Raw genomic sequence first — 241,524 nt, 5'->3', positions numbered from 1 at the left:
TCAATATTCGGTGCTCACTTTTGAATTTAAATCTCAAAGTTTGATGTCATTCCAACTCATAATGCCAACGTAAATCAGTAGAAAGCTAAAACCATTCTTCGGCCTGGTGGAATGGCTAAGATCCTAGGCACTGCAAAAAGAGTGAGCCTGCCATGCTTGTGTTCTAGATGTGTTCTCTCTCTCTCTCTCTCTCTCTCTATTATTGGGGAAGGGGAACAGGACTTTATTGGGCAACATTGTGTACTTCCAGGACTTTTTCCAAGTCAAGTTGTAGCCCTTTAGATCTTAGTTGTGGAGGGCGCAGCTCAGCTCCAGGTCCAGTTGCCTGTTGTTGGTTGCAGGGGGCTGTGTTTTAGTCAAATGGTAGTGCTGCTACTTTAGAAATTCTTGTAAGTGGCCGCCTCTCTGACAGGGGCCAGGTCCTGGCTGGGAGCAAAGATGTCTGCTTTAGCTGCACTAGAGTGACACCTACTGGTCATTATGGAAAACACATACTCTGCTAATCTCTGGGCCCTGCCTGTTCCTGGGCTTGTGTGGGGCTGTGACGGATACGTAACATAGTAAGGTGGCAAAGTCGATGACATCTCTTTTGCTGAGGCCCATTGGTGGTTTGATTGGTTCCACTGTGGTTCTGGGTCATCTGTGCTGTTGGGGCTGAGAGGTGGGGTGATGTAGGGGAAGAGGTTTTGGGGGAGAGGTTGCAGATGCTGAGCTCCAGAGGCCTGGGAGGCTAGAAATTCAGAACAGGAGGTGTATACCTTTGCTCACCACTCCCGTTCCAGCCGGAAACAATCCGAAATTTGAAAGACATTCCCTCTACCTCATACAGTTCAAGTTTTCAACGTCAACAACACAAGGAGGTGAGTTGATCAATACTAGCGATAGTTGCATTAGGTAAGTTTCTTGGTCAGAAATGGGGGAAGGAGCAAAGTTATCAATTGTGGCCAGTTATTGTCACTTTGTTCATCCCAAACTTGGTACAACGTCAGTGTTTTCTTACCTGGGGAACAGTATAAAATGGGGGAGATAGTATGTCCGAAAGTGGGGGTGTCCAAGAAAGTTTCAAAGGATATGGGAATTGAAGGTTGGGTGAGATTTCTACAGGTTGAGAGGGGGAACGGGAATATACCCAAAGACGGCAGATGGAAAGTTGGAGAAAAATTCAGACCTGGGAAGGTAGCATGAATCCAGGGAAAGCTGGTAGGGACAGGTGAGGTGGAGCAGTGATAAAAGGCTGGGTGGGTGGATGAAAGGCTAAAACTTCACAGAGCACATTAAAAAGTCATTGAAGATTTCTGAGTAGGAGGCTGAGATCTGAGCCACAGTGACAAAAGACTCACCTGGCAGTTAGTGTGGGAAGTGTTGGAGTGGGGAAAGGTTAGAGATGGGGCTTCCACCACAGCTTTTATAAGTCATGAGAGCCTAAATGAACCAGGCGGGTAAAACCATCTCGATGTATTAACTGCCCGGAGTATTTTCATTATCAACCAATTTTTGTTTTCTATGAAAAGAATTTTTGAAAATCTCAACCAGAATTGGACGAATTTGGTAAATTGAGGACCTTCTTATATGTGAGATCCTATCAGCTCTAAAGTCTGGAAAAATAAACATTGAAAAATAATTTTTAGAAGGTTGACATGGTTAGGTACGCTTGGCCTGGGCATATTCATTCCTTCTCTCTTAATCAAAACACCTTGCAAATGCTGGTGCCCATAAGAATTTTTGTTTGTTTGTTTAAGAAAGGTGGGAGGAGCCTCAGATATTAGTTATCAAGTTTGGGTGTGGCAGACAGGTTTTTGTCTTGTGTGCCAACGCCAATTCACCAATGTTGATAGTAGCTGACTGGAGAAGTAGGGCGCACGCCCTGGGTTAGTGGAAAGTGTCTTGAAGCATTAGCAATATCTTCCGTGGGCACATTTTGGGAAAAGAAACGCATATGATATACATTTTCATCCTTAAGTCGAACCTCTTACTTTACAGTTGAGGAAGATGTTTTAGAAGCTTGTGTGACTTTCCCAAGATCACACAGATAGTGAAAACTAGACTTTGCCATGAAGTTATGTCTCTCATGTCATGTCCATTATTCTTTCCATTACTTCTTACCAAATGGGGTCCCACTACAGCTTCTCTTCGCTAATCTAGTAGGTGCGCGTGCATGCATGTGTGTGTGTGTGTGTGTGTGTGTGTGTTGAAAAAGTGGAGAAGGGCTGGCTCTGGCCTCTGCTAAATCTTTTCCTCCTCTAAATCTGTGGGGAATGGGAAGATGGGAAATCAATTCAGCCCTTCTAAGCGTCAGCTCCCTCACAGATCAAATGAGGCCAGTTGGCCAGCTAGTCTCTCTTGGGCCCTTATTCTACATTATCAGGTTGGTGCAAAAGTACTTCTGGTTTTTGCAATTATTTTTAACCTTTTCAACAGCAATTACTTTTGCACCAACCTAAATGTTATATTAAACTAAGGTGCAATTTTCCCCAGGATAGCAACATTTGGCCTAGTCACATTTTACAGGAAAGGAACAAGAGGAAGGTACAGTGACGTGCCTTTGGACAGCACTGTTATCTTTGACTCTTCCCTTGGTGAAAACTGTGGCATATGGACCAAACTGGGACCCCTCTAAATTCATATATTGAAATCCTAACCCGCAATGTGACTGTATCTGGAGATAAGGCCTTTAAAGAGTTAAGTAATTAAGGTTAAATGTGTGTGGTCAGAAGGGTGGATCCTAACCCTCTACGTCTGGTGTCCTTCTAAGAAGACACCGTGCATGCACGTGCACATAGAAAAGGCTACGTGAGGACACAGTGAGAAGGCGGCCATCTGTAAGCCAAGGGGAGAGGCCTCAGGAGAAACCAAACCTGCTAACAGCCTGCTCTCAGACTTCCAGCTTCCAGAACTATGAGAAAACAAATTTCTGTTGTTTAAGCCACTCGTCCCTGGTATTCTGTTATGGCAGCCCTAGCAAGCTAAATACACATGGTTTCCTCAATTATCGAAGGATTGAATCGGCAGATTCCAAAGTCCTTTGCTTTCCCCCCGCTTTGTTATTACTGGAAATGTTGGATTTCCGGACATTTCATAGTTAGCCCCTCTATCTGGGGGAGAAAGCACCTCAGGAGCTCTGGAGCAGAAGGAATTGCATGGAATTTGTCAATTAGAAAACTTGAGGTCTTGGAGAGTGGTTAGGTCTCCCCCAAAATTCATGGTCTCCAAAGAACCCAAACTGCCTTTAGTGGGTCTGTCCTCTTTGATGCATAATTTGTGGGTCCAGTGAAAAATGGAAATGTGGGATCCCTTGTTCAAGAATTATTCAAGATTTCAAGATGGTGACAGTAGAGAATGAAACCAGGTCCAGGTTGCAGCTGCCCTGGTGCTGCCTCTGCCATAGCAATGAGATAAAGCCATGTTGTAATTCCTAATGTGAGAATGTTCGATAACCTGCTGACTTTGGGTCCGTGTTACTAATACAGCTAATATTCAATCATATAATGTGAGATCAGGACTCAGTTTTACTTGCAAGGAATGGGTGCACCACAAAAACTTGGTTAAGCTCATTTCTCTGAAACAGATCAAGTTTAAACACCTTTTATTTCAAGAAATAATGCTTCTAGACTTTCCTGAAGCCAGAATTGTTCTATAAAAGTATCACAGAATATTACACAAGATTAAAAAAACACAGTATGCGTCCTAATAACCTGAAACTTTCTTTACAAAGCTCATCATTCATGACCATAAATATGTTTCTTCTGTCATTCAGCCAGTGACACACACATCTGACACAGAGCTAGTTAATTTTAACATATGTACAGAGTCTATAATAAAGACTTAAAGTTATCAAAGATTCCACTATAACATATTAAATTTTCTTTAAAAGAGTTTACCTTAAACATTTAAAGAAAACATAATTTACCTATGTGTTTGAATTATCTAAAAAGAAAATCACGGCTAAGCTATTTTTGGGAAGTTGATTAGGATACTGATAACTTTCAATGAGGTAATCCTTTTGCTGGTATTTAAAAATCTAATACATAAGAAGAATATTTTCAAGAACTCAGAGTTTGAAAAGCAATTTTGAACTATGCCTTTAGAAAGTCAGAACTTGGCGAAGGCCTTAAAAATAATTGTATAACACGTAGGGTGTGTTTAAATTATGAAACATTCATGAATTTGTTTTATTGAAAAAAAGTCCTTATAGAAATTCAAAAGGAAACATATTTCCTCAACACTTAAGCTTATCAGCTAGGTCAAGAAAGCAGAGATGAGGGGAAAAAAGTCTTCAGTCTTTTTATCCTGGTAAGAAAATAATAAAAATTTAGCAACGTTAAGCATAAGATGAACACTGCGGCTAGGCACAGAGAGAGCAGGCAATCTTTGTTTTGTGTATTTATTTATTTTTACTGCCAACATCATCAGCCATGCCTTTCTGCTAATCAATTTTAGCAAGTCGAGGTGAAACACATGCACTAGTTTCTGGCAAAAGCATATGTTAAACAATATGGGATCCATACTGTGTCCTAAGGAGTCTATTTTATTTTGTCACACTGAGAGCAAGCAGTGAGACTGTGACAAGCCTGTAAATAATAATAATAATAATATAATAATAAGGACTAGTCAAATTGACGTGGCATTCCGATCTCAAAGTGCAAAATCACTGAACTAAAAATGATGGCATCAAAAATTTCCAGTGGTTAGAAATGAATCAAAACCACACGATGCAGGCAGTGGAAAGCATGTTGAAAGATTGACCAAGGATATCCAGTTTCAGAAACTCATCAGCAAGGCACCTTTTTGGCCATCTTCATTGGATAGTATCGATATATGCATGTCTCTACAACTTTCAAAAGATAATACTGTTTTAGTAACCCCTCCCCCAAAATCCCCCCCCCCCCCCCCGCCCAATCCACAAATCAGCCTTTCTTTCTACTCGTGACACATAGTGACATCACTGAGTCCCTGGGCATCAGTTTGCATGCACACTGACTTCTACTGCACCTAGGGTAGCTTGGAATGTTGGTTGTCATGATTACCTTTATTAGTTTACTAATAAAAAGTTAAAAAAATACTGTGTTTAGGATAAAGTAACAATTTCATCTAATCAGAGGAGAGCGGAAAGGAGGCACTGCCTTCTCGAGTCTGTGAGCTCCCCTTTCTGTGATTCTTCTCCACCTCATTCCGCACGCTCTCCATGCTGGAGTTAATAGGCTCCTCCAAGGTGGACATTCTGATCGTCTGATGAGTAGAATCAACATCAGAATGCACAGGAAGATCCAGTTGCTCTTTGAAAACATCTCGTCCTGGACCACCTTCCCAGGGAAGTTCTTTCTGGAGTCTACTGGGCTGCAGCCTGGAGCTGGGCTTGAGCTTCAGATCGAGCGCACCATTGCCACTGAAATCAGTTGCAAGATGATTTATCTCTCTATGTTCCATCCATTTGTCAGTTTTATGATTTCTCCAGTGTTCAGAATTCAAATGACTAACTTCTGGAATGTTGTTATTCCATTCAAGTTTCCTATCTGGACTGAATATCGGTTGGTTCAAATGCTGGGTTCGAAGGTCAGCTGGCAAAGTCAAATGAGAGGCTTCCCCAATTGTAGGACGTGGGTCTTCATCTGATTCAGCAGAGGCCATCTCTACCGGCACAGAGAGCTCAGCAGATACAGCCAGGAATCCATCACTTTGAGCAGGTTTAGTCTTATTTGTTTGATTTTGCTCGTGGTGACTGTTCAGCAGTGCAAATATTCTATCTACATCCTTCAAGTAATTAGTCCAGTCAACCAGACTAAGTCTATAGTTCTGTCTGTATTCATAGACGCTTTCATTCACGCTGTAGAAATTCTCCAGGCCTCCCCAGTTGACGTCTGCAGTGAGACTGCGCCGATTAACCTTCCCATCCATCCCATAACTGTCCTCTGTGAGAAGAGAGATGAAGGTGGGTCATTAGTGGAGAAAGCATTTCCTGCTTTTGGACAAGCAGCTTACATTGTTTTTACAGAGCAAATCGATTGGAAATACAGCACGAAAAAGCATTTTCCCCTAGTAATTTGTTATTAAGGAGTGGCCTTAGCTTACAAAAGTGATCGAACAATAACAAACAGTTGGAAAGAGGATCAAACAAGTGAGAACTACGATTAGGCACAGCTGGTGCTAGAAATGCACTGTACGTCAGTCAAGGGGCTCATGTTTTACTCCTGGCTCTACTCAAGTCAACTCTGTCATGAGGAAACCCTATGATGAGTCTCTGAGTCTTGGTCTGTCTTCTGTCAAATGTGAGAATCACTTTGTGATACAACCTTGATTACTTATGGGGTTGTGGGGTGAAGGACGAATTTGAAAGTATTGTAATGGAATAGTCAATGCTTCATAAGATATTTTTATTTTATATTCCCTGCTATAAAAATAAACCTGAATGCAATTAAACTCTTCAAATCAAATGCTTGACTGTTTCTTTGTTGTTATTTTGCCCTAAAAGTTCTATGCCTTCAGTAAATCACTCTTTCAGTGGTTTTCAGATCATGCAAAGAATGCAGCAGCTTTTTCTCTCTCACATCTTTTCTCTAGTTGCATTCAAGTACCATTCTAAAGAGGCGGCTAGATCAATCCAATGAACGTCCCGCAAAACAATACAGAGCAACAGGAAGCATAAGTAAAACTACACAAGACCTATATTCTGTTTAACTAGAAGATAGAAAACGATATAATCTTCAAATCACCTATAAGTAAAAAAAACAGTTAATACCAAATCTAAGCAGAGCTGTATTTCACACTTTGGGGAAAAGCACTGGGAAAACAGTGTGGATAAGAGAAGAAGGAATTGAAGATGGAGCTAAGAGTTGATTTGCAACCATCGCTGGAAATCTGAAGTACGAAATACTGTGAAGAGTCCTGTAAAATGGCAGTAGAGATAATGAGAAAGGGACTTAAGTGCCCAGGCATTGAGGTGGTTGTCCCTAAAAGGTATTGCTTCAGGCAGAAAAGCAGACAAAGGAAGAGAGATATACTCTTTGGAAATTGTGGTAAAGAAAAAGGAAGGGGAGGGGGGCAATTTCAGGTCCTGCAAGAAAAATAGAAAAACAAAAAATTGGAGGACACACAATTTGTCTCACCTTCCCCCAAAAATAATACAATAAAACAGTAAAAAGAAAGTCTACTTGGTTACACTGACAGAAAACGATACTCTTAATCTAGGAAACTTGCAAATATTTCACATCCCTGAAATTGATAAAGGCAGTCTAAGTCTACACAAAATTATTTAAAAAATAGAAAATAAGAAAAAAAATCTATCATCTTATGAGAATGCTCCTGCTAAAATACACCATAAAGTGAAAAAAGCCACGACACAACACTGCCAAGTAAATTAAATCAAGTGTCTGAGGATCCTAAATCAGAAATTAAAGTATGAGCCAAGGATCTTATATCCAGCCAAGCTCTGCTTCAAGTACCAATGCTGTAGAAAAACAGTTTTAAAAATGTAAGAATGCAGGGGATACTGTACACATCAGCTCTTCTCGAATAGTCTTCTAGAACATGAATTTCATTCCACTAAGAAATCACTGGGGGAACTACCACAAAACGACTGGTGGTGTATATTTAATATATTTATCAGACCTAGGAGTAAAACAAAGCTAGGGGAAGGGTAAAAACAATATATACATTTCACATGACCAAGTGGAAACAATGCAACTAAAAATGGGAGGAAAAATAGAAAAGCTGGAAGAGAATAAGTTCCTGGAGAATATAGTTTAAGTAATAGTTGGGAGTTAACAAAACATCATTAAAAACTGACCACTGAAGTAATAAAAGATTAAATAAGAAACAAGGATTAGGGATATTAAAAATGTGTAAGTTCAAAGGCAACCAACAGGACAAAAGTACAAACCCTATTACATTCCAAAGGGAAAAATAAAGGGCAACCAGCTTTACGAAGAAGCTACCGGGCCGGCCCAGTGGCTCCGGCGGTTGGAGCGCCGCGCTCGTAAAGGTGAAGGCCGCCGGTTAGATTCCCACATGGGCCAGTGAGCTGCACCCTTTACAGCTAAGATTGTGAACAACTCTCCCTGGAGCTGGGCTGCCATGAGCAGCCGGAGATTGGCATCAGCTGCTGTGGGCTGCTGAGTGCTGTCGTGACTGGGGGGAGTGCTCCTCCGTGACCGACTGCCTCAGCCGGGCGGAGTGCAACGCTTATAATACCAGCCTGGGCAAGGGAGCTGCGTCCTACACAACTAGATTGAGAAACAACGGCGTGAACCGGAGGTGGGGGGAGGTAGAAAGGGGGAATACATATATAAACAAATAGAAAATAAAAGAATAAAACCCTGAATTAAATCTCATTTCTACTGTTTAGAAAACACACACAAAGAAACAAAAAGAGGCTACCTAATAGAAGATACAGTGAGAAACATAATTAATAGTAGATACTCAATTCAAGACAGGTCAAATGGACTAAAAGTAAATAAGAATACACAAATACTAATCAGGTAGATCTTTTAATGATGAAGGAAAAGCCTATTTACAATAGTAACGGAGAAGATAAAGAACTTATGAATAAATTTAACAAGAAATGTACAACACTTATAAGAAAATACTTTAAAAAGTTTCTGAAAGACCCAGAAGTATACTTGACCAAGTAGAAAATTATCCTATGTTCTTGGATGGAAGACTCAGCATCATATAGTTATTAATTCTTCAAAAACTAGATAGAAAAAATGAGCAGAAGACACAACCAGCTAATCTATAAAAACAAGTAAAATGGGCTTTAAATGTTCAAAAACACGTTCAATTTAACTGCAATATGAATGAAAACCATACTGAGACACCGTTTCTTTCTCATGAGATTGGAAAAAAAATTAAGAAGCTGGACAGCTGTTGAAAGCAGACATGTATACATTGATGATGGCCATGTGAAACGGTACAACCTGTATGGAGAGGAGTTTGGCAATATTTAATACATCCATATATGCATTTGGCCTTCAGTTCAGTAATCCCATGACTGGCAATTTCTTCTGAAGATATCGTTAACAATGTGAAACATATTTGCACAAGGTTCTTTATTGCAACACTACTTGTGGCTGCAAAATATGAGAATAACGCAAATATCTACACATAAAAGAGTGGTTGAATAAATGACATCCACAGAGTAGAGTACTATAAAAGTCATGAAAAGAAAATGGGAAAAATCTCTGAACTGCCAGGGAGGATGTATTTTAAAGAGAAAATCATATTTCAAAGTGAAAAAGACACCAAGTACAATGTAGTACGTATAAGATGCTACCTTTTGTGTAAAAAGGCAAGAGAAATAAAACAAATATACATCATCGGCACATTATTGCACCAAGAAACACAGGAAGGTAAAGCAGACACTGACCAGACTGGTTACCTTTACTGTAGGGGTGGGAAGAGGCTGTGGAAAGAAGTAACATTTCTCCACATAGGAGGCAGAGCCAGAATTTATGCCCAAAAGTGTTCTAACTATTTATGGGAACTAATCTGATCAACCCCAAAGCTTCTTGCTTTCTTTTTCAAGTTGTGGCTTTTTGGAACTATGTTGATGCACTGCATACTAAAAAAACTAAACAATGGTGAGGAAAACCAGACCCTAAAATGGACTACAAACAAAAATCAACCAACCTTACTCTTATTTCAAACGAATAACATAATCACAATAAAGAGGGAGGGGTGGCACGGAACGAGCCCAAGTAACTTTGAACACAGTGCTATTTTCTCTCCTTCTAAAAACAAAAAGAATGGAAAAAATATATTGAACTCGGGTTAGCAGGTTTGTTTTTGCAGTAGTAGGATTCAGTCATTCTGAAATTGCCTTCTGTGTCCTGTAGGTTTTAACCAATGAGTTAACCCATGGAGGATAATGGAAACACCTCACTGTTGGAAAACTAAGTTGTAATATAGAAACTAGTAAGACTACAACGAACCTTGCGGTGTTGCATTAGAAAAGTATCAGTACAAACACATTGTTTTTAAATATAGGTAGCTACATCCACACCTATCTCTATATCTGTAGGTACAGGAATAGCTATTGATATACTGGGGGTGCCCCAAAAAGTGTATACACGTGACTTATGTTCATCTTTTGTTATTGGTATATTTTGAGTATTGCAATTTTTATTTTTTAATTTTTTATTGGGGAATACTGGGGAACAGTGTTTTTCTCCAGGGCCCATCAGCTCCAAGTCATTGTCCTTCAATCTAGTTGTGGAGGGCGCAGCTCAGTTTCAAATCCAGTCGCCGTTTTCAATCTTTAGTTGCAGGGGGCACAGCCCACCATCCCATGCGGGAATTGAACTGGCAACCTTGTTGTTGAGAGCTCGTGCTCTAACCAACTGAGCCACCTGGCCGCCCCTTGAATATTACTATTTTCATACAGTTTTTTTCCTTTCTTAAAATGTGTACACCTTTTTTTATGGCACCCTCTGTGTACGTCTGGCCTGGTTTCTGTCAGTCCTCGTCTCACAAAACACAATGCCCTTTTCTTGGACCATTCTGAAGTTCTTTATTCAAGGAGGAAAGGGGTGAATAGGTTTGGAAAACTGAATTTTCAAAATAAGTGTACATGATTTCAAGTTACATTGAATTCTCTTTGAACCCGAGAGATAGACAGGTTGTGAAACCACTAAGGGAAATGAAAAAAAACCACACAGGTCTCAAGCTGAGTCACCTTTCTTTCTGGATGACATTGACTTACTTTGAAAAACATGACCGCAGATTGGGTGACTTAGAGATCACATATGCGTGGAATTTTAATGCTTCTGGAGGAGTGTTATAGTCAACAAGAGCTACCGGTGTCCTGAGAAGCAGAAAGGACAGTTTCTACAGAGATGGCCTGACTCCTAATGACTTCCTCAGCCTGTTCTATTCCTGTTCCCCACATCACCCGTGTCCTAGCTTCATGGAACAGCATATAGTTTCCAGAAAGCACCGGACTCTCCCTCCTCAGCACCTGTATTTGTTCCTAGAAGGTACTTCTGTGCCTCACCCTCGTAGTCAGCGCTCAGCCTTCAAGATTCAATTTAAGCATCATCCTCCCTACAAAGCCTTTCGTGACCCGCCTCGTCCCCTCCCCTGGGTTTCCACAGCACTGGCAGCTCTGCCCAGTAGGCGATTCTGGGTATCTGTGCTCAACAGCAAACTTTGAATTTCACCTGGCTAGACGTCTACCATGTCAAGGAGCGAGGGATAAGTCAACCAGAAATTCATAAAGCGTTCAGTTTTGTCGATCGTTGCTACCTGGAAGGGCATTTTAATTAATATGGCTATTCTCCCAAGTTTCAGTTCTGAAGGCACTAATCTGATTTTCAAAATGGTAACATTCTTTGGAATTATAGTATCACTTGCTCTCTCCTTTCCCATACAGAGAGCTTGCCCATGAAATGTCTCCCTCATGAAAATGTTTTCGCATCCTCTATTGCACCTTACTAATAATGTCCATCATTATAGGGGTTTGATATGTGCCAGACTCTGTTCTCAGCTTCTCATTAGCGAGGCTGGGATTTGAACCCAAGGCAGTCCGGCTCCGTTGTCTGTGCTCTAACCACTGTACTCTACAACCTCTCACCCACATCCATCTGTAAGGCACAGACTGTGGCTACAGGGGGAGATGGGTCAAAGAAACCGAAAAATGTGGACAGCAGCATGGCTGCTGAGGCTGGAGCACAGTGTGGTCTGCTGGCCTGCAGGGCGTGAGACGCAGGGTCAGGAAGCGGCCCTGCCAGTGTTAGGCTGCTAAGAACTGACTGCCCCACCGCCACTGGGCACACGCCATGACAGGCAGCAGCTCGTGTTGGGCATCAGAGGGCAGCAGCGTCAGTTTTCGTATGCAGTGGAAAAAATAAACACCCCATCGACCTGTTGATCCTACACTATTTTGCAGCACAGAAATTCTTGCTTTCAACTCAAGCCAAAAATGATTTCCTGAGTCATGGGGGCCACTTACTGAGCTGTGTCGTCACGCTGAGCTTGACCTAAGTGAAAAATGACCAGTGTGAGGGCGCCACGCATGGCTCAGGTACACACCACAGCAAAAAATAAACAGACAAAAGGAATCATGAAATTGCATAGGGAATAGACTTGCTTTTTGAAGACCTTTTAAATACATCGAAGGATTCATTTTTGGAAATCTACAAAATTGAAGGTGGTTTAAAACCTCTTGGTGAGTCAGTCTTGTATGAGATACATTTTCTAAAATACACTTGAATTTCAAATTCCAAAGTCTTCGGGTTTGCTTATCATTTTTCTCAAGGTCTTTGTAATGAAATTTCATAATTCAAAATGGCTTTTAATGAATTTTCCATGCCTCCCCCTGGCCCACACACATCTGAAATAATCAAAGCTTCTGAAACCCAGGAAGCAGTGCCATCATTGGAGGGCTGAGTACTGGTAATACTGATTCCGCTGGAGATCTGGAGAGAGTGTCTCCGAGGCATCACACATACAGTAGCTTGCTCTGCGTCTGTTCCCTTCCAATCCAACAGGATACAGTGAGCAGGTAAGTCCACGTGAAACACTGCTTCTGAGTGTCCAGTGAGTCCCCAGGTGTGACAGGCATGTGTTCTCTCAATAACCCTGTCCCATGATTCTCTGCCTGCAACATGGGTACTAAGTTAAAAGATAGCTTGCCTCATGGGTTATGGAATGGTGGCATCTGAAAACACCCGTCCTTTTGAATTATAGAGTATCCTCAGACTTGTCCTTTGGTAAGGAATTTAGGAGAAAAAAAAATAAGCAACTGGTAACACTATTTCACCCTGCACAAACGCTTTCAATGGCCACATGACCAGAGAGGGGACTCCATTGACATAGTTCCCACTGCTGTGTCAAATGACCTCAGAAACAATGGATTTGGCCCCGGTTAGTGGTGGTGGCAGAGCTCAAGAGGGGAGAGCCCCAGATGCTTGCCACTTCATTATGACTGGAGCGCAGCTAAGCATTCTTCATCTCAAAGCATCTCGGGATGACTTGGTGGAGAAGAACTCTGACTCGGCTCTGACCAGGCTCAAGCCTTAAACAACCTGCTAATATCCTGTTACCTCTCTCCTGACAGAAGTAAAAGAAGGCCAGCCCGAAAAGGTTTAGCTGTAAAACTGAGTGCATCATAAGATAGCTGTAAAGTCAATATTTAGTGTTAGGTCCATTTCCCCCCTCCCCATTTTTCTACCTCCCCCACCCCCACTCTTGTTCAAGCCATTGTTTCTCAGTCTACACAGCTCCCTGACCCATGCTGATTTTATGAGCCTTGTGCTCTACACCAGCCTCGCTCTATGCCACCCTCTGGCAGCTGATGCCAGTCTCCAGCTGCTCACGGCAGCCCAGCTCCAGGGAGAGCCATTGTTCACAATCTTAGCTGTAGAGGGCGCAGCTCACTGGCCCATGTGGGAATGGAACCGGCGACCCAGGCGTTAAGAGCATGGAACTCCATCCACCTGAGCCACCCGGCCGGCCCGTCAGATCCATTTCAAATGTCACATTTTGGAAATACTGTGTTTCCCTGAAAATAAGACCTAGCCGGACAATCAGCTGTAATGCGACTTTTGGAGCAAAAATTAATATAAGACCCGGTATTATATTATAAAGACCCAATCTTATATAAGACCCAGTTTTATTTTACTATAATTTTTGTTCCAAAAGGCACATTAGAGCCGATTGTCTGGCTAGGTCTTATTTTCAGGGAAACAGTATCTTAACCCTGGGAACCAGAGCTGGCGTATGGGGCATTACCTCGTCAGCTCATATCCTGGGTGAGATCAGCTTAAGAATGGGTTCTTCTGCTCTGCCTTATGTGTGCTAGGGGGTCACGTAGGGCCAGTGTGGGGGCAGAGTGAGGAAAGGAAAGAAGAGAGAATGGAAAAAGAAGAGACGGAAATGGTTATCAAGTAGCTTCAAACGTCCCGCTTTCTGTGTTTACATCTTCCCACCACTTTTCCTACTGTTTAGCCTCTGGTCAGACCAGTGAGCTGCCCTCTGAAAGGATAGCTCTGGAGGTTGGAGTGGACGGACAGGGAGCCCTGCAATGTCAATATTGTTCGGTTTCTCTGAGGCGCTATCAATATGGATGGCACCAGTTAAGTCCACGTTCCTTTGATGGAAGTTTTTCTCCCAAGCGGTTCCAATAACTAGGGTGCTCACACATTATACATCAACTTCCCCACAGTAGCGGTGGTAAGGACAGTCCCCTCCTGCGCCACATGGCACATTTCTGACAAACCGGCCTGAGGTCTGTGCTTGGAGTGGAAGGTCTGTGCAAGGGATGGGTGGGGGTTGGAGGGGGATGAGGTAACCGGGCTGGGGCCTGCTTGTGAAGCATTTGTGTGTCTGGCAGTAGTACGTCCATGCTTACTGAGACCTTTCTGCGCGCCTTACTCCTGATACCCCGTCTCCAGCCCCCGTACCTTCTCTTTAATCACCACCACCCTGCAGAGCCGTCTGAATCACATCACAGCTGCCACTCACCACCAAGATCAATTAAGTACTGTTAACAAGGAAGCTTCTATTTCTTCCAACTTCAGCTCTAGCATGCTCCTAAAATTCTCATCCCTCCTTTTGTGCCTTTGACGTTACAGTTCATAACAAATCTCCAACCAGTTTCCATGAAGCGTCGCCACCAAATCAACGTGGCAGCACCACCCGGAACATAATTCTCCCACCCTCTCGCCAGGGCTCCCAAAGGTCACTCTGGTTTTCTGCCTTTACATCATTCCATACTTAAAAGCATCATTCAACAAGCCAACAAGCATGGGAGTGAGTAAATGCTCTGAGACATCCTGCGGTGACAGTGAGCTGATTTCAAAGCAAAATGACAGGTCTGGAACCAATGACGCAAAATGGTGGAGAGCACTGTTAGAACATGCACGCGCCCCGGCTAAGCTCTGCGCCACGTGGTCAGAAACAGGAATTAGTGGAAATGGCTGAATCATGCAATTATCGGGAAAGAAGCTGCCAGGGAAGAATAAAAAAAGTGTGAATACCTGTGTAGGTCATAGCTTCCTCCATCTTTATTTCCTGATATAGGAAAATACAAGAGTAAGTTATGTTAGCTTTAGGACTCATAAAACCATTCACTATGTTGTGCAGCGTTCCATGTACAATATCTAAATCCTAGAAAGGAACATACCGTGTTAAATATAGACAGTGTTGAGGTCCAACAGAGCTTTTCTATTAGACAGGTTCAAAAGGAGGATTGAAAGCTATCCACAAAAAGGTTTCAGATAAAACATACAAGAGTCCCCAGGAAAGATGAGTGGGGGGTGAGAAAGGAGGAGAGCCCATTGAAAAGCAGCTCGGAAGTGCTTCCAGAAGCCTGTGTAAGTCTCAGTAAAAGTTAAATTTGGGTTATTTTTAGACAAAACCCTTGAAGAAAGGGACCAATAATCATCTCCCCCAGGAATCGTCTAGAAAGTGGAGAGGACTGCATGAAGTGTGAGAGCATTAACTGGCTCCACCTGGTGTGTGATTTCACCACGAGGAGACTCTATCAGGTTTCACTAAGTCGAGCTGTTATGTCATCACCAATAAGAATACTATGTTCTTTGGGGGAGAAATATCTGGGTGTAATATTTCCAGCGCCTCCAGAGTTGGCTTCGTTTCCAGGCTTTTTTTTCTTTTTGTAAGGATTGAGGAAAAGGTCAACAGATAAGCAGGATATTTGAAAAGATTTGAGCGGAGTGGGGTCAGCGACCAGAAGGCCTATTTTGCATGGCAGGACTGGGCTCTTCCAGGCGGCAACTAATTTCACCAAGGTGTTAAGTGAGGTGTGTCAACTGATAGCTGAGATGGGACCTCTCTCACAGGATTTATGATCGCTTATGGGATTTTCTCACAGCCCTAAAGCCTCCAGGACCCTACAATGGTAGAAATGACAGGTGGTGGTGTCTACCATTTTAGGATGCCCCTTTAAGTCACGTGACTCAGGGAGCTGCCCAGTTTCATTGTAGGTGATGCTGGCTCCGTGGGCGACCCACAGAGACACAAACTCAGCTGCACAACAGAGGGTTCCTGCACACTGCTCCCCGCTGCCTGTGGGGCCAGCTCTCCACCCTTTGGGGGTCGGCATGCTATGCTGATGCCAATGGCTTTGGCTAGCTTCAGCTCTTTCTCCTTCCTTCCATGGACAGCTGGTATTTACATTTCTACAAGAATGACGAGAATGTATTCTCGTTAACTAGGAAAGAGCTGGAACAGACACTGAAAAGGACTGCATGCCCAGGAGCCAAGGGAGGAATAAGTGAAAGAAACACTGATGATCGGGAAGAGGACATGTGGTGGATTCCATTCAGGCCCTCTTATACTTTAAGATCTCAGGACAAATGGCTCAAATATCGCGTTTCAGATGGGAAATCCTGGCAAAAGAAATTAACTCACTGTCTATGGGCAGGGGTCCAAATGGGAGCGCTCCAAACTGTGATAAGCAAAAATAGGACATCGTGTGTTTCTCCCTGCAAATTGTCTTAAAATGAATAGGCTATGCTTGTTTATCTAGAGTATATCTTATGACTGTTGACAGCAATAATAAATACATGTCCAATGCTTTTGTCCCATCTTCCAATGGACACTTCTATCAGGAATTGAGGTTTAACGGAATAGACCTATGGGGAGTTTGGAACGAAACACTCACTAACTTTTGGCACGTGCCATTTTTCACTAATGCACCCAGAGCTAAATTTAGAGAAGACATTATGTTTGGAATTGCCTGGAAAGTTTCCCCGGTACTTATCCCAAACTGTATGTTTCTATGCGTATAAACATTTCAAAGGCAGAAAACGACAACACAAATAATTTTTCAGGTAACATAGGAAAAAACCCATTTTTCTCCTTACCCAGTTCAAGGCCCTTAGGTCTTGGGTTGCACTGCTTATAACCTTGACAGCTTCTGAGCTCCATCAGCTGGATGTGAAGCTGATTCAAAATGCCCCGTTCTACAGTGTGCACTGTGTTTGTGAGCTGTGGGGGAAGAGGCCAGGATGAGACAGTTAAGCTTGTGCTCTGGTGATTCTATTTTCAGTAACGTTCATGAAGTGAAAACATACTGACTTACCTGGTAAGGATCTGTATTCATATCAAAGAACTCCAAAAAGCCAGTGGCGAACTCGCAGAACAGAAAATTATGTGTCTCATTAACTGTACGCAAACACCAGTAGGTGTTATTGTTGGAACTTGTGCACGCACAGAAAGACCCCACTGTTGGTAAAGAGAAAAGAAAAACAAAATGGAAAGAATGAAAAAACGGAGGCAGGCTAGCCATTCCAACCTTTTTAAAGTGCTGTGTGTATAGATGTTAAAAATAACTATATTTGCCCCGCTGTCTATACAGATTTTCTGTGAGATGTGAGTCGATGTGATCTTGGAACAGGCAGTTTGCTTATTTGTTTATTCATCTACTACTGATTGAGCATCATAGACGTGGTCTGGGATCTTGAGAAACTTAGCGTTTAGTAGGGGAGACAAATGCTAAGCAAAAATTAAAAACGAAAAACCACAAAGTGTACTTTCACAAATACGGTATGTTCTATGTAGAAAAAATATGCTGAAAGAGTGTGGAAAAGAGGCTTAACCGAGTCTGAGGCACAGGGAAGGTCTCTGTGAGAAGTGACGTTACCGTTGAGCTCTGAGGGTGAGTAGGTCAAATACAGGCACAGGAGTTTGAGTGGTTGTAGGTCGAAAGTCTTTTAGGGAGCGGGAACAGTGTGTGCAAAGGTCCTGTGGTGGGAGGGCACTTAGGATGCTTGAGGTACAGAGAAAAGCCGAGCAGCTCAAGTAGGTGAGCATGGGAAGAAATGGGCCAGAACAGGACAGGAACATGGCTTTGCTCTACACGTTAAGGATTCTGCTTTTAATCCTAAGAAAGACAGGATGTATTAAACGAGGACTCTAAATCCTTTGAGCAGAACAGATTGGAAAGAGCAAGCGGGGAGTCTGGGAGACACACAGCAGGTTGTGCAGTGGTCGAGATGAGAAATGATGGCATCTTGGGCAGGACGGTCTCAGCGCAGATGGGGAGAAACGATACAGGAAGGAAGAACTTCCTGTGTAAGTTATGAGCAAACCATAACTTCACGCTTCTCAATACTTCACCTTTAAAGGGGCGTGCCAGTCCTGGACACAACACTTGCACCACTTCCTCAAGACCCTTTGCTCCTGCTATTCCCTCTGTCTGGGGTGCTGTCCCCTCCCACCCATGACCCCTTTCACATGGATTGCGTCTCCTGGTCCTTTAGGTTTCAGTTTAAATTTCACTTCTTCAGTAAGGCCCATCATCCCCACCCTCTCTCAAAGGGTTCCTTTTAATAATTTTAATCACCATTTCCTTATAGCATCACTATACCTTCTCATTATTTTATCTCATTTACTTTCTTTTTATTATTCCTTACCCCGACTAGAATGTAAGTGTGACAAGGGCAGAGAATGGGGTATGTCTTGCTCATTGTTGTTCTGCAGTGCTCAGCCCAGGGTCTGCTCAGACCCCCAGCCATCTGAGGGGCCCTCAGAGATCCCCACACCCCACTTTAGGGAACCACACTGAAAGTGACATGCTATGACTCGAAGAGTTCACTCAGCCTTCGTGGGACTGTGAACTTAAATGCAAACGTGGACACTAAACATAAGAAGCATCAAAATAGAAAGGTAAAACAAAAATCCTCATGGGTAGCCCTTAGTTCCCCCCAAAATGGTCCATGGATTCCTGGGGGTCCCCGATTCCCAGTTTGAGAAACGTTGACCCGGGCGGGGTCTCCTGTGACCCTGTCAGTTAGAAGATTCAATGTTTCAGCCCTTCCACGGGATGGTAAGCCTTCACTCAGATGACACGGCACAAGAATCTGGGGTGTTATCTCTATGTGACCTCAGTGAAGATTGCGCACAGACCACTGAAGAAAACCTAAGCGCTAATCTTAAAAGCGCACAGTTGTTGTTATTCCATATCCTCAGCAATTCTTCGTAAGAGCAGATATTTCGTGGAGTCCCTATTATTCTGCAAGCACGGGACTAGGCACTGAAGGGGCCTGAGACTAAAGGGGACATGGTCCCTGCATTGAAGCAGCTTTCACTTCCTTTTATTATACTCAGAGCTTGCACTTGAAATAAAGCAGAAATGAAATACATTTGGGGCAGACTTGTTCCTCCATTTATTTAGTTATAGGTATAGAGCAGTTTTACTCGGCAGGAACTCTGCCAGGGGCTGGCAACTGTGTGAACTATCAGGAGGAAAATCCAGAGAGCGTTTGGCATTTTCAAACAAAATATTCTCCCCTCCTCTCTTCCCCCCTCCCTCCGCAATTTCTGAAGAAAACACTAAGTTTTGGCAAAATGATTCTGGCTGCCAGTGGAGAGAATGACATGATGCTCTCCTCTTGAATGAGTCCCGAGTCCTGGCTTTACACTGCTGAATTCCTTGTCTAAGTAACTGCAGTATGTATGAGTCGCTATTTCTCTGCAGGGTGGCAGTAAGTGGCATTCAGGATGAGGACTTACAGTTCCAGAAGGGGGCGGTCTGCCAGTGGTTGTTGTCGTGGGTGAAGCAGGTGAGGCCAGGAAGGCTGCACTCCTCCCCCTTCCTCTGGCGTTTCTTCTCCTTCCTCTCCTTCTTCCTTCTACGGTTCTCCTTGAAAAGCTGCAGTTTGCTGTCTACTTCTTGAGCGGCCTCCCTATTCCAATAGAAGAGACTTTGTAATGACCAGAAAGCACATTCTCAATTAAAAATAGGATTATTGCTATGAATCTCCCACCAATCTTTAGACGTACGATAATCAATACACAATAATAGAGGACTTATTCTGCACAGTGACCCCCTCAGATAGAACCAGCAATAGTGAGGACAAATTCAGGTGACAGGTCTCTTCGAATTTTACGCAGCTTTCACAGCATCAACATTTTCCTTGTTTACATGGAAACATGGATGGAAACAAATGTCAACAGGAGTCTGCAGACCCTGGTGGCCACCTTTTTTTGGACAAAGGGCTTAACTTCCTGGTGGCCATGAAGTCAGTGGTTGGTTGGACTAGATGGCTTGGATTAGAAGGTTTCTAAAAATCCTGTGGCAAATTCGACAGTAGAGGCATGGGAAGAATTTTTTTTGAAGTTTTTATTAAATTAATTGGGATGAAATTGGTTAGTAAAATTATATAGGTTTCAAGTGTACAATTCTATAATACATCATCTATCTATTGTACTGTGTGTTTACCACCTAGAGTCAGTTCTCCTTCCATCACCATGTATCTGACCCTCTTTTCCCTCTTCTACCGCCCCCCTCCCCGCTTACCCTCTGGTAAGCCCCAAACTGTTATCTGTGTCTGAGGTTTTGTTGGTTTGTTTGTCTTCTTCGTTTATTGCTTGCAGTTTTATAGCCCACGTATGAGTGAAGTCAGATGGTTCTCGACTTTTTCTGTCTGACTTATTTCAAGGTTAGCACGATAACCTTGATTTTCCCAGAAGGGCTCAAATTTGGTTGAGATGCAAATACTAAATCCCTTTCCTGTGCAGATTTTACTATCATTAAAAAAATGGATATATTTCTTCCAACTGTCAGAATTCATCATGTTGAGCAGGCTGCTTAACAGAACACTATGAGCTAATCCAGGGTCCCCATCTCCACGTCACTGTGCACAGAAAGCAGTGCACAGACTAAATAAAATCCAGTTACCTGCACACATGTGGGCAAGAGCACGTACAGAGTTAGAGGAAAACTCCACACGGCTCCCTCACCAAGGTGGGAGCTTGATTTTAACTTCTGGAGCTGAATGTGCTCCCAGTTGAAGCTACTTTTCCCAAGCAGCACCTCTTGGAGCATAGGGGTCCCTGAGGCCTTTTGGAAATGCCCCACGGACAGTCCTTCACTCCCAGCATATGTGGGAAACATAGTGACTTACTTGAATGGGTGAAGATGGCTCTTTAATTTCTCTTGCTTTTTTACACCTTTCTCTTTATTGTAATAGCTAGAGGCAAGGAGATGAAAAAGTTAGTCTTCATAATCATGCATTTGATCAAATAGCTTCTTTTATAAAAAGAAAGCAAAATAGAAGGAAGGCAGTACCTATCTTAGCTTAATGAGACTTTTTTTTTTTAACCTTCGGCTTAGGTTTATGACATACTTAATTTGACCGAAATAGTTTAGGTCATTACAATATATGATAATGAATTCATTTTATTAAGCTGCCTACCGGTAAAAGAGAGGAACAAGCCTCATGCTAATCCACGTAGCTTGTGCAAAAATGAGTTTGGAAAGGGGTGGACACATGCTCACCTCTGTTTACTGCAGACACACTCCTCAGGCTTCCTTCTTTTTAGGTGTCCTCTCACTTCTCTTAAATTCTTAATTTTATCTTGCAAAGCTTCAATCTGGAAAACATATAATTCCACAATTATATTTCTAAGATGAGGATTTTCTACCTTTCTTCTCACCTTGTTTTCTGGGTTCCATAATTATAGCTGTTCACCTGAGATGATGATTCATTTGGAAACAAACCTTGCATAGATTACACTTACCTCTGTACTCCACCCGGTGTGTTATAGTAAACATGAACAGGTGTCTCTTTTACAATTGAACTATTTTCTGGTAGAGATTTCGAAAGGTCATTGTCATTGAGTCAGTCCCCATCCTTTTGGCACACTCTATTTTCTTTTCTGTCAGGAGAACTCTCAGTGTGTCACGGGAGAATGAGCAATACCCTGCCATTCTGTTTTTCACATAATTATAAAAAAAGATGGAGTGTGCACACAGAATGTCTCACCAGTAGGGCTGGTGAGCCGCCGAGTTTGCTTTTGGAATAGCTTCCCATCCCACCGCCACGGCTTACCTCTTTGTCGATGTATGCCTTGTGGTCCTTCCAGGCTCTGGCTGACTGGTACAATTCTCTCTCACAATGGATTGTATCATTTGGAAGAATAAAGCACCTGCAAACCCGAACAACAAACATTAGAAATATGTTTACATTCTAATATTAAAAAAAAAAAACACACACACACACACAAACCAAAAAACATTAGAAATACAAAGGGAACTTAATTATCCTCTACACTCTTAATTTAGATACAAGCAGCAGTTTGGAGCAGACCCGTAGACTGGGATAATTGGGAATGTCTCCTGGTGACTGGTGTGGACAGAGGACCCTACTAAGATCCCCTTTTGAGGCAGCTCTCAATATTCATGTTCCCGTGAAGAGACATCCCCCAAAAACGACAGTGTTGAAAGCCCCATCAGATATTATAGGGTAAAAAAAAAAAGGTTTTCACAGTTATAATGGAAATGATTTGGTTGAAGAAATACAGTTAGGAGGGGGTTATGCAACCCATTCGTTTCCATATAAAGGGCTTGCCTGAAGTACCCCATTACGTTTGCTGCAAAGAAGGAGCCCCAGGGATTGAGAGCAGGTGGGATATGAGGTCGATCAATAACGTGAGAGAAGCAAATGCTGGTCTAAATCTCCAAGCACGTAACTATAGCAACTAAAGGCAGCTGGACACCAGTCCAGAGATAAACATCCCGGCAGAACCCATGGTACCCCCACCGCCCCAAGCGATGGAATGAAAGAGGAAACAAATATCTTGCTACTAAATTCGGAACAAAAATATTTCTCTGTCAAGAGAGTAAGTAGATTTTGGCAGAAACGGAGGAACGACGGCAGTGTGTTAAAGCTGTGGGGACCCATCTCCCTTCTAGTCACCTGACTCCCAAGGCCCTCTGTGCTCTCCGGGACCTGGACAGGTGAGGTGTTTTGGCACCTTTCGTCCATTCCCAACCTACGCCATCTCTCTGGAAGCTTCTCCAAGACCCACAGTTCCCCCTTGATCTGTGTTTCACTTCTGAGGCCGTGATGATACAACCGTTGTGTCCTTGGGACCGTGCAGCATGTAAAGCCCCCACCCGTCCAATAATGGTTTCGCTCTGTTTTCTAGACACCCAGAAAGGCAACTACTTAACGACAGAGCTCCATGCCCGCGAAGTCACAATGTGACAGAATCACTCTGGCTCAATTCCCAGCTGTTTAGCCGTAATGTGACACTGACCCCAAAGGACATGTCCAGGTCTATAAGTGTTTGGATCCTTGTTCTTATTTAACCCCCCATCATCACGCAGGCCAGCCCTCAGATGTCATGTTGCCAAGTGACATTACTTTTTGTAAAGGGACAAGTGATGGTCATATGGGGGGGCGGGTCCACTTAGAATGCAGCCCTCGCGAATGCCCAAAGCCTTCCTACTTGTGGGTCACTCGGACGGTGGTGGGCAGGCCCACGGCGTTGCCACCGTCGGCTAGCATGCTGTCCCCGTTGCCAGCTTGGTGACCTCCTGGTCCGTTGTGACCTTCATCATGACGCTTGGCAACGTTTCTTGGTCGCAACACTTGCAATTCTTCTTCTTCCAGGTTTATGTCATATATTTCGCCTTCAAATTCGACTGACAAGGAACGTGTCTGCCGCGTGTGGACAAATCTGGGCTTGTACTCTGGAAATAAGGGAAGATGCGTTAATACAGAAATCCAGAGGGACTTGAGGGGAGAAGAAAGTGATCACCTGGTTTGATGAGCATTTTGGAAAGGGACAAGCTGTACATACTGCATCGCCAAGGGGCACCGTGATGCTATGGACAGCCCCCTGGGATTCCTGCCGGGAGGGTGGGCTCTGGTCCTGGCTGTGCCACTGAATAGCGGTGTGATGGCCACCATGCTTGTCTGGGCCTCAGGCCCTTCAGCCATCAAGCGATGGGGTAGGTCTCGGTGATTGCTAAGATCCTTTCCACTTAAGATAGGCTCTGAATGTCTCCATTGAGTTTTCAATGAACTGCTAAGTCAGCTTGTTTGAATGAAACTATATTCCCCATTATGGTATTAAAAATAACGATTATCATTTATTGAGCTTTTGCTATGCATTATTCATCTCGTACTGATCTCTAATCGACAATCTTCAAAGAGTGGTACCATAATAAATCTTTAGGTTAAAAAAAAACTTATCAGATTATCCAAATAGGCTCATGAATTTGGTGTTATCATTCTTATTTTAGGGGTGAGAAAACTGAAGCTTTGAATGTTACATCCATTTGGCAAGGTTACACAGCCAATAGCCAGGTGGGAGCTAGGTTCAGATTCTAAGTAATTCAGATTCTAAACATGACAGTGTTTTCCTACTACTTTGGGATGCTTCAAAAAGCATCTCTGCAGGATCCTGATGGCAGTTTCCAGACAAGGAAACGCCTCCGGCTCTCAAATACATACGACTCCATGTGGCTTGAAAAAGTGGCCCCAGACTTCTTCAGTTTGTACTCAATATTGAAAAATCAATGAGCTTACACAATGGAATACGATTCTGCCATAACAAAAGATGAAAGTGCCATTTGTGACAACACGGATGGATCTTGAGATTACTATGCGAAGTGAAATAAGTCAGATAGAAAAAGTCAAGAACCGTATGATTTCACTGACGTGTGGGATATAAAATGGAAAGCAACAAAGGAACAAGTCAAACAAACAAACAAAAACTCACAGACACAGACAATAGTTTAGTGGTTACCAGAGGGTAAGAGGGGAGGGGGTTGGGGGTGGGGTGGGGTGTAAATGAGGGTAGACAGGATCAAATATATGGTGATGGAAGGAGAACCGACTCTGGGTGGTGAACACAGTGGGATTTATAGATGATATATTACAGAATTGTACACCTGAAATCTACGTAACTTTACTAACCATTGTCACCCCAATAAAATTTAATTAAAGAAAAAAGTAAAATCAATAATAGGCTTTACGAGCAGTGCGTGGAGATGGACATTTAACTTACTGGGAGAGAAGCGGCCCCTACCTCTATGCCGACCATTGTAATCAGCTTCTGTTAAGCGAGAATGTCCCTTGTAGGTTTGCCATTTGATATCTTTGCATGAATTATTAAACCTGGCATTTTCTGTCAGGGAGAGAAGAAAGTCTCCCAAAGTAATTGTTCTCAGCCTTTGGGTTATGGACTCATTTAAGAATTTGTTGAAAGTTATAGACATCGAGAAAAATGTGCATATACACATAGAATATACTTACATTTTTGTATAAAGTATTAGAGGGTTCATGATTCCCTGAAGTTCATCTGTGGAATCCAGGGTTATAAAAAAGGCCCTGGCTTGAAAGCTTCCACTGTTCTAGTGAATGATTTGATGTCCAAATTTTGGACAAGGAATTGAGTTTAATGTATTTTGCTTATTTCGAAATCAGTATAGAAAGTAATTATCCCAGAAATGAGTCACTTTTCATAGTATACCACTAGATGGCACTAGACTCCCATTCTTTTATGAATGGTACAGGACAGGGTTCTCGTATCTCTGTAATCATGGGAATCTCATAGCTGCCCGATAGATATGAGTTTTTATAAAGAAAATACTAGGCAGTGATTTTCATACTAAATTTGACTAGTTTGACAAGTGAAATTAAAAAAATATATTGTCCTAAAATAAGTATGCCTTTAAAAAAAAGTTTTTATGCTTTTATCTATTAAATGCACAAACACTAAAACCTTGGATTTCTTTTTCTTTCTTTCTTTCTTTCTTTCTTTCTTTCTTTCTTTCTTTCTTTCTTTCTTTCTTTCTTTCTTTCTTTCTTTCTTTCTTTCTTTCTTTCTTTCTTTCTTTCTTCCTTCCTTCCTTCCTTCCTTCCTTCCTTCCTTCCTTCCTTCCTTCCTTCCTTCCTTCCTTCCTTCCTTCCTTCCTCTCTCTCCCCCTCTCTCTCCCCCTCTCTCCCTCTCCCTCTCCCTCTCCCTCTCCCTCTCCCTCTCCCTCTCCCTCTCCCTCTCCCTCTCCCTCTCCCTCTCCCTCTCCCTCTCCCTCTCCCTCTCCCTCTCCCTCTCCCTCTCCCTCTCCCTCTCCCTCTCTCTCTCTCTCTCTTTAAAAACAACTTAAGGCAGACAAATCAGGACACTGGCATTAAGGTAAAATAAAACTGGCTTTGCCCCTTGACAGCTCTTTTATGTATGTGCATGTTTTGTGTCTGGTGCTTTTACTGAATATATTTGCATTCCATGCTTAAGTGAGAGTGTTCACAAAGCAACATTTGAAATTATCTTAGCGTTTGTTTTCTAAACAGAAAAAGTATTTGCTCTTCGCCCTCAAACTATGCACTGGTAATATCTAAAATGTAGAAGGAGTGAGCCTTTTGTCTCCCCAGCGTCCATTCCCAAAGACCCCGGCCCACCCCTGGGATGGTCATGGCATCTGCCTTACTCGGAGTCCCCTGGTTTCTCAGGAACTGCCGCTGGCTCTTCCTCTGGCTTCTGCTGGCACGATAACCAGACTCTCCACAATTGCACTCTTTGTCCTTGTGGAAGCCGCGAGTGTAGAGGTTCCGTGTGCTTTGCCGGATGGTGAGCAGGTCACTGGATCCTTTACACTTGTGAATGCGAAGCTTGCCAGACGTATCCTCAATGCATTGCCACTTCTGCAAAAGCCAGAGAAAGCAGTTTACCAATCCCGGTCCAGGTGTTTTTTATTAAGAACTGCTGCTTTAGTTTTTAGAAGCACTGGCAACTCCGTTAATGAGAGCGCATGAAGAAAGGCAGGCTTTTAAGTGACTCTGTACTAGTAAGTCGCCTGCCGGTCCTCTTAGTCACATCTTTCATTGTAGGCAAATACAGATGACAACAACATCATTGGAAATCAGAACTACTTCAATGACACTAGAGCCCAAAATTGATATATAAATCCTCAGCATCCAGACTAAACAGAGTCTTGAATGAAACATGTAAAAAGCCCTTCATTCAGCAGGCACAGAGCACAGCTGTCAGGGCTGATTTCCCCAGACCCCTTTTTCTCTGGAAAAACAAATGTGGCTGCTTTGTTCTCTGCCCCTGAATTTCTAATGCGAGCCAGGGAAGAGAGGTACATGAGGAAGACAGAGATGAGGTTAATCTGAGTCCATCACAGGGCGAGCCAACTTTCATACACATTAGCAGACGTGTCAGATTTTCCTTTGTGCCTTTTCTTCAGACCCTTCTACAGACACCACACATTCATCCAGCAGAGCAAGCTGCACCTAAACACATCGGTCCCCTTCCCCAAAGACACGCATGAGGAGCTGGCACTGGATTTTCTAGTTTGTGCCTCCTCTCAAGACTGCCGCAGACACTGCCACCTGAATTCCAGACAAATAAGACGCAGCGGTGGGTCTCGGTGTCTCCCTCTTTCTTGAAAATCAATCTGGCTGAAATAATAGTGCTTCACCTGGGGGTCATTTCATAGGCTCCCCCATATCTTAAAGACCTAATTCCCTTCTTTTTCCTTTTTATTTGTTCTCCCTAAAATGTCAATTGTGGAAGCAGAAGAATACTGACCCTAATTTTAAGCTGACCATGGTTGTTACAACATGCGATAATGTAGTGTTATCAAACTTTTGTCTTTTTTTTCTACCACGTATATCAACTGTGCGTAATTATTTATTGATACTTTACTTTTGATGAACACATGTCTAAACTGTGGCCAAGGCAATAATAATTGTAAAATTATGTATTTGTTGTGCTAGTTATGTTTTCAAATATGTGTTAAAACAAATACAAAACTATTAAATAAAATGTTTGTAACGCAAGGACTCAGCTCCTGCTCCCCGCACAAGAACACAGGATATGGTGAGGCCCAAAAGGAACAACAACGGAGCCAGAGATAGGGAAGTCATATCACTATATTCTCGCTGGTGGCTGGACGAGACTCAAAAGTAGGACCAACACTATCTGGAATCCTCAACCCGCTTTCTAACTGCACTTGCTAGCGTAGCCAGAGCAGTTATATTAGTGACTAATGGCTCACTGGTTACAGCCAATGGCCAACTAGTTATACTGATGGCCATCTGAATGATGGACATCTACTACCCAAGCCAGCCCCTTTCCACGTGAGGCCAAGAGCCTGGAAACTGCTCTCAGGGACCCTGTTCCTATAATGTTCTTTCTTGCCTCATGTAAAACAATCTCATAGTGCCCCTTGTTCTACCTGTACCATGCTTTAGGGTACCATTTTGATTTTAAAGTGTCCCAAGGCAAGCTAAAGTTTGGCTGAGGGTCCCTGATGGCTTGGTCCCGTAACAAATGACACCTGTGTACAAAATGGCGTGCAACCATACCCAGTGGTCCAAGGTGCAGAGCACAGTTTATTTTCTTTTAACGGAGTCATATGCCTTCAGTAAGTGTTGAACTGTTGCTGCTGCCTTTGAATTTCTCCCTAATCCCAGGCATATAGTCCTTGTCCTGTGATTTCCCTTTAGCCCCACTCTTGGTGCTACTGAATTTGATTATTTCAAGCCACATCAGGTTACAACCTTCTTCGGTGGCTTGGATGGAATGTCTGGAATGCTGAACCTCTCCATCTTAAGAGGTAGGAGCTCAAGAGACAAGGCAGGTAACCACTTATTTACAAAGCCATGAAAAAGCAACACAAACAAGAACAGTCTAAGGACTAAGTTAGAGATGATTTAACTAAAAAAAAATAATAATAAGAAGAAACAAAATAACAACCCCCACCCCCCAAAAAAATGTGAAGTCAACCTGACAAGGCACACAGGAGTAACGTCAGGCACACTTCGCTGGACAATGGGATTTTCAAAAGTTAACTGGTTGATTCTACTGCGTAGCTAGGTTTCAGTAGAACAACTACTTTAGACTCGCAAAATCTGGTTACTTCGAGCACCTCTTTGCAGCTCGATCCCATGAGGACGGCAGAAGAGATAGCTTTAGGGCTGAGTACCTCAGATGGATGAGTCTTTGAGAGGGGTACATGTATTTTTGGGTGTCGGTGTGAAAGGGATCTGTGTCTAGAAATGTTCTGAGGTCACCAGGTCAGAAAATGACTCCAGTTAACAGGTGAACACTACAGCTCATGTATACTGGCAAAACTAAGAGTGACCAGTTCTCCTCAATCTCTTTCCACAGTTTATTGACAAGGGAGAGAACCGAGTCTTTGTATACCCTTAGCTGAAAACTGCATGTGGTTTATTCCATGGTTCTCCCATTTAATGTGGAGACCAGTGATTTCCAGGCCCAGGTTTATAGCACAGCCAGATATGTCCAATTAGCTTGAGGAGGTGAAATTCTCAAAAAAGTTCTCAGAGACTCATACGCAACTGCATTAATAAATAATTATATGCCAGGTAGAATTTGTCCTGGTGAAAAGTGTTGTCAAAATAAATGACCTTTCATAGCTCCAAAAAGTCTGGGAACCAGTGGTGCTTGAGTGTCTGTCGATATCCGTCTTAAATCCAAATGGTTTAAGACATATCCATCCACCTGGGTAATCTCTACCTCAAGCATTCAAAACCTAAGAGTTGACTACTTAATGCCTTTAGTAGCAAAAGAAGCTGTCTGTGGATTCACAATTCAAGCCAAGTAGAATCTTCCACAGTGCTCTATTTTATATCAGACAGAAAAACGTGGCTAACTTTAGTCTTGAAAAATAATGGCCTCATATCTTTTTGTGGTTCTAATTTATATCAACTTTAGTATAAATACTAACTTTTAAAACACACAACTTGTAGCAAACCTTCCTTGGTTTTATAACTACAATGAATTAAAAAAAAAAAATTCTGCTTTTTTTTTTTTTTGGCCTGGAAGAGCTGAGGGTACAAGTAGATTCCTGTAGAACACAAAAGCGTAGGCAGAATTTTTAGTGACTTAGCCTATTTGGAATACAACCTGCATTTTTCCATTAGCCAAATTCCTGCTGACTTCTGAGGGGATAGAGATGAAAGGAAAGACTCTTTCCTTCCTGAAGAGTTGTATTTAACCACACCTGACATCTGGCATCGTCCTTGGCAGTGATGCTATATATATACATAATATACATATATACATAATCAAATACACATACATACATGTGTATGTACACACATGCACACACATATACCTACTACATACGTGCAGTGTATACTACGTATATGCACATACCTACACACATTCATATAAAACAAGAGCCGCTGACAAAAATGCCAACAACTTTCTATACCGTGGACCCTTTGACCATGTCACAGATCCTATTAGATAGAGTAATTAGCTAGAGGCTTTGACAATCTTCTGAGTGGCAAGCGTACTAGGAAATTTAAGGACATCTAATTGCCACACATTTGCCATAGTCATTTTAGTGTTCAATATCATGACAATTTTTATGGCTGAGCAATAAAACCTTGAAATAGCTGCAGCTAAAATGGTCATCTTACTTAGAGTTTATAGAGGGAGGTGAAGAAAGAGAATTTTTAAAAGAATTGCTCTGAAACTCAGGCTGCGTGCCGTCGAAATGGTCCAAATAGCGAGATGATTTTGCATTGCAGAAGAGTGCCAGGAATCGGAGGAGAGTGTGAACTCAGGTGAAGCACCTGCCAGTGGGACTTGGAGTCAGCCTCAGAAACGAGCTTTTATAAACAAGCGCCCTTGCAGAAGTACAGATGGTCACACTATCTCGCTTTTATCTACACCCTTGAAGTTTATCAGTAAATCAGTTAACTGCCAAATCCAGTCATCTCCAGCTTCTCCGACCAGTCACTCCTGCAAATCCCTCTCCTGCTTTGTGGGACGACAGCATCTCATCTCCTCCTGCCTCTCGGACAGCCAGCCGTTTAGCACGCATTCATTCCACAGATATTGCTGCATACCTACTGCGTGTGAGGTGGGAGATGAAACTACTTAAATAATTTCTTGAGTTATTATTACTTCATTTTAGCCTTTCCAACCATACTGGAACTTGGGATTAAGGGCAAAGATCATGCCTCATATGCCTGAATCGTGCCCCAACGTTAGCTCACCATCGAATCACGGTTTAATAATTATGTCTTTGCATTTTGGAGTGATTATAGAAAACTGTAGGTAAGTAACACCTGCTGAAGAAGAGAAGGCTGGCTGTTTTGGAACAAGGACGCTTGTGTGCAGCTAGTTTGATGGAATCAAAACTAATGAGAAACATGTCAAATGCCTTTCAAATAATTACTTTTAACACCACTGTCACCACCATCATGGTCACTAGCTATTGAATTTTTACTTGATGCCAGATACTGGTCTAGAGTACTTCACTCATTTAATCTTCACAACAACCTAAATTGCTGTCATAATTCATTGATAAGAGTAGAAATATCATTTCTTGGTGTAGTGAATATCACCTATATTATGCCCGGGACTTGGGAATGGCATTTCACACCCATCCTGATGTGGCTTTGTGGAAACACATCTGGACTTTCAAGCTAGAAAAGCCTGGATTTGGGTATCAGTTTTACCCCATTGCTATGTGGCCCTGAGTGCGTCAGCGACATAATTTAAGCTTCTGCAGGGTCACGGGCATGAGAGGTAACGGACAGGAGGAGCTGAGCACATGGCAGGCACTCAGCAAAGGAGCTGCTCATATTATTATCACTATAATGACAGACACACACACAGTTTATTACTCAAAGAATTCGATCTAACGTACACTTGATGAGAGGTCGCCATTTTATTGGAGATAAGTATTGGGTTAGAGATCTGAAGACCTCGATTTTCATTTTCTTAACTGCCAAGTTTATGGCATTGAGCAAATTGCAGAATCGCTTTGTTCTTCCAGATTTCACATCTGGTAAAATAACACTTGTTCCTTTTGGCCTCAAGGATATGTCATGAGAATAAATTGTCGAGTGTTTTCAGAGTTCTGAGGAAAAGATGCACTATCTGAATCAGAGCAGTACTATTAATTGAGCTTTCAAAAGGGTTCACCAATCCTTGGGCAAGTTACTGTTTCCTGGGTGTCAACTGTATATGATATAGTAACTATTATTTGGGGGGGAGACTGTGGCTTTGAATCAGTTTGAACTCCTACTTGTCACCCTTCTAGCTGTGACACTTTGATCAAGTTCCCTTCCTATCTGAACTTCTGTCTCTCCAGATTTAAAAGGGGCATAATATCTATTTTATAGAACCGTTTTCAGGCATAAAATAGTCTCTGTAAAAAACCGAGAGCAATATTAGATAATAGAACTCTGATTACTTTCCTTTCCTGATATGACCTCTAGGTAATCACCATAGTTTCTACGTTTTGAATTGCATATATTTCTCAACTTGCTCAAGAATGTTCTGTATTCTTATGTGTACCTACTCAGGCCCATTTTCATAAGAAACAAAAAAATTGGCTACGTTTTCAAAGGTACACTGCAATGAAAGCTGAATTTTACACACACATACACACCCACACACCTCATTTCTCCATTATTATGTGTCTTATTACATGAATTTAGTCATAATGCAGGTCAAATCATGTTCTTTAAAATGTAGCAACCATACAGCAATTTTCTGATAATGCAATTATCCTTTTAGGCCAGTCTAACATCATGAAAAGCAGTTACCTGCAGGTGGACATGTGTTTAGAATTTTTATCTCAACACTGGGGAATATAAAGAAACCATATGAACGTCATTGTTCAAACTGCTACTTAGCTCCAGCCGTTGCCCATTTTTTCCCCCCTCACAAATAAGAAATCGAATTATTTGTGCCAAGGAGATTTTTCACCCATTTTCTCTGAGATGGGATGAGGCGGAACAGGGGGGAAGAAAAGTGGAAAGGAAGGAAAAGCTGAAGAGAGAGAACAAGCTTCCTCCTTAAGATTTTAATCCGGGTAATGATTTGTAAAAGGCAGTGTTGGAATATTGGGAGAAGTATGGTTCTTACAGTTCGGGGAAAATAAAATTGGTGACTAGACCAAAGCCAATCGATAGCCAGTGCTGGCTATTGATGCCAGCCCTGTTCCAGATACTTAATGCATTATATTTAACTCATCAAATCTTTACAGCAACCCTCTGAGGCAGGTGCTATTATTGTGCCCATTTTACAGATAAAGAAACTGTGGCAGAATTAGGTTAAGTAACTAGCCTGTGTTACGTATCAAGAAAGCAGTGGATCCAAGATGCAATCCTAAGGCACCTTGACCAGGGCACCAATAAAAAAGGAGAAAGGCTTGGGCCAGAGGGTGAGGCATCAGGTGGGTCTCAGTTGAGGGGACAGCATTTGGAAAGGCAGAGGCAGCCACTTACACGTAGATGAGAACATTCTCCTGTTGAAGAGACAGGGAGGAGGGGTATCTGACCAGAGCAGGCTGTGTTAGGCAGTAGTGGAAGGTAAGATATCATAGCGTACATGACATAGGGTGGGGCCACAGGATGTTGTTTATAAGTAATGTTTGTCCTTGAGTTTTGTCTGTTTCTGACTTGTTTAGAGCATCACGAAAGATGCTTTGATGTTTAACCCTGTGGTTTGTATTTTTGGAAAACGCACAGAAGCCAAAACATGTAAGTAGATCCAAAGCTGTTTCATGCAGGCAGAAGAGGGGAGCGGGCAAGGTTTAGAAGCTGAGCTGTCCACACTGGGCCCTGTGCAGACCAAAGTTCTGCCAGAGGATGGCACTGGGACCTAGTCCCTCTGGCCGTACGCTCTGGAATCAGGAGAGCTGGGGCGGGGAATGCTTGGGAGCCACACAGGGCTCAATGAGTTTCTGGAAACAGGACGTCAATTTCTGACATGCTAGCAATTCTAGCCAGATCTTACTGTAAATGTCCTTTTATTTCCACTGTGCAGCTGGCCACAAAAGGTCTGAAGGATAATTTTTGGATGAGAACAGAAATCCTGGAGCTAAACCAGTTCACACTCAACAAGCTACATTTTTATTCTCTTTGCTTGATGCTAGGTTCCTTTTAAAATTTAAACATATCTTTGATCTTATATTGATACAAGAATAGAAAGGCAAACTACATTGCAAAGATGTTGGAACTCAACAACTTCACAAAAGGACATGGCATTTGCTATAGAAAAAGAAAACAATTTTTCCTCTTAAGTGACAGTTATATTTAAAATATACGTCAAAACTGAATGCCCAGGGAATTTCTTTTTTATGTAACTCTGATTTAAGGAGTCAATATCTATACCTAGAAGAAGAAAAAAATAGTGCTTACTCCGCATGGAGGATTCTTAATCTGATTGCTGGGAGGAATCACTCAGGGCTTGGGGAAGATGAAAAACAAACCACTGATGCCTGGGTCCCATCACCAGAAGTTCTGACTTAATTTGTCTGGGGTGGGACCTAAAAGGCACCGTTTTTTTTTTTTTTTTTTTTACATTTTTTTTTTTTTTTTGCCTTTGTGTGTGTATGTGTGTGTTGAGAGCCCACTGGCCCATGTGCGAATCGAACCGGCAGCCTTCAGAGTTAGGAGCATGGAGCTCTAACCGCCTGAGCCACCAGGCCGGCCCGAAAAGGCACCGTTTTTAAAACTGCCTCGTGATGTTAACATGCAGTTGCAGCTGAGAACCCCTGTCTTAGACGTTGTGAGTGGGTCCTAAACCCATGGCTTCAGCCAGGCACCTGCCATGAATAATTTCAAAGGAAACATCTAATATCTTACATTGTTGCATGTTCTGGGGGATAAAAAGACAGAGCATGAAGTGAAGAAGCATAGGATCTGACTTTGGGTTTGTCCCTTAAGTTGTTTGGATCTAAATTTCCTTATTTGGAAAATGATATCATTCAACTAGAAGATTTCTAAGACCCCTTCTACCTTGGACAATCCCTGACTCGAGGTCTGTGGCTCCTAATCCAATTGAAGACTACTGATGCCTTGGTCTCCATTTTAATCTGATTGGTTTTTGCATCGGTATTTTCAAAAGCGCCCTAGGTGATTGTAATGCACAGCATTGAGCATCACTGGTCTATGTTCTCTGTGGAACCAAAGTCTTTTCAGATGTAAGTTGAGATTTGTGTGTGTGTGTGTCTGTGTGTATGTGTGGTGTCTGTACATCAATGTGCTTGGGGGTGTAATGCCAGCTGATAGAGTGGTGGGAATTCACCCTCAGGAACATGGAAATATGGCACGCATTATGTGTCCATGTTGTTTTAATTAGTCCCTGCTGGTTGTTCTGTTCATTTAGTGGAGAAGAGATGCCCAAAGTCTGGACTTCCAGCCCATTTTCATAGGAATGAAGATGACAGGTAGGAAGGCCGGGGACAATACCACCTCCCTGCATTTGCACCCTGCTTTACAGTCCTGTGCATACCTGACGTTGCTTTATCCTCCCAAGACTGAGATGAATTCGTTCCATTTCAGAAACAGAAAACCTGAGACTCAGCAGAAATCGAGTGTCTTGTCCAAGAATACGCATCTACAAAGTAGTGGGTGCCAATATTCTAACCCAAACCTTGTGATTTCAATTCTTTTACAAATTTACTCTATTTCATGCATCCACACTGGTTCTACCACAATCCTTAGATGACCAGGCATGGAGATACAGTGGGACGGGGGCACATACCATCTCTTTGGGGATCAGGAGTGAAGAGAATGGCGCTAATTGTGCTGATTTTGCCTCTACACTCCACGGAGGGTCAAACCAAAGAGAAGATTGTGTAGCCTTTGAATGAATAACTCTTTCTTGGTTAGAGGAAGAGACGTAGGGCACAGGCCAGGCGTGAAATCATTGTCAAGAGAAGAGAGGCCAAGCAAGTTAGTTCTAGCCTTAGCTGTCACCTTGACCCTGAACAATACAATCTCATTATTCTGGACTTTTTTCTTCCTTTTTAAAAGTCAGTGATATTATAACTAAAAATCTTCAAAGGAGCCAGACAGAAAGAGCAAAAGGCCAAATACAAAGATTCTACAGAACACAACTAATCTATGTCAGGTTTGACCTACAGACTCGATAACCGCCTTGAAGAGGCTCACCATTTCTTGAAGTTCTCAGACTCTCACGGAAATCACCATCGTGGGGCACAGTCTAATTCTTTGTCCCACTACTTCAGGCACTTTTAAAAGAGATCATTGCTAACCTTCGCATATATTTGTGTGATAGAATCTAGACTCAAAATGCTTAAGACAGAAATAAACCAGCAGAGGAAAAATTCCAGGGAGCCAGATATTAAAAGCATTTCATGGTGGACAAACACATTGAGAAAAATATGAAAGAGCAAAATGCATTTTTAAATATCGCATACAGCACACAAGTAAAGAGCTTGGGCCAAACACCATCATCAAGTTTAGGCTCCATCCGTCCTTTAAGACATATACTTAAATATCAGCACAAGCTCTATTGAGAGGTTTGTAAAATTGTGTACTCAGAGGAAAACAGTTTACCTGATTCGCAAATGGTAATAATGCTTGCTACTTACAGGGCTAAAATAGTAACAAGATTGCCCATTTGCATGAGATATATTTAACATGGAACATTTCCAACTCCCGAATAGAAGTAGATTAGCCTATTGTGGCTGTCGCCTAGAAATCATTTCAGAGCTACAGAACAATTCTGAGGTTTTTGTCATAATAATACTTAGAGCTTCCATAAGAAGGATTTGAAGACTTCAAATTAAATTATAATGAATAGGTCTAAGCTTCTCCACTAAACACTTGAAAACTAAGACCTACTAGAATGCCACGCAGGCCTGGTGTTATCCCTTCCTTCAACAACCCTCCCACCTCATCCTTTTTCCTATTTCAAAGGAATCCCTGTGTACAAAAGGCACGAGGAAATACAGAGAGCAGGAGGATTAAGTTGTTTATTATGAATGTCTCTTCAATAAGCTGGAGACCATATAAAAAGAGTATCATGAACAAGGCCATTTTAATAATAACCGGGCTATTCATTTCATGTGTCTGATATCTTGGACTGGTGTTGACAAATTGTGTGGCTATCTAGAGGTCAGGTAAGTTTTTTTTCAAAAAAGACTCACAGAAGACTTGAACTTCTTTTCCCCTGATTAATGTAACTTACTTCGGCAGCAAGAGGCCTGAGTGTTTTAGTCAGACAGCTCCTTTGGATTCCATCTCTGCCACTCTTTAGCTGCCCATTGGCAAAAGGGGGATGACAATGCCCACCTCACGTGGCAGATGTGAGGATTCAGTTGGGGTAAGGTATATAAAACCCCAGTACACAGTGCCTCATCTAAGACAAATGTGCTATAAGTGTTAGTCATTTTTCTCTTTCCTCTGAGTTTGTTTTAAATTGCAGTGCGCGTTTCTTTTAGCTTATACAGATTTCAATCAAGAGTGCTTAAAATAGCTTGTGTTCGTATGTTCTCACTGTCCTTAAAAACAGGTCTGTTAATTCATCACATTGTATTTCTTTAGTTCTTACAGATCCTAGTTGGTATTCTGGGTAGCCCTGAATGCTATAGTAATGTTTTTATTAATGAAGAGGATTCATTCAGAAATTTTGTGAGCCAAGGTAGAAGCAATAAACAATGAGTATGGCTTCCCTTTTCATTCCCCAACCTTGGTCATAGATTCTGTCCTCCTCTCTTAGTTAGGACATCTGACTTTAGTCCAGAGTCGGAAGACCCCATCATGGCTCTTGTGGTGGTTCGCTGTCCAGAGAGTCAGCATCCACCCACGAACTTGACTAATCTGCCTCTTGACCCTTCTTGATGACCCCAGGGATGGTGCCTTCTCCTCAGATGGAACCAGTCTCCGATCTTTCTAACTGGTCTACCATTTCGTGTGTCTGAACATCTTGAACTGGTGTTGGTTAATTGGATGGAGATCTACAATGCCCTCTCTGAGAACACATCTCCTATAATAGGAGGACGTCCAAGCAAAGAAAAGGAGGCTCATCTTGGGTAAGTTAGACAATTCTCAGTCAGGGGAGAGGTGTCACAGTGAGCACTCCATGACCGGCATAAAAAACTCACTTATACATCAATGTATATTATTGTATATGTTGGAAATCTTTTAAATTAGAAATGGAGACGCACGGGAGTGGTGGTGAAGAAAAGTCATGTCACTCACCTGCCCAGGTTGTTCACAGGCTGTCTGGTACCTGGCCTGCTGGCACAGTTCTTTGACTCTCTCATATTTGGGCAAGTGATTTGACTGTTGGATATTCTTGTTGGCTTCTTCCTTCTTACGGAGAAATTTCCTTCGACAAAAAAAGAGAGAAGTTTCTTATGGGAGAAGTGATCTGAATTACCTTCCCTGCGACCTGCCTGTTCTCTTTTTCCCCCCTGTCACATGACTCCACATTCTTCAAACAGCAAGAAATAGACGTTCAGGCTCTGACCACAGCAGGAGTTCAACATTGATGAGTCTTTTGTGACAAGGGACTGTGAAGATGAGAGGTCAGCATAGGAGAAATCATTTCCCCTCAAACGCATTAATTTCACAACTTTAGACATCCATGTTTAGCTCTACAGGCTCAAAATTCTTTTTGTTAAAAAGCAATTCTAGAAATGCTTTCTCTCATTGTGTATAGGGACAAAAACCCAGACAATGAGCATTATAAATCAAAAGGGGAAACCCAGAAGCAACTACAGAAATAATTACAATCTAATACATTCATGTATTTAAAACTAAGAAAGGCACATAAGGGAAAGAAGTAGAAAGGTGCCAGGTAGGGCTTGTGGAAAACGGTTAAGAAAGTCAATTGACTGATCTGATTAGGAACCAAGGCTGGGAACTGTACAGTGAAATCACAGCCACAGGAAGGGCTTTGGTGCCATCTTAAGAAAATGTATTCTTTACAGCTCCAATGCCACAATTGTTAGTCAGCTGGCGAGCAAAGAATGACTAGCAAATCATTTTGATCTTGTTACTAGGCTTACGAAATCTGCATGCTTAGTAAACCAAAATAAGAGGGGAAAAAATACCCAGCAGGGACAGCTGCCCAGTAGCACTGCTTCCCAGAAGCGCCCCAGGAACCAATAATTACCCTCTTTCCACGAGGAATGTATCACGCCAAATTTTGGCCCTCTTGTTTGTTCGAAACCTGCAAACAAAATAATAATATTTACAGTTGGCATCTGGATGCTTTTCCAAACAGATGTGTGCCAACAGTTTATTTAAAGGAACCCCTCTCACTTCCCACAGACCATGACTGCATCTCCATCAATATGCTACATAAAAACAACCGAGACACTCTCAGCTCGGGGTGATCTGCACGGGCAAAGTGTATTTTGCCTCCACTTCTTTCAGCTGCTGGCTGGCACTGGGTGCTGGTGAGCTTGAGCTTGGGACGCTCAGAGGGAAAGAAAATGGACACACCTGTTACCTGGCTTTTCCAGGTCCAGAAGTTTGAGGACAGACTTGCCGTCCACATCGGGAGGCGGGTCGAGCCCAGCGATGTCCAGAATCGTAGGGGCCAGGTCAATGTTTAGAACGATCTGCGGGACTCTGCAAAGGGACAGATGGTTACGCCTCAAATCCAACACCTGGGGAGGGTGGCACTTAGAACCGCTTTCTGCACACCCTGACTCACTGGACTTCTGTGCTTCTCCCCTTGCATCTGGTACCCTAAGGAGGGTAGCTCCATTTGGCCAGGCTGGCTCAGCGGTCAGTGACGGCACAGAGCAAGATTAACTGGCTCTCACAGGGGTCCAGCTGGAGAGACGCCCAGACCCCTAAGCTCTGGCCACACTGTCAGACAAAACCTGATCTATGGTCTTTGTCGGATGTGTACTTTCTTCAAAAACCCGATCATCCATAACGCCTCCGTTAAACTTTAAAATCAGTCTTCTAAGGAAGGACACAAGGTTTTTATAGCTGAGTCCATTGTATGCTACCTAGTCTTTCACACGGAAAGCCTTCAAACTCTCGATCCGACAATTCCTAAGGTGTTTCTAGTGATCTGAAGAGACGTAATACATTCTTCATAGAACCCCTTCTTACTGACATTGCCTTCTCCCTAGGATGTGATAAAGGCAGTGCATGGATGAGGTTCAGATATCTGGGCTCTGGGCCCTGATGCTGCTACTTCCCGATCAGGGAGTCCGAGAAAGCACTGAAGCTATCGAGCTTTCTCATCATTAAATCAGGGGTCCAGGCTAGATGCTGAAGGGCCCTTCCCGCTTGTGAATTCTACTTGCCTTCTTTTCTTCCACTTTCCGTAATTGTTTCATGTACATGATCTCATTTTATACAAAACATTCTGTTGTGATTGTCAGGGCATAGGAAAACCATTTTATGATAGGAAAACAGAGATGCAAAGGGATGCAGTGGCTTGCCTAGGGGGACAGAAACAGAACTCCAGTCTTTTAGGCTTCTTTTCTTTTAAAAGAAAAAGCATGCTTTTAAAAATTTAATTAAAAAAACATTTAGTAATAATTAAAAGAATAAATAAAACAAAGAGGGTGGTGCTGGCTGTTTTTAAAAAAGAGACTGCATTTCTGATTCACAGAAGATAAGGATGAAGTTCGTAAAGACCACGTTCTGTGTCTGCGTATGTGACATGGATTCTGGTCAATTTGGGAGAATTAATCATTGATACAATTATACTTCCTTTCTCTTTAAACAGCATACTTTTGTTAATTTAACATGTGGCGGGAGGTGGGGAGGTGTAGGTTTTCATCTTCTAAATTACCAACCTACAACCCCCCTTTTTTTTGTTTTGGATGAAAGGAAACCAGACACTGAGATCCGTAATCAAATTATCTCCGACGTACACGAGCTACGACAGCTGAATGTTGCAAACACAGGCATACGTACATGGATCCTGGTTCTACACTTGGACCACGAATAAAGAAAGGCACCCGAATATCAAAGTCGTAGGGCATGGATTTCCCCTTGACCAGTCCGAACTGCCCAATATGGTAACCGTGGTCAGCGGTGTAAATAATGTAAGTGTTCTCCAGCTCTCCCGTTTCCACCAGCATATTATAGAGCTGAAACACAGCAGAGGGACAAGTCAGAAGCAATTGCGATGGCCCTAGATGACAATAGTGTTGCCACAATTTCCCCCCAATCTTTTTCCCATTATGTTTAAAAGGCGACAGCTGCTTTAATAAGGCTGACAAATGCAAACAGTAACCATATTTTCCCGTTGCTTATAATCCCAGAAGGAAAAAGTCCAATAATACAGCTGAAAAGTAACATTTTGAATCTGGTACATGCTACTTAAAGGTCTTTGTTCCCTTATTTGGAAAAAAACAAACACAGAACAAAACGAAAAACAACACAACCTCTACCACCAAACTTACAGATTTTACTTTGAATAATCCATTGTGAAAGCAAATTTTATCATCATTCTTAGAGCCGGTTACCAAGGACTAAAAATAGGCTGCTTTTGAAGCTGATCCAGCTAGATCTAGTCTTTAGGCAGGTTTTGCTTGCTTGGTGTCATGTTTTAAAATTCACAAAATTCCAAATAAAATTTTTGTATTTCTGGCTTCTTTTAAAAAGTCAGAAGACCTGACAAGGTCAGATCCGCATTTTTATATGACAAAAATTAGTTGGAGGTGAGTAGTTGCTCCTTGCTTTGGATAGGGCACTTAATTCCAAGTTCACTGCAATCCCCACCACTCCCTATTGCCTTATCCTGGACCTGCTTTAGTTATTCACATTATTTGCTTAATTCCTGAAGGTATTTGTGGGTGTAGCCCTTGACTTAGGATGTTTTGACGTTTATCTCCTCTCTGCTGCTGGCTCCACAAGAACCAAGCCTGGAGAGATAATAGAAGGGGGCAGAAGAAAAGAGAGGACTGATAAAGTCACTGGAACTCTCGTTCCAAAACAAAAGAAACAAACAAAACACAACAACAATAAAACAGGATTGGCAAGAATGGGTCCACGCAAGGGAAGCTGGACCAAAACCCATCACTGAGGCAACGACATGTGCTTACCCGTTCCACAGAATCATCCACTGACATCAAAGTCTGAAGCCTTTTGCGATGCAGAACGTTTGTAAATTCCATGTGGATGGGCAGCATGGGTCCCGTGTACTGCATAATCCAGTGCTTATCCATATTTGGTGCATAGTTATAACTAGGAGTTCTGAAAATATCCAGAAAGGAGTTGTCTTACTATATATTTTTTAGCCATTTAGAGAAATAGCTCAAGTCAAAGGTAGTGAAATAATCATTTAGGAAAGATCATGTAGACTCTGCGGAAGTATTTTCCTCTCTCCCATGTTTCTTCATTCTATGTTTATAAGAAGATCTGAAGTTTTCGCCAACCCCAAACAGCATACAGCCTCGAAAGGTATAAGGATTCAAACTTACAAAATCAAGACCGGCAGCTAAAAATCTCATTAGCGAAAGTTCATTTGGGTTTATTGAACAAAATGCATAAAAACACCATCAGGATGATCATGATAATGTTACCAACCTACAGACGAAACAGTAATGTAGAAAGGAATGTTTTCATGGTGATGTTAACTCGTAAAATTTTATTGCTAATTAGGCTATTAAATATAGTCACAAATATGCTATGTGGAATGAAATGATGATGAACCACAATTTCAATGTATTTTTTTCTCTTGAATTTACTAGGGCATTTTATTGATTACTTACATATCTAGTCCCTACAAGGTTTTTCATTCCTAACCTTGAATATAGATACCGTTAATTTAACTGGATTTGCTGGAATTATAACCAAGTCTATTTCTTCAGTATACATGCTTACCAATAAAGCTGTTCATTTTACAGATAAATCAACATAGGTGCAGGGTATAATTTTTGTTAACCACAGGGAAATGGGTCGTGCTGTTCTAGGACAGGTCAGTTCAAGCTTATGTTTAATCTATTACAGAAATCCAAGGGATGTCCCATACTTTCCATTGGGGACCCATAAAATGGCACCTTCTCTTTGAAGTCTTACCTAACTCCCTTGAGCATTAGATGCTACCACCTCATATTCCCAAAGACTCTATCTATACTAGAGCAATTCTCACACTGAAAATTGTATATATTTGGCCTCTCCACCAGGCTATCATGTACTTGAAACTTCTTCTCGGCTGTTAAGTGTGGAGAGCTGTTGAATGTTAAAAACATAGTATTTACCAAGTGTCAGGTATAGTGCTAAGTGTTTTATGCACATTATATCCTTTCATTATCTCAGCTCTTCTGGAAAATAGGTTTATCATTCCCATTTTACAGCTGAGAAAACTGAGGCTTAGCAAAGTTAAACATTTTCCTCAGATTAACAAAATAGGCCAGTGGAAGAACCAGGACTTGATTCCAAAGTCCTTTTGCTTTAACAAAAGGAAAGAAAAGTCAAGTGAGGACTGCTTCCTACCTCTGAGATTGCTTTTCACATGAACCACGACTTTACAAACAGCCAATCTCGCAAATAAGCAATAGTTCATGTGGATTAAGAAATTTGATTACCAGTCTCTGTCTGCTCTGGGAAGGATCCTATCAGTAGAAGATAGTCACAATGAAGACTGAAGGGGACCCTGGGTCATTTTTTGTATTATGAAACTAGAGAAACTATCAGTTGCTGTGATGGGGAGCTCAGAGCCTCAAGCATTTACTGCACTGGTTCTGTTGTGGAGTGCATTTCCCACGGGGTAAACTTGGAGTTTCTGAGACATAAGAGTGTGCCCAGAGCATTGTACACTGAGCCACATCAATGGCACATGTTAGTGTACATTTTTTTCTGCCAGTGGATGTGCAGAACTTCTCTTCTGATAGTTGAGGTTTTGGTGCCATTGGCCGGACAATCGGTATGGATGCTGGTTAACCAGAATCAATGCAGCAGCACAAAAGTCAGTATAACTTGGAGGGCAGAAGACTTGGTCTATAAAGTGTACAAGGTACCCACAGAGTGGAAGTCCACTCCCTTTTAAAGAGACAGATTTGTAGAGTGGTGGAGAAGCAGGTGCTGCCCAATTTGCTCACCTGTAAGTGGGGATAATAGCACCTGTCTTAAAAAGCTGTTTTGAGGAACAACTTTATCTGTCTATCTATCTACCTGTCTATCTATCTATCTATCTATCTATCTATCTATCTATCTATCTATCTCACCCTTAAAAGTGGCTAGAACAGAGGAAACACGAGTTTCCTACATGTATCAATAAACAAGCACATTCTATATAAATAAGTATCCGGGTTGAAAAAATCCTGTAGCATTAAAAAACAAATGAGCTCCCAGGTACCACTTGCCATTCTTTTTAAGAGAAACTTGCAATATAGACTTTCTTCTGTTTACTAAGTAAATGACTCATAAATGAAATGGTCCCATTTTTTGGATGAAAAATCGGAAAAGTGAGCCACAGGCTGAATTAGACTCTTGTAACTCAGGAGCTTGTGCAGGAGGAAAGGACTTTAAGCCTGAATTTCTTACTCTTTACTATTCTTACCATAGCATGTCGAGTTACAAACAGGATTGGATTAAGAGGCTGAGGAGCAGCTGAGGGGGCTTCTAAGTCCCATAGGAAAGGGATTTTCACCCGTTGGGGGTAGTGCGAGGTCAGAGGAACATACCAAGTTGGTAGTGAAAGGTCCCTAACCACTTGCTGATATGTGCCCCTGAAAAAGAATACAGCTATAAAAGATTCCACAGCGTTTCTTTGTAATACCTAAACATCCTCCTCTTACTGCCTTTGATGTCGGTTCGCCTTAATTTTAAAATAAATTCAGTTGACTTTTTGAAAACCACAAAACTTCAACACAAATAAAAATTACAATAGTGAACTGAAACACAGGCTCACAGTGGGCAAATTATATCTTCCAACAGTTACCTTGATGTGCTTGGCACAGCTCCACCACACTGGGAGGGGGAGGGAAGGTTGCAGCAAATTACAAGCCTCAAATTGGACTCCCGGATTTCCAGAATGACATATGTTAAATCTGGCTTATATTAAAAGGGAGAGTTCAGACCAGTTGTCAAAGCTGTACTCCCCCCGCCTTTTCCCCCTTAATTTCTTGATGAGGGAGATGACCCCCAGCTCTGGGGATAAAATCCCAGGTGGGATCTCAGCAGGAGGCAGGGAGGGGTATGCATTTGCCTTTTAAAGGAAGAAAGACTGCCACTGCTTCCCACAGAAAGGCAGCTGTTCAGAGACCTGCAGGTGGAAGGTCGGGGGTCGCTGAAATTGACAAAGTTGTTGAAAAGTGATCTTTTGCCAAAGGCCTGTGGTTGCCTCCCGCTGGGGTCCACCAAATTCCTGGAAGACGCAGCCCTGTGTCCCCCAGTGATAATTAAGGCTTGCTTCCCTAACTAAGAATCGCCTTACAATTACTCAAACAGGGCCTGGAACTGACAGCTGGAACAGAAGCCGCAGACAGAAGCAGGTCATTGTTTTAGGGAAAAGTGGAAAACCACATATCCAATGTTCCCGAAAGTCTCAGAATCAGATCCGAATTTTCATCCCTGCCCTGTTACTTACTAGGATGTGATCTTGGGCAACTTTTTTCTCTAAGCCTCTGTTTTCTCATCTATAGAATGGGTATAACAACTTCAAAGAATTCTTGTGAGGGTTAAAGGGGATTTCAGGGACTCGAGAGAACACATCCTGGGAAATCTTGTCATTTCATAGTGCATCTGATCGTGGTGACAACCCTGAGGAGCAGGCGGGGCGTCTTATTCCCATCTTACAAACGAGAAAGTAAAAAGTACACAGGTCACTCAGAAAGACCGTGCTGGGGCCCCTGCTCCTTCCCTGACATCACACTGACCAGCGCCTGGAACCGCAGTCCCCAAGAAGCACCTCAAAATCCCAATCATCCAAAGAACTGATACAAACGTTTGTATCAAAAGTCCTGAAATCCTGAGCCTTCATCCTCATTTAAAACATTAGCCGCTTCTGCTTTGTTTTCAGATGCCTCCCGGCAGGTGCTGAGTGTCTACTTTTGCTGCAAATACAGAACAAAGTTTGACCCTGCAAAGGCACATTGGATGCATTAGCGAGCGGAAAGGTACATCACGCCGGTTATTTGCTTTAAACTCGAGGGACAAAGGACCAAAATTTATCGTTTTTGAATTTCAGTTGCGCTAAAATCCGTGTGAGTTATAGTCACAGGTGCCTGGTCTGGTGAGACTTTCTGTGTAGTCTGTTCAGAGGTGTGCTTTGCCCAGAACTGTGCACTCCAGACCTTAGACTCAAGAAAACAAACATACCCGTAAACCTCAATAGACTATTCCAATACTTAAGCACGTTAACTTCTACCAGCAAGGACTGGCTGCACCTTGCTTTCCTCTAGTGATTAACTCGTTGGACTTGCCTGCCCAGCCCACTAGAACACAGATCCTTTAGAGCACACGGTCAGTCTCCACCATCAATGCCGATTCTCCTTGGCCTTTGATTCTCCTTCCAGTATTGCTTATTGACAGAAGAGGAATCGGAATTCTGAAAATCAGCAATGTCACCTTTCTTTTTGATGGGAGGATATTTCAGGAGAATAAGTCTTACTAGCAAAGAAATCGCTTCAAGAAATGCACGTGTTGTAGATTAAATCCATACTTGGGGGAAAGCAAAGAACTAAGCAGCTCATTCTTTGACCTGCTGGCCTTTGTTGTCACCAGTGAAAAGAAACATGTTTCTAGTGTGTTGGATTTGAACATGGGTTTTCTTCACTTGTTCTTTAGTCTCAGACGACAACAACAAAACCTCACGATCTAACTCTTTAAGGGTGCTGGTATCAGCAGTGCCATCATGTGCTGAGAAATGAACCAGGTCTGATCCCAGAATAGGCCAGTTACACAGATTTAAGACACACGCTCAAAGCATTAAATGGGAAACTCTATACTTAATCTTTCCAGCCACATGATCTCCGCTTTGATGAAAACGGAACTTATTTGAATTTGTGGAGCTATTCCTCACGAGTTCCAATGTCTTTAGGTAGGTAACATGGAACACATGCAGAATAATGCTACCTCATCTTGTTATAGGTTATGTCATTAAACTAATTTAGAGTCTTCTAAATGATGTTGCAAACTCTAATGGGAACTGCGCAAATACACACATAGGAACCACTTCTAGTACTAATTGTGACAGGGGTGGGTATTGAGAAAGCCTGCTGGGAAGATCACCGGGGTCCACGAGAATCGAGTTGTGGCCCTGGCTTTGTACCCATTACTTATGTGACCTGGATAAAGCCATTTTCTTAAAATTTGACTTTGGGCTTTCATTTTTTAATAAAAATTTTATGGAACGATACTATCTTTAGGTGTCCTTTTAATTCACAAAACCAATGAGCTATTTTTAAAAATGGTTTCATGTCAGCTAGTTGGTGGGGTTAACATGTTTATTCATTTGCTACACAAAAATATATCCTGTAACTAACTCTACAGGAACTGTGCTCACCGGGCACCAGCAGGTAGAAATGAAGCACTTCGTCCTGCCTTCGGGAAAGAGCAGCCTTGCATCACTCCAGAACCCCATTTACACAGTGTTTTGTGTGAATGCTGCCCCCTGGAGTTGTGCGGTTGGATTTCAGGGATCTGGGTAAACAGCCAGTACAATGGGATGAGCAGGAAAGGAGGGAGAGAAAAACACAGGAAAGGGAGCAATCATTTCTGCCCAAATCAGACATTTTTTTATGGAGAAATTAAAACTCATCTTCGAAAGCGTTTCATATTATGTGTTTGTGGAAGAAATGAAGTAAGGATGTGCACATTCTTTTTAAGGCAAGACATTTCTTTGCAACTTTAGGTAACAAAGGTGTTTCACAAACAAAGGTGTTTCACCATCTTTGTTTGGAGCCTTCCACAGAGGTTGTTTTCCCTTTAATATACTATGTTCATCCCAAAGCGCCACTTTCAGAACTATTCTTGCCTGTTAGTGGACGTGGATTGTTCTACGGACAATTTAGGTTTCCCTTGTACTTGTGTTTGTGTGTTCACACACAGTCACACACAGGTATGGGAAGAAAGAACTGTGGAACTGGAACAAAGAAAATCTTTTTTTTTTAAGTCAATAGAGGCATCTTTGGCAGGAAGGTGATAAGGGAGCCTCACAACTGCCCATTGAACCATCTAGTAGGTCAGTGGACTCTCCCTTCCTCTCATGCTTTTGTCACAGGTGCCTATTATCACATCACTGAGGCCAAGAGACAGAAGTTACGTCAAAGTGAGAGTGAGGATACAATATTACTCTGAGGATACTGGGGAGAGAACTTACTGAAAAGTAGACCAGAGTCTCAGCCATAATGAAGGCCTTTATGATAAGGATGCTTATGAATATTATTATGATGGGGGCATCCTCAAATTTCTTGCAGGCCCTGAACAGCTGAGCTACTGTCTGATTAAACAGTGCCTCCTGCCACAAGTGGCCGATAATCTGCTCTCCTTCTTAGTTGGTAGTCATAACCTCTAGCCTCGTGTGTAAAGCCAACAAGCCAATATTGGACTGGCTTCCTTTCTTTGTTGGGAACGGCACACACCGTGGAAACATGATACATTTGCTCCAGGCTGGGAGGGTCAGATAGCAATAACCCAAAGCCGAACGAAAGGCATCTGGATAAGGCCTGACCACCAAGGAAGGTGACCTACAGGAAAGCATTCACATTACTTGGGTCCCCCCAACAGGGTCGAGTCTGTAGCTTCTTACTCTGTTTTCATTGGGCCTGCCAAGTACTTAACTTCTTACATCCCTTTGCTTGACTGTGCTGCTAATGTTTGCGCTAAGGAAACCGGCCTTTCAGGAGCTCCATGCACCCAAATTGGCAGCTTGTCTTCCATTTGTCTCACTCCCTTTGTCTGCGGACTGAACTGTGAACCTGTGCAGTCACTCACAGTGACAGGAGACGCACACTGACTCTCTCCAGCTCCTTCCTGCAGCGGCAGCAGGGGAGACCTTTACGACAGAGAAGCCAGGAATCCAAGGCCGGGAGGCCGGCGGGGAGACACAGCAGATCTCCTAGGTGTGCCCAAGCCCAAGGCTTAGCAGTAATAGAAGCTGAGTCACTCAGCCAACCACATGAATTTTCATTTTCTACGGCTAAGGCTGTTCTTCAAACTGGTACTTGCCCCTAGCACACATTTTGCACCTGGAAAAGATAACACAGCCTGGATTGGTGCTTATCCTGTCTGCATTTTTAGAATGGCCAGGTGTGAGGGGCTCATCACAATGTGGGTCTTAGCTTGTCAAGAGATCTGTCATGTCACAATGGGCAAGTATCAACTTGTCTTTCTCTAGCTGCTTCCCCTAAACATTGAATTGAACCAAATGAAGCTGCACTCTTTGGAGGTCAAGAAAGATCAAATCAAGAAAGGACAGGGTTCACAAGAATTAACATCTATAGGGTGGCTTCTATGTCTCAGGCCCTCCCAGGGACGTTAGCTACGCTGCCTCTCTTTATTTTCATTCATGACGTCATGTCAAAGGGCGAGTATTATCCCCATTTTACGGGTGAGACAACGGAGGTTCTGAGAGATTAAAGAAATTGCCCTAGGAGCTAATGAGGACAGCTAAGGTAAGAACCCACTCTTATTTGTCGCTAAGGTCTGAATACATTCCAATTGTCTGCGTGTACATCTCCCTTTTTGAAATCACTAGGAAGGCACACAGGTGGTTCATTTGAACTAAAAAGGAATAACGGAAGCTATTTCCACGCAGAAATGACCGAGTCAGGTATTATGTCATGACCCTACTAACTGCCCTCCAGTGACTCTCGGCTTTTGGTTATGTAACAATTCACGCAAGTCCTCAGTATTCTGCTCGTTACCCATTCCAGCTTTATCCCTATTGCTTTCCTTGCCCCCCATTCTCCACTTCCCAGGTCACATTTCAGATCGCCTCACTTCCACGGTGACCACTTGTCTGTGCCACATTCTTTTCCAGAAATCATCGGCCCTGTCTGTAGAATCAGCTGCAGGAATTTTGCCCATCCTTTCAGGCCCATTTTGAATGCTTCTTTGTCCATAAAGTTTTCCTGGTTTTCCCCAAAGATGCGAACGCTTCTTCCTCCAAACTTCCACAGCCCCCTGCGTGCCTACTGGAGGTCTTATCACTTGTGGTCCTACTGGTGATGTGGCTACTTGGTCACTTGCCTGTCTTCTCACTAGGGCAGGGTGGGGGGCACAGTTATTCTGCCAAGGACCAAACAGTCAGTATTTTAGACACTGTAGGTCACACTCTGCTATTGTATTGTGAAAGCAGCCATAGACAACAATACCTAAATGAACGGGCATGGCTGTGTCTCGGTAAAACTTGATTCACAAAACCAGATGGCAAGCTGTATTGGGCCCCCGTGTGCCATCCCCACTGGTTTTCCAATGTCAGCAATTGTGTCTTCTTCACATATATATCCTAACTGCCTAGGTCACAGGTAGCACTCCAAAATGTTTGTGGAACTAAACAGAATTTTTAATTGCTGGAAGCAGAGCTGCTTCCTTAGCTATCACGGAGGCCCTGAGAACTCCGCAGATTCCTCTCCTCCTGAGATTGTCATCTGTGCCCGACAGTCTCTGGACCTGCGGCTGAATTTTCCTGTAGGCTCAGGAGCTTGCCTTGAAGCTTCAAAGGCAGGCTGACTCCTAAGGAACCACAAAGCTCATTCTGTCAACCCCTTCTCCTCAAACTTGGGGGAAACACGGGTAAGGTTTATGGTTGTCAAAAGTCAACTTAGCCTAGGAATCTGCTAATGCAACAAAGAAAGCTGCATAAGGTGATTTCTGACTCAAAGGAAAGGGGAACATGGGTCCCAGGGCGGGAACAAGCCCGCTCAGACTGTTTTCTTTCACAGAACCAGCTGGTTACTAAATTTGTAAGTGACCTGTAACGGAGAGCTGCTGGCCACTGGCTTCATGGTTATCTATAGGAGAGATCTTCAGAGGCCTCGTTGAGATGATTGAAATCCCACCGACAACGAGTCATCGTCTTTCACTTCTCATGAAACACAGAATATAAAGAAGAAGTTCTCCAGGAATGGGTAATGACCAGCAACTGGAGTGACTTCAGTAGTTACTTCTCTCTTTTCATAAAGAAGTATAGTTGACCCCCGAACAACAGGGGTTTGAAATGCGTGGGTCCACTCATACGTGGAATTTTTTCAATAGACATACCGTTGGCCTTTGGTATCTCCAAGTTTCACAGTTGATTCCACCAACTGTGGATTGAAAACAGTATTTTCGATCTGTGGTTGGGAATCTGTGGATGAGGAGGGCTGATTGCATGCATTGTTCTACACCATTTTATACAAGGGACTTGAGCATATACAGATTTTGGCATGAGAGGGAGGTAGTCCTGGAACCAATCCCCTGCAGATACCGAGGGGCAACTGTGGCTAGGTTTTGGGGGAGTCAAAGGCTATATGTGGATTTTCAACTTCATGGAGGTCAGCACCCCAAATCTTTCCATTGTTCAAGGGTCAACCATACATCTCATCTTTTTCCTCTTTGCCTGGGATCATGGCTAGAAAATCAGTGTGGATAAAAAGGAATGGTATTTAAGCACTAACAGATTAAGAACTGACTGGGGAAGTTTAGCGAGAAAGGAAACAGATATCAACTCCCTCTTCCCTACCTCTCTGATGGCTAAACTTTCAGCAGACGCAGAGCCAGCTCCTCTGTTTAGAAGACTGCATGTTATTACAACGGAGAAGAAGAAAATGAGTCCACAGAAATCATGTTCTCTGCTGCCAAAGCATCCAGACTTTTTCCACCCTTGGCTAGAACCACCAACATAATGCAGCTCTCTGCTCTCCGTCTCACCCCCCCACCCTGTCAGCCCCCTTCTCCGTGCCTCCCCACCCACTCCTTTCAAAAAGAAACATTAGGTTATTTTAAAGCTGTGACCTGGGCAGGCCTCTCGGGCAAGCCCCCTCAAGCTGCTTTCTGGAATAATTCTAATTGCACATCTGCAGCAAAGCTGCCACAGTCTTCACCTATAAAATAAATCCACGTTGCTATAAGCAGACGAGGATCAGCACTCGGCCGCTATGAAAAGCATACTGTTTGATCCTTATTATTATTAGATTACACTCATGAGTATCATTTAAGACAACTGAAGGGAAGTCTGGATGAAAACAGCTGCCGTTCACCCTGTGTGTCTCTCTTCCTTTCCTTTCAGTGACTTAGAAGGGCTGGGAATGTGATTCCTAACCAAACCACCTTGACAAGGCCCTTGACTCTAGGCCCTGTTGGCCGGCCTGTTCCGTGGTCTCCGGGCAGACGCCTGCATTCCTGCCAAGTGGAAGGAAATGGGGTGCGGGGAGCAGCGCGGTGGGGAGCAAAGGAAAGGCCTGTGTTCAGCAGGGCCCAGAGCTGATGGCACTACTCACATGTGTTGGGAAGCATTGGGGTACAGTTTTGAGAACTGTGGGGCCGAGTCCTCCGGGCCGTGGGGCGCCGCATGGCTGATCACCATCATTATGGGCCTATGGGGATACATTCTCTTAGACATTTTGAAGTAATTAATGCTCTCGTTAGTGATTAAGTCTGTGAAGTAGTCCTGAAACATACATTTGACACAAAACAAAAATTACAAAAGGTGACATTCATCAGATCACATTTGAATACTGCTTTCCTCAGAAGCAACTCAGTGAATGACGAGGGACGCGCTAAAGCGGGAAGGAACACTGTACTTCCCAAGACAGCAAAACACCCTCCCGGACAGACAAAATCCGTTGCCAGTGACTTTCTAGGGTGCTAGCTCGGCAACATGCAAAAAAATGCATTTTAAGGAGTGCACCACTTAGCAATGAGGAAAGAAAAGTCAAGTCCTGTTTGCCCAAGATAATGATCAGATGTGCCTAGCATTTCTAGGGCACATGAAACACCGGATACATATTTCGTTCTCAGATTACGTTGATGTAATCCGTTGACAAAAAATTTAATTACTCCAAGGGCAGGAAACACCCACACCTACTACATATTCACAGTTACAGAACACACACACACACACACACACACACACACACACACACACACGCGTGCGCGCACACACACACACACACACATACACTCTCACACGCATGCACAAACAAATGGAAAGATCTTTTCTTCAAATGGAAAAACATCACCTGTGGGAATTATACAATGATTCCTAAGGAAAACCTTGGCCAAAATCTGGGGGCACAGGGAGGAGCTGCAACACTGTTATCAATTAATTTACTTGAAACACTAAATATGGGAAGCAGTTGATTTCCTGCAGTTATCCTCTGTTACTTGCACAACTGAAACGGTCCAGCTGCTGAGATTAGAGCCTGACTTGCTAATAAAATGCCTTAACCTGCAGTCCAAGGGGCTGATGCGAGTCTATAAGGGGGAGGGAGGAAATGGAATGAAAAGGAAAGAAAAGATGGAAACTTAACTTAAACCACCTGCTTCTCTAAGTGTGTATCAATAGCCTGGAGCTCCAGCATAAACTTCAGAAAGTGCCCAGGCAGGGTTCACAATGTCAGAAGCTCCCAGGCATGACTAATCACATATAGATTTAAGAACCAGAACAGCTGCAAAGAACAGTGCCCAAGGGACATAATCTGTGTCACGTGTCATTGTTAGGAAAAGTCCACAGGCTATCACCTTCTTCCAGGCGGGGGGGTCTATTTCATTCTTTCCCTCACTTTAAAAAAGATATATATTCTTTTTGGACACAGTTGTCTTTGACACTTAAACAGCTGTGATAATGGGCGAGTTACGCTGATTTAGTCTTTGGAGGGAATCTTGATTACTTTGCTCTCCTTAGGACAACAGGGAAAGAAAGGTTAATGGCTTGAACAAGGAGCATGAAAAGCATCCCCACAGATAAAAAATGATAGCTGTGACAATTAGTGGACTTTGTAGGACGTTGCTCAAATCTGCCTCCAAGGTCCCCACCAGCTCTCAACTTTGATGAGTCTGGAAACCTATTAGCAGGGTCTGTGAATTCATTTGCATTCGTTGTTTTCTGAAGGGTATAAAAGGGCGAGACCGACTCCTAATCTCTCACCAAGTCCCTTGCGCTCAAATCAGGTCAAGCATAAAGACAGTTTTGTGCCAAAATGACATCGAGTCCCCTCTTTCTGATTTCTACCAATGTCTCTTTCTAGTGATCTGTGCTAAATGGAGCCGATTCTTGGCCTTTTTGAGGCAAATGAGGGAGAGATGGGTATGGCCAGAAGGGAAGAGGATATTTTAGGCTAATTAGGGCCTAAATTCAAAGATATTTTTCCTCTTCACTCCTGTGATCTGAAAATCGTTTTATTTACATTGGCAATCACAGAACCGTTGTGAATTTTAAAGTCTAATGTACGATCTATTCGTCAGAGAACCGTGAGACACTTCCATTTCAGTTTCTATGAACTAATTTGGGAATCTGAGGATTGACAGGTTTAGAGACTTTTGTGGACTCTGGCTGCCATGGGGCAGGTATCCTTGTCACATATCTAAGCTTGGTCAGACGGAAGGAAAAGCAAGGAGTGTCGTTTCCCAACCTTTGATTATCCTGCTTGTCTGCTCTTATTTGTACATCTAAATCTGAAGACAGAATAGACTTTCATCCTAATGAAAAGCAAAATAGTACAAGATGAACATTTGATTATGCGGACAAGTCCTCTGGGGGTGGGAGGGAAACCAAAAATTATCACAAGACAGAGTGGATGCATCTAGGATTTTCTTGATGATACTTTCATCAAAGGCTGATTGCCTTGTATTCTAATGAGGGGGGGAAAATCACTACATAAAGTCAGTGTTCCTTGAGAGTCTTTTCTTGCCTGGAGTTTAAAATTACCTTAACATTTCTCATTCTAACATTGTGAGAACATAGAAAGCCAATCTTGTGGATAGGTTAACTCACTGAAAATGGCTGTTCCCCATTATGCACAAAAGTAAATTGATGCAGTGAAAAAGGGCCTGAAAATTACCTTTGCATAATCAAATCCATGCTTTTCTTTGATGCCATTGCGACAAACAGTGTAATTATAGAAACGAGAATTCTTGATTAACCCAAGCCATTCTCGCCACCCAGGAGGGATGTAGCTGCCATTATATTCATTGAGGTATTTTCCAAAAAAGGCTGCAATGGGGGAAAAAAAGGATTATTTTCTCATATGAAATGATTGATCATAAATAAATGCATAAACATGACATACTGGCTTGAAACAGAGACAATAAAACAAAAGTTAACCTAGGTAATAGTGGATGCCAAAATAACATTAATGTAATATTCCGATTCTTTAGGAAAATGACATACACACATTTTCCTTCTGAATAAATAAAAGTAGCCCCCAAATACTCGGCTTATTGTTCAATAAAATCACCGTAACGACCACGGTACAGTGGGTGCAGCTATTCTTGTGGTTCTACTGGGGATACCAGCAGAATGTACCCTTTTGTTAAGTTGATGTAACAATCAGAGAAATAGCCAGTGTGAGATTTAGAATGCTACCACTGGGCACGTATTGGAGAATTGAAAGTTCAGTCTTTGTGATAAATGAAATTTCCTAACTTACTGTTGGAGAGTTGTGAATTACCGAAACATGATCGAAAAGCTTGTCTTTGTTGTTGCATATCCAGAGAGCACAAATTTTGTGGCGAACTCCATTTCTATGGGACATGGTCGAGGTTTTTATGTCACATGTATTTTATGGCATCTGTGTTTACACTATGTGTATTTTACGAATGTTTATGTCTATTGATAATCAAAACATTCTGGCAACATGGAGTTACTACATAGATAACTAATTTTCATAGAGTGATATAATCCTATAAAAATTTGCGCCAGAATCATTCCACTGTGCCTTGAAAAGGCCACTGGAAGGACTTCACATTTCTAACTTTGGCATGTCACTTCCAAGAAAGCCAGCATGCATCAAGGCTTACTGAGCCTTTCAGAGAGAGACACCGAGGATTTGGTTCACTGCCAAAGATGACGATAGGAGAGGAGGTGACGGGGAGAGTAAGGCGGGTTGGGTTTCAGTTTCTATGAACTAATTTGGGAATCCTAGGAGTGATAGCCTTAGAGACTTGAGATTCCTGGGGTTTCAGGAACACAGCGGGTGCGATCCTCAAGTAGGATACCTTATCATCAACAGAAAGGTAGCCATAAATGTATTGTTGGCACACTTTTGAGAGAAAAAGAGGGTGATATTTGTAATTATTGTCATTCCACCAGGAAAACAGGTATAAGCAAGCACTATTCAGGGTATACCTAGATGTTTGATCACCCTATTAGGCACACACACAGCATTCCCCTCAAGTATGAAGGACTAGAGAACATTTTATATATGTACATATACGTATGCATATGAGTGTAGGCATATGTGTGTACACACACACCTGCATCTATTCACACATGCATGCAAGTTTTAATTTACCTGCTTTTTTTAAAAAGCTGCCATCTTTAATCGAGGGAGAGACCATGTTCTCTGCCGCCTGTGTCAAAGCCATTCTCCGTCTCATTAAGCAGGCTTTACTGGTGCCTCCACTTACATACATGAGGAAAGGAAGTTCCTGGATGACTGGATTGGGATGATGGGAGCCGATCCTAGAATCCAGGCACTTCCAGGTATTGCTCTTAAAGCACACATTTCTGAACCTTTTCACATTTTCTTAAATGAATTATTTGTCGTACATCATTTCTGTGTCTTTAAGGGATAACTATTTACCTTGCTTTCATTTTTGACCTACAATTACCTGTAGAAAACCTCCAGATGAATGTTTTACTCAACCTTAAGACAGTCGTCCAAACAGAATCATTTTCTCTCCCAAATTTACTTCTCTCCTCAGGTATCCTTTAATTCTCTGAGTGGCATAATCACACCCTGCTGTTTAACCAGGCTTGGCAACCCAGAGCCTTCCCTGGTTCCATCTGCTCCTTTGCTCTGCTTGTCCAGCAGTAGCTACCACCTGTAGGTTCTACCGGGTAACAGTTCTCGAACCTTCCTTCTTTCTCTGATTATGACGCCCCTCATGGATGCCCGTAGTCTCCTGACCAGCTTTCTTAGCCAGGCTCTAGTCTTTCTACTCTCACTGCCACCTTCCTGAAGACCTACTCTGGTCACATCACCCTCCTCTCACAATCTAGATGGAAACTTGTCGCCTGCAGAATCACGTTTAATTTGATAGCGTGCCATCCAAAGCCTTCCATGGATCTGAACCAAATCCCTCTTTCCAACCCCATCTTGTGTTCCTGTTAACTGTCCCTCTCTCCATCTCTGTTTGCTCTGGTTTCCACTTCTCTGCCTCTGTCAGTGCTACTCTCTCCATCTCCCTCTCTGTGTCTCAAGGCCAGACCACAGGCCATTTCACTCCCACTCTGCGCCCCAATCCCACAGGAATTTCTGTCTGTGCTTTAATGCCGTCTTCCCTTTCTTCCGCGTGGCATCGTCATGTTCATATATAAGCCTCATCCTTCTTAGATGGTAAGGCATTTGAGGGCACACAGCCTTTGCCTCATCTCTGTACCCCCACCCCATCCTTGCACATAGTATAGTATCTCCATAATTTTTGTTTCTTGAACTGGGATTCATGGACACCTCCACCCCCATGTATTCTGGGGATTCCAGACTTGTTTAATGTTGCGTTTTCCACTCATATTATAATGTTTTAAAGCTGATTTGGTCTAAATATTTTTATAGAATAGAGCTTCAGAGTTGCTGAAGTTGATACTTCTCAGATGTATTTTCTTCGAAGGGTTGACTCAAGTCTGAGGAACATGACAATGTTTATTTAATTGTTGAATAAAGGCATTTATCTCTTGAATCTGTGAATGAGTGAGTCAAACAAGTCATCACTTAGCCAAACGCCCACTGTTGGAGGATTCTGCCAGGGCCCTGAAGCAGATCGAAGGGTGTAGGACCAAGTGTCAGAGGCTCCCACGTCAGCTATGACTCAGGATCTCCCTCCGAGCTGACTGTGTACAGTAGGAATTCTCCTAATGAGGGTTTCTTGTCTTCACAGATTAACCAGCCACCTTCTCACAAAGAATCACAACATGTTTTTCTGACAAAAGGCAACATGACTGGGAGTCACAGGCAACTGACCAAGACCACACCCCACCATCATTACTTCAGAAAGGGTCTGTTTCCAGGAACCTACCACTTAATGAGCTCAGGCACAGTACGAGCCTCTGGCCTGCTCCTCGGCCCTGGGGGTTGATTCCATTTTGCTCTCTTTTTGTCTTCCAAGCAATAAAAGAGTATAATGGTTTGGGATATATACCCTAGAGCCAGCTTGCCTGGGATCCAGTGCTGGCTTGCTACTTGCTAGCTATGAGCCCACGGGCAAGGTACTTGACTGTCTCCCCCTCCAATTCCTTTCTGTAAAACCGAGAAAGTGATAATAGCAGTGGTAGGGTGGTTGTCAGGATTAAAAGACTTCAGACACACAAGTATTTGCTGAACACAGTGCCTGGCACATAATAAGGGCTTTTTAAGTGCTGCTGTCGCTAGTAGTAGTATCAGCACGGCCACTATCGTGATCCTTTCAACTCTGAGTTCTGATTGGAAGTCATTCGGCAGTACAAGGGAACCTCATCCTAGAGTTGAAAGATTTTTTGAGAGGTTACATAGTTTTCTTTTCCCATCTGACTTACTTTTGTGGCAACGAATTTTCCCCATTTGGCTTCCATTTTCCTGCTTGATTCATTTTAAAAGCTGTCCTGCTACTTTTAGTTTTATTTTTGTGTGTTTTCCTCTCAGGGCAGCCATGCCAAATCATTCATTCCTGCCCTCCCCTCATTGTTTCACTCGTTAGGTTATTTTGTACTGTTTCCTACTCATTGCCATGGCTATTCCCTCTCTGTTAATCCTTCCCTTGTAAACTATTTCTGCAAGTCTCCTAACTGTGCTTGTTATTCATGTCAGAACTCCCTCCAGGTTTTTGGTGTCTTTGTGTTAATGGAGTGTAAAAAACGTACTCAGTATTCCAGATGTGCCCTCACCCATCACGCTTGTTCCAAGAGAGACTGGGATCTCATGAGTCACGATGTGGCACCCCAGTGTTGGCAGCTTCAAGTGACGCTGGCCTTTCTTGTTGCCTCCTGACATTGAGACTCATTTGTAATCACCCCTGGCCTCTTTCAACATTATGCTTCCTGGTAGCGCTCTGCAATTGATTATCTGGGCTTCTAATTATTTTCCTCCAGATGTATTAAATCTTTTTCCCTCCCCAAAGTGAATTTCATTTTCTTGCTCATATTGCCTTTATATTATGTATAGTTTGAAGTTTTTCTCTCTTTTGGCATTGGCAACTGAATTCAACTTACTGCTATGCTACCTGAATATATTGCTAACATGCCATCATCCGTCTGTATCATTTTCTTCTCTGGGACTCCATTATACACATCCCTTCACAGCTGTTTAAGAAGGTGGTGGTGGTGGTGGGGTTAAGTGACAGGGAAAAAGATTAGAAACACCTGATTATAATTATTTTTGACTTTAGGCCGTGATACTCTGTCTACGACTATCTGTTCCACAACACGTAGAAAAATTTCCTTGAACTATATGAAGCAAAGGCATTTATTTTTAAGTCGGCTTAAAAATAGTAACTACATAAAAGATTTTTGATGCCGTAGAGAAGTTAAATCTTGTTTAATATAAAAATGGCATACTAACTGAGCTTTTACTCTATGTAATTGATAGATGTGGGTTGCAGGATTTCACTGGTAGTAACTAAAAATATATACAATTTTGAACCAAGTTAAAATTATGATTTATTCGTATGTCGACTTGTACACATGAGTCTGGTTTCCCCAATTAGATTGTAAATCTAATGAAGAAAGGGGTCTTATTTTATATCTCTTCATAGCCCAGTGTCTAGTGTAGTTCTAAGCCTACTGTTGTTCAATGAATAGCATACTGTATCATGTTTATGTGCTTACCAAAAAGCTATAATACCATAACTCATAAAAATAGGAATATTAGTTTGCCTTACTTTAAATGAATTCTACATTAAAACAATCCCATGTTAGAGAATTAATATGCTTGCTATAAGTTACATAAATTTTGCAATGCACCATATTTTGCCATGGATAATGCGTATTTTTTTTTATAATGCGTATTTTTTTGCCCAAATTTATGAAGGAAAAATAAGGATGAGCCATAATACAGGGGTAGTACTAATTCCGTATCTACATAAATGTTTTTAATTCTTTTATTTATGCTTATGAGTTAAAAGTGTAACTCTAGAAATCAATAACAATATCCATATGCAAAATAATACCCTGGAATACAATCATCGGTTTTGTCGAACTTATGACGAACTTGCAACTGCAAAGAGTTCTTGGCCTTCTATGATGCGTAAATATAGTAAGTTTGTTACCTTTACATAAAATTTCTTGTACCTTATGTCTTGTTGTTGTGTAATTATTTGTTACATTAAATTTCTTGTACCGTATGTTAAAAAACAAATACTAAAATTCTTTTATAATACGAACAAGCACCTAAATGTAAACAAATAAAATTTTGAATTGAAAAATTAAGACGAAAAATTTTTTTCCCTGAAAGTTTGGGCCAAAAATGTGGATGCGCATTCTACACTGTGAAATATGTTAAAAAGATATGAAAATTGATTAATTTGTCTAAATTATTTTGTTACAAAAGAATTCTTTACAAAAAGATTTATTGCAGATCTCTATAAAATATTACCCCTTCCACTCCAGTGACATGAAGTAAAATTTTAGTAAGACTGAAATTTAATTCACATGAAAGTTCATGTATCATGTGTTCTGATTATAATTTGAACACTACAATTTTTAAATAAATCAACATAATAATTACAGTGATTATAATAAAATTACAGTATAATTTTGGACAGAAAAACAACTTAGGAATCATCCTAGTTCAATCTTTACATCATAAACATTGGAAAACTGGCCTTTACAAGTTCTCAGAACAAATTAAAGGCAGAGCTAGGATGTGATTGCAGCTCTCCTGAGTTTTTGTTCAGGGTTTTTGTTAAGACTTGATGCTGTCTCTCAAATGTGGGTTATTACTTTTACCTTACAAACTTATCCTAGGTTTTACATTCATGTCTATACCCTCATAAGAAATGTAAACTAAATTTTGTTTTTGAGCATACAGGCAAGTAGGATATTCACTTTTATGACAGATATCCCATGTCATTCCCAGTTCACTTGTCAGAACATAAAATGCAAGACATGTTACTGTATTTTCTCTTTCTCGAACATTTAAGCTGTTGTAGAGTCATATTTTCCATGAGTAAATTTAGAAAAATTTAGGCGATAGCCAGTCCAAAAATATGCCTCAGTTCTGAAAAAGAAAATTCATGTCATGTAATAGTAAATATAATATTGGATCAATTCGATTCATTAAATCCATGTATTCTGGATGCCTCCCAAAATAAGCCTTTTAGTAATTTGTCTTCTCTGAGCTGTTCTTCATAAATCTGATTGCTGCTTTATGCTTCTCTCTTAATGGATATTTATATGTAATATACATTTCAGTTTCTTTCATTTTTTTTTAGGTTCTCTGTTAAATGTTCTAAATAATGTATTCATTAGTAGGAAAACAATAAAATATTTATACATTGGCTCTTTTCCGACTAGTCTAGTGGCTCGTAAATAATTATGCTGGTTTGATCCCTACTCACCAGTTCTTAATTTCCTAAGGTGCCTATCATCTTGATGTGCTTATTTGTCTATTTTCAAATGTTTCTCTGTCCCTGGCTAGGTCAATAATTATCATCGTAGAGACATCTTTACTTCCTAATTGTCTCAGACACTTCAATATGTTCCCATCAAAGATACATTTAAACTCTGTAGATCTCTGTCACTGCCATTTTAGTCTTCCGCTTGTAATTTTTCTGATTTATGAATGGGCACATCAAAATTTGTTTTCCTAACCAAAATAATTTGGAAAAGTCTTCTGTTTCCCTTAAAAATTCTTTTTAACTTGTAAGATGACTCACTGTAAATTCCATTGTTACTTCAGGGTCTATCTGGACCCTTGGGGTAAAAGCTTGGCTTCGGAATCAGATTTAATTTTCAGGAACAAATCTCCTGTGCTTGGAGAAGACGACTAACTGAAACAGGCCCACTAGGCTGTACAAAAGGATAGACACCCCTGCCGCTGGGGAGGCCACAGTGTGCAATTTCATCCTAGACCTAACCCACCAGGTTAGAGCAGCATACTGGAAAGAGGCCTGAAGACGATGCCTGCTCTTGATATTAGAACATCAAATGTGTCACTTCAGCAAGTCACCTTCATCTGTCGGTCTAAGTTTGCTCATCTGAAAATAAGGGAATTGAATTAAACTAGCTTGGAGTTTTATTTAAGCTCTGGTAATCCACTGTAGGGTGGATACAGCCTAGCATAATTAAAATAAGTACCAGAATACACTACGTTTCTTAGAAGCAACGACGTTGTTTTCATCTTGGCAACTCAGTGTACTTTGTAATGGATGGTGTTTCAGTTTTTGCCTTTGCTGTCCTGGAAGCTTATTTCCGAATAGACAGCCTTTCTTTGTAACTCCATGGCATGCAGCTTATATATCAATCTTTGCCTTTACTTTAACTAGTTCTACTCTTTATTTCCATTTGCCAGAGTCCTAAGTGCTCTATATTCTATTATGTTATATGTTTCTCTGTAAGGCTTGATACATGATAGAAGCACATCTAAAGAAACACTGTAGAGGAAAGGCTGTGGAGTCTGATGTGCTGGATTCATTCTATCACTGACTAGCTTGTCTTCTTAAACAATGAACTCTCGAGTCGTCATTTCTTCACTGGTAACATGGACAAATCCTTTTTTTCAAGGTTGCTGTCAGAATCAGGTGAGACAACTTAGCTAAAATGCCTGGTACAGGGTAGCTAATTTCTTTTTCCCCCCTCTTTCTTTACTGAGATAAAACTTACAGTCAAAAATTGTATGTATTTAAGGTATACAACCTGATAGCCTGATACATATAAACATTCTGAAATATTCATGATCACCAAGCCAATCAACATATCCATCACCTCACATCTTTATTACTTTCCTTTTTTCCCCTTTGTGGTGAGACAAAGATCTACCCTCTTAGGTATATAATACAATATCGTTAACTCTAGTCACAATGCTGTATACTGTATCTCCAGTGCTTACTCATCTTTTTCCCCTTTTTTGGTTTCACCCTGAAACAACTTAGCAAACCCTAGTTGACCGCTCTCAGTCCTGGCAGGGTTCTCTGTGTCACCCCACATCTCTATTTCTTATCATGGACATCGTCCCTATTGCTCCGGATATGATGAGAATCCCAACCCTTCAAGCTGCATGTCTACTGCTAAGGGATTAAATTACAGGGAGCTTGGCAGTTGAAAGGCACTGATCTCACACAATGCTTTCCATGAGCAAAATACAACTGGGTGGTTAAAATCAGGAACCAGGCATTAGGGGATCATTTCTGATTTTGCTTCTGAGCTGGTCACATGATATTTGAAATCCCCACTTCAGGTACAAAACAGAGTCAAGTACACTTGCTGTCTCTGAAGCCTACAGGGATGTTTGATGGATTTGCAAATTGCTTTGGAGCTCTCCGATGAAAGGTGCTATAAATTTAAACCACACATTCAGGAGAAAACACACTCTGGATAAGGCACTCTGAGCAAGCTAGTTTCTTTCCTAAGCATAAGCCAATGTTCTTGAGATGCGTGCAAGGAGCTTCCTCTGAGTGGAGATCTTAAGATGCCTGGGAATGACAATTCCCACCATGAATATTTCACCATAAATATTTTTATTCATAAATAAGTATTAAGTGCCCATGGGGCGTTCTGCAAAGAAGCAAATGGCCATATATTTCCTGCGTCCAGTGGGAAAGCTTACTTTCATTTTTTAAAGAGATTTAAGAGAATATATGTATCTGAATTCCTTTATGTTTATACCTTCAGATGAGAGAATCTGTAAAATCATTTCCAACAGGTTTTAAGGATGAAAACTACTTCTTATGAATAAGTCTCAGTGGTTCTGAAAAAAAACTATTTTGCACTGTGGCCCCTCTAGCTATATCCTTGTTTTCTTTCATAAAGAAATGCTGAGAAAACCCCCAGAGAGCATCTAAATGTTAAAAGAATAAAAGCTTTGGTGAGGGTTGGTGAGGGACCATCTTATGAGAAGGTGCCTGGCTTCTTTCTTAGAAAGACTGGAATGATTTTCATGACCTCTCTTGAAAGAGGACCCCAATCTTCAAAAGACCAGTTAACCTAAACCTTTCTTTTGCTGTACGTAGGTGAAATCACAAGGGGCGTAGCCATGGCCTTCTTGTCCTGGAAGATGGAGGTGAACATTTGAGATCGACAAATGATCACAACTGAAGCTAAAGAAATTCCAAATCCTATTAATTTTGAAGGAATAAATAGATGAATTAATAAGGTACACATCATTGGTTTATTCATTCAGTTATTTATTCATTCAATAAATACCTGTGATCACCTACTGTGTGTCCCAGACTTCCCTGGGGGAGATGCCAAGCAGTTTCAAAACCCTTGGTGGTTTCTCACTGAAACAAGCAGCAGGATTTACCAACATCTAAGACCAGCTTCAAGTGGTTCCATGATCCCTCAAGATTTGGGGAAGTTGAGGGAAGCAGGAAAATGTGATACAAATGCATCTGTTGTAAGTTCTGAAAAATTCCAACTGCTGGGTGCTCTGATGGGCACACCATTTTCATAACATGTGCAGTAAGAATCATTCTGAGTTCTCTCTAAGGGCTTTCTCATGGGTACATCCTTTAGAGTGAAAAAGCATGCGATGGAGAAGCTACTGATACAGCCTAGAATACTTCCATTGAGGGGCTTACTGGAACTCCATGTATTTCATTATACACCGCCTTTTCCTGTGTCTAAGACATATTCTCAAAGGCGCGTGAGAGCCTACAGGCCAGCAAGGTCACCCTTTACCTGTTCTGTAGCCGGTGTTATTGAGATACACAGCGAAAGTCCGAGGTTCGTGCATCGCCTGCCATGACGGGGAAGAGCAATTCTCATTGTTGGTGAAGACGTTATGGTTGTGCACGTACTTCCCTGTGAGCATGGAGGACCGGGAAGGGCAGCACATGGGCGTGGTCACAAAGGCGTTGGTGAAAGTGGTCCCGCCGTGCTCCATGATCCTCCTCGTTTTGTTCATGACTTGCAGGGACCCTGAAAAGCACAATTCCAGTGTCGCTGAGCAGAGCGCCCCACACAAACACCCATTTCTGCCTTGTCACTCAATGACTCGGCTCCCCTGATTTATCAGTTTCCTCCCCTTGGCTGGAAGAAGTCTATAATTTGACCCGCGCTCACTTCCAGCACAAAATGAAACAGGTGGGATCCTACCAGCTCAAGTATTTTGCAGAATAATAAACACATTTCAGCTTCTCACCTTCTTAATCACAAAAATAAATAAATAAATAAATAAATTTAGAAAAGGGGCAGGCTAATCTGATAATTGAAGCTAGAATTGGAGATAGGGAGTAGATTCAAAGGCCAGCCGCCCTTTGAAAATTACAGGAAACAATAGACTGTTACACAGAGCATCAACCCCCCCAGCCCACCCCACACGCACAAAGCTAGTGACACTGCAGAGATGACTAGTGTTTTAATCATAGAAAATAAAAGAGGACAAAAAATTCCTATTAACCATAAGTTCCTCGAACACGCCTGTATTTAATTTAAAAAAAAAAGTCTTCAATGTAACTTAGTATCCTAGAGCAAACTCACCAAATGCCTGCCAGTTTTGTTTTTTTTCCAACCAGGATAGCACTACCAGTTTATATTTTCACCTGTGTACATGTAATTTTAAAAGACAGGTTGTGTGCTGGTGAAAGAGCTATGATTCTAATCCACTCAAACGTACTCGCGTAGTCGTAAAATCTTCCATTTTAACTGTAAAAGATGAGGCTGTAACATAAGATTGCTGAGGAAGAAAAAAGAAAATTCTATTTCGCTTACTTGATCCAGCCAAACACTCAAACACTGCAGCTGAAACACATCCAACTACTGCAGAAAAAAGCACAGGCCAGAATTCAATAGCCTTTTCAGGACTTGTCAAGAAATGCACTACAGAGCACTACAGCCAAACCCACTGCATTTGATTCCTCCTGGAGCCTCACATTTCCAACAGGTCCCGCTTCTTCCAAAGAAAGGGAGAAAGTCTATGTAGTTTTCCAGCAAGGAAGGAAATCATAATGCAAACCAGGCAAGCATTCAGAGCAGAAGAGAAGCGAGCCACCATCCAAAAAGCCAGTTAGCTTGATTTTTTTCACATACTAGCTTTTACCGTTCACGTGAAACATAGGAAAACAGGAGGAGGGTTTCTAATTGGGTCTTTTTAGAGGTCCCTAAAATACGTTTCACTTAGGAGGACTCCTAACTGCCTTTTCCCCCTCTGGATGTCTTCAGGGGCTCAAGCAACCTTTTTGTAATCAGTGAATAACAAGTAGTGAGCGCCCATTTCATGCTGAACAGTCCATCAACCTTGCACTCTGGGCTGGTCCCCAAGTGTAGCATTCACAAAGGAAATGCAAAATTGTGTGCTGCCTCTGGTCTTCAGGAGTCAACTACCTAGAAGAGAATGTACATATAAAAATCCCTTGGAGATATTTGCAAAGCAACTTACACACACCAGTATGGATATAGCAGTAGCCGTGTCTCTGGGGCTAGAAGGGACCAGGAATGAATGTCTCATAAGAGTTCTGAAGCAAGAGATGAGGGCAAGTGGAAGGAGCGGAGGAAGACAAAGTGGATTGTTGGGAGAAAGGGGAGGACGCTAAGAAGTCAGAGGAGTGATGAGTACTACACACTGATGTCCTGGAATCAAAAAGAAAATGGAGGATACTCGGGATGAAATGTGGGAGGTGGAGGTAGCAAAGAGCTGGGAGACTGTGTAGAGATGTTCGGATTTGACAGAATAGGCAAAATGAAGGCAGAGTTGGTTCTTTGTCAAAGGCATGAACATCATGCTAAGAAAAAGTCTTTGAGAGGTGCTGCTGTGGCAATGGGGTTATGTTAAGACATGGGAACAGGCTGGTCCATTGAGGGTGGAGCCAAGAAGTCGCTGAAGCCATCAGGTCATGAGGTGAAAAAAACCTGAACTGGATTGTGTCTCTAAAAATAGAGCGACTCTAAGAAGCAGACCCAAGAGACTTTGGAATACATCAGAGGGCTATGAGTTGACCTCAAAGTTTTCGGCATAGGAAGAAGACTGCAGACGTAATTGTTTCACTATTGGTCAAGAAGTAACTAAAAAAAAATATGCACTATAGAAGACCATTTTAGAAATGTTGCATTTTATATTTGTGTTGTTTGATCAAATAAGGGGAAACATCCTGGACATAAATAGATGAGTAGGATCATGGGAGTGGGGACAGAGTCCAAAGTCTGATGAACAGTCTAAAGATACTGAAGTCTGTTCACTTCGTCCTCTCTCCTCTTTAGATTTCTGTAGTACTTACTCACTGTGATATCTTGAATTTTGGGAAAACTCAGCAAATATTGTTGATGGACTTTCATTGCCTAATATTGTCTTCACTTCAAAGGATGAGCTCTTAGAGTTTCCTTTATGAGCCTAATTCTTAGCTGAATTCAAATTAGAAAAAAAAATAGAGCTGGAGGCCATCTTCCAAGGTCTTGAATCACAAAGCTACAATCTCCAATTTATAGACTAATTTGGACTACAACTATGGGATGATAGGTAAAAATCTGATGTAAGGTTAAATAATATAAAAACAGGCTAAAACTTAGCCCAGTTCAAAATTTCCGGAATTAACCCAGCCAGGACTCTTGCCTCATTCTACAGATCACAGGTTTCTTAATTAACTAAGTTGACTGTCGAGGTCCTCAACAAGCTCCGCCAACGCTCTGCTTCCAACCAGTTCCCATGTTAAAGGGGCTGATGAAGACATTTGGTCCCGCTGTCACCGTGGCCACTGCATTTCCACCACTGGCGCGCCTGAAAGTGGGCATCTGGCTTAAAGTTTCTCAGTAGACAGGAGATTCGGAGACAATCTTCCCCCAACTTTAAAAATCACCCAGAGAGCATATTAAAACACAGAATTCTGGGCCCACCCACAGATATTGACTTAGTAAGACCAGGAAAGGGCCAGAGAATTTGCATTTCTAACATGCTCCCTGTCCATGGTCCACACCTGGAGAAATATTCGAGGCTGGACACAGAATCAGGGAATCCTAGAGCTGGGAGAGACTTTGGTGACTGCCTTGTTTTAACTGACCTAAGTGGCTCAGACCACTTCCAAGGCTGCAAGATACTATAGACAGGAAAAGAAAACACTGATTTCATACTTACTCTCAGGTTCTCGGTTAAGTGTTTCACATACATCAATCCATGTAATCCTGACAATTAACCTTTGTAGCGGGTGCTATTATATATTATTCTCATATTAGGGATGATATAAATAAGGTGCAGAGGGGGAAATAACATGTCCAGGGCCACACAAACCTATGGAGCAGAGCCCAGACACAGTGCAGGCAGCCTGCTCTAGAGACCATCTCTTAAGCTCCACCTAGGCTGTGACATTGATGTTTTCAAGACGAAGAAACAGAAATGGTATCTGTTTGCAGTCAAGAGATGCCTCCCTTTCTGGACCCTCATACTTTGCTTCATCTGTACTCTTAGGGGAGATACTAACACACACTGATGCCTGCCTCCTGCCCTCTGAAGCGCTGAAGTGCTCTCAGTAGCTGAGGCCCCAGTGAAGGGTGAGGGCTACAAATGTGTCTGTCTTCAGTCATTGACAGCCACGTTGGTGTTCAACGCGGCCTCTGATCTTGGTGCATTCCCTGGCTAGACGCGGAGGATGGAGTGCAGGAATCATACCTTTTCCCTCTGCTGAGCTGGTATGCACCAGACTGCTGCCCCTCCCACCCAGGCAAGAAGTCTGAATTCATTATCATTTAAAGTTGTCCTGTGAGTGGAAGCCTGACAGGGATGCTATGAAGTGACTGTAATGAGTCCCACGGCTGAGCAGGCTGGCTTGAGGACAAGGAAGGTCCAGGCCACAGTGGAGTCCGAGGACTGCCAAGAAAAGCTGCCCTAGTACCAGAGTTGCAGGTTGGGACTGGGGACCTCTGCCATTGCTCCTGCAAGCGTGGGGAGGCCATGACAGGATACTGCTGGGTCAGCAGTGACTGGGGGGCAAAGTGGGGGTGGACGGTAAGGAGAAGCGGTACTCTTCGGGAATCCTGCAAAAACTACCAGGTTTGCAAGTTGGGTGATGTTAAAAATCCAGGCTCTAGGAAGAGTACTTTGGATGGAGTATGTGATAGGGTATTGGGGCTGGATGGAAGCATGGCCAGAAATTGAAATCATTCTATATACTCCAACTCGTATATTCCCAAATTATCTGTGCAAAAAAGGTCAGGAGGGAGTAAATGTCCCACTCATCTGAATGACTTTACCAAAGTCACATAGAGTGCTTGAATGACTTTATTTACATATTAGACTTTACGGCAATGTGTTACTTTTTGTGATTCAAGTATCTTAGCGTTTGATTATTCAATATTTTGTACTATCAAACCTTAAGATTTTCATCAAGGCTACTTATCATGTCCGGGAAAACTCACAAACCCTGAAATGCAATAATAACCACTGTAATCACTATCCCTTAAGGAAATCCTGGGCATGTGGAATTCATATATACCTGGCTTCCAAGGGAGACACCCCATCACCCCACCAAATGGACTGTAATGGTACGTGGTTTGATGAGTGACAGCAACAAGCAAACACAACCCTGATTAATTACACAGGGTTGTTTTTAGATGGCATTGTCTTATGATGAGGTAAGGTTAATGCTCTAAATATATAAACGGTCAGTACTGAATATATCACTGCTATCTTCTCATATGCCAACTGTTAAGTATAGAACCTTAAACAGTGCCATTTCCAATATTAAAAGTGGCTTTATTGGTCTAGTGAATATTTCAATTCTGAAACATAAGACAAAAATAACATGATAAAACAGTATACCTTCTTCTATCCAAACTATGGAATTGGTAGGGAAAAAAGCAGATGTTTTGGCTAAAACCAGTGGAAGAAAAACAAATTGGGGAATAAAGGGACCAAGAAGCAGATAATAAATCAATCTGGAGTGTTTCTAGGCCACTTGGACTCATTATTTTTTCCCCCCAAAGAGCAAAAGGCCATTAAAAGTGGAGACTAGTTTCTGACGGGAATGGAAATGAAATGCCCACAGAGCTAGACAGAGAAGGTAAGCAAGTGAAGGCAACCAGGTATAAGAAAAATCACAGGGCTCTTGCCTGTTCAGTTTTTCATATTTGATAGCCATGTAGGTGCACAGAACTCTTCCCTGACTATAAGAAAAAACACAGTATGGCCATGATAAATGGGCCTACGTGTTGGGGAGCAATGGAGAGTGGTGGGGACCTGGGACATTCTGGGGAAGAAACGCCCGACATAAGGGGGGCAGCTTTGACTGCTTTCAAGAATCTAATAGATCGTTGCCTCGTGGAAATGCAAGCCCTTATTCTTCTGAATTTTCAAGAAAAGTTGGAACCTGGATTTTATATTTCCCCTTTAAAATGTTGCCTTGATTTTACAAAGTGTGCTTGTCAAGCAAAACACATCTATGGGCTAACTCTGGATGGCAGAGCCCATTTGTGACCTTTGCTTTAAAGAAACAAAGGATTTCCATGTATTCATGGCTTCTTAATTCCACTATGATCTAAGAGAAGCATCGGTAGGGTCTGCGTTACTAAAATGTTAGCCTCAGCCCAATTTCCTAAAAGCACGAGAAATGCCACAGCGAGTCAGATCAGGGGTCCAATCAGCTCAATAGTTTGTTTCTCAGAGTGGCAACAAGGGACCATTTGGGAAAGATTTAGAACCTAATCTCTTTGACTCCAGTCCCCAAAGGTTAGGGGATTCCGACAAGCATTTCTGATTTTCTTGTTTGTGATTCATAAAAATATCTCAAGTTCAGGGACACAACAGTATAAACAACACGTCTCCTAGCTTTAGTGAAGCTTAACATTTGATCATAGTGGCTGCAGATTTATGTATTAATTTTAAAATAAAATGTGGGTACCGTCCACATTCTTGGTTACCTCTCCTTCCCCAGAGTTACCATCATCCGAAACTTTATGTTGACCATCACCATGAGTGTTTTCTTAGCTTAAAAAAGTGTAAACCTTCCACCCATTATCTTAGGCTAAAAACCTGGACTATTTACAGTTGTAGGCATAACCTAAACAACCTCTTAAGTTGTAGGAAAAAAACCCAGAAAACAAATCCAGAAGTAAGAGGACCATTAACCTCATTTAATCTTTCCACATAGTAAGTTTTCTTCTGGAATAATGATCTTGGTCCTACCGACCCAACTTGGGTGGGATGACAACAAAATGAAATAATGAGAATGAATGTTCTTTGGAAAAAGATAAAGCATTACCCACATGCACTTTCATTAATGAATTCCTTACATGTCTTGTTCCTTTCACCAAATATAGTTTATTTTATTTGTCCTCAAAGTTGAGGGAGTGGCCCCTATTCCTCCTGAATAAGAGCTTTCCTTCCCAGCTTGATTTCATAAACTTTGATGACAACCCTTCTCAGCCTTTGTCTTTCCAGACAAAGAAGTAGAATTGTTTTATTTTTTTCCCCCCAAACGAAAAGTATTCTATTACAGTTTTCCTAATTGTTTTTCTAAGCCTTTCCTAACTCTGTTATATTTTTCTGGAGGCACACGAGCCAAAATTGCCTGCACTATTACAGGTACAAAAAGTTTTGCTTAGGTGAATATTTATTCAAGCATTTGGTGAACATAATTACATGTAAGTAAACAAAACAAAACCCAATCATATCAAAACCACAATAAGATACCAACTCACACCCATTAGGATAGCTATTATTAAAAAAAAAAAAAAAACAACACAGAAAATAACAAGTGTTGGTGAGAATGTGGAGAAACTGGAACCCTTGTGCACTGCTGGTAGGAATGTAAAATGAGGCAGTTGCTATGGAAAGTATGGAAGTTTCTATAAAAGTTAAAAATGAAATTACCAAATTGTCCAGCAAACCCCTTTCTGGATATAAACCCAAAAGAATTGAAAGCAGGGTCTCAAAGAGATATTTATAAACCTACGTTCGTAGTAGCATTATTCACAATAGGTGGAAGCAACCCAAATTTCTATCAACAGGTGAATGGATAAAGAAAATGTGACACACACACAGACACACACACACACACACACACTAGACTAGTATTCGGCCTTCAAAAGGAAGGAAATTCTCATAGATGCTACAATATGGATGAATCTTAAGGCAGGACATTATGCAATGTGAAATAAGCCTGTCACGAAAGGACACATACTGTGTGATTCCACTTGTATGAAGCACTTAGTATAGTCAAATTCATAGAGACAGGAAGGAGAATAGTGGTTGCCAGGAGCTGGAGGGGTGGGAAGTAATTGTTTAATAGATTCAGAGTTTTAACTTTTAAGATGAAGAGAGTTTTACAGATTCGTTGAAAAACAATGTGAATATACTTAACGTTACTGACCTGTACACTTAAAAATGGTTCAGACGGTAAGAAAAAAACACAACCCCAAACCAACTAAAGTCTAGAGCAGTAAGATTCATGAGAGATGACGAGGACATCACAAAGGGCTTGGCAAAAATCTCCGACAAGCAGTACCCGCTACCAAGGGCATAGTTTTTTTGCAGAGAAAGGAGATCTCTAAACTTTTTATCCACGGTTCACTGTGGTTCGTCATGAACTTGTTTTGCCAACAAGATAATGAGACGCCTCTTATGCTCCTGTTATCTCTCTCACAGAACCTAGACTATTACAAACATTTACAGGTTGTTTTTAGGAAAGGCTCAATAAACATTTTTTGATAGGATGACTGATTGAAGGGAACGCATTGAAAGGTAGCTGTGGAGACCCACACCTAACACAGGCCCTAGTTTCACCATTTACTAGCTCACCACAGCCTACATAACTTCTCTGGGCCTCATTTTTCTTTTTCTTTTTTTTTTGGGGGGGGGGCCTCATTTTTCTAATGCATAAATTAAGGAGACTAATTGTTACAGGTTCATTGACTTATTGTGAAGATGAAATGAGTGATGGCGTAGCATAGTATCCGGCTAGAAAATCAAGGAAAGAGGCAAAGGTAAATATTAAGAAAACAACGGGGCTGATTAAACCCGGTCTGTGACCCTTTATCATTATGCTCACGTGCCTCCAATAGAGGCCAGTACTTAGTAATTGCTCAGTAAGTAATTACTGAATGAAAAATAAATTTATCAAAGAATTCCTTAATTTATTTTAAAGACAAAGACATATATCAAGAGGTAGATCACGATGGATAAGTGTATTCATTTCTGGGGACTGTTACTTTTGCAGGCCCTCGTGGGTCTATTTGCGGTTTATTTAGTACCTACTATATTTCCAGCATAGTCTCAGCATCAGGATTGCAACATAGACAAAACACACCCCTACCCTCTAATTGCTCTCAGTCGAGTGGAAGAGACCAGCATGAAAGCACAGGATGGATTAAGGACCACACCGGAGGTATGTCCGAGGTGGTGTAAAGGAAAGTTCCAGCAACCTCGAGCGAGGGGAGTACAGTTTTGGTGAGGGAAGACCTCTCGAGGGTAAGGCGTTTGAACTGGGTCATTAAGAGTAGACAGGGCTTCTCCAGGTGGAGAAAGGGGGGAAAGGCAGAGAGGACGAGATGTACAAAGGCATGAAATACAGGTGAGAGAAGAAGCCACCAGACATCTTCAGGGAAGTGTAAGTTGTTTCCATGAAGCACAGAGCAAAAGTGGGAGAAAGGGAAGAAGCCTTATAGAGATGGGTGGGAGTGAGATGGCCCAAAGCTCATCTGCTTGCAGGGGAGAGGAGAGGTGAGGGAAAAGCTGGGAGAGGGAAGGGGCTACAGATCCTGGCTATAGTGACAGGGATGGATGTGAGATGTAAGGAAGGGTGAATTCAAATGTGCTCACGTCATTTTACTTGATCGGTAGTAAGTGATTCAAAACTTAAACCACCAGCCTAAAGTCATACCTGCAAGACTTTTCATTTTGGCATGTTGCCCGAAAAGCTATACTCTTGTTTAAAAGGTGAAGTGAGAAAGAGAAGACTGTACACATCTATTTCAATAATCATTACCTCCACTGACTTGAATGCATTTGCTTCCCGTTGAACCCAACGAGTTAACTTAGTTGGAATCCCACGCTTTGGTTTCAAACTGGAAATCAAAGTCCTTTTCCAAGCAGATCAAGTTCCAGCATGGAGAATGTTCTCCTCAAAAACCCTAGCCAGAGGAGCTTTGTAAAGAAGGCAGGTGCTCTGCTAGCACCGAGTCTAGAAAATACTTGTGACAGTCAATTGAGTACGGTGGATAGATAAGCAGAGCTGAGTGAGGCCTGAGAGCGAGGAATTTGGGTCCAGGAATGGAAATGAGTGGTGATGACAACTTGTCAGGGCAAGATTTTATCTGTCCTATGGTACCATCGAAAAACTTGACCCCAGGTTACAGCCAAGAGTACGGGGTTGGGCCAAGACAGAAGAAGGTGAGACGATGAGAAACCTATTCAGATGACACAGAAGCTAAGGTGGGACCAAATGCCAGCAGGCTTTCTAAGCGATCTAGAATTAGTGCAGAGGAGCTCAGTCTTCAAAAAGGCATCATATCTAAGGGAGAAGCTATAGAGAATATTGTAACTTTCAATTACCTAACGATTATGACATAAATACATCATTCACTCTAACAATAATCCATTGAAAGTTCCTCTAGTATCTATCTATTTATATACATTGCATAGGATCACAATCATAGTCTCATGCTCTTTGAAACAACTTTGCCCAAATTAAAAAAAAAAAAAAAAGAGTTTCCAAGTTACACAATTAACTCCTTAACTTCTATAGTATTTAATCTGGATTTCCTCCCCCTCCTACTCTCCTTGGTCCCTCCCCAGACTGTTTCAAAAGCTTAAGACCAGAAACGTAATGTCGCAACACAAACCAAATAACTTATATACTCAATACGAGTTCATTTTATACACTAGGTTGTTGGTGAAGGTACTCTAAGTGCCCAACCCCACAATGTTCACCGCCGGTTACTGATAACGAAGAAAGTCAGCAGGTCACGTGAGCAAAGAGACTAACAAGTGAGAAATCCAGCGTCTCACCCAGCTCCACATCTTGGTCGTCAGTGAGCACGAGGATGATGTTGGGTCGAATGTTCTTCCGTTCCTGCGGTATGCGTCCTCTGAACCTTGGGGACCTGACCGTCGAACAGAGGCCCCCCAGCAGGTCTGTGCCCAGGATGGCCAAAACCAGAGCCCAGCAAGAATACTTCATTGTGTTGGGTCCAATGTCGCAAACCCGACGAAACGTCTCAGCCTCCTGGTTTCTGCAGGTCTAGGCAGTCAGAGAAAAAGCGAGAGGGAGAGACTGAAATGAAATCCAAACTCCAAACACAGTTGCAGAAAAAGGGCTTCAGCTAAGTGAGAACTGGCACATACGCTGGCAGAGAAAGGGCCGACGTGAGTCAGAAGCGGCAAACCCTCACAGGCCTTCGGTAGTTTTTTAAGCACTTGATTATTTTGCAAATTCACTTTTGTCCTTTATTCTCCTTCCAACTTTTCCTGTTTCAATTCACTGCCAAAATATCATTTCCAACACGGGGCTTGAGTGTAAAAGCTTTCTGACAAGAGCTAATACCTTGAATTAGGTATCCTGGTTGAAAAATCAATTTCTATACCCAGAGGTGTTCAGAACATCTGCAGATGGGGTCCTAGAAGGGGGAGAAAAAATACAAAGAAAACATCAGTCAAGGATTTTGATACAGGTGTTTGGTCTGAAGTGGTCTCTCAAAACAGCATATTATACATATATACATACAGGCACACACACACACGCACACACACACACACACACACACATTTTATCTGCACTCCAAAAGGGAGAAAAAGGAGGAAGCAACCTTCAGAACTGCTAACAAATGACTCAACATCTTCATCCCATAATCAGCTTCATAAAACGGAGCCAAGTGTATCATTCCCGCTCACACTCTAATCGTACTTTAAACATCCCCGAGAAAACTAATGATTAATCAGGAAGACGCAGCGGTGCCTGTCAAACCACACCTGTGGGGCAGGTGGCACGGTGGTGCGAGGGGGCGTGTTGGGGGAGCGTGAACTCACCTGTGTGAGATACTGACTACCGATCGCAGCAGAATGAAACGCAAAGCTGTCACCTGTCATCTGCATTATGTCACTCACTACCGAGGAGAGTTCTTTCTGCTGACAAAGACTTCATAGTCAGTGACTGGGATGGCAATCTTTCCCAGCCTCCAAAAAGCTCCTAACTGTCCTCCATCAATCATCAGGGGAAGAGGCGCTTCCTTCGAGCAAGGCTGGTCCCTCTGTCCAGCCCGTGTCCTCAGTGCGCTGGCGCCAAAGGGGACAGAGCCCTCTTTTGACTGTCAGCGCCAGCCTCACTATTAGCAGGACCGGCTACAGCGCCACCAGCACAGAGGTGCTTTGCTGCAGCAGATCTAAATTCGCAGAGCAAAATGATTGACGGCTCCCAGGCTGGGGGTGAGAGGCTAGCCTTCCACATTAAAAAAATAAATAAAATGCAGAGGGCAGTGCTGCACAATCCTGGCCAGTCTGCACAAGCGGGGAGTTGGAAAGGGTTGGAAAATGCCCCCTTCGCTTTAGAACACCTGCTACAAGCGTTCCCCCTGGACTTCTGAAAGATAGCACAGGGCTCACAAAAAAACAAAAAACAAAAAACAACAAAAAAAAAACCTGTCCCTTGGATGTCACAATGGAATGTCTGCATGGGAATTAAGGCTGCCCTTAAATTAATTAGATAGCAGCCCACTTCCTCAGGGCGTCTGCCCCTGCACACCTGACGGGTCTGTTTTGATTTGCAACAATAAACTGGCATCAGATAAGTAAACATAATGAATTAAGTGTGAGTATTGCGTAGCAAGAGGAAAGAGACTCAATGCTCACGTCCATGCCTTCCATTCTGGAGGGTGGCATGGGCAATGAAAGAAAAAAGACTGTGTACTATTTACCTCAGCCACAGTATTGTGTTTATACACACAAACCCCTATTATTTTAAACTTTATGAGCTGTTTTGTAAACAGTGCTAATGCTTTTCATTCTGCAGCCTGTAATTACTCTGGGAGGTGGGTGGGGGGAGACTCAATAAGAAATAGATTTTGAAACAAAAATACAGTGTCTGCTAGGCAGTCTGACTACGTTACCTACAGAACAACCAACAAGCCACCTCCGATTAGTCCTGTGGCTCTGAGAAAGTCAATACGTAAGGTTCAGAGTCATTTCTCTCTCTCTCTCTCTCTCTCTCTCTCTCTCTCTCTCTCTCTCTCCCTGCCCCCCTCTTTCTTTCTCTCTCTCCCTCTCTGTAATAACTCAGGGTCATTTCAGTGATTTCTGGGCATGATGAATTCTAAAAGCCCACAATTGTTCTGCACCGACTGTTTGGTTTCTGTGCATTTGTTTTAAGCCATGAGAAAACTGATATGAGCACAAAAGGACAGGAAAACGAAAGAAATAGGTGTCAAACTATGGCTTTCGTCCACGGAGCGTGCATTAGGCTAAGTCGTTAAATACAGAAATTTCTTAGAGGGTTGGCCCTTTAAGTAGCAAAACTTTGCTCACTTCTCAAAGCCTGCAAGGGTGTGTGAAGAGAGAGTGAGTGGGGCTTCCATACATCCGCTATAGATAGAATAAACCAACTTCTGCTGACAACAGTGGCCCGGAAAGGACAGTCAGACAGACTCACTGTGTGTTGAGCACACAGTAGCGGTTGGAGTTTAAATAACCAAACTGAAAATGCTTCACAATTAAGAGGCTGATAGCATTCCCTAGAGCCCAATCAACATTACTGGCTATTCTTTTCTTTATCTTATTTACTTTACTTCTTCCTTTAGGAAAAAGGAAATTAACTTGAATGATATCTTGCATAAACTACATTGAAAATTATTTCCTAATAAAGAGAAGGGAGATAGAGTAGATTTTTTTTCTTTTAACCAATAAAGTGATCTTCCTTTTTGGAGAATTTAAGGTGCAGGAAAGACCAACATTTCTTCTGCCACAGTTTATTAGTGATTCAGAGGCTTCGTATGTAAAAGCATGGAAATTGAATGGTAAAGAACTTTCCAGACAGGTCTGGCCTGCAGGAGTGCTCTATCCTTTATCCCCCCCAACCCCCACTAAAACACACAAAACACACTACTGTGCAAAAAGTTCACACAGACAATTCCTCATTCAAAAATGACCTTTGAAATATCTGTTGTCCTCTCACTGCCTGGTTTCCAGCTCCAGAAGGAAAAGAAGTGAAGAAGGATTAAAAAAAAAAACAACTCTGTCAGACAAAATGCAGAACTTGACAAAGGAGACAGGATGCAATGTTTGAATTGGATACTTTGCAGCGGACGACAAGTGTCCTTAGAGACTCACAATTTGTCTTGAGAAATTGTGGAACATGGGAGAAATGTAAAAAGAGGTTTTTCTCACACATGGAAAAGGAGCTTGAGGAACGGTGCTCCAAGCCCTAAAATGAAAACCCCAATTACAGCTATACCCAATCGGGGTGCAAAGTTTACAGGACTCTGTTTAGGGCAGTCAAGCCAAACTATAAATGTGACATTAAACGTTTCAAGTCATATGTGAAAGAAAAAGAAAAACTGGGAAAACTTCAAGCTAACTGGATTGAAAGTCAAGTTCACACATGTGCGTGTAGCCATACTCCACACTCAATACCCCAGTAGGTTTAAGGCGATCTCTGCCTTCACCAAGCCCCCTTGTCTCTGGGGAGTTGGTGCTAAGGTAAAAGGAATGGTAACAATATGTTGAAAGGGTCCTGCTTTGTCCACCAGAGAAGTTTTCAAAGTGTAATCTGAGAATTTGGGGTGGACCCTGGGATCCTTTTGGGGAGGGTCCATAAGGCCACAACTATTTTGATAAGGATATTGCCTCATTATTTATTTATTTATTTATTTATTTATTTATTTATTTATTTATTTATTTATTTATTTATTTATTTATTTATTTTTACTTTGTTGATATTCTACTGATGGAGTAAGAACAATGGTGGGTAAAACCCCCTTTGTCTTAATATGAAGTAAGACCGCCACATACAGTTAAAAAAGAAACGCCAGTTTCACTTAAGACGAAGGAGTAATGATTAATTTTATTAAACCTGAACCCTTACATACACATCTTTTCTTTTTCATTTTCTGTTTTAGGAGGTAGGAGGTGCATATAAAGGCCTTTGCCGCCTGTGGAGGTGTGATGGTTGTCTTGAGGAAAAAGACTTGTGTGACTGAGTTGTAAGCTGAAGCAGATACTATTTTTTTCTCATAAACACCGTTTTTACTTGAAAGAATTATTTGGACTTAGATATTTGGCAGTCTAATAATGAATGAAATGAGACTGTCTTTTCAAGGAAAACAACTGGCAGTATTTGTTGTATTTCGTGCCAATGATAGAAATCTAGCTTTCAAGTTAAAATCAGAATTTTGGAAAGCTCGTATATGCCACTGAGCTTGGCAGCTTCCCAACACATAAAACCTTTTTGATGACATTGGTGTTGATATTAACAAGTGTTGTTAACAAGCGTTATTTTTTTACGTGTTATTTTTTGATATGGTAAAATGAAATGTGTCAGTATTTGCATAATTCAGTGACCCAGTATTTCCCAAATGACCAAACACAATGCTACAAAATCAAACATGAGTAAAAACATTTCAATCAAAGTGCGAGATGACCATTGAATTTTAAAGAAACAGAGTATTGAAACATTCATTGACATGGTTTCAGATTTCTTACTACTTCTAACCTTTAAGATATTACCACTTGTCAAGTTTTGGTATAGTATCAAAGAAGATCCACAAGTATCTGAAAAAGCTATTAAAATATTTCTTTTTCCAGCTACTTATCTATGTGAGGCTGAATTTTATTCTTATACTTTCACCAAAACAACATATTTCAACAGATTTTACGCAGAAGCTGACATAAGACTACATCTCTCTTCTATTCAGAGAGACATTGAAGTGATTTACAAAAATGTAAAACAATGCCACTTTACTCACCAATATTTTTTTGGTTTGGAAAACATAGGTGTTTTCATAAAATATATCATTTAAATTAACATATAGATTTATTATTATTTTCAAAAGGATTAATGAGTATTTTAAAATTTTCTCAGCTTTAATGTCTATCAATAGCTATAACCTGCATAAACTACTACTCTTGGGGGTCCTCAATAAATTTTAATAATATAAATGGATCCTGAGCCCAAAGGCCTTAAGAGTTGCTGACCTATAGTATACCTGGTTCCACAGTTAAGCCTAGAGTTTCACTCTAAGACTCTAGATCTGACCCTATTCACAAAGTTCTCGTTCCCTTTTCCACCCCTTTAAAGCTTTGAAATTGTCCTAAGTGCCTGGTATCACACAGGAGTTGTTAATGAGTGACAGCATATATATATTTTTTAATTTGAGGATAACACACAATTTTACAAGTGAATACCCACACATCTAAAGTATGTGGGAGACGAGTTCAGAACCACTTACTAGGCACAGAAATGGGACAAAGAATTGTTTCTAGAACAAAGCAAAGCACTCCATAGGACAGAAAAAAAGGAACACCATAACCAATCAAAACAGCAGGCGAGATTAGGCCAGCAACATGCAATTATTAGAAGCTGAATATAGCCAGAACACGTATAGTTTACCACCAGAGTGAAACAAAATTGGGATTATACCAGCAAAAAGCTGGTAATCAACCTCCCATCCACACCCACTGCCAATCTACATACATTTCTTAGTGTCAGTTTCCATGGCCCTTTTCCCTTAATTTTGGCTTTCACGTTTCCCATACATCACTTCTTTCCTTTAAAGGAAGCCTTCAGGACGTGCTAGCTTCTTTACGCTATACGTGAAACCAAGAAGGAGCTAATTTCTTCTCTTTAAAAACGCCATAGCTGGCAACATTCATTTATTGATTGGTTCATCCTCAGAAAGCCTGTTTCCTGATCGAATTTATTACAACTCTAGGCAAAGAAGATAGACAGTAATATTTTTATACTCCTCTAGTAACAAATCTCTTCCAACAAGCAAAGTCAGCTGAAAAGCGTGCGTCTCTGGCCTGGAGCACCTTTGGGGAAATACTTGGCTAAATGATGAGCTCCTTCTTGAACAATGTTTGCTTTTCTTCCCTTTCTCCTCTTTTTTTTTTTTTTTTTCTCCAATACTGTGAATCCTGAAATTGGAAGGAACCTTGAAAAGTCATCTATTCACAAAACTGTTTGTGTCAGTTATCCCCGGGGTATGATGAGAGCGTGAGATGGATTTTAGTTTTTACTTCATGCATAGACATTCTTTTTCAATGCTCTGTTGCATTATAAAAGCAGAAATAAGTAAACTGAAGTTTTCTAGGTTTCTTCTTTGTCTTCTCATGGAGGGAGAGAATCGTAGAAGTTGGGAAGTGATAAGAATGAAAGGAGAGGTTACATCAGAAAAAGTACTTTTGAGACTTCTCCACACAAAGGTAGGAAGGAAAAACCACGTAAAAATGAATTCACCAAGGGCATTTTCGAGACTTAAAGAAGTCCAAGACTAAAATTTGTTCAGCTTCTTTCAAATAAAAATTAGGAAAAAAAGTGATCTAAAAATTATGAAAAGAACCAGAAGGACCTGATATTCCAGAAGCAGAGGCTACCAAGTGCCTGAAGGCTCTGACAATGGATACTAGCTTCAGTGGTGGCGCTGAAATCCAAGAGAATGAGAACGAGAGATTACTGGAATTTCAAAAAAAAGGGCAATGGAAATTTCAGTTAATATGGGTTTGGTGAAAGAATAGCAATACTGATAAACTACAGATGTGGTCTTAGACATCTTAGCTAGGTCTTCAAGTATATGATTTAGTACATTAAATTCCATTTAATTTGTCATTGGTCTTACATACTTATAGCTTATTTGTATTGAAGTACCTTGAGGTATTGCACCAGGAAGCAGACAATAAACTTGGTTGGTTGCAACAATAAACTTCAGATAGCAATGGCTTAACACACTAAAAGTATTGTCATCGCTCACACTACAAATCACACCCAGGGTAGCAGGGAGCTTTGCTATGCCCAGTTGTGCATGGACGCAGGCTTATGGGGTCACTGTTGTCTTGTTGCTACAATATATGGACCAAGCAGAGGAAGAAAAGACTGGAGAATCTTGCAGGAGCTTTTCAACCTGGAGACGACTCTGATCAGTTCTAATAGGTCATTGTCTGCAACTAGTCATTTGGCCCCATCCAACTACAAGAGAGCTGGAAATAGGGTGGAGCAGATGGAAGATTTGCTGAGCAGGACTGCCACTCTCAACGCCACAGCATCAAGTTTCACCAGTACTTTATGTATTTACCTTTTTCTCTCTCTCAATCATACACATGCACACACACATACTTAAGATATATGTGTAAATATATTGCACATAGACACATCTGTCAAGGAATGAAGAAACACAGTCTTCTCCGCAGCTTCAAGTTCCATGCTTAGGTATTAAAAATGTACTTGAAACAGATTTGGGATTTTGGGGACATGTTTTCTTTGAGTTTGTTTCCCTGATATATATTATCTGGCACAATACAAGTGTATTGTAAAGTTCCACATTTTTTGTGATACATTTAAGTTGAAGAAAATATTTTTACAAAGATAATTAGATGCGGTGTTTATATTTCGAAAGCATTCCTTCCAATATTTTCTTGCAGTTAAAATCTATGTGAGAAAAGAGGAACACCTGACTTGTCTATGTAAATGAAGCCAACAGTCAAGAGAATTCCACTGGCCTACTTTCCATGGAGTCAAGCTCACCACGCATGTAATGTTCTATATCATTTTCTAAGGGTTTCAATCCAGCAGAGTGGAGATACAACTTCCTTCTGAGGGATTTTGCTGGCCTTACACACGAGGATCAAGAAATAGAGAGCAAAGGATGAATACGCATTTCTGGCTCCTGACTGAAGACGTAGGGGCAAAAGATACGGAGAATAGCTCTGATATATATATATAATGTATTACTTGCCGGAGAACCTTTAAAAAAATCAAACATCCATATTTAAGTCAACTCTTTTGCTTAGAGACATTTCAAAGAAACCTTAAAATTCTGATTAGTTCATGTACGAGTATTGATTATTCCAAAAATACTGCTTCACAAACAAGTTGTACTGGACAATATTGTTTTGAGATTTTTTTTTACATATATAATTCCAAGTCTTTTAAAGACAAAATCATCTTCAGTATGTACTTTATATGTACCTTAGTCCCTGTGTTATCTACAGAAGATCGTCTCTCCTTTAGCTGTATACTCATCTCCCAATTTCTAACAGGCACAGCTATGCATTCATCACGTAAAAAGAATGACTCAATTAAAATTTCAAGTGAAATTCAGGCATTCAATCTTGCAGTAGAACAAAGTGAGTGACTAGAGGCCTTTCTAGGAAAATTAATTTATTAATTTTAGTCATAAAGTGTGTATAAAACATAGAATGGATGCAAATTGCCTATTTTTGTTAACATCATGTGATGATATCTGACATTCTTGCCCAGTCAAATTCATCTTCTTACCCTCAAATCATTATCTGGACATAGAGCTGTTTATCAATGTCTTGAGATGGATTAGCACCTGAAGAGATACAGTAGGAGATTTTTAAAACCATAAATTCACTAACACATACTGATTCAAATGATGCTACTTGCATGAAAGTAACTTGCAACTTAAAATATGACTTCTGTCTTAGTTGACTGTCTGGACAGAAGTTGGGGAATATTTTAGCTAATGAAAGCTAACATTTTCCTTTATTGTTATAAAAGAGTAAACTTTATGAAGTTGTAAGCTGTAGGAATTTATAGGATACAAATTTTAAGAGCCATATTATTACCCTAAACTATAATGTGTTACATTTGTGAAATAACCTTACTGAAAAGGCTCAGATTATGATTGATGTCCATGGACGTTTCTATTTATTGTCACTGGAGTATCTTGATAAATACAGTTGGACAAGGCCTTAGATTTCATCCAAACTTCTATTCGCCAAACACCCAATGGTGTTCCACTTCCAGAATTTATTATCTCACTGTTTTAAATCTTCATTTCTTAACACACACAAGAACAGCACTTGTCACACAAAGGAGCTGATATAATTAAACCATATTATATGCTCCACAAGTAAAATCAGCCATTCATGAAAGCTGGTCACCAGAGGCTATTTCGAACAATGCATACTTCAGAGTCATCTACAGTAATCCCTTCTCTCTATTGATTTGGTTTCCATGAAGTCTTAAGCACATGTGTAAAAGGGAGGCTTATTAAAACCTGATGTGATATTAGAGATTATAATGCAACAGGGTTTGGCTGATTTTAATATCTGAGTCTTCAAAAAGGAAGGCAATCTTCAATTATATTTGTAAACTTAGTAAAATATTATGCATACAAAGGTATATGGTATTTACTCATTAAGAAAAAAATAATATTATATGAATTGGGTTTATACATAACATTCGCATATAAAAGTGGAGGAGAAACTAAAACATTTTTCACTGGTGGATGGATCAGCAAAGCACAGAAATATTTTATAGGTAGTGAGGAGCCTGGATTGATTAGAAAATTCTTTATAAATTTGTGAATCTCTAGTAGATAATTCTTTTGTCTTGCTATGATGAAACATTATCAAAATCTGTTATATCAGCATTTGACAAGTTCAAAATGTTAGTTGTCATCATTTGTTCAACTGGATTCTTACAGTTATTATCTGGCTGCCTAAGAAGTTTACCAAGACCTCCAGTCCTGGGGCAGACGGGTCGCTCAGTTGGTTAGAGCGCAAGCTCTGGGCAAGGGGGCTGCTGGTTCGATTCCCACATGGGCCAGTGAGCTGCGTCCTCCACAAATGAAGTCAATGAGCTGCCACTGAGCTCCCGGGTAAATAGATGGCTCAGTTGGTTGGAGCACCAGCTCTCAACCACAAGGTTGCCATTTCGACTCAAGGTGGGCTGCGCCCCCTACAACTAAGATTGAACATAGCACCTTGAGCTGAGCTGCTGCTGAGCTTCCGGATGGCTCAGTTGGTTGGAGTGCGTTCTCTCAACCACAAGGTTGCCGGTTCGACTCCCACAAGAGATGGTGGGCTGTGCCCCCTGCAACTAGAAACGGCAACTGGACCTGGAGTTGAACTGCGCCTTCCACAACTAAGCTTTAAAGGACAACAACTTGACTTGGGAAAAGTCCTGAAAGCACACACTGCTCCCCAATGAAAAAAAAAAAAAACCCTCCAGTCCTGGTGGACTTCTTGAAGTTTTGTTTGTTTTTCTTGGTCATTTTTCTATGTCCTATTTGTGTTTAGCTTCAATCACAGATGAAAATACAAAGGATTGGATTTGATATGTTTCAGGATCTCCTGCATACTGCTTTACATCCTTGAAACACATGCACACGCGTGTCCACACACACACACACAAATGATCATGAACTGGTTTTGAAATTAGCAAAAAGCAACATCTTGACACACAAACCAGCTGCTTTTCCTTATTGGAACACCATTTCACAGACCAGATCATATATGAGAAAGGAGGTTAGCAACCTCCACCTTAGAGAGCTCATATGAAGGAAGGAGACATTCTAGAAAACACATAGGATCTCGGGAGTTAGAAGATGGTATGGACTAAATATTTATGTCCTCCCAAATCCGTACGTTGAAACCCTAACCCCCAATGTGATGGGGAGGTGGGGGCATTTGGTAGTTAATTAGGTCATGAAGGTAGAACCCTTATGAATGGGATTAGTTCCCTTATAAAAGGTGCCCTCAGAGAGCTCTCCTACGCCCTTTCCATGCGAGGACACTGAACCAGGAAGTGGGCTTTGACCAGACCCTGAATCTGCTGGTGCCTTGATCTTGGACTTCCAGCTTCGTGAACTGTGAGAAATAAATGTTTTTTATTTAAGCCACCTAGTCCATTGCATTTTTGTTATAGTAGGCCAAATGGACTAAGACAAAAAGAATCTTACAGTTCACCTAGATCAGCCTTTAACTAATGACTAAAACTTCTCTAGAGCATCAGTGAAAAAATGCCTCTATAGGTAACACAGAAGCAACGAGGCCACTTGATTAGTTTGGGGGCAGCATTTAAGGTTAGAAAATTCTCCCTTTTATTGAACAAAAAATCTGCCTTCCTCTCCTCTTTATGTTTAATCATGCTCTATTCTTCTGAGCCACACAAAATAATGCTATGCTCTTCTAGATAACAAATGCTTTAAATATCTAAAGATTGTTTCCTAAGTCCTAAATCTTCCTCTTTTACAAAACATACCCATGTGGTGGTTCAGTGGTCAATTATGGGAGAGTGGTGAAGGGGTTATTTTGGATTTGGCCATTGGTGGCTAAGTATTGGATCAATAGATCCTATAACACTGTAGTTACAGAAATAGGAAGCCAGAATATTTAATGCCAATCTGGCTCAAAGGAGTTTTTACTATCAGACGACTAATCAATGTTTTCCAAATTCACTAAGAAAAATTTCCTCATGTACCATTACTTTCATGTTTGGACTGAATTCAATTCAAAAACATTCCAAAATTTGCTTCATTCCCTTGTTAATCAGTTTTATTGGAGCGTAAAGCCAGAACCCAGGCTAAGTCATAATGGAAGGATTGGATTTTTCTTTTTTTCCTTTTCTTGACAATGTAGTCACTGATTTCTCTCTAGATTTTGAGAAAACTTTCCTTATAAGAAGAAATACCTTCTTTACCACACTGGGCTTCCTATTTCAGAATACTGGATTCTTTAAAAGAGCTATGTAAAAGAAGAAGAACCGTTCCACCATTAAACAAGGGCTCCAAGCTCAAGTACTTAATTTATAAGATAGAACAGGAGTTTGTCATAAACACTGAGGGTTCTGGTTAGTTTACTCCAGAGTCCCCGAATCAAGTGTGAGGCCTACGAAACTGTTTCTAACAAGTTCTTACTACGTAAGTGATACTGATAGCACGGTCCAGGATAGAGCAATCAACCCACTGGCACTAGCGAAAAGGAAAGAGGTTGTAGTCAAGCCTGGGGCAAGTGCTTCAAGTTTTTCCATGAAGGTTGGTCTCTCAAGCCTTTGTATTGGCTGGAGCAGCTAACCATTCACAAGACAAGACTATCGATATTGACAGTTATTTCATCGCTGACAGAACTTGTGTAAGACCATCTTTTGCAGAGTTGATGGGAAGGCAAACACTCCAACGCACTCAGTCTTCCCTACGCATGGGCAACTGGAAGAGTTTTCCATTGGAGACCGTTAAACTTCCCTCAGCAAATACCCAGCTATGTTCTTCTGAGTGGCTTTCAAATGACCCTCTAATATCCCTTTCTAAATATTCTCACACAACGTCTGAAGAAACTAGGTTCCACAAATCCTTGACGTCCATGAACTAAGGAGTCTGACAGCGGCCCAGCACAATGGTGAAGCTTGTTACGTTTAGTAAACAGTTTTTATGCACAAAGATGGGTTTACCATCACCACATTTTATTAGGCTGGTGCAAAAGTACTTGCAGTTTTAAAGGTTGAAAAAAAACCCGCAATTACTTTTGCACCAACCCACTATATCTTTGGGTGAATTATTCCTAGAGATTAAGGAGGCACAGTGAGTTACTTGCTGTTGTTTCAATGAAGCCTTTCCTCAGTTTTCCAGTTCTGTCCAGATTTCTCTGTCAATCACCCACTCTGGGCCTTTTACCTCCTCTGAGACCCCTGAACAAATATAGTTGCAGTAAAAAGACAAACTCTGACTCAATTCAACAATATGATCCAAGATATATATCAACCCACTGTGATATGCAAGACACGTTGGGTGCTGTGAGGAACCCACATGGAACTCTCCTTCTCACTCTGTGGGAGAGTCGGGAAAGGGGCGAAGGCACACAAAAGTGACCTGGAAAAGGTGGACAGAACTCCCCGGCAGTAGGTGTAGTGGGCTGAAACAGAGGGAAGGGCAGGTCTGCAACCTTCCAAACTACGTTGTGTGTCTTAATTCTTCTAGCAGCCACTTCTCAGAGCTCCAAAGTGGGACACATGGTCTGATACCTAGTGGAGCAGGTGCAAGAAGTTTGGAATTTGGGTTTTCCAGTTGTCCGACATCAGGGAGTATATTCCAGCCCCACGTGGGCTGATGCTGGGAGCCAGACACGAATGAGAAGGGGCACATCTTGAATTTGTGGCCTTTTCATCTTTTTCCTTTCCCCCTCGCACTCCCCATTTCATCCTTTGTTTCTCCGTCATTCCTCAGATGCTACCTCCCTATTCTTCCCTTTTTACAATCTAGTCCTTCACCCTCCCTTCTTTCCTTTTGCGCTCCTGGGTCTCCAAATATCCACAATTTCCAACAAGGAAGGAAACTTTACCTTTTATTAAGAAGTCACAATCTTTGCTAACATCCACTAAGCATGTACTGTGTATCAAACCTTCTGTAGTCCTAGTTCCCTTTATTCCAGCCACAAAGTCGGTACAATTATTACTCAGTTGGAAACCGAGATTCAGGGACCTTTCCCAATAGCACAGTCTGGTGGGACTCCCTCACACCAGAATCTTTGTTCTTGACTGTTCTGTGTTTGTCTTTTCTCCTGAAGTGCATGTTCACTTGAAAAGATGTTGTCTGCCTGAAGAATTCTGAACTGGCAAAATTAACAGGGAGAAAGCTGGGGGGCGAAAATGGGCATCAGGTGTGGCCGGTGTTTCCAGGCATTTGTTACTATGCCTGACAGTATCTACCCAAGGAGAACAAAACAAGGCATCAGTATTGCAGCCACACACCACGCACAGGCCCTCTTTCACCTTACAAACAGAAGGGGACCCTCGGAGCTCAGTAAAACAAAGAGTCGTTGCTGGGTGAGAGAGTGGACTGGCGTGGCTGTACATGAATATTCAAGACCACGAGTCACAACTCCATGAATTCAAGGGTCTCCTCTATTTGTATTTAGTATTGTGTAGTCGCAAGACAACTTGCAATGATTAATTAATCCTTGGTGCCGAGGCAGAAGGTGAAATAATTTGTGCCTAGTCACGCAGTCGGTCATTCTCAGGCTCCCCGTTAGTACTGGACTGCTGCGTTTTCCAGAGACAGAAAGATTGGACTTGACTTTCTACTCTGTGCCTGTGGTCCGAGAGATTCACTCCACAGCCCCTGAAATTTTCTAAAAGGAGGGCAGGTGGTTGCCATCTGTCCTTAACCCCTACCCTCATGACATCATTCTCCATGCCACCAGTCCATGGGAATTCCTTCCCGTGAGACCCCCACACCCACCCCAGCAGGCTTGTTCCCTAGCCCCAAGGAGGCTTCCTCAGAAGAACTCTCCCTGAGGCTTGGCTTCCTGTCTTGCTGGATGAAGGTGGCACATGGGTTAATATAAGTGCACGTGGCTGCTTCTGTCCGGTTTACCACAATGTCCTCAAGTGCAATTTTAACTGAAGCAATTCACAGTAATACCTCAACTATCTACCACAGTAGTGGCAAGGAGAGTCTCCAAATATGCAAATTTCCATAATATCTCACTTTAACTACTTAAAGGCAAGCCCTTAAACAAACAAACAAACAAACAAACAAACAAACAAACAAACAGAAACCACTTTAAAGCACAATGAATTTGCATAAAGGCCTCCCAAAGTGCAGTGGCCTATAAAGAAAAAGGATTATTTCTCCCTGTGTTACATGATGGCTGCAGGCGGTGGTGGCTGGGCCCTGCTTCTGTCTGTGGCTCTCCAGAGACTTCTCATTCCAGGACTGAGGCTGAGGTAGGACCCTCAGGGTGGACACCGGGGGGCAGGAGAGCTGGTGGAAACTTGGAGTGCAGTTCAGAGAACCTGGGTGCACCTGCTTCCACGCCATTGGCCAAAGCAAGCCACATGGTGAAGACCAGGATGGGGTGGTGACATGTTTTGCCCTCTGGAGTGCTCCGCAAGTCCCACTGCGGGGGGAGCTGGGGGGATGATGGACCCCATTCATTTCTCTGGTGGGGGAAGGGTGGTAATAATTGGGGATTGTGATTTAATCTACCACATGCACTTCGAAAAATTACATAGTTCCTCGTCTCCAAAGACTACTGGGAATGACGACACTGCTTTGTTTTGTTTCATCGCTCTGGGTCATTGCTGTTAATATAAATATTGCCTGTGGCTATCATTCAGACTTTCCTTAAGGAATACTGGGACAAGGAAAGTTGTTTCCCCGGTCCATTAATAACACTGAAACAATACTGTTTAGAATTGCTTATATGGATGCTTCTCATAGTGTTGTTTTACCGTCTTTGCTATTGATTATCAGATATTTCAGTTATTATAAGTGTATTTACCTCTCAGAACTCTACCACCTCTCGTCTAATATGCTAGAGAGATACCAGGGAGATGCCTTATTAGCTTCATGTTTAAAATAAGAGTAGACATGAGGGTCTCCCTCAAGTGCCATCTATTGGTGGGTTTGGTACACAAACTGTGACAAACGCTGGATGTAGGTGCTTCACAGGATTATTAGTTCCTTCTTGTTTTTGCCTGTGTCTGGCTGGGTGAGGGCGTTAGATAAATGAAGTTAGGGAAGGCTGGGTTTGGGGGTTAGTCCCATAGGAGCACCCCGCTTTGCAATTTCCCATATTTAACAGGAATTCTTTCCTAGACAGGTGACTAACTGCCATTTCTCATTCAATTCCACTAATTTTAATTGCTACACACATTTAATTCAACAACCTTTGGTAGAGCACCTGTACAAAGCACTTTGTTAGGCACTGCTAGAGATAATGGAGCAACGAATGAGAAAAGGACCCTGCTTTCAAATAAATAGTCACACACAATGCTAAATATAACATAGTGCCAGATTGTGTTAGTACCAACCGTCTTGGAGAAGGTAGGACAGAGCACATTTTGAAAGGCCCCAGGGCTCCCTGGAATGTGCATGATACTCCCTTTGGGTAGGTATTACCCTGAATGGCACAGTGGTGTCTGACATTCATGCTTTTCTAATGAAAACAAACCCCAAAGAACCACATTAGCCAGTCAAGGTACAGGAAAGTCAAATGTTTCCAACTTGGTTAGCGGACAACTGTCTTTCAGCTAGCACTCACCTCTAATATATTTTTAATTATCCTCTGTGTGCCTGAGCTTAGACTGATAATAATTGAACTGTGAACAAGATATTTCATATGCTTAGGTGGTTTCTTGAATCTGAAATCCCAATAGAAGATATATTTGTTCTTTCATGGGTAAAATAACTCCTGTGCTCACAATGCATCACAGTTCAGGAAAGGCTTTGGCATAACTGATCAAATTTGCTCTTCACAACGACTTACATAGGAAGCTACAGCAAGCATCATTATTCTTTCTCCAACCCAGCTCCATCCTCCACAGGAGGTTCAAAAAGCTGAAGCTGAAACTCACTCAGTTCTAACTCTGAGGCTGATCGCTTTTCCTCTTCATAAATCAATTTTTCTCACTTCATCTTGCTATTTTGTGAATCACTGCCACTTCATTATCCATGGACATAGAGGCTAAAAATATGCAACCTAATGTAAGGAACAAATAAGCAAAGAAACAATGCATTCATACTAGTTTCAAGCCTTTTCTTGGCTAGTTTTCATTACAACTCAAGCAAACAGTATATTGGTTTTAGGTTTCCTTATTCTTTCTGCACAAACTCACCAACAACTGAAAATACAAAGAGTAATGTCCATAGTAATGGGAGTGGAGTGAGTTAAAGTGTTAATGCTGCTCTCTAATAATTATAGCAATACTATTATGTTGATCAGAACACCCTTAATAGAATCTCAGGTTAAAAACAAGGGAAAAACAGCTTTTTGATTAAACTATGTGTATGAGATAATTTGGATTAAATAACAAGAGGAAAGCTTTGAAGATACGTTGATTTTTAACAAGTTAACAGTCTTTTTATAAAAACAGACTAGAAAGTTAGATTGATTACGCTGCCTGAAAATGCATTGGTATGTGACATGGAGCTCCATTTAACAGGAAAGCACCACTTTGTAGGAAGTTAGCACCTTTCTCAGTGGACAGCGGCCAGAAAACTTGTTTCCTACTACCGTGTTTCCCTGAAAATAAGACCTAGCTGGACAATCAGCTCTAATGCGTCTTTTGGAGCAAAAATTAATACAATACAATACAATACAATACAATACAATACAATACAATACAATACAATACCAGATCTTATATTAATTTTTGCTCCAAAAGACGCATCAGAACCGATGGTCCGGCTAGGTCTTATTTCCAGGGAAACACGGTAGGTAGGAATTGGGGAGAGGGCAGTGGACGGGCCGGCTATCCTTGGAAATTTACCTCACCTTGAGTCATTGTTTTGCCTGATCACGCGGTGGAATGTAGAGACAAAAACAGCATGCGATACAATTATGATAAGGCACAACTTTAATTTTGTCTGATGGTGACAACCTATTTTTCTCCCAATTCTGAGCTTATGTCATTTCCATTGCTGTTAGTTTTGACTGATGCGAATAGTTGTAAATTATAAGGTAGGGACTGCTTATTGCCTACCTGGTCATTTATTACCGTCTTTATTTGTAACAAGACCCTGATTTTATATGCAGTGGCAATGTGCCCAGCTTTAGGCGACATCTCCCTGCACCCCTCCCAACTCTATGTGCTCACATGTGTGAATTCTTTCCAGTATGTAAAGTACATTCTTTCCAGAGATGTAATGAAAGGGCTGTGTGGGACTTCCATAAAAGAGTGTGAGTGGCCATTTGTCACATTGCATGGCTAGAGCTTCAGCAGTCACCTTGGACCATGAAATGTTTTCACTGATGGAATGCTCCATGGTGGAGCTGAGCGAAAAGAAGCCTGGGTCTCCAGTGACTATTGTCCCAGCTCTGACAGCCTGACTCTGGGTTTCTTTTACTTGAGAGAACAAAACCTTTTTGTGGCTAAGGCACTATTTTGATTTCTGCTGTGTAGTCAAATTCCTAATTGTATCTCCTAACTAACTCTTTTTTTTTTTCTTGTTCTACCACCATCCTAGATTTAAAATGTTAGAAGAAACATGGCCTTTTAAAAATCAAACCAGAGGAGTTTGATTTATACTCAGAATAGGAAAAAAACAAAACCTGTAGTTAGCAAGAGATTTGAAGATATAAAGTACACAAATAAAAGTATAATTACAACTTATGATAAGTGCTATGAAATCCATACGGACAAGTGGGAACATGAAATTCTCTCAGCAGGCATTAATCTCCAAATTAACATTTAACTAATATTTAAACCAGTTTAAGGTTTCTGGGTGCATTAAAGAATGTTAGAAATCTCTCATTAGCTATGGAAGTGAAAAACAGAAATGGATCCTCTATCTTTTGACAATTTCCCAGGATTCAAGGGATTTTATTGTAGTATGAATGCCTCTTTAGCGTCTTAAAAAATAAACAAATAAAATAAGCTTTCAGTCTTTATGTAGACAATCTAACAGTAGTCTACCTTTTTTTTTAAAATCCTGAATACTTTTATATAACTGAGGGAAAATCAACCACATGTTTTGAAGATGAATCCATTGGGAAGATAACAGTAAATTAAAAAAAAAGATTTCCACCACTGATTATTCCATTCACATAAAAACACTCATAATTGAAGTCTTTTAAAAAAATGTACAAAGAGCTGCCAGGGTTATATCTGCAGCCAGGTAAGTATCTCAGATGACACATTCAAGAAAGTTCACTTAACTCCAATTTAATGAAGCTTACATCCCTCGTGTCCTAACGGAAACATGCCAGTTTGAGCAGACGAAGACGAGTGAGAACCCTGCAGGAATTTTCTGGAATGGTTCCAGTGAGCTTCTGGTGAACTACCTTGCTTTGATGGCTGCAACAAGGCAAAAGGCTACCTGAGTTTTCTTGAAAGAGGTTAAATGGAGGCCCCCAATGATGGATTTTCATATTTCACACCCAAAGGAGGAATTTCCGTATTTTCAGGAAACATTGCTTAAGGTATTCTACTATTTCTTTAACTAAGTGCAAAATTTTAATGCTGGATACACAGATGCTAGTAAAAACAACCCCTCTGCAGGAATGTTGGGATATGTTTTTTCCTTCACCTGCAGACCTTTTCCCTTTTTCCCTTCTCACTCCTACAAATAGGACTTTAAGTTTTGGGTTGAAAACAGGAATTCCGCCTTTATTTGAATAGCAAGGATTTCCTACAATAAGCTCCTAAAACTCAAGGTCTCTATGTTTTAAAAGAATGTACAGATGATTTGTTTCACAAATATGCCTTTTGTTTCACAAATATGCCTCATGTCTGTTATACCTCAAATTAAGATGTTGTAAACTCAAATTAATACAAAAATGTATTAAATGTATTTAGGAGGGGCTAAATCACTGACCCTGAATCACTGTTTCTCAAAGTGGAGAAGGAACCCCCCCATCTTATGCTTTCCTACAACATCACAGAATGCGCCATTGTGATCGTGTTTGAGCTACATACTGCACTTGATGCAAAACTAATTAGAGGCAGTTTCCTTCTAATTCCATGAATATTTTCACTGAAGGCAGTTCTGTCTCAACTGAAGGGACTTGCTCAAATGAGCAAACTGCATTCGTGCTACAAAGAAATGTCTTCTGCCCCCACCACACCCACATGCCTAAATTTTGTGAAACCCTCTTTAGCATTCTTTGGAGTATGTGGAACCCCCATGGTTTTAAAGCAGTGATTCCCAGAAGAAGTTATGCCAATGAAGAAGGTATGAGAGGAAGAAAAGGAAATAACTGTATGTCTTCAGCTCTCTGGGAAGGTGTTAGGGAACATGTGTATTATCCGGCCCTTTAAATGAATGGCTGCATGCATGATTCTAGACCAGTAAGCCCCAAGTTCAAGGAAGGACACTCCCTCCCCAACTCATGCCCATCAATGGCTTGGATCCAGAAGTGTTGAGAAAGAAGAATGGAAAGTCAAATGTTTTCAGGGATCTACAAATTGGTGGAGCCACAGTTCTGAGCTTAAAACATTTCCACCTCTCCCTCTCTCTCTCTCTCTCTCTCTCTCTTTTTTTTTTTTTTTGAATGCTCTGCTCTGGAAAACAAAAAACAGCACTATTTCACCACACACACGTCTACTCATAGTACCCGTCTGTTCTATCAAATGGCTTGTTTCAACATATATTTAGAAAGACAGACTTTCTGCATAGGTTCTCCTCCCTCTGAGAACTTTGGGATTCCATGATACCCTAATTACACAAGACATCTGTGTTTTCAACGACAGGTTCAGAGGTCATTGTGCTTGCCTTAAAAACGTAACTGTTAGAAGTGGGTATCTTTCCTGTCTACCTCCTTTTCCTTCTCATTTATTACATCTGATTAGAAAATGTCCTGTATTCCCTCACCAGAGCAGTCTATTTCTCCCCTTCCTTCTAAGAGTAAACATAACGCGTATAATAGTGAATCCTAAATTCCTGCATTTCCCTTAGTTCCACTGCCTCAGGTTGTGTGATGAAAGACATAGATAAAGTTCAATAACCTTTCACATTACCCCAGTGACACTGGTCAGGCCCCAATGGCATCTTGCTTCTCAGAGGAAATGCCAACTTGCCCTTAGCTAGATTAAGACTCTTTGGGCATGCTGTGTCTCACAAATGGTCATCATTTCAAGTTAAATGCTTCACTGTCATATTTCTGTATAATGTAGATGTCATTTCTATTTGATTGAATTTTGTGGGAAATTAATGTATATCCCTTCTTTCCTGGAGACTTTATCCCTTCTTTCCTATAAATCCTGCCCCTCCCCTCTCCACTCTTGCCCCATCATTTTCTATCTCCCTTCCCCAAACACACACTTTCTGTTTCTTCCCTTCTTTTTTCTTGAGTTCCCCTTTGCAGGAATCCTTTAGCTGTGCCATATAGGTAAGGCTGTGAGTTTTTCAGGTTATAGAGTCATATTGAAATTACAGATTTTTTGGTCCAGATTAATTTGGGTCAGATTAGAGTGATTCTAACAGAGGTATATGGAATGTTCCCATCACCTGCTATGAGACAGATCCTGTGAAAGTTACAAAGAGTGTATTTCCTCTAGGAATTTATCATTGGTCTTTCATTCATATATTGTATCTGGCAAAACACAAAAGAAGGCATAACAAATATCTCTTTAGAGTGGAGCCCTCAATGACATCCTAGAGCAAGGACGTACACTGCTAACCATGGTTGGCAATGAGGTTCAAAAATGGGCAGCAAAGGCAGAAAGCACCATCACCAAGATGGAAACAGCTTGTGCCCCTGTCATGGCAAGGAGACAGCTCCTCCTAAAAGAACCAGGCCCGCCATAGGAGAAGGAGGGATGGATTTGGAAGAAACTCCTAAATTTGAGTTTCGGGTTTCCAACTTACTAGTTGTATGATTTTAGAGGAGTTGATATCTTCTCTGTCTCATAGTTTCTCATCTCTAACATGTAATAGCCCTGACTTGGAATCAGTGGAGTCCCTGATAAACACGAAAATGCCTTATAAATATTAAGCACTCTAACATTTTGGTCTCTATTTCCAGAAAAGAATCTATGTCATTGTGTCAGGGAGGAAAGGGACTTACCAGTGTCTCCACATCAGAACTATCATTCCACCAATGACAGTTGAATTTGGAGGCCGTCTGTATCCCCTCTCTCCATCTATTCTGGCACTCTTGATTTGTTCCCTTTTCTCCATTCCTTTCTTCAATACCATAGTTCATATCTTTATCTCTTTTCCAGGTCATTGTAACAGCTTCTAATGTTTTGTTTGTTTTTTTTTTTGTTTTGTCTCCTGTCTGCTTCCTCTTAAATTCATCCTGAATTCACCTAGACACCAGAGCAATCTTAGATGCTGGCCTCATCGTGTCTCTTCCCTGTTCAGAATTCAGTGCCTTCCCAATCAGGGCCCTAGTACTAAAAACACCATCGAGGGTCAAGCACCTGCTGATTGTCCAGCACGGAATCTGATCTGCCCAGTCAACTCCACTCCCACTGCTTTTTACTCCCTAGGAGAGTTTACACCTCAGTGAAGCCTTCCGTGACCTCTCCCTGCCACTCACTTCCTTCCCTTCCCCAGAAATTCTGTGTTTCTCCTCTGGACTCCGGTAACATGCTGTGCCTCTGGACTGTCATTGTCCCTTTAGAGCCCACCCAGAATCCAGCATAGCACAGGGTTTAAAAAATATTTGTGGAATAAAAGAATGATTGTTTAGATGGTAATGATACCTTTGTAGGTATTTCTCGAACCCAAATGTAACATATTTTTTAAAAAATGAATTGGCTACCTCACCCTTTGGTATTTTCAGTCATATCTAAATATCTAGTGAGCAATAGGACAAGACCTTTTCATATTTGCATATCATAGTGTAATGTGAGAAAAATAAGAACATTTAAATGCCTTTTCCAAATCACATGTGATCTTTCATCTTTAAAAGCCTTTCCTTTTTTTCAATGAGCTTCGATTTCTCTAAAAGATCATTTTCAGCTAGTACAGAAAAAAAGAATGAAAAGTTGTGAACACGTGACTTTCCCCCAGTGGATTTGAAAGCCATTTTTTCACTTTTAGGGTGCCCTTTCTGAGAACAAAGGCTTAGGTATTTGGATTCCAAAGCAGCCCTTCAGCCTTGTAGCAAGTTGGATGACAGCAAGATGAGTCGGCGAACAGTGGGGAGGGTTCACTGACAGATGTGCCCCCCGCTTTTCCAAAGACAGCCCCGGACACTAGCAGGTATCCAGCTTCAGGGCTCAGTCCTGGCTCGTCTCACGGTATTCTGGACATGAATTGAAGTTTGCAAAACGAAAGGGGACTGTAGTGTGAAAAGGCTTAGATATGACAGGATTTTCTGTTTTTTTTCTCATTGTCTCATTTTTGCTCAGTGCTTAGTTTCTAAGCTCCTCGCCATAGAAACTATTATTGAATATCCCTCCCTCACCTTCTAGACAAGTACTTTCAAAACTCCCTAGGCTTCCCAACTACGTGGGAGAGACTCCTGCATGCTGACAGTCTGGAAAGGGGTTCTAGCCTTAGTGCGCTAGCTAGCACACTTAGCCTGGAAATCTCACACCCCATTTATAGTCACAGACTGCAGGACAATGGGCATGGCTGCTGAAGAATTGAGCTTCAGGGGCATCATGGAGGAGGTCAGGGGTATGAAGCATATGCCTGGAAACGAGCTCAATGGCTAAAAAAAAAACCCCAAAAAAACAAGAGTCAAAACAAACGGAAAAACCAACACAGAAAACGAAAAGCAGGCTGATTACTTCTTCTCTCCCTGCCTCAAAAAAAGTTGTTTTCTCAGGTTGTTTTATTTTAATTCTTGATGCATGGTTAAAAGGACCCTGCAAAGACACAGCCTCTGAGGAATCTAACAATCAGCAAAAGAAGCGAGAAGTTAAAAGTCCAAGTTGCCATCTTACATCGGACAAAGCCCTGCCTATCACTGCCTCATTTCAAACGGGCAGGCTCGGCTTCAATGACCCCTCGTATCTGACAGATATGCATTTCTGCAGGCTGCCTGGCCCTTCGTGGTAAAAATGGGACATATATACCTTTACTATCAGGGAATGGCTGAGTCACGAGGGAGACTCTGCTGGAATGATTCACTTTTCTGAGGTACCCTAGATGCCCACCCTCACACTGAGATTGGAGCTAAGAATATTTTTTCTACCGATTTAATATGGTATATTCTTGGAGACCAGAGGCTGAATCAAGAAAATCTCTTAACAGAAGTATGCATCTTTAATGGTAGTTTCTGGCCAGAGCAATCCATTCATCGGACCCTGGGGTTGAGGTTATTAAGAAGAAATGTACAAAACTACCAAGCAATTAATACGCCGGGGGATGAGAAGCAGCTTCAGCCAAAGAGGCAGCATTTATCCAACAGATCTCTAAGGAGCCCCACTGGGAACCACAAGCTGTCGGGGAATGCCCAGAAATCTGGGCATTTGCACTCAGTTTGCCAGCTAAGCTCTTTCCACCTACAGAGAGAAACAGAGAGAAGGTTCTGAACGGCACAACTCGAGGGCCTCGCTCTCTCGGGAGGGCACAGGTGTTCTTACAGATGTGTAGCACAGCAGTCATGGGTGCTAATTATAAAAGCTTGCACTGATGGACCACACAGTGTACACCAGGAATGATGCACGCACTGCCCACAAAACCGAGGAGGCAGGACTCTCCCCCATTTTCAGCGGTCGGAACTGAGGTACAGAGACGTAAAATAGCCTTTCCAAGGTTGTGGGGCAGGTCACTGCGGGGTTAACTCAGGCAGTTGTGAGCCAGGACACACACTGCCCTCCTGGGAGGGCCACATTGAGCAAGTCGGGGGTATTCTACCCTCTCCCCCATCTTTCTGGCGGTTACCACTCTCCATCCTATTTCTGTGGCTTATTCTTCTCAAACACTGGCATAAATATTGGAAAATGTATCTGCCACACGGCTCTAAATAAATAGAAATCAGTGAATCACCATACCAAGCACCCCTACAAAAAGGAAATATCCCCAAGGGTCTGTGTTCTGAGACTCCATCCTCAGTAATTTTGTTTATCAAATGATTACTTTAAAATGCAGCCCACTTTGGCTTGGAGAACGTGGCTAATGGATTGCATTCTGCCACTCCCCGGACCAAATGTACCTAGTAGGGAGGGGTTCTGCTTACCACAGATATTAATAAACACAAATAGCAGGCTGCAAAGAAAACCTGAATGTCCTCTGACGTGTAGCATTAATGGTAGGACAGCAGCTATTTTTAATTTCAATTGCAATTGCTACTCAGGATCACGGAGTTTAGACCAAGTCTAAACACAATGAGTTTCCGTGGCTCATCCGATGGAAGGGAACAGCAGTCCCTTTCTGATCCTCTAAACAATGTTTGAATAAGGGCTAGAGGATCCCTTCTTAGGAGCTGCGAGATGAATTTATGCACATCAGCTCGAGCACGGGGCTTCACTGACACCCACAAGGACAATCACATGTCTTCTCTACCCCAGATAAAAAATGGGTGGGGCTGTTAACCAGAAAACCATGAGAACTAGTGAGATGATGTGCGTAAAACACCTGGGCCTAAATACTATTTTTAAAAAATCATGGTCAAATCAAATTGATGGAAGTTTCTAGTATCTAAGTGATTTTCACCATCAAGAAGAGTGAGTTGCTGGCTCTTATGGTTTCTCCTTGCACGAGGGTGGCTGCGTTGTTCCCTGACAGGTTGCATGCATTTTTTTAGGACACGCTCCCAATTGGCTCTCTTCAGTTGGAACCCTAATGTTATCTAAACCAGTTTCTTGGATTTTATATTAATAAATATATATGGTGAGAGCCTTGCTTCATATGTCATGGAGGGCTATTTGCCTTTCTCCTATCTGAGAGCTGTCCCTACTCTTATTAACTGGCCCTGATTTTGCTTTTATTTCTCCCCCTTTGGTATCTCATGTGCTTCCAGGAGTAGTCAGACACCCTTCCCCTCGCCGACAGGGCACATTACCTGGGAAACATTCCTTTAATCTTGCCCTTGGCAAGAGTGATTGTTTCAGACAGATAATTGACCAAAGCCAGGCCTTTCAGAGCCAGTGAGATTCACTTCAGAGGCTTTGTTGTTTGCGCTGTGGAGGAAGCCAGGGCTCTGTTCTCCTGTGAGGGTGTGATGCTGGAGCTGTAGCAGCCACATTGTACACAGGAGGATGGAAACATGCCTATGTGTAGAGCCTTCTTCAGCAGGCAGATACCAGAGATGCAGGAAAGGAAATAGAGTAGGTGACTTAAATTGAGCCCCAGCTGCAGAAGCCCTATTCCTAGGAATTATCATTTGTGAGCCCAAACATTCCCTTGTTGCCTAGGACAATTTGGGCCAATTTTTGTTGTTGTTGTTGTATATCAACACAAAGCATTGTAATTGATATATACACATGCCATGTACAACTTTAATTTTAAAAACAGCTTGCTTCCAATCAGCACATTCTTATCTGAATTATTTAAAAATTTTTCACTTAAGTATTAATTAATTATGAATGGTGACTTTTGTGTTTCGAACAACTTAAAAACACAGTACTTGTTAAACATGTATGACATCAATTGTATCAATGTAACACATTCATTGCAGAGGCCTGGGAAATCTGTCATCTTGCCAGCCTCTCAAATTGCCTTTGGATATCACTGTCTTGTCTCATTTCTCTTCAGTCTCAAAAGCGTGGGGAAAGAGAGTCTTACAATTCACCTGTTTGTCAAGGAAATGCAGTCTGTGACACATGGACGCTCAAGTTGACTTCACCCATGCTGAAGTCTGAATTGGTAATAAAACAGATACCAGTAAAAGGAATGGAATATTGCTGCTTTTCTGGCACATCATCTTATGTATTATAAAACTTCAAATGACTTGTGATGCTTCTAGAAATATACCCTTATTCTTCAGAGTTGGCATCTTCAAGTGCAATAGAATCTTATTTCTTACAGCATACAAATAATTCCCTTAAAAGCTGAGTTGCTAGTAAGTCACCCAGAATTTGACACGTATGATTTAGTGGAAGTACCTATTGTATATCTCTTAATTAAAGAGTTTCTCAAAGAGCCATTTGGCTCTAAAGATGTAGTATCGTATTATAAAGATTTAAACTCTTGGTAAATGCTTCCTGATTTTTTCCTGTTTCCATCTGGACCTTGAAGATTGCCTATTTAATTAGTAGCTGCTTCCTATAAGAAATGCAAGTAAAGCAAACCAAGGGCTTGATAATGTGAAATGTACATTAGCAAGTGTATTCAGCCTCAAGATAAACTGCCATCAGGTAGCTCTCACTAACGTCATTAACAGAAGATTCTTCCGAAACCATTGATAGCTTCCTTATCATTCCCATTCCATGTCACGATTTTTGTCATTATCATAACAGCTAAGAACAAAACTCCCCTAGGCCAGAGAAAATAGTTGATTTTACAAGTGAACCTTGCAAATATTTTCTCCTAGTCAGTTGGCTGCCTCTTAACTTTCTTTATAGAGTTTTAGGCTATTCACAACAAGCCTTTGATTTTAATATCACGATAGGACAAATTGGGGGTAAACATAAATACGTTCTTTCCAAGTTGTTTGGTTTTGGAACGAATGGCCGAAGGGCCGTGAGAGCTAGCTTTTACCATCGCTGGCAGCCCAATACCACTGTGGCTTCCCTGGGATTATAAGTACCAGTGATCAGGTCCTTCAATAGCTTTTGCACAAAACCAAGCCTGTGGAAGACTATATTAACGACCATAAGAGCCAAATAAGCGTTCTTGATCACTTGGCCAACCAGGGTTCTAATCCATGATTTTCTTAATTTCTGTACATCCAGATTAATCCATTTGTACATTTAAATCTGACTTGTATTCACAGTTATTCTAATTAGTCATAAGTCTATGATGTCTACAGGTCATATGGGTCCACTTCCCTCTTGTATTCTTCTCTTTCTCTCTCTCTTTCCTTTTTTACTGGAGAATGCATTTAGAGATCGTACCATACATTCTCTTCTTTCAGAGTAGTGAAAGCACTGGTTCCTTTCTGGTTATGAACAGCCTTTCCTAACAGTTAATAGTAGCACAGTGTTTGTTGTTGTTTGCAAAAAAAAGGAGTTAGCGGCCTATTTTTCATGAAGCTAATGAATGTAGTCTATTCATATTGCTGCCCAGTTTTTTGTTTTGTTTTGTTTTTTTAAACAATTGAAAGTTGTTTGTTTCCCCCTAAATACTGAAAATTCTTTTAAGGTTCAATGAAGCTTAAAGCTTACTCATATATCTGTTTGTTTTGAAACAATTATTTTGAGACGTAGAAATGACTTGTTTCCTTGAAGACTCTCAGGCAAAGAAAAGACCTTTTAATGAAAAGATATTGTGTGAGGTTATCCAATGACCTGAAGAGCAAATCTGTAATCTGAATGGACACTTGTTTCCAATCTAAATGCTAACTGTTTCTCAATGTTCTTTAATGGAGAAGCAGTGACTTCATGATTACTCCTGCTTCCTAACCTATAAAACTTGCTTCTCGAGGAGTCTCAACAAAGCTAGAAATTACCCCATTATAGGTCATCAGCTGGCAAGCGAGTCTCAGGTCTTCAGGTGCAGAACTGCCACTGCTATTAAGGATGCAAATTCCTGAGCTTAGCAGCGGGAGTGTTTCCCCCACAGATGTGTGGTGGTGAATGTAATCAACTTAGAACCGCCTCTTTCCTGGGGTGACACTGAGCTGCTGAGCCAGGACACACCACATAAACAGAAACAAAGAGAGAAAGGTGTTCTTGGTAACTGAGAAAGAGGAAGAGAAGGAGGAAGAGGAAGCATTGATTATAGCATGCCTGCATTTAAAAAAATTATACAATATTTCTAAGATGACATTAGAGGTAGTGTTCCATAGAGATCTCTCTCAGTCACAATACAACTGACTTTTCAGCTTCCATATTAAATACTGTCATCACAATTCTAAAGCAGACAAATGTATTGGCTAAGAAGGGCTTTGGGGGTGTATAGTATGTACAAGATTTTTTTGGGGGAAATAACGTGATCTTAAAAAATGAGAAACCATTTTTTCTCCACCAGTAGAAGGGACCCTCAGTGGGTTGGAATGCAAATGGAAGAGAGGTGGGTGGAGGCTTGGGTGAAAATTTGCCATGAGAACAAAAACTATCTTCAGAGCTCACTGTGGACAGTGAATCCTATTGATGCGGAAAAGGGGACTTAACAAGGAATGTTGTTATCAGAGAGATGACAACATATTTGGAAATTCTCCATTTATACACATAGACAAACATCAAGATAAAATGACTTTTTCAAGCTCAACACTTCCAAAGCAACATGGGACAATCTGAGAAGAGGGCATAGGAGTGAGAGGGCCCTGTTTGTTGACAAGTCAGTTTCAAGGTTTACAGGTATCCCCCACTTTTCAAAAGTTTGCTTTATGCCACTTCAGTTTTACGAAAGACCTACCTTACTACCTGTTTCCACTAACCAAAAACAATTCGAAGAGGATTTTTACTTTTACGGAAAAAGGTGAAAAGCGAAAATCGTGTTCAGCATTTGTTTTGTGGTGATTTTGCCGTGAGCTGCGACAGAAGAGCAGGTGGCCCGGCCAAGCTCCCTCCTGGGAACTACACTCAGTCTCAGCTTCAGGACACCAGAGATCAGAGCTGTCTGTGAACTTCTGCATTTCATCTCGATTTATTTTGTGTATCGTTTAGCAAGATGTGCTCTCTGGTAATTGCCTCTTTGCTTTCCACCATTTTCAGCTTAAGAAAGATTTCACAGGTTTCTACTTTTGGGTAGTGTGGTGAGGAAGCATACAGGCTGGGGCAGACCTGGATTTAAGTCCCGAATCTTCTTCTTAATCCCTGAGTGTCCTTGGGCAAGTCCAGTTTTCTTTTCTGTAACATGGGATAATAACCACACCTACTACCTCATGTCATTCTTGTGGGGATGACAGAGTTGGCATAGGCATGAACGTGCTAGCATTCTGCCTGGCACGCGGGAGGCCCTCGGTAAGTACCTGCTCCGTTTCTTGCTCTGCCCCACCCCTGCTCAGCCCCCACGTATGCAGGACCAACAGCTTCAGGCTCTTTGGAAACTATAGCTGCCTGATTTGATATGTTGGTCAAACAGGACAGACGCGGAAGTCCTACCTAGAGAACCACTGTGGTTTTGTCAGCTTATCTTGTCTGCTTTCCTCCCTGCTTGTCCAGCGGACACAATGTCTGTCTCATCAGTAGTGAGAGCTCAAAAGCCATGCTGTTGTCTTCTTTCATTCCTGTACCTAAATGACACCGTCTCTCGTGATACATCGATGTGACTCTGTCTCGTAAGAGTTGTATATCCAAAAGTTGGATTTTTTAAAAGAAAATTTTAGATAACCAAATACTCCAGTTTTCTCCTCAGAGTTCACAAGGGCACAATTCAAGAAAACCAAGTATTGTAAGAAAAAAATCAAGAGTCGCCTCAATTTCAAAGCACAAGACTAAATTGACTGGTCTGTGGAGAATCTGGTCCGACTTTTTCACTCTTTCTTTATGAGAAAAGAAAACAATCTATTTTTATTTATGTGATATTTCATTCCCAAGCCTATTCGGGTAATGGGAGAGTTCAGAAATCCAACCAATCTCTTCAACAGTCTTTTCTTATAGTAGTTGCTGAATTGAGGAGTTAGTGTAGCTCAGATCATTAGCATATTTTTATACACTCCGCCCTTCTATTTGAATTCAGTGGTGGGGGAAAGGGTGGAGTAGAACAGCAGGTGGTTTCATCAAAATCTCCCTGAAACTCTGACCTCGTTTTTTAAGGTTAGGACCCAACGTGCCAAAGGTCACGTAGGGGCAAAGAGGACTGAAAAGGATTAGAGGAAGATGGAGACTGTGCAGTTGGCCACAAAAGAGTTACTGGAGAAAGGAAGAAGAGGCCTGGATATATCACACGTTTATTATTTAATTTAAAAACTGTGTCCTCTCCAAACTAGCCTTCCTTTAGTTTGTTGCGTTATACTGGGGGTGGGAAGTTTTTAACCAAACTATTTACAAATACATTCTTTTCCATTTTCCTCATCCTTGTTCCTCTCTGCCCCCACCCCAGGGAAACACAGAAGGATTTTGTTAGTCAAGCAGTGTTTTTCATCAGGCATTTTCCCTGCAATTCTAAAGAAAAGGACACACACACACATACCGCACACGTGCCCACACTACATGGATAGAAACCATGCAGTGAGAATCTCATTCGTTTTTAAACCTTTAAATATGTATGGAGAATGGTTGTTTACTTTTCATTGAATCTGTCTGCCTATCCTTCTGTGTATGTTCTATTTACTTAGGAACGTGTGGAGAAACACATGCGTGGGAGACACCTGCGATTCTGGTTTTTGCGAAATTGCTGTTTTAAGTAAATCAAAAGCCTGTGTCTGCTGAGTCCCTCAGCTGCCACCAGCCACCATCTGTCTTGGAGCCTGTGGCATGAAGCCTTTCACCTCTCCACGGAGCCCTTTGTCTTTCTGACCTCCACTTCTTTCCTCTTGCTCTACTGGTCATTCGCCTGGTCTTCTCACTTGCCCCCGATGACATGGCTATTGTAAGGTTTTTGTATTATTTTGCTTCCTACTACAAGGCCTTCTACGGAACAATCTGCTAGCTTGAGGGTTTTTTTCCCTGTTATTTTCTCTCGATGTCTTTTCTGTGTATAGCCAATTTACAGATTGAAAATACGGTTGTAAACTGTTCAAATGAAGCTCTGAATACAAGCTACTTTTGCACGGGGAGCCTCTGTCCTGAAGAGTGTTTGATAATACTCTGCCTGCCCATGAGGTCACCCTGGGGAAAAGCAGAATCATCGGTAAACCAGAGAAGGATTCTCAAGGCCATCACAGAGTCACCAGCTGAAGTCAAACAAAAGCTGTTCACACTGCCATTTTATTATTTGTATTTCTACGGTGTTTAAAGGACTTTTGGATGAGTCCCATCTTTCAGACACTTACAAGAGACAATTATTTTTTCCTAGCTATCTTTCTCATGACGTAAATCCTGAATCTTGAATGGAGCTCAAGCAGCCTGTCTATGAACTTCAGGAAACAAGTATGTTGAAACAGAAGCATTTATTTTAAAAGGTCAATCACTTTAACAGACTAATAAAATTTGAGAAAAGATAGGTTGATTTGGGGGAACAAAAGTTCATAAACTGAAGTTCTCCTTTGCACTAAAAGGCTGCCCTGGGCCTTGGGAGGAAGTCCATGTTCAAAGGGTGGTGAAGGTGAGCTCTCTGCATGGGTATTATTTGCACTTCTAACACAACCACGTGAGGAAAGGAATTCTACTGTACTCAAAACACCTGGCTGGTTACTGGGAAACACTCCTAGTCACCATCCTAAACATCCCTACATTCTGTCCATCCCTGCAAGGGTAGGCAGAAGCCTGACATTTGGTTAGGTAGCAATTTGTACGAACACACTTTACAGTTCTGGGGAGGACCTCGCAAATTTGCATTATTCACTCCTAATCATTTTTCTGAAATATACTCTTCCAAACAAGAGAGTTGGAGTTAACATGGAAGAGCTTTAAGAAACGTGTACCAAGTGCTAGAGAGTGTTTTTTACTCCTTTAAAGATGCACTGTCTTTACAGTCACATTGGCAGGGAGATACATACGTGCTACTCATACTTCAGCTCATATGGGACAGTCTTGTGGTCATCTTAGAATGCAGATGACCTGAGAACAGAGCCTGCAGGTCACAATGGACACGACAACATCAGTAATGTCATTGATCTCAGAACAGAATCCTGAATGTATTAATATCTGTTAAATGATGAATGATTGACACCTGCCATTTCAGGTGAAGCCACCAAATGCACTTCACCTAGTATCGGCTGCCTAGGAAGTTTATTGCAATTTATATTATTGCTGTTTACAGTAAAGTACTAGCAAGATCCCAATTTATTAAAAACCCTCTACTGAATGTTCTCTTCCTATCTGAACACTTCTTTTCTCCCACCGATTTCGTAAACAAGTACCAGGAAAAAGGTTTCCTCTGGTTTACTGATTTTTGAAATGAGTTGTTAAAATTTTGCTGACCTTAGTTCATCATAATTCAAACAGAGTCTGCAGCCAAGAAATCAAGAGAAGGCTGAGACTCGGAAGGTCTACGATGGAAGAATAAGAAAAGATCTGCAAGAGCAAAGATGTGTCGTTAGAGACCAAGGTTATTTAAGATCATCCACAACCTTGCAGTCCCCGTTACTACATACAGAGGCAAAGGTCGGACAGTAAAAAAGGCTGGTAAGGAAAAAAAAAATTGATTCATTTGAAATGTGGTGTTGGAGGAGAGCTCTGTGGATACTCTGGGCCACCAGAAAGATGAACAAGTCGGTCCTAGAGCAAATTAAACCCAAAACATCGCGGGACACAAAAATGACGACATTGAAGTTGTCCTACAAAGGGCACCTCATGAGAAGGCAAGGTTCTTTGGAAAAGACGATAATGGCGGGAAAAATGGAAGGCAGCAGGAAGAGGGGAAAACCAAATATGAGATGGACTGACTCCATAAAAGAAGCCATAAGCATGAGTCTGCCGAAGCTGAGCAGGGCTGTGAGGACGGGACATTGTGGACGTCACTCATGCATAAGGTCGCCAGGAGTTGGAGCCAACTCAATGGCACATAGCACATGACTCAATGGCACGTGGCAAGGTGTCATCCTTGCCATCGCTTGCCACAGACAAAGAGGTAAATTCACAAACATGAAAAGGAAAACTACTCCAGGGGAATTCTACCTGGCCATCTTTCTCGATTTCAGTCCAAAGAAAATAGGATTCATGTCCACTACAAAACTGAACTGACAACAGGATTAACACTCAAGTGAGTTAGTGCCCGTGAGCACATTCTGAGTATCTGTGAGCTCAGACTGGTACAGAACCTGGCCAAGGTGCCGTTCTTGACATCCAAGATCCCCCCCCCCAAATATTCCTATGGCATCAAGAATAGATTATGGCTTAACTATGAAAATATAAAAATTTGATCATCTTCAATGAGCCATGACCAGGATAAATACTATGAATTAGTTTTGCTGGCCTAAAGTCTCTATAGGTATCATCATCAAAATAAATTCACATCAGAATGATCTTCTGTCACAGTAAGGAGGAGACTCAAAGCTATAAAAAGAGGTACTAAAGCCACCACTATACATATAAAGTACAATCCATCGTCCTTCAGAGATTTCAGATCTTTTTTCCCAGAGAAGATATTTGGTTTATTATTGCCATAAAGCAAGCCTGGACCATCTATATTTCAATTGGATTCCTTCTTCTACACCTTTGTTTGACACTTTTCTAAGGACTTTTTTGTTTGTTTCACTACAAAACAAGAAGCAGCAAGTTACTGGGCATCTTGACAGTTTCTGATGGGAAAGGGGAAAGAATCTCATTTTGCCAAAATGTTCCTTTATACAAAATGTAATGATTTATCCAGGTGTGCATGTAGCTATCTTTGAATAATATAATTATAGAAAATTGAATGCAATTTTGGGTGTATCCATTATATCAGTGTTATGCAAAAATCTTTCTTAAAGCCCGCCAGCCTTCCTTTCGCCCTCCCTTTCTCCCTCCCTCCACTCTCTCCCTACCCCTCTTCATCCCCCCATCCTTTTCTCCCTCCCTCTCTCTAGTTTGCTCCTTAAAACTGCATGCTTCCTTATTTCTCATCTTAAGAAAAAAAATTAGCTCGTGTTACCAGATTACATAGCCTACTACATCTATGGTTACTGAATGACCTTAGGACATTCCTCCTCATTTCTAAGTGATTTTAGCTCCTGCCTCACTTTCACTGTCTGAATTTTTGTAGATTTCAAAGTTCATGAATGTGAGCTCACCAGCACCATCGCCTCTTTCTTTTTTGGACCCTGGATCACCTTTCCTGGACCACCTTTCCTCTCATCTCAAGGCCCGTTTAGTCAATCCCTAGCCCTTAGCAGTTGGGTAACTGCCACCCTTCCTGTCATCTCCATTTCAGGCACCCCACCCTCTGACATTACGCTCAGTCTTTCCACATGCCAACCCCAACAATTCTTTGACACAGCAGGGTTCTTCAAACCTTTGATCCTACCACTCCTTTACTGGCCCTCATTCCCTTAATGTCCTCACTCCCCTTCCTTACCAGATTGAAAGGCAGAGTTGGTCATTATAATCAGTCCTCTGTGAATCCTCTCAACCTCCTCCTCTGTCACTTCTCCATCCTTGTCTGACACACCGCAATCTAGTCCAAATCCAGCTTCCACTCCCTGCCCACTTTGCAGCTGCACCTGTGCAACCGAACAAGTCTGGGGATAAACACCTCACCCTTGAATGGCCTCATCATATATGCAGTGCCATCCATGAACCTCAAGGAAGCCCTATGTGCTGCCAGGCAACTAAACTTTATTTCCCTAGTCCAGTTATTCTTCCATTTTGTCAGATGTCCGTTTCACATCATCTCTTCCCTCCTCACGTCTACAGCACTCCTCCTTGACCTTCACCGTTGGCAGATAACCTTGGTTCACATTTCGCTGAAGAAAGAGAAGCAATTGGAGAACTTCCACAGGCTTCCTCCCTTCTTCCCCCAATCCCTCAGGCTGCTCACCTACCAGCATTTGCTCCCCTATGTTCTGCCTTCTCATCTATTTGAGTACGTGAATAATCCATGTTCTGTCTGTCTGAAGTCAATTCTTCCACCTGAGTACTAGGTTCTATTTTCTTTCTCACCTATCCAAGAAAATCATCCTCCAGCAATGCCCCCCTTTGGCTCAGATCATCATTTTTTTCTCCTCAAATTCCATCATCCCATCAGATATAAACATGCTGTTATTTCTCTGATGTTTCAAAAAATTCTTAACTTTTCTCATCAGCTACTGCCCTGTTTCTTTGCTCCCCTTGCAGCAAACTTCTTAAAAGAGCTGCCATATTTCTGTCTTAGTTTCTCTTCTCCCATCCTCTCTATGCCTCCTATAGAATCAGGCTTTCTGTCCCTCTGCTTCATCAAAGGTGCTCACATACACGTCACCAAAGACTACCAAGCAGAAAAATCCAACAATTAGTTCTCAATCCTCATCCCACTGGACTTGCCAGGCATAGTTGCACATGACTTTTTCCTCCTCGAAAACCTGTTTTCACTTTACTTTTAGGAAACCAAGAACTCCCTTACCCCTTAGTCTCCCCGACTATTTAACTGAGCTCTTTCTCAATGTCTTTCGTTGACCTCTCCTCTTCTCTTTGACCTCTTAATGTTGGAGTACCTCAGAGGCTAGTCTTTTCTTTTCTCTGTCTATACTCACACATCCTTGATATAATGCTAATGACTTCCAAATGCAAACCTCTATTCCCAAATCTAGACTCATCAATCCAACTGCCTACTCAGTATCTCCACTTGGAGGTCTAGACATCTCCAACTTGGTTTCCAGAACTGAATCCCTGATCTTCCTCCCTACAACTCTTCCAACTACAGCCTTTCTTCCAATCTCAGTTGATGGTGATGCTATCCTCTCAGTTGGTTGGGTCTTAACCTTTGAAACATCCTTGAGTCTTTCCTTTTCTTCCCCCGACACCACACACATATCACATTCAATCAATCAGGTAATACTGTTGCCTCTATCTTCAAAAATAGCTAGCATTTTTGCTACTTCTGCTTCTACCACCAAATTTAAAACACTCTTCTTTCTTTCAGTAGCCTTGTAATAAATCTTCTCTTTTTACTTTTGCCCGTCTACAGTCTACTATCAACTATCAGATAGAAAGCTTTTCAAAATATAAATCAGATAGAAAGCTTTTCAAAATAGAAATCAAAATACTCGTATACTATTCCTGTGTACAAAATCCCACAATGGCTTCATTTCCATCTGGAGAAATAGCCAAAATCTTTCTCATGGCCTATGGGGCATGTGCTGGCCTATTGTTTCTTGTTTGACCTCATTTTCTACCCCTGTTTTGTTTATTCACTCCATTTCTATCTGTCACAATGGCCTCATTGTAGTTCCTCTAATATGTCAGAATAATTCCATGTTGGGGCTTTTGCTCTAGCTGTTCCCTCTGTCTGGAATGCTCTTCCACAAGGTATCTGGTTGCTACTTCTCACTTCTTTCAAGTCTTTGTTCAAGTCTTACCATCTCAATGAGGCTTTCCTTGTGAATCCTTTTTTTATTTTAACTTTTATTTATTTTAAGTGTGTTTTTCCAGGACCCATCAGCTCCAATCAAGTGGTTGTTTCAGTCTAGTCGTGGAGGGCACAGCTCACAGTGGCCCACAGTGCCGGATCGAACCAGCAACCTTGTTAAGAGCACCACACTCTAACCAACTGAGGTAACCGGCTGCCCCATGAATCCTTTTTAACACTGTAACCTACCTTGATCTCTAATTTCACTTGATTTTTTTTTCATTTTACTATGAACTAATACTTACTAGTTTCTAATATACTATATATATTTGACTTATATGTGATGTTTAGTTTTATTTTCTGTCTTCTGCTACTAGAAAGCAAAAGTCACAGAAGTTGGGATCTCTACATATTGTGCTCATGGATGTATTCTGAATACCTTGGAACAGGGCTTGGCGTGTCATGTGGTAGGTGCTCACGGAATATTTGCTGAATTAATGAATGCATAAGTAAAGGAAGGAACAAAGGAAAGAGTGAATTAACCTGGTCTCTCTGAGCTATTTACTTGAACACTCTTTTGTTGAGACTTCAAAAGAAATTCTTTCCCCAAAGTATTAGGCCTGATACTAGAGCCTCTATTATTGAGTCTGTCTGGTTTCCCAATTAGAATGGGTTCCAAGGAGCTGAGCAATTCTCCCCCACATTATACTAAAAGAAGGTGTCGCTGCACCTCGGCCTCTAGTAACGATTATACACACGCTGGGGACATTATAATAAGAGCTGTTTGAAAGACTGAACTAGGTGAGGGGCCTCCTTTTAGGGTCTGATATAAAATCAAAACTCGGAGCAGGTTCACCTAAAGCTTGGCCAAGTTTCCCGTAAACCTGGCTCACACTGAAAGAGAACCTAAGCTGATATATCATTTCAAATGGAAACTATGCAAAATTCAGTGGCTTCATGTGGTTTCAACCCCAAACCAGGTGGAACCTGAGGCTTTGGCAAAGGTTCACTTTAAATTCCTAACTGGGGAATGTAAACCAAGGGGGTAAATGTTGGAGAAAAGCAAAGTGAAATAAAACCTGTCGTTTTGAACAGTTCTGGAACCACACACTTAAATCACTGCTCTTTAAACGTCATCTCACTCAGGCTTTAAACAAGTACAATCATTATTTTGAAAAATTTCCCTCAATAATGAACGAGTTCTTTTGTTATCCTATATTAGAATTTAAGGGATCCTTCACCCTCATGTGGAGATCGAATTATTATTTCCATCTGGTAGGTTCTGTAATCAAAGCACAAAGATGAAAAGGTGACTTGCCGAAGGTAGCTAGAAGAATGAATCAACAGATTCGATATCTCATTCACAGTTGAATTCCTTAACCAAAAAAAAAATGCTACCTTTCATTGAAAGAAAGCAGAAATACAGTAAAAAAGAAACAAAAAGGGATTTTAAGAATCCTGTAGACCAAATGAGATTAAATATTAAAAGACTGCTTTTGATAATAATAATATTGTGTAAACCCTGAATTGACCTATGGACTAAGAATAATTTATCAGTATTGTGATTTGTATGTGCATATACATGTGTGATTGTGTGCGTGCGTGTGTGTATAGAACTGGAATACTTCTGAATTTTAAGAACTCTTTAAATAATTAGGTATTTAAAATATTCTAATTATGGGAAATGTACCCGTATCCAGAGATTTAAAGCATCATATATATTTTATTTTGTAGCTTTCTTTATTTTATATACATGTGTATATACACTATTTATTTATTTATTTATTTATTTATTTATTTATTTATTTATTTATTCAAGCATCATAGATTGTTAAGAGACTTCCATAAACCCTATATTCTTTCAGATACAAATATTTCTTATATACAGGTGTTGTATTAAGATTCCAGGGCCGGCCCAGTGGCACAGGCGGTTAGAGCTCGATGCTCCTAACTCCGAAGGCTGCCAGTTCGATTTCCACATGGGCCAGTGGGCTCTCAACCACAAGGTTGCCAGTTCAATTCCTCGAGTCCCACAAGGGATGGTGGGCTGCGCCCCCTGCAACTAAGATTGAACATGGCACCTTGAGCTGAGCTGCCCCTGAGCTCCCGGATGGCTCAGTTGGTTGGAGCGTGTCCTCTCAACCACAAGGTTGTCGGTTCGACTCCCGCAAGGGATGGTGCGCTCTGCCCCCTGCAACTAGCAATGGCAACTGGACCTGGAGCTGAGCTGCGCCCTCCACAACTAAGACTGAAAGGACAACAACTTGAAGCTGAACGCCACCCTCCACAACTAAGATTGAAAGGACAACAACTTGACTTGGAAAAAAGTCCTGGAAGTACACACTGTTCCCCAATAAAGTCCTGTTCCCCTTCCCCAATAAAATCTTTTTAAAAAAAAGAAAAAGGAAAAAGATTTCAGAGCGAAATCTTTAACATGAAAACGCAGGACTTCTTCCCCACCTGATTGGTACTGTTTATAGCAATTTGACCATTGGAAGTCTACTTATTGTTCATAGGATGAAAACTATATAGACTTTTGAAAGACCAATTCAATGCATTTTGCTATGTAAACAAAAAGTCATTAGAGTCCCTTCAACAAACTAAGGTAAATAAAACTATTGCCTGAAAATGTATAATCCTGGTATGTGCTTAGAAGCAGAAATCCCAAGGTAGATACTGCATCTGCCAACTTCATGGACTAAATATTAAAAACAGCCACCACTACTTTTAATTCCAGAATAACTTGTCATTACTGTCCTATTCATAGGTACCTGAAAACATGTGACCTCTGTTTCTGGATACTGGCATGTTACAGTTATAAAGAATGATAACCAAGCTTAACACGGAACTAGTCTACCCTATCATTGATCTCTAGCTTATATGAATTCAGTTGTTTAACAGATTTTTCTCTGTTGCTTAAAAAAGTACATGTTACAGAAGCACTTAGATATTTACATCAATGTCTCAACTAAATGTAGATATCCTAAATATTATGGGTCAGTTTAACAAGTCATTCATTCTTTTGTTCAACAATATTTATTATGCCTGTTACATGCTAGACTCTATGTTAGGCACTGGGAATATGGAGTTAAATGAGATCTTGTCACTGCACTGAAAGGTCTTACTAACTAGTGGGGAAAAAAGAGACAGAAACAAAATTTGAATACAAATGTGGTGGGACTCTTGTCCCAGTCAAGATGGACTCACTGATACTACCCTAGACTTCTTGCTATGAACAGTCAGAAAATAAAGTCTGTGAAGCAACTATCTCACATATGGGACAAGAGGTTGTGATCCTGGAGAAAAGGGACATGATGAGGGTCTCAGTGAGACCCTTTCTGGAATATGGCACAGAGAAGGGAACCCAAGCAGAGCTGAGGAGAGAGTGCAACTAGGGGACATGGGGTGGAATTTGTGGGGTAGGTTATAAGAGGAGACGGCAACGAAGAGAAAGAGCTCCAGAAATCTGTTTGGGATCCTCTTGAGTTGTTGGCTGAACACTAAGCTACAGACGTGGGGGGTGAAATTCCACAAATGTTGGCAAAGGACACCTACCAGGGGGCTGTAAGATGAACACATTGCACTACCCATGGCTGGGAGATATTCAAGTTCTGACCAGCCATATTGAAAAGAACTCATTGAACACTTGTGAGGCATTCAGTGGAGATCTCAGAAAGGTCAAGCTCTAAGAGGAGGGCTCAACTAGACCCGGCGTGCTTTGTGCACATAAAATCACCTCATTTTAGGCAGCCGACCACCAATGTGGCTTTTCTTCTGCCTCCATCTTCGTGTTTCTCAGTCATGAGCAGTTATACCATTAGACTTGCAATTGCCTCTGGAGTGTTTCTATGTGCAAAGGATTATGGTCTTTCAGAGTGATCCCTTGTAACAAGCTACTTTTAAGAGACACTGATGTATAGCAATGAGATTTGGGGGCTCATTCATTCATTAGTCCATGGGGTCCCTGCCTTTCATAACAGCTCTATATGCACCTGCCACCTTTCACTAAACTCTACAAGAGAAATGCCAGGCTACAGGCTCCTGCTCGATATTTAATCCTGAGTTTATCTGCACAGGACCTTCTAAATATTCAAATACTGAAGCAAGTAGAAGAAAAACAATGTATAAGTGATTTTTCACATATACCACCAAGAAACTGGCCTCAACCAAAGCATGGATGCCTCCTTTTGGCAAGTCACAAAGCTCAGTATTTTTAAACCAGAAGTCCCAATCTTGTTTTTTAAATTAAAAAGAAGCATTTATTGTGCACGGAACTAGCAAAGTACTCTGCTAAAAGCAGTAAGAAACGAAAAGATGATACTCCTGACTCAAAAAGCACACAATTGAATGGGAGGCACAGACATGTAAATGCCAGCAGGGTACAAATGAGACTTAACTAAATATGAGCCGTAATTAAAGTATAAAGGCCACAGGAGTGCAAAAGAAGAAATGATCAAATTCTGGCTGTGAGAGAATCAAGGGATAGTTCCCAAAGGTTATGTATGGCATTTGAGCTTTTGCTAGAACCTGGAAGAAAGGGCATTCGGGTCCTATGTAAATGACAGGGCTTGGTCCATGAAGGGTGCATGTGAGGGAGCACGAGCAGCCTGGAGCAGAGTGTAGGGGCACAGGGGTCCCAGCAGGGATGGGCTGGGAAGTTGGAAAGGGCTAAGTCACAAGAAGGGAAGGAGGAGGAGGGGTGCTGTGTACTAAGATAAGATGGGGACAGAAATGAGTGCTTCTCAGATACATGTCATCTGCGTGGCCCTGGGCTTAGTGTTTTGTACACACCTTCTTGTTGAGTCCCTCCCAACAACACTATGAGCTAACTGCAGTTACCCACATTTTGTCAAAAGGCAACCTGAGACTCAAAGGCTACACAGCTTGCCCAATTCCACAAGCATCTCCATTCTCTTTTCACAGTACCATATTTCTCCTGTCATACTGACGGTCCTTGGAGGGCCTTATAAAAGTTTGCACTTGACTCTTTACTCAAAGGGCAGCTACTGCACTGTTTTTTATTCAGTGCCATGCTAATGATCACCTTTAATTTTCACTTGGGAGATGTTAAGGGGAGACGATGGGGCGTACAACACTCACTCATAAGGCACTTTTTCTACTCTGTCTTCAGTGTAGCAAGTATTTGCCAGGTCTTGCCACACTGATGTCACAACAGAGACAGAAAAGTGGAAAAACCAAACCTCAAGTTTATTATTTTAAAATCCAGTGGCAACATTTGATATGCAATTATATATAAAGTGTCTTTTTAAGAACTATCAAATACAAGCAGAATGAGTTTTCTCCATTTTGTGAAAAATCTCCAAAATACACATGAAACCTCTCTTCATGAGACTTCTATTCATCATTCTCTAAGATTATTTTTTCTCTCCTTTCAAGAAGGGAATCTTAATAATGGCACAAATAGGAAAGCATGGTTCTTTATGGTTGTCATCCTAGAGCTTTGAAATTATATCATCATTTAAATAGTGATAGCTGTAAAAAAATAATCAAATTCTGGTCACCTTCGGGAGAAGGTCAAGTGCTATCATCAGCAAAACGGATCTTTTCTAGTAGCCTTTAAAGAAATCTAAGTCCATAGGCAGTTGACAACAGCATCTGAAATGCAGGTGTTACTTAAAGCAAATCCATTATTTACAAAGCAAGTGAATCAGGCGTGGCTTCTTACAATGGGATTCACCATAATGGATATGGATAATGGACTTATATTTCTTTAAAGGCCACTAGAAAAGATCACCTTTGCTGGTGATAGCACTTGAACTTCTCCCAAAGTCTCCCTAAGGTAGGAAGGCTCTTTTTATATCAACCCTAATGTACATCACCGAGTACGTTCTCAGACACCCACGTAAGCCAATGGTTCAGCTTAATTATTGCCAGGTAGATGGTTGGTCTTACATGAGTCAGAGGGCAAAAAAAAAACAAACAAAAAAAACAATCAATGTTTTGGCAGTCAGAATTATTGTCCGTCATTTAGGAATTGGTTGTCACTAGAACACTTATTCATACATATAACACGTATACATGTCATACTATACAAACTGTCTTAATATTTCCATAACCAGAGAGAAAGTTCTTCAAATGAAGGTGGACTTCCAAATGAGAAATGTAAATTACATTCCTCTCCTTTTACCCAGAAGGGACATCTCAGCACTTGCAAACCACTAAGTTGATACTGTAGATGACATTTAAAGAAATTCCTCTATAAGTTGATGCTTGAGGGTAGAAAAAGCAACCAGAAAATTGAAGATTTCCCTAAGAGAAAGGCAGTTTTGTGACAGGCACTGACAGTGATCAGAGTGATTTCAATTTTTTTTTCCTCTGGCCACTGTCTAGGGGATGCAGATGATGGCAATAGATCAGTCCATTTTAGTGCCTGCCAGGAGACAATCAACAAGATATTAAAAGCAATAGCACCCATCTCCAGGGAGTTCCTCGTACACATCTTTTGTCTAATCATAAAGATTCTTTGGACTCATTCCTTAGCTGAATTCCAACAACTAGAAGTTATAATACAGTGCATGCTATTCTTTTCACTTTCATATTTAACGCGTCATCCAGGAAAGAAATTTCATTTTGAAGCTTTTCTTTAAAATGCACTGAACACATAGTTCTACTCCAAGTGATTCTGAAGCCTTCCTTCGCAAAACAGTTTTGAATTTTTGCCAATCAAAAATACACATTGGGATTAGTTTACCGGCAGAGATATAAAACTAAAAAAATAATGAAGGAGAAATAAGGTGCTGGGAACAGCAGTCTGATGGGAACTAATGATCACCGTGCAATACCTTAGCCTTTTAATATTACAACGAGAGCAATAGGTTGTGTTTGAGTGGCTCCACACGTCTGCTCGGTCCAAATGTATTTTACATTCTTTATTTTAAATTTACAACAGCCCAGGGAGGGAAGTGGGACAAGTATTATTTTAATTTTGTGGAAAGTTACGCAATAAACAAAATGCCTAAAATTGAAAGCAACCCTCAGTGCAGTGTTGTTTGGGCAGAATTTTGTGACTAGTTATGTTATGGCATAGTTGTTATCCAGAGAGATACTCTAAAACATCTATATATCCCTTACATCACGGGCTGTATCTGCTCTGAATGGCTGCTAGTCCTTCTCCCAGGCCACTCGGTCTTGCTGGGCACCATCCTATGAATAGGAAGGATGGCTTTAATCTGGGACATTCTTACTTTAGGTAATAACCAAATACATTTTAATGCAAAACAATGTATCAAGTCTTTCTTGGTAAAACTGGAAGAGCAAATAATTTTGAAATTAATTTTATGGTGAAACCCATTATAAGAAGCCATGCTTGATTTACTTGCTTCGTAAATAATGGATTTGCTTAAAGTAACACCTGCATGTTGGATGCTATCTATTATCAACTGGCTATGGAGGGTGGACTTAGATTTCTTTAAAGTCTAGGAAAGAAACAGACAGTTAAACACTGTCTTGAAAACTTGGGGACTTCTAATGGTGCTGACCGTTGGTTTGGAAATATTTTGGTTACTTTTTAAAACATTTTAAAATAATTATTCTATCTCAAAGGCCCAATAGCCTAATGACCTTTCATTTAAAAATAAGGCAGGCAGAAATCATTGAAGTCCATGTTAGAATCTGCCCCCCAAAAAAGGCTCCTTCAAAATGTGCCTCTTTCCATTTTGATAGCCACAAGCCACAGCAGCTTTCAACACATTTGTCATATACATGTCACCATTTCCCCTTCACCCTAGATTACCACACAAAATCCCCTAGTAATTAGAGCAAAATCATAAAACACATATGAAATCCCACTGTAATCCAATTTTATTTGTACATGTTTGTGTAGTCTACAGGAGAGGAGGACATACGCATGTGTACCTGAAGACCAGTGGTTTACCAAAATTGAACATTGCGTTTTGCAAATTCTCTAAACTGCAGATGCCAATGTAAAAAGCCCACAGTGTTCCAGTTCTATGATAAATACTCACACAGCAAAACTATCCCTAAAAAAGCTTCAGTCAATGGCTTACTTGTCTTAAGCCCTATTAATGCAATAACAACTGAATCTTAATAACAGGATTTGACCCTCACACCTAATTATTCCAGGGATGATTTCTTAGAAAAAGCGAACCTTCATTTGTAATTGTGATGCATGCCCTCTTGTGAAATCTAAGTAGATGAATGAGGTGAAATTAGGACACCATTGCGAGAAGGAACCTAAAATTGAATATGTCTGCCCCCAGAGGCCCCAGGAACACAGTATCAACACAGATCAAATGCTTTCTATGCGAGCAGAATTAATCAGTCCTAAAAAAGAACTCTAACGTAGTACAAGGCAGTATTTTTTTTCAGGAAGTGCCAACTTTCTACTGAGAAATATATTCCATCTGAACGTCAGATTGCCATTCGAAATTATCCTGCAAAAATGGGCACGAATTGAAAACATCTGGCCTGATACTGAGTTATGCATTCTGCTTCTTGAAATTCACTGTGTTGTAAGAATCTGGACACTTTTTCTATCCTGAATTTGTGGCTTAGTGATCTTAAACAAATGTCAGGAACCTGGTGTAGGACATCTCAGCACTGGATGGAATGACTGTGCCCCTCATGTCTGTCCTAACGATGTCTTGGGGGGGGGGTGTTGATGCGGACAGAGCCCTTAGACCCTTCCTAAAAAGCATTACTACAAAGTAATCTCTTGTAACACTTATGGTTCTGGGCATAGAACAAGGGCATTGTGTGTGACCTGATTTCATTTCAGAGACTGTCTCCGTAAAGAATGACATCATCCCATTCTCTTTTCTTGACCTTCACTGTCCTGGTTCCCCAACCCCCATCCTCATCATCATTAAAACTGCTTGTTCCCTCCTTCCCACTCCCCACCCCTCATCTCCAGGAGAATAGCTATTTTCCTCTTCACTTCCTGCCTGAATATATTACTATGGCAAGAGCAAAGGGTTTTCCTCTGGTCCTTCAACATCCCAGGAGTTTGCTTCCTCACCGTATTAGACAAAGCGCTATTCTGTGGGCAGCCAAAGCATACTGAGAGAGCCATCTGCTGGGACAGGTCTCCGTCAGATGGGAACGGAGACAAGACAGCTAACGGCAGCACAGCCTGACGAGCACAATGCTTCTCATTCCATTGGAGCTTGGGGTTTTCTTTCAACACAAACTGGTTGGCTCTGCGGATGCATTGTTTAAACAGATACATTTAACTATGTCCATCCATGCACACAGATGTGTACGCTTGTGCACACTACGGCTTGCTCTATCACTTAGATTTGTATTCAGGCTCACATGTGAAAGTATTCGGATGCAGAGGGAGGAAAGGATGATGCAGGAGAAGACACTTGTTTAAAAACTGGCATCAGAGTGCAACCCGGTAGAATGGCTGTGCAGGAAGGTGCTGATTGTGTGTGTGTGTGTGTGTGTAGTGTGTGTGTGTTTTGAGTGTTATCTTTTACAGGAAAAAAGCAAAACCAACTTATATGTCCCACATCAAATTATATATCCTGCATCCATATGCAAATTTAAACTATGAACATGTAGACAATGAAGAAATCGTCAACTATTTTGTTATAAAATTACATGAGAATAGTCAGAATAAAACTGTACAGTCCCAACGCTTCCAATGATGTAAAATATGAGGTAGTACTATTTGAAACTGTTGCTTTTGTAGGTCAAAAATAGCCAAATAACAGCAATTTTCTATGATTCCACATAGCATATAGTCATATAGAAAAGACTTATGGGCTTGGGTTAAGTGTGTGTGTGTGTGTGTGTGTGTGTGTGTGTGTGTAACTCAAAAAAAAATCATACTATGCAGCTATTATATTGTTTGTATGACAAATACATTATTTTAACTAACATTAGGACTCTGTGAGATAAAATGTGAAGAGTAAGACTGATCACAAAGAGTCTGCTTCTTTGCACCTCCAGTCACCAAAAAGAGCACCTCCAGCTCTTTTTATTCTGTACTGAACTGTAAATGCTCATTGGATACCAAGACAAGGATCATTTTAGCATTTTTGGGGTCCACATCTGAAACTGATTCCTTGACAAGCTGTAGTTTACTATTATAGTCTATGGACTTTTTTTTAAAAGACCACTTAAATTGAAATTAATATATTGAGGATAACTTAAATAAAGTAATATAAAAAAATAAGGTAAAATAAATAAAAAATAAACTAAGGCAGGCTTATGATATAATTTTCCATCCCAAATAGGCATCAACATGGACCAGAGAAGGTCTTAATTTCCTTACAAACAGTATAGTCGCTGTTCTAAGTTAGCCCATCTGTGTACACCAAACCTTGTCTGACAGGGCAGTGTTTGAGTCCAGAAGGTACAATAGCAGCCATTCAGATTTTGGCAGGTGTATTTCAAGCTGCAAACTAGGCTCCACAAAAAAAAATAGCAGTCTGTTTGCAGGTGTGAACATTTTTGACAAGAACCCTCAACGTCGCCCCCACACTGTGAAATTTAATTGTCCTTTTGGTGTCTTATTATATGTGAATACAACCTATCTCTCCTTGGAAAAAGGGAGAATCTTCTGGTAACTGAATAGTCAGAAGATATTTAGGCAGCTCCGGAAATGTAGTTATAACATCTCGTTCTGCTTTTTGCGTTACGTATTTTGGAGGTGAGGCCCCGTTCCGTGAACTGCAGGTAAGCAGTTTTTCAAACTGGAAAAATATCAAATGAAAGAACTTTATGCCCAGATGACAGCAGCAAAGAGGCAATCAAAAATGCACAGGGCAGCATTTTGAAATCCTAAGGCCCATTAAAATGGTCCTTATTTTATAAACCTGACCATCTGAGAATGCACAGAAAGGACCAATTTCTTTCTACAAAATTCACTGGAAGGGAAGATTGTGCGTCTATAAACACGAATGTGGTGGTGGAAGTGACTCCGCTATCTATTAATCCAGCTGGAATGATAGGTAAAGAGTGGCAGAGATCTCTGAAGCTGGCAGCTGGTTAGACTCTGAATTTTCCAGTGCAAAGACAGAAAAAGCAGACTGGAGCCTGCTCTCATAGGGGCCTCACAGATTTTTAAGAAATAAATGTCATGTGTGTTAAATTTGAGAAAGTGATTCCAACTCAATCCAATGTGTAAACACATTTCTATTTTCTCATAATGAGGGTATGCTGGGAAATGAAAAGTATATAATGCTTAAACTGGTGAATTTACCAAATAAAGGGGAAAAAAGTGTGAAATGGAAGAACATTGGCCAGAAAATAAACAACATGGCATCCCAGAAAAAGTGACCTCTCCACATGGGAAAGAAACTAAGACAGATGGCTTTGTAAAATCAGGTCTTCAGTGACCTCTTGGGAAGATGGAGGGAGAGCTCCAGTATTAAGGTTTTCCAGTCTCTTCTATAGTTAATTTTGAATGGCATAATACTGTAAGCCAACCTCTTTCTTTACTACAGAAAAAAAAAAAAAGAAAAATGATGCATTGGGTTAGAGGTTCACAAAGGAACGGTTTGGAAAACTGAATCCTGAAGATGAAGAACTCTTCAGAAGTCACAGTTCTATTGTTTATTGAACTTATTCCTAAACAGGTATCTTTTTTAGTTTCTGTTTTGGAATATTTTCCTCTCCTGTTTAGAATTTTGAAGTAAGGAGACCTAAACTTCACCTTGTCTTCTCTCACTGTTGATTGAGCTTGTGGATAACCAGTACCCAACACATTACTGGTGACACCCCAGACCACCTACAGACAAAGTCTGAGAATTATGGAAAAACTGCCAGTGATCATGATTTCAGGTCAAGGAACTAACCCCAGTCTCCCACATACTTCTAGCCACTTCCCATCTTCCCTTGTCATTTGTAGTATGAAGATAAAATTTTTAATTCCGTAAGTATTAGAAAAAGAAGTTGGATAAATCCTCACAAGAAAAACCTGAAATTCAGGCCAGACTTGTTTGAAGATTTTGTTGTTTTATTGTGTGAAGTTCATGAACTTTTTGGTGATTAGAGGACTTTTTCCAAGCCAACATGGGCCAACACAAGGCTTAGAATGCAATGAAGCAAAGGGCTAAGATTTTAAAGAGAAGCACTTTGAAATCAAGGGGAACCCAACAGTTTCCACAGCATTCGTTTCGGTTGGGGGTGGACGGAAACAACTTTCAATGTTGACATTTGAGAAAAGACTCATGGGAGTATCAACTCATATGAAACAACTGCCCTAAGACTTCTGCAACCAGGGTTGTATTACTAAAGCGGGTCTCCATAAATCTCCCCAGCTCCACAACTCTCTTGGCACTAATATTTACATGGCCAAGGCAAGAAACTGTGAAGGCAAGCTGTGAACAAGACAAGTGACATCTGTGCAGCTTCCACTCCTTACACTGTGGATGACTAGGCATAGCTGGCCTGCCCTTCACCATCCCTTTAATGTCCCTGAGCTTCCTGAACAGCTCATGACATGATAGAAAAGTTATATGATTCTCTGAATGCCCATTTTTCAGATGGTTCTTTTGCCATTCCTGAAGACTAATTTCATGAAATGGCTCTGCCCATTGAAGGCCTCCTTTAGCTCTGAGCCAAGAAGGATGAGAAAACAGGAAAAACTATCAACACCTCCATTTCTTACAATTCCCCATCCGTGAAATGTTCCCCTCTTCAAGTGACGTGGAGTGCTCAGTTTTAATGAGTGCCTTGGTTCAATTCATCAAGAGATAAATACTTGATATGAGTACCTTTGAAGATTTTCTGCAGTTACACTGTCTTGGAGAACCTGCATGTCATTTGCCAAATTCACCTTCTTCAGATGATGGTGGGTGGCCGTTGGCACCTGCCATGGAGGAAAGCAAACTGCCATCAGTTGCGTTTTATCAGTGATTTATCTTTCAGATGTTGCCCTTTCATAATTTCAAAGGGTGACATCATTAGGAATAATATTCCTTAAATTTCGTCTAGACTGATTTTCTTACAATCATTCTCAAGAGACCTTGAAGCATTGTGGGTAATTCAGTCCTTTTGTAGAAGTTTCCATTTGACTCTCTCTTCAAGGGAAAGACTTTTCATTAGATTCATTGCATATTATTCTTTGCCTGGATTTCATAAAACCAATGAAGAAGAGTTACTTTTCAAAAGTTTACAAAGTGTTTCAAGTTTAAAAGTTGAGTGATGTCTCATTTTAGGTTATGGAGATCTATTTTAAAGGAAAGTGTGCTGAATCATAAAATAATCTAAAGTTGCTGCAAGTATTATTTGATGAGTAACAAAACAAGCATTTACAAATAGTTAAATTTGTTTCTATTCTGCACTTGTGATAATGGAAAAATGTAAGTGACTAAAATCAATTTAGATACTTTGAATAAGAGGAAACACCTATTTTAATGCATTAAGTATTTAATGAAGCAATCTTGCTGCCATGAATAACATTTTAACATATATATGTTATATATAAATGTGGATATGATATATAATACAGAAGAGGAAATATAAGATGTATTTTATAAGGAAATACAAGATATAACAGTAGGAAAATGACAAACACTAACAACTCAAACTTTCCTTTACATTTGAAAAATATTTCTCTTGCCCATGTAAATAGTAAGCATTTCATGTGGAGCCTTTTTACCTCTTCACTGATGAACACAACTGTATGTTGGTGTACACAGATGGGAACCTCAGAGGTAATGGGTGGAGATTATTTCCCTCAACACAATATACCTGGAATTTCTTGCTCTGAAATGGCCCTGATGATTCAGGGCAAAGGTGGGCAGTCCCAGGTCTTTCCCTCTGTTCTAGAAGCTTCACTCTTACTGGGAGATTGCCGCAGCAGGGCCTCCTGGAGCTGGCCTGTTGCTGCAGGATTCTTCCTCCCACACCACCCTTATCACATCTCTTTCCATTCCCAACAGCTCCACCCGTTTACGCCACCCTCTGTAATCTGGCACACCCAACCCACGTGGCCCTTTGATCACAACCCTGTGCTCCTCTCTGGGGAATTGATGAGCTCTAGGAGAACTTTTATTTTCTCTATTTCCATGTCTCTGATAACATTACAAATTATTATAAGCATCGTGCAGATGTCCACTTTTAAAATATGTCCCAGGATATACAAATGTTTATTTAGATGCCTGAATGTAGATGCCTGAATTCCAGGCCACAGCATTCATTGGCTATGTGACCTTGAACAAGTTACTGAGTTTCTCTGTGCCTCAGTCACCTCCTCTGAAAACTGGAGATTAAAAATAATACTTCCCTCACAGGGTCAATGTGAGGATTACATGCAAACTAAACAATGGCAATCATTATTACTTGGGTTGATTTTTCTTTTTAGCCAGTAATAAATGTATAACTTTCCTTGCAGTGGTAATTTGCAATCAAAAGACATTTTCAAGGGGTGGCTGGTTAGCTCAGTTGGTTAGAGTGTGGTGCTTTTAACAGCTCAATCCCCACATGGGCCACTGTGAGCTGCGCCCTCAACTAGATTGAAACAACTACTTGACTTGGAGCTGATGGGTCCTGGAAAAACACACTTAAAAAAAAAAAAAGACATTTTCATGGAATGAGATCAGAGTTTTCATAAATTTTATAAACAGAGACTTTGATTTGTCATCATTAACATGATAATGGATGGGAGAACAATATAATAATTTAATTGCGATAGGCTATTGATGAAAGAACAGAGGCAGCCTAAGTAACTGCTTGATAGGTATATACTTGTAAGAGTCAAATACTTCCTGCTGTGCTGTATGGTTTTGTTTGCCAGAATAAAGTAAGGTGACAGGATGATGGAGCCATCAGTTCTCAGCGCCATTATCTTGACCCCAGCAGATGATGGCCTGGATCCTTTCCTCTTTTACATCAACTTGTGACAATTCATTATAAGCAGGCATAGCACTAAACGTGCAATAGAAATTTTTGTACTAAAATTTTTTTGGGTATAATTTCATTAAAGAACACTTGGCTAAAACAAATGTATTCGTTACTTTCAGCAAAACAGCATTATTTAGCAAATAAAATTAATATTATTAAATGGAGTATTATGGGTTTCTGGTTTTGTTTATATTTAATTAGCAATTGATTTTGGATTTTCCATAAAACAAACATCATGATACCATTGTAGATTTATAGTTATAGAAATATAACTCAAGTAATTAATACCTAGATTTTTTTTTAGGGGGTACCTATTTCAGTAACAGTTTAGTAGGTAATAATGAAAGTCAATACTGAGGGCTCCCATTGATGGGGTTGGGAAATGCTGGAGAGCGTCCATCAGCCTGGCTTCCGCAGGATCCCACCCTCGAGGTTCTCCCCAAGCTTCCGTTTCTGCTGTTCTTCACCTAGAAAAGTCTACTATTATTCTATCCACATATTCAAATTCTAAGCACCCCGCGGGCATCAGGTGAACTCCTGTCTCCTGACAACCCCAATTCCATTGATCTCTCTCACTAGAACACCTCCAACACTTCAAATCTGTGCCACTCAACGTCGCACTTTGTTAGTCTCCATCGTTGTCACTGCTGTCTGCCCCCGGAAGGTCTCGGCTCTCTGGGCAGGTCTTAAGATGATTCCTCGGTGCGAGGGTTGTACCTCAGGCTCTGTCTCCGTCTTATATTCTCATGACAACGTCCCGCCCCCCGCTGTGACAACCACGCACCAACTGGGCATCGCTGCATAGTCAGGACCTAAAGCACATAGTGATTCTCGGTTTGGTTTAGAGTTTATTCAAGTTTTGGCCAAAAATAGGTAATCTTAGACTCTGGATGGTTCCTGAAGCAAGGATAAATTGTCAGCCTATATAGTCCTGAAGCTGTGCCACACAAACTTGAATGGATCAGGGAACCACTGGCCTAGCTCCGGATCATTTGATTCTTTCTTAAGCCAGACGTAAGATGTTTTCTGTAAGCAATGACTCAGCATAGACGCAGAAGAGTGTGTGTGTGTGTGTGTGTGTGTGTGTGTGTGTGTGTGTGTGTTTCAGGGGGAAAGGGAGAGAGAGACACAGAGATCATAGGAGTCCCAGGTTCTCTATTGCTAAAATAGAACATAAGATTGGAAGACCTCCAAAATCTTCCTTCTCTAAAATTCTATAAAATGTTGGCACGTATGCCCATTAATTTGACATTAACATCCACAAATAATTGTGGGTGTATGCCAGAATTTCACCTGCTGGTAATATAGTGGAAAGTTAAGCTTGATGGTTTAAGAGCTGTACTTTAAAAGTTTGGTTTGGCTTCTCTCTCTGTAGTAGTGTTACTGCACTTAGCACTTACAAATTCATTCTATAAAGCAAGTAGATGACTGAACTTCACTCTCTTGGCTTTCTCAGTTGTTCAGAAACGGAGCTGCATTTCCTGGCTCTCAAACTTCATAAACTCATCAGATTTTGCTGCAGAGAAATGTCACTAAAATAACAGTCCTCAGTGGAAAACACTAGCACCATTCAGAGTGAAATGCTGAAACAGGAACTGATATTTTTAAACCGTGAATTGGAGGCATTTTTCTGTACTGTACACATATATACATTTAGATAGATGCGTATGGTACAAGTTTATTTTTCTTAGGCAGTTGTCCTTTAGTTGTCTCCTAAAAGTGGCTTTATCCTTGTTGTAGAGCTACAGTCTGTCCTTGCTCCCTTTGCGTCAGAGTGTAATAACCAGTTCCAAACTGCTTTCCCCCCAAGGAGTTGTTGGAAGGTCCAAAATGTCCTCGTTATTAAACTTGCGCTGAACCACACAAATCTTGCCATTGTGGACAGTGCACGCGTGTGGGACTATTACTTCATGCACAATGACATGAGACCAGAAAACATGCAAGCAGGAAGCCAAACCCAAGAGAGGGCTGGGGAGTGTCCAGCTTTCCGCGGAGCTCAGAAACGAAGCGAAATGCAGAAATATTCTGAACTCAGGTGTCTGGGGGGATTGCACCGCTGCACCCTATCCACCTTTCAAACACTGTGTAGGGGAACACAGTGGCTCGGGGCACCCCCAGCCTGGCAGAAATCATTATGCCAGCAAACCCCAAAAGACTGTGACTTTGCAGCACTTGCTTAGGATGCCAAGACTTGAAACTAAAAGCGGAATGGCCAGCACCATATATGGAAGCTCGGTATGGTCTTCATGCTTTCAATTGTACTAATGGGAATTCCCCAAGTATATCTTGTTCCTTTAAATAAGAACATTTCCCATGATGCAAACTCCTTTATTCTAAAGTATATATTCGGTGATTATTTTATACAAGTGAGATAGGAACAGTTCCTTTTTGGGACTCTTCAATTTGTTTTTAATTTTTTTTCTTTCTGGAGGAGTCATTTTAGAAAAAAATCTAGAAACCTTTTTCATCATTTCAAAAGCCAAAGTTAATTTCTGAAGTTTGGGGAATTTTGAAGTGAGCCACCAGGAACTGGATGGAATCCAGATTATAACTTATAACCAAATACTATTTGTTTGTCTTCCCCTTTTATCCAAATACTAACTTTATGATGAGTGGTGAAACTCTGTATTTACAGGTAGACAGAGGTTCTTAAATCTTTTAAAATGTGGTGATAGAGTTTACCTATCAGAAAGAAATATTATACGATACTTCAAGCCTAGCCATGAAGTCTGGGGCTAAGCCCCTTTCGTAATAAATGGTATTTGCTCTGCTGTGTTTAGGTGGGGTAAGAACTCTGAACCCCAGGAAATCCGATAGAAGCTTAGCCACAGAAGATTAAGTGCTAAGCAGAGATAGGGTGAAAGGGTATACGAAAACTAAGGTTATCAAGTAATCAGACCTCAAAGATTTCAAAAGTCACAGCTTCCTGTCTACTAATCAGATTTTTTTCTATTCATTCTAAATGTTAAAATTCCTCCACTTGTCATCTTTTAAAACTTCGCAAATGGTACCCACCTCTCCTTTCCTATTTTGCACCACTCAAGCATATGGGAAAAACTTCCTGCTCACACGAAGAAGAAGGAAATGGTTGTAGGCTAAGTAATGGTTAAGAAATCATTTCTTTTGTTTTAGTCTTAGAAATCACCTGCTTCAGTCTCTCAGTGAGTTCCTCAATTCAGGGAAGGTGAAAAAGCCCTGTTAAGGAAAGGGCTGCTTCTTGATGAATAAATATTCATTTTTTATGAATAAGTATTCTATTAGCCCACAGATCTTTTTCCTAGTCTCTGCTTTCTGAAGGCTCAGAGGAAGTAAAAATTACTCTCTTTTGAGGGTTCACATAGCTATTGGCAAGACTGCCCTAGACATGGCCTTCCTGCTGAAAAGTTAATGGGAAAGTAATCTACTCAACAGCAGGAATAAAAGGCAAAAAGCTCAGAGCTCAATGAGTTCAGATATTGACATTTCTTGGGGGCACTGAACATCATAGGGAGAGCCCAGACTCTGTTTCTCTTTACAATTTCCAAGAAAAATCTGGCAATTTTACATTTTTTTATAAACTACTTTTGATTCTTACTCAGTGTTGCAATCTAACCTTTTACTGACATCTCAACCCAACATTACCCCAACTAACTCAATTTTCTTCTGTTACTCGTACCTCCTCTTGCTTTATGGTTTTCCATGACAGCTACCCAGTTGCCCAAGCCCCAAACTGATATTCTAGACATTTCCTTTTTCTTTATTCCCTTCATTCAGTCCCCAAGCTGAGAATGTTCTACCTTCTAAATATGTCTGAATTGGTGCCTTATCATCCACTTACACCGCACAGGACCTCAGCATGTCTCACTTGTACAGGACAATCCTTTTTTAACTGGTCTGCTAGTTTTACAGTGTTGCCACCCTCAGGCCTGTGACATATTGGATGCTACGTGAGCTAGATAAAATATCCCTAAAACATTGATCACGTCTACTCTCCATCTTCTCAGCCCCATTCAAAGTTTTCCTTTGTCTCCCCACTGATTAAAGAGTGGCCCTGACAGTGCCAGGCCTGGGTGAGTTGAGGAGCTTGTGCTACCACGCTTCCATCATTGAGACGGGTCTGCTACAATCAAATGAACATGGTCTATTGAACCAAACAATGTCTTATTGATGTCGTTGACTCACATTTCAGACCAAGCTTTTTATATTGATATGAATTTATAAAACAAAGGTTTTGTGGATCATGAGCTGGTCTATGCATGAGTCTGAGTTTCACTAGAGTAATAGGTCCAAACACCTCAGCATGAAGCATCAGAATACCCAAGACTGGGCCCCTGACTAAATCTCCAGTCCCCCTAGATTCAACACCTCTAGCACCAATTGAAACCAGTTCCTGTCCCCAGGCTTTCTCACACCTGCTCCCCTAAGCTCTTCCCTTCTTTCCACACTCCTACAGATCCTTTAAAAGGTACACAATCAACATTTGTAAAAGTTCCTTTGACTTTCACCAGGAGAGATAGTCCCCTTTGGGCTCAGTTCTGTCACTTAATTTTGAACACACTTGTCTTTTTGCAGGTATTATACCGTTAAGGAAATTATCTGTTGTTTTGGTCTGTCTCCTCAGACTATGAACTCTTCCAGGGCAGGATATTAATCTTATTCACCTTTGAATAACTGGTGTTTAGTATAGCATGCAATACATAGTAAGTAGATGCTCAATAAATGAAGGAATTGAATCAAAGATGGAAAAATCCTAACACTGACTGAAACTCTGCTGTGTTTCAGACATTGTGCTACTTATTTTACACATATTCTTTCCTTTTCGTCCTTTCAACAATCCTCTCCTTGGGGTAAACAGTGTTAGTTTTATTTTATAGATGTGAAATCTGAGGCTAAAAATCTTAAAAGATCTCGCTGCTGGTCATATAACCAGGTGATGGCAAAAACAAGCCTCAAATCCGATCCCATCAGAGTGTGCGTTCTTTCTCCTATGGCTGAGTATGCCTTTGAGGCTAGCTTTGAGATTATGTGGCTGACCTTGGTAATGAAATTAGCTAGAGGATAGAAGTTAGTGTTGACAGATCGCTTTTAAATTTAGGGGTAAAAGCAACTGGAATCCAGTCATTTTCAACTTTCATTATGTTTTAGAATTTCTTGGAAGCCACAGAGAATTCTAAGTGGAAATGTCATTTAAACAACTCTTACACATGGAAATAACTTTATTATGTTTCCCATGTTTGTTGGATAAGTAATGAATAAACAGCTCTATTGCATTCTGAAATTATATAGGAACTCTTTCCACTTGGCCCATTTTGGATATTATACTACCACGTAAAACACTGAGCATTAGATAGATACAGCAAATGGAAGAGTTCAGGATAATTAAATAAATACACACCTACTACATACACAAGTTATAATTGTGGTTTTATAAATGCAAATTTGTACAACTACTCAAAACAGAACTCTGCTTTCTTGGCTTGTTCAATTAGCAAATCACACTTTCTAAGTGTGCAGAAGTCATCTGTTTCTCAGTACGATTCTAGAGTTTTAAATCCCCCTTTTATTAAAAGGCAATTTCTCAAAGCCACCAGCATCATCCCTGAGAAAAATACTCGGTTTGATTCAGCATTCTTTACAGAAACCTAGTTTAAGAACAGAGCGTGGGGTTTTGCAAGTCCATGCTCCTTTAATATTGACCTCCTTGAGCTATGCAGTGAAAAACTTCACAAGTCACAGCTCCACGACAGTTACAGTGTTTTACACAAGCCGGTGCAAGTTTCAAGCCTATACGGAATGATGGCATCTACTTCATCGTGTGAAAAGAAACTTGCAACGGTGAGACTTGTCCGAAATTGTAACCACGAAAGCAGAGAAACTGAAAAATCAAAGTGGCTGCAGTGGTTTCCCGTTCCTAACAAGCCAGGTGCTCTCTGGGGGAGGAGGTGTGCACAGAAGACGGGTCGCCAGGGCTCAGTGAAAGTGGCCACTTGCAGCACCTCATCTGGGTGCTATTTTGTTACAGTGAATTAGCACCAGAAACCACGTACCTCTCTTATTATTTTTAGGAGGGACACAGTCGGGTGGAGAACTTTTGGGCCAGAAACATACTTTCCATCATTTAAGAATCAGAATGCGGGAAACGACTCGAGTGCATAAATATCATGACAGGGACTAAGGCAGCAAGAAAAGTTTGTCTCTTTCCTTGTTAAAGAAAAATCGGAGCATCATACTTACAAGAGCCGCCTTCAGAATCTTCTCTAGAGGACAAGCTCAGGGCGCTGGGAGCCCGCGGAGGCGCAGAGATAAGGTGGCAGCGGGACCTCCCTCCTCCCGAAGGCGAGAGTCATTGTTCCTTATCTCCCCTGACCTCCCGGGCGGAGGAGCCAGGAAGGCCTGGCCTCTGACCCTCGGCGCCCTCCCTCCCGGCCTCCCGGCCTCCGGGCCTCCGCCTGGGGTTTCCTATTTGCCGCTCCAGCCGCTGGGCCCGACACCGGCCCGGAGCTTCATTAGGGACTGTCTGCCAAGTGCTTGCAAGATGAAGAGGGTTATATAAGCCCGAGAATTATTATCATCGCACACCCCCATCGAATCAAGGCTGCCAGACAAACAAAAGGCAGTTCCAAGAAGAGGAGGAGCACAAGCAGAAGTTACACTGGGGGTGAATTTCGGGACACTGCTGAACGGACTGGAAAAAGAAGGCAACTCAATCTGTGCAGGCAAACCTCGGCAAACAAACAGGGAGTTGCAGCTGGCCGGCCGGCGACGGGGGAGGGCTCCCGGGGAGAGGGAGGGACGACGGGCAGCAGGGGGTGGGAGGCAGGGCAGTCCGGGCTTCCAGGCACGCGGTTCCGCCGGCCCCCCGCCCCGCCCCCCCGCCCCCCAACCCCCCGCCCCCCGCCCCCCCAGCCCCCCCCGCCCCCCAGCCCCCCCCGCCCCCCAGCCCCCCGCCCCCAGTCCCCCCCCGTCCCCCAACCCCCCGCCCCCCCGCCCCCAGCCCCCCGCCCCCAGTCCCCCCCGTCCCCCCGCCCCCCAACCCCCCGCCCCCCCCGCCCCCCAGCCCCCCCCAGCCCCCCCGCCCCCGGCACAGTAGCTGCCTGCGGCAGGATGGAGTGCAGGGGAAGATGTGGTATTTGGAAAGGCAGGCGTTCCAGAGACCAAGTGCTTCGTAAACACTGATGTTGCTTAGAGTCACACCAGGTACTTCTGCCGCTTCCCTTTACTCCTGGTCTCTCGTTTTCCTAATGATGCTTTGTAGGGAGCTCCCGGAGCCAGGGCCAACCGTCTATTTCAAACCTCTATCTGTGTCTGCTCTTTTCTCTGTGGGAGCAGTAAACCGAGGCGGAGAGTTCTTCACACCAGACCTTGGGTCATCTCTGCTACCCTCCGTCCTCAATTTTGGACCTCGTGTTTTCTTTAGATTATTATTATCCTGCCCTTTTCCCGGCACTGCTCCCCAACAAGTAAGGAACTTCCTAGCCAGGCGTTCAAAGCTTCCATCATTAGTCTCCACACTACCCCTCTGCCTCTCACCTACCCCAGCACATTAAAATATGAATCACGCTCTAAAATGGCCCTGTAATTCTTTCACTTGGCCCATCATTAGTTATTCACACCCCCCTCCTCAGCCTAGGATGGCTTCAATCCTATTTCCTTTCAAGTTTAGTTCACATCCCATCTTTCCCACAAAAGCCTTCCCCAGTGTCCTCTCTTTTCTCCTGGTCGACTCTGCTTTTCTGTTGTAATTCCTACAGTGTTGCCTGGCTTCCTTGGTTTGGAGACCTGAGTGGTTCTCCAGGGTGGCCTAGGACAGGGGCCTGCTTAAAGCAGGTGCTTAATGTGTGTTTACTGGATTTAACTGACAACTGACCTGACCTTACCTGGGCCACCGGTGTTGGCATAAAAGGGACCCTATGTAATCTCCAGGGGCTCAGGTGAGAGCCTCCGCTGTGATGTTGGCGGTGTGAAATAGGCTTATGGGGATTTGTGATATCCTTTTCTTTTGGGTGTGTTTGGAAATTGTCATAAGTTATAAAAAAGAAAACTTTATAAAACGTGGTGAGGAGCCATTAAACTTTGAGTCAGCTTCCTTTAGGGCGCAAGTTCATGATGGTAACCTCTTAAGAGGTGGTTACTTAACAGAATGCCAGGAAGATTCCCAAAAGTTGAGGTTTTCAGAAATCACAGACTTTTGCGATGCAATTTCTCAGGGGGAATTCCTCCACTATTGAAAGAATGCAGGCTATCACAACAGCAGCTCAACAAATGAACAACAGCTTCTCTGCTGAATTGTTTTATGATACGGCGTGAAATATGGAACATGAGCCACCAGGTACTGAATTTCTTGTGGCTTAGTGTTAAAGTAATCTCACTGACATGTCCCCTGTTATTCTTTGGCGAAAGCAACGTGCTTTAAATTCCATCAGCGGTGGTTAGATCAACCATGGTGTCATTTAAGAGACTTGGGGTGTGTCTACACAGTGCATGCTCTCCAAGGCATACAGAATGTTCAGTGAATTAGAAGAATTTTCCCGCCTCCACTAATTTGGAACAATAAAAACCAATTCAGGTTCTAAAGAGGAATTTTAGCCTCATGTCCTTGAGGTTTTGACTTCAGAAATGACAGAGGTCTCATTGCAGTTTAGTAGTTCAAGTATAGGATCTTCCCTCATTCAGTTCTGTTCCAGTTGGAGACATAATCTTTATTATAGTTATTATTTATGAGTCCCCACAGGGTTTCAGTCACTGGCTAGACGCTTTACATGCATTCTTAACCTAGCAATTGTCCTACAAGAGAGCTATTTTCATCATTACTTTACAGATGGGGAAACTGGTCATACAGCTTAGGAAGTGACAGAACTAGGATTTGAACCAAAATTTGTCTGACTCCGTAGTCTATGATTTTTTTTCCATTCTGCTAAAGGCTGGAAGGAACCTTAGATAGTATCTCATCTGCTCGTTTTCAAACAGGGTTCCAAGGAGCCCTAGTCTTTCAAGGAAGTGCTTCAGGAATCTTGGGAAGAAGTAGGGGAATAGAGAGGGAGCAAATGTGAGGGGGAGGCCAGCTCAACTGGGCTTGGGCTCTATTTATTGGATTTAAACAAGGAAGCTTCATTTCTATATGTTTTATAAAGTGACTTTAGATTTTGTTTGAAACAAAGGTTTTGTTACTAAAAAAAAGTATTTAAATACTCTTGATCTAGTTTAACTTCCTCATTAAAAAGAAACATTAAAAAGGCACAGAACTTGGGGTCCGGAGTGATTAAATGCCTTGCCCAAGATTTTATAACAGGCCCAGCATTAACTTCACATGTCCAAGCTCTGCCTGAATCTATTGGCCTCTCCACGTTCTTTCTCCCCACTTGTTAAATCACAGGCAAAGTGAGAAATAATCTGACCTGATTGTGTTTCCTGACAGTATTATTTTTGAAAAATGGAAGGCAGAAATACCTTTATTTTGGCAAGCTAAACCATTTTTTGGCCTTTGGCTGTAAGTCTGAAGTTGGTCAACCTTCACCTCATGACAAATTAAAATCAAGTGAAGGGTTAAATATGTAATTTGTCTGGATGATTTAAGACTCTTTCTCTTTTCATTCAAATCAAAGCGAGTAGCACAGGGTACTTCTGCATGAATCATCTAGCTAATTACATAGCCTTGGTCTGTGAGTACTCTTGCTACCAAACTGCTTACACCTCCATGTTTATCAATCCCGTCAAAAGCGACTCTTTTCACAGACACAATAGGTGTGGCAAAGATGTTACTCTTGGAGGGTTCAGGTATAGCCAAGGAACGCATGTAAGCTGATATAACTTATATGGATGACTGGCTTGTAAAGCCTAAGATTTCATGGGTTGCCTTGACATCTTTACACCTCACAGGGCCCCAAAGGCCTGTGACTTCCCCTACTTTTACCTGATTTCCACCCCTCTCCCCAAATGGGAAAGGCTCCGTACCTGGCTAATTCCTCTACAACTGGACCAGCTACACTCCACCTGGTCCTCAACCTAATAGGTTTCACTTCCCTGCCAGCCCACACAATCATTGAAAGAAGCCAATTGCATCCTCTTCTGGGAACCAGGGTATACTTCACCCTCTTGTTACTACTACAAAGTCTGGCCCCCCCATAGCCTCTCCTGGTTCACTCTGTTCCTTAATTCAACGTCTGTGTGTCCCTACATGGCACGTAGTATGTATGTGACCAACAAACTGCTACTGGTCCTATGTGTCCAGTGTCGGATGTCCTGTGTTTGGTCCTTCCAGAACCCCCAGGCAATGAGGAGGTGATGAGAGTCGAACAAAACAATAACCAGACATTAATTCTAATACTACATGTAATTTTCAGAAAACTAGTGCCAAACATCACATCCTTTGGAGTTTTGCTAAGTGTCAGGCTATTTGCAAATAGAAACGAATTTTAACTGAAGTGATGTCTGCCAGAACTGATCTTTATTAATTTCAGGGTCCCTGAGCTTTCCCATCTGCTCTTTTTAATTTTTATCATCCTCACCTGGAGGTTTTGCTCTCTTTCCTGAGATGGTTCAACCTTAGTCCCGCCTGAAGACAAAGGACTGAAAAGCTGACCCCTCCAATCCTGTCATTTAAATCTTCCACTAATTGCATTCTTTCAGTTAAAGGTAGCAGAAAGAATTTTTTCTCATCTCCATAGACAAAAGATTATAATAAACAGCTCTAATTTTTCCATCGGAAATACCCAATATTAATATATTTGCAAATTATCAGCTGTAGAAACAAAACTTTAGATGTAATTTCTTTTCTTATTCATGAGATTTACAATAGGAAGGTCATGTTTGTATTAGATTCTGGTTTGAAATTAATCTTCTTTATTCCGCAGCATTTCTATAGAATCCAGGCACTTCATTATTTAGTCATTTCCAAATATTAAATGCTTGTCATTCTCGAACAACGATCTAATCTTCCCTTAATGGGTGGAGAAACTACGTTGTGGAACTTGCAAATCACTGCCAGAAAGAGCATCACCCAAAAGGTTGTGGCTACCCATTGAATTGCTTTTCTCCACATATTCGACTGCAGAAAATGGTAAATTCTTTCATAATCTGCTCATATGGCATCTCCCACCCCCTAGAAATATGAATTACACCCTCATTTGCATTCTGCCTTATGAGAGAAACTTCGAGGAGTAAATAAATACATTCACAGTCCACAACCAGCCTCGACCCTAAGGCTGTGCCATCGTCACTTCCCCTCTTTTTGGACTGTGCCTTATACAGATCAAAATATATTCCTAGTTCAGCTGAGCAAGGGTTCATTTAAACCACATCTGTTGCTCATCAAACATCTATTTTAGGAGTGGGGAATTCTTTTTCAGAGATAGATTCTGTCTGGAAGCTCTATGGCGGCAAATAATCCTTATTAAATTTCACAACATTTTACCAACATATACCCGGTACTCGCTTTCATGTGATTATAGGATCCAAGCAAAACCCTGCACCCCCACTTCAAAGGATTCTTCACTTGACTAATTCTAAAGAGTAAATTGATTTTCTCATCATTTGTTGTGTTTGACAATAGAAAGGCTGACACAGCAACATTGCTAAAATGACAGCTCTTTTCTATTCAAGGGGAAGGAATTTGTGTTAATATTCTTAATGACTGGCATCTTTTTGAGAAATGTGAAATCATTTATCCTTAGCAATAACCTGACTGGGATTCAAAAGTATAATACTTGGTGCTCAGAACGGAAGTCATCTGTCAGGAAAAATTATTTAGACTGATGCAAATTAACTGAAAAAAGGGGCTTCCTAATTGTGGTGTGTATAGTCAAGTTTGTTAAAATCAGTTTGAAGTGAGAAAGAATTTGGAAAGGATCTTTCAAGAAGTGACCTGACATTCTGTTGGAGGAGAAGACAACACATTTACTTGATAAATTCCTTTCACATTTCCTAAGAATTTCTGGAAATGATTTAAGAAGCAAGGACATGTCAATTGAGGGAAAACATTAAGTAAGCGCGTTATGTCTGGTTTACTTGGAACAATGGAATAATGCTTTACGGAAAATTCTGGGCCGCACATTCCTTGTAATGCCCTGGATTCTAAATAAGCAGTAGTGTTTCCATAGGGGGTTGTTTAACCCTCTCAGGACTGGCTTGGGCACGAGCCCAGGGGACAAGTCTAGGAGAGAAAAGCACTTAGGCCTTCATGAGTGCTGCAGAACCCAGTCTGGCTTCTGTCGCAGTTCCATTCTTAATGGGTGCCGTGTTGCATACCCGTTAACAAGTTTTTATGGGAATCTCAGTCTTCTCTTGTTCGCCAGCTTCATGGCACACCTTCATTTAGCTCTTTACCCAAAAGCCTAATAAATGGTGAGAAGCATGTTACCAGCGTTGGAAATTAATTAGTCTGGGAAAAAAAGGTGTGAACTGCAGGAAAATGTGAACGGCGTAATGAATGACTGGGTTTTACTGGTTAGCCTTTACAGAGAACTTTCTTTTGAAAGATGGCATTGGTTTTTGGAGACAAGCTGAGTTGGGTTCAAATCCTAGAACCTTGGGTGTGTAATTGTTTTTAGCGTAGTGCCTTTACTTATAACTAGAACGACCAGTATAGGATTAACTAAGTCCGAAAGGGAAAAGCAGTGTCCGGCCTGAGTGTAGTGTCCACTACTGAGTGTAATGGACACTCAGTGCCCTTCGGTTTCTCCTTCCTTTTTGAAAGTCTTTTAGGGCATTCATGTCCTAACCACTAGTTCACGATTATTTGCCCTAAGTGCATAAAAAACATATGCCGCTTTTCAGTGAGCATTAATTGAGGGGTGACCTGACATCAGTTGCCTAGGTTTCTGTGTTTCAATATGAATATTAAATGATATAAAAGAAAATCAACAGGGATCTCTTTAAAAAGATGGTGATTGATAATCATTAACAATAACCTGAATGTTAGTATTGTGAGTTCAGTCCCGGGGACAGTTAATCAGGGAATCAGGTAAACTCAAGTAGGTGGGGCTGGTGGTGTTGGAAATCCTAAGAAAGCATCTGCTAGAAAATGATGGGTCAGAGAGACATAGAAAAAATGAAGAGTGGGAACGTCATTCCAGAAAATCAGTATGTGCCAAATTCAGTTTGTGCCCGCCAACTTTTTGTGAGAACATGGAGCAATAAATTGCAAATGAAAAAACAAGTAAGCCAGAGAGTGGGATCTGGGGCAATGTGTAGGAGCGCATACTGGGCCGAGGAGATGAAGAGAAAGCAGGACATGTGGGGGACAGGGCAGAGCAGATTGCAGAGGGTGCACTGTCTGAGAAAAGGGCCCTGGACACAGCGGACAGTAGAGGTTGCACTGTCTGTGAGAAAAGCCCTGGACACAGCAGACTGCAGAGGTTGCTCTGTCTGGGAGACACTGCTAGAGGATATGCTCAGACTAAGACAGGAAGAAGCCTCTTTCTGCAGAATCTGCAACTACCTATGTCTGGGGCTGGCAGGTGCATTAGTAAGAAGAACCAGAGGCTAAGAGCCTGAGCCTGAGGCATGGGTGACGGACAGCAAAGAGGGTGATAACGGGTGATGCCTGACAGGAATTGCTTTAATGCTTTAAACCGGTGCCAAGCTGAGTAACCTGAGACCCGATGTGCGATTGACTTCCGTGAATGCAGTTTTTACCCTAAAATTCCCTTACTCTGCAGTAAGGTTATGCTGTGCACTTAAGGTGTCTGCGCTGTGCTGGAATGTACGGGGCAGAACCGAGGCGGTATTTCTAAAGGAGGAAGGAGGTAGTGAATGCGGTTCTCTCAGCTCACCCAACCATTCCTGTCTGCAAATTGTACAGAAATGAGTATCATCAGGAACTCTGGAGTGGGAGGAAACCACAAAAGGGACGCTGACAGCTTGCATTGGAAGAGAGAGATGGGAAAGTGTACCCGTGAATCCCGGCACTTATCTTGACCTCACGTCTTTCCTGACTGGCCCCATCCTGTGTCACTACTCCAGCGGCACCTGTGAAAGCCAACTGTGTTCACCTCTTTTTATCCTGAGTGGTTATAGCCCAGGGAAACATCATGAAGTCCAACCCATGGTGGGACTGAGCGTTTTTGTCATGTACACAAGACATTACAATCTCACAGAGATTGTCCCGTCAAAAGCCACATGTGTCAGATTATCGACAAAACAGTTCAACCTCCCAAGGGATGGCTTAATAATAAAAAATTTTAAAAATTTAAATGCATGAAATGTGTTTTATTATTTTTTTCCTGGCTCTGAAACTGTGTGCTTTGCTATAAAGCTAAGGTTTGGAGAACTGAACCAACTTCATTTTTAGGTCTTGTGTTTAAGTATTTAGCTCATGACATCTTAAAAACTTTTTAATAGAGAACTCCAAACACCATTCATTCATTTGCCAGACATTTACTGAAGGCTTAATGCGTTGATACAAATAAGATGTGGCACCTGCTTTTCATACATATGCTTTTCCATACAAACTCTGTTCCTGGAAAGGATTCTGTCAATGGCAGAATTTAAAAATCACTGAATACATGGCAAATAAATTGGTTAAAATATTGGCTGAGTTTAAAGGACAAAAGGGAAAATGTGGACTATGGACTATTGAAATAATGGTACCAAATAATGGTATTGAAATAAGGGGTTTTGGGTTCCAGGTCCTGCCTTGAGTGACCCCATAGGTCCATCACATAGGTCCAGTTTAGTCAAGCTCTCAGATCTCTGTCCTTGTTTGTATGATGGTGACCACATGAATTCCATAGAGATGTCGGAAAAATTAAATTAGATAATGCATGTAAAGCACTTACTTGCACATGGCAGCTAGGGACTTAATAAATCTTGGCTGTTAGAGATAATATTAGTAAATAAAACACCGGCATTAGTAAATAAACACCGGCATTTTGTTCTTGTTCTTCAAGAGAATGGTATTTTTTTCTATTGCTAAATACAACATGAATCCTAGAAGTTTTAGATATGGTCATTAGGGTATGAAAAGGCATGGAAAGTCAAGAGGATATGTTGGAAAGCGTGCTGGTGCTGGAATTTTAGGACTTGAATATCTGTCTGCAGAATGTGGTTCTGCCATTTGGTAGCTATGAACAATGATACATGTGATCTTCACAGCCTGTTTTTTAATCTGTAGTGTGGGTTCAATAATAATGCCTGTGCTATCTACTTCATTTAAAGCATTCTGACGCTCAAATAAAATAGGGCTGTAAAAACGATTTGCAATAGGTAATACATTATAGAAATAAAAGTTATAGTTAAACAATAATTGAGTTTTCCCTGGGCTATGGTACTGATTATTGATGACTGATTAGCAGAAGGTGTGATTGTGATTTATAAATACTTTAAAGTGCAAAGTACTTTTCAGTCTATACAGAAATGGATTACAGGTTTGGAGGAAATGTGGAGAAATAGAAGACCTGCATTTTGAGTCTTTATTTTGCCTCTAATCAGCTCTATTAGCATATGCAAATTATTTAAACACCCCTGTATAGCTGTATCTTTAAAAAAAATTTTGTATTTGAAAATAATTACAAAAAAATCCCCTGAGGTTTGGGGAGTTGAACTAACATATAGAAAAAGTTGCAGGAATAATAGAGAAAAAAACTTGTGTACCATTTATTCAGATTCATTATGGCCTTGTACCCCTAAATATTTTTCAGTGTATATGACCTAAGAATGTCGCTGTTTCTTATCTTTTAAAAGAGACACAAATACCTAGTTATGGGACACGCTCCACAAGACTATCAAGGCCAGATGAAATGTTTGAAAAACACTTTGGAAAGTATACATTGTCATATAAGATTAAAGGATGTGTATTTCATAAACTAGGAAAAGTCAAATGACATAAAATTTCAGAGGACTTGTAATACAAATTATAGTAGAGTACAAACTAAGAAAATCCGTTGTTTCTGTGCAAGATTAGAGCTACTTAAGGGTCCCTGTGATGAGTGAGAAAAACAAGAAAGATGTTCTCACACTATGTGTCATACCTTTTTGAGTTATATTCTTCCTGCGAGGACTTGCATCATTTTTTGTGCTGCTTTTTCCTTTAACAGTTTGCCATTTTATGTGGTATTTTGGGAGGGGATTTTGAGCATGTTTGAGTCATAGGAACTCAAGGGCCATTGCTGCTCAACGGAAGAACAATAGAGCTGTAAGGAATTCAGTAAGCTCAGCTTTGTTTCTTCTGGGCCTCCCTTTGCATAGTGAAAATGTCCTACTTGAGTTTCATCATAGACAACAACTGAGTTACATATAGGAAACAGGAAAGCATGTTTTACAAAGTGTTCAATACATAGGCTTAATTGAAAATTGTATGAACAAAGTGTTCATATGGACCAAAGAAGTAACTTTTCATAGAATCCCTTTTCAGCATTCACTGTAATAAAGTTTAGCTGTATGACAAACAGATAATAATTCTGCCACGTTATCTTCACATTCTCAACAGAACCCTCTCCTTTCATCGGAAGATGTAATACTGGTAAACCTGATTTCTTTATAATTCTAACCAGATTTGCAATCACATTCTCCAGTGGATTGAAATACAACCAATGACTTAAAAACATAAATGAAAATCCTCTTTTTCCTGTGACATATTTATTTCATTGCTCCGACAATCATAAGGGCTTCATTTCGATACTCATAACAACAAAAAAGGAAATCTAAAACATGTTTTAAAAACAAAATGATTTTTTCAAAAGGTCAAACCACACTTAAGAGTCTAAATTTATCTTTTATTTTGAATTATTAAATTATGATTCTTTATAGTGCAAAATGAAAAATGTGAGTTATTGGCTAGGAAATACAGTTATAATCCAATAATGATTGATTCTACTTCCTTTACAAGTAAATCAGTTTTAACCATCAATTGTATAGATATGTAATGGCATATACACTCTGTAATTTATTAAGCTGTGAAGAAGATTGATCTTCTACTTCTCTTGGGAAAATTCCAGTACTTGAGGTATTTCAAATGTTTCTCAAGGAGGTGGCATTACTGAGGGAAAGCTGAGCTGTTCTAACATAAGAGGTTTCCCTAATATTGAGAAAATAGGATCTTGAATCACTTGATGCATGGAGTAGTAAAGGGAAATAGAAGACATGAGTTCTGACACTGATTACCCCATTCTGTAGCTCTTTAGACTTTAGCTTGTCCTCTCAGATTCAGTTTTCTGGTGTGCAGAAATGGCGTAGGAGTAAATGTGAATATTATCGTCATCATTTGGGTAGCATTCTTTTGGCATGAGTTAAAAAAAGGCCTTTACAAAAAAGGTTATCTAAATAAAGCTACATAATTTCAGATCATCCAGAGAAACAGCGTTGGGGTATTTCTGTTAGAATGGATTTTCTGCAAGGAATCCATATGAACAATAAATGCTTTTTCAGGCATTTGTTCCAGTCCCAAGAATTCTCTCTATAACACCTGATTATTCATCCTAGCACTCAGCAAGCCAGTGCATGGTCACAAGGACAGCTGGGTTGATGCCTTCATGTTCTTGTTAGGTCTTAAAGTACAATTGACACATGAACTCCCTTCAGTCCTGCTAGAGTTTCACTGACTTGTACAATTTTTTTTTTTTTTTAATAAAGTCTAGTGTGTAGAACTCTGTCTGGAAGAATGAGTTTTGTGATTTTAGGCAGGTCTCTAAACACCCCCAGGCCTCAGTTTCCTCAGATGTAAAATGAGGGATTTTACTCATGATCTCTAAGGCATACCTCTAACATTCTGTGTTTCTTTGTATCTTACATGCCTTTCCTGGAAAATCATTCCGAATTCTAAATTACTTAAGAAAACTATACGAAATAAGATCCAGTAGCTTGGTAATATTTTCCTCTTTCTTCTAAGTAATTTAAAGCCTCTCACTCACTGGCTAATTGTCCTACAAATGAGAATGCAACTCCTAGCCAAAGAATTTTTACAATCAAATCTCACTACCAGAAAAAAGAATAAGAAAAAGAAAGAAAGAGAAAAACAAAAAGACAATATGATTTACTATGGAGTATACAAGGCAGTTTAATTTCTGCTATGCTGTAGATAATGAATATATTCCTGCTGGTGGGATAGGTCCGTGTAATTGGCACTATCTCTGAAGTTCTGGTCTAGCCATCATTTTAAAGGTCCTTAAAAACAGAATGGTCACAATCTCCTCCGATCAGCTCTCAAGAGAAATCAATGGATAAAAGAATCCTGAGTGGCTGGTATGTGAGTGACACCCAGGTATACTATTTCACAACCGATCAAGAAAGATGGCAATTCTGCTTGGTCTATTGTCTTTTTGAATCTGATGGAGTCTAGCTGGCTCAAATTCAGCCCTGGACGGTGATGTGGATGGAAGATGGGAAAAAACTGAAGCCAGAGAACTGGCGTATGAGATAGTACCCTCGACATTGCCAAAAGAATTGATTGGTGTAGCCATGGATTTGCTGCTGGTTAGTTTCCTAAAATTTCTCAATGACTAAAATGCAATTTTCTATCCCAGTAGCCCTAAAAGATTTATGAACAATAGCAATAAACGCAAAATCGTTGCTAATTAAGAGCTAAAATGATATGACGAGATTTTCAGTGGTAAGAGAACACCTATGAGAAGGAAATTATTGATGGTTGGAATAGTTAGGAAAAGTTCCATGGAGGTGATGAAGGTAATTTTTTTTTTTTTAAGGGTCAATGAAATTTGGACATTCAGAACCATAATGGGAGGACAGCCCAGCCCAGAAAACAGTAGGAGCAAATGCTTAGTAGTAGAAGTGAGTGATGTCAATTCTGGAGATGCTGGACCAGCTTAGTGAAGAGCAGAAAGTGGTGACAGTGGAAAAGATGATGCAGGTTCTGAAATGCTGGTGTTTTGTTTAGACTGGACACTGTAGAACATTGGGAGATGGCCGTTTTAGTGTAGTGGAATGACCGGATGTAACAGTGCTAAAGGGAGGTCAGTGAGCAGTGGTATGTATGAAAGAGATAAAGTATGAAGCTCAATTTAGAAGCATGAGGTGATGCAGAGTTGGACTAAAGTCCTACCCCTTTGCCCCCACCATGCTTTTCCGTTTCAAGGGGGAATGTTTTATGTATTTAGGCTTGTCTTAAGGGAAGAGCAGAGTTTGCAAGTAATGGAGAATAATGTGATCTAGATGGAGGGAACAGCAAAATAGAGACAAAGAGGTGGGGGTGGCATGCTCCCGAAGGATTAACCACTTTGCTCAGCTTCACACTTCTAATAGGAGCCAAGTTCTTGAAGCCAGGTTTCCAGTGTGTTTCCACGGTACCCTCCTGCCTCTTTTTCCTAACTATAACGTGACTCCCATGATTTAGCAAATTTCATTTCATTGCTAGTAACATGTGAAAGTATTATTTGTCTCGCAAGAAATTTGATTTACCTGAAACCAATGAGGCAGTCCAGTGGGTATCCTAAGCTTCCAAAGGGCAGTGGCAGAAGCAATTGTAGGAACACCTCCAATTCCACTTCTGAGACAATCAGACTAGTGGTTGATCAGAATGGTAGATCAATGGATAGCTGTTTTGGGAACAAAATGGCTAATGAGAATAACAGTTACTATACATGCAGCAGAGAGCTTATTTTCTCTAGGTTTTTTTTTTTTTTTGGTCTCTATGTTTGTGTCAAAAAAGGGACTCTGACAGAACATGTTTTGACTACATTGATATTCTTTCTTTTCCTCTTTTTCTCCCCTCCACTTATTTATTTTTCATGCTTTCTTTTTCTTTTTCTTTTTTTTTTTTTACAAGGATCACGCTTCTCCAATTCAAAAAGTACCTCTGAGATGGGTCTAGAAGCTGAACATGTAGGAGTAGAATCCTGAATTGAAATCTGAAGTTCGATAATCTGAAATTAAGAAGTTTAAGTATCAGCTCACGTCCCATATCCTAATCTCCACGTAGGCACATTAGCCCATTGACCTAAATGGGTACCAGATGATGAAGAGATCTGATCTAGTACGTATTAAGCTGGACAGCTAAGCCCAACTTTTGTGCTTGCTGCAAATGACATTTAGTGATTTAACTATGGCACTTGTGTATTATATCTTTTCCCCTTTGGTTCCCTAAACTGGCTATCTCAAGAATCACCCATTCAGTTCTAGCCATTAATAGCTTCCAAACATAAACTGGCTCATGCCAATTACACCCTTATGCATGGCAACCCTGAAAGAGAAATAGGTTACACGTGCTGATGCTTAGGCTGGCATCTCTCCCATAGAAACAAGGGAACACGGTTCAGAAAACTCAGTAAAATAAATCAGGCCAAAATCTTCATTAAAAACTTGAGCAGAACCCAATTCTCTTTTGAGGAACCCACAAATAGGACTACGTTTTAATTCTAAATCTTGCTGACTCAAGCAGTGTATTCTTTCAATCATGCTACCTCTCAACATCTAGTGCAAGAGTTTGAAATGGTAAGTACAATCTTGGACTTCTAATAAAGTTATTCCTAATCCTGAAAACTAGTCACTGATTTATTACAAGGATGTGGCTGAGGAATGGTTTTTGAAGAGGATCTTAAAATGAAGAGTGACTAAAACAAATAACAGAATAAGGCAAAGCAAGAGGGGATAGAAAGAAAAGCAGGGGTCGAGGAAACCTTTCATAAATCTTAAAATTAAGACTCATTTGTTTTGTAGTAAGTGAAAAAGAGAGTGTCTGTATCATTTGTAAATGATATTCATACATTCTGCAAAAGGATGTCAACCCATTATTTCCAGAATGGAAGCTGAATGTTTATAAGCAAAAGCAACTTAAGTATTTCATGGCTTCTTTCTTCTAGACTCTCTTTAAATTATATGTCCCTCTCTACCACCACCATTTTCTTAGTTGAAAGAAAGAGAATTATATATGAAAGTTAAAAGTTGAAGTTTCAAGAATAGGTGTTTTGCAGAAGTAGTTTGTTGTTCTGACTTGAAAATTCATTATTTCCCCAAAGTTTAAAAACACTAGAATTGTTATTGGCCAACCATTTTCTTAATCTGAAAAAAGATGCGTTTTATCTAAGGAGGACTGTGTCATTTAAAAAAAAAAAAAAATCACAGTTGTGTATTCCATCTTATGTCTATCGATGATCAGAATGTTAGATTTTTATCTGTTTAAATTATAATATCAAACATTTATATACACATATATTTACCGTGTTTGCATTATAAACTTATCCCAAGCATAGCTATTAATTTACAGATAACAGATAAACATTTGTTCCATAATGACTATTGTCACTTTGGAAAATTATGGTGTTGCAAAATGAAATTCCACTCCCATTTTCCTTAGGTGAGGTCACCATTCTCCTGTTTCCCGGGCTTGATACTTCAGTGTCATCTTTGTCAATTCTTTCTTTTGTTCTCTATTTGACAAATCACCAAGTTGTTGGTATTGTTATTTCTTCATAATGTTTCTTACACCCATCCTGTCCTCATGCTCAATGTCATTAATGGGACTAAGCAACATTTTTGGAATTTTGGTACTCTCCCAATTCCCCCCCCCCCTTTCTGTTCTCTCTCTCTCTCACTCTCTCTCTTTCTTCACTCCTGAAAATCCTACTGCTTAAACTTACTAAGGCACCTGTTTAAATCTAAAGTCCAACCTCTCTACTTGATGTGTCAGGACACTAGCATCTGGCCTAATTCAACTATGTCATGACATGCTTAAAATAGAAAAGTGCACAGAGTAGAGGCATCCAAGGACCACACTCTCTCTCCTCCTCCTCCTTTTTCTTCTTCCCTCTCTTCTTGTCCTCTATCACTTCTCTTTTCTCCCTCCCCCTTCCTTTCCTCCTTCTCCTCTTTGCCTGGTGCCTCCCTTCATTTTATTCCCAAACTATATCTATGATAACCTTCTGATTCAAAAGTACTGTGTCTTTGTTTGAAAATGCCATACTCAGTTTAATAGCAAGCCTGAGCTCAAGCGATTCTTTTCGCTTGGAGAAAAAAAAATGTAGCTCTTGGAGACTTAATATATGTTATGCTTTGTGTTAAACATCTTACTTTTATTATCTCACTTAACCTTTGTAACAGTCCTTTGTGAGAACCATATCTCTATTTTTAGAGAGAGGAAACTGAATGAAAAAGAGGGTAAATAAATCGCCCCCACACAGTTTGTAAAGGATAGAGATGAATTACTGCACGAATTCATGTGCTTATGATGTTGGGCAAAGTCTAGCCCAGCTCAGGTTCCAGCTCCTCCAATAGGGGGCTCTGTTGACATCCCTTTTATTTAATTAGTACTAGTAATTGATTCTTAACCACAAAATTCTTTTCATTATTATTAAGAACGTTTTTGTGTTCCTATCTTCCTTTCACAGCTAAATTAGATATTTCTTCAGAGCAAGGATGGTGTCTTATGTTATTTTGTATTCCTCTCTGCACTAGGACAGAAATACATACACAGGAAGTTATTGAATCCATATGGAATAAATGAATTAACACATTGATGGAGCTTTCTTAAGCCTGTTCCTTTTGGCTCTGACTCCATTTAGAAGGCACATTATAGTTATTCCTTAGGGCATCAACTCAGCTGCTAAAAAGTAATTTAAGCTGTTTGATATTGAGTATTTCCCTCAAGTCTCTTTTACTAAATATAGATGTCATATGAAAAAAAAAATGTGACAACACATGTGAAGCCTCTAGGTGTCACAAATAAAAAAATATTATGTACCCTATGCTTTTATTCATCTGCTATATAGAGAACACCTTCCTTTCGTTTAATAGCATGAAGTTCTCAAGAGGGAAAAAAGGAGCATATGATTTGTAGAGGCCTCTCTTCTCTGGGATGCATTTCTTATACGTGAAAGTTAAAAGCTGAAGTTTCAAGAATTTCTGGATGCACTGCCAAGCACATCTGTTTACTAGGACATTCTATTTAGGGGAAGATTGATTATCGGCAGGTGAGGGTTAAGGGGGGAGGCTTTAAACTGGCAGGAAGTCTATTCAGAGGACATGTTATATTATAGAAAGGTGATTTGGGTGTTAAGCCAGCCCTATTCGTGATATGAGTTTGAAGATAATACCCACAGGTGCACACTTCTAAATTAACTCATCAATAAATGCACACTCAGCATGCAATTAATCATTTCTCACCATGACTCTGGGATAGTGAATATCTTGTGAGTCTAAGCTTCTGTTTTATTTTAAATTAATATAGCATGTATTGCCTCTGAGTTATGATGCCATACCACAAAATTGGACAATAAACAGAACTCTCTGTAATTCAGATTTCTGGGGACATTCTGCTATTGCTCAGAAAAAATGGGATGACACTTAGATTGGTATATTTTGGGCCTCTTTCATCAAGGGAATGGATTCAGGGGGTTTTCCTGAGTTCTTGAGACAAACCTGTTTCAGGCTTTTTGTGTATTCTATAAAGTGGACAAGTTGTATATATTACGAGACCTATTTGCAGATGGGAAAAACCATAGCACAAAGTAAACATACAAACAAACAAACAAAAATCCCAAACCCCAAAACTTGTTCAAGGTTAGGGTTTCTGTCAATTGCAGCAACATAATTAGTATCAGGCAACAGCAATTTGTAGTTGAACTAAAGATTTGGACAACAGCAATAAAAGCATTGAGATGAAAACTGAGGAAAAAGCAAAAATATGTGAAGGTAGATGAAAATCTACGTCAGAGTCAGTTGCTTAGGAACAGAAAATTCAATAATTATAGTTTTACAACATTCTCGATATGTGACAAAACAAGTCACCTTGTTATTACGGTATTCTTCCCTTACAAAAGTGTCCAGGCTTGCTCATAAGTTTATCACCCAGATGAACTTGAGCCAGAACCATGGGGGTTCTTGTTAGTTCCCCAACTCTACTCCTGCCGCCAACCGCCTAACCTTGATTATATTGATTGGTATTACATGAAATGTATAGATTAATTGGGGAGACTCTAATTTTAACCTTTTGCAAAGATTTGTTTACCCAGAAACACCACGGTGTGTCTGTTTCTTTATTCACCACAGCAGTTTCATGTCGACCTCACCCACTACCGTTCAACCGTGGAATGTCCAAGTCCCTACAATTCACATTTTAGGAAATGCAGAAATAGTTTCCTACAGAAATAGTTTCCTATGTGTATTTTTTTTTTTAAGTACTAGAAAAGGATTTTCCTTTGAAGGTAAAGTTTTTTTCTTACCTTCATTTTTTTTTTTTTTTACTTTTTTTTTTTTTAGTTAACATTATTGTGTAGTAGTACATGGACCACAAATTTGGAGGGCGAAGAGAGCCAGTTTAGCAGCTACAGCTGAAGATGAGTCCAAGTAATATAATTGTTAATGCTTCTTTTTGAAAGGTTTATACTTGTTTGCTGGTGGGGAGGGAGTCCTTCAGAAATACGGCCTTGTCCTTTGTGCCAGAGGACTTCCTGTTTCTTTCCTCTCCCTGGCCTGGGGCAGGTGCAGACCAGATGATCAGGATGGGAAAGACTATCCTTTGATCTAACCCCAGATTCCACAAACTGAAATTGAATGACCAGTATCCCAGGACATATTTGCTAGGAGGTGGCGGTCAGTGCCTTGTTAGGTAATTTCTCAGTCAGCTGTCCTTCGGTGGAAAGGGCCCAGGCAGAAGACTCAATGTTTGATGGTAGGTGGGTGGGTGCAGAGTTTGGGAACAGACCAGAGCTTGAGCTGATTGCTTTCAGCTTTTTGTGAAATTTGGTTTGTGAAGGACGGCAAAGACCCAAGCCCCTTGTTTTGTCTAAATGATATCTTGCTTTCCCAATTACTTCTGGAAGCTTGACCTGACTCTCAACAATGTTTTGCCAAGTTATTATTTCTTTCTAAATAGTGGGCCAGGAGGAAGGAAGAGGAGCACATGACCCTGTGGTGAATCCAACTCCCCGCTGGGGTCCACTGCTCAGCCCTTTGTTCCCCCAGCACTGAGACCCAGCGTCTGTTCTTTATTACTCTTTAATGCAGGACCCAGGACTGCTCCTCCCAGCAAAGTGTATTCAACTGTCAAGTCCCTACAGACCCGTTAACTCAGTTGCTCCAAATCCCTAAATGCCCAAAGCAGTTACCTCCCTCTCTTTTTCTCTCCTCTTTTTCATTCTCACTTTCTTGATCTCTCTCTCTTCCCCATCCCCTGTCTTTGGTGGCAGAAAAAAGGCTAAAGACACACCATAAGTAGATGGAATTAATGCCTGACGTAACTGAGGTGAACACCTTCATGCAACCTAGATCTGTATGCACTTACCAACCTTCTTTCTCTCCCATTTAGTGCACATGCTCCAAGGTAGGTGCTTTATGTGTTTTTGTCACAGCATCCCCAAGGTAAGTATTCCTATATCCATTTTACAGAGAGAGCTGAGCGGTTAGGTCACCTGTCCACAGCCACACAGCTAGTGAAAGGTGGTCCCTGGATTAGAACCCCAGTCTGTCCGAATCTCAAGGCTGTACATTTCTGTTTCCAAAATCACACTTAAATTTTATAGCACAGAGGACCGGCTAATAGATGTAATTTCTACCATAGTTATAGAAAATTGAAATAGATACAGATATTTCATATAGTATACCAGCTTAACGTAGGGCAACAATTTCACATTCTGCTTAAGTGGCATTTTTCCTAAGCTACCCCGAAATACAACCAGTCAAGTTTCATCATTGTTTTCCTTTCATCTCATAGGTGGAGAGGGCTATGAGAGCGCAAATGGCTCTACAGTGAGCTTGTCAACACACATTGACGAGTGTCTTCTGTGGGGCACAAAAGTGGACAGGGCCAGTCCCTGTCTTAGGAGACCTCACCCTACCCGAAGAGTCGAGGGATAAAAAGGCAAAGCAGAAAGCAGGATAAAAACAAGGCGGTTGTGTTAAATGCAACCCACAGATAACTAACTACCAGTCAGCTTCAAGGTCAGGAGCACATCACTCACTGAGAGGTGTGGTAGTCAGGTGAGGCTTCTTGGAGGAGGTGAAATTTAAGCTGAAACTTTCAAGGATGAGGATGGAGAGGGTGAGGAGGGTGTTCTCCACACAGTCTTATAAAAATAGAACTAGAACGAACCACGCACATGACGACAAACTCTTGTTTTGCAGACAGCCACATAGAAAACTAGAGTGGTTAGGGGATAGAGAAGAGAACAGGAAGGAGGAATGTTGAGCTGGCCACTTCAGCTGCTGGGAAGGGGAGATTGCTGCTGCGAGAGGAATTTGGTGGGAGATCCAGTCAGAGAGTTGGGGCCCAATAACCGAGGGCCAGGACCTCAGATTGAGAAATTCAAACTTCATCCTGAAGGTCCACGTGGGACTTCTCTGCTAGGAAATGCTTTGAGGCAAGAAGTGCTTTTGGAAGCTTAGTCTGCAATGGTGGACACAAGAGGGAAATGGAGGCAGTGTACCAGTCAGAGGTTGTCGTAATGAGACACGTGTGATATGCTCATTGTACTGGAGCGGTAGCTGTGGGCCAGATGGGAGAGGCGTTTGAAAGGAAGGGCTCAGGGCATTTGATGACAGATTAGTTAGGGGGGTGTGGGGAATATTAGAGAAAAAAAAGCTAACAGGCTAATTCCCCTCCTTCCCAGCACATGAGATAGAATTGAAAATATTTTAAATAGGAAACATATTTCAGAATAAACTTTTTCCAGAAAGTATCTTCTTTCAAATACCATCCCTACCCCCCATGGATCTAACCTAAAGTAAAGGTAAATTTACCATGTGACTATAGACTTCATTTTATATATGAGTCTCTTTACTCTCAAAGTCAATAATGATGATTAAAATAATAATCTATTTAGAGTCAGCTCCTTAAAATGTTTAATCCTCTTAAACTTGCTCCACACTCGCCACACAGACATATTGCACATGGAAAAAAGAACCAGATGTTCTGACCCGAGCCATTGGTTGGCTTCATTCTTGCAGCAGTGGTTGGAGAAAGCTCAATGCTCAGTATCAGAAATCATGCTTTATGGATCTTTAAAAAAATAAATCATTTTAAGTAAAAAACCACAAAAGAACCAACCTCCTATCCATTCCCATCTGGATACACAGGCATAATTAAGGAAAACAAAAATGCAAGTGTCGCACTTGCCACTTGTCTCTACTATTGCAATGGAAATGACCGTAACAATTCCCCTGAAGTCACATAAATTTCCTTAGAAGGAAACAGAGTAGAGCCCTTTTTCAGTTCTTTGATGAAGGTCCCTACTCAGTCCAGCAGGAATTCAGTGACTACCTGGATTCATGTATTTTAGTTTTCTACTCCGCCATTAAAATGGATTTTGTAACTTAATGAATCCAGCTTTCGGATTCTCTTTTGCCTCAAGGATTCATCCCCTCACTGCATGCCTGGAGAGCTTGGTGCATCAACAGTGCACCCCAGCTATTTTTCATTTCTCTGGGAGAGATCTGGGTGATCCCTCGTGCTCAAACACTTTTTACAGCTGTTAGAATACTGATGGGAAATTCATGTGTGTTACCGGCACAAGTGCTGTCAGGAAGAAACCAAATGTCAAACAGAGGTATGTAGAAGTCACCATAAATATGTCTCTGAATGTTTACCATCTGGAACAGTAGACTCGGAGTTTGACCAGAGACGGGGATTGCCCTGTGGGTACTGTCTTTCAAGCAGACCCTTCCAGTTTGTCTCAGTAACTTCCTACTGGGAGAAATCACACACAACTTTGCCTTTTCAAGGTGTGAATTGATGATTTCTCAACACTTCCTTTCTTGTTTCCATCTCACCTAGTCCTGCGTACAGTTGACGTTTGGGAGTGTGAGTGGGGATTCTCCCATATTGTCAGAGTCCTGGGCAGGCAGCCTGATGGTCAATCTACCACATATATTAGTGACATATGCTCTTGGGGCTCCCGTGCCTCCACAGCGACTGGCCTTTGTTAGATGCCATCACGCGGCCTCTCACGAGGAGAAGCCCATCTGGGATGAGGAACTTTATTTCTTCTGAAATATTTCTGCGATAGTAAAAAGTGGCATCAGTAGTCAGCCGTGTGTGTAGTCCTAATCCTCGTACAACACGAGCCATTAGTCTGCCTTTCTGCCTTTATTTTCTAAACCCCTGTTCCACTGTAAATCCAAAATGGAATGACGGGAATGTCAAAAGACTTCAGCGTATGAACTTGGTCCGATTTTAGTTATGTAATAGTGGGAATCGTATACTACTCCGTCGTCGTAACTGCCTGGTTATTTATGAGGATATCGTCTCATTGAAGAAGATTTTGGAGACAATAACCAGAGCACTTTCTGAATAACAACTAAACACTATACTAAAATATGGTTTTAATCATGACTTTTGAAAAAGAGGATTCAAGCTATCAACTAGTTGCAAATATATGTATACATAATGCAACTTAAAACAATTTTCCAGGAATCTTTATGCAGATAAAGATCAAAAAAATCCCACAGCACTAGCCATAAATCCTGTTATACAACCTATTAAACAGCTCCTATTTCAGTATAGCTTATATACAGTATTATTCATAGACTCTCTCACCTACAAAGGGTGAGAATGGTATTGGGTTTCTCTACCTAATGTGCAAGTCCAGGGGGAGCAAGAATACTTGAGCACCACAGGTAACTTGCATGGGGAAGGGCAAGTCTGTTAGGTTACTGACTCACCTTGCTTGATCAAAAATTTGAAAACTGAAAATGTAATATTTTGATCCCTGTGAAAACCGAGCATCAATTTGAAAGGACTTTTTTACACCCCAAATTAAACATAGTATGTAAACCCCATTGTTATACGCAGTTCAATTTAATTTTGGTGGGTACTTTGGGCAGGGTGGTTCCGTGAACGGCTACTCACATACAGGATGACAACTCATTTTCTGTGGCACAGGCAGTGGATGACCATTCATTTCCAATGACTAATTTATAATTAAAACCTTTTTAAAAGACGTTTGTTTGTAACCAAGCCAGAAAATCTATTTACATTTAATTAACACTCCAGATAGCCTGTTTAGGACCCATAAATGCAGTGACTCTAATGATCCATTACAGAGATGCCGCTTCAGTTTTCAATGACTTGTAAAACTTTCACAAACAGATTTGCAAATGAATTACCGCCGAGCGCTCCCCTGCAGCTACAGAAGGAGCTACGTTAAAGAGTATTTTCCTACTTCCTCCTCTTCTGCTTTGCGTCGAGCTCTAAGCATTTTTGTTTTAGAGCCATTCTATCGGCTGCTCAAAGGGTAGCCGCTGCTCTTAAGGAGTTTTCAAACTTTGGAGTCCGTCTCCAAAAAAATTTTAAAACACTTAGGTCCATCATACATCAGACATAATCAACACTGCAAAAATCAGTCATAACATTTCCATCTCTGCCAGCAACTCAGTAATAAGACTACTTCATAAATGGAGTAGTAACATGCAACAGTTTTGAAGTGAATTTTAATTTTGAAAGCTAAAAGAAAGGTTTGCTTGGCCTTATCCATCCTTTATGAACGATCTATAGCTCCCATTTGGAGTATGTAAGGAGGATATGAAAGGGTACAAACACCACTCCAAAAGACATTTTCTTAGCTACACCTTCAAGAGCAAGCAGGGCATGAGGAGTGTTAGTTTTACAAAGACAGCCAAGCACCAGGCTGCGTCCACTGTTATCTGTCAGCCGTACAATAGCAGCATTGAGAGGATAGCAACAACTGGCTTTGACAAGTGTGCTGTACTAGCATTCCATTCAAAACTATGTCGAGAGAGAGAGAGAGAGAGAGAGAGAGAGAGAGAGAGAGAGAGAGAGAGAGAGAGAGAGAGAGAGAGAGAGGAGAGAAGCATTCTTTGACTTTACCTGGGGAAAAAAAAAATTACTGCTTTTCTTGTGGCTGCAGAAAATGAATTCCTCCTCTGGTTCCGAAAGCAAAGTCGTTCTCTTGCCTGCAGCTCTCACTTGGAGAAGACCACACAGCTCCAGCAAGGCAGCCGTCCTGCTCCTAATCCCCACTCGAATGTGATGACACACACTAACCCCAACCATCTGGTGAGACGCGTCCTCAAGCACTCAGCACAGTGGTGTGTCAAGACAGGCTGCCCAATCCAATTGCCGAGGCTGGGTGACTCTCACCGACGGGAGGCTGCGGGCAGGGCTGAAACTGGAGGTCTGAGAACTCCCGGTCCAGTAACCTGAGATTTTCAGAGAGAAAGGACTGCTAGGAAAAGAAGAGAAGTGGGAGGTGCTAAAGAGAAGGTGGAGGGAATGAAGTCTCCTGGTGGCCCGCCGTGCGTTACTTTTCACAATTCCCCGTGCGCCCCTGGGACGTCTGGGACCCTCGGTAGGATGTACAGGAACACGAAATACCTTTTCCTGCCATCCCCGTGAGCGCAATCTCCTCCGCGAGACACTCCCTCCCCTTCCTAGCCCTCCCCCAGCTAAAAGATTCATCTTGCCATGCTAAAGTGCGAATGTAGGAGTAGTTTGCACTGAAATGTGACATCTACATTTTGAAATCTAAACTCCTACCTTCCTTTGATTAGATTGTGGCTGCCTCCGACATTCCTGAGAGGGAGGGGGGGGGGGCGCGCAACTAAGAGCAGAAACTTCTCTGTTCCCACACACTGCTTTTCGCCGCCTGCCACAGGCTGCACTTCAGAAATCGTCAATGAAAATCATTTTACTTTCTACGCGTGTGAAATAGCACGCACGCCCATAGATAAAGGTGGCTTTTTAAATCACTGGCTGCTTTCACAGACATCTCTTTGTAAAAGCACTTGGTACCAGAGGGCTGCACTCTGTCATTGATTATTTTTATTGGCTTCTAGTTAATTGCACTTATAATGTCCATATCGCTCAAACAGCTCATTAACAATTTTGCTTTGAAATGTTTTCAATTTGGGGTCATTTCAGTACCTCCTTATGTCTCTCTCTCTCTCTCTCTCTCTCTCTCTCTCTCTTCTCTCTCTCTCTCTCTCTCTCTCTCTCTCTCTCTCTCTCTCTCTCTCTCTCTCTCCTCTCTTCCTCTCTCTTTTTTGAGTTCTCTGGACTATTTTATAGAACTAATTAATAGTAGTCTGAACTACTGGAAAATGGCTATACTTGTTACACTACTTTAAGGAGATATCTGAAAATAAGCAAATTGCTACAAATCTTACTATTCAAAAAAATTGATCAGACTTCTCAGGAGTGTTGATAATCTGAAAGAGAAAATAGGAATGTGAAGTATTATCAATTCCCTGACAGTGTCTGTGGGAAGCCAATATTTAACATTTTGAAATTCTTTGAACTGGGAAGGGAATCACTGAAATAAAAACAAAACAAAACAAAAACTTTAAACCTGTCTAAAGCATTAAAATCTAGACTATAAATAGATAGATATCTAATACTCAGAGCGCCGGTATCACAAAAAGAATTATGTCAATATCTTGCAAAACTGATTTGATGGGCATGATTTTTCCCCCCAGGAATTTTTGTGTGACATTATATTAATATACTTAAAAATAACTTCTGGTACAATTTTCTGAAGCACAGGATTAGAGAACTATAATTTTCAGGCAGTGAAGTTTTCCTATAACTGGGGTGTGGGGAAGAAAAAAGAATTAGAGGCTAGAATTCTGATTCATTTGCTCAATTTCTTCCCAGAAGTGATTATGAGGTGTCCGTTTCACAATATATAGTATATTTACCAAACCACTACTCCTAATCAGCTAAATTCAGATACATAATCAACACAGAAACATTCAACAATGACAAGTGGCACCACAGGGCTAAAACCTCCCTTGGGTACCATAAAAATTTTAATAGTGCCAATTATTGCAATGCAATTTTTTTTTCATTTAAATTTTGTTTGTTTGTTTGTTTAATCTAACCAGACTCATGTCTGGAAATCTGGATTACCTCAACTGCTTAGATTTTGAAGACCCTGGAGACATTATTAAGGTAGTTTGCATTCTCTTAAACTGTAAATTGAGTTACAAAAGTAAAACCTAAGAAACTGTGAAGGTGTTGAATCATGTTTTGTCCACCATGCGCTTGTAACACACTTTTTGGAAGACATTTTCCCAACTGGCCATGGCTCTGACTCTCATTATTGTTGAAAGTGCTTTTTAATACACTTTTCTTCTAAATTAATTGTAAGTCTTTTCATTAAATCTCAGTCACTACTTCTCTTTTATTGATAACTTCAGCTATTTATTCTACTTAAAACTTGCTTCTAAAAAAGGGCACGTTTGGGCAATAGATCCTGCCCATTTGCTACCATCTTAAATTCTTGCTCTGTGCAGTGGTGTCTGTAAACATTGCTTTTCAAACGTATTCTAAAATGAGTCCACCACGCCTTTTTTCTTTTTCTTTTCTTTTCTTTTTTTTTTTTTTTTTGGTTGATGTTCTGAAATGCTTTTGTTAGGGAAAATCAACTCAAACAAAAACCTGAAGCTGGTGCTGTAGGATAAGGTCCCAGCTCCCCTTTCCCTGTAGCCAGCTTCAATGCTCAGCAGCGTCAGTTTAGAAGCTAAGAATTTTCCATTACCTCCCTTCCTTTCTCCTTGCCATCTGCAAACAGTTTATTTTTTAAGAAAAAAAAAAAGTGAAATTGATTCTGTCTTGAAAGTTCTAAACCTAAAACACAGCGCATACTAAAAGATGAAATTCAGCATTTGAATGTAATGGTGGTTGGTCATGGTGAGGGCGTGTGCGGAGGGAATAGCTTCATCATAGGAATTAAATAAGGACATTCCTAAAATGAAATATTAATTGTAGGTAACGGTGATATTGAAAAATAGCCCCTCCTATTCTGTTCCCACAGTTAACACATCCCTTTACTTATTGGCGCCAATTAGTTTCCATGGCAACCGACCAGCCCTTGTAAACCCCGCACTCTGAGCTTCACTCATCTTTGTCTAGACGGAGCTCACCATCCTTCTTCCTCCGGAGAAGGCAGTTTAGCGGGGTCTCTATGTATATCCATGTCTTTTGCGCACATACAACCGGCACAGAAATGCCTACATCCATTTACTACTAGTGCAGTGGTGGCCAAGGGAGAATGCAGGTGCCATTTAATCCCCCACCTGCAACACGTGCAGCTGCTGCCACACTACTTTCCCCCACTTGGTTATTGTTTCTTCCAGTCTTGTTCTATTATCAGCTGTGTGCTGCTCGTGATTTCTTTTCAGGGAAGCCAGTACAGTACAATAAAAACCTCATTAAACAGACACACCTATCAGCCTCGGAGAAAGCCCTAAACTACCCTTTTCTGTTTAAAGAATCATTACAGTGGTTGTTTGCCATGCTTGAAATAAAGAGAACAAAGCCAACATAAAGGTGGACGAAGCCAGGGGGCTAATGTGAAGATTTAATGCACTTAAAACACCAGGGTAACCCCTTGTGCTGCCAGTTGGCCAAGAATCCCAAGTTAGTGCAGTTAGAAAACGATCAGTGAGAGTTGGAGCACTCACTCCATCACTGGGTGGGGAGGGAGGTAGTGGGCCCTGCACCCTCCTGGCTGTCACAGGCTGCGCTGTGCCCTCGGGCTGCTGGCAGGTGATGCTGCCAGGTCCCCGGAAGTGAGTGTGATTGGAGAAGAACCTGCTGTGGAGTGGGGGGTGGACCCTCAGCAAATGCTTGAAATCGGGAAAACTCAGCAAGCCATGGGCTCTCAAATTTGTGTGGACTTTACTTTGGACCCAACTCAACTTTAATTCAGTGTTATTTTGAGGTAAACCATTCCTTACTTAAAAGAACTGAGACGATGCCAACATTTTTTTGTGATGGCCATGTTTCATCTTGAGAAGAGTCAGTCAAAATGTTTGCTTTAGATTGCTCCTTTTTATATTACCTCTGCTACCGTCATTTGCCCAACACCTGTTTTGACATACAAATAATGATAGAGAATAAGATTCCCCAATTCTGGTGCAATGCTTTCTTCTTAAAATTGTTTCTAAGGGGACCGGCCCTGTGGCTCAGGCAGTTGGAGCTCCATGCTCCTAACTCCGAAGGCTGCCGGTTCGATTCCCACATGGGCCAGTGGGCTCTCAACTACAAGGTTGCTGGTTCAACTCCTCGAGTCCTGCAAGGGATGGTGGGCTGCGCCCCCTGCAACTAAGATTGAAAGGACAACAACTTGACTTGGAAAAAAGTCCTGGAAGTACACACCTGTTCCGCAATAATGTCCTGTTTAAAAAAAAAAAATTGTTTCTAAGGTTGGGTCTGAGGTTGTCTATGATCTAAGTATTAGTCAAGAGAAAGCTCTGATCCCCAATGTTTTATCTAATAGGATATGGGAATCTGTGAAGCTCTTTTACAGATGGCAATATTCCCTTAGATTCTTTTTCTTTTGAAACAAATGACAAATGTCATCTAAAGTCCCACTATGCTGGAAATGTCTTAACAATTAGCCCATTGCTATTCATATCATATAAAGTATCTGTAGATGAACAATAAATCTTGTCCTTTGGAACATCCGGCACTTCTAAATTACTCAGGGCTACACAGCTTCAGACATTCACTTATTCTCTTTCGACTAAACTTTACTGCTTTTATTCCCTTTGAATGAAATCCGCCTCAGAAAGAGGGGGGAAGTCATTGCTTGTTAAATGAAGTTGCATGCTACGCAACAAGCATTAAACTTGCTTATGTTTTCAATGACTGCATATGAGGGGTGACCCTGGAGCCAGTGGGGATATTCATATCAGGTGAATGGTTTTATCACTGAAGTTACGTTCTCTCCAGGAAGCATAAGCCTAAGAATGCTGAGACGTCATGTGTAACTGCACTGTAAATAATTTTAGGAGGATGAGGTAAGGTGCTAAACCACGTAGGACAAAACAGTGACCCATAAATAGGAAAATTTAATGAAAGATACTAGATTCAATAGAATATGGCAAAAAGATAGTAAAAAGTTTTAAAATATATTTTAAATATGTATTTGTGGAAATTAGTGTTTGGGTTACTGGATATTAGTCCTCACTTGAGTGGATAATTAAATGTATGAGACATGATATTAGGAAGTATAGATAGCAAGTAAGAAGAAAATGTGAATTTCAGCATTTCTTCTTTAAGCCTCCAGAGTGCTTAAAGATAATTGTTAGGTAGATGTAATCATAAGTGCAATAAAGTTTTACTTAATAATTATTAACTTTTTTGTGGCCAGGCTTTATTGTAAAAAGCGAGAGATCCCATGGCACACGTCATCTATCTTTCTCACATTCATGTCTTTTCTTTCAATATACAGGATTAGAGATTTGTGGATATATCAATGAGGTTAAATGCTATATTAATTTTGGAAGAAATTGACATCAGACCCTGAACTGAAATTTTTCTTTCCTAGGGCCATAAGACAATTGGGAACTAGGGTAGGAATATATGTGTCTGTCATTTGCCTAATGTCTGGGAAATTAACACAGGTATATTGCCCCTCAACCAGGATCATATTTTAAAAAGTAGAGTTCACTACTTTTCTGACATTTACTTGAAAATTTTAAAGTATAAAGCTGAGCCTTAGACAAATTGAAGAAATGAAAAAAAAATTAGTGGTGGAACAGTGTCATGCGGGGCAGCCTGCTCGCTGCGCCATTTGTCACGCAGGGCGTCCGGCGGGGTCTCTGGTCCTGCTCCCCACATAAGAACGCAGGACACGGTAAGGCCAAAAAGAAACACCCACGGAGCCATAGATAGAGGAGTCAAACCAATATATTCTCGCTGGCGGCTGGGCTGGAGACACAAAGCAGGATCTACATAATCTGCCTAATAGCAGTCCGCGCTTGCCAGCCACCATCTTCTTGCTAGCCCCCATTTCTTCTGCTACTGTAGCCACAGCCGTTATATTAGAGGCCAATGGCTTACGGGTTACAGCTGACGGCCAACTAGCCACAGCTGCTGGCCATCTGATCACAGGTGATGGCCATTTACTACTCGAGCCAGCACCTTTCTCTGTGAGGCCGAGAGCCTGGAAACTGCTTTTTGGGGCTTTGTCCCCACAAACATTAATCACAACCAATACAATAGAAGACAACAGACAAATGGATACATATGGCAAAAGTAATTCTATAAAATAAATAAATAAAAATAAATAACTGTTATTAGGAAAAAAGAGGAGGAGAATTTTCTTCTCTTAGATCTCCAAGCCAATGCGTTTTAAAATCACAGACTCTTTGAGAGGAAAAACTGTCTTATTCATCTTTGTAGTCCTTCTCCCTAGAACCTTGCATGATGCATTTATGTAATAGTGCGGATGAAAAAGGGATCACACACTAAACCTGACAAACCCAGAGACCAAAGTAATCACACAGGGTGGTCTGAATGGAAAAATTCCTAACTAAAAGCAGGTCGTGGTGGATAGTCACATCCTAGGCCTGTAGCTTCTTTACCTTTGAAATTATCTATTATCTTTGTGCATCTAAGATAACATACCTTTGAAATGTCAGAGTAATCTCCTTTTCCACATCCCTCAGGGCACAACCTGAACACAAGACCACAGAACCCCTCATTGTTATCTTGGTCTCCTCATACCATCTCTATGTGCTGTAAATGTTAATTATTAACCACCTTGTACCCACCAGTATAAAAGGAGTGTCTCCCTGATTTACTTTTGAGCTCAGAGATCTCCCCATTTTGCTTTCTCCCATTTCCCTAATCTACCACCAATGAATTTCATGCAAACCTCTTTACGTCTCCTCCTTTGATTCTAAATGTACAAAATAAGCTGCAAAACTGCCATACTCTGGAGCATTTTGTTAATCCACTAAGATTTTGCTTTCTGGCAATTGTCAATTTGACTCAAACCTTGTAAGAGTTTTTCTTAGGCTGGATGTTCTTTCATTGACAGTAGGTCGTCAATAAAAGTTTTCAAAGCTTGTGGGTTGCTCGTCTTGGTAGAATTTCCAGGTGCTGCTTCTTGAAAAAAATACCTCAGCTTGTCTAAGGAGATTAAGGAGTTAGCTTCCAGGCCCTTACTTCTGAGTACATAGCTGACCTGCTCAGTACATAGCTGTTCGAAAGCACAGTGCGGTCCCTTACATACTTGCTTTCCTCATTTTAGAGAAGGTAATATGGCTCTAGTACTCACTTAACATTACTGGGAAGTAAGTACTTGTGTAAAAGTTTCTGAGTAACAGATGGAAAACAGCTGCACACTCATACTTAACTATTACAGTCTTTAGTAAAAAAAAAAAAACACAAAGCTTACAGATGTTAATAAAAAATGTTTATTTCCATAAATATACAGGTTTTTAAATTAATTTATATTTTTATTTTTTATTTCTTTTTATTGAGCAGCAATCTTCAGTTGCTTACTCAAGTAATAGGCCAATGTAATTTCTGCAAGCTAAATAAAAACTAGATTTTGTTAAATCTTTTTAGAAAGATATCCAACAAATTGACATTATGAGTCTATCCTTAGTTATCATGTCCTAAAATATGCAAAAAACACAACTGTATAAAATGGAAACTCTGCTTCTTTTTCTCTTGATAGCTGTAAAATGTGGTTTGCTTATTTTCACAACCACGATTTCTTTCACATCAGCTAAGTTTCCTAGAAAGACTGTTGAAAGAGCAGTCACAATATTTTCGCAGTTGCTTTTAAAGGCAGATTTGTCCAGTATTTTCCAACAAACCTCTTTTTAAAAAATAGGACATACCTAAACCAGTGTTAACTTTTTCTTATGCTAAGTAGCTCTTTCTGGTTTAGTTTAACAAATGCTTTGATTTCAAGTGTAAATATGCCAGAAACTAAAGTTGAAGTAGTTTATTTTCTTTCTACTTTGCATCAATGCAGAGCTAATTGATGGTTTAATTGTGTTTAATGTCATCAATTACAATATTAAAGCCAGAAGCTATAAAACAGTACACTGCAGAGGTTTATTACTATGATTTTTGTTTTTGAAAACAAATAGAATTGATTTTAAAAATCTATTCTCTGAAAGGATTTTAATTTTAAAAATTAATTAATTTTTTCCTGTTAACAGAAACCTTGCAAGCATTGACATATCTTTTCATTTAAAGATATTGTTCTTTAATCTTGCCTTTTCCTCCCTGACCTATCCCATTAAAAGGACGTTTTTTTCCTTCCAAATTCTTACCATAATAAAAATAATAATAGTTAATAGTCTTGGAACACTCACTATCAGTGAGGCTTTTTAATATATTCACCCAGATTAATTTAATTAACGATCACAGTGCTCCAATGAGGAAGAGCTTACTATTATCTGTATTTTTTTTAAATTAAAGTTTATTGGGGTGACAGTGGTTAGTAAAATTACATAGGTTTCAAGTGTATTATTCTGTATTACATCATCTATGTATCACATTGTGTGTTCAGCTCCCAGAGTCAGTTCTCCTTCCATCACCGTATATTTGATCCCTTTTACCCTCTTCTGTATTTTACGGAAAAGAGAACTGAGGTTTAGAAATAGAAAGTTCTCTACTCAAGGTCCAACATCCAGTAAGAAGGAGATCCTGGATTTGAACTCCTACTTTCAGAGTTTATGGCACTAATGAATTCGTCATCCTTGTTTCAACTCTCTAATTCTTATTTACGAGGATTTTAAGATGGTAGGATCATTCATTAAGTGTCTGTCACTTTGCTAAAGCCTAACTCCTCTCATGTTTGTGTATGTATTTATGAAGCCTAAGGATTCCTTATACAAGGACAGGATTTCTGTACATTGTAGAAATAACTCCGTTTTTGCTCTGAAGTGAGAGACACAAGTTAACCATGTTAAAAACAAGACAGCAGGCCCAAAATGGAGTCGCTTACGCTAACCCCCACATCACCCAACTGAGACTTAACTTAATTACGGTTTTGGTTCTTCCAGAAATAGAATCTTAAACTAGTCAATCAGGAGTCCCTTGATCAGCACTAGTGAGGTAATCTGCCTCACAGACCCCGGCCATTCCCTAAAGGAAAGTGACCTTGTAAATAACCAACTCGCCTTTTTTGTATAGTATAACTTTCTTTTTCCTGCTCCCTTTTGCCTATAAAAAAACGCTTTCATTTTTTACAGCTCTTGGAGCTCTTTTCTAGATTGGCTGCTGCCTGATTCATGAATAATTGAATAAGACCAACAGAATCTTTAAAATGTACTCAGTTGAATTTTTGGTTTTTTAAACAACTTTAAAGAAGAATTTTCCTGCAACGAATAATCTGTCTCTTGCATTCAATAGGAGGAATCTCATTCCTCCACCTAGCCAATCCAAAGACACTGGAGCACTTAGGACTCAGGAGATTGCTCAGGTAATATTAAATAACGTGGAGACAAGTACATCGACCTATGCATACCTACACGCCCTATGTCAGATCCTCAGTCATCTTTCATGTGTCTAAGTCTCGACGTCTTTTACAAGGTCTAATAGCCACATGCATTTGACTTTTTTTTTTTTTTTTTAAACATGGCAAATATCCCCATGGCAGTTCTTTAACACCATTCTTAATCATTTCCAACTCCTTTAATTAATGCCAGGGGAATTTTAATTGGCATGCTTTACTTTCTCAGGGCAACACCTTGCATGATTTTCTGATGCTTCATTTGAACCAGAAGTGGGTTCTAATCCTCAAAAGATGTTTGATAACAGTTTAAGCCACTGTGAACTCAATTATGGGACTAGAAATTAGATTTAAAAGTAGTCAAAGAGAAAATATAAAGGGTTGTAGCATTTAAAAAAAGACTTTTTATGGTTTTTATTTTTCCCCCAGAAATATCTTTAAAAATGGTTTGTCAAAATATATTAGAAAAGAAAATGTGATATGATATGGTCTGGTATCTTATCCTTTTATTACTCTGTTTTTTAAGTCACCTAAGAAATTAATTAAACTTGCTTATCAGTTATAAAGGTCACCCAAGTGAAATACTTGATTGATCTCAAACTCCATTATTGACTGAATTAAAAAACAAAATTCCTAGAGAAAATATATCTGGAATTCTACATAATTTGAAAGTTATAAACTGAAAATTTAGGGGACCTGATACTAACAGAAAACTCAGCCTTGTTGACCTCTCTCAGATCTGAAATTCCTTTGATGGAGATTTATCTGGGGTTTAATAGGTATAGTTTTAGAAACAAAAACCATCTGCCCTTTATTCTTCAGAGAAGGAATTTGCCAACTCATGATGAGGATGTCGAAGGGTTGGCAGGGAGGAAGTTGTGAGAGGGATGGCAGAAAAGACAGAAAAAGGGGTGGGAAGACATCAAATAAAATCTTTGCCTATTCCAAAGCTGTGCCTAGAATTGATCTTTCACTAAGCTAGGGAATGTCCATCCTTCTCCAGTACCGCATAACTTAGTTATACCACAGATTAATCAGGCTTCTGACACTTGTTTGTTTCAAAGATAACCACATTTATAACATCGTATCAAAGGGGAAAATGTTTTCCTAAGTCTCCAGACACCAGGAATCTAAAGTGGGTTGGACATTCTGTGTTTTCTATATTATTTATAAGAGATTTAAAAATATAAATTAATCTAAAGCTTGATTTGTAACCATTCAGGCAGTCCTCAACTTCCTCCCATATAGCTTTGAAAATTCATGCACTCTCCCATCTCTCTTTGTTTACTACTTCCACTTTCACCTGTGCAGTGGCTTTTGGGGACCAAATTCTGCAGACCGCTGCTGGTGATAACATTACCTAGGAGAATGGAAAGTGGGAGGAAGGTTTCTGGCATATTGAAAAAACCGAGACTGCCATAACATAATACGGCCTTTTGGTATATATTAAGTGTGGTATAGATTTATATTTGAAACTTTATGCTTGTAACCCACAAATATTAATGCAATATAATTGTACCACTCATACTCTGATTATAAGATTTATCAAAAATAGCAATTCCTAGTACACAATGAGGGAGGGAGGGGGAGAGAGAGAGAGAGAGAGAGAGAGAGAGAGAGAGAGAGAGAGAGAATGATGGCTGTCAGCGATTGAGGTGCCACGAACTGGTGAAGGTTTAGAATTCAAGTGGCTTAAAAGGGGCCAAGCATCATGGCAACCTAGAGGTCTTAGCTGGGTGGGAGGGAATGCAGTCGTAGCACAGGCTTGAATTGGATTTGGGTCTTCATCATGACTGGAGCGAAAAAGTAATCTCAGGCCAGGGGAACGAGAACCATTGCAGATCTGGAAGAGATGTGTACCTTTGCCTAATTAGTACATGATGGTTGCCAAGCTTCTCTCTGCCCTAATTTAAACACTTTCCCGGAAATGACAACAGGGATTGAGAGGATCAGGAATTTTTGTACAGACTGAAGCAACGTCGCTGGACAGGATCTTGTGATGACAGCAGCATGCGCTGTTCTCCAGGAAGTCCGACTCTAAGAGCTGGGAGCGAGGTCCAAAGTTCAAGTGCTGGCACGTATCCAGAACATACACACTTTGCGGTGTAGAACTTCTATTTATCCTGGAAAGTCCTGCTCAGGTGTCACTTCTGGGAATATTTTCTACCCTCATAGACAGAGACAATCATGCCTTTCTTTTTACTACTTAGCCACTTCAACTCATAACCTCTGTTATCAAACTCAGTGAGGCAGTAACAAGAGGATCTGTGAGCATCGCTGTCTCCTCTACTGAGACAGGGAGCTCAGGACCTTTCGTTTCCTGGCTACTCAGTGCGCCTGGCAATGAACACCAATGCCATCCACCTCCAGGGGGCGCTCTGAGGATCCTGAGATGAACAGCATGGCAGCCCCTTGACCTTTGTCTCCCGCCCTGGTTGGCAGAAGTGTGGTGTTTGCGGAAGGCAGAGCATTGCGAATAATGTTGCTGCTTTGATATGGTTCAAATGTTACCTTTTATTAGGAGTACGAACTTAGTTAGGAGAGATGGACGGCAGGCATAATGGAAAGGAAAACAAGCACTAATTTAGTTTCATTTCAGCTCTGCTACCCTTGCTACTCTTTGGAGGACCTACTGCTCATGCCTGGGATTTGGTTTTCCCATTGTGACATGAGATTGTTTGAACACTTCAAGTTCCATATTAGGGTCTCCTGCTACCCATAAAGTCCTCGAGGCCCCTCCACTAGGCAGCCACATACTATCAACTTGTGGTTCCCAAATTCTCCCCCAATAATCCTGGGAACCTTCACATTTGTTCAGATCTCATATTTCCTTCGTTCTGCCATTGCAGACCCATTCGATGGGAGGAGGACAGATAATGCCTGGATTGTGGAGTGCTTCAAATACCACACTGAGGTGTACTTGAGTTGTGCAATTCTGTGGGGCTCTATGCCTGTGTGGTCCCTGGAAGCAGAACCGGGCCCTGCTGACAGGGGGCCACGATTATCGTGAGATTCAGCCTGTATTGCTTCTTTCCCCATATCTTACTAGTTGGGGAATCGGCATGGACCTGGACAGGATGTACAGGATTGTGCTGGCTCACACATCCTCTCTATTTAGGGTAATAGATTTGATGATCTCCCAAAACGTTTCTACGCAAACTTGCTGTGGTTTCAGGCATGCTCCCTAGGCCACATGGTACAAAATGGATTTACAGAGACTTGCCAGGAGGCCACCACAGGCACTGAGGCCAGAGGTGTTGAAAACCTGAATCTGGGGCTTGGCGGTGGGGATGGAAGGGAGCAGGTGGATACAAAGACCATTTGAAGGAAAGATCAACACTATTTACTGACTAACGGGAGATCCTGGATGAAGGAAAATACTGAGTGAAAGATGACTGCAACCTTTCAGAGTTGACTGCACTAGCTGACTAGGCGGCTTGAACAGCTCGCATCTCCCTGGCTTGGGACTCTGTAAATCCACAGGATTGGGCAAAAGGGTACAAGACAAAAGTGGGCGATGGGGGATGTTCTCTTGGAGAAATTATGAATATGTAAGCATGAGATGATGGTGAGCGAATTGGAAATACCCGTCTCTGATCTCAGGAGAGAGGTGAGGAGTAAAAACACAAGCTGGGTGATCGCATGTGGACATTGAAGCTTCTGAAGGAAGAAAGATATAAAGAGCAGGTCTGTGCCCAAAGACTAAGATTGGAAAAAGCAGTTCTTCTTGACATGGGAGAATCTAGCAAAGTTTTAAGAAGACCTAGTTACCAGGAGCATCAAGTATTAAGAGCTGTCAAAAAAAGAAAAATGAGGATGTTTGGGTTTCACAGTAAATAAGTTTTTTAGGGTCTTCTTTTATCTTGGCCTCTTTGTCTTTATTTTGGTGTTTCTATTTGTCTCCCGGTCTATTTCTTTTCTTTTCTTTCTGCTTCTCCCCCTCTTCTTTATTTTTTTTAAAATTGGTATAACATAAATAACAAAATTTGCCATTTTAACCATTTTAAATTGTACAATATAGTGACATTAACTACATTCAAAATATGCAACCATCATCACTATCTACGTTCCAGAACATTTTCATCACCTCATGAGGTAGCCCCATATCCATGAGGTAAAATACCATAAACCAGTCACCCACAACCCCTCTTCTCCACAATCCTGGCAATCGCTAATCTGTTTTCTGTCCCTATGGATATGCCTTTCTGGATATTTCATATAAATAGATTCATACAATATGTGGTCTTTTATATTGGCTTATTTTACTTAGCATAATGTTCTCAAGATTTATCCATGTTGTAATATGTATCAGTACTCCATTCCTTTTTTATGGCTAATTAACATTGCATTACCACGTTTTATTTATCCATTCATAAGGTGGATATTTGGGTTTTTTCACCTTTTGGCTCTTATGAATAATGTTCTGAATATTTGTATATAAGCTTTTTTTGTGTGGATATATATATGTCTTCATTTCTCTTGGGTATTTACCTAGGAGTGGAATTGCTGGGTTGTATGGTTAATTCTTTGTTTAACTCATGGAAGAACCATCAAACTGGTTTCTACTGTGGCCATACCATTTTATATTCTTGCCAGCAGTGTCTGTGGGTTCCATTTTCTCTACATCCTCACCAATGCTTGTCTTTTCAGTTTTAGTGTTTAAAACTCTAGCAATCTTAGTGCGTGTGAAGAGGTGTGTTACCTTGGTTTTGATTTGCATTTCCTTGAGAGCTAATGACATTGAGCATCTGCTCATATGTTTGTTGGACAATTGTGTACTTCTTTGGAGAAATGTCTATTCATGTTCTTTGTTCATTTTTAAATTAGGTTGTTTGAGTTTTTGCTGTTGAGTTGTAAAAGCTCTTTATATATTCTGGATACTAGACACTCTTCCCACCTATTAAACTGCGCTCTGAAGGAAAAGTGGAAGTTAACTTGGTAAAGAGTTGTGGGAAAATCTTTCTGGGTAGGGAGCACAGTGCATGCCTGCTGTCTCAGTCTGCTCAGGCTGCCATAATGAAATACCATAGGCTGGGGAGCTAAAACAACGGACATTTATTTTCTCACAGCTTTGGGGGCTGGGAGGTTGAGACCAGCGTGCTATCACGGCTCTAATCCCATTGTGAGGGCCCCACCCTCATGACCTCATCTAAACTTAATTATTTCTCAAAGACCCCATCTCCAAATACCATCACATTGGGGGTTAGTGATGACACAGGGGGATTGTAATGGTGGCACTAAATTTATTTTGAGATTTGGATCTCTGGTATAATTCGATTTTGAGATTTGGATCTCTGGTATAATTCAAGTTAACAAGTGTAATGTAGCTTGGGAGCTTTCAAAAAGTCCCAAGCTAAATCACACTTGTTAACTTGGATTATACCAGATATTTAAATCTCAAAATAGAAGATTTAGTGCCACCATTACAATCCCCCTGTCTCATCAGTTAGGGCTTCAACATATGAATTTCAGGGCACACAAACCTTCAGTCCATAGCCCCTGCGAAGGCTCTGTGGGGGAAAGGGGCATGGTGAACAAGGCTCTGAGGGTACATGTCTGCTGCTGGATCACAGAGATCCCTAAGGAGGCTGGGCCCAGTAAGGCTGGTGCAGTGGCAGGAGAGTCCAGCCTGAAGAGCAAGGCTTCTCAATCCTAATATGCATAAGAATCACTGGGGAGTTTGTAAAAATGCAGTTCTGACTCAGTAGGTTTGGCAAGAGGTAGAGAGTCTGCATTTCTAAGTTCCTGGGTGATACTGACATAGCAAGGACATAAAGTCCCCACCCCCCAAAAGCCTGTTAAGAATAGTGATATTTTCTAAGAGCAATGTTAAGTATTGTGAGGTTTGAAAAAGGAGAGTAACAGGATCGGCTCTAGGTTTTTAAAAGATCTGTCTAGCTGCTCATTGGAAAATATATTGGAATGGGACAAAAGAATGGGGAAAGCATAGCTAAATTAATCATGGCTAAATAAATTAAGGCCTGTATATTCAAAAGACAGAATGTTCTATAAACATGAACAACAATGGTTATGAAGACCTTTTCATGACATGGGAAAATATTTATGACATAATACTAAATAAAAAGACAGAAATCAAAACTATTTTTGCAAGTGGGTTTCAACTTTGTAAAACAATGCATGTCAGAGGGGCAAATCTACCAAATTGTTCACAGAGCCTCTTGGGAGGTTAGATGATGGGTGCTTGTTATTCTTTATTTATGTTTTCTTCTGTTTCATTTTTCTACCATTTTCGCTCTGATATTTTATTTGTTTAAACTGCTTGCTTTCTAAACAACTGAATGTTACCCAAATTATCAAAGACCTGGACATTTCTGTCTCTGAATAAACCTCTCCAGAACTGCAGCTCTCATACAGTAAATAGGAACACTGGTTGAATTCATTTCCTGGCGCTTCCTAAGGTGCCATGCTGTTGCTGGTTGTCAATTTCACACATGCTATTTCTATCCATTCAAAGCTGACAGCTTGGATTTCCCCCTCCATTGTAATAGCTGTTCTCTCTTCTGGCTTCCCCAGGCTTGCATTTGGTAACCTTTGCCCTTTTATTTGGTACAAGCCAAAATGCCATCTTTGGAAAACTAATGTACCAGAGAAAATGGTAGCACGAAGCCACATAACCTACTGTTCTTTTCCTTTCTGTTTGTAAAGGTTATTATTAGAGCTCATTTTAGAGAATTTCAAATCCATTCAAAGTATCATGGGTTTAAAATTTTTTAATGGAAGCAAAGCTTTTGATGTTTGGGTTTAGAAAGCTGCCTAGCCTCTTTAGAGTTCAAATTTTCATACATTGGCACAATTGATCAAAGACTTTATTTTAAGACAGAGAGAAAAGGCAATTTACCTATAGTTGTTTTGTATTCTCAACATTATTATACTTCTCGTATTTCTTTTTCTTTTCTTTTTTTTTTTTTCTGAACCATCTCCCTTGTTTGAAGATCTACTTTTTTACTAACATATAGTGGCTTCACCTTCTTTTTGATCATGAGAAACCATCTGGAAACAATTGAGAGTGACGTCACAAATCCAGCATTATGATTTCAATGTAGGATCAAAGAATAGAGAGAAAAAAAATCAAGGAGTGGAGAAGCTTGATTTAACCTTTAAGCACAAATATCTAACAAGGTATGAAGAGGCAAGAAAACATGATAAAATGAAAGGATTTTTGATGGGCATTAAAATAAGGGTAGTTGGTTTACTTTGAGGTTCAACTTAGTTAATATACTGGCATCCATTTATATATTTTTTGAAGGAAAAAGAGAAAAGCAGTCATCTAGGGTCAGTATGACAAGTGATGCCAAAGTTAGAAAGACTTTGTAGCTTTGGGTTTGGCAGCGTCCTGAAGCTTAATGCAAATTATGAAAAAAGTCTTAAACTGGAGCTAAAGGTCATAAGCAAGGACAACAGACCTGGAATTTGGAGGAATTCATACTCTACCGAAAATTCCTAGATCACTCATGAAAATAACAAATTTGCCTAGTCTCCATAAAAAAAGGAAAAGTAAAACTAAAGCTAAAAGTAAGCCAACCCTGGGGAGCAAACAAATGATTGGAAGGGGTAAAAGGGATCAAATATATGGTGATGGAAGGAGAACTGACTCGGTGGTGAACACTCCATAGATAATGTAATACAGAATTGTACACCTGAAACCTATGTAACTTTACTAACAATTGTCACCCTAATAAACTTTAATTGAAAAAAAAAGAAGGGATTTCAGGAGCATGAGAAGGTAAGAACCTAGAATCTTGATGTGAATGACTGTGAAATTACACCTCACATAGGAAGTGGGGTTGTTATATCTCTAGAACCTGACTGACAGTTTGCTCTTAAGAATGTTAGCTCATTCTGCACAGAAATGTATGTGTTTGTAGCTGATCAGAACAGTTGATCTCCTACGTATGTATGGATTTCAGCTGGAAGCTAAAGGAGGTGAGTGAATTTCATGGAGGTGGTGGGTCTGGCAAGGTGTAGGGATTTTTATTTGGGGAAATCAGAGAACAGCAGCTTCAAAATTCTCTTCCTGCTATTTAAATCAACAGTCCTGCATTTTTCAGGACCATTCCCAAATATAATATATTTGTATATCTTTTTAATATCACCATTAATATGAAGGCAATTTATTAAAAACATCCTTGGATGTTATTTAATTTTAATATCTTTTCAAAATATCTTTATACCAACACATGTAGTCATTCATTTAAAAAATCATTATGGGATTGTGTGTTCCAATTTAGGTTTGGAAAATATGGTCACTGTACTAGTTCACAATCTTCCTTTGATCACTATGCTATGATCAGAGATTTTTCTCTAAATTAGTTGCTGTTACTCCTACCACCATAGAAATTATTAAAATATTCTATTGAAGGAACTCTTATCTAATATATTTATTTCCAACTCTTTTTTCTCTTGTTGTTCCTCTTTTTTTAAACTGTAACATGCCCCAAATGAAACACCAATAGAATCTTATTTTTTAAAATAAAAAAACAAGTGGCCTTACCTATGAAAAAACTAATGTTTAGAAGAAACACACATAAGACCACATTTTACTATCCTTAATTTGATGTGGAAATTTTTTAAACACTCAAGGAAGGTAAATGCATGTCTTGTGTGCTCCATTCCCACACCAATAGAACTTCTTAAACAGATTGCTGTAAGCTTCTTCTGAACTTGGTCAAGCCTTCAGAATCCTTCTTAACACAATACTCCAGGAGACACCAACCATTGATCATAGTTTGCATTTGAGTTCAAAATGAATTTGCCTACCTGGCTTTAAAGGAAAAGCATTTCACTTCTGCTGATAATTTTGGAGAAGGCTACATGTGATTTTATTTAGAAATGGAATGATTTCATATTTTTGCTTAAACATAATTATAACTGTATAGACAAGACATTCCCAATTTACAAATGTTCCCTTGGCAGGTTGTTTAAAACTCATAACCTATGAAAACAGTTGGGAGTAGGAGGACAAGAAAATCAGGCAGAGTGTGTTTTACTTATTTCTGTCAGCAAAGCAGAACCAACTTGTGTAGAGTGAGATGCCTTTGGCTTCAACTTTCTTCTTCATTATGTACTAAGCTGCCTAAGTTCTTATCTTTGAGTCTTGGTTCCCTCATTTGCAAAATGGGGTTGTTTTCAAAGTTAAGTATGGCAGTTCAGGCAAAACATTTAGCTTGGTACACGGTAAACCCTCCATAAATGTTATCTTTGATTAATAGAGAAATTGCTATTTCTCTTCCCAGTGAAATGAAGAGAATCCTTCCCAATCCTAACCTTTTTTTCCCCAACAGGATCCTTGGCAAATTTTATAATTAGACACCACTTGGATCACAGACTATGCTAATGCAATGCAGGTGGTACAAAAAGCAGTGTCCTGAGAACTATAAACCAGAGGCCTTAGTTCCTATCTGGTCTTCAACAAATTGTTGAGCCAGTTATTTATTTTACTGGCCTTTCAGTTTCCCACATGTTAAGTTAGGATTCTAAGATGTTATGATATTAGATGGTATTATTTCAGAAGGATTTGGAAATTGGGAAATCAGTGAACTAAGTCCCATCTACTTAGTCTTTAATGCTGTTCTTTGATTACCTCTCCTCACCCTTCTCAGGCACTCACCCACTCAGAGTATCTACCCAGGTAATTCAGAGTCAAGTTTAGTCTATGTCAAGTTAAAATTTATATGTGAACCCAAGAGAAATGAAAACATATGTCCACACAAAAACTTGGATACAAATGTTGAGAGTAGCATTATACATAATAGCCAAAGGGGGAAAACAATCCAACTTCCCATCAACTGATGAATGGATAAATAAAATGAGGTCCATCCATATAATGCAATATTAATTGGCTATAAAAAGGAATGAAGTACTAATACGTATTACAATATAGTTGAACCTTGAAAACATTATGCTAAGTGAAATAAGCCAGTCAGAAAGGACTGCAGATTGCATGATTCCATTTATATGAAATGTCCAGAATAGGCAAATCCATAGAGACACATAGTAGATTAGTGATTGCCGGGAGCTGGGGGAGGGGAGAGTGGGAAATGACTACTAATGGATATATGGTTTCTTCTGGAAGTGATGAAAATGTTTTAAAATCATTGTGATGATATTTGCTCAACTCTCTGAACATGTTAAGTATCTTTAAAGTGCACTTTTTTAAATGGCCAAATAGTACAGCATATGGATTATAACTCAATAAAGCTGTTATTAAAAAAAAATGGTATTAGCAGCTGAATTTTGTAATAAGGTACGTGGTAAATCAAAAATTTCACTCTAAAACTTAAGGTGAATAGCCAAACAAATCTATATTGAGTGTTCTTAGGTTTTCCCTTGAGATAAATAAAAATAAATCTGGATGGAGGATTCTGACCATTAACTGTTGCTTTTTCACTAAATTTCAAATTTCAAAATATTTTATCGTAATTCCTAAAGACAAAATTCTCCACCAATAAGGCCAACCCAAGTAATCTGAGGCAATGATTATAAGGCAATGGTTAGTCTCCCTCCCCTTGCTTTGCAGATACACAAGTCCTGGGATCTCTGACTTCTGTTTTAGAATATATGTTTTTGTCTTGCGAACCTACCCGAGAGACTTATTTTAAACTGACTTATCAATATGTATGTAGCAGTCACTGCAAATCATTTATTAATGTTAAGTATCTAAAGATGCTTCTATAGTTCTTATCACTAGCCTTGTTATAATTATTAGGCACAGTGAAAAATCTTACCCACGGTGGTGAAACCAAAAACCCCACACATCCCCTTCAAAAACAAAAGTCTCATCCAAGCAGCAGAAAAGGTAAACACTGAGAAATAGAGAGCTGATAGAGTAGTTGTCACTTTTCTCAAGAAAACTAGAGGTAGAGGTCAGGTGGGGAGGAGTTCTACACCTGGTTGCCAGCTGTGATGCTCTAATTCCCAATAACCAAGGGAAGCTGGGTCTCTTTATTCTCCTTTTGCTGGACCATGTAAGAAATCACTCATCCTTAGCAATCTTGCCACAAGACTTTCTGCCTAGCTGCTCATCCTGATGAAGGGGCTCTAGTAGCACATAGAGCATGTAGCTAATTTTCTCTTCCCAAAGCAAGGAAAAAGGAGAGCATGAGGGGCTCCAAATACAGGATTTATAGCCCCAGTGCTGCCCAGAGCCAAAGCTTTACTTCAGTAAAGGCAAGGAAGAGGAAGTTGCCTGGGCAAGTGAGAGATGGTGGGAGCAAGAAGGGAATTGGACTTCTGACAGAGAGACGTAAAAGTCATCTGCTCCTTCATTTTTGAAGTAAAATACACATAATATAATTTTAGCTATTTTTAAGTGCCCAATTCAGTAGTGTTAAGTACTTTCACAATGTTAGGCAATCTCACTGCTGGTCTCAGAAATTTTTCATCACTGCTAACGGAGACCCTGAAGGCATTAAGCAGGCTCTCTCCACTCTCCCTTCCCCCAGGCCCTGGCAGCCAGTAATCTGATTTCTGTCTCTGGAAACTTGTACATGAATGTTCATGGCACTATTGACAATGGCTAAAAGGTGGAAAGAACCCAAATGTCCGTTAACAGATCAATGGAGAGACAAAATGTGGTATGTCCACACAATGGAATATTATTCAGCCATAAAAAGGAACAGAGTAATAATGATACATTCCAGAACACAAATGACCCTTGACACACTGAACTTTCCATTTCTGTCCTTAGAAAGGGTGAAGGCATTAGAAGGGGACTGGCAGACCGTCACACTAGCGTCAACAGGTCTGGGCTCTGGGAATAGTTTCTTTTCTATTGTAGGGCGTCATGTAGCACCATTCAGGATGTCAGATGCTCCAGCTGCAAAGCTGTGAGAAGAAACCCTGCTTCTGTATAAGTTCATTTTAAGAATTTGAATGGTTCTTTTAAAATACTGCAAAAATCCCTAAAAGCAGGCTGGGAGTAACTTAGGGGTTAGAAGGAATTGGGAGAAATAAATCAAGAAGGGTAGAATTATCAAAGAGCCTACCCTTCCTTCCTCAATTTTTATGACTCACCTTTGATTCTATCTCTCCTCTACTCCCTGCCCGACCTCCACCCTAATTCCCTCGTATACACCTACCAGGCTGGGTTCTTCTCTCTTTGAACCTGTTTTGGGATCTGTTTCCTCATTTATGCTCAGGTAGACCCTGTGTACCCAGTAACTAGCCCAGTGTCTGGTGTGTGCAGCACTCGATAAACGGCATTGGAATGAATGAAAGAATAATGAGTGAAGGCGTAGAGTGCATGGGACAGGTAGACATTGAAGCAGGTCTCACCTCCTAAACTTCACCTTAACCAAGCTCCAGATCCCTCATCTAGAATGACTCTCTGAACTGTTATATCAGTGCTTACATTACTCCTTATATTTTGTGCCTAACGGTGTAAAGATTTTATCCATATTCAACTCCATATTTTCCTCCAGCACCTGGTAGATTCATCTGCACAAAGATGTACTCCACGACACTCATTCTATTAAATTACTTGGAAAATCTACAGAATAGAATAAAATCCCTACATAACTTCTCCTTTTAGACATAGATAAAATAATCTAGATAATAATAGATAATATTATTATCTATTAGATAATAGATTATTATCATAGATAATAATATCTGTGAAGCTTTCTGAGACATTCCCAGGAAAATTGATCCGTCTTGTACTCAGATTGCACTTTTTATGCCCTTTTTCTATTGCAGCTAAGGATTTTTGGTTTAATGTTCCCTTGAGGTATTGTGAGGTCATTTAAAATAGAGATACCTCCGATGTACATGCGTCCTATTTGGGAGACCACCTCAGGGATACTGTGGATACCTGACCATGGCATTGTACACCAGACATTAATGAATGCCAACTATAATTTTATATATATAATGTGATGGCTCAGTGTGAGGTCGGAGGGATAGTGGATGGGGGGAGGGGGGTTCATAGTGTGAGGGATATAAATGATAAACGTCTAAGTATTACCTTGTCTTGTACACCTGAAACTAATAAAAAAAAATAGAGATACCTCAATGGATATGTATTGGTTAGATAAATAAATGGATGAATTGTACTAATTCTAATTTTTCTTTAAGGAAGATAGGACAGGCTCCATCAATGATAAAAGGATTTGATAATAAAATAAATTATGAAAGTAAGCTTGAAGAAGTGTGTCCTTTATCTCATTTGGAAAAATCACAATTTAAAAATGTAGTCTAGTAACCCTATTATTATAAAAGTGATTTTTATTTTCTTTTACTTTGATCACAATTGTGTATATCGTTTAAAGAGATAGACAGTTATTCGAGTTATGTTATCAAAAATTGCAGTTTTCTTTGCCCTCACCCAGATTTTTCCTCCCAGAGGCAAACACTTTCTTTCAGCTGATTTTTTTTTTTAAAGATTTTATTGGGGAAGGGGAATAGGACTTTATTGGGGAACAGTGTGTACTTCCAGGACTTTTTTTTCCAAGTCAAGTTGTTGTCCTTTCAGTCTTAGTTGTGGAGGGCGCAGTTCAGCTCCAGGTCCAGTTGCCCTTGCTAGTTGCAGGGGGCACAGCCCACCATCCCTTGTGGGACTCGAGGAGTTGAACCGGCGACCTTGTGGTTGAGAGCGCACTGGCCTATGTGGGAATCGAACAGGCAGCCTTCGGAGTTAGGAGAACGGAGCTCCAACTGCCTGAGCCACTGGGGCTGGCCCCCTCTTTCAGCTGATTTTTAAATTGACCTCCATGTGTCTAAATTCCATGATTTTCTTGCTGTATATGATCCTTAGCTTTGGTATTATTTGTCTCTCTTCAGAAAATGAAGATGTAACTCTCTTTTATTAACCTACTCACCACACACATGTACTCATATTTGTTCACTGCTTCATCCTCCCGACATTGTATCATCATTTTGATTATATCAGTATTCAGTGTTTACGTTATCATGGCAACAGAAACATAAATGCTATTCATGGTTGAGCCACGTACTAAGTAATTCTTACTTTTCCCATCCTCATGTTTTGTTTTCTCTGAAGGTAATGATTTTTGGTTTGTTTGTTTGCTTCATTTTCTTCTTCCTTACCGATAATTCAACTCCAATGCCAGTCACTTTTCTACATTTCATCGTATGTGACATTAATACATGAACATCTAGAAGAGTCAGTGCCACCAGAAAGGCACAATGGTATGAACTACACCCCGAAGACCTTCAGACTGATCAGCAATTCTCTCATTTTTATCTTCTTAAAGAAATCCCTATCAGAGCCTTTTGAGCTGAGTCTATGTGCCTGCTTGACTTATGTGGCAGGTCACAGCTGCCATCCTGGACCTCCCTCTTTATCCTCTTGCTGATACTTCCACCTCTCTTCAATGTGGGGTCTCACGTTTCTTGTATTCTATCTCCTCCTTTTTCTTAGTTTACAACCTCATTTTTCTGGAGTACAGAAAATTTCATACCATGAAAGTTAGAGTATCCTCTAGTAAAGGGCTGTCCAAACTGCGGCCCGTGGGCCAACTGCTGCCCGCAATCCATTGTTAATTAGCCCTCAGCAAATTCCAAAAATATATTTAGTTTACTTAAATAAACCAGGTGAGGCAATACGTACTTCACCTCAGTGAGTGGCCCGGCTGTTTGTATATTTTACCGCATATGGCCCTTGGTAAAAAATGTTGAAAAAAGTTTGGACACTCCTGCTCTAGTACATTAGAGAAAGGACGTAAGCAAGGTAAAAGTTTTGAGAACTTGTTTGCCTGAAAATGTCTTTCTTAGCCCTTTGACTTGATGTATACTTTAGCTGGGGTGGAGTTCTAGGTAGGAAATATTTTTCCTTCAGAAGTTTCAAAGAATTGTTCTATTGTAAAAAAAAAATATATTTTTGCAGCCTACAGGAATGCATTTTATTGTATTTTCAGCTTTATTGATATATAATTGACAAATAAAATTGTAATAAAGTGTACAATGTGATGATTTGATATATGTACACGTTGTGAAATGATTACCACAATAAGGTTAGTGAACACATCCATCACCTCACATAGTTATCTTTTTGGGTGTGTGTGATGAGAACTTTTAAAATTTAGCAACTTTCAAGAATGAAGTATTGTTAACTATAGTTAACAATAGCCCATGCTCTGCATTAGATGTAGAAGGTTTTCATATAGTATTTCATTTAATTCTTATGACAATGTATGAAATAAATACTATTACATAATGTTGTTGTCTAAATGAGAAAAGCATAGCAACGTTAACTTCCCCAATAGTCATTCCTATAAAGTAATATATTCAAAGTTTGGATCAAAGTTTTATTTCATCTCTCATGTTTCACTGGCCAGAGTTGGATTTTACACATGCCTTAAACCAGTCTCTGTCAAGGGGAATGTAACTCCCATGGTTGGCTTAGACTATTCAGGATTTACTTATGAGTTACGTGAAACAGAGGTAGACACTTGAACAAAATCAGAGGTACTCAGCAAAGAGAAAGACAGACTGGTAGTAGAAACAATACCATTGGCCATAGTAATGAATACGGATCCTTGAAGGAGAAGAGATCTACTGTTAGAGCCATTCTATTAATAGACTAAAATTTAAAAATGTAGCTAAACTATCTCAGAAAAACTTGAGATGAGAATTCTCTGATATACCTAGTTATATTTCAAAGCCATGTCAATATCTCACATAATTACACAACAAATTAAATGTTAAAAATCTCTAAATATCAAAAGCACAATGAAACAATCTATCAACTTGATAGAAAAATCCTCGTGGAAAGAACTATTACAAATAGCTTTTTGAAAACACAGGAATTTGGCTATATCCAGAGTAAGATCCACAAAGAAGAACAGCTATATAATTTAAAATTATTTTTTGTAGTCATATCATTAGTGATACTGTTCTTTGTTATCCTGACTTCACTGGGTGGGTGTTGTAGAGAAAGCAAATGAGAAACTATGTAGGTGTTGTTGAGAACTGGGCTTTCAGAATGGAAGAAAGGGAATCTGATGTCAGATCCATGAGGTTAATACTCTTTCAGACCTAAATTTGAATTGGACTCAATAGGACAAACTCATGAAGCATTTTGTGTTAAAATTATGTTCTATGCACTGAAAAGCCCTAGGGGCAATGAGAAACATGGTAGCAATGAACAACTACTGTCCTTTTGGGTGTTCTAATTAGCTATTGAAAATAAAAACATGCAGGTAATTTGACCCAGTAATCCCATAGGTGGTAATATAGTTCATAGAAATATGTCATTCTAAATACCATTTCCATGGAGGTTGAACCAGGGATCGTTGGTGAAATGAATAATTCCAGATCTGTGGTGGGTAACATATAACCCAACGTGGTATATCTTGTCCTATGAAGGTGAAATTGTTATCAGAGACTACCAGAATTGGGCCCCAAATGCCTCAAAGGGGCAAAAGATGTGACAATTTAAACATCACCAAGGATAATAAGCACAGTGGATTGAAACATGCAAAATATGTTTGAATCCATAAATTCATATTGATATTTAGAGATTATTCATCATTTTTGGAGGGTATAGGAAATCTAACTCACTACTTCAGAAAGAAGTAAGTAAAGGAAAAGATTTAAACATTTGTCCTCTCTTTCCTATACAATCTACTTCTCAGAGTAATCAAGTTGTTAACGAGAGGCCTTTTCTGTCTTATACCACTATTCCAGGGAATGAATCAAGGAGAAATGATATCATTAGACTATAACAAGTTTGCAACCACAGATGAATTAGGCAATAATTATGAATGGCTGCTAATATCACAAAAAGAGACCACCAGATGTGTGGGGAAATATACAACCCTACCTATGAGGTATCCCTTTCCAAAATATCCAGATTGTGAGAAACTGTAGGACCAACAACCAGCCTTTTTTTTCTCCTGAACATATTAAAGAACTTTCAGAGTATAAAAAGAATAAATGTATAAAGAGTGTAGCTTATTCTTTTTTCATTATTTTAAATTAAAAAATATGTATTCATTGCTGTTTTTGAATTAAAAAGCCCTCAATTTCTTTTGAATGTGATTTGTCAGAACAGTGAAACATCAGCAAACCGAATTTAGAGAGTGAAGTAAAAAAAAGACACAACTATGTGTGTGTGTGTGTGTGTGTGTGTGTGTGTATTATGAAGCTATGTCAAAGAAGAAATTAGAGAACTACATAAAGCCAAAAGTTCCAAGTAACAATCAACAATGAATTCAGCATGAGGCAATCAGTGTCACTGATTCTGAAAGTTCTCCTTTTGAAAGGTCACTTTAATGAGTACACAAGTGATCATTTTAATTTTCTCTAGTTTATCCACTCAGTTGATGGAACTCTGATTAGTCAATATCCCCTTTTACTTCACTTTCTTTTACCACCAAATGCCCTGAAAAGGATAAGAGAGCAGCATATCCTGAAGCATGGGGCTCTTCCATCACCCTGAAATTATTTCTATTTGGTGTGTGTGTGTGTGTGTGTGTGTGTGTGTATTTTAAATCCTCCTTACAAAAAAGAACAATAGAAGGACCTAAAGTTCTATCTTAGCACTAACGCCTCTCGGTGCTGTGGAAATATTTTGTTTTCTAGCAACTTCAGGGCCTATATATACATTTCCTGATGTTATAGTCGTCATCAAAATAAAAAGAAAGGAGAAAAGAGCAGAAGAAAGAAAAGAAGACACACTACATGATAGGAACGTTAAGCTCCAAGGGTGGTTCATTTCAATTTTGAAGTCTTTCTTCACTACTGCAGGGTCACTATGTCACGTCTTAATAAGAGAAGTAAAGCAGTTTCTACGCCTCCGAGTGGGTGCACTCAAACCAGAAAATGGGCGTGAAGGGGGAGAAGGCCAGCCCTGCCTTAGACCAATGGCTGCCACATAGTAAGGGGCCTCTTACAGTGAGGACCAGATGACACAATTTGCAGAGGGTAGGTTTAATGTTGTCACTTTGAGGTCTGGGAGGAAAACATCTTTGAAGAAACCTTTGTTTTACCCCCTTTCTCCCCAAATCTTGAAGTCATCTTATATACTGTATGTTGAAAAGAATTCTACTCAAATTCAATGAAATTCTATATTTATAATGTTTTAATAACCTTGCACTGCAAACAGAAGACATTTCTGTAACCTAGGGTAACTTTGCTGTAATGAGAACTGCTATGTCAGGCATTAGATTTCAATTTCGAATATTATAAATTATTTCTATATATAAATTAATAAATTATACAATATAATGTATCAGTGACTCAGTCCCACATGCATTTTGATAACCATCACAGCAAATGGAAAACTGAGAGCCATTACTTTATTTGAATTTTAAAATATTCCATAAGTAATATCTAATGACAGAATTTTCATTATCCCATTTTTTTGATTGTGTTTTTCAGACTTTGAAGTTGTTTATGTTATGACTTGCCAAAACAAAACAAAAGCATGAAAATAAAATGGAGAGATTTAGCCAAATATTTTGAAGTGTATACTTCCCATAAAGATACTTTTTTCTCTGTTTTCTTATTTATTATGAAATCTGCCTGAATGAAAGGGCCCAAAAGTTTCAGGATAGCTCACTTAGTTCAGACTTTTATGTGGGTTTCCCTTTCTGGGTCTTAATTAAAGGGCTCACTAATTAATGACAATTTTTAAAAATAGCAACTTACATAACCTTGGATTGACAGAAGATCTTCAATGGTCAAGTTCAAATAAAATTTTGAAACCAATTTTGTATACTAATGAAAGTCAACATAAATATATTAGCCAGCATTCTTTCAGTTCGTGACAGTAACAAACTCAAGCTGACACTAGCATGGAAAGGAAGACATGGTTTTTTTCTTTTCATAACTACAAACTCCAGAAATTCAACTGGCTTCACGTATTGCAGGCTGTAGAAGCTTTCTTCCCTCCCATTTTTTTTTTCCTTTTTTGATGTATGTTTCAGTTTTAATCTTAGATTTTTTCCCCCCAGTGGTGTCAGAAAAAGCCATTGGTGACCCTGGGCTCATGTCTTAAAACCTTAGCAATCTCAGGAGAGACTCAGTCCACATTTCCAGCCATTAATTCTGATTGGGATAGTTTGGACATACAGCTCCTGAATCAATCACTATGTTTAGAGGAATGGAATATTCTAATTGGCCAAGTCTGGGACAAGCACTCATCTCTGAAGCTAGGACGTAGGCTCATCTCCAACTGATCTATGAAGACTGGGATAGAGGAGAAAAAAAATTATAATGCATAATACAGAAAATTGCATCGATGAGTTTGATGGTCAATGCCTATTGGTCAGGATTACTAGTGTTAAAAGAAGAGAGACAGTGAACTAGAATCCAGATGATCAGAGTCTTTGTTTATTAGCGCACAGTCTTCAGGTGAATAACTTTGTGAATTATATTTATAATGTGTAATTATAATTCTATATTACAATGCTTATATCATATATTATAATTACAACTTTAAAACTGGGAATTAATTATATGTGAATTAAGTTTTCTAATCTGTGAAATGGGCCTGATCTCTTTCATTGTTTCAGTTGCAACCTATATGGTGCTAGATCTCCAAACTTAATCTATAGATCTCCCTCTGACTTAGAACATTCTATAATATTCTCTGTGGAGGATATTCTCCAGATCTCTGGATCTCCAGATCCACCTCTGCCCTTCCCTACCCTGTTATGGGCCCTAGGAGGCCCATCTTGAGGACACATGAATAAGCTCTCTTGCCCTCTAATTTCTATTTGTGTTTGGTCAATGAAAACCAATGGCAAGGAATTGTGGGAGAGCAGAAGAAGAGGTGAACACATTCATCACTGAGTACCCTTCCTCTCAGCCAGTGGGTTGTTAGTGGTTGTGTTCCACAGCTTTTGTCTACAGCTATAGCTAAAGGTCTCTTTGGGTTGATAACTACTCCCCTCATTTATTCCTTTAAGCCTAGGAGGGGAGGAGCCTGGCCTCTGATTGTTAGATTGGGGTGCTTCATCATATCTTATTGATTTCTTTTAATGCTACCCACAACTCTGTAAATAGTCTCTTCATTAAGTCTATTCAAACATTTTTTTGGAGTACATCATATATTTTGTGTTGGGACCCTGACAGAAACAGCTCTAGACAAATTTCCAAAGGCATCCCAAGTTCAATATTTGCAAAATGGAGACTATTATCTCAATTCAACTCAAGAGTATTTCTTTTCTTCATTAGATGCAACACTATCCATTAGTCATTCTAACTTAACAACTTCATAATGACTTAATGTTCATTGTTCTTTACCTTCATATTCAACTGACTATTAAATATTGTCAATCTTACCTCATAATTATTTAAAAAATATATTCTCCCTCACCATTTCTAACGCCTAAATGGCCCCTTCGTTACTTCCGTTTTGACCATCCTATCTTCTACATGATCACAAATCTGACTACTCTATAAGAAGTTCATGTTTCTAGGACTCTCGGTCAATTACAAAATAACTCCGAGATCCTTCTCAGTGTTATCAAGACCTTTCACAATGAGGGTTATGCGTACCTTTTAGAGAACTGTACAACTATGCAGAACACCTTGAACAACTATTCTTTTTAGCATTTCCATGTCTTAGCACACGCTCTTCTTTGCTAAAATGCTCTTACCTTTCTCTACTTACAGTATGCCAACTCATTCATTAAATCTTACTTTGCACTTTACCTTCTCTGTGAAGAATTATCAATGCCTCATTAGTACTTTGTTTTTTTATGCCCCAAATATGAGATCTAACAAGTAAGTTTGCAAACTTGTGGCAACAATGTTGCTAACCATTTGTTTTTAATATCAGAGGGATTATTCATTATGAATTTGTCTCAAAGGTGACTGTAGTGATATTCAACAATAAGGTATGTAACACTTTTTCTAGGATGAGTTTGCAAAGTTAATATGTATCCATTGTATACATATTTTTAAAGAACTATGAGTATGTTATTGCAATGCAGCTATAACAATGTGTTTCTCAACTTGATGATGGACCTCTTGAGGGCAAGTGCTGTATTTTATCTATTTTTGTAGTGTTGGTATCTAGTCACAGAGCCTGGTACATGATGGCCTCTTAAAAATAAAGGACATCTAAGAGAACAAAAAGACAAATCATAGACTAGGAGAAAATATACACAAAACATATGTCTGATAAAGGACTGTTATCCAAAACATACAAAGAACTCTTAAACCTAACAATAAGAAAGCAAACTTGTGAATTAAAACATGGACATAAAATCTGAACAGACACCTCACCAAAAAAGATATACAGATGGCAAGTAAGCATACGAAAAGGTGCTAAACGTCCTATGGCATTAGGGAATTATAAATCAAAACAATGAAATACTACTATACACCTATTAGAATGGCTAAAATACAAAAACCTTGAAACCAAATGCTGGTGAGGATATGTAGCAATCGGAACTCTCATTCATCAGAATGCTGGTCAGAATGCAAGATGGTACAGCCACTTTGAAAGACAGTTTGGCAGCTCCTTACAAAGCTTAACATAGTCTTACCATTTGATCCAGCAATTAAGCTTTTAGGTTTTTACTCAAATGAGTTGACAACTTATGTCCACTCAAAAACTGGCACGCAAATATTTATAGCAGCTTTGTTCATAATTGCCTGAAACTGGATGTAGGCAAGATGTCCTTTGCAAGGGTGAATGGAGAAATAAACTGTGGTACGTCCAAACAATGCAATATTATTTCATGCTAAAGAAATAAGTTACTAAGCCATGAAAAGACATGGAGGAATCTTAAATGCATATTACTAAGTGAAAGAAGCAACTCTGTAAAGACTACATATTATATGATTCCACTATGTGATGAAATCTCAGTTTATATTTTATGATACTGTAATGGTGACTACATGATATTAGCGTTTGGTGCAAAAGTAACTGCAGTTCCTGCAATTTTTTTTAACCTTCTAAACAGCAATTACTTTTGCACCAACCTAATATTATGGACTGAATATTTGTGTCACCCCAAAATTCGTATGTTGAAGTCCTATCCCCAATGTGACTGTATTTGGAGATAGGGCTTATATGGAAATAATTAAGGTTTAATGAGATCATAAGTGTGGGCCCTGATCTGATAGGATTAGTGTCCTAATAAGAAGAGACCCCAGAGAGCTCTGAGTACCCTCTGTCTAACAGTGAGAAGGCTGCTATCTGCTTCTCAGAAGAAAACCTCACCAGAACCCACCCCTGCTGGCACGCTGATCTTGGACTTCTGGCCTCCAGACTGTGAGAAAATACATTTCTGTTGTTTAAGCCACACAGCTCATTCATTTATTCATAGATCCACGTCATCAGCATTTAGCGAATAATGAACACCTCAAACAAACAAAACAGGAGCTACAAAAGTATTTCAAATGATACCATTTGAATACATGTGTAATTTCCTAATAAGATTCATTGATGTGAATTCATTTTTTCTATGTAGAATGCATTCAGTATATTGTCATTTCTTCTAAATATGTATCATAGCTAACTAAAAACAATTTTCATTATTGTTAGTTTAAATTTTTCAGAGTAAATGTGATATAGGAATAAGAAAGGAACATTATTTTAAATAGTATTCCAAATGAGTGAATTTGTGTGACAAACTTATTTAATGATGTTTACTTTTTTTGTTTTTTGCAAATGAAGACATTGTGTGAATCCTACGAAAGGTCTGGCAAAATTGTCTAAACCATGGCATTAATAGAAAGATGTTTCTTGGCTCCATTTTTGGAACATAAGCTTTCACGTCACTCTGAAATGAAAACTGACAAAGAAAAGAGAAGACAAATATGTCTAATTTTATCAAGGTATTTCTCCTAATGGATGTCAATAGAATAGTCTTCCTGCTTTCATTTTTACTGGGATTTCAGGAAGTCACATTGATTTGGCAACATTTGATCTCATCATTTATACATAGTTTAAATATCAGCCCTTCTTGATGATGTATTCATTTGGAAGGCTATAAAATCCCACATTTTTTGGGTCAAAATTATATCTGTGAAATAACGTAGGGTGTGTGCATTAAGAGCACTTCTGACCTGTATTAAAGAAATAATTCCGGTGACTCTGAGGTAAGTTAAAATAACAGAAAAGTTGAAAAATATCCAAATAATAGTCCATACTAATTCACCAACCAGTAAGTACATGTTTTGTGTGTAAACACGGGCAGTCAGCAATGTGACAGTTTGACACACACACACACACCATGAATGCTTTGTTTTGGGCTCACATCCACAGAAGCCTGGGTCAGAAAGTAATGAAACACAATGAAAACAATAGTGCTGTTCCCCAACCAGTACTTCTGTATTACCAAACTTCAAAGCTTGTTATAGATGTTAGAGTATTTGATCACCCCATCTCTATATGGGGGGATAAAATTCCCAACTTGAAACTGAGGAAAAGGGATTAAGTGATTTGTACAGACCTCAGGGAGCCAAACTAAATCCCTGTGATTCTCTAGTAGGAAAATAATTTTCTTTGCATACTTTCATCTAAAGTGGCTTAAGACTTAATTAAAATTATACACATTTTGAAATACGTAAAATTCTAAATGCCAATCAAGACTGAACTTGACCTTCTTTGTTCGAATACTTGGAGCATAAATCAATTCTGTGGTTATTGTTTTAAGTTTTTCAAGATTTCCTGATGCTTCTTCCCTTAAAAAATTCTAAGAGGTTGTTTTTATTTACTTAAATGCATATACAATTGAGTGATGATGCCTGTAAATATAATTTTCACCAACTATCTGAATGTGGGTATTAGAATTTTTAACTGGAAAATATTATAAAAGATAAAACAAATTGTGGTAGTTTGTGGAGAGTGTTATGTGCCCAGTAGGTATGCTTGTTCCTTCAATGTTATATCTTCAATGTTTAAGTATTGTGTGTACTTAAATTCTTTGGGAAATGAAGTAGCTTAGAACAGTTTTCCAACTTTTTTGATTAATGACTTCCTTTCACTGTAATGTATAATCTCACAGATCTCCTTAATGAATTTTTGTAATCCTTTCTCCATTTTTATGAAGTGATTTATAAAGAAACTATTTTAGGCAAAAATGTTATATCATCACATTATTAAAATTATATTTATAAAGTTTATTTAATATAATATTTAATATTCTTAAAATAGAGGTAAATTTCAAATTTTCTCCATCAAATGACCCATGCTATTTAATTTAAATATGAAAGAAAAAGAATGGCTTGTTAACTAACATAATATGATATTACTTAAAATTTAGTGATTTAACACATGTTAAAAAGTAGACTGAAATATAATTGACATATTCCAGCATCCAAAATAGATAGAAACAGTTTTTATGACATCTTTGAAGTTTCTGTTGTAAACTTTAATTGATCAATTTATTTTCATACATTACAAAAATTTAAATTGTAGAAATTTGTAAGACATTTTAAAAATTATCATTTTTATAAATTTAAAACATTTTCAAAAGTTTTAAAAAAGATTGATATATGCAAGTGGTATTAGTAAGCACCTATCCACAAATTATGTATTGTACATAGATATCATTTTTATTTACAATAAAAGTCAATGTAGATACATTTATGACTGTATTTACTCCTTCTAATCCTAGTTCTGAATTACTAGAGATAAATTGGTGTAAAAAGTTTAATTAGATGAATGCATTGTACAGGTGTAATGAATAGTATATTGGGGTGATTGTGCAGAATTTTTATTATTTTTATGGTCTTTATCAATGTTCTCTATTTGAACATATGTTTCTTACAGTTCTTACATTTGTTCAATAATCCATTATTGGCATAAATTGAACAATAAATGCCACATTCAATGTAGCTCTATTCCTTTCTCACTCAGATTTGGGACACACAATGCAGAATGTGAAAACACTAAACTCTTGAAGTCAACTTGCTGGTACTTTAGTTTATCATCCATGTTACAAACGTGAGTTTTTTGGTTAATACTTGCTTGATTTATGTTTGTCCAAGTATTGACTTTTAATTTGTTATGGTAATTTGTTTATCTTACAAAGGGAATGAGTAGATTTTTAAAATAGAACTTAGTTAAGACTTTGTCTTTTAAATGATTTAAAATAATTGTAGGAATTAATCTATTTGTTCTCAATTTGGCTGTCCCATGGGAAATTACCCTTGTGCAACAATACCTCCAAATATCTTAGCCAGGCAATCTATCCCAATGGTCATGGAACAGAGAAGCTCACAGACTAATTTAAAACGCTCAATTCACATGTTTCTTAAAACAGTTTAAAAAACCCAATGAGAAGCACAGGGAAAGAGAAGGGAGAGGTGAACACACTTAGGATAGGATGTAAGCAGGTTGGAAGGGTCACACTGCTTGGTCATGATCTTTTGGTCCTTCTAAAGAAGTCCAAGAGATGGAATTTACCAGGCTTTACACACTTCTAAATCTGAGAGAAGCAGGTAAATATACCTGACCCCTCCTGTGACTTGCCAGTTAACCTACTGAACAGCTCTGGGTTATATCTGAATTTCTTGAGCAAAGGGACAGAATTAGACCATGATGGGAGTCATCAATGGATAGCCAATTTATAGATGACATAGCTGTCAGTATAGATGACAGCTGTCAGTATAGAGGTAACATGATCTATAATGTATTACTTGGCCTTTCCATCCCCTTCTATATAACTATCATTCTTGTTTGTTCCATCATATATTCCATTTATTTTATATTTCCTAACATGCCTTATAGGTTACTACTTATTCGATATTTAATAAGTCTTGTGTATGCTGCCTAAGTCTCTCAAGCTTCCTGCTTACTCATTATCTAATATAACACATCTTGTGAGTTTCATCTATATCTCATAAACTGTTTGTTTAATGACTATGCTTAACTCTCATGGGTTTCCTTCATCCCACTTATTTTGCTTGTTTTCTGTAGCAGAGTTGAATATTCTCAAACAAGACGGCAAACGCACATTACATTGGCATTTGGCAATGATCTGAAAGTTAAAGAATCTTACACCTATATTACTTTAATAACCAAAGTCAAGAATATACCTGTAATTTTTGAAAAATTATTTGGCTTGCTTTTACTTTGTTATTCTTTTTCTTAACTCTAGTAGTTTATGAGTGTTTGATTTATTAAAGATGGTGGCAATTGTTATTAAATAATTAACTTAATCTATTTTTATCTTGCATTCCTTTCAAGGTTTACGACTAGCATTTGATTTTGCTTCTTAAGCTACAACATAAACTTAGTGCTACATATGTTAACTGATTTTAATACAACTGAGCAAAAGTACATCAACTCTTCTTGCCACCATTGGATGCTGTAAACAACTAACTGTTCATGTGCCATCAATTTGGACTAATAAATACTTGGGCTAGTGAACAGCACTTTGGAAGTGAGCATATCCTTAAGTAGAAGAGCTTCTGAATTTTGAGGTGATATATTTATCTTTCAGGAGAGAAAAAAATCAATGAAAACTATTTGACCTATAAGATGATTTAATAATGTGGCCTTTTTCTAAACAAATACACTAATATCTACTATTATACTCAGAAAAACAACAGAATAAATTCGACTTAGCAATAACATCAAATTTATAACATATTTGGAATAAACTTAATAAATGGACAAGGGGATGCAAATTTTCACACATGCATAAAGACAACTAAAAATGTTCAGAGATAGGACAAGTTCTCAAAATATATATCACTCTCAAAAAGGTACTTAGAGAAGTAATTTAGCCAAAATAAAGATGCATGAAGTTTCAGAATTCAAGAATGATGAAGTCGTGATGTGAAAGGACACGTGAACCCGACTGCATCTCAAAATCAGAGCCTGACCACCCAGTATGCATAGCATTTTGGCTCGGTACCATTAGTAGTATGTATTCTAAGACAAGAACTGTAAAGAAAACTTGAACTTAGCAGGTTTGTTGTTGACACTGAAGTTGTTAACTAATTTTATATACATTGTAGAATCGAGTAAATGACTAAATAATATCAACATTATTGGGAACCAGGGTTCTGGGAGGATATACAAATAAGTCATGGAAAGAGGAAGAATACTGTGGTGTGGGATTTGAATTGGAGGTGTAATATCAACTCATTTTAAAAATTTATTTCATGGCTCTGTCCAGTGAAAGAGCCCCAGAAGCAATAAGCATATCAAGCACTTATACCTTAGTCTCTAATACCATTCCCCAGAAAAAAGACCAAGGCTCTAAGGAAAAATGGCTGATTCCAGGTGTGGCATAGGGGAGGGCAAAGTGAGCCTAGAACATTTTGTGCTAAAAAAGAAAGAAAATGCTTGAAGAGTAATGGGAACGTGTCGAAAGGACATAGGAACTGGCTTAATGGGGGCTGCCCTTGACTAAATTCAAGCATCAAAATGAGTACTAGTGGTAAGGGATCATAACACATTCAATACAAATTAATCCATGACACTCAAAACAAGTTGAGGAGTCAGGGACAAAACATTCTTCTCTAAATATTTATAGCTAATAAAATGCAGAATATAAGTAGAAAATTACTATTTTACAATCACCAGCATAATAATTGATTGAGGCAAGGATTAGCTACTGCTGCTAAAATTATTTATTAATTACAAAAAAGTAAATGTACCTTTAAATGGGAGAGCTGACAGAAGTGACATTAACCATGTGAGCAAATTTAGCATTATCACTAGCAAACAAATGAATTTATATGCCTCCTGATGTGACATAGGGGAAAGCACGAAATATAACCCATGTTCTATTCTTGCCAAAAATGGTTAATCTGAATCTAATCATGAGGAAATATCCAACAAATCCAGACTGCAGGACACTTTATAAGACAGTTATAAGAGAGTTATAAGAGAGAGTTATAAGAGAGTTATAAGAGAGACTTTATAAGAGATAGTTATAAGACAACTATCTTGGACCTTTCAAAAGTGTTAATGCTAAGAAAGAAAAAACAGCTGGAGGAAATCTGTTCAGATTAAATTCTTCAGAGAGGCACATGAAATATTAAGGGGTAAAGGGTCATGATATCTGCAACTTACTTTCAAATGGTTTAGAATCTATCATCTCTCTCTCTCTCTCTCTCTCTCTCTCTCTCTCTCTCTCTCTCTCTCCTATCTGTCTATCTATCTATCTATCTATCTATCTACTATCTATCTATCTATCTATCTATCTATCTATCTATCTATCTATCTATCTATCTATCACCTATCTATCTATCATGAGAGTGAGAAAATGTACCACAGTTGGTGAATCTATTAAAAGGTACACAGATTTTTCATTGTCCTATGCTTTCCATTGTAAGTTAGAAATTTGTCAAAGGAAAAGCAATTGAGGTGGAGGAGGAAAAATATTCTTGGTTAGAAAGGGATAATGCATAGTTGGTGGTTTGAAAAAAAAAATCTAGACTCTGAAATAATACCTGTGTTTAAATCTCGGCTTAAATTTAAATTTACTACCACGTGATCTTAGCCAAATTACTAAAACAGTAGCTTCTTACTAAGCAAATAACATAAAGCAAATGTAATTAAATGGGACACATTTTATTCTTCTCTTATCTACTTGTCATTGCTGAGAAAATATAAAATACCAAATAATTGCTGATTCTCACTCTATGTGACACAGGATTTTGAAGGTGAGGGCAAAATGGGCTGGACTCCTCAGAAATTCTGGAGTTTGTTCACAGATCTTTTTAAAAAAATTATTGTGCCTAAGAGTAAAGGAAGATAACAATGTTAAGGAGTATGTTTCCATTTTAATCATAGTTTTCTTATTTTCAAAGTCTATATTACTTAGGATTTAGCATGAGTGTATTAATTCTGTTTGTTCTAGTTGTGACAGGAGGCCATTTTAATGTAGTTTAGATAGGCAGAAGGATTTACTGAAGGGAAGGGTTTAAAAGTTAAACCACAAAGGGTAAAGATTTGGCTGGGTTTTTGGAACAACTGGAACTAAGGACATGAATGCTGCTGGGTGTTTTTCATTCTATATCTCACCTTATTATTTCTCTACTAGTTTCATCCCCTCTACTGGCTGATCATGCTCCTCTATGGGGAAGGGGACATGGTCATTGAAAACTACTGCATTTCTCCTTGGGTAACTTCTATCACTAGAGGTAGACCGACTTTCTATGTTGCATTCAGTACAAAAGGCCTGGAGAAGGAATCAGGTTGGCTGTTTTGGGTTGGATGCTCACTTCTGGACCAATAATCAACTATGGTCCTGTGATTGAGGAGGGTGGGTAGAGTGATGTAAAATCACCACTGCTCTTTCTTGAACCCACATGGTTGCAGTTACAGAAGGAGCAATCCCAGAAGAAGTGGCGTGCTGGCCAGGCAGAGTGTACATATCTACAACACCAGAATCTTGGGTTTTAAATTTATTCTAATTTTGATCACAAAAAAATACGGGATAAAATTTATATTTTATGAAATAAATACCTTATTAATGCATCCTTTTTCAGAAAAATAATCCTGTGAATCTGAAGTACTCATTACATTTCCAGAGAACATGTGAAAACCAAAGACATTAAGTCGACATAGAAAGTAAGCAAAATAATTATTTTCATTTTCATAAATGAAATACTGTATGGGTGCTACTAGGGTGGAGAAAAAAAAGGTAGTGTAGTTTAATTATGCATCTGGGTCTGAAAATTTAGAGTAAAAATACACTGTGACGTTGTTATGACTAAGAAAATTGCAAGTCACACATAGTGAAGAGGTTAAGAAAGGTTAAACTGAAGAGTTACCACTTAACACTGTCCCTTTAAAGACCAGCTAACTGAAATCCACAGCCACAGTATTTGTTTTTGACCTGTATTTGACTCCTATGACTATCTTTAACTCCTATATGCTTGGAATTTTACCAAAAACTTCTGGGAATTCTTTCCATATTATTAACATTCTCAACCAGTGAACATGCCTACAACAAAGTGAAAATAGACTTTGCCTCTGATGTTTTTCCATATTTTAATGTGTTTAGCATCTCCCACCTCTGGCATCCCCCGGCTGAGAGCAAGAAGCAAAAACCATGCCTCACAACGTGACAGATGGCATATACTACTTTCAAAAAGTAGTTAAAGGTAATTGTCCAATTATGAGGGGGTGGAGTTGTGGGTAGCAAAAGGAGCCAAATTTGCTCAGTCCAGGTAGATGATGTAGAGTGTGTAAGATTCAATTGGTGTGGTGTGCATGAGCTTGTCTGCTTACAGAACTGCATGCCAGTCACTTGGGTGTGTTAGGGTAACTGTACTCTTTTAAACAACTGCTGACAACATGAATAGACTCAGCGTTATTATCTCCAGTTTGGTTTCCAACGAGAGAATAAGAAAATGAAAGAGTGAGAGGAAAGAACAAAAACATCCAAAGGCATACATTAAGAAGCCACTTGCATAAAATCATCTATGGCTTCAGATTATTAAATATTTTATGCAGTGACTATCAGAGCAGAGGTCTAGATTGTCAGAGCCAAAGCATTTCTTCGTAGGGAGGTGACACTCATATTGCTCTGCGAAAGGAAGTTGCGAGAACTGAGTGTACTTACAGATGTTGTGATCTTGCATCTAGAGCCAGAAATATGACAAGTATATATTCTTGAAAAATTAGAATTTCAAAAACATATTGCTTTGTTTGCTGAAAATGACCAGGGCAGGAAAACAAGATCAAATATTAAAATAAATTGGAACTTCCTACCCCTGGCCTGGTGACTTACACGGTATTTGCAAAATGTATTATGTTTTTAATTTAAAAAAAGAATAAGGAGAAAAAGAAGTGCTTTTGGTGAATTTAAAAATAACTCTTAACTTTAGATTAAAAGGTTTGTTAAGACACCTAAATATCATAGATACTATATGAATTAGACACTCACAATATATGCATCAGATTTAATAATAGGTGTTTTTACAAGTTACATATAAATCCTAGTGGAATCCCTAATGATCTGGTGTTGTTTGGAAAATTCACAAGCCAGTCTTGACTGAGACAGAGCCTGGGGAATTGGGGACCTGGGGACAGTTAACTCTGAGGGGCCACAAATACAAGATTTGTACCTAATGTTTGTTATTTGGTGCTTATGTTCAAGTTGGCCTCAAAATTCTGTTTGTTTTATTTCCCTCAGCAAAATGGTGCAACCAACTTTTAACATATGGAAACATTTCCACACTGCAAGAGAGAAAGAATGAGATTTCAAAATAATGTCATATAGAATATACAATTGCAACGGACAGTCCTAGATAATATTTCGTATAGCAAAAGTAATAGCCAATGAAGTTTGTATCTCTCCCCTTTTTCTTCTTAAATACATTTCTTTTTTAAAAAGTGCTTTCTGAATTCATTTGACACAGTAGGGTATATCTTAAAATATTGATTCTTCTCTGTTAAAATGTTGGTTTGCTTCTCATATTATAGAAAAAGTTAAGTAAGAAAGAAGTGTTGGATTCCATAAAGTTCAATAGCATGAGCTTCTATTTATTAAAAAAAGAAAAAAATTCAACTAGTGACTTATATGCTGCCTGATAAGGTTTGTTTTAAAATTTAACATATAACAATTTTGTAAGCAAACCAATTTCTATATAATATAGGTAATACTCATAAATTAGCAGAGTTTTCTTAGATCTAGAAAATATGCTTGACTATTTGCATCATTTTAATATTCCCACTAGCTCTTTCCTCCCTCCCTCCCTCCCTTCCTCCCTCCCTCCCTCCCTTCCTTCTTTCCCTCCCTCTCTTCCTTCCTGCTCCCTTCCTCTTTTCCTTCCTTCCTTCCCCCATTGAGGAAAAGAACAAAACAATTGAAAATAATTTTTTTCCCTCAGGGCTTCAAAATGTCTAGAAATGTTAAATCTCTGTTTAAGATGTCACTGAGGTGGGTTACAGTGATCTATAAGCCCTGTAATTATCCTATACTAATGAAAACATGGCAAGTTGGTAAGTTGAGAGTCTGGATGCAAGGATTTATATTCACGTGTGTGAGAGCATTGTGCCCATTTTACAATTGTTTCAATTATTTAATTTTTAAACATCTAATTCCTGTCTTTCTTTTGCAGCTCTTACTTTTGGCAGATTGTTACTTAGGTTAATCACTCAGTAGCCCCTTTTGCTTGCACGATATTCATTTGAAACTCTCCAGTTCAGACAGCCTTTAATAACTAGCTTGCATAGCAATGAAAACCATTGTTCTACTAAATACTTTGGCCCTTATATCTCTAATGGGGGAATAAAAACTCCATCCTGGTTTTAATTAGTGCTTGGCCATATAGCACACAACTATAAAATGCTTATTTTATTGTATCAGAAAAAAATTTGTGCCACGTTTGTGAATGCAAACAGTGGCATGCTTTAGTAGGTACACAAGAATAAAATACAGCTTCTTAAGTCTATGTCTGAAAATGGGGAAAACTCAACAAACACACATTGAGCACTTGCTCAAGCAATACAAACAGAGTAAAAAAAAATTAGGTGGACCACATACGGAGTTATCGTTTAACACATGGAGAGTATAATATTTTGCATTAACCCTCCAACTTTCTATGTGAAACAGTCAATAGGGTGATTTCTTCAGATTTGTGGGTAATGGGCACAATCTAATAAACTACATGCTACATAATTTTGAAAGAAAAGTCTTGCCAGAAAGAAAGATATAATTAGCTTTTAGCCATAGGATTTCACTTTCAGCTATAAAGAGAAAATAATCAGTGAAGCAACCAGTTGGTTGAAATGAGGAAATAGGAAGGGGATAATTATCAGTTTGTAATCGCTGTGACCATTACCCTCTGTCTATAGTCTCCTCTTGAGTGAGGCTTCTGCACCTGGCACTCGTGTGTGCTTGCAGCTGAGAGGACACAGAAGGCCAGGCCATAATGGCCTGCTTCCTGGCCCTCTGAGCAGGTCGCCATCTCAATGGCTGCAGATGTTTGCGAAGAATGATCACTCTTAGGTACCCTCCTTCAGTCATAATCCAGAGTCCTTGTTGGAGCCGGCAGCTTGAGCTTTTTCACAGAAAGGCCAGGCCTGAATTAAAGGTCTTGGGAAACCTTTGATAGACCGGGCTTTAGATGTTCTAAGCAGATTGTGAAAATAATTTACAACAAAGGGCCAGGTTAATTTAAAAATAGGGTGGGTGTTTTTTTTTTTAACATTAAATCCATGTTATGCTGCCTCTGATGAGTTTCTGTAAACTGATAAGCTTGTCTGATGTAGCTTTCTGAATTTTAAACACATATGCACAAGCTAGCTAGGCTATAACTGGTTCTTATTAAGCGATTAAAAGGGAATGCTAAAAGGAGGCTTAAAATCAGGTGCATTCAATAAAACTCTATTTGAGTTGGCACAGAAGCAGTTGCATATGTTTTCTGGTTGAGTTGGTGCTGGAAGTTTATCACCTGTATTACCTATGCTTAAATGGTATTTTGCTTCCATAAAAGTACCATTTACAATTTCTATCAACTATCGTTAGTGTATATTCATAGTTGATGAATCAACTTCATGTTAAGAAGCAATTAATACACCCATTAGATTTACTGTATTTTAATAGTGATTTATGCCTGTTGATTAGCCATGACTTTCAGTAGAATAAAAAGGAGTTCAAAGAGGGATCCTTAGGGCAGAATAAGTGCTCCATTTAAATTAACAGATTAAACATGTTGATTACCATTATGAATATCATCCAACTGAGACAAGAAACGATCCCCAACAAAGAAGGCAGTTAACATCCTACTTTAAGAGGCCAAATTATTGTTCTCTCTTTATGATTCTAACCAAAAGGAAATATTTTCTTCATCGTTCATGGAAAGATTTTGAAACTTGCTGAAGTTGGAATCAATGACTCTGTATGGTACGCCCTTCAATGCAATCTGTCTTCCTCTGGCAAAACACTTGTCCTCCCTGGAATTTGTTAAGACCCTTTGAGTTGGCCAGAAGGAGCTGCCAAAGACAAATGGGGCTGCATGAAATGTCAAGATCCAAAAATGGGACCATGGTTTCATCCATACGTACTCCACTCCGTGGGCCAACAAAACAGCGTATACTGTGAGCTGTGTTCTAAGCATAGCTCAGATAAGTGTTATTCAGCATAACATGAATTCTGTCTAGGGTGTCCATGCTCACTTCCTGGAGAGACTAGTTATCTAAATTCAGTGACTTTCTAACTGAATAGGATATCTGAGATCCACTGGATGTTAATTCGGTACAGCAAATACTATTTTTTAAAGCCAACAACCTCCCTCCTCCCACATTTTTTTGAAGAGTTGGTGGCTCTGACTTTCTCTTTTGGTACCCCAGTGACAGTACTGTAATTACACATTCCCAGACACATTTCTCACGACCATTTCTGAAATAATGAAATTAAACTAGATCTCGAAATTGTGTTCATTATTTGGAAAAGATTGTTATGAGGTTTTAATTAGAAGTTATGTGCACCGAGAGATTTATGGCTGTAAATTTCCCCATACACATGGTTTTCATTAGAATGGCAGCGAACCAATAACTTTTAAGCGATTCCCATCACCCCACTCCTCCATGTGCCACCCCTCCACCCTCCATGAAGTTGAAATCATATTAGAGGTCACCCAGGTTTTTGAAAGAAAAGTGGACATTTATATATTTTCTTGAAACAGGAATCCTTCTGTTTAGGAAATAAGCCAGAACTACCATAGAAAAAGATTAGCTACATTATTCTTTGTCATGAAAGTGTGGGAAGATAAAAACTATATGAAACTCAGGCTTTCTAACAGTAATACTTTTTTTGGGGGGAATGAATATTTCCTATGAAGAATATCTTACTCAATTCAGCATTGTGGTGGTGGTCACAGACTGATTAATGTGCCCCAGTCATTTCACAATCACATTATATATCGTTAAATCAGCGCTCTGTACAAAAACACAGCCATTGCCCTCTACAACCCTCCCTCCCCACCAAGTTGGATTGTTGCAAATAATGTGGCCTATGTTATGAAATAACTCTTACTTTCCCTTGGTGAAAATTATGAGTATTATGTATGGTTAAGCAATCTTCATATTAAAAACTATAATTCTGAAATCCCCCTGATTCCCTAGGGTGGCTGAGTGAATCCATCATCTTCAACATCAGGAGGAGATGGGTAGAAATGACACTTGAACTTTTTTGATCAGAAGGACGCTTTTCACATGGAAAACATTTTATGTATTCCCATTGCATAGTTATTATCCTTTCAGTAGGCATTGTTTGAGAAAATAAATTTTGCTAAATCTAACATCAATGAATTCAGTAGCACTTTAAAATAAATTGATAATTGTAATAGTATCTATATACATTTGAGGAATAATAGAACAGTTGTTTGCAATATATCATTGATTCAGTCTAAAAATTTGGTGGACCTATATAGACAGAAGAACTCCCTTGACTTGGCACTCCCTCAAAGGAACCAACCACAGATTTAAACATTGTTTAAAATTATATTTAAAGAGTCAACTCCATTTTACAATGACAACATGTCATGCAGGGTCCCGCTCCCCGCAAAAGAACGCAGAATATGGTGAGGCCAAAAAGGAACCCTAGATAATGGAGCCCTAGATAGGGGTATCACACCACTATATTCTCGCTGGTGACTGGGTTGGAGACACAGGAAGCAGGAGCCATACGATGTGCAATCCGCTGTCTGCTTCTCTGCCTTCCAACCAAACAACCAACCAACCAACCAACCAACTAACCAACCAACCAACCAACCAACCAACCATCCCCTTGCTAAGTGCTATCCGCGCTTGCTAGCTCAGCCATGGCAGTTATATCAGTGGCCAGTGGCTAACTGGTTACAGCTGATGGCCAACTAGTCACAGCTGATGGCCATCTACTACCAAAGCCAGCACCTTTCCACTTGAGGCCGAGAGCCTGGAAACTGCTCTCTGGGACTCAGTCCCCGCACAACAATAAACAACAACAAACAATAATAACAACAATAATTCCTTCAGGCCTCTGAGAACATGTCTGTGGCCTTCTGGTCCCTAGAGGAGAAAGAGCCTCTGAAGAAATTAAAATCAACTTTATGAAAATTTCTCTGAAATTTGCATTAACACTGTCAAAGAATTTTATTTATAAGATTATGATAATGCTGAGAATGCAGTTTTTAAAAATGTTGGTAAACTTGTGTGCTTCTGCAAACATGTGTGAAGACCTCCCCACTCCCCAGGTCAAAAAAACCCCCCACCAAAACAAAACTAATTATCCAAATCGAATACTAGTCACAGAGCATGACAATTGTTTTGGCTTTGAAAATGAACTTTAAACCTAGAATATTACTCAGATTAGAAACAAGAATATTCCGGAACATCCTATAAGAACTGAAGACCATTTGAACTAGAAAAGGTCAAAAATTATTATGCGCTGAGTACCGACAGTGTACTGTGCAATGTTCTAGGTGACATATGTGTACTATTGACCTCTCAAAATAATCCTATAATGTAGTTATAACTATCCCCCAAATGGTGCCAAAAAAAGCAGTGAGCATGTGGAAGCAACATGTTGGACAAATAAACTCTTGGGACGCGAATCTCCCCATCTGGACCAAATGGCAACCAGGAAGCTTTGGCTGAGACATTAACTTAGAATAATAGGTGAAGAATCCCAGCATCACTGAAGGGTGGGCCAGCCTTAGCAACCACACAGCTATTGTGCTGCAGACAAGCAACACATAACACTAACGGAACTGGGCTCAGGGAAAGACTTTTTTGAGGACTGAAGCCAAGGAGACTTATAGTAGGGGTGGAAGAGGCAGCAGCAAGTTCTCTGGGGACCAGGAAGAGAGCCTTTCAGATTTCCTGAGGAAAGGACCAGTGGTCCTGGGTAGGGCCTGAAAATGCCCATCTAACACATATTAAGAACTCAATAAGATTTTTTTTTTTAATGGATGAATGGTTGTTCTAGTAACTATTACTACATTATAAATTCTCCTAAAACTTAGTGGCATAAAATAACTATTTTATTATGGTCAAGGATTGGGAGGATTAGGAATTTGCATAGGGCACAGTGGGGATGGCTTGTCAAAGTCTGGATGACACAAGGGGTAGGTAGAGCCTGGAATCATCTTCACTTACATATCTAGAAATGGCTGTTGGCTGGAACCTCCTCCGGGGTTGTCCACTCTACCTGGCCTCTCCATGTGGTCTTTCCAAGTGGGCCGCTTTGGGCTGTCTCTCACCACGGCTTCCAAGAGCAAGTAACCCAGGAGACCCAAGCAGAAGCTCTAGCACCTTTGATGACCTAGCCCCAGAAGTCACATGACATCACTTCCACCATAATTACAAATTCAATGAGAGGGAATATACACCACACCTAGGAGAAGAGCTGGAATCAGATTGTACACAGAGCATGTAGGACGGGAACATTTTTTGCAGCGATTGTTGGAAAATAACAATTTGCCACAAATGTAGTAGCACCAGGTGCTAGGCAGGAGTGAGACACAAGTCTCTCAAGTTGGTCTGGCAAGGTCTGAAGCACAAGGGAAGAACCTGCAAAATGAGGAAAGTACTTTCTTTCTCCAGGTGATCACTGCTGGTCTTAACATTGCTCTAGGATGGAGATACGTGTAAGCAGTTTAGCTCCAAACCGAGGATCAGCTGAGAGAAGCTTCTAGATGAAAAGGGCGACTGGGTATCAGCTACCAAATGAAGTTTCAGGAATTAGAGAATAAGGGACAGTGAGGAAACACTTATTAAGAGCCTAGAACCTTGTCATTTTCTCTTATTTGTTACAATGACAAGAGGCACTCATCTTCTAATTTGGGGGACTGCAAAGAATTGTGAGGCTGGGGAGACTGCTCTACTCAATTATTCTTTCATTAATAAATTAATCCATCAATGCAACGAGAACTTGAGTGTAATTACGTGCCAGTATAGAGCAGGGGAGAAACTCAAAAAAAGTGTAGACTGAGAGGTGAAGAAAAGCAGCTGAATCTGGGAGACCAATGGGAGTAAGAAGAGAGGGCCAAGCCTTCTATAAGGAAAGAACCCTGGGGGTTCAAGTAGCAGGAAGCCTTGTTTATAGTCTGGTTCAAATGAACAGTCAAGTCTCCCAGAAAAGCAAAGGTAGGTTAGCTCCCCCTTGGCTGATGTTCTTTCCGTTGAAACGCAGATTCACAGCAAACATGTTTCTTTGGCCTTTCCCATAATTCCACGAGCCATTTAATAACCATTAATCAATTCACTGTAAACATTTTCAAATGTTTCAATACTGTGACTTAGATTAAAATATTGCTTCATGGCCCCCTTTCCCTCACTTCTTTGTCTATGCTTTAAATTGTCTACATGAAAATGTATTTTGAACTGTTTTATTCAAAAGCCTCAAATTTGTACATCTTTTTCCGTAATCTTAAATATTTTATTGTTGCTGTAAACCTCACAGTATGGAAACATTTAGCCAGTGCTCGGTTTTTCCTAGGTTGACTATTCCATAAGTGAGGAATCCAGGCATTTTGTTTTTCTTCCTGATAGCTGTCTTCTTTTCAGCACTTTTACTCCTTATGAGTGCACTGTGGAAGGAGGCATGCAGAAGCAAAAATAAAACTCAAAACATTTACCTTGCCACTTATTAATTACTATTTCCACTAAAATGACCAGAGAAAGAAGACTTTAAGGGCTAGTTAAAATGCTTTCTTCCTATAGACTTCAGTTCCGGATATGACCTTGTTCTAGCTCTCCACACTAATAAACAGAATTTTTTTGTGATCGATATAAAGTTGCACACCATATCTTTTACATAGGACGTCTCATTTCATGCACTCCACCCTCCTTCCAGGCTCTCTTTAGCTCGGATTCTGAATGTCACTTTGGTTTGTCAATCAGATGCTCAGATGCTCTTGTTAAGTTGGAAGCTAGAAAATGACTATTTTCCCACTGTATCTAGTTTCTCTTAGTTGACACTGTATGGCACTGACTGTTTCTGGGGCGGCTCCTTGGCTGTGACAGTAGTGGTGTGGTCCTAGAGTTTTCCAATCTTGCAGTGGTTCCTAGATCACAGACAACAGTTTCTCCCTTTGTGGTGTAATTCTGAGGAACGTCTGTCTACCTAGCCCTATGTTTCTTTGGCCTTTCCAGCAATTCGGCAAGCCATGTAATAATCATTAATCAATATACCTTTTGTAAACTAGCTAAAGTGGTTCCCTTCTCTGAAACAGATCCCTGACTGAAACAGGTAAAAAGTTTGGCTGGCCAAGGTAGGAAAATAAAGTTCCTGTACATCTTGGGTATATAGTAATATTAACCTAGTATTACACCTAGTATTCAGAAAAGTGGTTTTAATGCTAGTTTTCTAGAAAACATCAACCTGCACATCAATTTTTAGAGGCTTGTGGTTCTTTAGAGTCTGTGATGGGATTGACTGTAAGAACATAGTCTCCTCCAAAGCCAAAGAAACCTGACTTGTTTTCAAGAACTTTTCTTGCTTTTTTTCAAGAACATTTCTTGCTTTTCTTGAATCTAGGCATGGATAGGTGACTAAGTCCTACACAGTGAGATATAAATGGAAGTTATTTTCTGTGTTCCCTGGGAAATTATTTTGAAAAGATAACTTTCTTACAGCGAGCTGTATAGTAGCTGGAGCCAACAAGATTTGCCAGTAGATTTGTTGTGAGGTGTGAGAAAAAGAGAACCAAGGAAAACTTCATGGATTTGGGTCAGAGCTACTCAGGGATGGACATGTTACTAACTGACGTGGGGAAGGCTGTGGGTAGAGGTTTGGGGAAACATCAGTTCAGTTTTGGACACATTAAGCTAGGCATACATATTTGAGATCCAGGCGGAGATAGCAAGTAGGCAATTTGATGTATAAGCCTGGAGTTCAGGAGAGAGGTCTGGGCTGTGTGTGGCGAGGGTATATTTTTGAGAGTCTTTGTCATTTAAGGGCACTTGACTCTTTGTTTTTACAATTCGAGTTCAATTTTTATTGACTTGCTCTAGAATTTTTATGCTTATACCGATCAAGTAAGAATTTGGTAGGCTTCCTATCTATGTCACTTCTAGGAACACTATGATTCACTAGCCAACACCATAGGTCTGTGTGAGTTAGACAATTCTCCTTGCTGCTTTGAGTCTGCTGTCCATTACAGTAACCACGCCCACCTTCCCTTTGGACGTGGAGTGCCAACGCTTGGCTCTGCCCACTCCCAGACCCACTTATTCCCATTGCATCCAGGTTTTCCAGTTGAGTGGCTGCACTTCACACTGTAAGGTCTGGACTACAGAGAAGAGCAATCACGGAAGTCTTCAAGAACACTGGGAGAGGTCGGAGGGATAATGGATGTGGGGAGGGGAGGTTCACAGTGTGAGGGATATAAATGATAAACGTCTAAGTATTACCTTGTCTTGTACACCTGAAACTAATAAAAAATAAATAAATAAAAATAAAAACAGTATATGCTTGCTAAAAAAAAAAAAAAAAGAACACTGGGGTTCCCCTCTCAAACTTATTTCTCAAAGTCTCTCAGACTTTCAGGGCTAAAGAAACAGAGACTCCGGAGTCACTCTGTGTCACACCCAAGGAAAAGGTAATATGCGGAGGACAAATGAGTCTTACTAAGACTGGAGCCTCTTCTTGATCCAGTTCATTTTTTGATTGAATTGAGGTAATCGATTATGAAGCCTCTACAATTCTTTCATACACAAAGAAGTAATATGTGACTAATAATTATGAGAAAAAAATAAATAATAGAAGATGGCGAACAGATGATATAGATCTTGAAATTAGCAGACAAGAACTTTAAAATAACCATGGGATTTTTTTATATATCTCTCATAGTAATTGACAGAGCAAGCAGGAAAATTTGTAAGAATATAGAAGTTATGAATGACATAATGAATCAACTTAAATTAATTGACATACATGAAATCCTAGACCCACTGCAGAATGCACATTTTTTTCAAGTGCATTTGGGATAGTTACTGAAAGAGATCTCATACACCATAAAGCAACTCTCAATAAATTAAATCATGTAGAGTGTATCCTCTGATGACAATGGATCTAAATTATAAATCAAGTATATAAAAATCCACAAATGTTTAGAAGATAACCCATACACTTCTAAATAATTCACTGAACACAGAAAAAAAATCACGATAGAAAAGAGGAAAAATTTGAACTAAATAAGAATGACGATTCCATATATCAAAAAAACAGTACTCAGAACAAAATTTATATGCATGTATTAGAAAAAGAAGAAAGGTTTAAAACCATTCACTAAGCTTTCACCTTATTAAGTTAAAGAGGAGTAAATTAAACTCAGAGAAAATGCAAGGCAGGTAATAATAAAGTAAAAGCATTGATCAATAACATAGAGTAGAAATACAATAATAAAAAACCAACAAAGCCAAGAATTGGTTCTTCGAAAAGATTAAAAATTGATAAACCTCCAGCAAGACTGATCAAGAAAAGGAAAAGTGGAAATCATCTGTATGAGGAATGAAACAGGGACATATCTATCTGATACTATAGATATCATAAAAATAACGTTAGGAGCAACTTTCATGCTGAGGTAGGGAAGAAGGCTGAGGGTCTCTGCCTTTGTCATGTACAATTTCACTTAACCCCCCCCTCCAGCCCCCCTCCCCCTCTCCCCCCGCCGCTTTTTCAGGTGATATCCTAGCAATCTCTTGTGCTAGTCTCTTTAGGCTGTCTTTCTAGAAAATATACCTCTAGTCTTCTGCAGTGGAGAAAGACTAGTGCTGGCCCCCTAAAATGGAGAGGGGAAGTAGGACTAGGTTTTACAGCAAACTTTCAACTGATCTTGCTGTTTTTGGTTCCAGTCCAGCACTAATTCCAAAAATACATGGTGTTTCCATTTCTTCAGATTTTCTGGGATTGCACTGTGGTAAAAATTGGCCTAATTCTTGGCTTTCCCCTGCTGGCTAAGGATTTAATTTTCTTAGAACTGCTAATTTAATTCAATCGTCACTCATTCTTCTGCTTCTAGCAGTGTGTAGCTCTCTTCCATCTTTTTGTTCCTGTTTCTCTGCATCTTCAGAGCTCATCTCCAGCCACCTCTACTATGAAGTCTTTATTAGCACCTCACTCCCTCCTCCTCCCACCATAGAATGGGTGCCCCTGTTGCATTCCTACCACATACTATATATATACTTTAGCTATGATACTTTATAGCATTTTAAAAAACTTATTCTGTTACTTATTGGCTCTTTGACCTTGGGCGAGTAAACATACCTTTCTGAGCCTGAGTTTCTTTATTTGTAAAATAGAGATTCCTACCTCAGAGGATCGTTTTGAAAATTCAATAATGGTGTATACGAGGTACCTTGCATAGTATAAGGTACACACAAATATTCTATTTCTGTCCTTTCATATGAGGAAAAGCTTGGAGAGGAGGAGGCAAGAATGTGTGTTGGGGGAAGGGCAAGGAGTGGGCAACCATCCCTGCGGGTCTGTGAAGAACAATTAGGAGCTTCATCTGGATGTCAGCTGGAAATCACTACCCACGTGGCGCATTTTCAGTTCCTAAAATCAGTATCTTTCTGTTTTTCTCCCTTCAGTTCAACTAACATCAACAAAAATTTAAAAGTCACACCAAACGTATGAGGCTTCAATCAGCCTTACAAAATTCCTGTTCAGCCGCTTAGAGGTTTAAATCAAACAAGTAAAATGGAAAATAAATGTATTTTACCATTTTTTTTTTCTATGTGAATACTTTATTGGAAATCCACAACTGATTTTTTTTTAAGGTTAAAAAGATCAGACACTCATTTTCTGACCATAAGTCTTACTATTTGTAAATGTAATTATGAAAGAAGAAAATAAAATATAGTAGCTTAAGAATCTGAAAATATTGAGAACAAAGTTCTTATGTTTAGAAGAGTGTCCAGGAGTGAAATAGTTTAAAATTAGTTTATTAATTTTGGTCATCTAGTTTTAAATCATTTAAATTTAATGTTTAGCTGCTTCCAACTCTATGTGAAAATTATGTATCTAGCCAGAGATGCTCATGAATGAAAAATAGTTAATAGATACATTTATAGGTATGAAACCATAAACCAGCATAAGGAATTCTCTGTTTGGGTCTGGTAAATGTGGACATTGTAATGCAGGGAATATGCAGTGAGTAACTGAAATTTTAATTGCTGGGAGCCCACAGACATCCCGTAGTCAGAAAATCGTCAGTTGATATCTGTACAGCAACCACTGTATACTTGAAACTTCACTCATGATTTTCACTCTTTTATTCAAAAAAAAAAAAGGAAAGAGAAAAAAGACAAGAGAGAAAGAAAAGATGGAAACAAACCACCCTTTCTCCCATGCTGAAAACTCAGAGAACTGTTCATGTTCTCAGCCTTGAAGACGGTAGGAGTAATCTCAGGAGAAGAAGGAGTGTATTAAAAACGTAAATCTGAGCAGACAATACAGTTGGGCCACCTCTCTCTAAGTCTCTTAACCATCCTCTTTAGATTGAAATTCAGCCCCTTCCACAAAGACCAAGCTTTTGTGATATATTATGACCCACAATCATTAAACACACGTGCTTATCCACAAACAGAATAAGGAATGCTTTTCCTGCATTGAAGTAGAAAGGAGTCATTCAAAAAAAGAACTTCATTAAGACCTATTGTCCCTACTCTGGACTGTGAAAGCCAAGGGGCCCCTGCCTTTTTTATTTCCCTAAAGAGGATCCCAGTAAAGATCCTAACTCTGCCACTGAACTAATCTGTCAACTCCACAGGATTCCTGGCAAAAGGCAGAAATTTGATGTGGGCATTCCTTATAGTAGGATATTCACAAATGCTACAGGTTAATCAACGCTTTTATTGGGTTTAAAATCTCCATGTAAAATTCACTCCCGAGAACTCCCAATTCTTGCCATAAATATATATATATATTTGCCATATATATATATATATATACATATATATATATATATGTATATATATATATATACACATACACATCTCAAAGGACTTTTAAAAAAATACCAGGTTCTTCTGGAGCTGATAAGCACTCAGAGTAGCTAGCCTGGGGACTAAGGCATTCTCCTCTTTGCTGCTTTTTCTCAGGGAGAAGAGAAAATGGGAAGTTTTTTTATTCGTACTTTTCTGAATTTATAACCTCCAATTCGGGGCTGTGATGGCCAAATTAGGGTCTGGAGCAGCAGAGGGTGCAGAGACAGCCGAGGAAAGTTCTGGAGAAGAGGGAAGTGAACTCGGCGTTTGAGAGCGACAGCCTCTAGAATCTCCAAATTGCTGTAATGTTTTCAGCAAGGAAACCAGGAAAATAGATATAGTAAATTATTCTGATGCCTTTTTTACTATATCGCCAATCTTTTAATCGGACAGACATATGTGGGTATGGCAGGCAAGAAAAGTGGTACCTGAGTTTTTCCAATTATTGGAGGTAGGTTGTAATTCGTAGCTCATTTGGCTTAAAGTTCCCTAAAAGGGCATGGAAAAGGGATATAGGCAAAAGAAAATAAATGGGCAGAGAAAAGAGCATAGGTATGTCTGTCTCTTCTTTTTAAATCTGCTGCTGTCACAGGACCGAGAATGGCTTTTAGGGAAATGCTTATTTATGGGAGGCGGCACACTTCCTCACAAGATGACTGAACACCTAGCTAAGAAAAAAGTAGCCTAAATATTAATTCCGAAGTAATAAACCAACTCAAAGCAATGAGATTCAGGAAAATTGTTGACATCATATACTGACCAAGACTTTCTCAAAATATTGACGGAAAAAGAAAGAAAACAGATCGTTTCACTTTTAAACATAATTTAAATATATGTGGTCACATCGTTTATAGAAGGATAAAAATTCTGACTGGAATCTGAAATATGAATTCCCTTCTTATCTCCTTACAGTTTTAACAAGCCACTAAATGTTAATAAACAAGGTTATCACAAAATGTACTTTTCAAAAGACATATTCTGTGTCAGTTAAAGAGTTTGGCCCATGAGCATTTTAAAGAGATTTATCTGAATTTTATAGTTTAAAAAAAAAAAAGCAGGCCGTTCTTATCAGTTCTGCACCTGTAATGAGTAAGCCCTTTGTTCTTCAAACAGTCACAGTCTCAGGAGCAGGGATAGGCCACCGCCAAAGGGCCTCTGTGTCCCCGGCCACCTTTGCTAGCTGGGAGGCATCCAAAAGTGCCATGGCAGCCACTACAGAACACTCTTTTCCCTAGGGGGGAATTCCAGAAGATGAGAAACCCATCTGCAGTATACCGGGATCCCTTTTTATAAAGCATGACAAGACGAATACAGAAAATTTAACCAAGAAAAAACCCAGGGTCTAACTCATTCCCCTGAGGTAGCAGAGGGGAAATTTCTAGGGAGATAGGGTTTCGTTTTTTGTATAATTACGCACTCCATTGAATTTAATCATTTCATAGTTAAAATCCTAGAAGACAAATGTGTCCTCAGCATATACCTTCATTGTCTTTTGGGGGAAAATCATGTATTTCCAGATTGTTTTGGTGAGGAACTGTGCTACAGCTCATGCTCAAATTATGGTATGAAATGAGAGCTCTCTTTGCAAAGTCCTTTCATTGTCTGTTATTTTGCTGGGCTCATTTTCGCAAAATGTTAAAAATTGGTTTAGGCTCTTTATTTTGAGGTCGCAAATCCCTATTCCCATCTCATCTAGCTTTTGGAGGCTACTGTTGAACTTTTCGGGGTCTGATTATTAGGTCATTTAAAGGGTCAGCTCCTGCCTGAGCCACCCCACTAAGCTGGTAGTATACCGGAAAGGAGATGAGGTTTTGAAAGATTTATCTCAGAGGCCAGAGATTTCCACCCAATGTCAGACATTCTGTAACTTTTCTCAGTGTGAGTTTGACAACTTCGTCTGGCTAAATTAGGTCCAAAGTAGGTTGTTGCCAAGTGTGGTCATGGGAAGAATGCTGGTGGAGAGACCTGGTTTCTTTCTAGGTCTAGCTTTGCCACTAATTGGCTACGTGACTCAAACTTTCAATCAACATTTATCCAACCTTTGTGAATGCCTCTTACACGGCAGACTGATGGTGTGTTGCTGGCTTTCTTCTTAAAGGTGGGGAAGAACTATGGCGTAGTAGCTAAGAGCAGATCTCTGGAATCAGATAGAGCCGGGTTTGAGTCCCAGCTGTGTGACTAACTAATGTGACCTTATGCACGTGTTTACTCTCTCCAGGCCTCCGTTTCCTTATTTATAAATTGAGGGTAATAATTTATAATTCCCATTTGACGGCGATTCAGAAGAGATAATGACGGTGATTCAGAAGAGATAATGAAGGCGCTCATACAGCGCCTGGCCAACGGGATGTGTCCTTCACATAGCAACTACTGGGGTCACATTGAGATGGACAAGCCAGCGGGGACCAGTGGATTCTCATTCTGACTGAGAGTCAGATCTGGTCTGCGTGCTCCATCTACCACTTGGGATTGGGCAAGTGACTGAAACTTTTTCAGCCTGAATTCATATCTGCACAGAGAGAACAAGATGTCTTGCCTTCCTTGGATGCCTTGCTTTACTGGCTTAAAGAAGATGTGTGTGAAAACATGGCCTTTAGTCTATTTCAGCCCCACAACCCCGAGAATCCAGAAGGAATGTTGTAAAACACAATTTTGGTCTCACTTAACATTTGTTACTGACTCTCGATTTTCTCCTGAATTACGGTCCAAATTCATGAGCCTGGCATACTAAGCTTCCTTAGGCTATGACAGCTATTTCAACACCTCTTCCCATTGTCTCCAGCTAATTTCCAATCACATGGAACGAACACATATTTCCTCAATCTCTCTCTGCCCGTCCACAGCCTATTCCTCCTGATTAAATGCCTTTTCTCTTTTTTACTTAGCAAACTCCTCTCATCGTTCAGCATAGTCCTCTTGTGTCCTTTGCAGATTTTCCTGAGTACTTTAGTGGGGAGTGAGCTCATCACTCTGTCCTCTTCTATCATATAGCAATTTGTTGACCCTTCATTCTGGAACAAAGAAATAGCCCTGTGACTTTCATCAACACATCTATTTCCTTAAGAACATGAAGAGCATTTTATTAATCTTTGCATCCCAAGAAGCTAGAACGATGCCTGGCATGTCTTGGCATTCAATAAAGTATGTTTAAAAAAAAAGAAAGAAGGAAAGAAAGCATGAAAGTTATTATCATTATTGGATTCATTTTTACTGTAACAGACACACTCATAGCTTTTTGAGTTAATATAAGAAAAGGACACAGGAACTTGGAATCCTTTGCTACAAAGAGTCAGTCTGACACTGAGCTGACACTGCAGGCAAGAGGAAGCCCTCTAAAGTCAGCTGCTTTTAAAAATTGTAATTTCGACATTTACTGGTATTAAAAAAACAAAATGATGAACCTTTTTATTCTTCCAATACATATCAATAACACAGAGATGTTCCTAAGAAAAACATCATTCAGTCATTTAAAAACGAATGAAATGTGTCTATGTCATCAATATAAGGATTTTCTTGGTTTGGGTCTTCATGGAAAAATCATAACTGGTCTTTATACACATTGAAAACAAGTCCTGGTAAGCTTTGCAAAATTTCAACATAAATGACTAACAGGTAATTACTAACTCAATATGGAAAAACACAAATGGTGGGAAGAGATGAAAACAGGTGTGAATGAGGACAAAGGGACAAGATTTTCGGGCTCTGAAGCTTCCTCAATATGGCAGCAGCAATATCCAGGCTGACTTCTTGACTCTTCCATGAGATATCTCCAAGTAAATTTTTGGGTAGGGTTAAGTTTCTTTGGGTCAATTTCTAGTTTATTTTCTTATCTTTTCCTTCACATCCAAGCATCCAGATATTTTTGCTGTTTGGTTCCCCCATTGTCCCCAGGTCTCAGTTGGTCTGTGACCCTCTGAAGTAACCCAGGCCCCTACATTGCTTTCCTCTGCATGACAGCCATGTGGCTTCAGCAGCTCTCAACTAAAGCAAACTGCTAAACAAATCCACCCTAGGGCGTAACCTTCCCAGGGGGTTTCACATTTGAAAAGAGGTCAGCAAGTTAACCAAAATGCATATCTGAGGGAGAGGATTTCAAGGGGTGTGAGAAAGTGAAGTGTGGAATTTCATGCCTCTTGAGGAAGACAATTTTAGCCTTGGAAGTCTTCTCAGTAGGTTATTATTCAGCCATAGATTGTTGCCACTGGGTTTCCTGTCACTCAGGGCAGTGGAAGAGACTGGAAGAAATGGTGCTGCTGAGGCTGGTGGGCAGAAGCTGGTAACAAATGGTTACACAGCAGTGTAAGGGGATGGCAATATACTGCAAGTGGCTGCAGTGTTTTAACTTGCTCAGCAGCTAAGCTTTTCTTTCACCTATGGTTGTAAATAATATTCCCTAAAGCCCATTTTATGGTTGTTAATATAAACTTTAATTCACTGTTTTCCAAGACAGATTTAATGAAAACAAAGCCACTGAACAGTCAGCTTCTGATTGTTGGTCTGGAGCAGAGGACGTAATTACGGGAATGGTCCTACACTTTCATTAAGACATTAAGTTTTACTTTAACCACTGTGTAAACTATGCTTTTTTTTAATGCCAAGTGAGTCTCTTAAAAGAGGGATGCAAATCACTATAAAAAAGACCTCCAGGTGTTGACTAGGATAAAATTCTAGAATCTGGTGTTGTGAGTTAGTTACATAGGGCTGGGAGAGAGGCGGGTAGGAAGAGAGGGAGGAAGTGAGGGGAGTCAAAGGAGGAAGGAGATGAGGTCATCTTTAAGAAAAGTGCAGCTACCAGACCAGCTAGAACTAGATTTCGGTGGCCAAGAGTGTGACCAGGACGCCCTCTTATCACCTTAGGTGATCTTTAGCTAATTATAACAAATTATAAAATTATTAGCATGGCAACCAGGAAAAAAATCTCCGTTCCCTATGTCACTATGAGAGTCCCAACAAGAGACAAATAAGGATCAAAAAAATCCCTCCTTCCGACGAGAAAGAGTGGGCAGCCTAGGAACTCCTATAACGCCACCCCTAAAACTTGGATATTTCGCGCCCTCATTTTAAGAGTAATAAATTCTTAAGCCTTTTTGTTCTGCAGCTGCTCTTCTCTGGGCCTGCCCGCTCTCACCATCTTGAGAGTGTACTATCCTTTCTAATAAATCTATCACTTGCTTGGCTTATTTAGTGCGTCCTTGAATTCTCTGCTGCGACTGACACCAGGGACCCATTTTTTGGCAGCACGAGGAAATTTAAAGATTGTCCTCCCTCTGACTTTTACAAGTTGCTGTTATTTGAAGAAATGGGAGTACAGGGTAGAAGAAACCATTTTGTCTTGGGATCTAACAAACCCTCAATTATTCTCTCAATGTTGCATTCTCCTTGGCTTGATGTTAGACAAATCACTTTTTTTCTTCAAGAGGGTGGTAAACTGGTAGCTAAAGGCCATGATTCAGTCCAAACAAATGTTTTGTTTGTCCTACAGCATTTAGAAAACTGAAAAATTAAAATTCTGGATTTCCAGTTTCTCTTGAACAAAATGGAGGGGGCTAATTGGTTGACCTTGAGTCTGCACTTTCCATGACACTTGCAGAGAGCTGAGTAGTACCATGCCCTTTAGCTGGAACATGAACTGTCACAGTGGCCACTGCCCTCACCACTCTACTGTCATATCCAGGCCCATCCCTCTCATTCATCATCTGTGTCTGCACAGCACTGACTGCAATCTCTGAGCTAGACCCACATGTATCAATATCATTATCTGTAAAATGGGCAGTGGGGGCGGGGGTGACAGGTGATACTAGAAAAGTAGGTTCCAAATTTAGTTCATTATAGAAATCATTGGGCATATCAATAAAAATGCATATTCTTGGGCCTCACTCATGTGGATTCTGACTCCATGGATGTGGGATAGGGTCTCTGATTCTGTGTTGTTGTTGTTTTGAAAGTTCCCTAACTTATGCCAGCAATAAGCTAGGATTAGAAGTCTGACTTAAATGATCTCTAAAATTTTAGGTCTAAAATTCTATCAGTGCAACTAATTCTAGAATTCTAGTTTGATCGTTCTTTTTCAGGGCAATGGACTTCAGTGCACTGAAGGCTCTGGTGTAATTATTAAATCCAATTAGCCACTGAGTTCAATTATTTTCAGTCAGCCTTAGGCTATTTACCATAACATCCCTCAATCTGTGATCTTAAATAGGAACAAAGGGACATGGGGAGTAAATACTGCTCATCTATCACCTCTACATTCAAGTGACTTGTTCACACAGCCAGTAAAAATTCCCACAGCCTGGTTTCACTCTTCTGAAGATACACATATTTAAAAAAAAAAAAGGGTAGAGAGGAAATTTTTATTAATGCACCATTTGAATCTAAATGACAGAAAGGGATATTCTGATAACAGGCACATTTTACATGGGCCTTTTAAACTAATGTGAGGGTCAGTTTCTTAGAACCCTGAAGAAAAAAAAAATACAGGAAGGCTTTAAATGTGATGTAGTGGGGTCTTAAAAAATTTGGCACACGTCTTTTTGTTCTTTCAGCTCACCCTTCAAGGTATCACAATGTGAGAGAATGCAGGCTTGGGACTGAGACTGCCTAATATCAGAAAACTGTGGACTGATGTCTGTAGACAAGAGGCTTGGGGAGCTGAGCGGTTTCTATGGAGATGGGAATTAGTGAGGAAGTGCTTTCCTTTTGATTATTCTCCATCCTAATAGGGACAATTGCAACCATTTGTCTTTTTCTGAATGAATAAGGACATCTTTGGGAACAATAGCAAGGACTTGAGTGAGACTGTTTCATGTTAAATATCCTAAAATATCACTGCTGCTTCTTTCAGTGTAAATCATAAGGTCTTTGAAGGTGGCCTTCGCCTAAGAGGTATGGCTTTGATTTTGTCAGAAGACAAAATCAGGAAACCACGGGAACTTGTTATGTCTTATAAATTACTACATTATTTTAAAATGGAGATGTATAGTAAATATGTGTAATGATAATAGTCTGAATTCATATTTAGTCTCGGGACAAAACATAACACTTTCACTTATATATGAGAACCATCATTCCCATGGTACAGATGGAGAAACTAAGGTGTATAAGCAACTTAAGGGATGTTTTTTAAAATTTGTGGAAAATGAATGTATGAATATATATAATGTTTTTGAAATCCAAATTTAATGACTTTTCTTTTTGTATTCCTATTAATATTTTTCTTCTCTTATTCTTTACAAATACATAGCTGTAGCACATTGAATTAAAAAGGTGTACAAAAAAGTGAAAGTTATACAAATTCCACTACCAAGAACTACCTGTTATCTCTTTAATTGACATCCTTCCAGATTTTCTCCCTCAATCTCTCTCTTTATATATGTGCGTGTGTGTGTGTGTGTGTGTGTGTAAAATTTATTTACTTATATTTTATAAAAACGTGCTCCTATCAATTAGATCATTTTCAAATGTTTTTCCTTGACAATATATCATGGATTTTTTTCTAGGTCAGCACATCCCAAGCTACAGCTTATGTGGATGTGCCATAATTTATTTAATCTAGTTCTTATTTGGGACATTTAAGTTGTTTCTCTTTCTTTCTTTTCTTTCTTTCTTTTCTTTCTTTCTTTCTTTCTTTCTTTCTTTCTTTCTTTCTTTCTTTCTTTCTTTCTTTCTTTCTTTCTTTCTTTCTTTCTTTCTTTCTTTCCTTCCTTCCTTCCTTCCTTCCTTCCTTCCTTCCTTCCTTCCTTCCTTCCTTCTTTCCTTCCTTCCTTCCTTTCTTTTCTTCATTTTTTAAAATAAACAACGTTGCTTTAATTAACATTTAGAAGTGTGATATGTACTATCAATATGTCCTCTAACATTTCATTGCAGCAAAACCACTGAGAAGGTGCATTTTCGACTCGCTGATGTTCACAGGATGGTTTTCATGGGAAAAAATATACTATATATATATCCTAATTGTCCTGTGAAAATTGGTAACTCAAAGTCCCAATATGTACTTCTTTGAATAGCAGTGAGTGTTTTGATTCACTTTGAACAATAATGCTAGAACCTTTTAACCCTAGAGGTTTGTAACCTCTCGCTTAGACATAGAAACTCTTAGAGGATTTGTAAAATGTCTGATGCTCAGGGCAAGGCTACAATTAAATCACCACCTCCCGAGGCAACTCGTAGGCATCAGCACCTTTGAAAGCTCCGCAGGAGTCCAGTGTGCATGGTTGAATTCATGAGCCAGGGCTAAGAAAGCGCCCATGCTTGGCTTAAGGCTCTGCCATCACTGTCTTGACATTTGTAATACTTTGATCTTTGAAATTGTGTGTGTGTGTTTTGTTGTTGTTTTTAGGTAAACTATGATGGGACAATGGAACATCCCATTCACATATAGCCTCCGAGATGCCTCATGGGCACTGAATTCGGGTGGACCTAGGATGCATGGGAGTTTGTGAGATTCAAAGAGAGTATGAGTTAAGCAGGTTACGTCAACGACTGAGTGAGGGGTGGGCGAAGACAGCTTAGGGAAGCTACTCTTTCCATTTAGACCAGAACTTACTTCAAACACAGAAAGAGGGCAATGACATTTTCAGAACGACAAGGAACGCTATCATATCCTGTCTTACTTATGTCACTTCCCTCTATTAGCCATTTCATGTACATGGAGACTTTCTTTTACAAGGAAGGAAAGAAAAGAGGCAACACTTTTCTTTTTACACCTTCCTTATTCATCAGTAAGCTGAAGAAAGAGAGTGTTGGTAGAATGTGTGTGAATCAATAAGGGAAATAGACAACTGAGTTGGTTTTGTGTAGCACTTCCACTGTCCTGGTAAGAATAAAATATACGTGCGTGTATGAGCTATGAAGTACAAATCGTGCAGTTTTGCTCATTCTGCCTAGGAGTTACTGCTCTTCTGTTTGCTTTTTAAACTGTCATTGCATAGTATAAAGAAAATGACAAAATTCATGCTAATAATTTGAGATTTAAAATTTTCTTTACCTAGAACACCATTAAATAGCAAAAAACGCCATTACTACTCAAGAGAGAGAAGGTAGATAAAAAGAAAAAAACAATTATGCTTTACTACCTTTTTACATGTGTTTGAACAAGGAGTACCTCACTTTACTTTGCACTGGGCCCCGCAAATCATGTTGCCAGTCCTGGCAATGTATAGTCAATTTTGAGAATCACAGGCCTAATCCTTACATTGTGTAAAGTTCTCTTTCCCTTCTACTTGATCTCCAGTGTGACTATTTCATTGTACTTCAATTGTTTATGGTTTACTCTAGAGGAATCCAACTCCCTCTGCCCCACTCCACCCAAGAAGAAGGCTAGAAACCTAGGAGCTCTGAAGAATATAGAAGCATACATATATAATTGTTTTTCTGAGTCAAGAGTAAATGATAGAATTCCAAGTAATTCAGATATTTTTCAACATGATTATAGATATTTTTCAACATGATTTCAACATGATTATTTTTCAACATGTATCATTCTCAATGGATTATAAACTCCACAGAGGCATGATTTTTGTACCCCTCCCCAAAACTACTAGAATGCCAACTGTATAGCAGTTGCTCCATAAATATTGCTGAATAAATTAATCGCAAAGTTTGCAAAGATTTTAATATTTAAGTTTACTCCTCTTACACATGCATACATTCACATGCTATATTAGCCACTGTCTCATTAACACTTCATCTTTACTAGTGTTTTTGTTGTGGGTTCTTAGTTCTCACTTTGCATCTTGGAATAGTTCTCTTATCTCTTGGTTGAAACTATAAAGTTTGATGGCTCACATAATTGTTCTTTGTGGTTATGGTAAGGCAGTCTTTGAAGAGCATTTTAAAAAGATCTCATTGGTAAAATAGAATTTTTTCATTTGGAGATTTGCTAATATAATTTGTCAATTATATTAACATACACAGTAAACTTTAGGGATGTTGCCCAGAGAGAGAAGTCATGGGTTGTGACCCACAGGTGACCTTGTTCCAAAGCTGACTTCTTTGTTTGAAAGACCTGGAATGGAAGCAGCCAGATAGAACTTCCTACCTCTGCAGCTGGGCCTGGGCCTGGTCCAGTAGATTTGTAGCCAAGGAGAAAGAGGATAGTGGAGCTGCCTTCCTGGGGAAAGGTGGTAAGGATCCATCATGAAGGAAATTGATGGGGAAGTGTGGGAATCCATAAAACAAAATGATAGAATTAAAAAGTAAATAAATAAAAATCTAAGTGGTGTCCAAAATTTGGAAACAACAAAATGAAAATGTTTCTACATTAAGGTTTCTTGGAATGCCTGCTCCTGAGCTTATTTTCAGAACTTCCTTAAAGAGACAGAAGTTTAATTACTGCTGAAAACTCTGTCAGCCTCAAGACGTAGAGGCGTTATGCATCTAGAAAGTAAACTTGAGTGTTTGACATTACATCATCAGCTCAGGTGGTGCTAGCCTCATGGAAATTAAAGAGAAGAGGATTATATTTAGCTTATTTTCAAACTTGTCTTACTGAACATCACAGGCACGGATATTAATTTTTTAAATGAAAAGTGGACTGTTTACCATGCACAAAGGATCACTTGTGCTACCCAAATCTATGCTAATCTCCATTTCATATCCCTTAGCAACTGTTACTTGGTTAGACAGTTTCAATTTTCATGAAAGAAAAAAAAACCCCACAATTTTCTGAACATGTTGCAGCAAAATTGGGTTTTGGAGTAACGAGTTATTAAAAATACTAAAAAAGCACATAAAGTAATAAAATGGTTGTTTAAAATGAGTTTGAATTATTCTTTAAGGGCAATAAAGTCTTTCTCAATCTGCCGCTCAAATTAGATGTTTGCATTGTAATAAAAGAGAAATAATAGAAATATAAAAATATACTCAAACAGCATATGAACTGGAGATAAAAAAGACTTCCTATAGGTTTAAGTAGACATTCATTATTTGCTCTCTCAACAAACAGTACATGAGGGTCTATCATTTACTAGATTCCATGCATAAACAGAAGAATAGCTCTCGTGCCTTGCCTGAAGGAATTTATAATCCAGTGGGAATACGAACTTATGAATTTATAGGTATATGAAGTATAATCACTTATATGATGGAGATATAAAGAACTTTACTCTCACATTTAAAAACTCAAGTGAAATGAAACATTTTTAGGAAAAAATGTAACTTACTAATATCAAATCAAGAAGAAATAAACCAGTAAAGATATTGTATAACAATAAAACTAAATAAAGAAAAATCCAATTCATTTATAGGCAAAATCCAGTTCATTTATAGGCACATTCTCCAAACATTTAAAGAACAAATAATTCCTGTATTTTATAGCATGTTCTAAATAAGTATTTGTTAAATAAGTGTATTACTGCATAAAGAGAAAATGCTTCCCATTTCCTCTTATGAGGCTAATATAACCCTGATAACAAAACCAGACAACAACAACACAAGAAAGGAAAATTATAATCTAATAACATTAATGAAACACATGTTCATATTAGATTCACACACATATATAAATATTTATATATATTTGTGCATGGGTGTGTATGTGAGTATGTGTATATAATATAATAACGCATCAAGATCAAGTTGGGTTTAGCTCAGGAGCTAAAGAAGGCTTAAAATTAAAGACTTTATTGATGTGATTCTCCACATTAAATATTAAATGACACAAAATAGTTGATTATCTCAAGAAATGCAGAAAAACCGTCTGATAAAATCTATTCCCTTTCCTTATAAAAAGTCTCAGCTAAATAAAAATAGCAGTGCATTTCTTTTACTTGATAAAAAGAATTTATAAAAATTCTATGCAAATAGCATACTTAATGGTGACCAGAAGAATGTCCTTTGACGTCAGGATCGAGAGCAGGAAACTTACTCATCATTGTATCAGAGATACAAGCTAGTTGTAGCCAGACCAGAAAAAAAGGCATAAAGATTGAAAAGACACAACAACACTTTCAATCCTTATATGTTATCTTTATATATTATATTTGAGATAAACATCTAAGAGAATCTAGGAGATGCAAAGAAAATCTCATTAGATCTGATAAGAGACTTTCACAAAGATTCTGTATACCAAAATCAATTATATTAACATACCACAGCAACAAACAATTGGAAACTATAATTTAAAAGGTTATATTTTATAACAGCAATAAAACCTCTAATGTGCCTAGGAATAAATCTGATAAAAGACATGGAGTGGTTTAGCTGTTAGAAAAAGAAAATAAGACTTAAATCATGAAGACATTTACTGTTCAGTAAAGAAAATGTCTGAAGGTAGTTTGTTTTGGCAGCTCCACAATGATGCAATGATCTTGGCTCTGACATCAGGGCTGGCTTCATGGGCATGTGACCCGTAAAATCACACAGGTCTCCACACTCAGATGGGCTCCATGCTTGGTTTAATGCTTTGCTGTTACTGTTTGGAAAGTCTTGATGATTTTATCTTTGAACTTCAGTTTAGTAAATGAAGTTCAATGGGACAATGGGACATGCATGTGAGCAGAGGAGACCTGTGCAATATATATGTCTGTCATTCTTTGCTACTCCATTTACACATCGTCTTTGTGATAGCCCATGAGCACAAAATTCTGATGGACCCACGATACAGGGGAGTTCAGGGAGACTCAAAGTAAGTACTAGTTAGGTGTGTTACATCTATGCCTGAGTACGTCAAAGACATGCTAGTCCAGGGAGGCTACATTTTCCATTTGAACAAGGACTTGCTTCAAGTATAGAAAGAAGGCACTGGCATTTTAAAAAACATGAACAACCAAGGAACTCCATCATATCCTTCCTTACTTAGGTCACTTCCCTGTATTAGCCATTGCATTTTTACTGAAAATGATGACATAGAAGGGAAGGGAAAGACAGGGCAACCCATTGTATCATTTCCTTTCAGTCTTCCTTACTTATCAGTAAGTCCAAGGTAGAGAGTGTTGGTAGAATGTATGCAAATCAAGACATGAAATAAAGACAACTGAGTTAGTCTTGTGCATCATTTCCACTGTCCTGATAAGAATGAAATACATATGTGTGTACGAGCTATGAAGTACAAATTGTGTAATTTGGGGATTCTGTATGTGAGTCTAATGCTCTCATATCTGCATTTAAAAATGGCATTACACAATATAGAGAAAATGTTAAAATTCATGCTAACAAGTGGAGGTTTTAATTTCTCCTTACTGAGAGCACCAATAAATAGCAAATAAAAAACACCATGGCAAATTGAGAGACACCATGGATGAGAGGCATAAGCTTTATATTTTAGTACCTTTAATGGTACTCTTTTCCTGCTTCTTGAACAAAGGGCTGTGTATTTTCATTTTTGTGTTAGGCCTTGCAAATTACGTAGCTGGCTCTGTCTGCCTTCCTCAGCTTATTGCTTGCCCTCCACCCTTCCTCCTGTAACAGTAGCCCGTAATTGCAAGATCACTCTCAAAGCTCCAGACATCAAGTCGATATTGGAGGCAGGAAAAAGGTGGAAGGGTTGGTGACAGCAAGCTTTTATTTTATAGTCATTGCCTTTATCAGGAATTTAAAAGTCTTTCCAGAAGTGTTCAGCCAACTCTGGGCCCCATGGACACTTCAAGTTGCAAAAAAGAATGGAACAGTAAGCATCTGGAAAAGAGTATAGAGCCATGCAAGCAAACGTCTGGCTAAGAATACTGTCTAAAGCAGGGGTTGGCAAATTTTTCTGTAAAAAGGCCAGGTAGGCTTTGGTGGCCATATAGTCAGACAATGTTGTAAGCAGTCAGTCAACTTTGCTGCTGTAGCGAGAAAGTAGATATAGAGAACAGGTAATATAATGGGCATAACTGTGTTCCCATAAAAATTTCTTTACAAAACCAGGAAGTGGCTTTACAAAAACAGGAAGTGACTAAGATCCAATCTGTCGGCCATTATTCGCTGACCCCTGCATAGAGCTTTATTTTGCTTTCATTAAGAAATGGTGGGCCACATTTAATTCATCCTGAGGAGAGATGTGTGCCTTTCCATCCCTCCCCTGCTCCCCACCCTCACTTCCAAGAGTTCTCTCCTGCTTGCACGTAGTGTCCTCCAGGGGGTTACGGAGCAGTGGAGCTCACTGGACTGTCGTCTCTCCTCTTGTCCCTGTGAGGAACTTGAAAGGGCGGTAGAAGCAAAGACTGGTGCATAGTCAAGGGGAAACAGTTCCTTGTACAAATTGACGACTGTCACCAGAATCCATAAAAAAAAAACAACAAGAGTACTATGTGCCTCATTCTGAAACAGTGGATGACACAAAACTATTAGAGTGACTATAAACGGTGACAGGTAACTGGCATCTAGGCTATCTTACCATGAAGGATGTTTTGCTTATTATATATTTGTGTATGTAGTGTAACTATTTTGTACAATAGAGGACTGTAACTACTATTTAGGTTGTACAGATTAAAATTTAGAGGTTTCATTGGCTGTCTCAAGAGGTGTGGATTGTGTTTATATAGGGATCTACATAAATGCTACGTGAGGAAAACCACACCTAAAGAAATTTGAAGAATTTGACACAGTTAGTCACTTTGTGTAATCTGAAATCTGCTAGCTGCTGAATACCTTGAAGTAAATCTCTGTTCACTGAAGTCTTTTGATTGAACTGGTTGAAGACTTTGAAAAATGATCAGTTCTAGCTAACGAGGTGAATTTCCCAGTAGGGGTTTCTGCATATTACCTGTATAGTAGTTATACGCGTACGATTCTGTGCATGTTCTCTACACAGTTGTAAGGTGTCACTGTATTTAACTGTTGCACTCAACTTTCAATAAAGCATATAAAATGTTGATAAAAAAAAAAAAAAAAAAAAAAAAAAAAAAAGAAATGGTGGGCCACAAATACCATATGATCTCACTTATATGTGGAATCTAAACAACTGAATGAATGAGCAAAGCAAACAGAAATAGACTCAGAGATATAGAGGAAAAACAGGGTTGTTAGAAGGGGGTTGGGGGAATCGGGATGAGGGAGAAGATGAGGGAATTAGAAAGCACAAATTGGTAACTACAGTATTGCCAGGGAGATATGAAAGACAGTTTGGGGAATATAATCAATAATGTAAAGATTTTGTAAGGTGTCAGATGGGCACTTGTCTTATTAGGGAGACCACTTTATGGACGGTGTAGATGTCTGACCACTGCTCTGTACACCTGAAGCTGAAGCTGAATAATATTGAATGTCAGCTATAATTTATATATATATATATGTATATATATATATATATATATACATATATATGGTAATGGAATATAGAGTACAGCATAGGGAATAGAGTCAATGGAATTGTAACAGCTGTATACGATGTCAGAGGGACAATAGATTGGGGGAGGGGGGTTATCACTTTGTGAGGGGTGAAATAGATGTCTAACTATTACGTTGTTTTCTACACCTGAAACTAAAAAATGAAAAAGAAAGAAAGAAATGGTGGGCCATGGGTGATGATAGTAAGTTGCTGCCACTTATTGGATGACTAGTGTGTGTTCATCACCAGAGGCTGGGCACGTTGTCATTTCTAAACAAATATACTTGTATTTTGTTATCAAGGAAGAACAGGAAGAAGTTTGTTGGGAAGGCAAGAAGCAGAATCTGCCACAATATAAATGAATACACGATTAAAAGGGAAGAGATACAAATGTATAGATGGAAAGGCTTACTATTATGAAGATGTCGCTTTTCTCCAAATTTTTCCATCAATTTCATGCAGTTCCAATTAAAATTCCTGTACTTTTTTTTAATGAAATGTAACCCAGCTGATCTTAAAATTCATATGGAAAAACAAAGGATTAAGAATAGCTGGAGCAGTTTTAAAGATCGATAATAGAAATAGCAGGGGAATTTGTCCTACTGATTATTGAAACTTGTTACAAAGCTGAACTAATTAACATAGTGATATTGCCTTTGGACTAGAAAGACGAACTGATCAACAGAAGAGAGGATGCAGGAACTGAGCTCTTCCTATCTGATGGAAGAACCATTATAAATAGGTAAATGATGAACGATTCAGTACATAATGGTGGGGAAAATTAGTTATTTCATTGGGAAAACATCAGAATCCTTCCTCATCCTAATCACAAAAATGAACTCCAGGTGAATTAAAGACATACACATAAAAAGCAAAATGTTAACACTTTTGGTAGAAATATAAACTTGAAATAGGAAAAAACATTTAGAAAGACACAAAAAGCATAAGTGAAAAGACATATTTTGGTGAATCTGTTTTCATTAAAATGAAAACCTTTCAAAGAATAAAAGACATCGGAATCAAAGTGAAAAGACATTCCAGGGAATGGTGGACATTAGTAAAGCATATAATGAAAAAATGGTTAGGTCTGGAATATATAAAAACAATTGGAGAAAAGTGGGTGAATGATGTGAACCAGAAATTCTCAGAAGTACCCTGAGAGGCCCACAAACATGTGAAACTGATTCTCAGTCTCTGTAGAATCAGAGAAATGGAAATTAAACAACAATCAGATTTTATGTCATACCCATTAGACAGGCAGTCATTTTCAAAAAATGACAACTCAGGGGTTGGCAAATACGTGGAACAATTAAAGTTCTCAACCACTGCTGGTGGGATTATCAACGAACACAACTACCTTAGAAGGAAAATTGGTAAAATAAAGGAGGATACGCGTTGTAGTCACTTAGCGGAATATTCACTAGTAGCGATTCTTCACCTATCATATCTTGCACTCTCCTTTTATCACAACTATTTTGTAACACCTCCAACAGAACTCCCTTTTTGATTCAAAACAGAAATCAGTACAATGCCATCACATACATATAGAGGAGAAATGAAGTAACAAAATGAAATACCGTGTTTCCCCAAAAATAAGAGCCAGATAATCAGCTCTAATGCATGTTTTAGAGCAAACATTAATATAGTAAATTAAGTAAAATAAGACTGGGTCTTTATAATATGATATGAGATGATATAATATAATATATAATATGATATAATATAATACCGTGTCTTATATGAATTTGTGCTCCAAAAGATGCATTAGAGCTAATTGTCCGGCTAGGTCTTATTTTTGGGGAAACATGGCATGCACGTATTTCAATACGTACATGTTTGAGCACGACTAAACTAGAAGAAATAATGAGGAAGGACATCCCTGCATATACCATGTGAATGGGACTTTAAAAAATGCTGACTGTTCATGGGGATGTGAAGTACAGTATGGGGAATATAATCAATAATGATGTATAGATTATGTAGGGTGCCAGATGGGCACTGGACTTATCGGGGAGATCACTTTATGGTTTGTGTAGATGCCTGACCACTGTGCTGTACATCTGAAGCTGCTGTAGAATAATATTGAATGTCAACTATAATTATATATAATTCTACCAGGGGTGTCAAAAAATGTATACAAGTGGACACTTTGGCCAACGTTGCTCAAGCAGTAGTTCGCCATAATCAGAAGTGTCTGGACGCTGATGGGAACCACTTTGAGCACCTCTTGTCATTGCAGAAGTCATACGTGACTTGTGTTCATCTTTTGTTACCGGTATATATTGAATATTACAATTTTAATAGTTTTCCTTTCTTAAAATGTGTATACATTTTTTGGCACCCTCTGTATATAATTTATATATACATATATATGTATATATAGTCACGAGATGTAAAATGCACCATAGGGAATATAGTCAATGGTATAGTGACAGCTATATACGACGTCAGAGGGGTAGTAGACTTGAGGGGGGCATATCATTTTGTGAGAGATGTAAATGTCTAATCATGTTGTTTTGTACACCTAAAACTAATAAAAAATAAAAAAAAAATAGAATAAAGATGCAGACTTGTTTTGGCCACTCACATGTTTTGTTAGTGTTGGTGATGTAATTTTTCAAAAATGGCCAAAAAAATTTAATGAAGTTGTGAACATCCAGTGTACATGAGCAATAGTTTGTACATATATATGTGTATGTGTGTATATATATATATATACATACATATGTATATGTATGTATATATATACATATGTATATGTATGTGTGTGTATATATATATATACACATACATTATATATATACATATATATAATGGAGTAAGGTTCTAGGCTTAGACGCTCATAAACAGATTTTTCATTTACAGAGATGTCCTACTGTAGAATACAGGACAACTCTTTGTGCTCCCTTGGCTTTGGCACAGGAAATGTCACAAGTACCACCCAATCATTGTGACAACAAAAATCTCCCCCTACAAAATGCTGAACTGTTTCCTAGGGGGTGATCCTGCCTCATTGGGAGCCACTGCTCAAGAAAAACTCTCATGTGGACATAGAGAAAAATATGAAGGCATTTTCATTGCTACATCGTTTGTAATAGAAAATAATCAGAAACTAACATCTGTTAACACACCCTCTCTTCTCTGTTTCTCTCTCCCCTTCCCTTTTTCTCTCCACCCCCCTCCTTGGTTTTGGTATACTCATATAATGAAATTTTAGATATTGAAATGATAAATGAGAGTTACAGTATCAAAATGGATACAACTCAAAAATATCATGTAAGAAAAAACAATTTGCAGAGTACTACAAATAGTATGACACCACAAACTGAGTTACAAAACATTTGTAACAATAGTATATTTTAATCTATAATTTACATTAGGAAAAACATTTAAAAATGCTCATGAAAATGGGAAACACTCAATTCTGGATAGTGGTTACATCTAGAGAGGGATGAAGAGCAATATGATAGGTTAAGGAAGGGTAAACAGCAGAATTTAGCTAGTATGTTCTGTAATGTTTTATTTCTTAAAAAACAAACAAAATATTTGAAGCAAATATTCCAAAATATATCTTAATGTATTTGGCAAAACTGATTGGCAAATAAAGAGATGTTATTTTTTCTCCATGCCATTTTGTGTGTTTGAAAATATTTCATAATACAAATTTGAACTGCTCTCTGCGGTAGCCTTTGACAGATTTTGCAGGATGTAACCATGACTTGCTGTTTCTATTTGTATAAAATGATGTCGATTTTGAGTCTCCTTCAGGCATTATTCTTGGCTTTCTCAAGGCTCATTTAGACATGGCAAATAGAGTACTAGGAATCCCATCCCCTCCAATAACTAGGTGACGTTTGGGACAGGTTAGCTGTCTTTAGCTGTATGAGGGCCCCTCAAGGGACTGCAAGACTTGGATGTACATGGCTAGGATGGCACTTCCACCGTGGGTGTCACTGCTGCTTGGATAACAGCCTTGTCCTGAGTCTTAGCTTTCTTGGCCAAAACCTGCTATTCAATTTCTGTTCTCTATACTCCATGCTGTACTGTACCAGGTCTTGTGGCTCTCCCATCGTATTCATACGATCCTCATAATTGCCTCTGCTTAGAAAGTTTTTATCATGGCCCACTATCAAGGTAGACCATCTCATGTTGCAAAGCCATCCAGGTCCAAGTCTGATTTGTCACACACCTCAGCCCTCTGTAGCAGATGGCCCTACTTATGACCTTGTTAGTTTCTGTGTCTATTCTTGTCATGAGCCCCACTAGGCTTTCTGGGACCATCCTTGTATATGTCCATTATTACAGTATAATTATTATCACACCCCTTGCATACTTAAAAATGTCTTAGTTTGGGTAGTGAATAATACGAGGTCTGACAATTAAGTTCGCGGACTTGTTGCAATGATGTTGCTCACCTTTTTTGATATCAGAGGGATTATTCATTATGAATTTGTACCAACTAGACAAACATAAAGAATAAATGATCATTCTGTGTTTCCCAAATGCAAGCTTATTTTAGGCTATTGTTTTAAGTGGAGACTACTTTGGAGAATATGGAGTACTTTTTTGTAAAGATGAATAATCAGATGTGATTTACGAATAGAGTGATCCTACGAGGTAGGATGATTAAGTTCACAAACTCATCCTAGAAAAAGTGCTCCATACTTCGTTGCTGAATATCACTATGGTCACCTTTGAAGTCCTCCCCTTGGGAAGCTTTGCCCCGACACCAGTACCTAGTCCACCTTTCAAAGCCATTTTGGAACTCTTTTTCTGGAATGGCCATCAGAGCTGTCATCGTATTACCCTTGATGTCCTGACTGTCAAAATGTTTTCCTTTCAATATTTTCTTTATCTTTGAGTAAAGAAAGAAGTCATTAGGGACCAGATCAGGTGAGTAGGGAGGGTGTTCCAATACAGTGATTTGTTTACTGGCTAAAAACTCCCTCACAGACAGTGCCCTGTGAGCTGGTGCGTTGTCGTGATGCAAGAGCCGTGAATTGTTGGCAAAAAGTTCAGGTCGTCTAACTTTTTCACGAAGCGTTTTCAGAACTTCCAAATAATAAACTTGGTTAACTGTTTGTCCAGTTGGTACAAATTCATAATGAATAATCCCTTTCATATAAAAAAAGGTTAGCAACGGCGTTGCAACAAGTCTGCGAACTGAATTGTCAGACTTCATATTATTCATCACCCAAACTAAGACATTTTTAAGTATGCAAGGGGTGTGATAATAGTTCTCCACAGAATGGATGTTGAGGAAAATCTACATGTTGTGTTATGTACTGAAATGGCAACTATCAATCATGAGGTATGTTATGTGTACTTTATTATTTAATAGTCAAAAAAACTGAGATTTTTTAAAATGTTATTTTATAAGTTAGAATAAACTGAAGGAGGTCCATTGTCCTCACACCAAATGCCCACTTGCATTATTACAACATGCTTTCTTGATAAAGGAAGATAAAGTGTAGAATTACATACAGTTGGCAATTGTATGATTCCAGCCCTGTAGCCTAAAAACTTGGAATCATCCTTGATAGTTCTCTTCCTTCTGTCCCTCAAATCTAATTCATGAGGAAATCCATCAGATCACATCTCAATCTGGTCCCACATCATTGCTGCCACTAGTGCCGCCCTGGTGCCAGCAGCCATCATCTTTCTCCTGGTTTATCGCAGGAGCTTTCTCCTAGTGGTCTCCATGCCTCAGGCCCTCGGCTCCTAGATCTACTCCTCCAGAGTGAATGGGTCACACCACTCCTTGCTATGAACACGCCAATGGATTCTTATCTTACAATTAAAAGAACTCTCAAACATCATCTCTTCTTACTGTGCTCTAGGGAGACTGGATTCCTTGTTTCTCAGACACGTGAAGTTCCTGCCTTTCCTCTTGTTCTTCCTAATCTCATTGCCCCAGACATTCTTATGGCTGATGCCTCACTTCCTTCTGGTCTCTTCTCAAATGTCACCCCATCAGAAAGTATGTCCGCGGTGACTCTACCTGAAATAGCACCTCATGCCCAATGCCCTCCTATAACCTTCACCGGTTTAATTTTTCATAACACTTCCAACTCCTGACGTGTTACATTTTTACATGTTTATGTCTTGTCCCATAAGAGCAGGGACTTAGCTCCTAAAGCCAAATCCAACACACAATAACGGGGAGTCAGATAATGGAGTATAATACTTGAGTCAGTGTCTCCCACATAAATAATATCTAATTGTGTGTGTGTATGTATTCCAAAGCAATATTATAAGGTAATATGAGGCATGTGCTTTATTTAACCACAGAAAAATCTATGAGTCTTTGTTTTTAAACAACAAGATAGGAGGTGGATTTATTGTCTCTGAAGGCAACTAGCTGATTTGTCTTTCCTGCCACTTCCACTGAATACTCTTGGAAGCATAAAAACTGACTCAGAGTTCCGACAACACTGGAAACTAGGGATATCAAATAATAGATTTCCAGACACTGGGAAGAATTTCAGTAACCACTGCCCATATGGGGCTGGATTGACAGGCTATTAGTGGCTGACACATACTTTGAAAATGCTGAAACAGACCAGCAAGGTCAGACAGGAAAAGCTTAGGGCACCCAGGTATCCCACTTGGGAGCGGACAGTCTGTATGAGGTTTCTGCTGATGAAATAAAGATGAGATATAAAAATGGCCATTTAAAAAATTAAGGCCATTTTATTATAACATGACTTACATGCAGTGCCATGCAGCATACTGTTTCATTTTGTCAAATATTTACAAGCATATAAGATCTATTTATAGTATGTAATATATAGTATTTTCTGTAAAAGCTGTAATATGGGCTGCTATTAATATAGTTTACAGATTGTGTTTTTGATCTATACATTTTACGGATATATTTCAGTCTATACATTTTTATCAGGTGTGTCTGGTATGTTGGCTGAAACCACATGGCAATCCTAAGAAGGATGAGAAAAGATTTCCAGCCATGACATGTCTTGGGCCAATTCAGAGGTGAGGCTAATCAGAGAAGCCTTTACTGTACCACATGGCTGATGCTTTCTGTGGATGGCCACACCTGTTTCCAAGGCTAGCTTCTTGGGCATGCAACCTGTGCAATTACATGGCGCTCATGTTTAGAAGCACTTGGTTTGGTGCTCTGCTGTTGCCATCTTGAAATTCTTAATAATGTTACATTTGAATGTGTGTTTTATAAGGAACAATGGAGCATGTGTGCGAATAGAGGAGATATATGCAACGGGTCTGTTATTTCTTGCCACACCATTCTCATACAACCTTCTTCATGTCCCAGAGGCACAGAACTCCAGTGGATCCACAGTGCAATAATAGACTCTGAGAGAGTACAAGTAAGTGTATGATGTTGAGTCAGTGGAGAAGATGGTAGCCCCAAAAGCCACACTTTCTGTTAGAATCAGAATTTACTTTGAATGCAGAAAGAAGGCAATGCCATTCTAAGACGCATGAACAACCAGACAACACTATTATGTCCTTTCTTACTATTATAGGCTAAATTGTGTCCCCTCAAATTCCTATGTTGAAGTCCTGACCCCCTATACTGAAGAATGTGATTACATTTAGAGAGTGGGTCTTTAAAGAGTTGATTTAAGTTAAATGAGGTCATTAGTGTGGGACCTAAACAAATAACCTGATAAAACGGGGAAATTTGGACACAAACACATGCAGAGGGAATATCATTTGACAACATACGGAGATGACAGCCATCTATACACCAAAGAGAGAGGGCTGAGAAGAAACCAACTCTGATGTCATCTTGCTCTGGGACTTCTGCCCCCAAAACTGTAAGAAGATACGTATCTGTTATTTAAGCCAGCCAATCTGTGGTGCTTTGTTGTATGGCAGCTCTAGCAAAGAAATATATGCCTACTTACCATGTTTGTTTCTTGTGTTAGACTGTCACTTATACTAAAAATGATGACAGAGAGGAAAGAGAAAAAGAGGGCAACCCATAATTTCTTTTCCTGTAAGTTCTTTCCTATTCGTCAGTAAGCTGAAGGTAGACAGTGCTGGCTGAATGTGTGTGACTCAAAGAGTGAAACAAAAACAGCTGAGTTAATTCTGTGTAGCCTGTCCATTGTCCTGGTAAGAACAACATACACATGCATGTTCCCTTCTAGTATCCCCAATGTCTTCACCAGTTTCCTTTGATGGCTCTACCTCCTCTACCAACCTTTAAAGTTGGAGGCATCTTGATGCCTGGCCCTGATGTCTTCCCTCCTTATCTCTTCCCTTCGCTCCTTTTCTTTCTCCCCCTTTCTGCTTCCTCTCTCTAGAGGATTTCAAATAGTACCAGGGCTTTCAATGGCATCTAAAGGCTGATGATTCCCAAGTTTTGTATGTACCACGTGGACTCCTCCCTTGAGCTACAGACCTGATATCTGACCGATAATGGGCAACTCCACTTGAAAGTTGCAAGGGCATATCAAGGACAATGTGTTGCAGGCAGAGCTCTACATTCCATTTCCACCCTTACCGCTTCCTCTTCCAGCGGTCTCCATAACAACACAAGGCACCAGTGTTTACTCTCTAGCTCATGACATTGTTTAGTTTCCATAGCACTTACTTAGCACAGCAAGCACCTTATTCACTTTTTCATGTGTTTAGTACATGTCCATATAACGTACATCCCTTCCTTGAAGGCCAGTTACATAGGGTAGAAACTTGTCTTGTTCTCTCTCTTATAACTTCAACCTTGATTAAATAAGATATAGAGAAATATAGTCTACACGTGGGTTCTAAAAATCAAACTGTGGATACCTCGCACAATTTAAAACTATATTTTTCACTAGAGAGAAAAAAAGAAAACATAGTTATAGTAAGATGTAGGGAAAAAAGATAAGGATAAATGGCATATCTGTAACTAAACATGTTAGTCATCACAATGAGAATAAATGAGTTAAATTACCTAAGTAAAGATAAAGATTCAGAATGAATTAAAAAAGTTTTCTGTTATATTTTGCTTGTAAGAGATACATGTGAAAGTAAATGACATGTCTGATTACTTCCTTTCATTCAGACTATAAGGTATTTCACCTGATATTTTGAAAAGGTCCAAGGACCATCCCCCTTTGGAGTTATGCCCTCCAAATATATATTTTATAACAGAATTTTCTTCATACGCTGTCAAACTGTTTCCTAAAATATTCAAAGCCACTAGGCCATAAGAAGGGTCGGTTAGAGTAAGTATAAATTCAGACATGAACACATTTTTGACATTCATGGGTGCAACTGCTATTCAGGTATATAATTTCAAAGGTTTAGTAGTGACTTGAGAACGGGCAGCCCATCCCTCTTTCCTGACCACCCTTCAGTAGCTCCAAGGGACCTGCCACACACACCACGCTGGCTCCTGTGGAAAGCCTGAGTGAACAGGACTGGCTGTCTAGTCCACGCAGTGGTGATACTTCTGTGAGAATGGGGGAGTATTTCTACCAATTCCCTACCAACAAGTGGAACCAGGAAACCTTCACAGCTTAGGCTTCCTCTCTCTCTCGCCCCTTTCTAAAGTAATGGTACCTGGAACCATCTATTCTCCATGGATTAGGCAATCTACTCTTCTTTCGTGACTACATCTCTGGTGAGGAGGTGGCATTGATCTTGCTTCTCTTTTACTTTGAACTGCTTCTCGGTGTAGGAACACACGCAGCTAAAGAAGGTGTTTTCAGGTGCTATTTTGGTAGCGGGAATAATGCCAACTCCCCCACTTCCCCAGAGATGTCTGTGTCCTAATTCCAGGACCTGTAAATCTGTTAGGTTACATGGCACAGGGAAATAAAGGTTGCAATGTGGCAAATGTGGCACATCTTAAATAGGGAGATTGTCCTGGATGGTCTGATTGGGTCCAACAAGGGTCTTTAAAAGTAGAAGACGGAGGAGCAGAGGAAACAGAGTCAGAAGGAGACGTGGCAAGACAAGAAGGTCGGCGTGATGCCATGTCAGAATACTCAACGCACAGCTGCTGGCTTCGAAGATGGAGAAAGAGGCCACAGGCCTCTCCAGAAGCTGGAAAAGACAAGGAAATGGACTCTCTTTTGAAGACTTCAGAAAGGAGTGCAGCCCAGCGACACATTGATTTTAGCCCCGTGAAAACTGTGTTTGACCTCTGCCCTATGGAACTGTTTAAATAATAACTTTGTGTTGTTTCAAGCCGCTAGGTTTGTAGTAATTCATTCCTGCAGCAGTAGGAAACTAATCCAACCTAGACTGAGACAATAGAGAATGCTAGTTTGCATTAGGAAATATTTCCAGGCCCCATGCTTAACTTTTTACCATAAAAGCTAACACTTAGTGTTCATATGCTTTCTATAGATAGGTCATCATTTTACAAAGACGTGTTTCCTTCCTGTAAGAAAACATGATTTGTGCAAGACTTCCTTTTGCACTTTTTGATTTCTCATACTCTGATAATCTGTGCAAGTGGAAGCACTAAATTGAGGTAATTATCTGTAGGTTTCAGTGTGCACCTGGAGTCTCTTGAAAACTGAGAAAAAGGTTTCTTCCTGGGGGTTTGAGGGGTCAGCATAGACACTACCACTTTAACTTTCTTTTACCTTTCTAGGTAGACAGTGTCCTGAAGGATATTATGCAAATCAATTCGAGAGAACTTATTATGTTCACAGCAGATTAGGAGCAAGGAGAGAAGCTGGAGATCCCATTCCCACAGAATCACACCTCAGCCACGGAGCAGCTTTAACTGTATTTGAAGAGCTCCCCAGAAGGTCACACGGCTCCTCTTGAATACTGAGGGGATTGTATCCTAACGTGCTTTTCCTGCCCCAAAGTGTGTGAGTAAGCAGGTTTCAAATTGTTCCGAGGTACCATGCCTCGTACCCAATGGGGGCTTCTATCAATAAAAGCTCATGCTTAATAAGAGTAGCACAGATATGCTATTAGTCGTGGTCTACTGGAAAAAGAGAATAATTTGCCTGCAATTTTTTTTACAAACAAGCAAAATGTGGTATATATCATGGCACACTACCTCTACTTTCAAAACTGCAAATCATAAGAACCTATCTATTTATAGTCTCAGGTTGTCTCTCTTCTCCTTCTGAGATATCTGGGTTTCCCTGAAAACATTGTTCTCCAATTCTTCTAAGAGGTCACTTCTTCCCAGCTTAACCCTAAGTCCAGGCTCCCCTTTCCTCCCACACCTGTTCCTGCCTGGGCAGCAAGCTTGAGGACGATGCCGTAGACCCAGGTTGCTATTGCCGTGACCACGCTGTGGGCTCCTCCACTCAGGGCCCTGGCGCTCCCTGCACTCGGCTGCACTCTCACTGCTTGGGCCTGCACACAGCTCCCTGTTTCCTGACCACTAGAGATAACTCTATCTCTTGTGTTCACCTTCCAGACAGATAAATTGACTCTACGTTCTGTAACCTTGATTGAGGCCTGGTCCTTTTGTTCCTGATTCCTATCTGTTGTTCTACTCCATAGGCCACCTGTGTACTGGAATGACAATGCCACAACTAAGGAATGCCATAGCACAGAATGTCTTACGTTCTTCCAGCCTATGACTATGACTAGGGCAGAATGTGGACAATGGATTCCACTACAAAAAGCATGAAGCCAGACAAATCTGGATTGGAGTATACGAGGTTGGACAATTAATTTGCAAACTCATCCTAGAAAAAGCGCTACATACCTCATTTCTGAATATCACTATGGTTACCTTCCAGGTACTCCCCTTGGGAAGCTATGCACTGACGCCAGCACCTAGTCCACCCTTCAAAGCAATTTTGGAATTCTTTTTCTGGAATGGCCATCAGAGTTGTCATTGTATTACCCTTGATGTCCTGAAGGTCATCAAAATGTCTTCCTTTTAATATTTCCTTCCTCTTCAGGTAAAGATAGAAGTCGTTGGGGCCCAGATCAGGTGAGTAGGAGGGTGTTCCAATACAGTTATTTGTTTACTGTCTAAAAACTCCCTCACAGACAGTGCCATGTGAGCTGGTGCATTGTCGTGACGCAAGAGCCATGAATTGTTGAAGAAGAGTTCAGATTGTCTGATTTTTTTCATGCAGCCTTGTCGTGCGGGGTGTCCGGCGGGACGGCCTGCGGGGTCTCGGCTCCCGCTCCCCACATAAGAACGCAGGACATGGTGAGGCCAAAAAGGAACACCCACGGAGCCATAGGTAGGGAAGTCATACCACTATGGTCTCACTGGAGGCTGGGTTTACACGACGTGCGACCTGCTGTCCGCTTTGCTGCCAACCGACCAACTCTCCTCGACTCTCCTTACTCTCCTTCAGTCTCCTCCTTCACTCTCCTCAGCTCCCCTCCGTAGCCGCGGCAGTTATATCAGTGACCAATGGCTTAATGGCTATAGCTAATGGCCAACCAGCCACAGCTGACGGCCATCCACTATCCGAGCCAGCACCTCTCCACATGAGGTCGAGAGCCTGGAAACTGCTTTCTGGGGCTCTGTCCCCACAAGCCTTTTCAGCACTTCCAAATAGTAAACTTGGCTAACTGTTTGTCCAGTTGGTACAAATTCATAATGAATAATCCCTTTGATATAAAAAATTTAGCAACAGCATTGCAATAAGTTCGCGAACTTAATTGTCACACCTCGTATGTAGCTCTATATTTCTATAGAGTAGTCCCCCTGTTATCTGTGGTTTCACTTTTCAAGGTTTCGGTTACCCACAGTCAACTGCAGTCAAAAAATATCAAATGAAAAATTGCAGAAATAATTCATGAGTTTTAAATTGTGTGCCTTTCTGGGCAGTGGGATGATGTAGTTGTTATTTCATCACATTGTAAGGGATTTTATAGAGTCCACTTGCACAAACATACATATACACAGAAGAGTCTCCCTTTCATCCTCTGGGGAAATGTTCCAAGACCTCCAGTGGACGCCTAAAACCACAGATAATACCAAATCCTATATATACAGTTATTTCCTGTACATACCTATGACAAAGTTTAATTCATAAATTAGGCACAGAAAGAGATTAACAACACTAACTAATAATAAAATAGAACAATTATAACAATATGCTGTAATAAAGATTATGTGAATGTTGTCTCTCTCTCTCTCAAAATATCTTATTGTAGTGTATTCACATTTCTTGTGATGCTGTGAGATGGTACAGTACCGATGTGATGAGATGAAGTGGGGAGAATGACGTAGGCCTTGTGACACAGTTCAGGGTTCTGCAAGGGTTACTGGAAGGCAAGGCTGCAACAATCCATCTGATAACTGAGATGGCTACTAAGTGACTAAGGGTGGGGAGCATGCTGCATGGGGACGCTGGACAAAGGGATGAGTCACATCCTGGGCCAAACAAAGCAGGACGGAGGCAGATTTCATCATACTACTCAGTACAGTACCCAGTTTAAAACATATGAATTGTTTATTTCTGGAATTTTCCATTTAATAGGTTTGGACTGTGGCTGACTATGGGTAACTGAAATGGTGGAAAGCAAATCTAGATAAGGGGGGACTACGATATAGACATGGAGATATACGTATGTTCAGACCCGGGTCTGTCTGTCTGTAAACCTTATGCTCTTTTTAGCGGGACACATGGTTTTCACTCTGCCTTTAATTTCATCTTTCTCTGCTCACTCCCACCTACAAGTCTCTCTTTTCTAATGATGTTCACCCAGCGATAAATTAGGAAAGTGGTTGGATAAGGAAGGAAGGAAGCGTTGTTAAGTTGGAGGCTTGACATTCAGGTTTGAGCTGACGGGCAAGATGTAGCAGGGGGAAGTTCTTGAATGAAGGAGGGATGAAATGAGAGAGATTTTAAGGATCGTCATGTTACCAGTTAGGTGTTGATCTAAGAAAGGGAGAGCAGCTAACTTTTGTCATAAGCTAGGCATGAAAATCTGAAAAGGCAAGAGAAATGACTGTGAGGATGGAAGAAAAAATTCAACCTTTTGGTTGAATGTGAGAGACATGGAAAATATTTGGAAAGACTTTATGACAGAATTATTTTGAAATATGTGGGAAACCATTTCAATTTTATTGCCACACCGTTATCTGTCACATATCATTTTGAAGACTAACCTCTGACTGCTCTTTGAAAACTTAACTCATGCTATGATTCCCCAAATAACATCACATTTTAAACTCTCCAGGTAATGAATTTAAGAGACGAGGGAAACATTGATAAAATTAGTAGTAAAAACTGGTTTGAAGGAACGCTCACTTGGGGAGTAAAATAGTGTTTTGAGTTTTCCACATGCTAGGTTCCATGCATTGGTATATTTCATTCACTTAAAGTATGACACAGATGCGAAAAAGGCATGAGAAGTACAGCTTTTGAGTGAATGCAAACATCCAGACTTATCTTCTGGGAAGAAAAGACTGGGAAACCGAATTTTCAGGTCAGCCTCAGTCAGGTGATACAAAGATGAAGAGAAGCCAGTAATGGAGGAAGAGGCAGAGAGTAATCAGAAAAAGGCAGCAAAGTGGAAAGAAGATTGGATTTTGAGTGAATCCTGATTCGGCCACTTCCTAACTGTTGACTTTGGGCAGCTCTCGTAGGCTAAGAATGGGAAATTTTCTCCTCAGCACAAGGGGGTTGGACATGGTGAACTCTATGTTCTTTCAGAGCAGGAAGATTTGACATTCCCAACCAGAAAGTGTGAGAGAGTTTCAAGGATGAAATGTTGGTGAAAAAGGGTCAAATACAGTGCCATTCCACTCCTCCCCTCCTCGACCACTGCCTTGGTCACCCCATGTCAAAATTCTAGCATCACCAAAATAACAATGATGAGCATGTCAGTACAAGAAACGGCATAATAAATGACACTGGACACTTCAACAGAATTTAATGAAAGAATTGTTAAATTTTATAGTATGATAAATTTTGCTTCTGTCATTTCCTTCCCAAATGCGTAAGTCACAGATTGGCAGATATCATACTCCAAATGCAAAAACAAATAGGGAAACCATGTTTTCTACACACAGGATACTGTCAACTTAGAGAGGTAGCAGGTCATCGACATGAGGTGCTTTGATACAATATAGTAACCTTCAAGACTTAAAATAGTACCTTTTGATTACAGAGGATTTTGTTTTCATATGAATGGATTTGATTTTGTTGGGCTATCTCCAGTTACAGGAGTTTTCCAGATCATTGTTCCTTAGGTTTTTTTGCCCTTTTACAAAATGAAGTTCAAGGGCCTAATGTGTAAACATGATATTGAATCTACCTACTGCCAAACCCTAGGGCTCTAAAAATTTAATCCAATTCCATCACCAAAGGAAAGACATTCAAACCTAACTAGCATTAGTGTTGGATGGAAAAATGAAATTGTTCTCAGCTGAATGAAAAAAAAAATCTTGTTAGCAATGAATTTAATAATGTATTCATAAAGTTCTTATGAGACATTTTATTCTTAATCTTTTATGAAAGGATAATTTTTCAATTTACTTTGTTTTTTGTTGAGGAAGAGAAATTTCACTTCAGTTTCTCTGGTAAAAGAGTTTTGCTAATTAAACAAATGTTTCCCTCAAATTTATAGATATTAAAAGATTTTATTTATTTTTTAGGAGAAAAGACTCTTATTTTTGAGATAGTAAAAATTAAACTTAACAAATCCCTCTTTAAGAGACATTTAATTTTTTTTCTTTTTAATGGGGAAGGGGAACAGGATTTTATTGGGGAACAGTGTGTATTTCTATGACTTTTTTTCCAAGTCAAGTTGTTGTCCTTTCAATCTTAGTTGTGGAGGGTGCCATTCAGCTTCAAGTTGTCTTTTCAGTCCCAGTTGTGGAAGGCGCAGCTCAGCTCTAGGTACAGCCGCTGTTACCAGCTGCAGGGGGCACAGCCCACCATCTCTTGCGAGAGTCGAACCAGCAACCTTGTGGTTGAGAGGATGCGCTCCAACCAACTGAGTCATCCAGGAGCGCAGGGGCAGCTCGACTCAAGGTGCCATGTTCAATGAGATTTAAAATTTTAAAATAAAAGTCCTTATTTAAAAAGTGTAACCACTGGTACTTAAATTTTTATGAAAATATTACTTGTTAGGGTTATGATTATGTTTTGGGATCAGAGATTCAAATCCTGGCCCCATAACTTTCAAGTTGGGTGACATTGGGAAAGTTACTTAAATTCTCACAGCCTCGTTTTCCTTGGATATATACAATAAAGATAATGATATCATCTATCTCGTGAGCTTGTTTTAATAATTGAGAGAAACCATGTATGCAATTGGCACATAAAAAGTACTACAACTCTAGTGTTACTTTCATGACTATTATTGTTATTTTTTTAAGTAAGCACAAAATTAATTAGGAAAATTATAAAATGCAGAAATGAAAGCTCAAAATAATTTCTCCAAGCTAAACTGGACACAATAGATCGCCCCCACCCCTGGTTAAATGTCTGGAAATGTCACAAATGAATAAATGTTTCACATTTAGATATCATATTTGTCATTATACTTTTGTAAATTTCTAAAAAGAATTCCAAAAGATGCTATCATATATCTGGTAAAGAGAAAGGAAGGGTAGTTGCATGATTGGTTAAAAAATGTTTTAGTAAGAAAAATATTTAAGAACATTTACCTGTTCTTCTGTTTATTTATATATCTATTTATGTCTAGCCTCATTCTAAAAATAATGTGAGGTGGTAAATAGAAGATTAAAATTTGGCCAGTTAATAACTTATGGAAATAGAAATATGATGTTGTACCAAAAAAAGGATGGGATCGAGAAAATATATTAGAAATATAAATATGAAGAGTTTTAATTTGCTTAGTATAACATGTGTTGAATTACTCTATGGAAAAATAAAACTTAACAAAAATTGAAAAAGTATCTTAATAACATTTTTTTAGCTTTGCAGTTGTGAGGCTTCATTTGGAACAGAAGACAATTTTCCTGACAGCCAAAGAAATTCAGTATTGTATCAAAATACCTCCTATTAATTATCCAACAACAAAGACCCTCAGATAAGTGAACTATCAATGGGACAAATATTTGTGAAAGACAAGTTTCCTTTACCAAATGACTAAAAACAGATCCATCAAGGAAAACTGCGTTGCATACATATTGAACATTCACGTCATATTCAACTGTGACCAGAGAATACTATTTTTAAAAAACAAACTACAAGAATTAATGATCTTATTTGCCCTAAAAATGCTTGTACTATTCTTGGCATATCCATGTAATGTATGTGATTTTTCTGGATGACACTGTCAAGATGAAAAAAGGCGTAATCTGTTCCAGACTCATTGGAAACAACAACAAAATAGCAACAAACAGTTTCAAAAGTGTGGTAAGTGCTACAAACAATTACAAAAGCAGGTAGAACGCTGCCACACAAATTCTCTCTCTCTCTCTCTCTCTCTCTCTCTCTCTCGCTCTCTCTCTCTCTTTTTCACTCACACACACACAAATAAAAGTGCATATAATATGTACAAATAAATTATATTAGTTCTGAATTTGACTTCATTTGTGAATTGGAAAG

The 241,524-nt window shown here is 39.9% G+C and overlaps 1 protein-coding gene across 9 annotated transcripts; it reads right to left on the bottom strand.

Annotated features, from left to right (window-relative positions):
- Positions 1-3,566: 3,566 nt before the first annotated feature.
- On the bottom strand, positions 3,567-156,120 carry SULF1 (sulfatase 1; the record flags this gene model as incomplete). Of its 9 annotated transcripts, none has more annotated exons than XM_081069959.1 (23): positions 155,603-156,120; positions 145,246-145,382; positions 123,789-123,883; positions 75,162-75,234; positions 74,627-74,858; positions 64,378-64,617; positions 54,410-54,561; positions 51,848-52,017; positions 41,525-41,675; positions 40,392-40,567; positions 38,952-39,080; positions 38,620-38,676; positions 37,701-37,830; positions 26,177-26,390; positions 23,191-23,434; positions 21,789-21,885; positions 21,236-21,330; positions 20,862-20,927; positions 19,468-19,640; positions 17,036-17,178; positions 16,818-16,941; positions 14,970-15,003; positions 3,567-5,906 (listed from the first exon to the last, which is right to left on the bottom strand). In XM_081069959.1, the coding sequence occupies exons 5-23, from the start codon at positions 74,796-74,798 to the stop codon at positions 5,876-5,878; spliced, it is 2,598 nt and encodes an 865-aa protein (XP_080926085.1). In that variant the 5' UTR covers positions 74,799-74,858; positions 75,162-75,234; positions 123,789-123,883; positions 145,246-145,382; positions 155,603-156,120. The 9 variants fall into 9 exon arrangements, with proteins under 9 accessions (XP_080926085.1, XP_080926086.1, XP_080926084.1 ...); XM_081069960.1 differs by having other exon boundaries at positions 51,848-51,943; positions 155,603-155,790; XM_081069958.1 differs by lacking the exons at positions 145,246-145,382; positions 155,603-156,120 and adding an exon at positions 132,133-132,420.
- Positions 156,121-241,524: the final 85,404 nt, after the last annotated feature.

This window comes from Rhinolophus hipposideros, assembly GCF_964194185.1.
Source record: "Rhinolophus hipposideros genome assembly, chromosome: 13".
In the NCBI taxonomy this organism is placed as follows: Eukaryota; Metazoa; Chordata; class Mammalia; order Chiroptera; family Rhinolophidae; genus Rhinolophus; species Rhinolophus hipposideros.
This window is presented reverse-complemented; position numbering and strand designations above follow the sequence as displayed.